Below are 260,034 nucleotides of genomic sequence, written 5' to 3'. Positions count from 1 at the left end.
TATCTGGTCCGAAAGCGAGTTGGATGAAATTCTGAAACAGTAGTTGTCCATTGCATTTGCACTGATATTAAGGTAAAGTACATTTTGGGATACCACTGGTGAAGGCATGTGGTGAGAGCAGCGTAAAACGGACAGGCTGCAGAGTTTCTCTGCCAAGTGAATGCCATTTAAGTAGTGAAGGCCAAGCACAGCCAAGTTCTCTCCCAGTGCTGACTCTGTGAGGGACTTGTGAGGGCCCACTTTCCCTTCTCTCCCCATTCCAGAGCTGGCATCTCCATTCTGTGCAAAGTTTATACTCCAGCTCCATGGGGCAACAAAAATCCTTGCCTTTCTGTAATTCTTCTCATTTAAAGGTCATAAATCAGATTATGAACCCAAGTAGGATTTATTTCCGTGAAATTCACAGTGTGGTAATCTCTGATGATGTTGCACAGAAGACCAGCTAAGATGGGTCACACGGGGACAAGTTCAAAGCCACGCAGAAGGGATTGAATGCTTTGTTCCTTCACTGTCCTACAGGTATTGCAGTTTATTGCCTTCGTAGCAGGTGGGATGAGAACAGCGTGGATGAAGGTGATAAACTGGGGCTGCAAGGTGGAGGGAAGCTCAGCACCAGTTTGGCTGTTCGCACAAACAGAGGAAGGAGTTTCGGAGCTCATTTCCCTCTCTCCCCTTTCCGTCCTGCTCACCTTGCCGTGCACACTCCCCTTCCAGCACTGCGCACCTGCACAGGCGTGAAATGAGAGGTACCTCGGAGTAACCCCGGGGCGCGGAGCCCTGCCTGGCGTTCCTTGGCGGAGCTATTAGCCAATAATAAACCTTATTAATCTTATTGCTGGTAAATGCCGAGAGTTCCCCGCGTGTGCGGCGGCTACTCCAGACAGTACGGTAGGACAATACGGTAGCGGCCCCGCCCCGCCGGGCCGGGCTGGGCGGCCACGTCCCCGCTCGGGCCGGGCTGTGGCGGCGGGACCGGCGGGGCCCCGGCCATGCGGCCGCGCTGACCGGCCATGCGGCGGCCCTGCAAGGTGGCGGCGGCCCTGCTGTGCCTCGCCGTGCTGCTGCTGCTGTACCTGCTGGCGGGCAGCGCGGCCCCGCCGCCCGCGCCCTCCGCGCCCGCCCGCCGCCCGCCGCGCCTCGGCCGGAGCCCCCCGCGCCGCAGCGGCGGCACCGCCGCCCACAGGTAACGGGGGCGGCCCCGTCCCCCGGCCCCTGCCCGCGGAACCCCCCGTGCCGGCCGTGCCCAGCCCCACGCGTGGCCCGCGGGTCCCCCCGGCGGGTCCCCTCTCGTTGCCGCCGGTGCTTCCAGCACTCCCCTCTCCCAGATGTTTTCCCGTCGCCTCGGCGAGTGAGCGGTGATGGGAGGCACTTGCGCGAACTGCGCTGGTTTGGAAGTGTAAACTTTCCCCTGCGTTGTTTCCACTCGCAGCGCAGCTGGCAGAGGTGCCGCGAAGGTGCGTGGAGGGTTTCGCTGCTCCGCCGGTCCCTCGGTCCGAGGAGCGGGTCCCCTCCTTTGCGAGGCTGTGCGAGCGCAGCTCCTGAAACAGCCGCTTTTCCATTAGTTTTGGCCTCGTTTCGAAGGCTGACGGGGGCAATGTGGTACTCGCTGGCTGGAAAGAGGAGCTGCTGTCACCTCGGGAGCTTCGCTTCTGCGGATTTCTCATTAGGGAAGGTGCCTGCTTGCTGCTGTGGTACCACCGGGTTCCAAACTGCGGAGGCACCAGTGCAGTTTGGAGCTCTCGAGCTTTTTGTTCTGAATGCTTTTTCTATGTAAATTCATTATGCATAACTTTTTAAAAGTTTGCAGTCCTGGTGTGTTGTATTTCCTCTCCCAGCACCTTACGGGCAGCATATTTAAAAATCCCCAATTAGTTCAAAAGAGACCCTGGCAGCTTTCAGTGGGTGGAGGACTGTTTTCCCCTTTGCATTCCAATTATATTATGGTCAGTGTGACCTCATATATCTAATTAACTTGGTATGTCTTTGTGTCTTTGATTCATGATTTCACAGAGATGTTCTGAATGAAAAGACTATTCCTGTTTTTTGAGCTCTTACTCCTTAACTTATTAAGGCAGTTGGTTTCTCACCAGCATCGTTACCCCACTGAATGCAGGAGATGTTTACTGGGGCTGAGAATGGGTCACAGGCAGAATCCAAATGCCTGTATTAAAGCAGGATTATTTCCACTAGCAACTGTACCTCCTGAAGTCATTTTTCTTTAAGGCATATCTCTGCAATTATCATGGAAATCAAGAAGAACACTGAAGGAGGGAGCCTGGAAAAGTATGGAGCTGCCAGGAGTGTAAACAACTGTTCTATTTCAATGAGCTTCTCTGTAGCATCTTCATGTTTCAAACTTTGACATTATCTAACTATTCGATTATTTATTGACCTTGCAAGTACTTTTTACAAGGTCTGCAACACAACAACAAAAGAGGAATTCTGTATTCAAACCATGCCTTTTCTTGAAAATTTTATTTGTTTATGGGGTTTGGTCGTTGTTTTTTCCCTCATGATCCTGCACCATTGGCCCCAGCAGTTTGTATAACTGAGAAGCACAATTGTGTGGGTCCAGTTCTGCCCTTTGCTGAAGGATGCTGTGCTGATTTAATGTATTCAGGCGAGGATCTCCATCAAAATAGAATTTTTGTGGGGCAGGTGTGACATAACCTGGTCCAAGTGGAGGTGATGTCTGAATTCTTGGGAAGGCAGCAGGTGGTAGGATCTGCTGGGCTTAAAAGTCCTGATCCAGGCGAGGCTGAAAGGAGTGTGAGGGGCTTGAACTTGGAGGTGAATTGTGTTTTAGCTGGGATTTGTAACACTGCTTTCTGTAGCTCACATAATGACAGAAGACAACAGGTTTTAGGTTTTAAGTACAGATTTCTTCTAACATAAATAGTTATATGTGATGAAAGCTTCATGTATGCCCATATCATTAGCTGGCTGGTACTTAGCAAATGTTATCGATGACATTCATGGGTCCTGCTTTGGCCTTTGGATAATTTTGGCAAATCTAGGTGACCACTGAATTTAAGTTTCTGGTTAGCTTTGAAAACTGATTTTTGATGCTGGTTTTACTGCTCCTTCATATAGGAAGTAGCAAGTCCTAGGCTTTCAGTAAGACATTTTTTATATGAAGAATTTTAAGTATGTGCCAAACCAGTGTTTGCAAAGTATCCGAAAGCAGAAGGGTTATTTTACATTTGAGGGGCAGATGTGACCATGCTCTCTATTAAACCAGCGTGGCAAGGCTCAGGAAGGGAACCTTTGCCAGCACATTTAGTTCCCTGAAAGTAACTTTTCCAAAGCACAACATCTCTTGCATGGCAACCTGTCAAGATATTTTTCTCCCTTCACAGCCTGTGTGCACACACATACAAGTTTGGCTCGAGTTTGATAATAACATGCTGAAGACCCGAGTATTTAATATTTATTTCACAAAGAACCCACTTGATAACAGGAGATAGAAACACCCATTCTGGTTTTCAGTGTCATTTTCCCCTTTCTCTGAGCAGTACGAGGAGGTTGAAACTTCAATTTTTTTGATTGTCAGCAGCTACAGTTGGTTTTGTGCAACTGCACTGAAGTGAGAAAACTCTGTTTAAAAACATTTGGAGCCTTTCTAATTTATGTTTTAAAGTGTGTGAGAAAATGTGTTTTGTATCATGGAGCTGCTGTTGGGACTTTGACTCAGGGGTGACTGTCAGGGAAGGAGCCTGTTCAGTGAATCACCAGTTTGGATACAACGCCTAAATCGAACCCTGTTTGTGCTGCAACAGTAAATGAGATCATAATATGAAGAAGGTTTCAAAAATTAACAACTATATTGCATTTTGTAAGAATCTGCATGCATTATCTTTCTCTCAGGAATAAATTTGAAGGCTTGAATAGATTAGCAGGCTCTGTAATGAGATGGGAATGCATTATTTTGAATGGATTTGGATTGATTTAGACAGGTTTTGGGTTAATTATGTTTGAGACACTTTGGCTGTGACTAATAAGAAAATTACATGTAATCTAAACTTTAAGACCTAGAAATGTACACTGTTGTGCTTGAGCACTCAGGCTGCTCCTGCTGTGTCAGTGCCTGCCTGAGAAAAAGTGTGTGCAGAAAATAAAATACCAGTGAACAACTGGATGGGAGCTGCTCTGTATTGTTGGGAGGTCTTTGTTATAAACATTTTATTGTGCTCCCTCTTATCACCTCTGTATTTTGTGATGCTTTCTGTAGAGCATAATCTTGGTTTCTTTATTTGCTCCTGTCAAACACATTAAACTTCAAGGCCCAGGTCACTGTATTGATTTAGATGCATTTAAATACCTTTAGTTTAGGTTATAAAATCCGATTATAGGCTCTATTCATAACCAACAAGTTGGAGTGTAAATGGATGAATGTGCCTATAAATGTTAGGAAGAACTGGCTAATGTGGATCTGTGGGCTTTTTAATGTGCTTGGGAGTCTCTTGAGGTGGGGAACTCTTACTGCTCTAACAGCTGTTCCCATTGAACAGGTGGGACAACGTGGCTGTATCCTGCAGATCTTTAAGGAATATCCTTTCCTCCAGCTGATGTTTCTCCCTGTCCCTTCCATTGCTCCTTGCACTGTGTGTGGATGAGCAGAGGAGGGAAGGGGAGCTGTGATGTTCTGTGCTGTGATCTGCTCATTTGCCTTCCTGGCAGTTTGACTTTGCCTTTACACCTTCCTCTCCTCAGGCTTATGGATCGTAATTGTTATTTTTTAAGGGCTAGGTTAAAACGGTGGTCAGATGCATCCTGCTGTGGCATTTTGTCTCCCGTCCCAGCTCACCTTTGTTTCCACAATCCTCTAATTTTCTTTGTGTACTTATAAAAAATACGCAAAACGTTGAGTCCCAAAGTTCTTCTGTACCTCATTGTGACTTTCCTCACTAACTGTTGCCCTCAGAGTCCCAGACTGTTCCTGACACAGTTCAAGCACTACCTCGTGCCCCTCTTCTCAGGCATTTTATTCCTCCCTAAGCCATGACAGGCTCCTGACCCCCTCTGCAACTGATAATTCCTCACCTCCAAGGCTCAGCTTTGCCCTGCACTCGCTGGGGTGGGAGGCAGGATGTCTCTTGTTATCCATACTCCAATGGGCTTACTGGGAATTCTGGTTTCATCAAGGGTTGCTTCTGCTGAGTCTGTCCATTGGGAGTGCTTGTCTGCACACACTGGATTTTTCACTACAAAATAGCTGCATAATGGAGAGCTCGTGGCTAAAACTGCACGGCAAAGCCGAGTGCTTCGGTGTTGGGTTTTGAAATGTTGCAATAAAAGTGTAGTTTAGTCCCTCTCCCGGTGAATTCCACTGCCACAAGCTACATCAAAGCAGCTCCCAGGCTGCCAATGGCTTGATTTAGAGACTCAATTAAGAAGAAACATTAAACAGATAGGGAGAAGGGGGAAAAGGTGATCTGTGTGAGCAGCTAATTATTCACTTCAATAATTCAGCGGATTTTACACTAATAGGTTGGAAAGTAAATACCACTTCACATAGATGTAGTATTCCATTATTTATACATTGATGAAATTGGGGGTTAATTAAGACTAAAGCAGAAGACTTTAAACCCTTAATGAAACATGTTGCTTTGGATAGTCAGTAAAGTGCCAGTAGATGGTGTTCCTTTACACAGAGGTGAGTTTCTCTGTAGGACAGAACTCTGTTGTTTCACAAAGCAGCATTCTGATGTCTGTAAAAAAAGAATAACAGCTTTATAACTCCCATTTTTCTCTTTATTTAGAACTTCTGTTGGTACTATTAACTTTACTGATTAATTGTGTGTATGCAATTATGTGTGCTGAGAAGGGCTCAGGATTGATGTCACAGATATGTCCAGAAAGGGCAGTGATCTATGATTTGCCTTTTGAACTCTCCAAGAGTGATTACTGTGCTTGTAATTTAGTTCCTTGGTCGGCTCATCCCATGTAATGTAAGTGCCATCTGAGTTAGGATGTGAGTACAACATGGAGAAACATTCCTGGAGGATGGAGTTTTTAGCTCCACACTGAACTGGGGGACACACAGAACCAAAAGGCTGTGCTTTCAAACATCTTCAACTCCCCAGGAGAGCCCTGATCTTTCTGGCCAGCAGGTACATTGTGCCTTTTATGTGCAGATTCCCCTGCAGTCTGGCTGAAATGGATATAAATCCCACACAGGTGGGTGCTAAGTGAAAACCCCATCGTTTGCCCCTTGACCACTCGTGGAACATAGTCTGACTCATCTGGGACATGTGAATATGTTTGTTTTCAAAATTCTCTATTTTAGCAAAATCCCAGTGATTCCATGGGGTGAAATGGAGAGCAGTCCTTTGAAACTGTGCCAGTGCCTTCAGGCCAGGATTAAGGCATGCATCTTTAACAGCAAAATTAATTAACTGTTAGAACAATTTACATATGGATGGAGTGTTGTTTTTTTGTTTTTTTTTTAAAGTATGGATGTCTTCTTCCAGTCTAGCCATTATAAGCCTGGGAACGAAGTTGCTGGATGTAGTTGTGTGATCTGCAATGTGTTAGAAAGTTGGCTGGGTAGTAGTAACTCCATTCTGGCTTCCTGACCTCTGAGCTGGGAAAGGAGCTTGCACAGAGCAAGGTGGTGTCTGGTTTGAGGTGCTGTGGAATTAGTTTCATCTGTGTCTGTAGTGATTTATGCAGATCCAGAAATGTAGGAATAACGGAAAATTTCTGAAAATAGCAAATTTCTTTGTGTTATAACTGTAACACTCTTGATCTGTACCACTGACAAAAGTGAGTGTGCCAGTGCATGTTCTGGGGATACCTAACCACAAAACACTCCTGACCCCTGACACAAGGAAGGGGAAGATAAAACCCTGCTGTCTGTTAATGCGGGATTCTCTTCATGTTTCCCTCAGTAATTTTTATATGCCTATTTCTGAATTTTCAGGAAGCCTGGCGAACAGAAACATCCGAAGGAGCCTTCACCCTTGCAGTGCATGCATCTGGCAGTGGTGGCATGTGGGGACCGGCTGGAGGAGACGCTGATCATGCTGAAATCAGCAGTTCTCTTCAGCAACAGGAGGCTCTGCTTTCACATTTTTGCTGAGGATTCCCTTAAGCCTGAATTTGAGAAGAAGGTGAGTTTCTTTGTCGTTTGGTAAATAAATAAATAAATAAACGTGCTCAGTTGTAAGTTGCAAGTCTCTGAGAAGAATTACACAGACATCAGCAAGCAGCAGCCCAGCTTGTTGTTTACTGTACACAGTTATAAATTCCTTATGCATGCGTAGGTTTTTTTTTTAAAAAGCTGTACAATTATAACATGCAGTGTCTGATTCCTCCCATCGTGTCTTTCAGTTAAAGGAGTGGCCTTCCTCATATACCAAGAAGTTTGAATCCAACATTTACCCCATAACCTTCTCAGTGGGAAACGCTCAGGAGTGGAAGAAGTTATTCAAACCATGTGCAGCCCAGCGCCTCTTCCTTCCGGTAAGGCACCTGGATTTCTGAGGAGCTTACTCCAGGAAAAGGTTAATTCCAGAGAAAGGCAGCTTTGCTGATGGAACGTTAAAAGCGTTTTCAGGCCCAAACATCTGCATAAATATGTTTTGGTTTGTGCTTCAGACACTGCGAAAAACAACGCAGAAACCCAGCCTGGCTGTTCCTCGGCTAACAAAGGATGTGTGTTTCTGATTTGTCTCCAGTTCCAGGAGCCTCTCGGGCTCTCCACATTCTCCAGACTCCAGAGAAAGTGTGAGAGCTCTCTCAGGGCAGATCTTTTGGGGTAGATGCTGCATGCCTTCTGTAAATAACATTCTTTTCAACATGTCCTCGTCACACACCATCTTCCTTTCCATATGTTAGCCCTGATGCTCTCAGCAATCCCTTTTTACTTGAGTTTTATTTCTTTTTCCAAGACTGTCAGAATTACCCTTAAGGTAGCAATTCCAGGGTGCTCAAAGTTAGATTTTGTGCAAGAGCTTTGTGTGTCCTGGGATCTTCAAGTTCACTGAAAAGCTGTGTTATTTACTGTATAATACCCAGTGTCAGAAACTTGGAAAATACTGAAGGTTGCTGGAGAGAAGGCAAGTGTTGATAACAATTTTGCATCTCAGAAATGAAAAGAACTTTTGCATAAAGCAGTTTCTGTGGAACTGAGAACATCTATCAAAAATATCTCGTGCGTTGCTGGTGGTTGGGGTGACTCCAGTGAAGTGACAAGCTGTTCATATGGTCCAAATTTCTTCATTGCTGTCTTATGAGAGGTGGGGGGGAACAAAGAAATCTTTACTCTGTCAGATGGAAGCAATCAGGAGACAGCTGCACGTCCAGATACGTAGCCTATGAATACATATGTGAGAAAATATGTGCTGTCAGCAGTTCTGTTGATCTGCCATTTAGGGGTGGGCTATCAACTGCACAAAGGCCAGATGGGCTGAAAGTAACTCCAGCTTCAGCAGGGATCCTCTATTCCCTGAGTAAATATTTGTATCACCTGGGAAATAATCCCTGAGCGTTGGCTTGTTCAATACAGAGTGTTTGTCAGGATGTGCTGGGTAAACAAATCTCTGCTCTTCGTATTTCTGTGGTATTTTCTGTTATTTTGGTGGACTAACACAGCAGTGGCTATGGTTTCACTTTCATTTGTCATCACCCTTCTGCTCACAGAAAGGGGTTCATGCTGATTCCTTCAGGCTGGGCAGTGCTTTTATGGATTCCTTTTTGTCACTCACACGTTGCCGAAGTTCTCCAGTAACTTGTAAAGAATGTTAGACTGCTGCACATTGTCTTAGCAAAACAAGGAGGCAGCTTGGACTGTAAATGTTTGTGTCTCCTGGGGCAGTTGCAAAATGTTGTGTGTGGTCAGGCTGAGGTTTATGTCTTTGAATAGGGGGGGTTCTCCTGGAGGAGCTGCAGCTGACACCGAGCTGATGTGGATATAGTAAAGGAAACAAGCTGAGGTGGCAAGTGTCCAGCTGGGCTTTGGTACTCGAGCCTGCAGGCTGACAGAACTTTGGGCTGTTTCTGGGCAATTTCAGCCATCATTATTTTTGTTTTGGTGCTTGATAACTGGGTTCTGACATCCCATTTGAACAGTCTGCACGCAGCAGGAGTGGAGGGTTCCAAGTGTTATTCTTTAGATAACTATTCTGACTTTTATTTAAAATAAATACCAGCAGGATGTCAGCGTAATTTTTTTCTTATCCTTCCCTGTACTGAGCATTTTCCCCTGCAGCAGCATAAATGTGCCTGGATTTAGGGAGGACCCCAGGGGAGCAGTAGTTGAGTTTATCAGCTGTTTAGCTCTCAGTTGTGCAAATTGTCTTGCTCCTGATAATGCTAAGCCCGAGTGGAATGTGAGTCTTTGATTCACAAGTGCCTCTCCTGCCAAAGAAATCTCCTCTGCAGCACCAGCAGGCGTGTGAAAGTGGACAGGAGGGTGTGAGGAATGTGCTAAGGGAAAATTGGGTAAGAACCTTTCAGTGGTTTTACTGGCTGATAAATCTGGAGCTGTGGGAGGGGACCCTGCATTTGCAGTGAGGAACTCTTCTGTCCTGGGTAACAGGTTGAGATGCACATTCCCAGCTTGTTAAATCTACCTGGGATGCTAAAATACTGAGGAAGATTGTGCAGCCTCCTGCGTTTTTAGAGGCATTCTGTGACATCTGATCACGTTTAGCCACTTAGATGCAGATAATGCAGGTTGAGCCTCCGTGTAATCTCACAAGCCCCAATCTTTTGCTGCAGTAAAACCATCCAGGGCATTTGTGAAAACAAAGTTAGGAGGATGGAGATCTTTACATGAGCACAAAAAGAAACTGTAACAATAAACTAGGAGGGTAATGCTCTCACCAGTCACCTGAAAGTGGTTTGTAGTACTGACATGGATGTTAAGACAGCGAGTGAAGAACGTCCTCTGGTCCCAGGGATGTTGATCTTGCACGAGCTGGCAGCAGCTGTCACCCTGCTGCTGGTCTGGAGCTACCAAAACAATCAGCTAAAGTATCCTGAAATACTTAAGGGATTTTCGGATGATTTTGGGATGAACATTTAGAACCCTTCTCAAAACACTTAATCTACTTAAAGAGCTTTTAAGGTAGATTAGCAATATCCCTGTGTTAGAGCTTTCCTCTTGAGGATGCTCAAGTATCCAACTCTGTGGATTGGTGGCAGCACTGGGAATAGATACCAGGGCATTATCTATACAAAGGTCTCTGTTGTAATTTGAGTTAATTGCTTACTACAACTAAGTTTACTAACTCAGCTGTGTGGTACTGTTACATTAGCATCAAGCTTTGTGATTTGTCCCTAATTCTGGATAAAGCTGGGATAGGCTGCCAGGCCAGCCCTCGCAAACCCTGAGGTAGCCCAGCTTCACAGTGCACCAGCATGTTTACCCAGGAGTGTGTTATTCCTTGCTAACCTTGCTAACACAGGGAGAATCTATGGAGACAGAAGTTGTGAAATCAAATTACAGATAATTGAGTATTTAAGTGAAGTGCCAGGCTAAATATAGCCAGTTCTGTGCAGAACTTTTTGACAGATTTACCAAGAATACTCTCTGTAGCTGCAAAGCAAAAAAAAACCCCACACTTCTTTTAAGCTGGAAGTGCCTGCAGAGTGAGGGGGAAGACAAGCACAGTCAAGGCGTGTTCCTGGCCATTCCTTCCCAAAATCCCGGTCTGTCAGGTGTGTCTGCATGGTTTGTGTGAGCTCAGACCTGCACACACAGCCTGGTGTGGCTGCTGCTCCAGGTCAGCTGTGTGTTGTTTTTAAGCTGCACTGCATGTTCCTGCAATGTGAGGAACTGTCACAGCCCCAGCTGGGGACATGAAATCCTCCCCAGGGCACAGCCAGGAGGCACCTGAGCAATTCAAACTCACATCTCCAGGTTTTAAATGAGTCTTAACATCCCACACGTGAAAGAGAAAAGTGTGAAAATCTTAAAGGAGGTAGTACAGCTTTTTTTTTTTCTTCAGCCTGTTGGGTGTCACTGCAGGGCAACACCTCAGACACAGGAGAGGGAAGAGTGATGAACCAGCAAGGAGTGTGAACCCTGAGAGGAGGAATATAAGGTGGGGTCGGGTGCTGGTAGGCATCCCCTGCACCAAGAACTGAAATACCTGCTTGAATGCATAGGAGTTTTTTTTTCTGCTGGAAGAAGCAGTGCCTGGGTTATGCATGAGAGGAGTGAGGGGTGTCTATAGGCACCTGTTAAACTTATATTTTTCTTTTGTGTGACTTCATATAGTAGGTCTCTATGAATTAGGGCTTGTAGGTGCTGCAGAATAATGAATACAGAATATCTAGAATATCCTTAAACTGAAACCCCTTTCTTCTTTTCAGCTGTCTGTCTTCTATTGATCTAAAGTAGCTGTCTTTAGTAGATACTTACCATCTGGAAATATTTACTCTGAGCTCTTATTGAACTCAGTATTATTGAACTCTTTGTGTCATTCATTTATTGATATCTCCACGTGCTGGTTTGTGGTTTTTTTGTGGGAAAATGGTGTATTGCTACAACCTTCCATCCAGCAGAGTGATCTGAATTGTGTTGGATGTGTTTACTTGAAGATTGCTGTAAGTGTAACTTTGATTTAAAATGCAGAGACACTTCCTTCTCCTGCTTGTCCTGTTCTGTTGGAAGAACATGTCGTTATCCTGTCAGAAATACAGGTCAGAGATTTGTTAAACTTGACTGAATGTCAATCTGAATCCTAAAGTGTTCAGTCAGGTGAAAAATCTCGTTTAAGTCCGTACTCACGGATTTGGCATCTCAGTGGATGCCTGTTGAGTGTTCTTAGTGGTGATACCTTTCATCCACTTGTTGAAAATCTTAATGTTGTTCTCTCTATTTCACAGGTAATCCTCAATTTATGTAAAATCCAATTTCTTTGGTAGAATTTATTGTAACCTGCATAAATAGGAGGGCTTGTGATTAGTATTGCAATGGGAGGAGAGAGTGATTGTGTTCCACAACCTGGTGAAAATCTGAAGCCTTTGGGGTTTGCTTTTCAGAGAAAAGGAGAGAGAGAGAAACAGGGCTTTTGGCTGAGACCAAAGTAAGAAAATTTCAGTCCTTCAGGAATTTTTGGACAGTTTTAGCAAATAAGAAGAGCAGCAAATGTGCTGTTGAACTGCTGATCAGCTGTAGGTAGTGATCTTTATTATTTATCAAATGACCTTACCAATAGCAGGTGCAAACATCCCAAGACTTTCCTTGGACTGTTGAAGCACCTCCTAATTTGCCCCACTGGCATTCCTGAAGGAGTTTGTAAGGATTTTGGGTAGCCACAAGGGGGAACATGGTCAGCAGGAACAGATTAAATGTCCTGGCTCTAATCTGCAGTTCACACCCTCCTCACCTGACAAACTTCACTGTGCTTATTCCTGATAGAGTCTGGTAACAGAGCTCAGAACCTGAGCTGGCAAGTTTTAGTGTGACACTTCTGTTCAGCAAGCAAATTTCGCTCTTCAGGAGGGAGCACATACATCTGTGATTGATGGGGTTGTCTTAATTAATGTGAAACACTTGTACATATTAATACTGAATGCAAGTCTATTGGTAGCACAAGGTTGCAATAGGGAAAAGAGTCTCTAGAAAGGCATAAAGAAACATGATATGAAATGGAGATGGAAAATATTCTGCTCTCCTGGGTTACCCTCTTTGTCTGTAGAGAGCACTCTATGCTTCACCACTTACAGGTCTCGAAAAGAGCTGACAAAGCTCTGTGCATAGACATTATTTACATCCCATTTCTGAATGAGTCCTTGCAGGTATTTTTGAGAGCTCAGTGTGTTGCTGTTTCATATGAAGGTTAATCCAACCTTTGTGCTCTGGTAGCTGTTTTAATGTGCAGATTAAAGAAAAAAAAAAAACCACAACAAACAATAAGACAATAACCTGATAACTGTTGTTCCTCTGTGTAATTACATTTAGCTGATAAACTGATCATTTGGAAGAGGTTATTGACTTAAAAGAAAAGTACTTTTTGCTAATAACCTTCCTGGATTTCTTTTCCCTCTCTTCCTCTCCTTGCTGCACAAACCCCAACAGGTCATCCTGAAGGATGTGGATTCCCTCCTTTACGTGGACACCGACGTTCTCTTCCTGAGGCCCATCGACGACATCTGGCACATCCTGCAGGAGTTCAACTCCACACAGCTGGCTGCCATGGCCCCGGAGCACGAGATCCCCAAGATTGGCTGGTACAGCCGCTTCGCACGTCACCCTTACTACGGGACAACGGGGGTCAACTCCGGGGTGATGCTGATGAACCTAACGCGCATCCGCAGCACGCAGTTCAAGGTGAGAGGAGAAGCAGCTGTCGCAGGAACTCAGGGTTTATGGATTTTTTCGCATCTTGGAAAACTTAGGGTAAAATTATTTAAGGTTTGTCGTATAAAGAATCAGAGAAATAGGGAATTTATATCATTGCATGCTAAAAGCAGTTAGTGAACGTGGTTATTGAAGCACGTGAAACGAGAACCTGCAGCTGAAGCAAAATGGCTCCTTCAACATCTTACCTTCCCTTGAAAATGTATGAGAGAATAAACACAAGGATATTCGGTGCAGTCGCTGTGTTGTTTTTAAAATTGGAAAGCTTGATGTGAAAGTCCAGAGAAACTGGTAGTTTTTGCATCTGTTGTAAATAGACTTTTGTATCCTGCTGCAGGTAAAAGTGACTCCATGAACTGATGTAAGTGAGAAGGGAGCATTTTCACTGATATCTTCCCTCTTCTGTGAAAGAGGTTTTGGTTTCATTGAGTATATATTCTGAAATCCCTAAAACTCTGCTCACTCCAAGTGGTTCCTCAGGCAAGGCCAGGGGTTTCCCACACCACTGCAAGAACAGCTGGAGCAAAAAAAACCCACATTGCTCTTAATACCATAATTCCCAGGGAAGATGATCCTTAGACTGTGTTTTTCCTTGGTTTTATAACTTGGTTTCCACCTTGTCTCTGCATTTTTCCACTTTTCCTCCTTTTTTCCCTGCTGTTGCTCAGAACAGGAAGATTGTGACTAGCAGGAGCTGACATCAGAGCTGGACCCAGGAGACCTTGTTTTCCTGTCCAGGTAAACAGGAGCACGTTCAGCTCTGCTGTTCCAGCCCTGTCCAGGTCTGACATTTCCTGGCAGTTCTCCATTTTTCACCTGGTGTCTGAGATGGCTTAGCAGACCTACAGAGCTGTGTGTGCCCCACTCTGAGTCAGGTATCACAGCACTGATCACAATTTTAACACCTTGCTTCTGTTTTTTCTGCCCTGCAGAACAGCATGATACCAGGTGGTTTGACTTGGGAGGAAATGTTATATCCATTGTACCAAAAGTACAAAAATTACATTACGTGGGGAGACCAGGACTTACTAAATATCATTTTTTACTTTAACCCAGGTAAGTCATGATCCCTGGAGTCGTGATTATCTCTTGAGCTTGATTTTTCTTTTAAGGGCTATTTGTTATTTATGATTTGCATAAATACCCTGGCACGAAGTTACATGCTGTGTAAGTGCACCTTGGATTTACAACCTATGAAAATACTTCTGACTTTGCTGCAGGTAGTGGGACTCAGACTTGGTTCCACTGAATATGTTCCTGGAGATTTTGAGAGAACAGTGAAATACTGGATTAATGATCAAATGCAGGAATGGAGTTCAGGTTGTATGTGTGCCTAAGGGCATCACTGGACCAGGGTGTAGCTGCAAAAATGCTTTTTTTCAGATGTTTTCTGAATGTGAAATTTGCCAAACTTTCTCCAAAGCTATGCCCTGTTTTCCTGAAATTCAGAATTTTGAGTAACAAATGAGTAACAAGGCTAACGTGGACAGAAAGTGGACCCAGCCCCTGGAATATCTTGTCTAAAACTGCTGCACTCCCTGCTTCTGCTCCTTCACTAAAAGTTACTGTTGGAGGAAGATGCTTCCAGCCTCTGAGCCAAGTGATCACTCAGCAGGCTCCAGGATAGTGTCATAGATATCCTGCTGGTGAGAAATGCAGGGATTTAAACACTGGAGCATAGTACATTCTTCCCAAAGAAGCTGAGAACCTTATTTCATGCTTTGACTGGATGCTGAGTATCCATTCCTATTGCTTTTCCTGTCTCCTTGTGATCCTGTATTTCCTGGAGTGATCTTAAGAACAAAACAAGTTTGGATTTATCTTTATTTATTCTGTTCCCTTTTCTTTTTCTCCAAGGAGTCACAGGGTAGGTGATTGGATGTACCCAAATCCAGGCAAATAAGAGGAGTGAGCAGAAGCAAAGCAATAAATAAACATCTGTTTACTGCAGACAGATGTCAGGCATCAGCATCCCCGGTACACCACACATTACCCTTAGACCTAGGGAAAAATAGAGCGGGAATTAATTTCCAAAAGAAATGAATGTTATGGGAATAGGGTCTCCTGCAGGAAAAAAAGAAATTAAGCCTGATTAGTTATAAAGACAGACTCAAGCTGCTAACTGAAGCGTGCAGCAAAAACCAAAGATTGCAAGAATATCTTCATTTTGTGATGAGTGTTCTCTATCAAAGCCACATGTTGGGACTCCTCTGCACCACAGTCCTTTCCTTGTAACTGGTAAATAATTTTTTTGTGAATTACGTAACATCAGACTGCTCAAGAAAGGAAAACAAAAGACCTGGATACAATTAACACAGAAAACTGGACTCTCTGAGGTTGTTGAGATTGGCCTGCAGAGGAATCGACCAAGGTGCTGCAGGTGCCTTTTTATAGATGCAAGTTAAAACCACACAGGACTGCGTTACCTGAGGAGCTGCTCCCTTTCCCCAGCTCTGAGGGCTGTTCTCCCTTTCTGGAGAACTCCCCTGCTTGAGAGGCCTTGGGGGAAGAAATGGTTCAGAAGCTTATTCTCCTACTCTTCAACAGCCACATGGGACCAGCTGCAGACTTCTGGGAAGCTGGGAAAGGCCAAGTGATGAATTCAATCTTCAGCACTTCTGCCATGACCTGCTGGCACCAGACATGATTCATTGTTCTCCAGTGCCGAGGCAGAAAGGTCGCAGGGACTGGTGTGATTTATGACAAGCAGATTGTGAGTTCTGTGTGCACAGAGAGAGTTTGAAAAAAAATCAGTAGGAGAAAGGGAGTTACGAGCCCTTTTGAGGAATTAGGTTCATCTCTAAATAAAACCAGACCTGTGAAATTAATGGGTGATAACTCTCAGGAGGGCTGTCAATAAAATACACGAGTCCTTATGCTCTGCTGTGTAACAAATTGTTGTGGCCTCCTCAACAGCTTCAGCAGCAAACACTGGATGTACTTTGCAAGTTTTCCCATACCATCTCCAAAGGAGTTGGGATTTTAAGTAACCTTCACTGCTGTGTGTCCTTCCCTAGTCCTTCCTCTCACTCCAGAAACTCCTTGCTCTGGCAGAGGACACTGGATAGTGCCACCTGATGCGTACTCACTGGGTTTGATTAAGCTCTGTAAAGGGCTCCCTTGTGTTGTGTTTCCCTGTGTGTTGGTTCAGGACCAACATCTGAGGTGTGTGCAGTCATCCTCTGAGGGAAGGAAGCATCTCCACTGAGCTGCTGCTTGGGGTAACTGCAGAAGAAGTAACCAAACATTTCCTGGTCATCAGTCCAAGCTTTTCACAGAAACATGGTTTAATTTGTTCTAACTCTTATTCTACTTGTCTTTTTCCCTTCCCTCTCCCCTGACTGACGTGGGCAGAGTGTCTCTATGTGTTCCCCTGCCAGTGGAACTACCGGCCTGACCACTGCATGTACGGCAGCAACTGCAGAGGGGCCGAGGAGGAGGGGGTGTCCATCCTGCATGGGAACAGGGGCGTCTACCACGATGACAAGCAGCCCACGTTCAAGGCACTCTACGAGGTGATCCGTGATGTGAGTCTGCTGCCTCCACACAGGCACTCCTTGTATTTCAGTGTAGATTCCTGCTTTCCTGGGGTTGCTCCTGCAGCAGATCAGGCTGAGGGTAGTTGTGTTTGTGTAAACCCATCAGACCCAACAGGGCACGGCTGCTTTGGCTTCTCTCGTATTTGAGATGATTTAAACCTTTCTCCATATTATAGTAAACTTCCAATCACAAAGGCTGATAAACTACTTTTTATGTAATATAGAAGCTTGGAAAAAAAGCTTTGGAATGGAGTTCTTTCTGCTGGGAAGCAGCTCTGGGCCACAGATACCCCGTGCAAGTTTGTCCTCCCTGAGCACCTCGAGCCTCCGGGCACGTGGAAGGCAGAGGCTTGCACACAGACACGGTGCATGTGTCCACTTGGAATGTGCTGTGTGTACAGCTGCACTCCCCAAAACAGCTGTTTCCTTACAGTGTTCCTGTGTCAGTAAAGCTCCTGTAAATGCACGCTCTGGAAGTGCAGTTTCTGGGAGTTGGTTGTTTCAGGTAATTTGCTCAGACAAACCCCTCTGAAAGCAGATGCTCTCGGGCAGGGTTTGAAGTGAGGGGCTCGGTGACACCTTGGACAGGTGAGGGACAAGTCATTCCCTACCCATAGGAGGTTTTCTCTTACAGAAACTTTTAAAATGTCATTTCACAACTAGTGAAAAAAAAATAATTCATTTTTTTCCTTTTCTTTAGTTTCCATTTGAAGACAATCTCTTCCAGTCCTTGTACTACCCTCTGCAGTCAAAGTTTCTGGATACAGTGCACACTTTATGTGGGAGAATTCCACAAGTATTTTTGAAGCAAATTGAGAAAACTATGAAGAAGGTGTATGAAAATCGTGTCATTGTCTACTTGGGGGCCAACCACAGATATTAACTGTAGCTCTATTTTTACAGAGTTTTTAATTCTTGCACTCCATCTCATGAAGGATATAAATGAACAATATGAACTCCTTTACTGAAACTTGGAATTGAAATATTTCCATATCCAATTTCACAATAACTAAGCAAGCAGGAAATCCTAGAAGCCTACCTAAAGTGTTATTTCTTGGGCCTTCTTTCTCTTCCTATGTTTACTCTTGTTGCAACAGGGAGAGATGATGATTCCCACTTTAATTTGGGTTTAGTTTGGATGTTTAAACAGCTGTATTGCTGTAACTTTCCTGAAACTGTGCAAAAGGTTGTGCTGCTCTGAGGCTTGACAGAGAATTTATGGTTGGAGCTTTGTAATGTGGGGACTCTTGAAACGATGGGGCAAATATTCTTGAGTGTCATGAGAATTCTGAATTACAGCAAAGATCACTCCTGCGACAAGATGAGTTAAAACTTACTGTAGTAAAGGGAAAGTGTTTGCTTGAAAGGGTACTTCTATCTGAAGGTGTATTACTTGCTGTTCTTCACATGTAAGACCTGAGATTTCCTGCACTTAAAAAGATTAGGGGAATAGAAGTGCCTGTTCCCTTTGTGTTGTACAGCACTTTTTGTCTAGCGATTGTCATTTTTCCCATCTGCTCTTCAGTAGTTTTGTGAGGGCTCCTCATGAGGAATTAGAAGGAAAATACTTAAAGCATAAGACAGCCCTGTACAAGAAGTAGGAGGTGACTGCAGGGGAAGCTGTGGCACCTGCTCAGCTAACAGAGAAGAGCAGGAGAATCCTTTCCTGAATGGAGCACAGTCATGGTCCTGCTCCCCCAGTCCCATACAGTTTAGGAAAGTGTTCTCTGGCTTGGTAATGTGAATTGCATTAGGTACAGTCTAAGAATATTGTGACTCCCCTCTCCTGCTTTACCAGAAACCTGGGGCATGGAAATGTATTTCTGCCCTGGCACTTCCACTCCTGGAATCATAACCACAGAATCCTAGAACGGTTTGGATTGGAAGAGACCTTAAAGCCCATCAATTCCACCCCTGCCATGGGCAGGGACACCTTCCACTATCCCAGATTGCTCCAAGCCCTGTCCAGCCTGGCCTTGAACACTTCCAGGGATAGAGAAGTCCAGAGGTTTATGCTGGGATCATAACAAACAGCCTCAAAGTGAAAGAGCATTTAATGTTTATTTTAAATGCTTTATTTAGCTTAGCTTTCCAAAGTACGATCATCTTAGGATATGCACAAAGAGCTTATTAAAATTGTAGTAGCTGAAAGGTGCTTGGGACCAGTCCCTGGGGAACGGGAAGTGAGGACACTCCTAAAGAGCAGTGATCCAAGAGCAGACTCCCAGAGGGCATTTTCTAGGTGTAAGCCCCGAGGGTGTGTGTGGGCGAGTGCTTCAAGAAAGCAGCAGAGAAAATGATCTTACTTTTCAAGTCTGTTCAGCAAAAAAACATTAGGCATGACTTGGAACTGCTCGCTCTTGTGTCTAACAGGCAAAGGAGGAGAGGGGTGAGCAGGGTGAGAGAATTCAGCTTTCCCCTAATTAAAGGAAGACTGGCACAGACTGCCATCCTGTACACGTAACATACTTTTATTAGAGGTAAATGTTTGAGGTGTGTGAAAGAGGGAAAGGATGTTTCCAAAGTTAAAATTGGATTTCTGAGGAATTGCATTTTTGGGGATTCTACTCTATCAAGTCAGGATGCACAGACTCCGAAAGTCCTTTTATCTCACACATTCCGTTCTCCTTGTGAGGCAGCTCCTGGAAGGAGGGAAAACACGGCCCTGTTGGCATCCCGGGTTGTATCCCAGATACCAACCCGTACACAGCATGAAGTGCTGACAAGCTATTCCCAAACACCGGAGTGCGAGGGTGCCTGTGACACGTTTGTGAGCGTGCTGGGTGTGTGACAGCCGGGCAGAGAGCAGGGACAGGGGTTTGGAGTGAGGGACAGGTGGTCTGGCAGTTCTGTGCTGGCCTGTGTCACTCCTCACAGGCACAGCAGGGGAACAGAAATGTGTGTTTGCACCTCTGTGTGCTGCAAAGTGTAATCCACCAGCTCGATTAAACAATGTCGTTCTGGCTCCATCTCTTACGTCCCTGTGTTTGCCACCACAGTGTAAATTGATGTGGGAAGAACAGAGGCAGCTCTGAGTTGTAGATGTTGCTGTCTCTCCAGCTTTGCTTAGGGTTTTTTATTCAACTGAAGTTTCAGTTGCCACTTTAAAGAACAGTACACTTCTACCTACAGAGAGAAGTTTGAAATGTAACCCAAATAGCATTCAAGAATTCAGAACCAGAAGGCAGAGAAAGGAAGGTTGAGCATGCTGGTTTAAGAAGTTTAAGATAATATGACAGGGAAACCTTTAGGCCAGCAGTTTCTGAGAGCTTGTAAAAAGTATTTGCTTGCTTTTTGGTCTTTATTTTCACGTATCAGGGTAGAACTGACGGCAGGTCAGACAAGGCTGGAGGAGCTGCATGCTGGGAACGCCGAATTCCTCATTTCCATGGTGTCTCCAAGCCACAGAAAGCTGCAGAGCAAAGTCTTGCTGCCCAGACAGTCCCAGCCCCAGTGCTGAGGCTCTGGAGTTTGGGAGGCTGAGGTTGTGTAAGCTGTGATTCAGCAGAACCCTGCAACCACGGGCACATTCAAATGAAGGAGTGGAATTCATTACAAAACAAAGGCATTATTGCATATGAACTGGTTAGAGATTAAAGCAGTGCTTTTAATGTTTACAGGAGGTGCTACATTTTGTTTAGGAAGAACTGTGTTATGTTCTCAACAGCTATTAAATATATAAAGTATTTGCTTTACATGAAGACTTTTGTTAATGTAATACCAGCTGGCAGGAAGAGTGGGGAGGTTCCTCCCTGCTGGGCTTTTTCTGAGGAAAAAAAGCAATAATTTCAGCTCTCCAAAGTGTTTTAAAACAATTATGTAATTTTGGTTTTTTCTTGTTGTTAGAATTATTAATTTATATTTTATTGCATCTTCCAAACCCATGTTATATTTTAGTTCTAACAGTAGTTGGTTGTAATATTCATCTTATTTAGAAGCCAGTTTTAATTCATTTTGTATTTCATACTTGTGGCTAATTCCTTGTTAATTAGCCTTCATTTATCTTAGTAATGGGATGTGTAAATACTCATAAAGACTTTATGTCCTCATTTCCCCTTCCTCTCCTGTATTTTGGTTATTTCCAATGGCATAACGTAAACACCTTCACTAATGTAACACCTTGAGCAGTGTCATCTTTTCTTTGCATGGACAGAACGGAATGTGTTGGCAGCAAAGGAAAAGCATCACCTTTTCCACTGTGGTGGGAAGGGCAGGTGCAGCCCTGAGCCCTGAACTTGCTGAGGGCAGATAAACAGGGGCTTTCTGTGAGGAGCTGCTGAGCCCCTCCCCTGAGCCCCACGCCAGGTTGGAAGGTGCCAGTGCACGTTGTACAGCGAAGAGCTGTGGCATCGTTTCTGCAAGGGGAAGGGGTTTAGCTGTTTGTTGGATGATACAAGGTGGGCTTGGATAGAGCTCATCAGCATTTTGCCTGCAGTGGAGACTGGAAACTGCTCTGTGTGTGTGTGTGTGTGTGTGTGTCTGTGTGTGTAAAATGTACCTTTTCTCTGTCGTTGAATTGCTTGTGTGTTTTACGAGTGCCCCGACTGCTGTAGCTCCCAAGGAGGCCAAGCAGTGCATCTCTGGGTTGAGCACACTCCTTTGGCTAACGGTACAAATAAATGAAGTTTTAAGCAAGCTCTGTAATTTGCTGGTTTTCTTTCAAATACAAGATTTTGTGTGTGTGTGTGTGTGTGTGTGTGTGTGCTGGGTCTGGTTGGGATGGAGTTTAGAATTGGTGTTACAGTGTATGTACACAGGGTATGACAGCACAGAACAGAGATAAATGTTCCTCTTTTACAATTTTACTGTAGCGAGAGAGTGGGATATTGGATAGAAAGAGACAAATACATTTAACTTTCCCCAAAGTGCTCGTGTGTCAGGCTGCAGCTCCAGTTGTGTTACGGTGAGCGTAGATCAGAACCTGGTCTCAAGGGAAATGGTTTTACTCTTTGCTGTTTCTCCATTTCATTTAGCAGCATTTCCAGAGCCAACTGTCGGGGAATGTTTTTCTCCTCTCTGTCAGGTACAGTCAGATACAACAGCAGGGAATAGACACTGAGCAACCCTCCAGAGGTGGAATGGGACAGGACAGGTACATGGATTGTCCCTCTGGAGGCTGGTAACATTCCCCCACTGCTCTTGAGGCAACTACGGTGGGATCCGTTGGGATCCGTATGGATGCATCTCCCGCTGGCACAAGATAAGGAATTGCTCTTTGGGCTTCAAAAGAAATAACAATGTTTGGAAATTTTGTTTTCATTCTGGACTGGAATGAAAACCAAACTGTCAACACTTACCTTTGAGATGAAAATGGAGACAAAACACCAAAATAAGAATCGGCATTGAAGGTGAGCAAAGCACTTTGTTAATGTTTTCTTTCAAGGTAAAATATTTTGTGTTGACTTTTATGTTTCTATAAAAGTACCTTAATTGCTGCTGTTACTTTGTGAAAACTATGGTATAGTCCTAAAATGTGGAACACTGTCTTGGAACTAAAATATTTTGGTAATACTGAAATAAGGATGCAGAAATGACACAACCCTGTTTTTAAAAAGACCTGTTCTTGCAGAAATATCTTTCCCTAATCCTTCCCTGCTGTGGAGGTTAGAACTGTGCAAAGCAGGTGCCTTCTCAGGGTACACACCTTTAAGAAAAGATGTTCTTCCCATCCTGCTCAGCGCTTCCAAAGGGTGCTGTGGTTTGAATACAGGTTCCTCCAGGTGAAAAAACAGGTCTGGTTTTAATCTGACAAGTTTTGTAGTTTGTGGAGTGATCCGCAGGAAGCTCCTGTCCCAGGGATATACTGGAAGAAAGAAAGGTGTGAGAAAGCAGCTTGGAAAGAAAACTGCCCTGGCACTGGTTTGCCCTGGGCTCTTGGATTAATAGGGGACAATCCATGGGGACTCTGTGTCAGTGGCTGACCCGGGTAAAGCCAGGAATGTTTATCACATCCAACTCTTCCTTATTCCTGTGGGTACTCTCAAAATAAATACCAACTCCCACAAATACCACTTTTCTGTTTTCAGCCCCTTTTTTAAGGCACTGCAAGTGAGCTGTTCTGATCTTTAAACACTCCAAGTCTTCCAGATTTTTTAAAAGCACATTAAAGATTTTTAGTCATTTTCCTAGAAGAGGGACGTAATTTGTCTCAAAGTGGCTGTGATATACTTCAAAGAAAAAAAACAAAAAAACCTTCAATTCTGAATGGAAAACAGAGACACAACTTTTAGGGTCATTTTCTGCAGCTGTAAATCAAACCAAACAAAATCACTACACTCCTTTTGTAAATCCTTTGATGTGTATCGATGTACAATATTGTCTGAAGACCTAGGTGGGACTTAAAACATCATTGTTCTCATTTTCTTATTATTCTCACTGGATTCCGCTGCATCTCGCTTGATGCTGTATTGAATTGCTACAGATTTTTTCAAAGCACAACAATCAATTTTGGTTCAAACTGGGTGTCAATACCTTACAAATTGCTGTCACATTATCAATGAATGAAAGATTGGGTCAGGGACCTCTAGATTCCTAACCTAAGCTGCATTACTGGGCTCAGAAGTATCTGCTGGTCCAACACCCCACAGCATTTTAATTATTGATCCATGCCCAGGGGTTGGACAGCCTATCACTCTCAGAATAAATGTTTTGCAGAAGCTTAAAAGAAATCTAAAATGTAAATGCGAATGGGACTTTGTGTGAGTTTAAAGCAAGAAGTAAAACTAAGTCTGGATTGTAAAACAGTTTTTCATTGTTCTTTAGTTAAATGTTTAAACCACCACATCTTCCCCAAGAAGGTGACTTTTCTCATTGTTGGATCTCCGTGAATACAAGCAGGTTGGGAACTGACGCAAAATGAAATCATCCTCTCTGTGTGTGTTGTTATTACAAGGTGTGTCAAATACCTTACAAGGAGTAATTATCATTTCTGTTTCATTAATGAAGAAGCTGAGGTGTGATTGCCTCACCCCCTTTGCCTGAGATCACGCAACAAATCGGTGATGAAACTACCTACAAGCTTTTTGTATTCTAGGATTGTGTTTCATTGTTTCACCTTTGAAAATGGAAGGAAAAGATGATTTGCTGTGAATGGAAATCTTTTCCGGTTCGTTGAGAGGGCTGGGCTGGAGTCTCTGAGGGCACTCGGTCTGTTCATCCTGGAGGAGATGGAGGTCGGACCTCATGGGGGTCTGGAGTCCTCCCGAGGGGCAGCTCTGCCACCGGGACAGGGCCCCAGGAAACGCCTGGAGCTGTGTCAGGGGAGGTTTAGATCAAATACTGGGAAAAGTTCTTCCCCCAGAAGGTGGTCGGGCACTGAACAGGCTCCCCAGGGCGGTGGTCGCAGCCCCAAGGCTGTCAGAGCTCAGGGAGCGTTTGGACAACGCTCTCAGGGACAGGGTGGGATTGTTGGGGTCTGCAGGGCCAGGAGTTGGCCTTGGATGATCCTTGTCTGTCCCTTCCAACTCGGGATATTCTGTGATCTTCTTAAACAATAAAAGGGAGACGGGCACGACCCTGCACAAACAGGGATGTGGTTGGTAAGCGTGGGGGAGGCGCAGTCGCCCTCAGCCTGAGGGGGAAGGCAGGCACAAAAGCTCCCCAAGAGCCTGGCGCGGGGGAGGCTATGCGTTCCCATCCCCTTCCCCGAGGATCTGCCTGTCGGAGGCGGCAAGGGGAGGGCGATAACCCGCGGGCAAGAGGAGGAGAAGGGCAGAGCCTCCCTGGTGGGGGGGTCAGCCTTTCCCGCGCCTTTCCCGCCTCCTCCCTCACGGCCGCGCGGCCACGCCCCCTCACGCGCCACCGCCTCCCTTCGGGGCGGCCCCGCCCCCTCGCTCGGCCCCGCCCCGCCCACTGGTGCCGCCCCCGGCGGGCGGGGCCGCGGGGCCGCGCACGGGCACGGCGCGGGCGCCATGTTGGAGCGTCGCTGAGCGCGGGGTCCGGCTGCGAGCGCGGCCCGGTCTGCGGGGCTGGGGCGGGGGAGCCGCGGGGGGACCGCCCGGGCCGACCATGGACGTCGAGAGGCTGCAGGAGGCGCTGAAAGGTGGCGGGCGGGGGCTGGGCGGCGGGGTGTCGGGGAGCGGTGTCCCCGCGCTCAGGGGGAGACGGGGGGGGGTTCCTCAGAGCTTGTGGGGGGGAGCGCCCCGCGCTGAGGGCGGTGGGTGCCCCCCTCCCGACCCCCGACGGGGTCCCCGCGCTGTGGGGAGGGGCTGCTCGCCGCGAGGGGTCCCACGGAGCGGGGAGAGCGCGGGGGTCGCTGTGGGGAAGGGGAGGGCAGAGCCCCCGGTGCCGCTGCCCGGCGACCCTCAGGGCTGAGTGTGGGGCGTCAGGGACCCTCGGCTGCGGGCCCGGGGCTGCCCGGCCTGCCCGCCCCTTCCCCCGCGTCCCGGCCCCTTCCCCCGCGGTCCTGCCCTTTCTCCCCGCATCCCGCCCCCTTCCCCTGTGTTCCTGCCTTTTTCCCCCGCATCCAGGCCCCTTCCCCCCTTTTCCCGGCCCCTTCCCCGCATCCCGGCCCTGCCTGGACCTGTCCCCTTCTCCCTCCCCAGCCCACCCTGTGCTGGGCTCAGCCTGAGGAAATCGGCCTCTTTCTTTGCTGTAGCTGCTCAAAAGAAGTTGCAAATCAACTTCTGATACTCCGGTGCGTGCGGTTTCTCCACTGGAAAAATATTAAGTGTTTTACAGGGCTGGGAAAGCTGGTGGAGCTCTTGGGAACAGCCGGAGCGTTGTGAGAGTGCGACAGTGTTTGTGTGGGAGCTGTACTGATAGCTAAAGCAAATAGCAAACTATTGTGAATTGTTGTTCTGTCCCGTCTTCTTTTACCATTCCTTTTGTGTCGTTCTCATGCCAACAGATTTTGAGAAGAGAGGGAAGAAGGAAGTGTGTCCAATACTGGATCAGTTTCTTTGTCATGTGGCTAAGACTGGAGAGACGATGTAAGTGTGACTGTTTTGGTGGTCCTCAGTTGTGGCTTATTAACAATTCTGCACTTTAAGTCAGTGAGATTCTACCAGGATTCTCTTTTTGCCTGTGGGTTGCTTCAGGGAGCTAAACAAGCTTTCCTTAGTACCCATAATTTTGGGCTGATTAGTTTTGTTTGCTGGTAGTTTTAACTAAACGGGGGGAGACTTCTTTTATAGGCTTTGCTCAAGGGTATCTGTCAGGTCTTACTGATCCTGCTCAGCACAGTAAAAACCTGTTGCTTTCTCTTCTTTTTACGTGAGATTCGTGTTTTGTAAACGGCAGGTTTACCCTGTTGCAGTTTCTGTTGTAAACTGTTGTAATAACTGCGTTCGCAGTATCTAATTGTATTATTTACAGAAAGATACCGGTGGCTCAGAGCATTTCTCTGTGGGCTCTGTAACCGTGCTGTGATTGTGCCTGCTCTTGGTGAGGAGGGGAGAGCCGGGCGGAGCCGTGTGTGAGCTCGCCTGAATCCCCCTCGCTGCTGGGCTCGCACGGGAGTTTCCCTTCTCCCGGACTTTGTTCCCTGGCGTGCGGAGGTGCGGGAGGCAGCGGGAAGGAGCCGCGCTCCTGCTCGGGGGTGAGCGCTGGAGCTGGGTGACTTCCTTGGGGCTCACTATTTGGCAGGAAGGGGAAAGGCTTCCCCGGCTGCGTTGCTGCAGCTTTGCTCACTTTCTGGCTCCCGGGCTGTCTCCTTGTTTTTGAGGCCTAGTGCCAGGCCACGGCTCCAGCAGGAGGGATGAGCTTTTACGAGTGTTTTGTGAGCAAGCAGTGACCACAGGGGCTTTGTTTGGGTTTCTCCAACTTGGGAGAGGTTTGTAGGTTTTGGTGGTTTTCTTTCCTTTTTTTTTTTTTTTTTTTTTTTTTTTGGTAGCTTGCAAGTACTGCTTGGATTAATGGTTTGGAAAGAAAAACAAGTTCTGAAATGTACTTTGCTCTTTGAATAAAAGGCTCAGGCTCAGCAGACATACACAGCTCTAATGCTTAATATTTTGGTGTAGTTCTTATTACACAGAAAAAACACTCCACAGTGAGCCCATACTAAGATATCCTTAAAATATCCTGAGATATTTCTTCAGGTTGTTTTTATTGTTTCTGCCACTGTTACATATATTCCAAAGTAATTTTAAAAAGTGATTTTATTAGGGGTGAGTTCTTGTGGAAAATTATTTCCTGTCTGAAATTTGGAGAATGAATTTTATTTTCACTTAGGAAATCTACATTTATTTTTTAATTATTTTTATTTTGTTTTTACAAACTTAAACCTGAACTGGAATCTGTCACCTGAAACTATACAGACCCTGTTTCCAGATTTTCCTTGGGCTTTTTTTGAGGTCTTTAGCTCTTTTCAGTATTATTGAACCTTTCAGTTGAATTAAATTGTTTTTTAAAAAGTGTTGGATATGAACATCAGAGGTATCTAATGTAATCTGGAGGCAGACATGGAAATAATGTTCTATAATGTTAAATTTGCTTCCCATTATCTACCGAAGTCTGTATTTCTTCATCAAACATGCTTGTGTTTTCACTGCCATGTTATGTATAGAAATATCAGGAAAAAATGAGTAAAAACTGAAATCTCATGGGAATCATTCATGTAAAAATTGGTAATATGCATTTTAAGAACTTAACATATTATTAAGCTAGTACAGCTTGACCACTGTAAAAGTGTTCTTGAATATACAAACCTACCAAATACATATAAATTTAAAATGAGCTAGATATTCTTTATTTCCTCTTATGCAAAACTATCTTTGTTTAATAGAAATCTAAACCAGTAATAAATAGATACTTTGGAATGAGAAGATAAAATAAGAGTTTGCAGTGACACTTTTAGGATTTTTACAAAGTTCAGAGTAGCTTACAAAAAAAAGGGGGATGGTTCAGTCAGAGGTAATTGCACCAATGGTTTGCAGAGTTGATTATTGAAAAACAATGGATCTTAGTCACAGCCTGTTCCTGAAGTAACAACCAAAGAGTACCATGGAAGTGAGGACAGAGGCAAATCAGGACACGTGAAATATGAAGTAGTTTTACTTTGAGTTATTATTTATAGGAGAGTTACACAGTGTTCATGGGGGTTCTGCCAGCTTTTTAACTTCGTGATGAATGCTGATTTTTAGAGGATATACAGCAGTCTACATCCTGGGTTAAATCTTCTCACCCTCCATACCTCTTCTGGATGCAGTTGCAGCAGCTCTTGTCAGCAATTAGTAAACTTAGTTTGAAGAGATACTAATAAAGCCAATTAAAATGACTCTTAAGGTTCTCCTCAAAGCACGGTGGTGACACATGAAGCTTGTTCAACAGATGGGAAGCACAGGCTCACGCAAGGTCGCGTGGTACTCCCTGCCCCCACTTGCTCCAAAGTGCTTATTCATCTGAGGGAGTTGGGAACAGGTAGGTGCAGGTTTAGGTGAGGCTCTGATCTTCCTGGGATTTCTCTTGGCAGCAACCTGGGCTGGGGCAGCCTGGGTGTTACTGTTTCACTCGCTCTGGTTCAGCTGCCTGGGAACCTGGAGCAGGAAAGTGCTCCCTGTTGGGACTCTGTTTGACAAGATTCAGCTCCTGGATCCAGCCTGGTCTGTCCCTGGTAACTGGGGTGTCAGACTCCAGCACAGCTGAAGAGGTGGTGAAGGGGAGGAACAAAGGGAGAGAGATATTAAAGCCACAGCAGCTCTGATAAGGCTCCTAGAATGTGTCTTTATTGTCATTAAAGGCCTTTTCATTTCCAAGGAAGGTGTGGAATAAAAACACTGCTAATTTTGGTTGTATTATCAGTGTGAGATTAGTTGTGTTATCAATGCTGGGCAGTAAAACCCTGATGGTACAATCGTGTGCATGAACTTCATCTTTTTGAAGTTGGAGCTTTCCTCCTGTGCAGAGTTAACCATTCACTTAATTGCTTGTGAGATTATAGCCTACATTTACAAAAGCCAGTCTAAACTTCCTATATTGGAGGTGACAGAAGCAAAAATCTGATTGCTTGGCTGCTTCAAAATATTTTTCTTTCTCAATAGTTGCTATGGTGAAACTTAGCCTTAGGTGAAGTATAAAGTTTATGGTTCAACCTTTTCTAAACTTGTCTTGAGTCTTAGGACTTTTTTTTTTTCCAGAGGAGTGACATACTCCTTAATTGACCTGACTTCTTATTGAGATACTGCATGGAATTTCCTTAGTGAGATCAAGTATGGTCAGAGAAGATTGTTGTAACCTCCTTGTCTCTTGTCTGTAACAGATCAGTGTGACTTACAAAACTGAGGAAAGTGAAGAGAGAGGATATTTGTTAGTGTTAATACTTTATCTGAAAGACCTTTAAAAACAGGATATGTTTTTGTGCTTTGCATATCTATTTTTTTCTGAAGTAGAAATGGTTTTAAGAGAGAGGATGGAAGTCACAGCACTGCAGTGCTAGAAGTGAAATGCAGCAGTGAAGTTTTTTTTATTGTTTCTAAAGAATTCTTAAAATAGATAAGAAATTGATTTATCAATTGTGATGTTGTCCTGTATTTAAAATATATTTTCTCTTACCTCTTAGGAAATTTTCTTGGTTTTTTGAATCACTCTGCCCCTTCAATAGCAAAAATGTTTTTAAACTATTTATTTAGGTCCTTCACCAAGAAAATCCAATTTGTTGGACTGGAAAGGAAAATTAGGATTTTCTAAAGTGGAAAATAAAACTTAGAAAACAAAAGCAATCAACAATTTTATGTCTGTTTTCTCTGCATTTCCCCCACTCCTGCCCTGGGGCAGGAAACCTATAATGGCTAACTGTAGTGGAAAGTATAATACAGATGCTTAGTGAGAGTGAAGGAGTCCAGAAATTATTAGTGAAGTACCAAAATGTGGAGAAATACAGTATATAGGCAGAAGTGAGTAACTGTAAAATACTTTCAGGCTTAAGTAGAGATCCTGGCCTGGGCAGGATGTGATGCAGCTACACCAGTTCTTGCCTTGAATGCAGCATAAACAGCCATTAAAATGCATCCTGGTTTTATGTCTTCATGCAGTGACATTCTTTCCTCAGAGTTTCCCTGGAAGACCTGAAATGTTAATTTGAACCTCATCTGAGCCTGAAGACAGAAGGAAGTTGTCTCTTTGCTTGCTTCCTTGAGAACCAACTGAAGTGTTTTTCTGCAGTTTCTTGGGTCGAGTTTAATACATGTGATTGTGGAGCAAACAGGGATGTCGATCCTGTCAGCACAGAATAGTTGGAAGGGGCTTCTGGAGGTGATCCAGGCAGACCCTGTGCTCAGGGGCAGCTGGTTCAAAGTGCTTAGGGCTTTGTGCAGCATTTCTGGAAATCTCCAGTGATGGCAATTCCATGGCCTCAGTTTGGCTCCCTGTGTGGTACTGTGTGAGCCCAGTCAGACACACCTGTTGACTTGGCAGTGCCGGGCAGAGGGGTCTGGGGTTCTGCTGGGTGTGGTCACAGCATGGGCTGACGGGTGCTCAGCTTCCCCTGTGCCCCCGCCCTGGCTCTGGGCACCATCATCTGTCTGGAAGTGGCTGCAGTGTGGGGCTGATGCTCCCCTGGGCCTGCAGCTGCCCAGCCCTGCCATGGCACACTGTGCTGTGTGTCTGGCTCGAGCTGAATTTACAGCGTGTGCTCATCTTCCCTCCCCGTCGGTCGGTCAGGTGGATCAGGGACAATTTGCCTTTGGTAAATTACATAACTGTAAATGTAAGTTACATAACTGTAGTTCTACCAAAGATAATGGCAAAAAAATACTTTTAACCCTTTTCTGATTCGTGTACCTTGTGTAGCAGTGAACTCTTTTCTTACTGCATTTTTAATGCTTTTTGAATCAGTTTAACTTTTATATTAGGTTGTTGCAGGAGTAAAATAGTTTGTCAGCTGTGGGAGAGATCTGAGTGAAAATACAGTAACCATGAACTTCTACAAGAATAAGTTTGCATTCTCAGCTTAAGTGTTTTAACCATGTACTCTGAACTCTTATATAAATATCCTTTCTCGTGTTACAGATGTATAGATTTTTAGCCATATATCCTTCAGCACGTTTCACATGCTTAAATTTGACTACTTTCCTCTCTAAAGTATGTTCTCTGATTTTATTTAACTGGTGATTTTCTTGCTCAACATGTGTATGCCAGTATTTTTTCTGATTTGGAGACAAATAATTATCTGGAGATCTTAGTACCTATCTGGAGAACATAATTCCTTATTATTTTTTTAAACAATGAAATAAAATAATTCTCAAGTTTCTGCCATAATAAGCTGGATAATATTTTTCTGGAAGAAGTCTGAGTGCCTTTTTTAGTATAAGCCTCTTCCATTACCATGTTCTTAGTGAAGCAAGAGATATGAGTAAACTTCCTTGCATTGTTCCCCACTATTATTCCTCACTAACTCCATTTCACTAAGTGTCTGGAATTATTCCCCACTAATTCCCATTCCACTGACACTGTTTTGTGTCTCATAATCCACTGATGCCTGCAAAGGAGAGGGATTTGGGCTGCAGAGCCCGGTGATGTATCTTTGTCAAAGCTCGTTTAACTCCTTGTTCCTTTACCTATCTTATAAAACCAGATCTGTATATGTATCAAATGGGTAGCAGTAGTACTTCAGAGGAACCAGTTGTGATACTGATGAAATCACTTACTCCTTTGGGAAACACACTGTTGTAGTGTTTTATTTTAAGTGCTGCCACTTCATATCTGTTGGGAGTGGGGTTTATGGTGTAAAGGTCAGCCTTTAACTGCCATTATAAAATCTGTGTGATGAACTGATCCTAATAAACTTTAGTCTCTCTGTAGAGTACACATGTAAGGAAAGACAGAAGGCAAACTGATCACAGCAGTAGCTTGTCAGGGTAATTGGGCTGTTTTACCCACAAATGTAGCTGTTTGTGCATTCAGACTTCAGTCTGTAAGCACATCCCCTTCCCTGTTGCTATACACAGTTGTTTGTGTAAGCACACTACCTGGTAATATTTTTTCAGCCAGTTCATGTTCACTGTGCACAGAAAACCACCCCACTGTTTATGCTGTAGCAGTTTAAATACAGTTGAACATGTTTCTGCTGATCAGTTTTAGAAGTAAAACTGCTTGAAGACAATTACAAGATTTCCAGGATGGCTACGGCTGTGAGGCTTGGTTTGGAAGCGGTAAGTGATGATGCACAAACACCTGCTGCCTGTGTGTGAGTTTAGTGAGGTGGGTACACCTCGTCAGCCCAAGCTCAGCGTGTGTCTGTGTGTAGAAGCCATTTTGGGTGACTTTTGTTTCTGGTTTTGGAAGGAATCATTAACAGAATTGCCCTTTACCTGCTGGCAGTGGTGCTGCTGTGAGGGCTGTGGTTTCTGCAGGACAGTGCCTAAGCTGGCAGGTGTAGGGGTACAGTGCAAGTCTAGATCCAGAAGTAGCTGCACAGGGTGCACTTTCCTAATCTGGTTTCCCAGCTTTATTCCTTGATGTAGTGAAGATCTGACCATATGATCTCAGTGTGGTCTGCTGCTCCTCTGAGGTAACCAGGTCATTTAACGGTGATAGTTACACTTACCAGAGGAGTTACAGCACTTCTTGTGTGTATTTGATTATTCTGCACAAACTGGTGATCCCTCAAGCAACACTGTCCTGTATTGGTAGATATGTGGAATTTAGTTTACTTATGGAAGAGCTGATGTGCTCATATATGCAATTATTACTCCTGGTATACAGGTTTATTGAGGAAGTGTCATCTCTTTAATATTCTTGTATTCTATCTGCATCAACTCCAGAGTGCTATGGAATGATATCACACTTTTGCCTGGTGGGTTATTTTTCTGTGCAATATCTGTTGAACCAGATCACTCTGAACTGTGGTGTGGAATTCCTGCAGAATTTCCACTACACAGTGCACAGCATCACTCTTGAAACTCGGTGAACTGTTCTGTCAAATTTGATCTGAAATGGAAATAAACAAAAGCTGAGAACAATCCCCAGGATTGTTAGAGGAAGTCAGTACGGCTGTCTAAAGTTCAACAGAACGTTCAGTCATGTTAAAGGCAGATCTGAACTCTGTCAGTGGTTTTGGGGAGGCATTTTGATACAGACAGTGCCTATCTGCTATTGATGATCTGTGGTGAGTGTTCAAATGCAGCTGCAGTTCCTTTGGGAGAGCAGAGGGATATAAATGTTCTTCGGGCTTTTGTGGTTGTAACTTGGGAGAGAAGTCAGATTCCTTCCTCCCCCGTGGGCTTTTTGTGCCAGCCACTTAAGTGAGATCGTTTGCAATTGTAAGGTTAATTCGAATGGCCTTGAACTGAAGTTTAAAGATTCAAAATGGAATTTCAAGAGTGTGGTCACTGAAATCACAGCACTCTGAAATTTCTACAGAAATGAGGCAGATGTGGGCTGGGAAAACAGTTGCTGTACACAAAGTGATGTCTGAGAGTTCTGAACAGTTGTGTTTTACAGTTCATTTACACAGGAAATATTGTCTAGAAAGTTGTCAATCACATTAAGAAGTGCACAAAACTCCAGAAAATCTAGTACAAAGGGTACTAACAAATATTTTTACAAGGATAAATGTAATAATTACACAGAATATTGGTAAAATATTATGTGGACTAGAGAAATAAACTTTGGGGTAAGGTGTCCTGTAAAATATGTGTCAGCAGGAAGGCACTGGGTCTGCACATATTGTGGCATAAGTTTAGTGTGCTTGCCTGAGCCAGAGATTTTACTGCATAATAGAAAAAAAAAAGGTAACTAAATTATAAATAAGTGTAGTAAGTAGTGCTCAGCTAGGGAGACTTGGCTGATATTTATGTGATGGTTATCCAGAAGTCTGTGTTTGTAAGACTTGGAGACCTTTGTAGTTGGTGTGCACTTTATAGGAAAGTCAATATCTGGGATGACCATTCTACTTTCAATAAGACTTGAAATTTATAATAAATTTTATTTGAGTATGTGCATAAGTAAAATTACATAGAGAGTAAAAAATCAGTAAGGAAAAAGTTTATATATTGGTACACTGCAGAAGCATGTAGGTGGAATAGTTCAGTGAATAACCAGTTTATTCTTACCAACTAAAGGTGACTTCAGGTAAATTTTGAAGTGGAAGAGGGAAAGTGAATGAAAACACCATCTACTTTTACTTTTGGCTTTCAGTTTCTTTGTGTGCGTTGTTTCCTGCTCTGCTCTGTGGAAGCTAATTCTGAATGAAGAATGTTGTAATCTTGTAATTTTTTGTTCTGTGGTCAGTTTCTGCCTTGAAAGTAAAAGAAATGAAAGGTACTTGAGTTTAATTTTAGACAACTGTATTAAGAAATGTACTTTCTAGAAAATTTTGGAGGGAAAACCTTTTCTGTTCCGTGGGACAGCTGTGTTCTGTTGGAGTCAGCTGAATATTTATCAGCAGAGATCAGAATTAGTCCCTTGATGATTACAGATAGTCCTTTAACGTGTTCTTCAGCTGCGTGTTTCCATAACTAAGGCCTAATCTTTGTTGTTCCTGGCAGGAGCAGCAGTAATTTACAGGCAATGGAGAGATGAACACTCACTACTGAAGTAGATGAAGTTCTAATGCCTGACAGTTTCTGTGGCTCCTCAAGGAGAGCAAAGACTTAATTTAGGCTGACAACAATCAGTGAGTGAAAATGGAAAAACACCTTCTGTGCTTGTGGGAAATACCAGTTTTTCCTCTTTGGAGCCCTTCAATATATTTTTAATTAAAGTGAAAGGTAACATGAGGTCAAATCCTACTGAAGATAAAACGTGAGAGCGTTTTAATTTTCCATGAGTTATCAGGTGCAAGGGAACAGGACACTCCCCCAGGAAGAGTGTTTGCCAGTGTTTTCCTAACAGGAACTCGCTTTTTACAGCAAGGCACAGTGTTCAGTGAATTCACTGTGCTGGAGCACCTCAAGTTTTGAAATAGATTGCTCATTCAGAAACATCCATAAAGGTTCTAGCACTTGCTTCTGGCTCTAATGTTAGGTTGAGGGGTTTGTCTGCTTGCCAGAAGCATGTGAGAAACCAGCTTGTATTGGTGCACGGGGGATTTTACTGTGTAAATCTGTTGTCATTGTTTGGAATTTCCCATGTTCATCTGCACTGTGTGGATGGTGAAAATAGCAACAGGGTGCAAAATCATGAGGCTATTAAAATAAAGCACTGGATGTAGAAAAATAAGTTTAAAATTCAGAGAGGATTTGAAGCAAGAGTGGAATTAAGTGAGTGTGTTCCTCTGCCTGGTACGTGAGTGCAGCTGCTTAAAGAAATGACTCGGCTCCCTACCAGTCACATCACACATCTTATCCTACCTTATCTGCAGCATTAATTTTGTGGTTAGATTAGCGCTCTACTTCACCACCCTGTGTGTGGGATCACAGGGATCACAGGGATGTGTGGGAGCAGCAGAGCTGGCTTACCCCTTTTGGTGCAGACCAAGGACAAGGTTAGGTTAGGACGTGATGTGGCAGCACCTCCTGCTCTGCACTGGGATGAGATCCCTGCGTAGCCTCAGCATGGCTCAACTCCCCGTTACTGGGAGTTCAGTGCTTCTCATCCCAGAAATTTTCAGAGGTGTTTTCTGAAAAGATTGAAAGCCATTTCTCTACCTTTAAGCACTCCTGCTTATATCATAAATAATGACATAGTAATTCCTGAACAAAAACTAAAATATCAAATGGCAACAGCTTTGGGGTTTTTTATCTGTTCGTGTGGAAACTCTGGGAATTGTGTTTTACAGGCAGTCCTTAACAAGTTTTTTAGCTTGTGCACCCTTTCTGTGTAGCTGTGTATTCCAGGTATCCTTGGTTGTACCCAGTGTATAGATCTGCAGTCAGGCTGTGCTAGGAAGGGAAGGACTGATACAGAACAATGGCATACAAAAGGTGGAGGGAAGAGACGAGTGTCCTCCGTCTTCTTTCTCCCCCAGGCCTGCAATCCCTCAGTTCCCTGTGCAGCTCCAGCCGCTCTGGCTGCTGGAGAGGATCCCTTGGATGTGTGTTCCGTGCTGTGCCGCTGCCAGGGAGCAGGACAGGCTGTCCTGGGCGGGCTCCCGGCGCTCCCTCCCTGTGCTGCTCTTTCACAGCCTGGGGGAAGGGAACCACGCCGGGGCCTCTCCTGCCTGGGATAAGTCCTGTGCTCCCTGGTGGCAGAGATGGGTCTTTATCTGGGAAGTGGCATATTCCACAATGTTCCTGCTTGGATACATCTTGCACTGAGGCTGTGGAAGAACGTGCTGCAAAGTTTGCTGCCTTGCCAGGGGTTTGAATTGGATGTGTGATTGCTGAGTGCTCTTCATTTTCTCTGCCTTTTCACTTTCCAAATGATTCTGGAGACCCCATTGATAGACCAGAATAGAAAAGGAATTAACTTGTTTGGGATGAAACTTTAATTTTGCTTTTGACAGCCTGGGGAAATTACTGTGTCTTGGAGTATGTCTTCATCTTCTGTGAGCTCTAGAACAAGGCACAAAAGAGAAGAAACAGTTATTAAAGTTGGCAAGTTATTTCACTTTAAAACACCTGTTTCCTCCTAGCAGGTCTCTGTGGGAGTTTAATCTTAAGTGAACAGTAATTGGGGGGGCAAAGGTAATACAAGTGACTCATATCTCTTGTTACATGTTACTTGAATCCCTCAGGGATTGTCCTCTGCTTCTTTCCTTCTGTATTCTGAGGACATTGCCTTAAAATCAGTTCAGCTGAACAGAAATTTACATCCTAAATATACTAATTTGTGGGTTTTTTTTAAATTTCTGCTCTCAGAGAGCCAATAGCAGAAGAGTAGAGAGGGGAAATACTCCCTTGTACTAAGTTCTGATGCTTTTTATGGCCTGTTCAATGAGCAGAATCAATAGTAGATCCCCTTGTTTTCATTTTATGTTCTGTGTGGTATGTAGCATCTCTCCAAAACAGATGGCATCCTCTTAAAATTTAAATCAAGTAATTTTGTCATGAACTTAAACACTGTGAAATCTGAAGACAGACATTCCACCAGGACTCCTGGGACTCTTCATGTTTTAAGTACATAGCTGGGTCTCTAGAAGCTTAACATCTCTTCAATATAACGTTTTTATTAATTAAACCTGTAATCTGTGAAGGAATTCCAGAAAGATTTATGAAATAATTGCAGTACTTTCATTTCAGGAGGTAGCCTTGTTTCAGGCACTCTGAATTCTTCCTCCTGTTCATCAGTTAATTTTAGGTTTTGTCCTGCTTTACTTCCATGGGTCTTACTGGAGTTTGCACCTTAAAATCAGTAGAGTTTGTCTGAAGTGTGTAAGTTACCCATATGTGCTATCTTAGGGCTATGCCTGATGTTTTATTGCAGTTGCTAAAAAGGGAGATGGATAACTCAGTCTGGTTGTCTCCTGCACTTGTAGTCCAACCTCCCCTTCATGTCCAAGCCCTGTGTTGTAGCAAAGCCTTCCAGTGGAGCACTAAATACACGAGAGAACTGTGCTGCTTGTCCAACATGGGTAGTTTTCCCTTAAAAATAGCAGGAGTTTTCATGTTTGTCAGGTCTTACCCAAACAACTTTGTTAAACGTTTCAGGCTTTTTGCTCTTCTTGTTGAAATCTCATCTCCTAAAGCAGCAAAAGAATCCAATATAAAAACTTGTCCAGTGGTCAGAAGGAAATATCAGTTAATGTCTGACATACAGAAATAGTGCAGATTTTGGCAGAGGCTCCTCCTCCTCCCCAGGAACCACTGGTAGGGGAAGAAGCTACTCCGTCAGTCCCACCACTACAAACATTTTGAATGAGCAGGAGATAAGGGAATGGGGGAATGTGTTTTTGCACTCTGGGAGTGATATGATGAGATTACTTCCCTGTAAAATGCAATTTTGTTTTGATATGCATGTTTGGAAGGATGAATTCTATGCAAATTGTGTTAGTACAGACACAATCATTCCTTGCAGGCAGCGTTGTGCTGGTAATTCTTTTAAATCAAAGCATTGCATCAGATTGCTTGACCTGCTTTCCGAGGTGACCCTTGTCCCTTGTTGAAGATGCTGTTCATCAGGTAGAATTGGTGGCTTTCTAAACTTGATTGGTGTTGCTTGGCAAACTTTGATTCATCTCTAGATGGATCAGTTTCAACAGCAAATCATGTAGTTCAAGTACAGATGTGAAATAGTTTGCTTTTATTAGAGAACAAAGTTATTTAGGATTGTGTTCTTCTGTGTTTCTGCCTTGGCAGTGTTGGGTTGTGCCCCTTGTCTAAGTTAGTATCTCTTTTTGTTGTTGTCTTTTTATTATTCTCCCTTGTGCAGTGGAGATATTTTTGCTGCTTCATCAACTTTCAGTGACTCAGTGATATTGAGAATAGGTAACAGATTGAGAATAGATATAGAATTGTTCTGACTGTAAAATTCCCTTACACTCCTTTGTGACTTTTGTCACAGGGCTTCACTTTCTTGTCTTCACCCAGTAATTTTGCTCCCATCCTGGGGGTTTGTGTGGTTGTGTGGGCAACTTTTTAAAAAAACAATTATTTGTTTGTGATTTTTTTCATGGCCTGTCATTTCATTTAATCTGTGCTTACTCATTTCATGTCTCATGTCTTCCCCACCCTTTTCTAGCCTTTTGTCATGCTGCCTCTCTAATTACATGTAAATCATCTCAGAACTTGCTTATGTTTCTTACACAATTGGCTGGTTGGTCAGGTGCTGTCTGCTTTCCTGTTTGATTGCTGTGGAGCACAACTGAGTGTCTTCAAACACTGAAGTCTCTTCCATCCATGTTTCTCTATTATATTCTGAATTTTTACTCGATTTGCCAGGTCAGGGTCTGCACTGGGGTGCAATAGCATGGGGTTAAATATATTTTCATACTTTAAAGCACATTATTAGTAGGTGTTAAATCTGGAACGTAGGAGTTTTGTTTCTGAAGGTATTTTTACAGATCATACTGTGCTCTCAGGAACTTTTCTCTTTGAGTGGCTGTAAAAGCTCAAAGTTGCTGGTACAAATTCCCAAGCTGCTGTAGTGGACAGGAAGAGCATGGTTTGGAAGAAAAGGCTGATTATGTTACAATGCTGAGTGGGAAGGGCAAGTATTTACAAACAAGCTTGCTCAGAAGACAGCACAAATAGTATTTTCTCCATGGCATTTCTTCAATTTGTTTCTTTTACAGAACTTAAAATGTTTGTCAGTTATTTTCCAGTGTATAAAACTTAAGGAGGTTGTACATAAAGCTGTGTAGAAGAGGGTTTTTTTTGCTTCTGTTTGGCTCTTGATTTAACTACAGAAGGTATTGACCAAACTTTTATTAGTTTTGGGGTCTCACATTTTGTAACAAAGCAGCCAAAATAGAGATTTTTTTATCTTAAAGCTGAAGTTGTTCTCTGGGAGCTTGTGATACCTATGGAAGCTTTTTCTTTTCCTGAAAACAGATACTTGGCACTTGTTTGTCTCTTTTGTTGTCTGGCTTCCTAAGCAACCAGCCTTTCAGTGTATTGGGATAACTTCACATTTCTACAGATGTAGATATAGATTGCATTGATAACCAGGAGGATATGCTGGCTTTAATCTTAATTTTATGTGCTGTATTGGCCAACAGTTCTACCCATGGTTTATGAACGAGTTGGTTTTCTCTATTAATGGGATACAAGTGAGTTTGTGGAGTTGAGCTGATCCAATTTCTCCTTGTCATTTTCCTGGACTGGTGGAACAGGAAAGGCGACTTTGCTCTTGTGACACTTTTGATCACTTCCACGAAGTGAATGGGAACTGAGAAAATCTTACTGTCCCTGCAGAAACTATTTGATATTTTTGGTCAGAAGTGGGTCCATTATTTTAACAACACCAAGGGCAGGGGAAACACGAGACACTCAGTGGCTTGGAAGCAGTTTACAGCTGCAGTTGCATCTGAGATCTCGCTGGGACTGTCCCACTGCAGACCATTAGGAAATGTTTGGGAATACAGGCCAAGAGATGCTTTTTGTGTCAGTAGTTCAGTGTGTTGCAGATACAAGTTCTTAGCCTTTTTATAATAGAAGAAATGCTAATAAAAAATACTTGAGTTTAAAATCCAAGGGATAGTTTTCTAGACTTCTGTGTAGGGGCAAAATGTTACATTCTTTGTTTTTTGTAGTTTCAGCATTGTAAAGGAGCTGTGGGTGCTGCTTTTGGGAAGTAGATGGACATTTTTAACTTTGTTGTTGATTTATTTCAGCAACACAACACTGATGGGTTAATAGTCTGTGAAAAGATAAGTGTTACTATTTAGCAAGAAATAAGTAACAATGAAAACAAAGAACAGCTCAGTTTTTGAAGTGTGGAAATATATCTAAATGGGGTTGTCAAAGAAGGTTTAGAATAATCCCCTTTCATGAGGCAAATAAAAGCTCTTGGGATGCTCTGTGGGGAGTAATCCCCCTCTGTCATGGGGTTATTTACTGTGGTTTGTGATGTGTTTGTGTATTAAATCTGTGACTTGTTACAAACACTTTGGTTTCATGGCAGTAGCACTGCAGAGTTGGGCAGCTTTTTTAATTTAGCATTTGTGGTAGTAATGCCCAAATATGTATATTGGACCATGATAGCATTCAGCTGTGGGTGTAGAGGGCTGATTGGAGACATAATCCAGTGAGAGTCAGGGGTGGTGTTTAACCTACCCAGTCCATTCCCGTTTGGGACCTTGGTGTTTATTTATTTATTAATTTTTCTTACTATTCACTAAGTCCTTCAGTCATAAAGCACCTCCAGTGAGGTGCTTAGTGGTCAGCCCCCAGAAGGTCAGGTGTTTTGTAGCTCTGAAAATGGTTAGACTACCAAAGGCAGCCCCTAGAAATACAGCCTTTGGCTAAATTGTTTTATATCTAGTTTAATATTTCTTTGAGCAGGAGCTGAAGGGCTGTCCAGGGGCTCACATTTTATGCCTGTTTGATTTGAGTCCATTCCTACCAAATTTTCTTATGTTACAGATCAATGTCAAAGATAATTTTCTCCTCTCTTTATTGTTGGCTTGTTATTCTCTGTTACTATGTTACTACCTTTTCTCTATTAGCATCCCCATCCTGTGAAAGCTCCTGCATCAACAATAATAGAATAAAATCGATAGTGAACTAAATCAGTTGCTTTCCAGTCGCTCCCTGTGCTGCTCAGACATGAACAAGCCCGAGGAGGCCCCAAATGTCACCTGTGTCTGTGGAGTGAGGCAGGGGGTGTAGGAGGAAGCACTGTCCCACCTTGTCAGTGGATATTGGGGCTTCAAGGAAATGTCTTACCCTGCTGTTAGTGGCAGTTGACTCGTGTTACATTGTTCTGCTGTCATTGTTTAAATAGTTGTCGTGCTTTCAATTCAGGAAGGAAAATAATAGTGCATTACCTGCCTCGTTTGTCTTAGGACTGGCATGCCAGGGTGAATGTTGTAATGCAAACATAAACTTACACTGTTTTTCTTTGGGTTTAGAACTGACTTGCATATGTCTTAATGTCTTAATCCTTGTGTTTTATGCAGGGTTCAGTGGTCTCAGTTTAAAGGCTATTTTATTTTCAAACTGGAGAAAGTCATGGATGATTTCAGAACCTCAGCTCCTGAACCAAGAGGGCCTCCCAATCCAAATGTGGAATATATTCCCTTTGAAGAGATGAAAGAAAGAATCCTGAAAATTGTCACTGGATTTAATGGGTATGTATCCTTTGTTTTCTAAAATCAGGATAACAGACTTTTCCCCCCACTTTTTAATGTATTAGTTTATATTGTCTGTCTGTGATCGTTCATTTTGCTTCCTGATATAGCTGAGCAGGAGCAAATATGCACTTTGGATACATTACAGTAGTTCCAGAACTTTATTATTCTGTCTTTGAAAATGATGACCTCCTGTGACATCATTCACTTGGGTTTTTTTCAATGTGCAGTTAGTTTTTAAACAGTGCAGTTCAAAGAAACACCGTATTACTTCATGCATTTAAGAGGTTAAATAGATAAAGTCAGATTCTTTCAGTATATTTTGAAATACATAATAGAAAGAAGTCTGCTGGTGTTGAGTTCTCAATAGTTTTGTGGCAGTTTGGTGGCTTTTGAAGAACTCCTGCTGTGATAAACAGGGTGTGACCAGGAGGCAAAAGTGTACCTGGGTTGGAATTGTTGGAATTGTACTGCAGATTCCAATTTATAGCTGGGTGGTACTTACTAACGAGGGCCTTGGGGTGTTCATCTCTTGCTGACAGTGTCCTAGATTAAAGTGTATCTGTGCCCCTTGCTGCGTTCATCATTTTGGAAGTTTTTATTTCCTTTCAAATAAAGCTACTGATTTTTTTGGTCTTATTTGGTGTGTCTTTTTTAATGCCTTGCATAGTATTTTTGTTGTTTCTAAACTGGATTAAATACTTGCCATAAGCTGAGTCATCCTGTTTGTGAGACTCGATGCTTGTTAAGAAAAATGCTGCAAGTCTTTCTCAGCGTGATAATAAATGGGCACGTTCCTGATCTTGCCTCCCTGTTCCACTGGAATTTCAGCTTTGGAGCTGCTACTAACACATCCTTAGTATTGTATTTTGCAGTTTAAGCATCTCACAAGTCAGGTCTCCTCTTTCCCCCCCTCCACCCCAGTTGCTCTGGTGTAGGAGACTTCTAAGAATGTGAAATTCCGCTTGTTCTCAGCCACCCAATATTTATACCGGGCTACTTCACTGCAGGAATTTAAAAACAAACCTAGCCTTTATGCTCCAGTCTGCCTCTCTCCCTCCTCCCCCAGCTTTTTGTTAATGCTCCGTTGCCCACAGAGTGGGTAATGTTCTCCCAGGGACAGCTGATGAATGGGCTGCTGTTATCTGCTGTTGTTCCCAAGAGCACCGAACAAACCTCTGGATGGCCGAGTCTGGAGCTTACGCTGTGCCTGAGCTCTTTCCATCCCTCCAGGGGAGCTCAACTTCCTCCCAGCTTGCACTGAAACTCCAGGCTCTGAGGCAGCAAACTGCCCCAGTAACTACCTTAGAGAAAGTAAAGATCTTGCAGATCTGTTTTAGAGAGGCTCATTCTGTAAATCCTGTGACCTCCCCAGTGAGGGTATGACTGGGGAATCTGAATCCTGTGGAGATGTGTCCAGAAAGTAACAGCAGCAGGTTCTGCATGGTGTGATCAGGAATCTTCAGCCTCTTTAGAGTTGTAGATGTCACTTCAGGGTACCAGAGCAGAGCAGGAGGCTACTTGATGTGACTTTATTATTATTGGGATATTTTTATTGGTGTTGGTTTAAAAGAGCAGGGAAGGAGATGGTTAAAACGAGCAAGTTTTTGAACAACTTTTCTGTTTGGAGTTGAAGAAGTAACAAATAAGGAATGACCACTGTTTCAGGGTCTTTCTAGTGAAGTGTCTTTCAAAGAAAGCACAGATGGGCTTTTTAACCTGTCTGTATCTTACTTGGCAGAGGCTTTCAGAGCCAGATTCTCATGGTGTTCTTTACAACTGCTTTGGAGTAGGAAACTTCTTAAGACTTGCCATTTTTTGATCCTTTGTTAGTAAAAGAAAGTTCCAATATAAGTTAATGAGGACATCTGATGACAGAGAAGTCTTCACAGCATCAATAAAATAGATCATAATCCAAATTTTGATTTTTTTGCTAGAAGTTAATATAGCTGTTATAAGTAATTTTCCCAGATCCCTCCTGAATCCTGTCTATGCAGTGAATTTTTGGTTTGTAATTCATTCTGAGCTGTAGTGCTGGAAGTGCAGTTTTGAGTGTGTTCGTATAGAATTTTAAGTGGTTACCTTAAGTGGGCAGATCAGGACTATTCATGCAGCTCATGTGCTGAACTAATTAGATTTCTGAGCATTTACAATCAATTCTCATACTGCTCACAAACTTCTACATTGCTGTTCTTGTATAGGTTTGCACCAGTTTAAATTACTTCTATTTTAAGATCACTTTTGTTAAAGTATTTTAAAGCAATAATTTCATCAAAAAGAGTTCCTGAGGTCAAGTTAACTTTGGGTTCTGCCCACTGAAAACATTTACAAATGTTGAAGGAGTTCCCTGCAAAGGCTGTGGTAATGGGACACCGGCTGCCATCTGCTGCTCAGAACACGAAGTTCAGTTTGCTCTGGAAAATTTTGGAGGGAAATGAACTGGCTTTTGCTTTTGTTTGAGCTTTTTACAGTTGAGAGTGAAATAAAAAGGCAGCTTTTACTTCTGGAGTTAAATGCAGGCTGCACACTCCTGAATTTGCTTATTCCCAAGTAAGACAGAACGGGGTTGATGTTCCAAAACATACCACAGCATTCCTGAAGTTTGTGAGGTACAGCTAAATCCAAATCAGCCAGGCAGTGATTCCCCAGGATGTCTTATAGATCTGGCTGATGAAAAATAATTTAAAATTCAGTGTATATTTTTTTTCAGTGGAATAAATTGATTTTGAACTTAAAAATAGCAAACTCTCTTTAATTACGGACTTCTCAACCCAAACCCAAAATGGCCATCACAAGAAACAGTAGATCAAATTATTCTTGTATCTATGTGGAAAAGTTAACAGATAAAGTAATTTCTTTGTGACTCAGAGTTGAGCATTTTGCTAAAAGAAGGCACTGCATGGAAGGTCAACGTTATGAATATGGTTGGACTTGACGATCTTAAAGGTCTCTTCCAACCTTGATGGTTCTATGATTCCATGAAGAATTTGGTTGTCAAAGATTGCTGGTTGACCAAGAGTTGCTGAAGACCAAGGGAAAGGAAATTAATGGTGACAGAACCATTGTCAAGCTTGAGAGCCTTCGTGTAATAAACTGAATTAAAAGGAACACTTGTTCCTCTGCTTATTTCTGGTTTGTTGAGGATTAGAATTTCCTCAGTAACACCATGTACAGGCAGTTCTGAAAAACATGATTAAATTGTTGATACTTAGTCACTCTGTGATTACCACCTGCTTTTAGTTCAAGTGAAGTGTCATGTGGGATGATAAATCGTAGCGGTGCTGACCTGTTTGTGCTGAGCTGGGGGCAGATCTGGGCATCTCCAAGATGTGGCTTTTTAGCTAATGAACAAAGCCTGAGATACAGTGTGTTAGCTAATGAAAGAGGCTGAAAACACCATGTACTGAGTTCCTCAGGGAATAATAAAAGGTGAATTTTGACAAAAATTGACAGAATAGGGATAAATACACACATGCATGTAAGTCTGTATTGATGCTGCTCTGGATTTGTTGTATTGCCACTCAAGAAATGGGTCTTAAATATTGTATTGTTCCAAATATTCCTCCTAGATAAATTTTTTAAATGCTCATGGCTTCATCTTGATCTGTAAAAATGCATGATTCTCTCTTGGTTTACTGAAGTATTTTTGTCAGAAGTTTGTTAAAATGTGACACTGAGCTTGGGATGAAGGTGTGTGACATCTCAGGTGAATGTCTGTAAAGCACTGCCTGTCTCAAAGGCCAGGGCTGAAATTCAGTGCACAACTGTCAAAACCCAAAATATGTGAATGTGGTTCCTGTGGGTTTATACAGCACTCGGAGTTTAATTATTAATTTTTTAAATTAAATTTTAATTATTAATTTTTTCCTGATCTGTTCCTTGAAAGATAAGTACACTGTCCAGTTGTGGCAAAATAGAATGTTTGTAACAGCTGAAGTATAATGGTTGTGCTGATTCCAACATTTAATGCTTTATCTGTAACTGTGTTTTGTAAAACATGAAATAAACTGCAAGTTGAGACTTTTTTAGCTCTAATGTGTACGACTCAAATTTGTTTTGAATCACTGTTTCTGCTCTGTGTATTGGAATAATACAGTCAGAAACTTTACTGTTGATGATCTGATTTCCTTTTTGTTGTTTTATTGCATTCTTTGAGTTGTGGGACGATGCATTTAGGATTCTGCCTGTGTTTTGTGCTGCTGAGCTCAAGACAGAGCTTTGTGTATGAGACAGGGAAAATAAATCTATTATTGCTATTAGTAACAAATTTCACTACTGTTTTTGTTCCACCTTCTCAGTTAGGGACAGAAAGCAATAATGTTGTTGCCTCTTAACAGTCATACTTGTGAAAATAAAATTAAATTGTTATAAATCTATTTCATTGCAGCATCCCCTTCACTATTCAGCGACTCTGTGAGTTGCTGACAGATCCTAGGAGGAATTACACAGGAACAGACAAATTTCTAAGAGGTGTGGAAAAGGTATGTACTCCTCTGGGAGAGAACACAGCTCCACAGTGACAGCTCCCACTGAATAACTTCCCGATTGCTCCCCAAGGTCTCGTGGTTTCACTGTGGCTCAGAGTACACCTGATGGCTGCTCTTAAGTGTATGAGTTTGTTTTGTACCTTTCAGCATTGAGAAGCAGTTCTAAAATAACTTAAGACATAAAAATAAAGCTCAGGGCTGCAACTGTTGTGTTTCCTAATCACTGTGCAGTACTCCAGCTGTAGTTTGTGGAGGGTGAATTGACACCTTTTATATTGAGTCCTAGTTAGAAAAAAAAATCAGCTGAAATAATTTGAATTTTTTGATCAGGCATTTCCTTCCACATTTGAGTTCAGAGTAGATCCAGAGGTGAAGGAGAAGGGAGGCCCCTTCCCCACAGTGTCTTTTGTTTAGTATTTAAATCCCATGGTTCTGGAGGACTGTGCTTTCAAAAGAGCACACAAATGTCATGTACTTTATAACCTATGTCAGAATATGGGATTGTTCAGAGGTCAGGAACAGACTTTCAGGATGTGCTTCCACATAGGATTTTTTAGCATTTCCGAATACTTTGTTTTCCAGAGATCCTTCAGTTAAAAATTACAAACACCTGGGCCTGAGGCTTAATGTGCTGGTCTTGTTAGGACAGTAACCCACTCCAGAAACTACTGAATTTTAGTGTAATTATGATCTGACCTGGTAAGAGGGAGCAGAGATACTTTAACAGATATGACCAAAATCCTGTAAGTCTTTAAGTTTTGGGATGTTGTCAAGAGCTGAAGCTTCTGTTTCTGAACTCTTGATGTGTTTATTTGTTTGTGTGTTACAGAATGTCATGGTTGTCAGCTGTGTATATCCATCTTCAGAGTGAGTATAATCTCCTTTTCCATGAAACTTCCAGCTTGTGTTAGTAACAGAGAGAATGTGTGTGTGTGTCTGATGTATTTCTCCTGTTGGCAGTGGTTGTATCTCAAAGACAGAGGTCAGATTTGGTTGTCAGTAGCTAAGTCAGCAGCAGGGATGGTGTCTGCAAGTGCAGTAATTTGGAAGTGGATAAGTGGAGAACCCCTTGGGGACTGACAGTGGGGGCTGTTTCAGTTTGGGGGTGGGGAACTCTGTGCAAACAAGCTGCAAGTAATTTATTCCTAACATTTTGTGGTTGTTTTGTTTCTTAGGAAAAATAATTCCAGTAGTTTAAATCGGATGAATGGTGTTATGTTCCCAGGAAATTCACCAGGGTACTCTGACAGGTAAGTTTAGATCCAGGAGATAACTCCTTCAGGATCAAGGCAAGGCAGTTCTGAAAACAGATGGTTCAGATCCGTTATTCCCTGTTCTGATCCCAAATGGGTAGCCTTAAAAATGATGTGTTACATGGGATAGTGGGGGAATGGGGTAGAGGAGGGATGAACATGCACACTGTGTACTCTGTGTTTGATCTCTTTGTAACCTCATCGTTGAGAATTTTTTTTGTTATGTAAATTTTTTATCCTTGTACACAAGGAATGTTTTATTCAATGTAAAACAGCAAAGCACCCGATCTATTTGTTTTGTTTTGTTTATCTTTTAAACAAGGGCATAACTGCTTTCTGCCAAATAGGAGCACATTACTTTATTGAAAAGCTGGGTTAACTCTTTAATTATTTTTAAAGATCTAATGTAAATGGCCCTGGAACTCCCAGACCAGTAAATCGAACGAAGGTTTCGTTGTCGACTCCGATGACAACAAACGGTTTGCCGGACAGCACAGAACATAAAGAGCCAAGCTTGCAGCAAACAGAAGAGAAGAAACACAGGTTGGTCAGGAGGAATGTGCTTCGAGTTTTTATTATTCTCAGATTTTTTTTTACTTACATTTTAAGAATAGTTTAAAAGAGACTGGGCAAGGGATGCATAAATGGGAGTCTTAAATCAGAAATGATGGCTTTGAGGTTTTGTCACAAGTGAGTTCTACTGTTGTCTCTTATAGTGTGTATATTGAAGTAGCTGGTACTACTTTTTAAAATCTGACAAGATAGAGAATGTTTTTCTTCAGTAAAAGCTACAGCTGCTTTTCTTCCTTACAGTGAATCACCAGCATCTGAATCAGAAGGTGCTCAGAGCAGCCCAGTAAAAAATAAGCACTCTGAGGATGATCCCGCAGAAGCAGAAGGACATGAGGTAAAAAGACTTAAGTTTGACAAGGAAGGGGAAGCCAGAGATACACCAAACCAAACTGCCTCCAGTGACGTCTCTTCAGGCATGGGGGAAGAGACAGAAGCATCCTCCACATCTCAGGATAAAGAAAAAGAGGCTACTTGTGCCAGACAGCACTGTACGGAGGAAGAGGAGGAAGGTACTTCAGATTTACTGTCTTTGTGCATTTTCCAAGGAGTTGGGATTTTCTTTGCTGGGGACTGGTACTGTGGGATTGCTGAGTGCATCCAGTTGTGCATAAGGATGAGCTGTTTGTACTTCAGTTTTGCATAATTCAGAAATTCTGTTATTTCTGTTCCCTTTTTCCTACAGCTCAGTTTAAAACTTACAAAATGGTACAAATGGCAGTAAATTAAATCAGGGTGGCAGTGGTGTATCAAGAATTCAAGAATCCCTCCTTTAGGGAATCATCAGGGGTTCTCATCCCTTCCCCAGCAGTGGGGTGTGTCGTATCTCTGTTTGACTGTCTTTAATAATGATATAAATTACTGAAATACAGGTAGAAAGTTATGTTCTTTCACTGAGGAGACTGAGCAACAATCTCTCCACATCCTATTAGAAAAATTGCTTCACTCTGAGCACCTAAATTAAAAAAGAACTGTAGTTAAGAGACTAATTTAGGTTTTTACATATTCTCCAAATTTCTCTTTTTCTTTTTTTTTTTTTTTAGTGGCTCATACATTTGTAAAATATCCCTTCAAATCACAATGGCTGTGGGCTTGAAACAGTCGTGTTTTCCTCATTTCCAGAAGACTGTTTCTGAAGGCAAAGGAAGGAAGCAAGAAAAAGTCACTTGTTAGATGTGTCTTTATCCACTGAAGCTTAATTAATCAATGCTTCCTGTTAAATAAAATAACTGGTCTTTGTTTTATGGTACATTAGCATAGTTTGGATGTCCTGAAGGTGGCTCATGCTTTACATCATCTAATGAAATCTGGGTTTGTCTGTTTTTCCTGTCCTTGGCTGTGTTGTGGAAGTGTTGCTCAGCACAGCTGGGAATGGAAAGTAGCAGGATTAAGGTGTGTTTCAAAATGCTTCAATAATACTGTGCTTCCCCTTTTTCCAGAGTCCTTCATGTCTCCCAGAAACGTTGGTCCAGACAGAAAAGATCAAGACAAAGACACTGAATCCTCGGATGCGACCGAAGAGAGCTCTGAGGAGAACAGCCGGATGGAGGAGTCCGACCAGTCGAGGGCAGAGAAGGATTTACACTCGGATGACAGTGAAATTAGTGGATCTGCCAGTAGTGGAGCTGACTGCAGTGAAACAGAAGAGTTGGGGTCCTACGCTAGTGAAACTCCAGAAAACTCCTCAGAGACCCCGATGGAAAACAGTGATGAAGCCACAGAAGCTGCAGATGAACCTATGGAGCAAGACTAATTTAAATAAACTTAGATGCAGTATTTTCCATAAGGCTCCGGTTTTACACTGTATAAATAATTTTATGTAATAAAGTGGACCTTTAGTTTTACAAAAAAGAAGCAGGTTGTAAAATAAACTTCTCCATGGATTGAACCTTGAAAGAGTTGTACATGATAAGAACTGTGAATACCAGCTCCTTCAGGTCCTGCTTACCGCTGAACTTTCGTTCGGTCAAATCAGTGGTTTGTGTATAGTTTTTTTTATTTAGAATAAAAGTTTTTAAACTGGAAGGTAATTATAATTTTGACAACTTTTTTGGAGATCACCACACCTAGTTGTATGTAAGCAAGAAAGCTTTTTGTCTTGTCTTTTTTCTGACAGCTCTTAGCAGTTACTTCATATTTTGGTTACAGTTTCAACATTTGACATGCGAAATATGGGGTTTCAGGCTGGTTTCCAGATTTTTATTTGAATACACACTATGAAACCTTCTGTTGTGTGTTTAGAATGTGTTACATTTCACACACACATCTGTATGCACGCATGCACACCTGTGTGTACCCTCGCTGTTCTAAGGGGGAAAGGGTATATTTTTCTGTTTCTATAAAAGATAAATACAGCAAATACTTTTTTCTATAGGAAAAAGACTGAGTTCACCTCTCCAGGCACTTTGTTTTGCCTCTGGAAAAAACAAAACAAAACAAATGAAATCTGGCCCATATGAAACCCTGGAAATACTAACATTGTTGAAAACACCAGAGTAAACACATTCCAAGAGAACTGTTCCGATGACAACATTTTTTGTACACTTCTGAGGTGCCTGAGTGAAAGGAGTTCGTTTATTTATGAGAAAATGTGCTTTCTGTTGAGAACGTCGTAATTAAAACATTAGCTTAAACTTTTGTAGAAGAAACGTTTGAAAATAAGAAAATACCTGGGAAGAAATGAGAAGGTACTTGCCTTTTTTTTTGAGCTTCTTGGAGCTTTTGTGAATATTGTAGAGGAGTCTCAGAATTACTCTTAATGTTTGCAGATGGCATCGGTCTGATCACACCACTGGATTGGAAGGATGGATACGTGACCCTGGTCATGTACCTGAGCTACAAGGTTTAGGGGTGCATAGAAATCACCATGATTTGTATAACATTTTGGACGTGAACTAAATATTTTTGAACATGCTACTTTGACAGCCAGTGTTACGTTTTTTTTTCAGACCAGCTCAAAGCACAAACTACTGCTTTAAACTCAATATTTTCCAGTTCCCATATTTAAAGACATGCAAGCTGCAACCTCCCAGTCACGATTACTGGCTGCCAAATTTATACCTGTTTCTTCAACTGTACCTTTTTGATATTTAGAATTTTTAAATTTCTGTAAAGTAGATTTTTTTGTAGATTGTAATGAGTGCTCACTGCCATTGTGAAACGGTATATAATTGTATAATTTCTGTGTGTAAACTGAATGCTTGGGCTTTCAATACAGTATTCATATAAAGCAATAAATATTAATGTTATGAAATATCTGAGTACATTTTTATCACAATTGTCCCTCTTTGGTTTTTAAGTTCATGTACCTGAAGTACAGAAATGACCTCTAAAATGCATGCTGATAGATTCTTGTACTACATGGTCTGCTTTGTATCGTTTGGGGGAAATTTAGGTTTTGATTAATACCAGAATTAATTTGGCTCAGTTGGAATATTCATAAAGTTACTTCTTGCTGATGTTACCTATCAAGTTGTGAGCAGACAGGATTCAGGGAGATGCTTGCAAAAAAAAAAAAAAAATCGTATTGATCGAGATCCCCTTAAAGAAGGAAAATTGTACTTTAACTCATTTTCATTGTGCTGAAGGGTTGGATGTGTGTTATCAAATTAGAGGACTGAACCAAAATGATGAGATTAGGAAAGTTTAAAAATACAGTGACATCTTACAGTTCTTTTTTTTTTTTTTAATATTTTGCCAATGAGAAAATTTTAAGATTTCTAAGTTTAGAGATTTCTGAAATTTTCTTTTAGATTGTTTATTTGTGACGATATTGTCAATAAACTTGTTCTTTAAGCACCTGTGACCTTTCCAGATGTTTGTTTTAGCAGCCTTAGTGCCACTCCTGCAGAGACCTGCGGAACTTTGAGGTGTGGATCTGCAGCTGATTTTAATGGCTCATGGAAATGGAAATCAGGCTTTAACCTCCCAGTAAGGATCTTAATCCTAATGTGACCCTCCATTAAATGAGGTCTGCTTTGAATTCCCTCACACCCCAGACCGTGTGGCTCCAAACTGGAGGAGAACGGGTTTAGATTGGATATGGGGAAGAGATTCCTGGGTAATGGTGGTGCAGGCCCTGGAATGGATTTCCCAGAGAAGCTGTGGCTGCCCCATCCCTGGAAGTGTTCGAGGCCAGGTTGGAGCAACCTGGGCTATTGGAAGGTGTCCAGGGGGTGGAACTGGATGGGCTTTAAGGTCCCTTCCAATCCAAACTGTTCTGTGATCCTGTGATTCTGTGTTCCTGCACACAGCCAAATTCTGTGTTCTATTCTGTAAGGAAAATGTGTGGTTAAACCCCAGAAAACCAGGCAGCAGGTGCTTTAGAGTATTCATGGGTGTATTTCCTATTAAAAACTCTTACATGGGACCAGAATATAAATAGAAAGTGAAATGGAGTTTAGTTTTCAGAGTACAACATCAAAGTCAGCTCTTAATTCTGCTTTTGATATTAAAAAAAAAAAGTCAAATTAAAAAATTACTTCCTTGTATATCCAAGATGTTCAGTCAGCCTTGATTTTTAAATCTCAGGGAACGCTTGGATGCTTGCATAGGGAGAGCTTCCTTGTGCAGCATGGATTTGGGATTTCTTTTGTAAATCCTCTTGGATCTACTGCTGGCTTCAACAAAGTGAACTTCATTTTTAGTACAAGAATTGTTCTGTGGGTTTCCAAGACAGAGGCACTCCTGCAGCACCGAGTATTGTTTTTAAACATGTCAGCAGGAAATGCTCCTGGCCGGAAGAATAAAACCAGAGCCAAAGCCTGATAGAACCTTAGTTATATGAGTTTTCTGTTGCAATAGTTAAGTGGCAACACAGTGATTTATTAAAAAAAAATATAGATTTTTCCTAGAATGGATGCCTTCTATTGACTGCAGCTGTACAGAACACCCTTCTGCAACCCTTTGGCTTTCTATTCATGTAGTGCAGTTCTAGGAAGGGTTTGAAGGGTGTTTGTGTCTCTGTGTGTCTGAGGTCAGCGTGTTTCAGTGGGACAATCATGGATCAGGTGTGGATTGCTGGCACAGCCCAGTTATATCCCTCCAGTGCCGATGGGAGACCCACGTTTTGTCACGTAGCTGGTAAACTTTTGTTAGTCAGCTCTTCATCCTCAAGGACGTTCATGCCAACAAATTCCTTCTGGATATAACGTGCTCTCAGTGTCTGCCTGGTTTAATTGACAGGTTTGGCTCCGAAATGGGCACACAGAGGCTGTGCCACCCCCTGTGCTCCCCGTACCTGTGTGTGATGAGTTGCTCTGCTCCTGGGCCGCTCCCACAGGCTGGCAGTGGTGACAATATCTTGTCTGCATCCCTGTGTGTGTGAGCAGGTCCTGAGACACAAGGCACCTTGTTCCCAGGGTTCCTATAGCCTGCCAAAAAACATTCATGCCAGCGACTCGTCTGCTGCAGGCTGGAGTTTTTGGGTTAGGAAGAGGAGACTGAGAAGGGCTCTCATTTAGTGCATATAAGTATCTCCAAGGTGGGTGTCAGAGGACAGTGCCAGACTCTGTTCAGTGGTGCCCAGTGACAGGATGAGGAGCAACGGCCCTAAAATGAGGCTCAAGAAGTTCCACTTCAGCAGGAGGTGAGAGTGGCAAAACCCCAGAACAGCTACGTGGTGCCTCTCTCCCTGCAGACATTCCAAACCCACCTGGGGGTTCGTGTGTCACCTGCTCCAGGTCACCTGCCTTGGCAGGGGGATTGGGTGATCTCCAGAGGTCCCTTCCCACCCTGAACCACTGTGTGGTTCTGAGACAGTCCTGTGTTTCCAGGTGACTGTGAATGGTCCCTGCGGACACAAGCGGCAGTGGGGGTTTGGAACACCCTGATCAGCGGCACCGGCAGAGGCACTGGGATAACGGGACTGGAGACAGTGAGCCCAGCACGGCGTGGTCCTGGTGTTGATGTCACACAGCTCACACACGTCAGTACACCAGTGGAAGGACATGGATTCCTTGGATAGGCGAGCAGGGCAAGGAATTTGTGTGCCAGCTCGTTCCCGTGACGAGAAACCTGAGATGCGGAGCTGCCTCCGGACACGGGGCAGAGCACGAGGGGGAACTCGAGACTCCGGAGCTGCGGGTCTGGAATGGAAACCCCGATGACTGACGTGACCCGGCTGCTCGGCAGGTCGGTATTTCGGTGTGCCAGGGGGAGGCGAGGCCGGGGACAGCTGACAGTGACAACCAAGTGCCGGCAGAGGCCGCCTCGGCAACGTGGAATGTGATGAGACATCAGAGGAGCTGCCACAGCAGCCCTGCCACAGATCCCTGCTCTGAGTGCCCAGAAAATAAACCCACAGATCAGATAGATAGTCTTCCACATTAAAGAAATCAGAGATACCTTTATAACCTTCAAACTTGCCCCTTAAAGTTTCTCACCTCTGCAAACTTTCCTCTTAAACTTACACTCCTGTTTCAGTGAAAGTTGAGCGGTTTCTGTGTTAATTCCATGGCTCCAGGAGATGGAGCTTTAGAACAGGCAAACCTTACACTGCAGGAAAACGGGAGCTGAGATGCTCCAGGAACATCAGCCTGAGATGTGGGAGTTGCAAAAGTTTTTGCTTCTTCCCCGTCCGAAGTTGACAAGACCAAGGTCGTGAAAGAGATCTCGGTGAGATCCGTGTGAATAAAAGAAAGCTTTTCAGCTCTTTGTGCTGCACGATCTGCTCTCTTTGCCCTTCACGCTCAGGAAAAGGAGTCATGGATTTAGATGACCAGAAGGAAATAGTCCAGACGTTTGGGTAGCTGTAGGGGTAAGTGATGTGCTGGAATAACTCACCCAGTTTTCTCAAAGCACTCTTCCCTCACTTCACCCCTGTGATGGAGCCCAGCCCTATGGCTCAGGGTGGACTAGATGACTTCTAGGTTTCAGAACAAAGATGATAGCTCTCAGTTTTGTAGGTGTTTAAGATAATTCCACTCTCCAACATACTTGCCTTTCAGGATTGGTTTTATTCTCTTGATATTCCTCAGAAACTCTCTCTGTTCCATCCCACTTCCCCAGGATGTACTTAAAGCTGTCCTAGTTCTCCCAACACACACCTATTTTTGAGTGCCAAGCCTTTCCCTCTGGGGCCACTTCTCTCAAGTGTTTCATGTTTTCCCTTTGCTCACAGTGACTCCCAGTGACTTCAGTTGCTCTTTTCTGAACTCCTGGGCCTGTGTGGCATTTTATTACCAACTTGCAAAGATGCTGAGGAGACTCTGGTTCTCCATCAACTAAATGACTGCTTATGTGGGAGACAGAGAGACTCCTGCCTTCCACTGGCGTCACTTATCTCCCTGGGAATCTTCCCAAGGAGTGACAGTCCCTGTCACAGGGGCCTCTCTCCAGGCAGTTCAGGATCTTGCCTTTGGATGTTCTGTCTCTGGGGCGTCCCTGGTCAGTCTCTGCTGGTTTATTCCAGGAGTCATCCATGTAAATTCCCCAACAGTCCCCTCAGAGGGAGGTTGACACATCTTTTCCCTGACCAGGTGACTGCTCTGATCACTGGGCTGGTGGATGATGCCCAAACTTGCTTTTTTTTTGTTTTGTTTTGTTTTCCTGTACACACACAACTTTGACTCTTCTTTTGTACAAGGGATAAATTAAAATAATGTGGAAAATAAATACCCTGTGGTTATTATGAGGCTCTCCTTCCCCTGTAATAGAACAAAATTGACTTTAAGCAACAATTGACAATTTAGAACAAAATTGAATTTAAACAACAAAAAGAATCAGCTTGTTTTCCTGATGCTGTAGGACTCTCAGAATAGATCTGTGCCTCTCTGAGTCTTACAAGGCTCTTTCTACTTCTGTTCTTTTGATTATTTATTCCTTTCTGCATTCTCTTTGACTTTCAGCTCAGTGGAAGAGCCGTGTGCCCTTCACCAAAGGCCTCCTCTTCAGATCTCCCCCTGACTGCAGGTCCTGCCTGCCTGGTTTGAGTCTGGGCATTCAAAGGGTCCTGTGTGTGGCAGAGACTCAGAATTCAGTGCAAGGCTCAGCGATCTGGCAGTGCTGCTGCTGAAATAACTCCTGGAAAACGCCCATCTCCCCTGTGTGATTGTAAAGGGGGTTGTCACCAGGGCATTATTGCAGAGCCCTCTGGGGCCACAGAACCAGCCAGGCTTCCTCAGGTGGGCTCAGTGCCCTCCACAGGCACACGGAGCCGTCTGTGAGTATGGAGAGGTGTGGCCTTTTGGAGCTCAGTGACTCTAAATAAATATATAAATAAATACATACAAGCATAAATATATTTCTCCCAATCATTTAAAATGTTTACAGCGGGAACGTCACCTTTATATAGGCTTAAATTCTTACAGCATTTTTACATCATAACATGAACTTCCAGTTTAGGAACTTAATGGAAAACATTAACCTAAACTTTGCATTTTCCTAAGAAATCTCCATAAGAGGGACTGCCTATTGATGTATCTCTTGTGGTGCAGTAAACCTCTGGGTGTTTATAAAATAAGCTTGTGAGTTTTCTGTAGTGAGGCAAGTAAAACTAGAAAGCCAAAAGCAAATTCTCAGTGAAAAATTGAGGACCTGGAAATCAACGCTTCACATGGGTGGGTAGGGAGGGATCTTCACTAGTCCCAGCTGATGTGTTTCAGCAAGGAGGATTTCTGGCAGCAATACTGACTTCCCAATCCAGAGCAGAGGGGTGGGATAAAAAGAGGCTGTGGCAGAGGCTGAGCCTCTTGCAGGTGTGAGGGGATGCTGGTTTTGCCTGTTTCTCTGCAGGTAAGGATGGTAATGGCTTCTCTTTGGCTCTCCCAGTGGAATCTGAGTTTAATTAAAGGAAATCTGTTTTGAGCAGAAGGAGAGTGATGTGGGGACATCTGATACAGTAGTAAAATGGCTGGGATACTGATCTAGCAAATTAAAGGTGTGGGTTTTGGAAGGTGATAGGGCTCTTTTAAAATTTGCCTTATAATCTTTGGAGCTAGTGTCAGCTGCCTTCTGACAAAGGGGAGATTTTAGCCCAGGCCTTCCTTGTGCCCTGTGGGAACTGGAAGGTTGTGTCATGAGGAGTGTGGAACAGCTGCATAGTGAGGAGAATCAAGCCCCCAGCCATCAGGGGTGATGGTACAGGTTACCTGGGAGCACTTCTAGTGCTCTTGTGTGCTTTTGTGGCCAGGGCACGTCATGTATTGATTCTTATTTTCTCTGTCAGAGGTGGCTTTGATTTCTTTTTAATGTTATTTTTATCTCTGACTCTGGTCAGTTCCCAACCTGCAGGAATAAATGACCAGGTTTGCACTCTCCAGCTGAGCTGTGGAAAAAGCTCATCTGGGACAGAAGTAGGTTCAACTTGTGTGTGCACCCCAAGACAAACTGGGTTTGATCTGTGAACCATAAAAAAGTCTCAGATGGGAGTGCTGAATTCTTTTGCATGGGGTTAATTAAAAGCCCGAGCAAAGTCAGCCAGCCTCCCATGGATAAAACAGCTTCCCCATGCACCACCTTCTCAGGATCAACCCCAGCTGCAGCTGTGCCATGTCCTGCTGTTGGTGGCAGCCTGGGAGCTGTGGTTGTGGCACTGCCGTGCTGGGTGTGCTGCCAGGCTGAGAGTGGAGCTGAGCTGTGTGATGTGACAGTGCAGGGCCTCAGCCCATGGAGGGAGTGGTTTGCACTTGTGCATGTCCAACCTTTCCCTGGGAAGCTGCAGTTCAGTTCCAGATGCTGCTCTGCTGCACCTCTGAGCAGTCTCTGCCTGGGGCTTGCACTGGCACAGACCTGTGGGTAAATTTATCTCCTTCCATCAGGCTGCCCGGTGTGGGGTGTGCTTTGTGTGTGAGTCTGTGGTAGAGAAGGGCTTCTCTGTGGTCTCTCTGCTTTCCCACCCACCCCTGGAATTATTCAGCACAGGCTAAACTGAAGGGGGCATGAGAGCCAGCACTGGACAGATGTTGGGAGCAGCTGGGAGCAGATCCAGCCCTTGGGGTGATCTGTGGACGAACTCTGAGAGGTCAAACGTAAGATCTTTGATCAGGCAAACTCACTTGAAGACAGACTTGACAGGAATGCAGAATTAAACCTGACAATAAAAGCAGCTTTAAAAACTTTCTCTTCCCAGCAAGTCTCTTTAACAGGGAGCTCCGAGTCTTGGCATGTTTCAAGATTTGTGATTCCTTCCATAAGTCATACAGAGCAAATGTTTTATATAACTGTGTTGGAAAAGAGAGGAGTAACTTTATGTTGGAGTCCACTGCTTTGAAAGTATTTATATGATGGGGAATTGTCAGTCAGTGGCTGCCTCCCTTTGACTGGCTGGTTGTTTTAAGCACCACCCCAGTGGCAGTGGTTGGACCCTGGACAGGCTTGTGCACATCTGGTGCTTTTTGAGTCTGTGGGAAGACTAGACACTTTTTTTTTTTTTTAATCAGCATTGTTTAAACGAAGCCAACATTGGTAGAAGTGTAACAAGAAAATTATAATGCAGGAGAGGGGGGAAAGACAAAGGAAAGGAGAAACTGGGGATGGGGTAGAAAGAGTAAGGGGAGATGAAACAGTTTGTGGGAATCCAGACCTCTTAATTTTGAGCACAGAAGGCTTTGCTTCCCGGAACCCAGAGCATGAAATACTGTTTAACATTCCCCTGTCCTTAGCCATCAGCTGGCTGTTCAAAGGACCTGAATGTGCCTGTGTGGTGTTTGCTAATCTAAATCTACTGCAAATGGATGGAGGAGCTGGTTAACTTCTTGTGTGAAAGGTTATTCTGCAGCTGAAATTGCTTTAGGTGGCTCAGCTGTATTTTGTCAATAAAATGTGCCATCAATGGAGGAATTGGCAGTAAAGTCGCTGCCGTGAGCTTGTAAATGGGAAGCACGTTTGAAGGGCAGCATTAGAGTATTTGGTAGATGTAGTCAGCAATTGTATCACTGCAAAGTCTGGTTTTGGGGGATTTAGAATTTCAGTGTGTTTAATTGCAAAGGGCTGATAGAATCACATCCAGGCTATAAATCCTTTCTCATCTCTTTTGGCGGCTGCAAAGTGAACTGGGTGATGCACAGGAGTTCAGTGAAGGGAAGAAAACAGTGCATTCCTAATATATTTATGTATGAGTTGGGAATACACCCTGTGACGTCTCTGTAAAGCACAGTGAAGGTGTGTGGGGTGGTCATGGTGTGCAATATCAAGTATTTTTCATTTCAGGTAGTTGAGATGGAAGAAAGGATCTTGCCAAGCAGTGAACTTCTCATAAACTTTAGTAAGGTGAAGTGTTGATTTCTGTCCTCAACAAGAACACGTGGATGAGGCTGTTCCTTGGTGTAGCTCTTCCTCCTGAAAAGACAACTAGGGTCTTGATAGTAATGCTGGTGTCTTGTGCTTTTTTTAAACAAAAGGTTTTTGTGGAGTGAGAAATGATGGTCTGGACAGTAAGACCCTCAGAATCAGGTGTCACTCTTGATTCTGATGCAGACTTTCTATGTGACCTGGGGTGAACTAATTTATCTTTGCCCACTTTCTTCTTGTTCTGGTTTTTTTTTTTAGGCTGTACTGACTGGGACCTGAAGGCTTTTACTGTAGGATGAGGCCAACTCAATAAGGCCTGAGCTGCATTAGGGTCTTCAGGTATTGTTGCAGAACAACTGAGCTTGAACAGCATTTCAGCAGGCCTCGTTTGCAAAGGACTTTTCCCATCCCAAAAGATGTGCACAGAGGGGAAATAGCAAATTTTGGTCACTGAAAGCTTCCAGCTGATCTGATCAGCTCTATCAGGTTGCTGTTGCAATCCATGAGTGCAGCAAGGGTACCCTGCTTTTATTTGAAGATTAGCCTTTGAAATCATACTCTATAACTAATTCTTTAGCAGTGTTTATGAAATGATGTCATTAGTTGATAGAAATATGAAATCTACTGGGCCATGTGAAAACTTTTAATGAGTCAGGGCAGCACTCTGTGTGTGTGGTACAAAGTAATTCAGGGTCACTCCTGGACACCATTTCAGTCATTCTACAAAGGGTTCTGTGGGCCAGCAGTGAAATCAGTGACTGGTTTTATGCAGTTTGTTACCATTTCAAGGCTTGGGTAATCTGGGACAGAAGATTGGTTGATTTGGCCTTTTTTTAGCTTTGGCTCTTTATTGAAGAGTTCTGAGCAGTGGAGATGCTCTGGGATGTGTCACCCAAGCAAGGTGGCTGCCCTGAGTTTGGCATTTTGGAGAAAGCTGTCCTGCCTGATGAGAGAAAGGCAGGATTATGGAACAGCCAGGTTACCTCAACTTAAAATGATGTGTATTTAGACTGGGGAACTAATTTAAGGAATATGGAAACACTGAAACAAATCCTAATTATAATTTTGCCCAAACCTCAGGAAATAAACAGGCTTTTTCTTTGCAGGTGGTTTTTTTTGGTTTTGTTTTGGTTTGGGGTTTTTTTTGTCGTACAAGCTTTTCACGATTTTTCTTGTTACAGTAGAGTGTAGGCTTGGTAGCTTAAGGACCAAGACAATTAATACATTCAGTTTATATTCATGAAATACCTGGCAGCCTCAGCCAGAGATCAGGGCTCTTTCATATGAGATATTATGCAGGTTTGTAAAAGAATAGTAAAAAGTCCCTGTACCACACTCTGCAGTTTATCAGTTTCCTACAGCTTAAGACCCAGACCCCTTGTGAGGGCACGTGTTCAGTGAAGGTCTAAATCAAATACAAATTATGGTAGGTAGGAATATCAAATGAAAAACTAGTTTGATGTCAGCAGTTTTGACCAGTGTGGAATCGGTTTTAGCTTTTCCACAAAAGCAGCAGCTGGTTTAGGGCTCTGGTGACTACCTGGGAAAAAGAACATACTCTGTAAAGAGGTGGGGGGAGAGCTTTGTGAATTATTTACTCAGTCACATGGAAAGATGAAACATGGAGAAGGATGGACAGAATCCTCCAAAATCCACAGGCTGGTGATAAAGCAGGTGTGGGGTAGGAAGAAGAATTGGCGTGTCAGCTGTAGGTGAAGCACTGAATTATCTGCTAGGGGACTGTGTCTAGGTGTGTCTGGAGAGCCAAGCATGTTGAATTAGGCTGGACCTGGTTTTGTGGTGTTTTCTCTCATTAGATAAAATAATAAAGTAGGAGTTTATGAAGAAGATGCAGAGATCAGGGTTTTGAGCATCCTGGGTGTGAAGGTCCTTGTAGCTCGGTGTCAGTGAGGACTGGCAGCATTCACAAAGATAGATTTCCTTGTTATTTCCAGTTTTGTGGCAATATACCATGTTTTTGATTAGTGAATTGGTAAATATTCCAAATTTGGCCATGTATACCCCTGATGTGCATTGTGTTCAAGATAATATTCCTACACCTGACCCAGCTCTGACCTGGCCAAACACCAGAGCTGGGTGGGGACAAGGAGGGAGCACGAAGCCTTTTCTGGAGTCTCCCTGCCCCTGTTTAAGGACAACACAAGGAATTTTGTCCAAGTTTCTGATGCTCTGTAACAGTGTCATCCTGACCATTGAGTTATAAATTCTTTGTATGTGTTTTTCTTAATCAAAAGATTGTGTCAGACTCTGCTCAGGAGTAGGAGGTCTTTGTGATCCAGGAAGGGCTTTTTTCAGTCAACTCTGCAGGCAGGTCTTGTTGGTTTTCATCTGGCCTGGGGCAAGATGTAAAAAAATGAAATTTGATACTATGGTGCTCAGGAAATAGATTTTTTATTTTTCCTATTGTTGCTTCTGTTGCTCACTTAATTATAAAACATGGATAAATGTACATTTTGGTATAAATATTACTAATGTTGGCAGTAACTGAAGGTGAACCTGGCAAATGTATCTATCAAGTCATTTCACAAAGTAATCATTTATGAACATAGCCCTATTAATTTGTTTAGTCAGATGCAGGGAAGCAATAAAAGTGATTGACTAAAAACAATTAAAACAGTAAAAGTAAATTGTTGTGTGCATTAAAACCTGCTGAGCCTTTCAGATGAAAATTGTAGGTTTAAATGTGAAAATTAAAGCTATTGATTTTAGCTAGTGTGAATGTGGCTACAGAGTCCTAATTTGTTCCAGTTTCCTCAGCTGAAAGTTGCTGAGACAAGAATAAAGATAATCCTAAAACTCATTCCCAAAAAGGCATAAGCCTCCAAAAAGGCAGGTATGATAAATATTTGTCTTGCCTTGGGAAGGTGGGAACGTTTTTTGGAAGGATTACATTAACTGTAAGCATCTTGACACTGCAGGACTGTATATAAATATTTACCAATAGTGGTAACTTAATGTACTTCAAAGAAGGTGAAGAATGAGGCAGACACGAGGAAAAATACAGCCTTGGTACAGACTAGATCACAGGGCTTCTTTTTTAATTTATGTGTATGACTTTACTGTCATTTTACTTTTATGTCTTACAGTAAATCTTGCATTCAGCGATCTATTAGTTTTTAGTATTCAATTAAAATGATAGCACAAAAAGAGGGCTGTATCTGGGCAGGTATTAAGGAATGGTGGCTGGGAATGAGACTCCAGCCTGAACGTGAGGGCTCCAGCCACTCAGTAAGTGCTGCTGTCAGGAACCAGCTGAGCCAGGGCTTTAAACAAGTGCTCTGGGTGTTGACTTGCCAGTGTTAAGCAATAGGTCACGGTATTATTTCCTCTTTCAGTTTCGTTATATCTCTTTATGGATCACCCCTTTAGACTGTTAAATGTGTTATTTGATGGTTAACTACTTGATCAATGGAATGGGGTTTTTTTAAATCTTGCTTTGAGGAGTGCAAAGCACATCTTCCAACAGCCTGGGTTTTTTCCCTTTGGGAAGCAGGCTCTGAGATAAGTTCAATGACCTACCAACACTGAATCCATCCAGGCTTAAAATTCCCAGCCCTAGAAGTGTCTCTCACACTAAACCCTCTCCCTTTATAAAAGTAACCAGCTGGAGAGCTCTGACTGTTGGGAGCCAGGTGAGAGAGAGAGAGAGACAGGAAAAGTTTGAGTCTTCCAGTGTGCATGAGCAGCAGAGAGATCCCAGGCAACGTTTGTCTCATCAGGGGATGTTTCTAAATGAAAAATTCAGATACTGGGGCTGATTCACTGGAGCACTGTGGCACACCACAAATTCCTGGGAGTCTGTTCCCCCAGGTGAACTCTTTCAGCGTGTTCTTGCAGTGGAGAACACAAGGAACTTGCAGTCCCCACAGAGCTGGCACAGGCTGTGTGGCACTGGCAGGGACACCCTGTCCCCCAGCACTGCAGGGACGTGTCATGGCACGTGTGTGAGGGCTGGGGGAGGGCAGAGGCTCCCACATGAGGAATGGCTGTGGGCAGTTCTCGGGAAGCTCCCACGAGGGGTGTCACTTCTGGGCTCTGGGTCAGCAAAGCTCATGAGCACAAGCTGAGATGCTTTGGCTGAATCGAGCTCCAGCAAAGTTGTCAAAAGCATTTTGCCTCCATCTACTCAACTGCCATGGCAGTCTGAAGCCTTCCAGAAACTTCTGTGTGGAGTATGTTTTTCTAGCAGCAACTCTCACTTTGAAGGAAGGTTTTACAGTGCGTTCCACTTGTACACTGTGAGTTGAGATGTACCAGTTTGTCCATTTCTGCCTTTTAAATTGTTACTGCTTTCCCAGGAAACAAGGAGAAACGAGAACTTTTATTAAAAAAAAAAAAAATTAAGCCTTTGTCATGTTAATGCAACAACCTGTGCCATGAGTTTGCTTATAAAGGCATTACCATGTGTCTTCAGAGTAGATTTCCTCACCACATCTGCATCATATCTGACATGACCTCTGTCTCTGAAGATTTTTTGGTTGAAGCAGAGATTCAGCTGAAGAGGAAGAGCAATGACTCTGCAAGCCCAGCTGAAGCCATTTTCTGGTGCAGCATGATTCCTTTGTTCTAAATTCTCAGTGACAACTGGGAAATGAAGTCTGCAGTGTCCCCATGGATTGAGTGGGTCTGCTGACTGCACATGCAACAACCCACAGCTCGCTCCTAAAACAGTTGTACTTCATTTTCCATTAAATAATGAAATGCAGTGCTCAGGCATGAGCCTTGTAGATGATGAGGATAAATACATGTGGCCACAGATGGACAATAGCTATAGCAACAGTGAGATACTAAAATTTTATGGCCTTACATATGTAGTTGATGTCCTGACTGTGCATTTTTATATAAATAATAATTTATTCACACCGATTTTATTTTCGTCAGTCCTAAAATCCAACGTGTTTTATGTTTACCATTATCACAGGGGGAGAAACTCTTCCCCTGGGAGGAGGAATCCAGTGAATTTTCACGTAAGCACCACACTAACATTTCCTTCCTTGTGGAGATTGGAGCGTTCAGCAATTCCAGTTCTCCTGGGAACTGTAGTGTGCCACCATTATAGCAAATAATCTGAGTGGTTATGTTCCTAAGTGCTGTTACTGGCAACACCACGCTGAGCATTTGAGGCAAAGCAGGTGTGATTTTTTTTTTTTTTAACTCTGGTTTAAGAATAAAAGCCTTCCTTTTCCTATTTGTGAAGATGTGACTTGGTGGGGATAAACACAGGTAAGTGAAGGTTAGTTTAAAAAAAAAAAGAAATCACCTGCCTGTTTGTAAAGGCAGAAAATGTGACATATGAAGCTCCCATCTGCCCTCCTGTAGCCCAGTGCCCCAGCCAGGTGGTCAGTGGGGTGGAGGATAAGGGTAATGGCTTACTGATAATACTCTGAACATGGACATGAACTTGTGAGGCTTTTGCAGAGGGGAAAGTCCCCACTGAGGAATGGAGCAGGTCGAAATAAAACTGATTTTTCCCTGAATGGCTTACTGGAGACAAGAAAAGATGCTCTTCCACTGGAATATTAGAACTATATTGACTCCTCTCCACATGAGCCTTGGACTGTTCTTTAGGAAGCACAGGCAATTAAGAATAAATGCTCATTTCTATACTGGATGTGTCTCAACAGCTTTGATAACATATTGATTCTGACATGGATTCTGTTTGGTACTGAAAGCTTTGCTCACCTGTGGAATTTTATGATTTTAAGCACTGCAGAAATTCTTGCCTGGAATTGCAACTCCTTCCTGGTATTGAAGATGAGATGCATTTAGAGGTTCTCTTAGTCCTGAGCCACCTTTCTATCCAGAAAACTACTTAGCTGGATGTTTAGTTCCCAGTTGTATCCCCCTGTTTAACCTTTATATTGTGGAGAGAGGAACACAGAAACTTCTTGTAAAACTGACTCTACTTCAAAGACTCTCTCAATGCACCACAGTCCTTTAAAATGTGAAGCTGAAATAGTTAGTGTTTTGTGAGTGTGTTTTCAGTCAGGATTGAATAACCTGTTCCTTTAGGTATTGCTGAAACTCATTTTGGTTCTTTTCCCCCTGTGCATTGATATTATAAAATCCAGCTTTGTTACAGGACACTAATACATAAAACTTCTCCTGCAGTTCTAAATGCAAACTGTACTCTAATAAATATGCAAATAGCCTTTTTCATAGAAATAAAATTTCATATAATTTGATAATTAGTAATTCAACTTCTGCTTGCAGTGGGGGTAAACCCTGGCCAGCAGTCCCCTCTTGGATTAGGTTTAGTGCTCACTTCATCCACTTGTTCCAACCGAGCACCTGGTTTTCTGTGCTTTGCTGCCTCAGTTATCAAAGGGGAAAATAGAACAGGAATGTTGCTATGAAACTGCCTTCCCAAATAACAAACTTCTTCCTCCTGCTGCACGTTGCTCAGGTCTGGAGGATGAAGTAGGAGCTGCTCTTCAGCTGGGGTATTAATCAGGAGAAATTGATGCAGAGCTGTTTTCCTGCGTCGCTTCTTGGTGCTTGGGCTGAGCGCTGTGTGACACATCATTGTCTTTGGAGCCCCTCTTTTTTTGGTCATTTTGACATCCTGCAGAAGCTCTCTGCACATCTGTCTGCTTCTGTAGAGGGAATGCATTAGGGCTCATCTTCCAGGAGGAGTGAGACCACTCCACTGAGCTGAGTTGAGGTGTTTGGTGGAAATCTTACTTAATCAGAGTTTTGGGCATCGTTTCAAACAAAATATATATCAGTCCAGATCTGTCTGAGCTAAAGCTCAGATCTGCCAAGAAGATTTGCAGGCTTCAGAAAATGCAGTCCAAGTTTTACACATTGCACTGAAATCCAAACTCGCTACGGTTTGGTCACCTCTCCCAAAGCTTTGTACAGCTCCAGCGAGACACCTTTTTCAAACACTTCATTTAAACCCTACACCACGAGAAGATGTGAACTCCCACTTTCTCCAGCTCTGTGAGTCAAAAAATGACTGTGGCTGTTGCATTTGGAATTGTGTGTGCACTTACAGGAGGGGTTTGCAGAGGAACAGAGTTTGTTTTACTGCATGGCTGGGGGAAGAAAATACTTGTAAAGTATTCCAGTCCTGATTTAACATGTGCTGCAGTGGATAACTTAGCACTGCCAAGAGAGAAAATATAATAAGATGTGATGTAGAGCAAGACAGCATTTCCAGAAATGAAGAGCCAAGTTTCTGCTGGAGAATGCTGGTGGGCTGGGAGCCCTCCACAGGAATAAGAAGCAATGAAATAAAACTGGTGTTTGCATGAAGTGTTGGGGTTGTGCAGCGCTGCTACAGAGAATGAAGGTGTCGAATAAACCCAAAGCTTAATGCAAGTGTTCCTGTGGAGTTCCCTAGCTTCCGGATTTCACCTGACCTCTCTGAGGATCTTGTGATGATGATGTGCCTGAATCCTGATAGTCCCCTGAAGCACTAATAGTCCCCTGAAGAGTGTCCTGTTTGTAGAGGTTTCAGGTCCTGAGTTGATAGCTAATTTAGACATGTCTATATTGGCTTTCAATTGGTCTGAGTGGCTGCAGAGGGTTTAATTATGTTTGTTTAATGCAGGTACTGAATTCCCATCCTGGTTTTCTGCCTTGCTCAGATACCTTCCTAAGCAGTTTGCTTAACCATTGTACAGGAAAAGCACAAATACAGAAAGACAGTCATAGTCAAACACCATCTTCTGGTTTTGGCCAGCTAATTATTTTACTCCTTTCTTTACTCTTCAACTAATGATGGAAAAAAAGGGTTATTTTACAGACTTGTTTTATTTTTTTCCAATTCTAAGAATACTTGAGATTAGCCAGTAGTGGTTTGCTCTTCAAATTATCTGTTATAACTAAGATTTTATTTTTAAATATGTTTTGCAGCCATAAGTTAGGGGAAGTGCCTTTGTTTGCTTAATGATGTTGGCTTTATGGATCCATAGAACATCAGTGCCTTAATTACTACAAATGGATAATAAACACTTTCCTGTATATGAGAATGGGAGACACACAGTGTGACTGTCATTAGGAACAATTGGATTTCCTCTTGATAAGTTGGTAAAAAATGTAAATACTACAAATAACCGCCTGAGGGCATGTTAGATAACTGTGCCAGAAACCAGGCAGCAAAACGGGGTTTTACAGAAATTGCTTCCTCTGTTGGAGCTGAATACAGAACAAACTGAATGCACACTCTCACATAAGCTGCGGTGTTTTTTAGGTTCTTTGTGAATATTTTGCATTAAGGTGTCTGGTACAGAGTTGTCTTGTATTCCTGGGAAGAGCTGAATATTGGCAAAGGTGTGGTTAGGATCCACCTTTTTGGCAAAACCCCCCTTTGGCTGTCAAAACCACGACACTACTGATGGATTCCCTATCAACACACGGGAGATGTCCACCTTGCTGGAGTCCCAGAGCTGGGCTGTGGTTTGGGTTCTTTGCTCTGACGCTCCAGGAAGGTGCTAATGGAGCACTGGACAACCTGGTCCTGGTGTCCAGAGGGGCTGCTGGGCTGTTCAGCCCAGTGTTTGGCACTGGAACAGCTCTGTGCTGCTCCTGTCCCTCCCTCCCACCATGGAATAACAATCCTTTTCCCGCTTGTCAGGGTGCTGAGCAGGGCTCTGAGGGATGTGGGGAAGGCAAAGGCCACTCTGGGAACGGCTGCACTTTGGTCTGTTCTTGCTTTGCATTATGAATCTTCATTTTGTGGAAAGCTGCCATGCCATAAATTGGGAAGGAGGCAACACAAGATAAATTAGCTGTGCCATCCTTTACAGGGAAGATTTTATGATGTATTCTTCCCTGTATGGGACTCCCATCATACCTACCTCCGAAAATGAAGGCTGGTGAATAATGGCTTGGTCAGGCAATAAATACATAATGCAATGCCACCTTTGAACCTTGTAGCTTGTGTGTAGGTCAAAGATTATATGGGTTGTAATCATGATTTATGCCTTCAGTCTCCTGATATTTTTTAGACCATCTTTGCTTGTCTGCTGGTATGACTTTAATTATTTAATTATTCTATTTTAGGAGGCCACCCTGATCCTTCTGGTACTGCTACAAGTACACATTTTTTTTTTCTGAATATGAAATAACTCAAACTTCGTGTTCAGTGCACAAAAGCTTATTGTGCTTTTTAAGGCAAGTATATTCAGAAAAATGTCAATAAATACATTCTATGCAAGTGTCTATATTTGAGATGAACAGTTTGTTAAAGAGACAGCTTGATTTATTATTGGTAACAGGCTTAGCAATTGCCTGTCTTTGAGCAAATAATGTAAACTTCCTAATTGTTGCAGAACAGTAATTACAGAAAGACATCTCGACAACTTCTTTATTAATTAATCTCACACTGGTTGATTTGGTAATTTTTTAGCTGATGGATGATGACTGTATCTCAAAGCTTCCAAGATTAATGTTGTTTGATGTTAGAAGTGCATCAATCAACCCTTAAGCATAACTTGACAAAATAATTTGATGGTGGCAGCTGCTTGTTTTCATGCCTGGCTGTTGCTGTTCCTTTGCTGTACCTGAGGTCTAAGCTTACCTGGCTCTTGGCAAAGAGCTTTCTGATGTGATGAAAGCAAAGATTGCCATTTAGTTTTACTCTTTGCTGTTTGGCTTGCAGGAACTTTGCTGCAGAATGAGTGGAAGTTACACACAGTGCTCCAGACAGTGGTGTTCACACAAAGCTCTGTTGTATCCTCACTCTCTCAGGCCGAGCTGTGAGATCTGGTGATGAGTGACCACGTCCTGTTTGCTGCTGCAAAGCAGTTCCCAACCTCCATTCAGACGCTGGATGGACTGATTTCCCTTCCTGGTTGTTTCCTTTGCTCTGCTGTCTGAAGTTACCTGTTCTGGGGAGCAGTGGATGCTCTGGACTGGCCTTATTTCTCATAGGACCACTCAGTGTGTAGTGCTGGCATTTTGTAGGTATTTGTCAGACCAGTTTTGTGCTCCTTGAGTCCCAAGGGCACCACAAGTGATTTTCTCTTGGAAGAGGTTGGCTTTGTGGTAGATATGCTCCAACAGTGATAAAGCAGCCAAGAAATCACTGCATTGTTTCTTCACTGGTGTGCTCTGAGAACTTCATGCTTTGAGGTGAGGCACTGATGTGATCCTGTCCCTCCTTTTCAGTCTGAGCTTGTCAGCATCTGCATTTCCACAGATGGGCACATGTGTGACTGTGATACATCACAGAAACCCTCAGGCTTTATCTCAGCTGGCTTTTCTGTGCTTCTGGGTAACTTGTAGGGTGGAGGATGCTGCTGGCTGTGGGAGGGATGGTGGTGAATGTGCAGCCTGGATGGCACTGAGGCACTGCCCTGGCACTGGGATGGTGCCAGCCCATCATATCCCCAGTACCAATTCCACTTGTAAACCTCCTGCCTCTACAACACGTGACCAAAAGGTTTCAAAGCCATCCTGTTGTCTGTTATCACCGATATTTTAATCCACTCTTAGCTCTATTAATGTATTTGTGCTTTGTGTTTCAGCTGTAATGATCTGCATAACCCCATTAACTGCCTGGGAGCTCAAGTGCTGCCCACCAGAACTGCAGCAATAAGTGGTCCTGAACATACACAGTTAACAATCAAGTGTAATTGCAAGGAATAGTGCTTGGAATAGATGACTCTACTCCAGCCTCAGGGCACTGTGGCAGATGCAACATAAGGTTTAATAAACTGGGTCCCTGTTGCCACTATTACTATATAAGAGTAATAATAGCAGTGAAAGTGAAAACATCCATCAAAATGCTGACAAATCTGACACAGATTATACATATGCACATGCATAGGCTAAAGATGCCACTTAAATCTGATGGAACTGCTAATAAAAAAATCTTTAAGGGTCTTAATGAAACATCGGTTTGTGCTCATTACTCCTTTCGTGTGAGGTTATTTTTGAGGGAACAATTATTTGAGTGTTGGAAAAAAGGTGTTTCTAACTACAAAAGTAAATAGCAATATGTTGCCTGATAAATCAGAAGTACAATAACTCTGTTCAGAGAGGAGCTTATACTTAAGGCTTAAAGTTTAAACTACAAACATAGTGAGGATACACACTTATTTTTAGCACAGAGGCTGTGCCTTTCTTGTTGAGTGTTCCACCAAGAAACCCTGCTAGACAAACTACTCTTATTTCAGTTTGTGGGTGGCCTTGCTGCAGATGTGTCCCTTTTTTTGAGAACCAGAAAAAGAACACGTGTATGATTATAATGAGTTTGTGTGTGGGTATTTAAAAAAAAAAAAGTTCCAAAACAAATACTGAAGAGGACATTCCTTTGAGCTGACCTGGCTGTTGCTGCTGGTAGTCCCATGAGGATCCCATTCAGGGGGTTTATGTCTTTTGGAGCTGGCAGTGTTATCTACAGGATACAGTTCTTATGATTTAGGCAGGTGACGGCTTTGGCAGTAGCCTGATGGGCCATGTCATCCTTCTTCCTCCCTTGAATGAAGTGTTCTGAGATCCATTGGTGAAAACACTTGTGAGTGGGTGGGGGGAAACTGTTCACATAACTTGATTTTTATGGCAAGACTCACTGCCAGTGTCCTGGTTAAGTAAGAACAAGGGCAAGCTGCATGTTAGATGTGGGCTTAAAACGGTAGTGTGAATTAAAAAAACAAACAAACCAACCACTTTTGTGTTCAACTGTGTATTTGTAGCCATTTTTATCTGTTTGTTCCTCACTCACACTGCACACCCAGCTTCAGAGTTCAGCTTCCAGATCAATGTTTCTGCCTTAAATGATGAGACCTAAGGTGAAATGTAGACCCTGTGAACTGCTCCTGTGCTCTGTGCCCTCCCCAGATTTCTGTAGCTGCAGATCTGAACCTCTCAGGTTACCAGCTGTGCTGCCAGCTTTGGATTGTGCAGATTTTCTCTCTGGCACCTGTGTGTCAGATACCTCTGCTCACTGGGCCAGCAGGCACCTTGGATGCTCTGGGACTGTGCAGGAAGGGAGGCACCGTCCCTGCAGGCAGAGCCTCAGATCCCACTGGAAATCACGTTGTCCCTGTTTTGTTATTTGGGTGGTGTCATTTTTCTTGTGTCATCAAACACGACCTGCGTGTTTGCTTAGGGACTTCCTCTGATGTGATCCATCAGTACAGAGCAAAGCAAGCCCAGGCTCTTCCTGCCTTCCTGCTGATGGCAGTGGGAGATCCAAGGAGCCCCTGGGTATCAGTGTGCTTCTGCCTCACCAAAGCCAGTGGAAGCTGAGATTGCTTTGCACAGTTTGGCTTTCTTTGGAGCCTCTTGCAGGAAAAAACCTTCATTTTCAAGCAAACATCCTATTTGCATTCAAATTCAAGTGCTAGCAATCCTGTAAACCTGTTGCAGGTGTTTGAATTTGGCACCTGCTCCAGTGGAGTTTGTAATACAAGTTAAAGAAAACCTAGCCATGGGGCTTGCTTAATATCACCTTAGAGACTGGGTTAGCTCCTTTGGAAATGTATGTTAATGAGAAAGCTATTCAATAAACTTCCCCTTTTCTGCTGCATAAAATGTGTGACTATTGGAGCATTTAGTTTTTGACCTCCCAAATGAATACCTTGCAGTATATTAATGTTGTGCATCCCTTTGGGGAGAGTTAGGCAGGCAGAGAGACCCTCTGAAATTACTTTCTGGATGCAACTGTTCAGCCTTCCAAGGCTCCTGCTCTGGCAGAGTTTGGAAGGCTGGGTTTGTCTTCGAGCCTTTTCTCATGCTCACTGAGCATGAGGAACTATGTGGAAATGTTTATTAATTGTTATTACTGTCGAAATAAATTATGACAGTACCTGAACTACACGAAGGCGCTTCCCAATTCAGGACTGTGATGTATGGGCCATGGTAGAGATCATGTTTGTTGAAGTCAATATTCTTTTTGTGTCTTATTAGACATATTTGTGCCCAATGACCAATAAAAATAGCATTGGATTTTGCTCCCCCCCCCCCAAAATGTGTGATATATTCAGTTTCCAAAGAGGAGGGGTTTGTTTATATTGTATTGCTGTGCTGCAAGAGCTAATATATTAAACATTTTCCCAAAGGATACCAGTGGTCTTTAATTAACTTTTTTTCCCATAGGCCTGTAACACAGCATTATACAATATTTGGCCAGTACCCTGCTCTCCTACTCCTGGGTAGGACTTATTGGCTCTCATTTCCTGGGGGAGCATTATGAGTGCAGACAGGAAGAATGCATCAAATGAAAAGTTAATTGTGTTTAAGCTGTGGGTGAGAGGGAAACAGGACTGAGACTTGCATTCTGTTGTGCCTCTATAACAAGAAAAGCTAAATGCAGGGGAAAATTCCCTCAATCACAGAAAGGACAAAATACAAAACGTGCAAGAGGCCCCAGGAAATGTTCTTCTTCAGTTTGAGAGCTGGTCACAGGGTGCTGGGGGTAAGAACTCACCAGCATTCATAGGGATCACTTCCTGAGCAAGGACAAAATCCCATCTGCTTCCCAAAGCTGCTCTGATTTGTGCTGTTATCCAAATTCCACAGAAGTGAGAGGTGGAACAGAGGGACTCTGCCCTTCACAGATCCACCCTAACTGATTACAAACACAGTGGATTTGATGTCAGGCTGAGGGCAGTGTCATGCTCAAGTCCTGGCTGGCGAGGGATTGTTCAGGGAGCAGCCAAATGGGGCCCATCTGAGATGGGATTGCGAGGCACTTTGAGCAGCTCTGAGTGCTCCAGCTACAGTTTCCTCATGCAAAATCTGTTTTGTGCAAGGACATCAGTTCCCAAGGGGGTGATAACATGAGAAATAGCAGCTGTTTCAGAGCAGGATTTCCAATATCCTCCTCATTGGAGATGTCCCTATTGCTCATAAGACATTTTCATTGGAAAAGCTCCAACTGTCAGCAGCAATTTACCCAGTAAAGGTCTGTTATTTTCTGCTCTAATCTGGTTAATGGGGCTTTGTGGAAGAGGGTCTTTAGATGTCTGTTTGATCACTGCTTTCAGTGAGAGAGTTCTAGATTTTCATCTCTGAGTTTAAGGTTTTTGTATGAACTAAAATTGGGCGAAAATTGCTGGATCAAAGAGGTGTGTGGCTTCTGATTTAGTTCTGTGCCTTCTACTGGAACACTTGAAATCTTACCCTGCATTGGAATTTTAGGATAGCTTTAATGCAGGTTTCTTTGATACTTGACCATGGTTTACTCAAAAAATCATAAACCAGGGAGATTATGTCTTGCCTGTGATATTTGTAACTTTGGTGAAAATGGGTTTTGTCTGCCTACAATTTGTCACAAACTTTGGCCATTTTTCAGACTTCAAGGGTAGAGTCCAACCCCAGAGACAGAGCTTTGTTAACTTGTAGTGACCGGAGCATGGAAGAAGGTGGGAAAGACAGACAAAAATGCTGCTGTGTGATAATTCACCTGGAATTGGATTTGAATATTGCCCCAGTCTGTGGAGTGCACAGACCAGCATTCACTGAGGGAGAGCAGCTCAAGGCCCTTCCCAGCCCTCAGCACATGTGTCTCTGTAAATCAAAATTAACTGGTGTGCTGGGATCTCATGTGCCAACTGCACATGGCAGGCGACATCACCACTGTGCCTTTATTGCTGGGATGGCTGTAACCTCCAGAGGGCTTAATTGAGGTTTCATTGCACTGTTCATACACTTAATTAAAAAAATCAGTTCATTCCACTGTCCCCATTCTGCATGTTCTTACCTTCATTAATGAGTGATTTTGCTGGAAACAGTGAGGTTTTCATAAAATAAAGCCTCAATATAACCATGAACCAAGCAGATTGAATACTTGCACACGCCACAGTGTTGTTGCTGCAAGGCCAATACCAAAGATGCTGTTTAAGCAAGGCAGGTTATTGGTAAACATGTGCTCAGCTGTCACTGTGTGACAGAACCTGTCACAGCAGAATCAGAGGAGATGTGCCTTGTGCTCCATTTGTACCAAGGAATACCAGTCACTTTGGATTTTCCCATCAATGTGATGTGACAGGCTGTGACTGGCACTGGGTAATGCAGTGAAAGAGATCATTGCCCAGAAATCTTGACTGGCAACCCAGGTAAATAAAAGCAGTTTTCTGAGAGCAGCCTGGTGGAAGGATCTTAAAATAAAAAAGAGGGGGTTGGGGGATAGGAAAAAGGAGTATTTAACTATTTAATATACTGGAATTCCCTCATGTCTGCTTTTTTATTTATTTATTTTTAAGAATGTATAGATTAAGCACTGCAATTCACTGCAGCTTCTCTCTCCTCCAAGACAACAGTTTTATTCACAATGCAGGCACACAGATGTTGCTGTGCCTGACTTCAGCTGTTATGTCCATAATACCAAACAAGATGATTGGATTGAGGCATCCAGGCTGTTCGTACAGAACCCATTTAAATTAATTTAGAAATAGTGGTTTTCACAGAGATGGACAAAATTAATAGTTTTCTCGGATATTTGTGATGTGATAGGCTTTTCTCTGCAGTTGGGCATTATGCAAACTGCCATCTTAAACAATTTCTTTGCATGTTGTTTTTCCCTGGAGCCTAAAGAGGAATATAAAATTAATGCTACACTTCTAATCTTGGTGACAGCCCATTATAAAAAACATCTCCTGATCTCAGACATCATTAACTGTGATTAAAACAACTGCAGTGGTTTGATGAGGCGCTATAAAGGGGTGTATTTAACTACCTTCTCAACCTTTAGCTCTCCTAACAGGGCACTGCTAGATCAAATTCAGTATCAGTATAACTCAAATATGCAGTTTCAGGTAGAATGAGATAAAGTTGATCACAGCTCACATTCACTTATGGAGAAATCTTAGAAGACATCATAGGAATCTTTATTTGAACAGGATTATTTTCTTGTGTAGATAAAGGAGTTGCATTTGAGATGAGTTCAGCTCTGCGTGGATGATGGGGGGAATAAACCCACACGTTGATTTGTGATGGTTTGGAGCTTGTGGCACTGGTTCAGTGTCTGGTCTTAGTTCTTACTGGGAAGTGAAGTATGAATATACATGTTCAGTAGCAACTAGGCCTGTACCTTTCTACCAGTTGATGTCATGAGTGCCATAGAGTAGTTTAGAATGTCCTATCACTGCACCAGGCTGTGCAGAAAACATTCAGCAGTGTCAGAGCTGGGACGTCATTTGGTTTAGCTGCGTGTGAGAGATGCATCTGTGAAGTGATGATTACTGGTAAGAAAGAAAGAAAATTTTGTACATGTGCCTAAAGAGGAGTGAAACCAGTTGTTTTGGTGTCAGTGGTTGTGGTGGGGTAAATTCACAGGGCGTGTTGGCGCTGCAGAAACCACCCAAGCCTCAGGCAGGTTCTTTCTTATGAATCTTGTGCTGACTTCCACGGGCTCCTTTGCTGTTCACCAGGGCAAATCCACCTGTCAGCAAGGCAGCTTTGCTGACTAGTCTTTGCAGAGTTTGCCAGTGGCCAACCTGAAAATCCTGGTATAATTATTATGTTCTTTTCCTTCCTGGAGATTTACAGCCCTCGTGTGAGACAACACCCCGGTCTTTGGAGAAGGGTTTGATGCCAAGTGTCAGCTCTGCTCAGATCCATTACAAGGTTCATGCTGTGGTGCAAATGGTACTTGAAGGCTCCTGCTACATCTGTGCCTGTCTGGAGCTGAATCTCCCTCTGGAGACTGGCAGTTCTTTCTCTGCTCTCGTGGTGCAGCTCCTTCCATCTGTCACTGCTGCTTCGGCTCTGAAGTGCCACATCTGAAACAACAAAGGCCTGGATCTATTTTGACCAGCTTGGAACTCGTCAGAACTGAGCTCCAAAGTTAGGACCCACCTTAAAAATAATGGTAGCTGGAGGGAAAGGGTCTGTCCTTTGCTGGGAGCTGGTGAGTGCTAAACTTAACTTGGTTAAATAGTGCTCTGAAGGCAACAGGGCTGTTATCAGTGCATAAAGGAGTTTGAGTGTGAGTCTATATATGGATTTCACAAGATTTTGAAACTGGAGGAGAATTTAAAACATTTGAATCTTTCATTATTTCAGCTCTGGTAAAATATGAAGCCCTTTTTTTGTGGCACGGTGGTATTTCATTTTAATTTATTTTTCAGTAGACCTCAAGAAGCAGAGGAATTACTCTCCAGCAGTCTAATTTATAGTCTAATATTTATATAGGACTGATTCACAAGTAATTAGGTATCTGTGCTTGTATTGAATTTCCTTTTAAAGAGCAATAACTTAAGTCTAGAGAAAAGGCTGTGGGATTTCACCCCCTCCAAAGCCTGAAAGGGTTTGTTTTTTCTGAGTAAACAATGGATGACACTTATTTCCCTGCACGTGAAACGATGAAAAATCCTCTAATTTGGGATACAGAACAGCATACAGTCACTTTTTTAATGTCCAGCAGCCACATCCCACTGTAATGTTGATGTTCTCAATGCTAACTGGATGATTTGGTGCCTCTCTTGGATAAGTCAAACTCTCCAGAAAAACTGAGTTTGGAGTTCCTTAAATCTTGCCCTGAGAGTTTTTTGTTATTGTGAGGCCATTTTCTTGGCCAGAGTATTGGATAGACACCAGATTTTTTTGTTTTATCATCCTTGTCTGACACTAGTTCAATTGCTGACTAAATGCTGCATTTTGGAATGGAGACTTTCAGAAGAAGGGCAGGAATTTACAGCCAAAATTGCAATGGCTCTTTCTAATGAAGTTTAAACTGGTTTTTTTCGAGGGTTCTTAAATACGGCAATTTGGGTCCTTCCGTAGGGAGGCTGTGATAGATCTCTTTTGTTTTGGGAAGTCAATGAATGGAATTACTGGGAATTTGGGCAGGATCGTGTGCTGTATCTCCTCCTCTTAATGGCAGTAAGGTAAAGTAGGAATGCCTTAAAAAATTAATTTTTTTCAAAAATTTAGCAGAACTGGGACAACGCTGAAAACGAGATTCCAGAATGCTGAGTATGGCTTAGGACAGCTTGGATACCAAGCCAGCATCAAGGTCTGCTTAATGTTTAAAAATTTTGCCGAGCAGCAATGAGTTTAAAGCTTGTGAAATAGTGTGAGTTTACAGGAAAGTAACGATTTCATAGCTGAGCACAGTTATTTCTGTTAAGGGATATCGAACCATGGGGAGCTGTTTGGGGGATATCGGATAATTGTGGGTGTTCTAAGTGTTAATATTTGTCTTTATGTACATTTGGATGCTTTCATGTTGTTAACTTTTTATAGGGCCCTCTTTGAAAGGAGTGTGTGTGTGTATAATTACGTAGTTCTCTAGTCCATAAGGAATTCTGTAATCCAAACTTGGCACAGTTGCTGTCCTAAAAATTTCAGCTCCACCTTGAGCACTGAAACTGTTTGAGTATCAGTAGATAAATAAACTAATAAACTGTTTGCTTTAAAGAGTTGTCTGAAGAGGTTGCAGATCTTTGGAAACATATTAGAAATAGAAAACCCACCTAGTTGTTGCAAGCTGGAGTGAACTGGGGTGTGAATAGTTGATTTTTTTCCCCCACACTTGCTTGAAATTACATAATTGCTACACTTGGCTGTGAATTACCAGAGCAAGTGATATTCTGCAACCAGTTGGAGCTATAACAACAGAAAATGTACCACAGAATACCTGAATTATTGAATTACTGTAATGGTTTGGAAACCCCTGGAGAACTTCACACACCGTTCTGTGCAATCATGTACCTGGCAAACCTGACACAGCCAGTCAGCCCTGGGGTTCTGGAGCATCTCCTGCTCCTTGGGGAGGGATGTGTGTCCCTAGGAGAGGCTTTGAGCTTGTTGTGAGGGAGCTGGATTGTGAAATTCCCGATTATCCGTGAAGCTGCCTGCTGGGAAGCAAAGAGAGCCTTGTGATTCCAGTGCTCCTGTAAAGATTGTGATGAATAGGAAAGTATGATTTGCATCTGTACTCTGAGGTTTTTAAACACCACATGGTGTGATTTTGGGCTTGCAGTGTTGGAAGAGCAGGATTGGAAGACAGGTGTTAATGAGCACTTGCCCAGCAATTATAGCATTTGCTTATTAAGTGAAAGGTCCCACTCAAGTCCTGCTCCAATTAATATTTGATTTGAGTTTTCAGAAAGCAGGGCTGAGGATGGAGAAACCCTGCAGTGTTTGAGTGGGACAGAAGGGCACAGTCCTGTGGCTGGAGGTTGACAAGTGAAGTGTTTGACATCTGAAGTCACTCTCTCTGCACTAATGGAAATACCTCTCACACATTTGCATCAGAAGTTTTATCCCATTTCTGGGGAGACTTGTGCCACTGAAACCATTAGGCTTTCAGGAGAAAGGTCTCAGTCAAACTGTGCTTCTCTGGCCAAAAGCAAGAAGCCATTTAGCTGGAAAGCTCTTATCTGAGTCTGCAATGAAAACATGAAAACAGTAGTGATGTTGCTAAGAAGAACTTTTAATAAATCTGAAACATATTTTTTGTCCATTTAGAGGCTTTTTCAGTTTTAATTCAGGGGTTATTACATAGATTTTTACCTACTATTTTTTTTTTTTGCACATAGATGGTATTATTTCTGCTTTTAAAGAGCATTTGTGTTTGATTCTTTAAGACCTTTTACCTATAAAATCCTAGGTGTGGAAGGGTATCCAAGAGGAGTAGAAAACAGTGTGAAGCAAAATCAGAAATGATGCACCCTGAATTTTCATTCATAAATTAAGAATATTTTCTTTCTAGAACTGTTCCTCTTAATGTCCCACAGAGCTTTCTTTACCTGCACAAACCAATGTAATTAAGTACCTCAGTGTTGTATTTTGTGCATAATCACCTGACTCTACAGTGACTTCAGAGCTCTGATAACCTACCAGCTTTACTTCATCACTTGAGTGAGGTGTGTCCAGCTGCCCCTCAGCAGTGCCTGCCCGTGGTGTTTTACTGCTCACACAGCTCCCCAGGGTCCTGGATACCAGTCAGGCTTCTCTGAACAATCAATGTCCTTCGAGACATCACAGCACTTGTCCTCCATTAGCTGTGGATTTCTCTTGTACTCAGATACTTGGCTGGCCTCTAACTTAATTTTCTTGATGGTTCAATTGATTTTTTTTCTCTCTCTTTTTTTTAGGGGCTTGTATAGACCTCTTTTTGTGTCAATTCAGAGGTCTGTGAGTATTTACCTGTTTACATCTTTGTCACTGTCTTTGAATGTCTCACTTCTTGCCCTTTTGCTCCTTGATAGCCTTTACAAGCCCTACATTTTGGCAGAGACAGCCACATAAATGTGATTTCTGCTGTTCTTTTCTTTACTTCACTGATTGATGTGGGAAAGTTAAAAATAAGCTTTTAACAGCAGCATTCTTAGCACAGATTGTATGTGCTATCCACAGCCTCTCTGCTCCAGGGGGGGATAATGGTGAGGTCTTCATGGAATGTTGTTATGGAGTTGTTATGAAGACCAGAAAAGGTTGTTATCTTAGTCTGACTTCCACAACACACCAATGGACCCTTGCCCATCAATCTCTGCATTAAGCCAATAACTTGTCTTTGGGCTCTGACACATCTTTTTAGAAAAAACACCCAGCCTTGAATTTTAGACTGCCAGGGAAAGAGAGATTACTTCGTTCTTAGGTGCATTATTTTCCCATTTATAATCTCGACATTCACACAGCTCAGCCAGACAGTCATAGTCTGATGCCACCTCTGAGGGGACTCAGGCAGGCTCTGTGGTGACATGAGTAACATCAAAGTATTTGTACAATTAGCATGTGACCTTGTCTAGTCTGTACTTTGTAGAGATGTTTCAGCTCACGTTTGAAGTGCAAGCTGTTAAGGCTCATGGTGGCACCTGATTTTGATTTCTGTTCCCCAGAAAAGCTCACAGCAAGTTCTGTGATTGCTGGTCTGGGGTGGGCAGTGCCTTGGGCAAGTGCAGAGCAGCAGCAAAAATGTATGGTGAGAATTACAGCCTTCTGGAAACATGAAAATGCATGTGTGTCTCATCCAAAGGAGTGCATTTCTGTAGGGAAAAATGTGGCTTCCTTCAGTCTGTACTGGAATTCTTCTAAAATGGTTGATCACATGTGGAAAAATGTTGGTACTAATATAGATAACTAAGCACCAAAGCAGTTGTGTGATGTGGTCGCTTGAGGGTCTCAGATTAATAGTGAAGTTTTTCCAAATCATGTGCTGTAGATTGGCTGGAAGATCTTTGGAATGGACTAACACATGACAACAGCAGTCCTATTGGTCTTTGATGATGTGAATGTAACACCTCAGTACAGCCATGGAGGTATAAAATGTCCATATATAATGTCTTGTGTTTAAAGGAAAGCAATGCACGTTTGATTCCAGCACAGATATACCATGAAAGCAGTGATATATTTTTCATTCCTTGTACATTATCTTTGTGACTCTGCTGTATGAGATGTACATGAATAATATATCTAAAGACTACAGAAGATACAGCACTTCTTGATAGAGAATTACACAGGAATTTTCCTTTGTCTGTCTTGGATAATATATAATTTAACCCTTCAGTTGATGCATGAACTTAAGGTGAGGAGGGTTTGTTGAGAAGGTTGACATTCAAGAGCAATTACTTCCACACCCCCACCCAGCCTCTAGACAATGATCCATGAGTATTGAAACAGAAATGGTGGAAACAGAAATATCACTACACAAACACTGCTCACTTTTCATTTTCCTCTGTCTGTTAGTGGCAGCTGATGGAGAGAGTATCAGCCTCAAAGGATTCTTGCCTGACCCTCTGTGGCCATTCTTATGTGAAACTGATAACCTTCTGTTCTTTCTAAATTGAACTTTTGGAAGGTCCTCCCTCAATCACAAAGTGAGACCTTGGACAGCTGAAGGGGAAGGTTTAGAGCCAGAGGTGACTTCAGCAGTCAGGTTACATCAGCTGAGTGCTGCAGCAAACCCATGTGCTGGGCAGCCAGCAGAGAACAGGAGTGGTGCTGACAAGCCATGAAGGGTCTGTGCCAACATCACTGTGGCTGGGAGCTGGATTATGCAGAACACAACTGATGCCAGTCCTGCAGAAGATGGGAAAAGCAAAAGCCAAGTGACTGATTTGGTTGACGTGCTAAGTGGGCTGCCTCTGGTTTAGGCAACGAGCATCTTGTGAAGAATTAGTGTAACTGGACAGGGCTCCCTGTGTGAATTTGGCTGGAGGATGATGGGTTTTGGCACAGATGGAATGGCAGTGCCATGAGCCAGGTGTGCTGAGCTGTCCATCTGCAGGACTTTGATTCCTGCCAGACAGTTGACTTGGAGGAGGGTCCTCAGAGCTGTGCCTCTGTTTACTACCTCTCATCTCTCCCATCTATTCTGAAGTGGGTTCTCTGCATGAATTCCATACCTGGCTGCAAGCTGTGGTTGGTGGTGCTCCAAATGTTGGAGACCATTTGCTCAGCAAATAATCTCCCTTTTTTTTTTTTTTCTGTGTGCTAAAAGAGTGCAAACTATTTCAGGTGTATTATTTGCAAGTCCCTCCAGCAGATGCACTTAATGTTTTAATGACAAGCAAATGCTGAAAAGCATGCTGGGGTGGGAAGGAAGGCACAAAAAATGTGCTTTGAAAGTTCTGAATTGAGTAAAAGTGGAAAACTGAAGTAGCCCAGCAATACATGAGGTAGAAGCAAAGAACAAACAAGTTAAATGCTTTTTAATTTCTGCCCTCACCAGAGTCTGTAGAACTGCTCCCATGCTTCAAGCTGCACATGCAGCATGAAGGTCTGTGTGACACAGCTTTATGTAATGGGACGAGGCTCCTTTCAGATAATTATATATTTATTTGTCTTTTTTTTCCCCTCCCGTCTAAAGCCACTGTAAAAGAATGTTGCAACACAAGCTGGTTGACCCCTTTAGGTAATTTCTCTTAGTACCCCACACTACGTTGTCAGAAATCTGTTCCTTGGCTTCTAGGTCTAGTCCTGATTCTGTGCTTCTTGAATCATTAATTAAAATTAAGTGGGCCCCATATATACAAAATGTAATAAACAAATACAGCATCTCTTTGAGTTAGTTTGTTTAAATGTGTTACAGGCAACTTCAGTATTGTTTAGATCATGTAGCTGGAAGTGTTTAAATGGTCTAATATCCTTTTATGCTACTGCACAATTTAAATGAGAAGAAAAGCCTGTGCTATTTCTCCTCTGTTTTTATTACTTTACTTGTACCTTTATGCCCCTAGAAAGTGATGGAAATGAATGCTGTACAGGGCAATGTTTAATTCAACAAAACCTTCTGTATCAGTCTTTGTGAAAGCTGCTTAAAAACATTTCTGTCAGGATTAGAGCTTGCAGTTTGTGACTTGTTTACTTCTACGGCCCTTTATGTCAAGTTGTAATCATACTTTCATCTAGTATTTTATCTATTTTTGGTTCTCCCGACCCAAAAATAAACCCTAACAAAATAAGAAGTTACTCTTGTTACTCAAAATATTCCTTGTAGCTGTAACCAGACTTGTTCCATAAAGTTTTATTTTTTGGGGGGAGTTAGAAAGGAGTGATGATTTTTTTTTTTTTTTCAAAGGCTTGCTAACTTTTTTTGAGGAAATAATTTGATTTTGCAAAATGATCATAATTCCAAAGAGATGCCTCTTGCTGAACATGCAGCAGCCAGTGACTGATCAGCAAAATTCAGCAGGGCTGTTAAATGAAGGATGAAGACAATACGAATGCAAATCCAGGGAACAGTTGCTTTTTCACAGTTGGTAGGCTGTGTTGCAGGTGCATTTTCTTAATGAAGGTTAATTTGGCTCATATTTTAACCAGACAACACTTGGCATTGTTAGTGTATGGGCTTCCTTAAAGAGGTAAAATGAAGGTTTTCTGATGTAAGATTGGGTGTTTGATTTCGAGTCGTCTCTTAGTGCTGAGTATTAACTGGAGTAACTCAGAAAAGTCCCATTACTTAGATTTTTATGAGAGAAAGGGCATTTTGATTATTTTGACAAATTGGAGCAAGGCCAAATCCAGCTCTTTTCCTTGGGTATAAATACAGAGAGACCGAGACGAGGTGGAATAGACTGATGCTGATCAAGATTTACTGAGGGAGAACCAGGACCAAAAGCAGGCTTGAGTATCACAGGTAATGAAAAGGGCTTGTGGTACTGCTTCCTCTTCAGCAAATGCTCTTTAATACTAAACCCCACTGTTCAGAAGAAGAAAACATCCATTTGGCTCAGAGAGTCCCTACAAATTTTCCAACTGAGCAAGGGGGAGGTCACCGATTCTTTAAATGGGAATGTTGGGAATGAAGGACCTACAGCCCCTCCCTGAGGAAGAAGGTGTCAGACAGGCTCAGGCTGTGTGGATGGGCAGGGTAAGCTTTCCAGACTTGCTCAGTTGCTACTGCTGCTGCCAAACAAGGTGCACTTGCAGGAAGGATTGCCCTGTGCTGCTGGGTGACCCACTGCCACATTAAACACAGAGTATGAGCTACTGGCCTGGCTCAGGTTTGCCGAGATAAAGTTTACTGTGCAACTGTAAAGAAAAAGAAAAATTACCCTGGGCATAGGCAAAAGAAAAAAAAAAAAAGCTTTTCTGGAGTTGCTTATTAAGCATCATGTGTAAATTATCCATTGTTATCCTACTGTACCTCATAGCCTTTTAAATCTCTCATGCCTCTTGTATCGACTTGTTTTTGCCCAATATGAGCTCTCATGAATGCTGGATGCTCAAGGACTGGCTCAGAAATCAATTCCAGCCTTCTGAAATATTACCTCGATGCCAGTGACTCCTGCTTGAGGGAATCTAGCTCAATATCCTATCTTACACTCATATAGATGACTTCTTTAGCTTTCCTATTTCTGGAACATGCAAAGGGATATTTCTGCTATTGTAAAGTAAATAACACCGAAAATCAATGTGTGAAAAGGGTCTGTGATATCTCTGGCAACGGGCAAAGGAATTTAGAGGGGGTTTTTTCCCCTCCCTTGAGATGTGATCCCAGTGGATAATAACTGAAAGCACTATTGCCTTGATAGTTATACAATAAACCAACTACTTTAGTTTGGTCCTTAACAGATACTTATGGATGAAAAAGCAGCATAATCTGGTTGAGATTGAGAGTCTTGGTGAGGGGGCAAAAAAAAATTAGTGGAGATCTGTTAAGCTGTTTCTCACACTTTAGGCACAGCCCTTCTGGTTCAGGTTGGTGCATCCTCTGGCATTTTCATGTTACTACACTTGCTATAAAGATATTTCTGTGGATATTTGTCCAGAGTAGTACTTGATTCACCTGACAGATTTTTTTTTTTTTTTTTACTTACTCAGAAACATTCTTGACAATGATCCCTCACTTATATCAAGAGAGTGCTTTGAGCATTACTTTTGGCACTTGTGGCTTCATCTACATATAATGTGTGTGTTCCATCAGTGGGAGTTACAGTTAGCCCTACCTGAGGAATCACAAGGAGAAGATGATGTATCTGCTCATGTTTAAATTAACAACCCAAGTCCTCAGTTATGCAGAAAGAACCAAGACAGTTCCTTGGCAGAGTCAGGGCTTGTATGAAAGCTGAGGATAAAGGGATTTTTGATCAATTGCAGGGATTAAAGCAAAGGAAGCAGTTTAATAAGATGGGATTTTAGAAGCATGAATTTCTTTGAAAAACAGAGGCTCTGAAATACCCACATTTTCAGAGCTAGAGTTTCTCTCCCTCCTCAGAGACTCTGTTCTTGCAGCGTCCCAATGGCCTGTGGGGCCCCAAGCTGAAGACTTAAAATTATTTGAGACAGCGAGGTATGAAGATAACTTGCTTTGCAACAGGAATTATTGATCAATCCAAATTTAGCTTCAAAACACAACAAAGTAGAACATCCACAAAGCAGCAACATTTGTAATGAGTTAAGGACAGTGGGTGTTTGTGGCTGTGACTGCAGCTCTGACGTGCAAGATGCCACTGGAGAGATGAGTGTTGTCAGTGCTGTGGGTTGGAGGGGATGCAGGGACTGGTGGTGACAACCCCAGAAGCCAAAGGGTGGACTCAGAGGGGCACAGGGCTGACAGCAGCACGACTGGAGAGGTGTATATGGTGTTTAGGTGAGGAATCAGCAGCTTTGCAGGAGCTGGTTTTGTGCTCCCAAGTGCTGTGATAGGTTAATTTATTTCTGTCTAGTCAGGGGAATGATAGGCACAAATCTCACCTCTGACTGGAACCAAATAAAATCATTACTCCCCTACAGCATCTGGGGTGCTGACAATACTTTCAAGAGGCATATCCATCAGGAGTGCAGCTCTAAAATCAGATTAGGATGAGGTCCTGCTCAGAATGGTACCGGAATTCCGAATAGAACACAAATATAATGCTTCTGGTTTTAAATAATTGTGTAATAACTCGGGTGATTCTTTAGGTACTCAGTTTCACCTGGCTTTGAGAAAGGAGGTTTGTTTCGTAGCCTGTGAGATTCATCTCTTCTACTTTTCAGATGTTCACTTCGATGTATCATACTAACATTCTCAAAAATGTGCTCTTATTGCATCATATTTTATGGGCATATATAATAGCTGATGCTTCAGGTACTACACATAGCCTTAATGTTTCATATAATGCATTTTTAAGCTACAAACTTGCTTTTTACTTTGATTAAATTTCTGATAAACCTGCTGGTGAATAGTGATTAATTTTTTTTAGTGGTAAGTTTCCAGAGCTTATTTGAGGTGTGATTAATAGCACACGTTCCACACTAGACTGCCCTACTGCTGATAATCTTGCTTATTTTGATTAAAAGCGGAGTCAAGATTTCTCATTAAGCAAAGTTCTGTCTCTTTGAATTACAACCTGCTTAGCTGCTTTCTTCAGCCCTTTGTAGGAAGCTCAGATGTGCTTAGCAAACAGTGAGGGTGTTATCTGTAATCAGACACCTGCCTGATTCACCCCTTTACAACTGTCAATTCTCATGGTTCCATCCCTTATACAGAAAGCTCTGATGCTTTCATTAACCCTTTTGGGGAAGGTAGGAGAGTTAGCTGACTAAAATAATGGGCTTTGGAAGTTCTCACAAGCATAAAACCACAGAGGAAATCACGAACTGGCACATACAAGTTATCTTCAGAAATTAAGTTTAACATGGTGGGTGCTTTAATATTTAATTAAGTTGTCACAGTCACCATATGGATCAGGCCTGTATTAGCCTGGGTATTTTTATCAAAAAATCTTCTTAAGGAGATTTTTATAATAAATATCTTCTTAAGGAGATGCAGTATGTGATATTAACCCAACTGTTCTTATTGTTGGAGGCAGAGGTTTTTATATACACAAATCTAGGGTGGTTGCTCCTGCAAGTAGAATGTTTCTGCGACACTTTATTTCCAGGGCTATGGATCAGAGTATATGAGGTACTCAACAACTAAAGCTCCTGTTTGACTTGAAGGGCTCAGTGCTGGGTTTGGTTGTTCTAACAGTGATATTTGAACTTAAAATGACTGGTTTTTTTTATTTACTGAAAGATGTTTGTTTTGAATCACGCTGGGCTGAGAGAGTTGAGGTTGTTCAGCTTGGAAAAGAAGAGGATTCAGGGAAGTCTTAGAGTCCCTTCCAGTACCTCAGGGGGGCTTACAGGAAGGGACTTTTCACAGGGGCATGCAGTGATAGGACAGGGAGTAATGGATTTAAACTGAGAGAGGAGGTTTAGCTTAGATATTGGGAAGAAATTCTTGGCTGGAAGGGTGGGGAGGCCCTGGCACAGGTTGCCCAGAGAAGCTGTGGCTGCCCCATCCCTGGGAGTATCCAAGGACAGGTTGGATGGGGCTTGGAGCAACCTGGGCTGGTGGAAGGTGTCCCTGCCCATGGCAGGGGGAGTGGAACAAGGTCCCTTCCAGCCCAAACCATTCTGTGATTCCATGAGCTATTGGGAAGCAGAGACTCCTTTTACCTGGGCATGTCCAGCAAGGCACAAAATGGGAGTCGATGTTTTGGTGGGGAATTCCCAACCAGCTCTTCTCAGACTGGTGGTAGGCTCTGCCTGAGCCTGGCTATTGTGGTGTGCCTCTTGTTTGCCAGTTGAATTGATACAAACCTGAAGAGTACTCTGGTAGAAGCTTCTCAGAGTGTGATTGCTCTGCACTGTCACGCCTTGCAAGAGGACGAGCATCACACGGCTCCCGCTCATCAGATGTGGCGGGCGAGGCTGAGACTGTAAATCTCCTGGGTGACAAAACATAAAATCCACGGGGAAGATCTAATCTACCCTGTTCTGACTGACAAAAAGGAAGGGCCGCTGGTGGGTAGTAAATTAAGATGCACTACAAAAGTTTTAGCTGGAGGTGCTAAATCACGGCGCCGTATCGGGCTCGTGGGCCTGTCCCTGTTAATAACCACAGGGTGGATTATCCACCACCGGGATGGGGAAGAACTCGGGGGAAGGTCAGCATCTGCCGAGCCTTTCCTGTATAAATAATGGCTTCTGCAGATCCTCGTGGATTACTTTTGTCATTTCCGTGATTACACAGTTTTTCATCAGGGTATCATCCCAGTGCTGGGCAGCGTGGCAGTGCTGCACACCTTGAACGGCACGGCAGTGCAGATGAACCGGCAGAGAAGGGCTGGCTTCACCAGGGGGTGGGGAGCAGGGTGTTTCTGGTTAGAGCTCCTCAGTAGACAACTAAAACCACTGATATAAATGGAGAGTTTACCCACATATCTGAGCCTTTGTGGCAAAGCATATTTTGAACAATCTGCTGGGCATCCTCTGATCACTCATGTATATGGATATGTTATAACCAGTGTCACAAGACAAGTGCCTGAGCCCTTGCTGTGTGTACAAACACACAGGTGCACCTGCAACGCACTGCTAATGGCTGCAAGCCTGGCTCTCGGTAGATTTTGTTTATAATTCTCCCTCCTCACTTTAAAACTGAGTTGTAGCATTTGTCCTTGCAATTGTATGGAAATCCTGGGTGCAACAGACTGTTCCCTGCTGAGCCCGGGCTGCACGCGTGAAAGGAAAGCAGGTGGTGAGCGTGCTGTGACTTGGAGGATTTAGGCAAAAGATGGATTATGTTATTTCATTGAAATTTTAAGCCCTTCCTCCCTTCTCTTCTTTCAGAAGCTGAAAAGATCAGATGGATCCTAAAACCAAAATCTTAAAGCGTACAGCTGAAAATCTCTGCTTCAGATCACCAGTGTGCTTTTTTCTTTTTTTTTTTTTTATTTTACAAAGGACTTCGTTGAAACCAGAAATTCAGCTTCTGGACTGAGGAGGAAATTGGTTCTTTGTAAAACAAATAAGTGTGTACAGGGGTTTGTTTGTTGCATAAAGACCCAGTGTTTTGGGATGCAATTAGACTATAGCAACTGAGGAAGGGTAATCCAAGCATCTTCCAAAATCTGATAGAGAAGGACCTGTGCAGAACAAAAGAGCTCTTCTGCTCGCTGGTACTTTGTGACTGAAAGAAGCTGCACAGGTTAATGGTATTCAAGACCCTTCTCAGTCTGTCCCTACTGGCTGAGCTGACTTAGGCCTTGATTATCAAAGTAGCTCCTGGTGCTGAGCTGACTCTGGTCCTGCTGAAATCAGAAGGGATTGGGGTGAGGTCAAAGCCAAGTGCCTTTTGGAAACACTGCTGGGCTCTGGGTGTCTCTGCCCAGCCTGTGGAAAGGAAAGCACTGTGCTGTATGGGAGGCAGGTTACTTGGAATTGTTTGTCTGGGCAGCATGTTAGAGAACACCTGGAAAGAGGTGGAAGGTTCTCTTCAGCCATCAGAGCAGACTAAATATTCCAGTTGATTCCAGTGTTGGTGTGCATTCAAGTTACCAAGGTAATTTTTGCAAGTTGTTTTTAATTGACTCTGGAAGCAGGAGAATAAATATCATCAGGCCTTTTGATTCATTTACCTGATGAAGGAAAGGTGTCCAGAAAGTGTGGAAAAACTGGGCTTCATCCCATCTTCCGATTCTTTCAAGCCCCAAAATGACAGGAATAACCAGTGGTAGCTTGGGAGTGCAGAGTGAAACCCTGGACAGGAATATTGCAGTGGGGGAACCCCTGCAGCAGGGCAGTGTCACACTGTTCTGTGTGTGTTCATGGTGAGGAATCAGGCAGCCAGCAGCTTTATGAGATTTTTGGGGGTTTTTTTTGCTGCTGCAAATGGAAAGAAAAAGTGAGCTGCTTCCCCTGCTGATCAGTGAGGGTGAGAGATGCTGGAACTCTGCCTGGGAGGTGTCAAGGATGGAGCAGAAGGGTCATCCTCTGGGAGCTGTGGCTTGGGCCACATCCAGACAGGCTCAATGAGACATAAACATAGTTTGTCAGGGTTCTTGTCCACAAATCTTAACTTAATTTGGGGTTGGCAACAGAGTGTGGCAGCAGGAGGGTTTCACTTGGGATCGATATGAAAGGTTCAGATTGCTTTGGGGGCATCTTGCTGTGGAGGAGTTAAAAGCTGTGTCTGGAAATCCAACAAAGTTGCTTGAAATGTCCTGTGGAAAAAGAATAATCACTGAAAGTGATTTTTTGTATATTCAAAGCAGTGTGTTTGGAGTTTCAATTCCTTGAGGCATTTCTGCCATCAATTTTTAAAAGAAGAAAATAATAAAGTTTCAGAATTAGAAATAGTCAATATTTCACTGCAAGTGTACTTGCATAGAAAGGGAGGGTGAAAGCTATAAGGAGAGTGAAATTACTTCAGAATCCAATATCATCTTTTCCCCTTCTTAGCCCCCTTTGCTCTTCCATTTGTTTTGGGATGGGAGATGCCTCATGTCAACTGCTTTTTTTGAATTAAATCAAGGGGAAAGAAACAAACACCTACAAAATATTCAGTCAGTGCCAGGTCAGGATGATCGTGTCACTTCGTGCTGATACCTCTCCTGAAAAAAAAAAGCAGTGGAAGTGAGGCTGCCCTTGGCAGATGGATTCATCTGTGGCATCCAGCTGATCCTGGCCTTTTATTGCCCCTCTTTCCCCTGCAGAATGTCGGTGTTTTGGAGCATCAGCAGGGTCAATGCCAAGCCATGGCAGGGATTTTTCCAGCACTGGCAGCTGGAGGGCTCTTGGTCTTCCTTTGGCAGCCGAGCTGCTCCCCCAGGGAGGTTTTTGCAGGGCTGTGAAGGCTGGATGGGCTGTGTGTCCCTCTGCTTTCTGGGTTAAATGGACTGGTATTTGTGCTGTAGCTCTGTGCCGTGCCTGGTGGCACTGTCACAGTGAAAGATCTGTCACTGTTTTCAGGCAAAGGTGTTAATTGCAGGCACTTACAACTCAGCAATAAAAACTTGCTTCAAGCAGGACTGTGAGACACAAGTGCTTAGCAGTGCTGGTGATATTTATGCCCAATCTTTCATAACAAGGGCTTAACAATCTGAAAGAGATTTCAGCTGAACTCTCTTCTCTGACTGCACTTCAGAAGGTGATTTCCTTGCCGGCCATACGGACACCACGTCTGTTTTACACTAAGGATGACAATTTGCCTACAGGGGACAGTCATTTCTGTGGCAGCCAAGAATCCAAAATCATGGATACCAACAATCGTGGCAGTAACCAATAGTTGTGTCAGGACTCCTCACAGCTTTCAGCACCACAGGATGCCCCGTTGGGGCTGAGTGAGGATCCTTTGGGGGGAAAAAAAAGCGCAAAAACCACCAACACATGCTAGATGGAATAAGTCCCTTGCTATTCCATTTTTTTTTTAGTCCAGTGAGAGTTTGGCTGAGACTTCCAACACATTTCCTTTCTTTGGGAGTTTGCCAAAGGTTTCTGTACTTATCCTTCAGTTTGCATCACATTCTCCAAGTTGTAATGCTGATTTGGTGTCTTTTCATGTCAAAACCGTCGTACTTTATTTAAAAAAAGAGAAAAATCTAGGTTTTTTCATCTCCTGCCATTTTGAAGCAAATGGCAGCAGTCAATCTTTGGGACTCTTACATTGTCAAGCACCATTAATTGCGTGGGGATTTGCTGGACAGAATCTCAGCTGTTCTCCAGTATGGCTGTGTTGGTTTAACCCAGCAAAGCAACTCTGTGGAAGATGCTTTCTCCAGCCAAGAGTGTCTTACAAGCACAAGGAATCTTTCCAACCATGGCCATTATTTCATATTAGCAGTAGCAGCAACTGAATTTCAAATACAGCAAAATTTGGGTGAGGTGATGTTTGGTTATTTCTTATAGTAGCTCTGTGTTCAGAACTGAGATCTGTGATGCAGAGCAAGGGCTCAGCTCCCATGTGGTGTTCCTGACCCATTTCCAGTCACCCAGAACCAAGGATCCTCTGGCTGATCTGGGAATGCTCCCAGTGGTGGCAGCAGCACTGCACTGAACTCATCACAGAGTCACAGACTGTGCTGACTTGGAAGGGACCTGCAAGCATCATCCAATCTAACCCTTGGCCCTCCACAGGCCCATCCCCAAGAGTCACACCATGCTCCTGAGAGCATCAGTGGTTCATCTTCTGGGAGTCTGGAGGGACAGCACAATTTACTGAGAAGTCAGGGGGGTCTTGCCTGTGATTTTCCATCATAGCTTCCCAGCGTTGCAGATGAATATGTGGGATAACCTCAGAACTGCACAGGAATGTGATTTCTGTGGTCCCATGTCTCGTGTTAGAAAAGCAGGTCCTGCAGAGCTGCACAGGGGTTTGTGCTCTGTGTTCTGGCTCTGGTGGGGTGTTCAGGGTTTTGGAGGTTGCTCTTACCTCTATGAGCAACAGAGCATCTTCTGCCTCTGTTATGGCCTCTACCAAATTTGGGGCTGGAAAAACATCTTGCAACTGTGTCTCTTCCAATATTTTCCTGAACTGCTTGGCACATTCCTTTCTCTTTACCTTTTGCATGCAGTAAATCTTGCTCTTGCTGACAGCCCTGGTAATTGCCTTATGTAGAATGAAAATCTTCCATTCTCTTTGTTTTTATAGCATGCAGCCTTCCACAGCTAAGTTTAAAAGGACAGAAAAATTCATGGTGTTTGCAGTAAGAGCGTGTTTTATGCTTCCCTGCTGCTTCAGCAAAGGGAATACTGCCCTGATATGGAGATGTCAGGAGCACAGGGCTGTATCTAAGGCAATAAATGTTTCTTTTATTTCTTATTCCACTTTGTGCTGGTTGCTATTCATTTTAAACTTTTCTTGGCATTTGCAGTAATGAAAAAAGATAAAATCCTGAGGCTTTGTTCTTCTGCTCCTGAACCAAGCCTTCCAACTTCAAATGGGACTTGGGCATATTCTGCTTTCAGAGACAGCTGGGAACTCTTATAAATATATGCAAGCATTGGAACACCACTGCCTTCAGGCTGAAGGCATTATCTGTTTCTGATGAACTCCACACAGAACATGCCCAGTGTGGATGAATAGAGGCAAATGTCTGAAATCACCATACGAGAAAAATAAAATCCCTCTTCCAAACCTTTGTGACACTGGCCAAGTGTGGTCTTAAGGCTGCTTTGTGGGTTTTAGCTCCAGCCCTCTGATGTGCAGCAGCTAAAGAACATGCCTCTGGCTGCAGCCCCCAGAGCAGAGAGCAACCTGAAGGGGGAGAGGGTTCTGCTGAGTGTCCTGTGCTGTCCAGCACCCCAATTCCCCTGCTCACAGCAGAGCTCTCCCTGCTGCAGGAGATGTGGGGGCAGAAGGTTCCACTCCAGTCATCATCACCTTTGTGATGATTCACTGTAAACTTGCCCTGACTTTTGCAGACCAACCTCAAGAGCACCCAGGGGAAACAATGACACGCTTGCTGCTCTCACCTGTGCACTCTCAGGATTCCAGAGACTCCACCTTGAGCTCAGGTTGGGGAACACGTGGTGCTTGGCAGTGGTACATGGGGTTGGAAGATAAATTCAGTTGTAGGTAACTGCCAGACAGATTTCCACAGCCTTTGATTTAATCACTAGAGTATTGACAGGAGGGTTTGGCCCAGTGCTTCCCCACTTAGCTCTGCTGTTTGGGTACTAGACTGGAAGAGCAAACAGCAGGTATTGTCATGTCAGTGAAAGGCCTCCCACAGCAAGTTCTGCCCTGGCACAGAGTCTGAGCAGAGAAGAAATAACAGTTCCTTGCTTGACCCAAGACTGTTCACGAAATTGTGCTTGCTGGAACATGAAAAGATCTGTTGAACTCTTGTGTGAGAGAATCCCTGCACTGCTCAGGACTTGGCACATGTGAGCCCACCCTGAGCTGCTGTGTAGGCACGTTGTTAAATGCTGACACTGTGAGTGAGACCAGTTTTGTGTTGTTCCTCCTCGGCTATTTTATGAATTTCAACCCTTTAAATAAATATGTGTTATGTAATTATGTAGCACTGATAAACGTGAGCAACCTGGTCTAGTGGAAGGTTCTCTGCCTGTGGCAGGGGGTCAGATTCATATTTAAGGTCCCTTCCAGCCCAAACTATTCTATGATTCTGTGATTTTACTGTCAGAGTTTTCAAGAGACCTTTAGCCAAGATGATGCTCGATTTATGTCTTGGGGAGGAAGAAGTGGAACATTCCTCTTTCTGAAGTGAGAATTCCATTCTGTTCTGTATAAATAACCATAGAAATGCTCATCCTTTTTTCTGATATTACACCAAAGAGGATTTATATGTGAAATAAATCTTTGCAAATCTTTGCAAGGGTGCCTAAATTATTTATGGTGGTTTTAGTTTGGTTTGCATGCCATATTGCTCACTTCTGTTAAACACTTTATACACCACCCAGCTTTTCACATTAATCACTGCAGTATGTGCTCAGTTGTCCCAGCTGAAGAGCCATCTATTACACTCCAGTAGAAACAGCCAAATGGCCTAATTTTTCTGTTGGTTGTTTTGCCCAATGGCTCATAAAGCCAAGGTTGTTATTACACCAGCAAGGATGTTTTGTTATATCACACTGATGCATTTGTCATTTTCATGATTTTTGTCACTTTCTTCTCTCTTATCACAGAAGAAATCATGGTTGAAATGGGGGCTTGTTCACAGAGCTTTGCTCAGTGGGTGTGGGCCCTATCCTGAATTTCTTTGTCTCTTTATGTGTAAATAGGTCCCTGGTATTGCAGTTTAGGTTGTTTTCCAAACCAGGTGATGACTGTTTTTTGGGAGAGTGTCCAAAATCTGACAGACATTGCAACCCTTTCTCATTTTGATTGGAAAGAAAATAACCTTGAAAGAGTCACGTCTTTACGGTGTTACTGGCACTGAGGTGTGGAGACTGATGGAGGTGACATCAGCTGGCTGAGATGAGCTGCACTAGACTTGGCTCCAGTCCCTAAATCTGACCCTGTCTGGCCCAAACTCTTTCACCATGTCATTGAAATGTACAGTATTTGTGCAACTCTGAGTCTGATTTAGTACCTGTAAATACTGTGAACCTTGTTTGATGTTTAGGTAAGTCTTTTTATGTGTTTTCAAGTGCTATGGTATCTACCCTTGCTGCATTATGAACCATAAACAGTGCATTAATCAGTCTATGCACACAAAACAAGATACTCGAGGCTTTGTTGTGAATGTGAACTCCTGAAGATGATTATAACGGGATGAAGATGGGTAAGTGACGAGGATTTAGAGTTGTGCTTCCCTCACGTACAGTTGACAGTGTCTTTGAGTATAATTTGATAATCTCTTGGAGACTGAATTCACTGCCTTTGTGAAACCAAACTGTTGGACCTTAAGGATAGTGCAGCTGGGAGAGGCTTGTCCCTCGTCCCACAGATGACAGTCCTGGTGCTTCCCCTCACCTGCAACAAGCAACTCAGTGCTGATGCAGTAAAGCCCATGTTGTGTTAGGTCCCCTCTCAGCAGTGCCAGGGCTGTCTGATAACGAGGGAATCCAAAAACACCAAATCAAATACAACTTTTGCAGCCATAGCCCAAATGATTCATGAAAAATACATGAACACAGATGGCTGTGGAGTAAGAAAGTCACAGCTGTTTACTCTCTTACAATTCTTAGGAACATGTTTTTAGCTAAGGTGCCTGAACCACCTTCTAAAAATAAGGGAGGGGGAGGCCAGGAAACCTCCTGCCTTTAGGAGAAAAGCACAACAGGCACAACAGGAAATGTTGTTCTGCTGTAATTCATGGGGGTGTTGCTCTAATCCGTAAAGCACAGCCATGTGTTCAGATCCCAAAGGGGCATAATTATTTCATGATAACAGCTCTCCCTAGAGTGGCCTTACTGGTATTTTAAAAAGCAATTATTGTGGAGAAAACCTATATTTTTGGTGCTGACGGTTTTAAGGATATTGAAGGGTAGTTGCAGCTGAGATAGTGGTTTACAGAGATTAATGCAGCTCTTCAGACATCCTTCTTTCCAAGACAGAGGGAGGTGGGGGGAAGAAGAAATTCTTTACATAAACATTTATAGAAGTACAGAACTTTCAGCCCCTTCATGCAAACACCAGCATCTGCCAGTTCTAAAGAGGAATTATTCATATTTTTAAGAGGGCAAACTGTGGAGTTCTTTGATCCAAATATCTGCACCGTGGCTCTCTCAGGGTTTTCCAGGTGCTCTGGGAAGCCCGTGAGAGCAGCAAACAGAGTGTGAGCGGCATTTGCTTCGTGAGGGAGGGGTCTTGTTGAAAACCTGCCCGTTGTGGGAGGTGAGCTTGCAGCTTTCTAAATAGCCCACAGACAATTGCAACGATGGAGTTTGGACTTTCACAGCACCTTCTGCCTTGATGTCTTTCACCACTAGACTAAATTGCCCCTCCATTCTGGGGGAGGTGGAATATGGTGTGGTGCAGCAATTGTTTTTGTTTGTTTTTAATAATAAACTTTAAGGCAATAACAGGCAGGCAGTGTCAGCCTGATGTATTCTGGGTTGATTTCAGGCATTACACAAGGGACCAGACTATTTTCACGTCTCCCCCTAGAGCTCTTTAGCAACAACGGCAGCAATAATAACAATCCAGGTTATTAAAAAAGGAAAAGTAAGGAGAAACCATCACATCAATTCCCTTAAGGAGCAGCACAAATCCATGGTGATGGTGCATAGGACTGGGCATCTTTGCTCCCAGTGTAAGAATAGTGCACATAAATAACAATTTCCAGCAGTGTTGCACAATAAACATTTCTAATGTTCAGGAGATATAAGTTTTCTTTCAGTTTAGGAAAAATATGAGGCTTTTCACCAAAAAAGTCATATTCTCAACCCCTGTTTTGTAGGAAAAGTATTTTTTTTTTTTAAATGTGATCTCTTTAGAACAAACATTGAGAGAACTTGGGGATTGCAGTGAGTCAGGCTGATGCCCAGGGTGCCACCTGGAGAAGAGAAGTGAGTTTTGCCTTGGGGGGGCTTTGGCTCACCTGAAGTGCTGGGCCTGGGGGCTTGAGAAAGATCAAATAGCAACAGAAGGAAGAGCTGATGCCTTTTTAATGGGAGAAGGGTCAGTGGGTTGGCAGGAAACTGATGAACTGCCACTGGAATATGCTGTGTGTATCACCAAGGCAGTGCCAGCTCTGTATTTTGGGAGGACACGGCACAGACTTTCCTTTCTGCTGAGCAAGTCTCAGACTTGCCATCCCGTATAGCTGCAGTTAGGTCTTTCCTTTCTGTATTTCTTTTTTAATCTAAAATGATTAAAAAGAGAACCTCTAGGCTCTTCTGCTGCTGGAACTCTCAGGAGGACGCAGTTTTGGATTTCCCATGTGGTCAGGTGTGTTTGTGTGGTGCCAAAGAGAGGAGGTTATGAGAGGAGCTGAGGAGAGGGGGAGCTGTGCTGGAGGGGAGGATTGTGCAAATGTTTGGTATGAACATTTCATCAGAGCAGAAAGAGCAGAAATGAAACTTCTGTCTTATCAGGTTGGAGGAGGTTGGTGGCATTGCAAAAGCACTGAGTGTGTGACCTTATTTTTTCCCATTCAGAAGCAGCTGGAGGGATAAACATAATCCTCTGAATGGGCTACCAGGGAGGAAGAGAGGGGAAAACAATACAGTGGAGCCAGGTACAGAGCCATTATGTTCTAGGCTGTGGCAGACAGGATAGACTCCTCTAAGTTTTAAGCCATCATCTGCATCCCTGATGTAGGCAGAAGATATTTTTGGATCAGTAATTATCACAATTAATTGCATTAATTGTGAAGTTCATGCATTGATTCGGCTGGGTTGACTGTCCTCAAAGTCTTTGAGGCAATAGTTAGCAAAGAGTTAACAGAAACCCCACTTTGCAGTGGGGATGGCTGCACTGTCAGCTGAGAATTATGCTAATGGAGAGGACAGAAGAAACAAATGTGGAGTGTACACATTAGTGAGCACACTTGTTAATTGGTGTTTTAACATGTGCATTGTGGTGTGATTCAAAGGCCCTAAAAGATCTCTCTGACTTCATTTCCACTGCAAGGCGTTTTGCCTTCTATGAAAATGTTTTAGAAATACAGCTTCCTCTAAAATAGCCACTGTAATTTTTCAGATTGAGAGAAGAAAAAAAAACAACAAAACCTCCTTTGTTTCTTTCTTGGTTTAACCTTCTCCTTGTTCTTCAAAACAAGGCATTAATCAATGACAATAGAAACTGCTACTCTTAGAGCTGTCAATGTTTATAGCTTTGGGTTTAATAGCAAGGACATAAATATATACTTTTCATTACATTTTTGCTGTTATTTGCTCATCATCCACAGCATCTGATATTATCATAACTCTTTGGTTGAAGCTATTAAAGTTATGGTTTGCAGCTCACACTGGCATGAAGCAGACAGAGAGCCATAAAAGAAAAAAAAAAACACCCTCACAGACTGAGATTCAGCTATTAGGCAGCACTGGTTGTTTGCTCACTACTCACATAACAGCAGCTCCATTCTTGGTGGATTGTGTTTTTAACCTTCCTTCCTTATCTCGCCCTCTCTCTCTCTCTCCAGTAAAATTTCTCCTCTTCCCTTTCAGCTCAAGTCACGTTTGCCAGTGCTGGTGCAAGGTGATGTTTGGATTGTGGTGACCCAACACAAAGGGTCTGTGCATCTGCTGGACAAAAGAACCAACTTGATTAGGGCTTAGAGCAGAGTGGACTTAAAACCTTTGCTTGAAACCAACCAGGGTGGTGCCCACCCCAGTTCTGGGCTGGGATAAATCTCCCCTGGGTCACTTCTTTAGGAGGACAATTTCCAGTGGAAACTCTTTGCAGAGAAACTGCTTCTTTCTCTACATTTGGCTTTGCCTGGAAAATTTCTCCAGTGGGGCCCTACCCATGAGCTTTTCATCTTCACTGGGAGGACTCTTTGCTGTCAATAGTTTGGCCTGTTTCCAAGTGAGTGGGTAGAAAGACAATGAACTAATAGAACCAACTCATCAATTAAAGATGGTCAATGAGCAAATACAGCCCTGGTTGAGACTTGTCAGGATAGGAATGATCTGAGATGGTGAGTTCATGGGTATAAATCATTCATCCTCTGGCAGAAGATGCCTGGCCTCCTTCAGACATGGTTTGAAATAACTAGCAAGACATTCCAGATAAAATTCTGGTCTGATTTTAGCTATGCTGATTCTTGTGGTGTTGCCAGGCTCTGATAGCCATAGTGGGAGGAATCCTCATTCATAGGGGCTTGATCAAAACTCACCTCTGAGTTTTGAATTAACTTCTAAGGATTCCCAGCCATTTTTAGTTTAACTCTGTATTAGTTTAAATTTCTGTTTACACACTGTATTTCTGAATATAAATTTATAAAGAGTACCAATGCTCTTTCATCTCTCCCCCTTCAGAACCAGTCAGTCAGCTGTTGGCAGAGACTTACTTTTGCTGGGTTTTCCCAGCTTTCTGCAAATAATTCAGGCTAATCCTTAAACAGCCTAATTCTGTGTCAGAGCATTTTAGGATTTATTTTAGCCTCTAATATTTCATGCGACTATCAAACAAAATGAAACATCATTAAAAAAAAAAGGTCTTTATACAAATCTAATTGTATTTCTGCCCAAAGCAGATTCACATTTAACAGCTTCAGAACACGTTTGATTTCTGTTTCAAGTAAGGTTCATTCTTTGTAAGCTGCTAAATGCTTGTAGTAGCTCAAAGAGAGGAACCAGAATCAACTGCATTTGCCTTCTCCCTTTCTACAGTGCACTTGCTGCTTCTTCACCTTAAGGCTCTCTCTGACTGTGGGGTCCTTTTGCATGGAATGCTTTGTCTTTCCTAAGAACTGTCCTCTGAAACTTGTTAGGTTGCAACAGTGGGCAAGAATGGACACTCTTAATTCACCTCTGTGGAGGTCTACTTGATATGCATCTCTGCCAGGTGTACCAAGGTGAACAGTGTTCTTCCTTAAAATACTTCTCTGTTGGAAAATGCTTGTTCTTCAAAATGGAAACTTCAGGCAAAAGGTGGGGAGGTACAGCTGTCTTTGTCTTTCACTCTGAAGGTTTTAAGATTCAGGAAGGACTTCCCAGCTGAAGGGAGATGGTGAGAACACCTGTGAATAGCCTGGCGAGGCTGAGATTTGAAGCTCAGTGGCTGAGTTTGTTGTTGTCTCTTTCTATCCCTTATCTTACCCTCAGCCTGTTTTCCATCCCATGGAGATGAGAGCTTTACACTGAGCAAGGCCAGAGCTGGTTTTACCTCTTCTGAAGGGTGCTCAGGACAGTGGTGTGGCACAGCTGGAGAAGGGGGTTCTCCTGCTGCTGCACTTTAGTGTCCAGATCTCCTTTTCCTGTTCTCACCCATGGTGTTGCTGCAGAATTTGCATCTCAGTACCACCCTGAGGACAACATTTGCTTTGAAAGAGACTGGAAGTGCCTTGGAGGAGACATGAGACACCTCACTGTGTGTCCTGGCACGTGTGGGGATATCCATGGGGGTCTGATGTGTCAGCAGTTCCCTTTTCCTTGCTCCTCTCAGTTCCAATCAGTCACAAATGGGTGGAACCTTCGTGGCCTCTTGAGGAGCCCACTGTGGGGTTTCCCCAGCCTGCAGGTCTGTGTGAGTGAGGGCCTTTGTGTCAGTGTTTAAGCAAGCACGTGTGTGAAGGAGTTTGGGTGTGCAGGGAGGAGCAAACAGAGAGCAACCAGAGCACTGTGATCCTTGGCTGAATGAGACCACTACAGATGCTGTATTCAGTGCTGGTGTTTTCTTAGCTGGTCACCTCCTGTCCTGGTTGAATTCCTCTTGACATCTGACCACTGGCTGACAGTCCTGACGATTTGCAGCAAGACCTCCCACAAGACTTCCACTCCCGAGAGAGGACAAATTTCAGATTGGCCTAAGGCAAGAATCGCAGACTAAAACACAGGGCCCTTGAGAGGTTTGCAGTCACTGCCTTTTGCAATGTTCTCTTCTCACTCTGGGTGCTCAATTCAACCCCCCTTTAGCCCTACCACTGGGCATTAAATTGTTTTGGAGCAGTTCCTCTACACCTGCTTAGGAATGGAGCATTCCCTTTCTGCTTGCAACAACCATTTATGTCCCTGAAGACCACAAGAACATGAGGTCTACCTGACATATCAGTCTTCAAAGAGAATGGACTTGCCTTACACAGGAAAGTGCTGCCTGTGTCTGTGAGTTGCTGGAGTGAAGATCCTTAATTTGGTCCAAATGGATTTAAAAATAACTTTTAGTGCTTTTCCAGAAGAGTGATGTGCTTGGTCGCTGAACTTGTAACTCTGAGTTGTGTTCCTCTTTGAAGTGATGGTTGCTGTTCCCTGCATGGATCAACCAGGAGAGTGAGAGAGGAGTGAGAGATGTTTGAGGGGTTGCTGGTAGAGTTGAAGTAAATGGGGAATATCATGAGGTTCTTTGCCGGCGTCTGTGGCTGCTGTTTGTGGGTTGGCACACAGGTAACCTGAGTTGGAAGCAGGTCTCCTCCTCCTCCAGAGGATGAAAATTTGAACTGCATTGTTAAGGCAACCTTGCTGCCTCAGATGTTGGTGATGACTTGAGGTTTAAAGCTGTGCTGGGAATACACAAGTCCTTTGGCAAGCACTTGTTATTTAGCAGAATTGCTGCATTTTGGGCTCGTGTGCCCCTGCTGATGGCACTAATCTCCATGTTAGGAGACAAAGCACCAGCTGTGCCTGGTCCTGTTTGTACTACTTTAGCCACATGGATGTTCATCCATTTAATTTGGAAATATTTCTCTGCACTCATCAACAGCCACATACAGGCAAGTGAAATTGCCACATTTATTCTGATTTAGTTTTGAAAACGACAGATGCTGCATTACTGTAAAACATGGTGAAAGGGTTTTCTAGCTTTGGTTTTGTCCCTCATTTGTGTGAGAGTGTTTGATATATGAGCTATTAATGCTGATGAATGAAGCTGCTTTTCTTCAGCAAGGTTGGCTCCTTCTCCCACAGCATCCAGTGAAGCTTCCACTGAGGGACTGGTGCTGTTTATGTTTAGACAAAGGACTTAGAAACTGTGCTGGGACTCAGGAAGGAGAACAGTTGGCACACGAGTGACTCGCAAACACAGGCAGATGTGTTATGTGGTAGTTATTACTTTTTCTTAATAATGTGACTTTTTCCCCAGCCTGAATAATTCAAAGGCACAATTCTGTTGTGGGCACGCCCGAAGGTGCAGAACCTTCTCCATCCTCTGGGTGTGTGGGGTTTGTGCTGCTTCCAGTGCAGGTATTTTAAGGGGGTAAATACAACACCATCTGCCAAATCTGGTGCACCAAGTGTCAGCCTTGTACAGCTGCTCCTCTTCTCTTTCAGGGTCTGTGGTACAAATGTTTTGCAGCGTGATGCCAGTCTTGTTCCCACTCCTTGACCTCATGGACCAGCTGTGCTCGGTGTCACCAGTGGGGATGGGGACTGTGCCACTGTGCCCCTCACCAGGGCCGTGGGACCCAAAGGGCTCTGTTCATACAGGCACTGCCCTGTCCCACACCCCAAGGGCCACTTATGTCCCTTTCCAAAAACCTGAGCTCCTGCCATCGTTTGCATTAGGAAAGCTGATGCTTAAGGTGCTTAATGAAAAACCTTGCAACACCAGGACATGAGGGGCATGTTGTAGTGTCAGCAGAAAATGCTCGTGGAGGAGAGAGACAGAGCCTCTCTTGAAACTATTAACCCCCTTTTTAGTGTCTGGTTCATTGTGCCTTTGGGATTTGCCTTAAAGCCGCATTCTGTGGCACCTTATTTATTTATATTGTGTTTAGCAACCCTTGCTAATGCTGTGTTTGAGCAGTGAATGGGGTGAGAGGATCTCCAGAGGTCCCTTCCAGCCTCAATTATTCTATAATGCAGATGCACAGAGATGCCTGCAAAGACTTCTGGAAAGAATAAATGAAGCAGAACCTCTTGGCCTCATTGGAAAACACTGACACAGGAGAAAGTGGTTGTATGCATAGAAAGGGCCAGTCTTTGCTTCCTGGAGATAGGTTTGGATGACTTGGGAATGAAACACTGAAAAAGGCTCATCAGTTCATTACTAAACAGTTGTTCAGTGCTTGCCTCTGCCTTAAGCTCAGTTTGGGGGGACCAGTTTGTGGAGTGCCTTTGAACGAGAGTTCAAATGCAGTAGAGCAGAGATGTATTTCTGGAACAGCTTTGTAAAGCTGGCTTTGTGTTTTGTTACATTTGGAATCCGTGCTTGCTGAACCTTATGGTGTTAACTGAGTCGTGTTTCTTGTGAAAGTTACTTGGATGTGACTTTCCTGCTCTCACCTGGGCTTGTATCTCAAGCCCTAAGGACTGGATGTTGGATGCTCACATTTAACAGGAGCGAAACAGAAATTTTACAAACCTTGGGTGCCTTTCAATTTGCAGCCTTTTGATTTACTTTTATTAAACAATATTTCAGCTGGATTTGCCTTTTGGGGAGTCTTTGTTTATGGCATTCTGAGCTAACAAAGCCCAGCTAAGCCGGAGGATGGATTGCTGAAAATCAAAGCTAGCTCTCCTAATCGGGACAATGGAGCCTCACCACGACACCTGGGAGGCCCACACTCCAATATGATAAAGTATTTTCTTTGAGAGAAGGTCACCAAAAGTTCACTTTTACAGAGAGGTTCTTATTCTCAGTTAATGGGGCTCCCCGTAGCATGGTCCTGCAGTTGCTTCACATAAAAAGGACGGATTGTCAAAGAAATTACCTTTAAAGTTCCTCCCCGGCAAACTGATTTGAAAGGACAGCCCAAGTGTTCTGTCCAGGCCAGCAGAGCAGTCCATGACCCAGCCACACAAGCTGTTGTGCCTCTTTGCGCTTCTGCAGCTTGGGATTTGTCAGCAGTTTGATTGGGACCCCTTGTTTTTGGGCAAGTGCCATTCTTTGGGGTTGTGTTTTACAACAGAATCTCCTGCCTGGCTCTTAGAGCAAGTCATTTAATCTTTTCATGCTGTGGAAATGAAGCCATTTCCAGTCCTTTGGGGATATAATGTGCTTCTCATATCATATGTGAGATGGGGTAGGTCCTTTTTTGGTCCTGAAGAACTAAAGACAAAATCAAAACACAGAAGCAGAGCCAGACTTGGCGCTTGTTTTGTGTGTGTTACGTGTGTAATTTCCTGCACATGTAATTGATCCCCAGTCATAGCTGGGCCCAGGCCCAACTGTGGAAGACTGTGGGGATTATTCTTTCTGATCCCTTTCTGACTTAGCTGACTCATTTTTCCCAGAGAGGGGAGAGATGGGAGTACAGTGAGAGAAGTGTGTGACTTAAAACCAACATCATCTGCTGGGAGAAATAGGGATGGGCTGTTTGGGCTTGCTTTAACTTGATTATTCATAGAAGTGCTTGAAGAACATTTTATAGAAATTAATTCATCTTTTTAAAATTAGTTTGATTTTGCATAGAAGGAAAAAATAAGAGTATCAGCCTAAATGTTAATTTGGGCTTTGGCTCCAGTGGAGCTACACTGATTGTTTTATGCTATTGGCATTATACTTTTGCAAATCAGAACACTAATTGGAGCACTGTTACCCAGTCATTATTTTCATTACTAATTGATTAGATTAAATCTCCTCTAAGAAACATTCAGTGTCTCAGAAGATGACACAGTTTTTCATAGGAAACTGGTAGAACTTTGTTCCCATTTCAAACTTGCTCAGTAAAAACCATTACAAGTATGGTCTTGAATCCATGATCTTGATGTACTAATTTAGGTAACAGAACTCAGATGAAGCTTTAATTCCCAATATTTAAATCTGACAGACTGAATCCAGTAGAATAGACGTGGCTTTTTAATTAATTTGGTGGTGGTGGGGAGGAGAGTTCTACCTAGTTTTCAGAGTAGACATTTTTTATGCTATAGAAATGAGGATGTTTCTAATGTTTTGGATATTTGAGGGTTCCAGCAAGAAGGTTTGGGACCCAGCTGAGGAGTTGACCCAAGAACACTCAGTGCATGATAAATGTGAATGTGCTTCATGGTCAGTCATGCAGCAGCTGCAGAGTTCATTCTGCAGCATGAGCTCGGACACAAACCTCCTGGAGCTTCTGGAGGAGGGCACAGGTTGGGATGGCAGTGTATTAGCAGGGCTGCAGGATGATTTTTTTAAAAGCAGTGACCATTAGAAGGTATGTGGGAGGTGTGGTTAGCAGTAGAAAATCAAGCTGTGCTCTGATGTGCAAAGCTGGGATGGCCCTTCCTTTTATATACTTCACTAATACAGTTGAGGATAATTAAGTATGCAAGTTAATAGACCATTTTCAACTCCTCTGGGACTGCTTGAAGTCTCTCAGATCACGTAAGTGGGCTTTATGGCAGGCCTGTGTATTAAACCCCTCATGTCTGAGTGTCAAATCAGCCCAGCCAGCCTTTGTAAGTGACACCCCCTCCCTTAGTTTTTTCACTTTGGTCCCCCCACTACCATCATTTTCTCCAGTGGCCAGTTTTGTGTTTCTGATGCCATAAACTGGGAGTGAGATGATTTCCCCACAGAAACCCCTGAATCTGGTGCTACTTTATGCCATGACAGACACCTGGTGAAAAGGGATGTTAATTCTGCATGTTTGCATTCGAACAGTGAACACATCTCCATAAACCCTGTGTGGCTGAGGCACTGCACTCGTGCAGAATCCACCCCTCTTCCAGTTGAACTCTGGCTGGCAGCTCACAGAAGCTGTTCTGATGAAACCCCAAGCAGAATCTTTGGTATTTTGTCACATTAAACAATTTGCATTCAATAAACCCAGGGGCCTTGGGATGGACACACAGCATCTGCTGCGTCAGTTTCTGCCTCACTTTTGTGGAGTTTTCTAATTAGTTTATATTCTGATAAATCCTTAATACAACTGCTTTAAAACAATTGAAAATAAAACAGAGAGAAGAATTTAAATTGCTTATGGCTTGCTTTGTATGGCTTCCAGGCATTTGAGCAATTTTGCTTACAAGTATCCAGTAACCTATTTCCAAAGGCCACTAGCAGATAATTATATTTGGTTAATTTACATACTTTCAGTTTATAATCCTAATTAGTTCTCCAACCAGCAGTCCCTAGGCAATATGTAGTCTTACCTCATTTTATTTGCCATCCCTACTGTGCAAGTTCTCTTAATTTACAAAAAAGTGCTGTTAGGTTTGGTTCAGGGCTTTCCCATTTCGGAGCACATCCAACCCGGGTGATTCCATGCCGATTTAGGCGCTATTTGCAAATAAGTATTTTACATTTTTATGGATTTTACATCTGGGAGACATTCTGCAATTTAGGGAAGCTGACCCCAGTTTGACACAGAGCCTGTTTGCATTGCAGGGAAATCAGGTCAAATTCTGCACCAACCGGTATCCAGAGTTGTCCCATTGTCATCTTTGCTTCGATGAAGGGAAATGTTTAGGCAAAGGATGGGGACTGAGGTGTCGGTCTGTAAACATTCTTGGCCAATATTTTTATTTCAACATCTTAAAGAATGCATATTTTATACTGTTGATGCTTTGGTGTAACTTCTGCACATCCCACTTGAATTCCCAAATAAGTTTCTGCTGTTAAACACATTTATACAACGCTCAGCATTTATGTAACTGTGCCATCAACTGTGAGGATAATCCAAAGGAGCCTATTTTTATGAGGAACACCTTGATGACAATTCTTTTTTAGAAAAACATTTCAAATCTTACTCTAGTATTTAGAGAAGATTTAGTATTTAAACCATCTAGACTAAGGATGGTTTAACTGTTCTTTCATGCCTGGTTTAAGGATTTTTATTCCACGCTAATCAGAGCTCTGCCTGTGCATCTCAGTTTGTGTGCTTTAGTATTTTGCTATGACTGCAGTTGGGATGAACAGAACACGAACTCAGAGTAAAGCAGATTTGAGATAGAGATAGAAAATGTCTTACACTGAAAGCAGAGTGTGTGCAAATCCTGTATTCTTCCCACTGTACCACTTGTGATGATAATGGCTGGTGTCTGTCAGGTGAAATCCTGGCTCTAACAAAGTCAACAGAAAAAATCTTTCACGGGCTACAGTAGGACTAGCACTTTATCCCAGAGGAAAATAAGAGTTTGAAGATAAATTTGCAGAGGCTTATTGACGTGAGAGCCAGATTATGTGGGCTGAAAGTGCATTTTAGGGTATGTAGAAGTTTACTGTGCAGTATGGCAGACACACATTCAGTGGTAATTCAGTGCTAGCCCACAGAGGGAGGGGAAAAACCCCCGAACAAATCTGTTGTTTCCTTGCTGATGACAGACAAAACAGGCACTGAGAAGCTGTTAATCTCTCCCCTTCCAACTTTTCACTTCTATCAGCAAGATTTTAATTTTTGCTTCATATAGTTATGACAGAAGAGTCCAGAACAAAAACTTAAAAGGGTTTGGAAGGAAGTTTTCAAGGGAAAAGGGGATGGGGGAACCAGGAAGTTATTCATGAGTCTACATCACTTGATCCAGCATAATATTTCAATTTGTATCTGAATTCTTAATCAGAAAAAGAAAAAAAGAAATGTGATACCTCTTTGACACCACTTTGTCTTTTCTGACCATCTCTTTTAATTTGTACATTTATTTGCTTTAACTTATATATACTTTAAATTATGTATTGTCTACTTTTAATGCACACCCACACTAAAGTCTGTCAGTGGGTTCTATCTACCACTAACAAACCACAAAGCAAAGCAGGAAGAGTAGAAGTCCTATTTCTTTCTTACAGTTCATCTCAGATACCTTGTGAGCTGAAGATAAGCATTGCTTGGTTCCACTCTTGGCAGTCCTTGCACTTCTCCCTTGTCTTTTCCCTCAAGGAAACCTCAAACCAAATTCCCCCCAAAGTCAGGATGCTGATTATTCCCTCAGGTTTAGCTCTACTGGGTGTGCAGGCATTTCTGCAGCACGGGAGCTACACTTGAGAAAGAATATTCCTGGTGGTGAAACCAGAAGGGAGCAAAAAGAATTTAAAATAGTTTGAAATATAAAACAATAATTTATTTTACTTCATTTTACTTGTTAACGTTTGTAGCTAATGATGATTTCATGAAACTGCTTTTATAATTCAGTACATTCAAATCTATAAAGCAAACAGTTACTACCATGGGCTTTTCAAATTCCACAAACTGTCTTATATAAACAAATTAGCTGTACATGCACGTTTCTTCAATAGGTTGCAACATTTGCAAACATGCTTTAAAATCCTTTAAAGCTGCAGTATAGTGTACTTTGCCTCACGCTTTTCAGATGAAACCTATATACTTTCTTCAGAAACCTTAAAAAGAAAAAATGTTTAAATGTGGAGCACAACTCTAAAAACTGCTGTTTGATAAAATGTTAAATATTACAACAGAATGACTCTGAGTTTAAACCTTGAGCTAAGTATTGATAAACGACACTCTGTGTAGAAGTGAACAACACCAAAATAATATCACAAAATATGGTTTCACAAAAAAGAAAAAAAATGACATAAGTGCAGTTGCTCTTGTGGGTTTTTTGCATTTTTTTTTTTCAGGCAAAGAAAAGCATGGATACCTTTTAATATGAATATAGTTTAAGCAAATTACCTGTGTAAGTATGGTTAATACATTTCTGATATTTAAACACTTCATGTAAAAGGTAAGAAGTAAAAAAGTACAATCAGTATTCCAAAAAAGCACTGCTAATATTGCCTTTGAAGGAGACGGGCAAGCTTCCTCTCCACTTTATAACGGAGATCCTGGCACCCACAGTTGCAGAGTTCAGTATTTGAACTATAAACTCGGTGACTGTATCTTATATACAAAAATCTTGCCACATTGAACGAGGCATTGATTCCTACCCCAATGGTAGTGTTTTATGTACATAATTTAGCACTGGTGATTATACAGTAGTCACTGACAGGAAGGAATTGTACACCCGTGTGCCGTCTGGTGACTTTGTGCCGTGGGTTAGCAGTTCTTGGATTGTCATCCAATTGTCAAATATTTTTTTATTCCTCTTCTTCATCATTTTTTTGTGGCTCAGTTCAATGATGTTCATCTCTCTCTTTTCTTCCGCACCTTGCTGCTCCTTTAAGCACTCTAACCTGCTCTGCATCATAAACTCGCGCCTCCTCCTCTGCTCCTTCGCCTTCACCAAATGCTGCTTCCGCTCTTCCTTGCTCCAGTAACGCCCCATCTTCATCTCACTGATGGCATCATCATCAGTGGTCATCCCACTGCGCTCCTCCTTGATCTTTATGGCACGTTCCCTCAGCAGCCTGTCCCTGACCGGCCTCTTGGTGATGTACCGGGTCCCGTCGCTTCTCACCTTGACTTTCCACTCCATCCTCGGCTCGCTCTGGCCCGAGCTGAAGTCTTTGCACATACTCACCAGGCTCATCTGGCTCTGGGCGTACTCCACGGCGGATTTCTGCTGGATCAGCTGCATGTAGCTCTGATAGTGCTGTGCGTGGGCAGGGATGTGGGCGTGTTTATACGGAGAGTGGTGATACGGGGACGTGTAGGAGCCAGAGGGCTTCTGACCCTGCGTAGGGCTTTTGCTTCCATCACTGGCTTTCCTCTCCTTGCTCTCCGGCTGCTTGCCGAGGTCGGCATCTTTAGCCGAGGCGTGGCATTTACCAGCGCCGGGCTCGTGGCTTTCCGAGCCGGCAAACGAACTCTTTTGGGAGGCGCTGCACGCCGCTGCCCCCTCGCTACCTGCACAGCCCGAGCCTTCGGCACTTCTGCGCAGGGAGTTGTCGGGGGAGATCTCCAGCGTCAGGGGCGTGCTCCGGCAGCTCTCCCCGGTGTTGTAGGCGCTCGAGCTGTCCTTGTCGGACTTCTCCGGGAGCTCCGTGATGTCCGAGAGCTCGTGCCGGCGCACGTCGATGCTGGTGTTGTAGTTGCGGAAGCCGCTGTTGTGCAGCATCCAGGGCTCCCGGCACTGCTCCTTCAGCTGCTGCATTTTGTGAGCCCGCACGATGTTCAGGCACTCCAGCTCGATGTTGCGCAGCTCCTCGTTCAGCATCTCCAGCTCTCTGTCCACGCTCTCCTGGTCGCTCTTGCTCATGTCCAGGCTGCTGTTGTGGTAGTAGAGGCCGTAAGGGCTGGCAGACTTCACCTGGCACTTCAGCTCCAGCAGCTCCCGGAACCGCTCGCACTCGTCCACGGGGATGCCGAGGAAGTCGACGTCTGTGCAGTCGGCCGAGATGAACGACTCGTTGCTGAACTGCATGTCGCCGCTGCCCAGGGTGTCGTGGCTGTATGTCAGCTTCTTCTGGCTCCCCAGGGTGTTGGAGGCCGTGGTGTGATCGTCCCCGTTGTTCTCCTGCTCGGAGCTCTCGTCGTTGCGGGTGCTGTCGTCCGTGCGCCCCACGCCGCTGTCCTTCTCGTGCTGGTTGGACAGAATAGTGGCTGTGTCTGTGGTACCTCCGTCCTCCTCGTGCTTCTTCTAACAACAAAACAGAAAAGAGGAATTACTGCAAGGACAAGGAATGTTTCAGGGAGTTTAATTTTTTAATAGTTTTCTTAATCTGTCATTTTTTTACACTTTCTACATCTCTGTCTTGCATGGAAAGAATATTATTAAGAACTCACAGAAACGGTGACCAAGCCCACAGCCTGCTGGGGATGCCCCTTTCAGAAGAACCTGAGCTCTGTGTTTCAGTCACGTAGCAATGATGATAGAATACAAATTTTGAAATGTTTCTTCTCCCACTCGGGTGCACAGCAATACCCACTTCCACAGCAGTGCCAAATTGAGAGCATGCCTCTTCACAAAATGTGGATGCCACAGAGGCTGTAGAGTTTTAGAAAGCTTTCGAAAAAGCTCTAGACAAAAACTGAAAAACTGCTTTGATCATGGCACAACACTGGGTAATACAGCCCCAAATCTGTGGCCCTGCACAGGCTTTCCTATGTAAAACCTTCTTCCTTGCCTTTTTCCCCATATGTAATTTCAGTAATCTGCCTGAGTTCTCCAGTTGGATTTTCAGGTTTTGGGAAGCAGCCTGTTCTCAGTCTGTGCATGCAAATCAAATAGGGAATTCTAAATCCCAGCTCTCTGCCTGCTCCATCGACCATACACCCAGTACTTCTCTCGGTGACCACAGCGAGAACAGTGGATTTCTAAGAACTGTGACTGTCTTTTGTAAGGGGCAAAGCACGAAAGGTAACATCTTAAAACATTTTGCTCCCCGAGATGAAGTTGTGGATAGTCATGTAATATTCTGGTTTTACATGAAGCCCTTTTGCCTTGATCTTGACTTAGTGTCACTTGAGACACATCAAGTGTATTCAGCCAAGCTCAGTATTGGAATATTGAGTGCAGTGGGAAGTTTGACAGCACTGCACACCCAGAAGGGCAGTACCTGCTGAAGCATGCTGGCAGTAAATTGCATTGCCTGGTGGTGCTGTTCCTCTAACATGTCCATGTGCAAGTCATCCAGAAAATCATTTCTGTCATCATCCATCCATCCTTCATCCAGCTATGTGAAAAGGGAAGGAAAAAACAAACCAATTGTTGTCAAAAGAATGAAGACTGACATAAATTAGATTTTTCTTTGTGGAAAGTGACTGGGAAATCTCGGGGGATTCCCTCCTGTGACAGTGCTGCTGTGTCCTGGGAAGGAGCACACGTGTCCTTTTGCTAAGTGTGGGTATTGACTGTCCTACCTGTCCTCACAGCTGCCTCCATCTCCAACAACAGGGTTTTATCTTCAACAGCCCTTTACATATGAAAAAAACTCTAGCCTCTTCATCCATGGAAATACTTCTAAGAGCTGGGGCTGTTTTGGTTTTTGCACAACTTGATTGGGATGTATAAAAATACTCCACAAAACACACCACTTGTGAGGCAGCATCGAGGCCAGAGGGAAAATCTGGCTGGGGTCTGCAGGACTTTTTTACTCCCATCTCCAATTATCCCTATGGGAGAGATCAGAAACTTCCAGGCTAACAGGATAGCGATGATCCTGACCCTGTGTCTCCAGGTGCACTGGCAAGGGCTGCTCCCACAGCACCAGGAGCAGAGACAGATCAAACAATAGTGCTCCTGGCTGTTTGTTCAACACCTTTGTTGTGCTAATCCCTGCCCTACAAAGGGATCTGGTTCAACCTTTTATTACAGCTGAGGAGGCTTCTTGACAGTATTCAACTGCTTTAAGAGATGGTGTATGCAGGTTAAATAATAGGTGTTTTAATGAATGAATAATCGATGGCTATAAGAGTTAGAGTTCAGTATGTTCTTCAAAACTGTGGCTTAAGACCATCCATAATACCTTGCACTGATGTTTGCAATAGCACTGCAGCACATATAAATCACTAAATGTCTTAGAAATTGAACTTTAATATAAAATATATATATAAGTACCATGACTGCTGAATTCCATTATTTTAGACGATATATAAGTCCAGTCAAACTGGTCATATATATGGTATAATATGGCTTTAGATAGATTGGTAGATTTAGGCAGGTTAAAATTCTTTGAAAGAATTGCTTTCTACAAAATAGCAACTGCTTTAATTAAGACTCAAGTGAGGGGTTTTTTTGTTGTTGTTGCTACAGTACCTGAATTTCTGGTCTTGCCACAAGCAAGGAGATGTTCTTGCTCTCCTCGCTGCTCAGAAGTGCCACAGCTTCCTCTCGGTTCTGCACCTCTATGCCGTTGATCTTGAAGGAAAAAAGCAACACAATGAAACATTCTCCCAGGGGACACCTGGGATGAGCTCGGCAGAACTGCCTGGCCGGACAGATCCCGGTGCTGCACGGGCTGGGAGCAGTCCACGTGCACACCTCCAGCCTTGTGCACACAAGTGCTGGGCAAGAGTGTTGGTGTGGACACCACATGCTGCTCCATCCCTCTGCCTGGCACGTGCAGAGCCTTGTTGTGAGGGCAGGACCTGGATTATGCCAGGTTAGCAGGCTGGGAACCCTCCACACACGTACCTGAATAATGCGATCCCCTTCCCGGAGCCGCCCGTCCTTGGCCGCAATGCTGTTGGGATCAATCTACAAACAAAATAAGGCAAGCTGTGAGTGCTCTGGAGGTTTGAGAGCTCAGGATTTACTTCCCCAGTATGGGTAACGTGACTGATGGTGTAACCAGTGTGCCTCTCATTGCTGCTCTACCTGTGCTTGCCACATCTGCCCCAGTGACTACAGGACTTGTCCCTGCTCGTGCTGGACAGAGGGAAATGCAAATTAAAATGATCAAGTCAAATCCAAAACATTTCTGAGCATCCTGAGCTGCATCTTCAGGGAATGCAGGTTTATCATGTTTGCCTGGTATCCAGTTAACTCAAATTTTAACATTTTGCCTCACACAGTGCTCTGATTAGAAACAGTTTTTGCCTACAGAACAGGAAGGATTATTTGCTACGTGGGCCATTTTAATGGAAGGTTTTAGATTTAGTTATGGGTTTCTTTCCCCAAACTGCTGCTATTAATTTGTTATAGACCTGCAGGATAAAAATTTGATGTATAAAATGCTACTTATTTTGTGGAAAGGGGCAAAGAGAGACAAATGGACCTCAAATATTTGCAAATGAGAATGTGTGGATTTTTTAAAAATAATTTGTACTTATTCTGGAATAAATAAGAACAAAAACTAATGGGGGAATATATTAAAAATACTTTAAAGGCATTATCTGAAATTGAATGCTGAGACTGTGCTGGGGGAAAACGAACACTAAATGTTAACATAACTAAGTTTGACTCCAGTGGGTGCAGGACTACACTCAGTTGGGAGAAAAGGAAAATAATTAGATTTCTTCAAATTACTGCATTCTAGCTGTTTTTTCTAACATGGTACAAAGAGAAGGCAAATGTCTTAAATGCCCAACAATGCAGTTTAAAAGACAAATTGTATGTTATGGAAATCAGCTCAATCTTACCTCACTCACATAAATCCCCATGTCATCTTCATCATCTGTCCTGTAACAGACAGTGAGGCCAAGCTTGTCCTGGCTGTTCACTCTGTGTAAATCGACTTCCTGGGGTTTAAAAAAGAGAGATAAAGGAAAATACGCTGTCAGTGAGACACCAGTGACTGATGGGAGCAATTTTTCAAATACAATGAAAATATTTTGCTTAAGTGATATAGTGGATCTCTTTTCATTTCACTTGTAGACGAGGTTAACTCACTGAGCAAAACGCAATTATACACAGACAATCAATACCTGGGGCATTTTTGACCCTTCAATCAATATGAAGTCATTTTGAAAATAGACCTTTCATTGATCTTAAGGAAGAAAAATTACCTATATTTCATGTAGTGGTAAGACTTCAAAGGCTAAAATACTTATAAAGCATGATTTCAATATTTGTCACAGCTGATACATATTTCCTTATAAGCAGGGAAATTCTCTGGCTTTTCAGAGAAAAATATAATGCTCTATTACCTTAAACTGTGTAATTTTCACGAGATGATCTAATAAATTTCTGAAAGGTGTGACTGAAGATCAATATATTCTCAGCAAAGCATTTGGTATTGGTAATAGAAATATAATAAGCACTTCAATATCTTGCAAGGGTGTGGTTTCAGCAGGCCACGGTGGTCTTGTTAGTCTTGGATACACTTAAAAATACATGTTCTTCCTCTGTGTTTTTTTTTTTGCCAGGAAGAATTCCTGAGGAGGCAGTTGAGGGCTGAAGGGAAAAAGTGGGACCAAGCAAAGGGACAGAGGCTGAGGAAGAGGAGGATCGAGGGCTGTCTCAGCCCCAGGACAGACCCTCCACCACGTGCTCGTGCTTGGACCCATTACCCCAGTGGAAAAAAAAGTCCTGATAACACAACTCCTTATCCCTGCACGTCTCTGTTGCGACCCACGCCGTGCCATTTGGAGGGGGCAAGACAATAAAACGAGCTGATATGAATAATTTATCGGCGCGTCTGGATGACAGCTGCCAAGATCAGCAATCTCGTGTTATTTACTTGTCAACATGTGTAATTCCTCTTTTTTATTTTTTTTTTCCCCCCTAAAGAAACGTTAGCTGTAAATGTCAGTGACATTTCAGCTGGTATTTAAGTGGCTTCAATCAATAGTATCCATGGTGAACTGCTGCGCTTTTTCTCCCTCTTTTGTTACTTAAAGGTTTGAACACAATGCTTTAATAGCGGAGTTTTTTTTTTTTTTCAGATTTCTAAAGCTTTCTAGAGGGGAGATGGAGATTCTTCAGAAGAAAAGATGAGACCAAGTGGATTCAGTTCTGATTTGTTTATCCTGCACTTAATCACGGTGTGAACTGGGGATGAGGTGGGAATTTGTGCATTGGGCCTGATTCAGGTCTAGAACGATTCCCATGTTCCCTGCATACTTTTAACAAAAATATTTAATGTCTTCAGGAATGTTTTTATATACTTTACTGATTTGAAAACATGGTAATGAAATGGTGGCAAGAAACTAGTGCTGTGGCTCATTCTCCTGCTTGTCGTACTGGCAGTGAAAAAATATATAATGTTAACAATTCCCCCCAAAACAAACAGAAAAATATGGTGACTTTGACCATTATTTAAATAGATCCTGTGTAACCATAAACACCTGCCAGCACCTTTTGGAATGGAAGGATAACAGGGAGCAAGCAGGCTAGTAGTTTCATTTACCTGCCACATATTTTGACTAACAATAGGTGTTTTTCCAACAGTATACAGCTATAAAGGGTATCATAATTAAAAATAAAGCATGGTTTTGCATTTAAAATGTACCCTCCAAGACACCACCTGTGATATACCGAAAGGTAATAAATCATTTGGTAAATTAAATAATACGTATTTTAAAAGGAAAAAAGCTGTTTAAAAACACATTCACAATAAAGAACAAAAAAAAAGCCAGAGCAAACAAAATATTTATAGAGCAGGTGTTTAGAACCTGAATTTTTATGAGTAATTAGTTGACAGACTTACTCTTGGGTACAATCCCTCTAGTCCTTGGTGGGAACAGAGTAAGGGCGTTTGATGCTGCCCAAACATGATAATTTTACAAACTCAAAGACAGGAACAGCTGCTTTCTATGGGTCTTTGTGTCAGTAAAGTTTTAATGCAACCATAAAGGTTTGAAATATTGAGAGATAAAAGTGTGCAATTCCAGTTGGAGTTGAAGAATCAACACCAGAGTCTTCAAAGCAAAGGTTTTTTTTCCCTATTCCGAGGTGATTCTGTATAATGCAGAGATACATGAAAAGGGGAAAACAGAAAAACTGGCACCCACAAATACAGGTTTTATGGCAGCTTGTGTAAATGTACCAGGAAATCATCAAACAAGAGGAATTAATGTGGGCCCAGAGAACCTCGAAGGTGTGAGTTCGCGTGTTTGCAACGCCACAGGACGTGCCAGTTCTTACTGTTCTGTCTCAAGGGCTGCATTTCTGGGCAGCCCAAGGGCCTGATCCTGCCAGCCCACAATGGTTCTGTGCTCCTGCTGCTGGACTGCTTCCAGAGCCTCTGCCAGGCACAGGATTAGCCTGGAGATGAAAGTGTATTTCGTGCTGTATTGGAATGAACTGTATAAACCTCTCAGCCACCAGCACTGCAGAAGGGAGACACTGAGGTTGTTCAACACCTGGTCTGGATCTGCACAAACCAGCTGGCAGACACTGGTGGGACCCACAAAGTGTGGATTGAGTGGCAGGGCTGTGTTAAGGTGATAAATGTAAAAATTTCACCTCCAATTTTTACATGATTTGACTCTGCTTCCTCAGATCAGGTAAAAGTGACATTTTGAGAGACGTTCCAGAGAAGGATTTGGATGCTCTTTCAAAATAGTCTGTGCAAGAGAACTGTCTGAAAGATTATTGGCTCCACATCAGATGTAGAGACAAGGAGGGCTCAAAGAGCTGGCTGCTGAAATCCAAATGGCATTTGCACAAAGACAAGATGAAATGAACGTGCCCTATGACATTATACCTGCAACTACTCGTAATAATGAATTAGGAGCAAGTGATAATAGTAAATTAACCTCTATAAGCTCAGAAGAACCTTCATTTGCAAAGGATTATTGAATTATTGTACTGCTGATGTAGAATTATGGCCTGCCTGCAAATTTATAAAAATCAAAGTCCTTTCTCTAACAAGACAGAAATGAGCAGCAGGAATCTGAAATGAGAGGACAAAGATGGGTAAAAAAAGTTCAAACATTGACAAAGCCTTATCCACAGCTTGCAGGGTAAGTACTCTGTCCCTTCCCTCTCTCTGTGAAATGTGGTAGGATTTTTTCTGTGCTGACCTCTGACATACCTGACTAGCAGGGCCAACTTTTTTGCTATTTCATTAATAGGTTTCACACAGAAAAGCCTGTCAGGGAAATAAATACAAAGAACTATTTCCTTTTATACTGTGTGAGGCCTTATCACCACTTTTTGGCAACTGACCCTGGTACAGCAGGAGGAAAAATTTTGTTCTTGCTGTACTGAACCTAAGACAGTGATCCTTACATTTATATTTTCACATAAATGTGCTTTTCATCATGGGTAAAAAGCAAAAACCCCACTCTTCTGCTTTTCAGAGGAGAAAATTTTATCAACTGCGTTTTCTTCCCAAAATTCTTTGCCCTGGAGAAGAAGCAAAAAATCTATCTATCTGGAGATTTCTGTGCCCACTCAGCTCTGTGATGGTAATTCTCTGACACACCACAGAGACTGGACCAGCTTTAGTCATCAGTGGTGCTGGGAAAGGCTGAAGGGAAGTGTTTCTCACCCTGATGAAAAGATGTTTGGGATAGCAGGATAACTTGAAGGATGATGCCCAGGCTCTCTGCCAAGCAGATGGGCAGTGGTCCATGATTTAGACCTTTCTCATGCAGTCTGAGCTGTTAAGGCCAGGTTTAAGCCCTCCAGAGAACTAAGGAAGGACAACCTTTCAGTACTGGCTTGTGAGAAAGCCGAAATGTTTCACCACTTTTGCATTTGTTCCAAACAAAGAACATACAAATATTTGCCTTAGAAAGTACAGCTGTGAAGCTTTTTTAAACCTTTACATATTCAATCACTGCCTGAAGCAGGCCTGGGCTGGAGTCCTTTGTATTCAGAGACACAGCGATGCCTTGAGAAGCTCCTGCTCTGTGCAACTCCCCGCAGAGCGGGAGTTTTCATAGAGAAAAAAAATATATTCACATAAAAGATGCTTTGAAATGCTTTACAACCAGGATGGAATAAAAACTGCAGAGTGCCTGTGATGGAGCCTACCAATTCCCATGTTCAGACAGTTGCCTCCTCCCCTCCCTTGCAAACAGATTATTGGAGATGTAAAAGTAAAATTTCAACCAAAGCAGCGAAGTGTAGTGAAGGGGAGAGCTTGAGACCCTGGCACTCAGATTTTATTTGTGGTTTCCTTAAAGCAGCGAAGTATTCACTTCAGATTTTGAAGCACAGATTTTGTTCCTTGGTAGGTTCATTTTTTTTTGGCTGATCAGCTGCTGTTGGTTTCGTGCTGGGAACACTGGGAGCTGTGCACTGGGTGGGCAAAAAGCTCTTTGAATGAATCTGTTGTCCTCCCTCAGCCTTTTGACACGAGTGAGAGCATCAGAAGGAAACATCCCAGCAGTTACCAAACACTTCATGTAGTTTCCATCTTCAAGCTCTGCTGAGTCTCAACCAACCGCTCAGCTGAGCTCAGTTCTCTACTTGGAAAGAAGGAAGACCTACATACAAGCTGCATATTGGAAAGGGTGAAGACAGAAAGTCAAATGGGAGGGAACAAGCCCCTTTTTGATGCAGAATGTTCTCCTTTGTAATGTGAGAAAGTTACACTGAGAGAGCCCTCGCTTGGGCTGTGTCTGACAGCTGGCCAGACTTGTTTGAATAAACATATTAATGCATAACACTGCTGGGGAATCCTGGAGTGACATTATTCTTCCTTTATGAGCCTGAAATGACTTCTAGCTGGGCCTCCGTGAAGAATGAATGTAGTTTTAATTTATAATAAAACAGGAGTTCGGGATTTAGTCCCTCTTTACTTGTGGCATGTAAACTTCTAAAGAGAAGAAATGGTGTTTATTTATTTTTGTAATAAGGAATATACCGCAGTTACCTCTGAGTCATCAATTTTAAGATAAATGTTGAGAGATAAAACCAAGAATACAATTTTGGCATGTCAGCATTACTGCCAACATAAATTCCTTCCTATGGATATTTACATTAGAAGCTTGTTGTGAACTTGGGCATTTCACCTTTTTTTGTCTTGTTTATTTGATACAAATCACTAACCAGTCAGTTACAGACCATAAAAGTTTAGATGAGGAGCTTCTGATTTAAATTCAAAGCACATTTTATAGACACAGAAACCCCGAAGTCTGACTTGATGGCTTTCTTACTTTCGACATTCCTGCTGCAGTCAATGAAACAGTGCCTTTGTGGTCTTTTAAAACATATCTATCAAAAGGCAAACAAAAAAGCAACCAGCCAGTTGAGTCCCTGTTAGCACTTTGACCTTACCATTGATCATAGTCTTTATAATTTGAACAGGAATCTTTAGTGGTTTTTAAGAAACACTATTAGGGTACAGAGACTTTTCTAATGTTCATCCCCCTTGTGTTACTGAGCTGATCACCTTTTGCCATCAGGTACTATATCAATGTCAAAATTATTAATGTTGTGGTTTAAGGCATATTAACGTTTGGCTACTGGAGTGTGTGTTTTTAAACCGTTTTCAGCTCAACTGGTTGACCTTCTAATGGGAGCAATATAACTTATCCACAATATTAGATTTCCTAAAAAATAGATTTTGGAAAGACACTGGTAGAAAATACTGATTTGTTCTACATTTTCCTTTAAGACTCAAATCTCTATTGTATTTGTTTTTATATAAGAAAAAAAAAAAAAGGCCCTTGTTTGAAAAGTAAGGCCTTGAAGTCTGCTAAGTAGCATTTGTTTTACTGGTACTTTGATTTCACCCTGCCTTTGATTTAGGTTTGTATACAGAGATGAATTGCTACCAGATCTGCAGAATCTGAAAACAGCTTGCAAACTTTTTATGGGGTTTTAGTCCTTGATCCTGCAAACACTTTTATAGAAGGGAACAGCTTCGTGCTCATAGAACGACTGAACTCTGCTCCCACTGAAGCTGCTGATAAATCCACCTCTGATTTAAACAGAGCTACAGGCAGGTCAGCATTGCCTGCTTTGACAAATAGGTGTTAGCAGGACCAGGACCTAAGAAATCAGAAGTGCAAGCCAACTGAGGGTAAACTATTCACTTGATAGCTTGGATAGATTAGCTGGGTCAGACATACCTGGCAGTGTTTATAAGTATTGGAATATTTTACTGCCATTTATTACAAACAATTAAAAACACTTCACTGGGTCAGTCCTGCTTAAGTATCTTGCAGAACTAAGGCCCACAATTTATGTGCTGCACTCTGAATGGCTGGGACTGGGTTACTTAAGTATGAGAAAACTGAAGATGAACTTCTGGTGGGATATACAAGCGCTAAAAGCAAAAAGTGACTTTTAAAAGATTTGGCAGGAAAATGGACTTGCATACTTTAGTGACTGGTTCAATTTTTACTATCTGTAATTTCATATATATACATATGTCACTTTTAAGTAATGAAAAAGGGAGGGACAGTTTAGTGTAGTGGCAAATCTATCCTGGTCTTGTCTTGTAAATACTTCCAAATCGTATGATCAAGAACATCTGTTCCTCAGCTGGGGAATATTTAAGAGAAACTCACACACTTTTACTGTGGTTATGTGGGAACAGGTCCTGCCGCTCAGTAGAGTCTTTCAGAAAGCCTAAATCAGCACAGTTACACAGAATTTAATTAATGGAATCAATGACTTCATTATTTATGTTAATCTGCTGGCTGAAGATCATCAGTCCCTGGCTCACAGTTCAAGGAACTGCTAAAGGTACCAGCAAGGCTTGCAACTGCAAAGAAACTGGTGAGCAACACTATCCCAAATATCTGCTTTGAAATGTCTTTTCACTTTGTGTGCAGTACAAGGACAGAGAGGTGCACATGCTGAACCATCAGTGAATGAAACAGTTACTCAGAGCAAGTACCTCTAATTCCAGCTCATCCCGGTCCATTTCTTGATGGATTCCTCCCATGTAGTCGTTTGGATCGTAGTATTCATGCACTGATGGATGGCTGGGAAGAAAAAAAAAAAAGGAATGTTTTAGGACAGCACTCAGTGCTTTAAAGAGCATGTTAATGCATTCCAGGCTTGTAAGGAGCAATCATGACCATGATGGACTAATCACCACAGCAAGGAGTTGCATGTGCTTAATTCTAAATGCTACACCAGTTACACTGGTAAGTGTTTTGAGCAGAAATTATATATATTGCAAGAGAACAGCCTGCTGCTTTTTACAGCTTCAGCTCTCCCACACTTTCACTGTCTATATTTTGGAAGTTCAAGCAGTATAACGCTCTTGTGATCACTGTTTCCTGTGCTGGAATTCTTTTCTGCAGTGAAAGTAAACTCCCTTTAATTCTCTGTTAACTAGATACATCTCTGAGGCTATTTATGTAACAGCATCTGCTAATTGGCTAAGATACCCAGGTTGTTAGAGGCAGGGTAGATTAATCTGAATGGGATTTGGAGAAGTTAGAGGAAGCACTAGGAAAAATGCCTGTTTGCTTGCACATGCTGGGTGACAGGATACTGGAACAGCTGCCTGCCTGCTCTCACATGTCAGGATAGCCATGAGATGGGCTGTGAGGGGAAGACCAACATCTCCAGCTCCGAGGAAGGATGCTGCTGATGCCAGGAGTTTGTATCTGCCTCCTGATTAAGGAGCATTATGAAGTTGACAGGGCTGAGCTGGAAGAATGCAGGCATGTTGCAACCTAAATCATAGAACCACAGTCTGGGTTGGCTTGAAAGGGACGTTAAAGATCATTTACTTTCAACCCCACTGGCGTGGGCAGGGACACCTTCCACTAGATCAGGCTGCTCGAAGCCCCATCCAACCTGACCTTTAACACTTTCAGGGATGGGCATCCACCACCTTGGGAAACCTGTTCCAGGGCTTCACCACCCTCACAGGGAAGAATTTAATCCTAAATGATGCACCAGGAATTAATCTTTACCGTTTTCTTAATGTAACTGGTTTTGAAGTTGGCAGGTTGGAGGTACTGAAAATCCCCCTTGCAGCTGTGGTTGGGGATGGGCAGTGTCAGGGCTCTGAGAATAATCATGTCCTCTCCATGGTGCTCTAAGCCCTGCTGTTTGTTCACTGCAAGCAGGCTCAAATACAGGCTTTTGTCAAATATTTCCACCAAATTGTGCTGCTGTGCCTGGATTTTCAATGGGCTGGGAACAGGTGGCCATGCTGGAATATCTGCTGGAACCATCTTTCAAGTACCAGCAGAGTCACGAAAAGGAACAGACACCGCACACAGAATCCCAATTCCAGGCTGAACGTGGGAATGTTCACGTGCCAGGAAAGTCACTCAGGAGCAGCACAGGATCAGTGCCTGTTTGTGGCCAAACCCCATTTCCTAGGAGTGCTGACAGGGATGTCTGGAGAGGTGCACTGGGTGGGTGTGTGTGTGTGTTGATGGATAATTCTGCACACCAGTCCTGCCTCTCACTGTGTGCAGCATCACCCCAAAGCCAGGTACCGCTGTGCCTTGACCACATCAGCCCCTCACACACAGCAACTGGGACAGCAGGAATCCTTTCTGCCCCTTGTTCCCTGTGGAGATGCGTGTCAGGATGACAGGCAATTTGCAGGGGTTCCTCGGGGAGCTGTTTTCCTCTCGAACAGCATGTGAGGGCGGGGGGTGTGTGCGCCAGGAGATAATTGTCATTTGTATTTGTAAGTACAAAAGCATCAAATTACCATTAACAATAATTAAAATTTGATTCTAAAACATCCTTGACAACACTGGTAAGTAATTTTAGGCCTAGAAAATAACTTATTTGAGTAACAGCGCTGCAGGGTTATAATAAAGTAATTAATACGCTGGAACAGAACGTAGCAGCTCTTAGCATTACACAATTTATGGCAGCCATAAAAAATAAAGTTAAAACATAAGCAACCCAAAGAGGCAGTGAGAGGAATTACAAAATGCAATAACTTTATCCATCAAATGCCAGCAAAAAAAAATGAGCTTTATGAGGCCATGTTGTGACTCAGTGGCATTACTCATGTGAGTAATGGCTTGCTAATGTGAAGGAAAAATGAAAATGTTGTGAGTTATGGCCGAAGGGCTGTATGAATCCTGGCTGCTCCTGGGAGCACACGTTCACCAGCAAGTAAAGGTAAGTTTGTGAACTATGTTAAGGAACACAAGGATTTTTCAAGGGCTTCACAACCGTGACTTACTCTTCAGGCAGCAGGTACGGGTCCAGCACGGAGACGGGAGGGGTGGGAGAGCCCATCTTGCTCAGAGCCATGATGTGTTCGAAGGTGATGTCTGTCTGGGTGCCCACATCCACCAGCTGGGAGTCGTGAGCAGGAGGGAAGGCCTTGGAGCGCGGGGTCCTCCTCAGCACCTGCACCACGATGGGCTCCTTGGCTGTTTTGAAAGCCTCCACCGCCTGCTCGTGAGTGGCCCTGGACAAATCCTTCCCATTGACCTGCAGGGGAGAGACATCGTCAGCAAGGGTTGGTTTGGGCTGTTTATCCGCAAGCCTCAGCTTCCATCTCAAGGTATCTGCAGCCAGTGCTAGGAAGGATTTCTGCAATGTTGTGCATCTCTCATTTTCCCCTTTCACTTCAGTAACTTCACAAACTCTCTGCTCTGCTTTTTGTTTTGAAAAAGATTTTATCAGGCTTGCTCTTTGAGCTGAAGTACAAACCAGCATCCCATTTGTTTCTTGCAGATTAGAAGTCCCCCAGCCCTTGTTCAAACAGAACAAGTTATTGATTCCACTGTAATTTTTCTAGTTTTTGTGGGTTTTAGCCTTGTAACCTTTTGGCTGAACAGAACTGAAATGACAAAACTATTTTTTTGTGTCTGATAAACAATTGTTCAGATGAAAGATGATGGTGGTACTCAGTCACTGCAATAAAAACCTCCATTTTAGAGTAGTGAACAGAAATAATACTAAACATGCCAGGCCTTGGAAGGTGGGGGCCTGAGAAGAAAACTGGGACACAGGTCCCTCCCATCTCAAAGGAGTAGTGAATCTTTTTTTTCACAGGAGCAAACCCAAAATGAGACATTCGATTTTAAACACAGATTCAAATCTCTGGCAATCAGAGATGTCCTTCCTGATCCAGAGAGCCCTCCCAAATCACTGTGGCTTTGCATTTAGCTCACACTTCCTTCCTTCCTCGCATGGTTTCTCATGAATCCTTCCTCAAGTCCCTAAGTCTACCAAGGGCAGTGAAAGAGATGAGCTCATATTTGTCAGAGTTTTTACAAAGCTGCCAAACCGTAATTTTAATTTCGAGTTTTGGTTCGTGAGAAATTTTAATGTTTCTGTGTCTCTTTGACCGTAAGGTTTGTAATTTTAAGGGAGCTAAACACAAAGAACACTGTGGAGCAAATTCCAAAAGGAGTTCAGTCCTGTGTTTAAAGGACTGAATTTATGTTTACTTCCTGTTGTTTCCAGCCTAAAATGGAGATCTGGCTTGTTTGTTGAGAAATCTGCAAACCCAAAACCTCTATGGGCTTATATGCAAAAAGATATATGCAAACTGTTGGCAACTTGATACAGATGGAAAAAAATTTAAAAAAGACCAATTACAGAGAAGCTGCCCAGAGTAACTTTGTGAAAGCTGATAGTGAAATTACAATCTCAGAGCATCATGCTATGGTGGATCTGTTACCATGTTCTTTGGACTGGGACAAGTGTTGGCTGGCTCAGAGATAAACTGCAATTTGAGATGCTACTGGCACTGACAGCGAGAGCCCCTGTGGTATCAGTCCTTCTCATCAATGCTTTAATTTCACATCATTCTTCCCTGGGAGGGTGGGCAGGCCCTGGCACAGGTTGCCCAGAGAAGCTGTGGCTGCCCCATCCCTGGAAGTGTCCAAGGCCAGGTTGGACGGGGCTTGGAACGAGAGGGTCTTTAATGTCCTTCAACCCAAACCATTCTGTGACCAAGGACCATTCTTTGCCTATATATTTTCTTTCTGAATGATGCCTTACACTGTACTCTTCCCAGTCAGACACTGTGCACTTGATAATCTGTATTATTGTATCCATAACCACAGGCACGAGTCTCTCTCAGTGGCAGTGATTGCTTTCTGCATGGAAAAGTAGCATATTTTTTCCAAGGCATAAAAATAATGAATTGCCTTGATTGGACACAGTTACAGTAGCCTCAGGTGCTAGTGGTGGCTGCTGCTTTGTCATTTAATCACTTTGTACATGTCTGAAACGTACACTAATGTGGTGACTCTGCCACATTAGCTTCTGGAATATGATTGAGAACTCTAAAATACACGTCCAGACTCTCTCATCTTTACTTGTGTCACGCTGCCCTCAGTTCACACTGTGCAGTGCCACGTTTAGTCTCATTAAAGTAAGTGGGGCACTGAATGAGTAACATTACTCAGCCAGTAACTAAATTTAGCCCTTACTTAACATATTGCCCACAGCAAAAAGCTGGGTGCTAATAAAGAGGGTTAGCTCGAGTGCAGAATAGATTGAAAAGGCTAAATTCCTGCTGAATTACCCTGTGCACATAACACTTCCTAGGCTGTCATCTTTGGTTTATCTCAGAGGGGTGATGGCACCAAGTTTTTTTGTTAAGCCAGCTGAGGATGGAAGGTGTTAGCATGGCATTTACACTACACAAACACTCACCCTGCACACCACTGCTCACAGTAATGCACAGCATGTAAAGTTTGGCCCGGTCAAATTAAATATCATTAACTCGCCCAATTGAGCAGATTACTTTTTAAAAGAGTTTGTACAGCTGTAAAATTAAGTTCAGCGTGATGTTTTCTCTGGGAAAAAAAAAAAAAAAGGAAATCCTGATTATGGTTTGGGTTTTATTATTTGCCTAAATTAAACGTCGCAAGTTTTACTGTGTGCATCCTAATTTTTATTTTTTTAAATAAACAACTAAATCCAACAAACAATCAAATTAAAAGAATCTAAATTGCAGCATGTAGTGTTTTTCAGAAATGTGCTCAGAATAACTCCTGAGCAGGAAACTATTCATATGAGATGCTTTCTTACATCTTTATGGTAAAACCTGGTAAAATCCTGCGAAGGACAGACTTCCAGTTTATTCCCAAATGTTACAATGAACTTGGATCACAGTTTAGTACATGCCTGCAATTTAGTTTAGGTTCCTTTGGGCACTTTATTTATGCAAACCCATGGACTGGCATCCTCTTTGTGCTCTCCTATGTAATTGTTACATAAATAACCATAACTTCAAAGACAGGTTGATGTCATGCAGGGAACAGGCCCTAAGTTGGACTGTATCATAAATTGTTACTACAGGAATTATTTCCAAGTAGTTTCCCGACTATGTTTCCTGCAAGCTGATAATGCCCAGAGACATCACTATTAACCATTTAGATCCTGCATGTGGGAGGATGGAGGAAAATGCAACGATGCAAAAATATGCTTTAAAAGTGGTTTACAGTAGGGAATTACACTCTCTGAACCTGGCTCCTAAAAACCTGCAGCAACTGCCACATCATGTGGTAAATACTGAGCAGTGAATAGTTTGTAATTACTTTTTTCCCAGTATTTTCCATCCCACCACACAAATAATATAATTTTCCATTGAAGGACACGAGGATGGAAGAGCTAAATATTTGGATAATAAAAAGCAGTAATTCTCAAGTCTGCTTATGTATAGTAGAGAAAAATTGCTTTTTGGTCTAGAAAAAGTAGCAGGTATTGGTATTTTATTTTTAGTAGCAGAAAAATCCCGTGGAAGAAAAATATACTGGGATCATCTCAATAGTCTGATTTATGGGGTCTGTGTACAGTTAGCACTTGTGGCTAATCCTGAGCCTAGATAATAGGTGATACTAAGATATTTACCTTCTATATTGAAAATTTGTCACAACTGACAAACAATTACTGCCACTGCTTAAAAGCCAATAAATATATCTGTACAGCCTTGCTTTGTTAAAAAAAAAAAAAGGTGGCTTTATATTCATAGACTTTATTCCTAATGCTGCTGAATTGTGCTCAGCAATTTTTTCCCTTATAGTTACATCTGAAATAACACAGAAAAAAAAAAAATCATGCATATGAATGCTTCAAGAAGACTGCCAAAAACTACAAATATGCATAATTTCTTAGGAAAGTGCCATGTGACAGAGACAATGGGATCTTTCATGGCACAAAAGATGGATAAATTAACTTGTCTGAAATGGTGAAATGCTTAGCTTTTGGACCTTCTTTGCATTGGGAATATATTGAATATGGAGAAAGCTGCAGTTAAACTGCAGTGTCTGGAGTCAAACTGAGCTGAATGGGCCCTGATGAAATTCGTGGGGAAGCCAGATAGTAGGTTTAGCCACTGCATGAGACATGGAGATAAATACTCTGAATTAAGGCCAGACAGTAAATAAGGAAGGTATGCTTCAATTTTTTAATAGAAACTATGTAATGAGTACGAAATAGAATGATATTTATAGTATTTTGATTTATAGCATATACTGTATGTTATATTCTTCTGCACACAAGCAGGCTGCAGAGAGGATGCCACTAAAATCTACATTGGAAAGGCAAGGAGAAATCTACAGATAAACACGGCATAATCCTGTCAGGGAGGTCTGTGTCTCCTAGAAGTTTTCTTTTAACACTTGGAATAAAAATAAAATAGTCCCCTGAGCCTGATTTGATGCTCACTAAAGTGCCTGGGAGTTCTACCTTTGCAAAGCCTCAGCTCAGGCTCTGACTGGGAGATGCCCCAACAGCAAAGTGAGGTGTCAGGAAGCAGAGCATGGCACTGGAATTCCACTGGCATGGCCAATCTGTGATCATGGAAAGGAGAATGCTCTCATGGTTAGTTAAGGTAAAATGTGACTGTGTATTTGTAATTGAGCAAAAGAGATGATGCAAGAAGGTAGAACAGACACAAACCCAAATGGATGGTCCCACCAAACAGATAAATGGAAATGATGTCTTAAACTCTCAATTTGATCACGGGGCTTTCATTAATTGCTACCTTCAGGAAGTAAATTGTGAGAAAAAGAGACAGGAATTAATAAACAGGGAAAAAAAATAACCAATATGCTGTATCTGACCCCAAATGGATGCAGCAGATGGACTTCACTGTGGAACCCTAAGCATCAGGTGGAACTGCCGAGGAACATCCCACGACAGTTCAGGAGGTGTGAACACAACAAACACAGTGTTAAATATAGTTTAAAAGACTCAACTTCTAAGAACGTAAAAGGCTGGAAATGTCTGAGTGCTACCTCAGAGATAAAGGAATATGGGCAGTAGGATGTTGTGGGGTGTAGTGGTGGGAAGACCCACGTGTCTTCTTGAGTTTGTTTTGGAATCTCTCTCAAGCTGGGAACTGTGTTAGGTAGCATTTCAGATGCCACAGTAGCCATGGCCACTGGAAAGGGGCAATGAACAAACCCAGGAAAAATCCTCATGTCTCTTTTAGGCTTGTAAAGAATCTGCACTGCTTTACTAGGACATGGCTTTCCATGTAATTTTCCGGTGCTGCAAAGTGTGGAAGGTATTGGATGTACAACGGCTTCTCCCTGTGTCAGAGCTGTGTGAGGCATTTGGCATCCTTCCTGTTGACATCTCCTTCTTCCTCTATTCATTCTGGGTATGCCACAGCAAAATACCTTTTGCAAGGACAGATTTTCTCGTGTTTTGTACCTTACATATGTGCCATTACCTTAACAATTATTCTGCTGAGAGGTTTGGGATCCTCCAGCAATTCCTGAGCCAACTGCCACTGTTTAGATGTTAAAATTTCCAGCCAAATCGTCCTGAGGTCAGAATTGGCACAGGGTTGGGAGGCTGGAGCCCTCCAGCCTTCACGCTGTGAGGACAAGGCTGGACCTCCTGTGAAATCAGTGGGAGTTTGCAGCCAAGACTGTGCTGACAGAATTGTTCTCTGTTACTAGAAAACACACTCTTATTTTTATTTGAGGTATGAGGCAAGAGAGCACACACTTGTGCTATTACATAAATGTCATTTTATCAAGGGCTGCTGCCTAATTATTGAGCAAGGTAAGTGATTTACATGTTTTAGTCCTCTGGGAGGGCAGAGAAGACAAATTAATTGCCACTTTTTAATGGCAGGCATAAATTAGGGGCTTTCAGGTACATCAAAATATGTCACTTGTTTACATGGACAAAATTTCCTCCTGGTTCCCACCATTTCTTGCTGCTTTTTCCTTCTGAAAATTTTCTGGAAACCCCAATACTGGTTCTTTCCCTGTGACAGCACAACTTACACACCTGGGTTATTTACACAAGAAAGGTGTCCCTGGAAGTGATTCCCAGTTTCCTACTTGCAGGAGCACAAACCTCTGGGAGCCTGGAGAAGGGAAGCAGGGGCAGTAGGACAGGGCTGTGCTAGGAAGGGACTGGCACAAGGGAATGAGGGGAGGATGCTCAGTGAATGGAGGTGAGGAATTCTGCATTCAGGACAGAGCAAACATCATCTGCAACAGCACAGATGAAGTAACTCTGGACACTGGCAGAAGTAGTTACTGAAAGGACGAGAAAGCCAGAAAATCCCTGTGCATGCGTTTACTGAGTGTAGTTATAATCACTTATAATTACTTATTTTTGTTGAAGCAGTGTGTAACGTTTGTTGGATGCTGCTATACCACACAGAACAAACTAGAAACGTTCCAGTAAAAGAAAATTATTTTTTTTCCATCAAGTTAGGCTGATTTCTAAGGGTTTAATGCCATGAATGGTAAACATTTGCATGCACTGTACAGCTTGACAGCTCTCCTACGCCTCACAAATGTCACAGAGGAAAAAAACTTTTTTTGCCTAAGAATGAGTAAGCAGCTTTTCTTTGTAGAAATTCATGCAAATCCTTGGGAAGTGCCCTATAAAAATGCTAGTTCTGTTAGACTACAGACGTCTGTGCTCCATTTAAAACACTCTTTATGGTCTGATTCACTTCTTTAGCAAGTTCTTAAGAAGTCTGCATATTAAGGAAAAGCAGCACAACTTTAAAGATTTTTATAGAAGCTAGAGCAGCAAAAAGCCTATTTTCTAAACCCCCTTTTCCTCAGGAATTGGAGAAAGAAGGTTCGAAATATAGGTTAATTCTTCTTGCAGCTCCATTTAATCCCTCTTTTATTTCCCTCATATGTACAGTCTCCCTCTCTTTCAAAAACCCAGAATTATATTGTTTAGTAATAGACTGTTTCCATGTGTGTGCATTTCCCTTCTGCCTTGTGAGCCATCCATGACAAAATAGTTAAGACCAAGGAAAAATTCTTTCACTCAAGAGCACAGAATACATTTGTTCTCTAAACCGTTAACTTGCAAATGGAAAATCTTGGGAGAAAGACCCTGGAAATAAAGGAATTTTTATTTTGCTAGCAATTAGCACATGTACCTATTAACAAGGCAGCACTAGTGCTGCCTGCAGAATACTAAAACGTGCTGCTCTTGCCTGGGTTCTCAGGCTTTGCTCCTGTGGATCACAACTCAAAATAAAACCACAGGGAATTTTATCATTTGTTTCAATGAAAACACATTGAGAGCAGTGCTGGGGCTTCTGGGACTCCTGTGCTTTCTCTGAAAGCAAAGTTTGGTTGGAGCCCTTTTTTTCTTAAATGTGCATCAATCACAATGAATGAGTTTATAGCAGGGCAGAAATACTCTTCCATATTTCTGCTTCAAAGTGATCTTATGTGTATCAGTTCGTGGTTTAATAACCCAGGTCCATCTAAAACACTGAAGTTTTCAGGCCTCCCCTCTTAATGACTCTTTCTGCCATTTCAGCAGCTTGACCCAGAGGGAGACAATCAGTGGTATCTCTGAGAGAGGTACAAATGACAGCCATAAATAATCATGAATTACTAATGACTGTGATTCAGCAAGTGCAATTACCTGATTTCTCACAACCTTTCAGCTTTGCCCACCTCTAACACTGCACTTCCAGTGTGGCACCCCAGGAAATGCTCTTACCCTTCTCACATGTGCTCCTCCCCAGAGGCAAAACCTATCTCTGGGGATTAATTTAGGGCAGCAAAGTACAGATTTTTATGAATGAGAACTTGTTAAAAAGCTGTGTATTCTATATCTATGTCTCAAGTAACACACCATGATAGTAAACAGCACGAAAAAGTTAATCTGTTGAGTTGAGGGTGCAATGTTACCTGGACTCAAGCTACACTGGAGTAACATAAGAAACCAATTTTTGTACTGAATCGGACCAGAAGTCCCCATAGACCAGCCCCTTTCTCCCACAGTGCCATGCAGAGGGTGCTTTGAGAATGGTCTAAGAAAAAGGCACATTTGGAAGGAACTTTCCCCTATCATGGCCTTCCAGCACCTACAGCTCACACAGTTCAGTAGAGCAATATTTAACACCTCACCTCAGTTAAAATCAGAGTTCTACAAGGTGGTGCACAGACCAGGCCTTCAAACAGTAATTATTTTAGTAGCATATCAGCCTATGCAAACACACAACAAAAGCCAGTGCTGCTTCTGGAGATGTGCTCCGAGCAAACAGACAAAAGGAATATTGAACAGATGAGAAGATGAAACACAGAACAAGTCAGAGATCTGCCTGAGGTCGCGTGAGAGCATCTCCCAGACACCGTGTTTAAGGCCATTCTAATTCCCAGCATTCTCATTTCTGCACTGTTGTTCACTGTTTGCAGTTTTTGAGCCCATCCTCCCATTCCCTCCCTGTGGGTCCCTTCCAGCTCAGAGCACTCCGTGATTCTGTCGGGCGATTGCTCGGTGTAAATGCACCTGACCCATGAAAGTGGATGAGCCAAACGTGCTTTTACACTGAGTGCAGTTACCCTTTCTGTGAAGAGAACTCTTACTTCCTCAGTGTTCCCAAGGAACCTGATGGATCTGATGGTAGGTTTGAGACATGGCATGACCTCACTAAGGTGCTGTCTCAGTGTAAAGCCAGGAGATATTTCAGCAATTATAAATGAAATAAAACGCTTCATTCCTGTGCCAGTGGACAACATGACCAATCACCCACGTGTCCCTGTCCAGGATTGTCACTGTAGGGACACAAGGAAGAAAACACTGCCATGATTCTAACCATTTGTATTCTGGATGGTGGCATCTGGCATTTTTGCCTAAAGATACCCTGCCTTAGATAGGAAGCTCTCCTTCAATAACCACTGGCCAAAGTAGTCAATATTGTAGTATGGTTTAAAGTTTATGCTTTAAATATTTGATATTATTTATTCTGCCCCTCTCCTGTCAAATCCCTGACTTGTTACCAAGTTCAGGAGGGTCAGCTGGATCTGCTCCCATTTACCCACTGAGTACTCTGCAAGGACCAGACCAGTGTACACATAACTCTAGAGGTGTTCTGCTGTGGTGAAAATGAAGCCTGACCTTTTGTTTCATTATTAATCAACACAGCAAAACACATTTATCAAATCTGCACTTTTTCATTACTCCATATGTTTCCTTGTTCCCAGCCCATGTCTGACATGTGACAGAAAAGCCCAGAGTGATCGTCCCTGGTGCCTTCTCCCTTGTGACTTCTTGCCACCTGCTTCATAGGATTAAACAGATGTATAAGTGTAAAGCGTTACAAAACTCATCCCTTCAAGCGTTTATCACTTCTAAAAAATCCAAACAAACCCAAGCTATGGCTAAGCATTTTATCTGCCCAGTGTAAAGAAAAAAGGCACCATAGATTTTAGGAAGATTATGAAGCAGTAAGTAAGATATTTCATGTGCAGAGTAGGTCAAATTATCCATTTATATCACAGGTGACATCGGGCACTTGTTTATTTCATATCACATCTTGTTTATGTTCCCTTAATGGCCAGACTATTCCTTTAACTTTACAATAAAAAGTATCTTCCAGAGAAATCCTAACAGAGGCATTGCATTATTCATCATCAAGTGATGAGGAAAATTTCAATTGCCAGTTTCTGGTAAATGTCTAATTAGGAAAGGGGACTTGTGAGCCACAGACAGGCGCCACGATCATTAAAGGGCAGTTTTCTGAAGATTATGAGTCTCCAGTCTGTCAAGCAGAGTTTTTCTGCGGCTGAACTAATTTAGCAGCAGAAAACCCTGTCTAGAACAAAGGCCTTGGAATTAACATCTTGTTTAAGCAAATACATACCTACTTTGAAGTAAGTGGTGATAGGTCCACAACTGTTACTGAGGTCAAGCTCAATGGTAGTGAAGTGACAGAACAGAACTTCAACACTAGTCTTAATTTCAGCTGCAGCACAGGCTGCACATACAGAGCACTTGAAGCCATACACTGTATTTCAAGTAGAGCAGTTTCTTATAATTGGCATAACCACTTTGGTCTTAACATGGAAAACTACTGAAATGTAGAGCAACTAATTCTCTGGCTGCCCAATTAAATTTGAGGGTGTGAAAAGCATATGTACAGAGGCAATTATTTCTGTTTTCCAAATCTTACAGTTTTGATTAGATTTTTTTTTTTTTTTTTTTTTAGCTGAATGTTTATTTTGGCAAGCTTCACTTTGGCCCTGATTTGGGTTAACATCATTGCTCAGTAGGTTTAGGTCTAGTTAGACTGTTTCCTTGAATCAGACTTTCTTAATGATTGATTGCTTTAGTCTTGTTTTTGCAAGTCTGAACATGTGAATGGAATTCTAATGGAGAAGGGAACTGCATGGGTGATCAGCTCAGTGCAACTGGTTTTTGTGGGAGTTCTGCTGGAGAACAGGCTCCTCTCAAGTGATGCTGCTGGAATCTGCCAGTGGAACACAGTGTTGGTTTGTTCCTCATCACCACTGCCCTCTCATTAGCACAGCAATTTGTATCTGACCTTGGTGCTTATGTAACCTTGGCCACATCACATCCCAGCCTAGTTTAAAAGACAGATCCAGCCTGCCCACTATTGTTTTTACCAGCACTGTCATTTTTACTTGTCCCAGGGCTGTGCCAGGCCAAGAACATGTGAGATGGGCTTTCAAGTTACCGACACGCTAAAAGGTCACTGCAACAACTGTTTATTTATATGTGAACTTTAGTATTTGTGAAAGGTGCCAGCTCAACAATCAGAGAGCAGGAATCTTCTGACCTCGGCTCATCTGAACCAAGGGCAGTGGCAACATGAGCTTGTTTCCTGCCAGCATTTCTGTCCTTGTTCTGAAGGGACAGCCTGGAGGAAGGGATTAGTCTCCACACTCATTTATTGCATGGTTTCTGAGCTGGAAGTGCCAGTTTTGATGGGCTGTTTATATGACATCTTCCCAGCGTGAGAACTGGATGAACTCCATCATCTTAAATCCCAGGACAAAGGTCTGAGAGTTGCCCATGCGGTTTTGGAGTCATCTGTGATTTAAAATTCTTTGTTCATGTTCTTGGAAATTCTTCTAGTGGAAGGTGTCCCTGCCCATAGCAGGGGGTTGGAAGGAGATGATCTTTAAGGTCCCTTCCAACCCAAACCATTCTATGATGAATCCATAAAATACTGTATTCATTTAGCAAATTATTTTGCTGTGTGCTTTCCTCCCAAACTACATGTAACATGTGCTGAGTGCGAAATAGGTACTGAGAAAGTTATTTAAATTGAGAGCTTAAATATTTTTTTTAGGTTATTTTATAAACATAACTTTATCTCAAATGACTCAACCTTCTGTAAGTTTCCCTCAGTGGAGGTTACTTTTTGGTCCCCTTGGAACTTTCCTACAAAGGGAAAAGCCCTTATTTCTGTTATTGTTTGTGTAGAAGCTGATAACACTGAAAAAAGCACGCTGGAAAACTGGTGTGAAACATCCAATTTTCTGTTCTTCTTCCTTTCCCCTTCTCCCTCTGTTTTCACAACCTTTAAAACGTTCTGAAGAAGATTTCCACTTAACCCAAACATCTAACAGCATATAATTACTGCATTTCCTATGCCGCATGCAGCCAGGAAGTAAACCTTGGGACACATCTAAACCAGGACACACATCCCGAGTGTGCCAGGAGCACCCTGACTGTTCTGCATCAGGATTCCAAGCTGCCACAGCCCCCTCTGTATTTGTACCACAGAGCATTGATATGCACAGCTACAACGGGCTGTAATGACGAGGTGTCTTAATTTGGTTTTTATTACGTGATTAAAGGTACAATAAGGTAAGTGCTCAACAAGAGGGAAGACCATTGTTCTGCATCATTAAGCTCACAGCGGCCCAAAAAGAAATTGTAGGCAATGTGCCAAAGCCCTTAATGAAGAGGATCTCTTTGAATTATCTATGGATGAGGAAAGGATAAAGCCTGAGCCCTGGTATATTTGATCCTCTTTGTGCTCACTGTTAGGAGGACTTACAGAGCCAGCCGTACCGGACCTTCTGGAATTGTAATTTTTTGAGGCATTAATTTCCCAGCCACACTAAAGCTCTTGGAATAATAGAGAAAGTGAAGCTATGTACTATTATTAATTCTTTCAAGTGTTTTCTGAATTCCTGCATCTCGGAGTCGTGAACTTTCAAACAAAAAGGCTAAGGGGATTTATTTGTAATAATGCTCAATATTCCCTAAAACCAAGTTATGCAAATTTTGTCTAACTTAGACTTCTTAAATGGCAATGTCATCTTATCACATGATATTAGGGTTACATGGATGACAAAATATAAAAACACTGTGAGAGGCCTTTTCTACTGTTGGTATATTTTAAAAGTTTTCTACTCTGCAATTTTAAATGACAGTGTTCCTTCATCTCCCTCACTGTTAAATTTTAAGTGATTGCTCCGATGTGTAGGTTACATGAGGACCTCTTTTTATAGTTACAGTGACATATAATTATCTGGATGTGCTCCATAAGCTATAGAATTCCCTCCCTCCTATCTTGCGACACAGGGAAATCAAAGTAGTCCCGTTGAAATAATTTTGCACAGTTATTTAGATTCTACAATAATCAGGGATTACAGTCTTAAATAATTCAGGTTTTGCTACGTTAGAAATCCCAGTTTTACAGGATTATATGCACCTTTTCACTTCTGTAGAAACCAAGGGTATTCCAACAGTGGTTCCCTGAGGACCTCCATCCCTGAAGTTAACCAGGAGCACCGGGCAGGTTGATTTCTAAGTCCAAACTCCTGCCAGGGATCTGCACCTGCAGCCAGCACCAGATAGTTCAGACATCTCAGATGTCAGGGGGGCTGTTCCTGGGACTGATTTAAGGACATGTATTTAAAGAATGCTGTGCTGCATCTGTTGGGAGATGTCACTAAGTGGCAAAGGTTCTCTGTCACCTTTTTTTTTCCACAACAAAAACTGAGCAAGTTTCCTGAACAATCACAACGTTCAGAATCTGTCGCTGTCTCACTTTGCCCTGGTTGTTGCACTCCTGAATGTGACTCACTGGTAGTCCTCAAACCCAGACTGCACCAAAGCTTGGTGACTTTGGGGGATAAGGAATTATTAGCACAACCACTGCTTGATCTGAGTGGAGGATTCACACAGACCACCCCTGGCCCCAGGTGTGCTGCTGCAGCATCCGGGACCAGTGCTCGGCACAGAACAGGGTCCAAGAAATCTGATTACCTCTCTCTAAAATTCTTCCCACTATCACATGCACAGCAGCTTAGTGGAAGTGTGTTGGTATAAATAGAAATGACAGTCAACATGTCTTTCTATTTGCTCCCACAAGTTTTTTTTTTTATTCCACCAGGCGTCAGCGCCCTTTGGGCGAGCGGGCGAGAATTAGATCAGAACTATGTGGTTAAAATTTAATCACTTCCCTACTAGCATAACATACAGACCACATCTTTTATTCACTTTGTTGTCAGTGACATCAGGATCTGGGATCAGCTGCAGGTGGGAAGGCAGCAGGACACGGGATTGCTGAGCAATTCCCTCTGCCGGCAGCGTGGAACACGGCAGGGCTGGGAATGTCACCCAGCAATTGCCACTTACTCTGAACCACCTCAGGAATGGCAAGGGGGGAGAAGGACCTGGGTAGTTTCTGTTCATGCAGAGCCTTAGCACAGACAACCCACTTCACCTTTTCAGTGTTAACAATGAGCACACAAGCCTAAGAGTATTTCCAAAGATTCATATTCTGCAGGAATACACCCTGAGACACCTGGCCATGGCTTTGCATGGTTCCATCCCACTTTCTCAGTCCAAGTCATACTTGAGATGTGCCAGAGTAAGACATTTCAGAGGCAGGCAGAAGGAAAAGCAGAAACAATGGCTTTGTTACATAGGTTGATGTGTTATTACATTCATAGAAAACTTCTCAGAAGCTTAATATGAGTAATTTGGTGTGTAAGGATCTGCAGGGCAGTGGTTTTAATCAGCTGTCAAATCTAAGTGTCTGTTAACTGGTAATTTTACACGCCAAGCTGCAAACCCCACAACAATTAGACTTAAACTGACAGGAACAGGCACTTACAGACCAGACTGAGCATCAGTGAATGCACTGCACAGAAACAAGTGGCTGCAGGTACTTACAATCAGGTACAAAACACTCCCTGTGCATCTCTCCTAACTTGTGTAAACAGTGTGTGACCAAGGCATGATCCTTGTCAAGAAATTTTACCCAATATACACTGGAGAAATGAACAAGAGTCTTGTTTTGTGATGAAAGTTTTGTAAGAAGTTTCATGTGTAACAGCTGCATTTAAATCTCTGGTGCTCTGCACGTGTAAATAGGAAGGTACATCCTAAAAACATAATCATTAACCCACATATATCAAATAAGGCAAACCCCCTCTCATTTCCACCTGTACTTTTGGTATTCCAGCTCCCCCCGACAACAACAGCGGCCACAAGCCTAGAAGAGGAACGAAACGCAGCTCTTTACCTGACAAACTTCATAGAGTAACTTGTACTGCTCCTCCTGCTTCTGCAGAGTGCACAAACTGCATCCCATGTTTAAACTGCAGCGGCAGAAAACCCTCCTCCTCCTCCTCCTCGCCCCGTCAGCCGGCACACATCAGGTATCCTCGGCACCCCAGCACGGCTCCGGGGGCTGCGGAGCTCTCCTGCTTTGCTCTTCTTCTTCTCCTCCTTCCCCGGCAGCTCCAGCCTCCCCAGCTCCCTCCCTCTGCCGCACTCCGCGCCCAGCCACCCGCTATATAGTGCCACTCATGCATATTAATCAGCCCTCATTGACTATTCATAGCAGACAGTGATACAGGAGCCGTAATTGCCAGCTATGACAGCTGAAATTTCTCTAATTAACAGGCGAGTGCTTCAGTAGCGGGCGTAATAAAGGACACTAACAATTTTGTAAACCATTTTGTAGCAATTACAAATAAACACGGCTACGTCTTAACTACGGTCCCCCCAGGATAATTCTTGCCATATTCAAGCGGGGCAGAACCGCAGTTTGAATGTGAGGCACAGCGAGAGGAATGCCAGGGCACAAAACTCAGCCGTGGCAAAGTTGAAAATGCTCATTGGAATTTATTTCCCCCTCGGATTGTGGTGCTGTCTGTGAGCCTCAGTTTTACAGCAGGAGCTGGCTGAACTGGGCATTTAACAATCACAACAGAGAAAGGCATCTCTGTCCCTGAAAGCCTACTCAGAGCCTTAGGACCTGGCTGTAAAGCAAAGAAGATATATGAGAATGTACGAGGATTTAGGGGGAAAAAAGCCCCAAACCAACAAAAAAGAATGCTTTGTATTAATATAGCTTAGCTTTAGATTAATATGTATTTCCAAGTGAAAAATGGCCATCTATGCTTCTGACTCTCATTGTGTATCTGAATGGTGTAAATGACAGGTTCACATATTCTTTGCTATATTAAAAATACAAACTTTATGAGATTATAAAAATACATACAATAAAATAAGCATGGCATTTATGGCTGCTCAGCATTTGAGTGCTTAGATCCACATTAAACCTGTGCCTTAGATGCAAAGGATAAAACATCAGTGAACTGCCCAATGAGCTAGAAAAGTACTCCTAAGTCACAGGCTTTATGGATATTTTCCAGCCTGTGGGAAACACTGCCTTGTGTTACGAGTGTGGATTGACCGTAATTTTCCCAGTTGTTTAAGCATTCAGAAGGTGTGCATTTTTATAACCCTATTTCCATTCATTCTGCTATAAAGAAAATGACAGAATAGTCAGGAATGAGACCAAAGGTGCCATTCCAACCCAGGCAGAGTCTGGATCCTGTGCTATGGTTTTCCAACTGGTTTCTGAGCATTTGCTTAGCGAGTTTCTGTGGATCACAATGGAAATGTTGTGTAAGGATGATCTTTTCTGTCCAAACTCTCTTGACAGGTGTTTGCTGTAGGTATCTTGTAGGATATTCAGCTCTTATTACATTTGGAGTGACCCATAGTTTGCATTAAAATGTTAAATTACTGCAGTGCAGTTGATGCTGGCCAGGTTTTAGCACAACTTTAGTAAACACTGACAAGAAGGGGGTCCCTTCACTCTGAGACTTTATTTTGGTAGCAAAATCTGCCTTCCTACCGGATAAAAAAGAAAGGAGACCTCGTTTCAGTGGTGCCCAGTGACAGGACGAGGGACAATGGGCACAGACTGAAACATGAGGAGTTCTGTCTGAATATGAGGAGAAATTTCTTTACTTTGAGGGTCACAGAGCCCTGGAATGGGGCTGGCTGCCCAGAGAGATTGTAGAGTCTCCTTCTTTGGGGATATTCAAAAGCCTCCTGGATGTGAACCTGTGCAACCTTGGCAGGGGGGCTGGACTGGATATCCTCCAGAGGTCCCTTCTAACTCCACCCATGACTGAAATCCCTGCCAAACTCCTGAAATTAAAGCAGGCAGGGACTCCATCCCAGTGCTGTTGACGGTGGTGTCTCCCTGATGTGCCCCCACTGCTGTGATGGTGTCAGAACTTGTAAGTTTAGAGCAAGGCAGTCTGGACCTCAGGGCTGCTCTCAAGGCTGAGGAATGATTCAGGCTATCCCTGGTTAGATATGCCAGTCATATACTACAGCTTTTCCAAAGTTGGTTGACAGCCAGTGATTGTGGATCTTGAACAACTGGAAAACTTTTTGGATGAGGGTACTAGTGTTCCCTCAAAAGCAGAAAAAGATGATGAAGATAACTGAGTTAAATAAAAAAAAGAGACTCTATGGAAATTGTAAAAAAGTTTATGGCTTTGATTAGATAATTTTTGGTTATGTAATTTAATTAAGTAACTTAAGGTAAAACTTCCAAAGATGTTGTCCATGATTTTTTTTTTCTAATGCAATTAAGTTTCTTCTTGAATACTAGATGCTATTTAAATGCTATTGTTCTATTCAGGTGGCTGAGGTCAGTCAGGAATTTTTTTTAGAAACAGCATGCAGCTGGATCTGCTTAGAAAGAAACCAGAAACATGCGGGATATTTAATTTCCATTTTCAACGGAAACGCACCTATTTGTTATTTCCCTATAGCAACATGATAGACTGCATGAGATAATGTTTCATCTGATTCCAAGAGATAATCCCTAAATCGGGCCAGGAGAGTAAGCCCAGCAGAAGGCTTGTTTTGATGTACAAGTGGAGGGTCCCATAAATGTGATGTTTCAGATGCTTCAGCTGACACAGCCCCACTGTGGTGCTCAGCAACAAAGCCTGGCTCAGAGGGCTGGGGGCTTTGTGGCACTGTTGCTCTGGTGAATAAACTGCCCTGGCAGCCAGGCCAGTGCTCATCTCACTGGAGATGGTTTCCATTATTGAAATCTAATTCTTTATTTCCCTATTCATCTCAAAGGCAAAAATGATAGCGCTGCCTCAGGTTAACAGAGACTAGTTTTCACAGTATTTTGCCAAACTTTAAACATTTGGGCTGCAAACTCTTGTTCTGGGCATTGTCCAGTGCTGATTTTTGCCTTTAATGGTATGTTTAAGGCCAAGTGTTTCAGTCATTTCCAAGAGTAATATTACAGGGGGGAAAAAAAAAGTTGTTTGCCATGTTAAGAAATTCTGGATATGTTTTCTTTGAGAGGGTTTTAGTATCAGCATAATACGAAACAAGAATTTGAAGTTTGGCACTGGGATGGTTTGCGTTGTCCCTGTGAAATCTGCTAAATTTGGTCAGCCTCTAAGCTGCTGCAATTTGCATGTGCTTAGCACAAAGTTGGTGCAAGTTTTCAGTTTTAATTCCTATGAGACTTCTTCCGTGATAAATGAGTTCCGTGGGTGATGCCAGAAGGTCTGATGAGGCCAGCTCTGTTCTCTAATTGCTCTTTGTGATGTTGGAGGTCTGATATCAAGAACAAAGAGATGTTCTCAGTGCTCCTCACTGCTGGACCCAGACAGGCAGGAAGAGCCACGGGAGCTGCCCGGGATGGGCTGGATGTTAACTGTGAGACGACACTTGTTTTATAATATATGTATTAAGACAAGCCTGGTGCCTTACAGGCACCCTCCTCAGTGCCTGCTGTACCTGGTGCAGGTTAACTGGCTTCCTTTGGTATGTCCAGATAAGGCAGCTCGTTACGGGGTCTGTCATCTGCGTTAACAATGTGTCATGTGTGGTCTCACCCGTGCGCCACAGATAATGAGCTTAACAAAATGTGCGGGAGTGGATGGCTCATATCACGTGTAATGTGAATGTCAGAGTGGTCCCAGCTGAATCTGAGCAGTCCAGGCTGAATGGGAAGTCAGCGAGCCAGCTGACTGGGAACAATGGGAAATAGCCTTTGAATACACAAGGTGCCAGCGAGAGCTTTCATTAGCATTTATCTAGATTACTCGCTCCCCCACTGGCTGCATGTGACCAAATCTGCAAAATCCCTTTTACTAGGATACCTGGCTAGGCAATCAAGACATTTGCTCTTGTGTCCAAAAGCTAATTCCAAAGGTGGGAAGCAGCCAGACTGCACGAGCCACCGCAACGGCGAGGGTGCTGCTCTCACCCCTGGGAACCTGGAGGTCCTGGACAGAGGATGGGTGACAGTGAGGAAAGAGCCCTGCCACAGACCACAGGCAGGCTTTGCTTTCTGTACGTGCCTTAGCTGCAATTTACAATCTCTCAGCTTGCAACTACAAACCTAATATAAATTTCGCAGTTTAAACGTTTGATTTATTCCATGATTAAGCCAAGCCAGGTGCTGGCAGGTAAGGGGGGAATCCACGGGAGGCCGATGCACTTCAAGTGTCCTGCCTGTCTGCACGGGATGGTGAATCAGAATAAAGAGGGGAATAAAGCACTCATGAGGGACCTGCACCCTGCAGGGGATCATTATTAGGGAACTCAAAGGCTAAAAAGCACTCTCTGCCAGCTTTTCAAGGCTGGGGGCTGACGCTGCCAAGGGTTGGCTCTCGGACAGCAGTTCCCACCAGCAAGAATAAACTCGTGTCCTTTGTGAGAGGAGCAGATGGCTCACAGCTCCTGCACAGACCTGGCCAAGCACCAACCCCTCGGTGCTGGGAGTTCCTAGTGCTGGAGTGGCTCCTGTGATACCCCTGATGGCCTGGCATTGTTTGTTTTGTTCCTTTAAATGCAAGCTGGCTTTCCTAGTCCGTAGCAACTATTTAACATTATATTTTTGTACATATCCTTAGCAGGTTCTGTTTGAACAAATGACCCCTATTTAAGCAGAGTGAAATGGGAAATGTTTGCTTAATGTATCAATACTTTAATTACTTTTCTTGTTTTTACAAATATTTAAGACTTGTGAGAAACAAAAGCTAGGAAAGAGAACAGCTGTGACTTTATAAATAATTCTTGCATTGGTGTGTTAAATAAACAGAAGTCAGGGAACTGTACAGATTATGGTTACACAGAGTGGGGAAAAAGAAAACTGTATTACACAACCGTATTTTAAAGTTAAGTATCTGGGATTTTTCAAAGTGTGTGAAGGTGCTTTTTAATTACAGCCATTGGGTTACCTCTATTAAAGCTCGAGTGCCTCTGTTGGGAATGTGTTCAGAATGAGTTCTGTTTCCTTGTGTTTGTTTACAAATGTTCAATAATACAACCCACTGATAGCTCCGAAGCGTCGGGTTCTTAATAATACATGTAATTAGTGTGGATCTAATTTAAAAATACCCTTCTGAAAAGTCCTTTGTTTAATATGTGAAAGCAAACCAGGATTTTCTATGGCATTGTGCAGGCACAATAATTAAATACATACTCTAAATATAACGACAAAAAGATCTCAATTCTGGTGGGTTTATTTTTTTTTTTTTTTTGCATGTGGGCATAGCAATCTGCCTATGCATTGGAAGCTTCAAGACTGAGCCAAAATATTTAAACTAAAACACACCACAAGGGAGGATGTGAAAGCAAATGTAAAACTCTGGCTTTATTCCCATCAGTTAATGTCGAAGTCTCGAGATCCTTATTTGCTCCACTTAGCATCTCTGAAAGAGTTCCAGTGCTCAGAAGTGACTTAAATGAAATGGTACTTATTGTTAAACTGCTGAAGGAACTGTTCTGTCCTCAAAGCTCTTTAAGGAGTCTGGTGTCTCTTTAATTTATGCCCCTTGAGAAAGACAGTGATATTCCAGGAGCATCAGAGCACCAGCACTGCCAGGCCAGCAGACAGGAGAAACGCTATTGTGTTAATTCAGCCTTTCGTGAAGCAGAACGATGAGGTCAGAATAGGGTAAATAACTGTTTAATATGCCACTGAGACCTTCTGATGGGGAGAGTCGGGATGCTGAGAGCTGACCTGTGGACCACGAAACTCCTCCTCCCCTGGGCTGCCCCTCCGGGGGTTGATTACAGCAGTGCCAAGAGGTCCTGGTCAAAGATGAAGACAAAAGGCGATCCCTGAACCTGGGGATGCACACGCTGGATTTACAGTGATGACACTGTGATGGAAGTGGGTGAAAGGGGCTTTCAGCTGCCGAGGCCAGAGAGTGAACTAATCAAGAAGGGAGTGCTCTTTCACCTGAGCATAACCAGCTCCAGAGCCCCATCTGCCAGCTGAGACACACCAAGCCCAGCAATACCCAACCGAGGGACCTGGGGGCACATCACACTCGTTGCTTCTTAGCTCAAATCCCAGGCAATTCCTGTCCATTCTCCTGTTTGTGACACGATGCAGGCAGCCACCACAAAACCACAAAACCAAAAGCACGGAAGACTGGCAAGGAAATGAGAAAATTGATTATGGGCTGGATTTGTGCTCTAAAAGCTCCTTCCACATCAGCTGAAACCTCAGCTTCCTCGCAAAAAAAGCATCTTTGACTTCCTGGTTTGGATGCTGGAACAGCCAAGCTCATCTCTGTAAATTTTACAGGTTATTTAACCGGACAGCTTCTATTTAAGAAGAATGATAATTTTAAGTTTGCACAAGTTATCAGTTTCTACATGGTAAAAGTGCTCTGTGATTATTGTTAGCAGTTACAAGAATATACAATAATAGCAAATTAAGAACATTGAAAGCAAGAAAGTGGATAATGAAAGCAAAGGAGTGTGGAGTAAAATGTTAGTTATACACTTGTGTTGATAAGGCTCACATGCTCTCAAATCTAAAATTACGTGCAGAGCATCAATCCCCATTTTGATTTTGCTCTTAAATATCACTTTAGGGGCACAGTATTGGTAAGCATAGGCTGCTCTGAGTGATGGTTCATTTCAAAATCAGAATGTTTTCTGTAAAAGTGATAATACACTTTTAATAATCTCAGAGCAGCAAAATGACTAGGTGTACTTGAACGCTGCATAAAAGCTATTGACATAATACTTAATCTTTAAAACTGATAGGCACGTGCCCAAAAGCTAATAAAGTTCATTCTAATACAAACGAGCAAGTAAAATAGTATATCATAGTCTGTGATAGCTTTGGCTCCTGATCATGTAACTGTAGCCCAGGGACAAAGAAAATTGAAGTGATTTAGAAAGGTGCCCAGTAGGATATATCTGATATTAGGCAGTTTGCTGAAGCAAAACAGTAATGTCAGAGAGATACAAAGGTGTAAAATCCATTTGACTGTGTCCAAATGCTTCTAGGCTCTGACCTTAATGTGTCCAGATGAACTCCCCTTAGGGTCAGCTGAATAATGCTTAATAATCTATGGCCAGAAACTGCCAAGACCTGCTAAGGATCAGTCTTCACTCACTTCTGTATTTTAGCTACTGTATTCATATTAAGAATTCTAAGCCATTTCTATTTGAAAAGGCATTAACTTTCATTTCTCAGTTTTTACTACTCCACACTTGATTTGAAACAGAGCAAAACAGGAATGCCATCTCTGGTTCATTAGGTTTTATATTAACCATCTGATGAATAAGGTAAGTGGGAATATTAAGTATTAATGGTAAATGGCAGTCAATATGAAAGGAGTTGCTCGTATGTTTGCCTCTGTCTTCCTTTCTAGGTTCAGGTGGACAGGGAGGGATCTGACTGCTAATTCTCAGCTAGAGCTCCTATGCAGGGAAGACCCTGGAGATGAGCAGACCTTGAATGAAACGGGATTCGAGCCTTTTAGGAACAAAGGAAATGTAAGTGTTCATTTCTGTCTTTGAAGTCGGGAGAGATGTATTTCCACTGAAGGAGACTGGCATTAGTTCCAGAGCTGCTCTGTGTGATTAATTCCACTGTGGGCACACAGAGGGGACAGCAGTGACCGCAGGACCCTGCTGGGAATGGGCAGCTGCCGTCATCTCTGCTGCAGCAAAATGTAAAAACACATCAGGTGTGAGGGGTAGGAGAGGAGAAATGGGGGATGTGGGGACTTGGAGTGGTTTGCAGTCCCAGAGCCAGGCTGTGCCTGTGCTGTGAATTCACCTGTGCTCTCCCACAACGTAATCTGAAAACTCTGTGAGGATCCAAGAGGTGGCTCAGGTCCCACCAGCGCTCTGGTGTCCGGGTTTCTGTGGTTTAGTGTGTGAAACACACCAACAATGTGGAATCATTCTTGGTTTCCATTTACGCTCTTTACAATATAATCTCACCAGCCTATGAAATTGCAGTGATGCTGTTTCATCTCCTTTCACTACAAAATCAATCCTACTGCAATAACATTGATTGGATAAAAGACATCCTAGGGCACTAATCCCTTTTAAGAAGGACACTTATCATGCCTTTCTTGGCTCATCTTTAACACAAATTCTAGTTCAATGAGTAAAGTCATAGAATCATAGCTTGGAAAAGACCTCTAAGATCATCAAATCCAACTGTTGGCAGCTGCTGGAGGGCACACAACTCCCAGCTTTGTTCCTTCTCCAGGTCACATTTCCCAGCTTTATCCTCAACGGCAATGGAAGTGATTTCCACCTGTTATTTTTGGGAATCCCTGTGAATCAGTGGGAGGTGACGTGTTTACCTTAATGAAAAAAGTAAATTACCTACACGGGTTATTGCATTGGCTGAACTCATTGAGTTATCGTGCAGCTGTAATTCCTCTGCACCTTCTTCCCTCAAAACACACACTCTGATAACCAGTATTGATCAAGCAGCATTGAAATGAATGCACAAATATAAACACTTGACAAAAGAAATGTCAAAGTGCACAGGCAATCAGACACTGTGATGAACACCAATAATAAGCCAGAAAGGATTATTCCTATCTGAAGGCACATTCACCCACTAATATTTCCATTTCTAGTGAAGTCCCAGAGTTGCAGGTTTTCCCCTGTCCAGAAACTGCATTCCAGTTTTTCTGCAGACTCGTGTTTTCCTGCATTTCTCTGCAGAAATAGACCAATGTGCTTAATAAGAATTTAACAGGCAGAATGTAAATTAAAAGACAATTATTAATTAATGAGATTTGCTAGTAATACACAAAATAAGTGGGTTTTGCTCTTCCAAAGTTATATTACATGTCCAGAATTTTTGTCCTGAGGGCTGACTGCAGCATGACACTGGGATGCAGCACCTGAAGGTTTGTATGATTTATGGTGTTTGCAGCTTATTTTAAATTTTTATGTTTTGAGTTGTGGGTTGTCTATTTTGGGATCAGTTGTAGACGAGAAAAATAGGATTTCAATGACATTTCTTATTCCCTGTGTATCCTTGGTCTCTTCTGTTGCTCCCCCAAACAAGGGGGCTGTTGCAGTGCTGTGCTTTCTATCCTAATTATTTTTGTCTGTTGTGACTATGGTGCTGATGGAAAACTCAGATTTTGTTTTGGGTAGTGCAATGAATGAATGTACTGGATTGCATGTACACCTCTAGAGGCACAATCAGTTCATGACTAGGGGGAAGAGACTCAAGATTTCTGAGAAATACACTTATGAGAACATTAATTAACTCACAAATAAAGCCCAGATGATGGGGGTGCCTACTTAAAATACTAGACTGGTTGCCAGTATGACAATCAACACAATTTTCTGTCCTACTTAATTTTTTTTTTCTGCTTATTGGCTGTAGTTAGAATGTTATAAACCACCAGTCATGTATTCTTAAGTCTTTGAAATTCAAGTTGCTGTCTGCTTTCTTTGAGTTCCATGTTCTTAGCAGAGGAGAGAAATCACAATAATTACAGCCTAAAATAGTCTCATTTCATGGTGTGGCTAACAAGTGAAACTACAAGTAATGATGTAATCTAACATGTCAAAAACGAAAATGAAAAGAGGAGACAGAAGGCAGGACGGAGCCAAGGGATGCGATGTGCCATGTCATCTTCTAATTAACTAACTGATCCTTTAAACTGTCAAAATCAGCGAGGAACTCCATGGCCCAGTGTCTTATTAATATTCATACTGGGCCACGAGGAGCTGTGATTCCAGTCCCAGTGGTTATAGTTAAACATCAGGAAAAAAAGCCAGGCCATCCAGGGCTGCGGGAGCGTCACACTGACAGGGAAATGGAGCCAGCCCACCCTGCTCCCCAAACCTCTGCTGGGGGACCTCTCTGGGGATGCATATTGATTTCTGAATTATTAGGGGGGTTGTATATTGAAAAAAAAACCCCAAACAATTATTTTTCTTCTTCCTACGAGCTGCCACGTTGTTAATCACATTAAGCTCCACGTTGTCAAAGGAGGGGAAGATGCATGGAACCTTTAGCAGTACGAGCCCGTTTTTAATTTCGCACACCAGAGGAACGGGCAGTTAATAAACCCATGACTTTTGGAGGACTGGGGGAATTCATTCTGCCACGTAGGACGCAATTCAGGATTGTTTTTGTAGAAATCTGGGGCCCGCAAGAAAAAATAATCTTCCATAATCTTCTTATAATGCAATTATTCTCTTACATTTCAGCCTGCCAGTCTCTTCCTACTCCCACTAAGCAGTTTCCTGAACCTTGAAGTCTAAGGGAGCAGCTGACATTTGGTTTCCCCATTCATTTTCTGTTTAATTCTTCATGGCAGGGCAGTGCTTTAAAAAAATAATAAGAATCCTCTCTGCTCTGTATTACACATTCTATTTTAGGGGCCCAGTACAGATCTGCCATGGACAGGGATGTGCCTGTGTGCAGCAGAAGGTGGGGATGAGGAGGCAATTCAGCATCCTCTGAAGTCAAAGGGAGTTTTGACATCAGCCTTGTACAAGTAATTTTAAGCCCAGACTATTTTTAGGGCAGTTAATCCCATTTTATACTTGCCATTTCTAGCTGTGCACGACACAGTAGAAAGTCATATATTATGTAGCCCTTTATAGCAGCATGATCAGTAAAGGAGTGGCTGAGCCATAAATCACATGCTATACTTCTCAATGAAAAATAATTAAACACTTTGAATCTCATTAATTGATATCCTTTCTTTAATTGATACACTAAAGGAAAAATATCTTGGCTCACCCCCTATTCTTTCTGTTCTTTTCCCTGCCCTTTGCCAGTTCCCTCTGATGAAACTTTTTATAGTTTGACACAGCATCCTGAGGAAACAAAGCTTCATCCCAGCAAACACACTTTGGGTTTTCACCAGAAAGTCCTCTCAAGATTAAGTCACAGCAGCCCAGGTTTTGGCAACTGAACTAATTGCCCCTGGTTTTCCATCAGCTGGGATGCCTGGCCATGTCCCTGGAACAGCATATCAAGGTCCTGGACAGACCTTGGGACATCAGAACTGGTGCTGTGGAGCTCATGTCCTCTTCCCTGACCATGAACACACAAACCCTGTGTCCCAAATGTGCATCAAAACGTACAAGCTGTGCCTGGGGAGAGCTGGTGTTTGTCTGGGCAGCCTCTCACTGCTTCCCTCCCTCCCCCGCAAAAAAAAATATAATTTATCTCCAAGCAAAGCTATCAACCCAAATATTTAACATCACATGCTCTCTGTTGTTTAAGCTCTATTATGGATGAAAGGCAGGCTCCATTAAAGAAAAAAAAGATAAAATTAAATACTGTAAAGTGTCTATCAGCTGGGTTAACATCAGGCACCGAGCTGCCAGACCACAAATCTTGAATATGTTGACGTTAAATGTCTACGAGGAGCATATGTTATGGATCAAAGAACACACTGATTAATCCAGCAGAGACAAAAGTCTGTCACTTTGGTCATGGTGGCATGATACCACACAAGCCAGGACTAAAGAAGCAGATGAACAGAGAACAAATGCCAATGGGAAAAACATAAAAGATACCAAAGGAGGTTGCAATCTAAAATAACAGTTTTATCGGGTCAAACACTTCCACCCGTGGATGCGGATTGAATGCATTTCCTGTATTTAAAAATCATAACATTCTCAAGGTTTTGGGGGGATATTAATGTGTATCTGTTTCCCTGCTACACTTTTTATTCAATCCATTCAAACAGGTTATAATTTTTTATTGTGAAAAATGTCAACACGAAGCTGTCTATTTACATTGGTATTTACATAATTAGGGAACAAGAGCCTGGAATCACAGCGATTCTGTATTCCCAGCTAGATTGTTTTTCTCCAGTAATTCGTTGGCTTATTTTGCATTTCTGTCAAGCAGTTCAGCACAGCAGTGTCTTGTTCATGTGCAGTTTCACACCAATCCTTCACCTGGGAGTGTTAAAGTAGAATGCTCTACTTAAAATCTGCTTTAAAGGAGAGGAAGACAACTTCTCCTTTTTTAGTATTTTCCAGTATTTGTCCATAAAGTATCACAGGTACAGGCATGAGCACTTCCCTGTATCTAGCATGTCTTCCTTAATTAATGCTTTGGAAAACATTTACCATAACTTAAACAAGAACATTTGTTTCAAACATTTTCCAATTAGTTTTAGTGTTTACTTGAAAATGCTTCAAACATTTGCTTCCTCTGAATTCATATTTTCTTCCTCACTGCAACATTTAGTTTTTAAGTATAAAGGGGAAAAAAAAACCAACTTTGGATAATGAGACTTTCCTAAACTGAAGCTTTAAGATTGGAAATATTTCTTGTGTAGGAGGTAGCAGGGCCAGTGGTCTGTGGGGATCCTCTACTTGTAAACTGGGGGATTTGCACTGAGATTACATTCAGAGGCATCTGACTTTTTTTTGGAGAGACTGGCATTCCCAGCACTCCTTTTAGCTTCTGGTTGAGCTTTCCTTCAAGGCTCCCAGTTCTGGTGTCATTCAGTGGTGTTTTAATGTGCCCCCTACATTTTGACAAGACAGGCACCTCCATCACCATAATATCTGTTGATGCATGTGCAGTTGCTTAATGCATAATGCATGAACTAGATTTCTCAAAAGTAGTCTGTGAGTGGGTATATTAACTATACATGTTTTGTCAATTTTCCATCTCATTTTGGCAAAGGATAAGTTATTGGTGATCTCAGATGAGAGATATATGTGTGTGAGCGTGTGTGCATATTTTATGTTGGCAATATGTGTTTATATCATCACATCTAGCAAGCATGTCAGAGAGTACATGCACCCTCAATTTTACCTGATTTTATTGCAAAATGATGCCACGAGTTTTGTGAAGGAATAGCTATTGCTGTATTCAACAGATTCATTTAACAAGCCACTGCTCAGTTTTATTTGCCCTCAGCTTGTTCTTCTGCATAATTTAAAAGACAGCTGTCATATCTACATGCTGTCCTGCCTGAAACCTGCGCAGTGTTAAATAAACCTGACATTTGTAGAGTGTTAAATAAACCCCATACTGGGCCCAGCCCTCTAAATAGGAGCCTTCCTGATCCCCTTCCCAGCAGCCGGGCTGGGAATACCCGTGCAGGGCCATGGGACACAGACTGTGCAGGCTGGGCTTAAACCAGGCACAGACTGAGGAGGCTGAGCTTAAACAAAAACCAGTCATACTCTGGGAAAGGGTTAGGGATTAAAGGTGAGACTGTGAGTGGTGTTTGGGGCGTGCTCTGCCAGGGACACCGTGCAGGTCTTGCTTGGTGAACGGCTGTGCCATCACTGGGCTGCTCGGGTCCCGAGGTCACCCTGGAATGGGGTTTGTGCCTAATCCACAGCCTGAAAGTGCTTTGGGAGAAGAGCACAGAGGTATGAATGGAACAAAATGATGGAAAACCAACAGCGACAACTCATCGCGTCACCTTTCGCTGCCGGAATGAGCAGGCACTCCCTCAGAAAAGAGAGTTAAAGTTAATTGCATGTAAAGACCATGAGATCAGGATCCTGGGACTCAGGAGCTGATTTATGCACTGCAAATGTGTACATCCTTTGCAGAAAAGGCCATTTACTGTTTAAAAAATTTAAAAATACTTGATTAAGCTCTGCGGTTCCCAAACCAAACACATTACGCTATTTAGTCCATTAAAACCCTGCTAGCCCGTTGTTATTGTGCCGTGATGGATTGATTGTATTTAATCTTTCCTCCTTCTGAAGTTGTTTTCATTTCCTGCAGCCCTGTGCACCCCCAGCAACAACACACCAGCAGTGGGCTCGCTGGCTGCTGCTGGAGCTGATTATAAACATCTATTGTCACTTGGACAATATTTATATGAAAAAAGCTACATTGTATGAATCCTTATTACTATTATTATTATTATTTTTTATAACAAAGCCGTGTGAAAGCCGGAGCAGGATGTTATTAAGGACACCTGAGCAAGCACCACTGAAAATTCTTATCTTTTACCATTAAATTAAGCCTGTGTCATAAGCTCTGATACATCCACATGATGCTGCACTATATTACTTTATGAAAAGCATTTTTTAACTGGAGTTAAACACAGAATAAGCATGATTCTGAAAGGGAGAAAAAAAAAAGTGGCTCTTGACCTTTACTATAATTGTCCAATAATAGTTTGCTATTTACCAAATAACAAATGTAAATACTATTAATAGACCAACTTTTCCTGCTGTGTGATAAATACACAGGGGCAACGGTGCCGTCAGACCTTTTCTTTCTCACACCTACTCACGGACTTTTCTTACAGCTGAGGCTCTCTTAGAAGTGCTAATCAGACTGGTTAAAGGAATTTATGGAATAGAAACTCTCACTAAGTTGGAGCACAGTGCAAAGCCCTGGTGTGCAACGTTAGTGTCATAGCTAATTAATTTCCTTAAAGATCAAGTTCAGGGATCTGTTTCTGTGGAGTTTCTCAGTCAGTGCTAATTTCATGGTTTAGGGCTCTGCTTGCCCTTACATTGGTGAACACACACAAGCTTCTCAAAGCTGTTTTCCAGGTCCGTGCTTCTAAATTATTTCCTTTCTCTCTGCCACTCAGACGCTCAAAATTACAAAGTGTAACAGCAAAAGCTACAGTATTCTTGAGTTTATCTAATTTCAAAATAATGGAATAATTTTTCAAAGCGGTCTTGGAAAGGTGTAATACAGCACAGATCATTTCTACTGCAGACCATTTTATACAGGGCAGTGAAACTGCTTGGTGTTGGTTTTCACTTACAAAGTTCTTATTAAGCAATGTCCACCCTAATTTTCCTTGTACCACCTCTTGTATAAATTCTGTTGGGAACTTTCTCTAACAAATTAGGGGGAAATGATGATGGAGAGTTACTGACTTCATGATTCATGGAACACTAAGTTTGGTTGCTTTTTCCTTTCCCTTAAGCACAGAGATCTATCTAAACCTCAGGATTTGCATTAGTGCTTTTTCAATTTAATGTGCTGATCAGCAGGCAGAACTAATGGAATGGCTTCTGAATTCTTCTGTGGAATCTGAATTTGTGGCTTTTAGTTCAGACAAGAACAGTAGTAAAGAAGAAAGGAAGAATTAGTGTTCTTCCAACAAACACATTGACTTCTGAATGGTGGGAGGCATTATGTTTTGCTGTTACAAAATATAATGCAGCCAGAAATTTCCTAAAGGTGTCATGTTGGGATTTTTAAATGTGTCACGCTGATTTTATTCAAAATGATGTCTCTGTGGAAATGGGATTATTTTATTTGTTAACATATCTCCAGGAACCTAAAAAGCTTTGACTCATCAGTCAGGTATAGTTAATGCTACATCTTTAGTTCTTCAGTAAGTCATTTTTCAGATCAAATTGAGTGTCTGGCTTTTAAAACTGACTATTTGTTGGAGAAAGTCTATCAGCAGGAAGAAACTGTGTGGATTTTCTTCCTACTTTTGGTTGCTCTGATAATTACCTGGATCAGACTACAGGAGCTGTGTGATTAGCCTGCAAACTTTACTTCAACCTGGAAGGGAGAGGATTAATCTTTTAAATCTTTCCAACTGTCACAGCACACACTGACATTGTGCTCTTGGTGAGGGTGGTATATTTCTGAAGTCACATGTTTGGGGTTGAAGTCTTGCTCTTGAGTTGCAGTATGTGACCAGGATTTAAGTATCTGTTTTGTGTGATTAAGAGTAATTCTGAGCAATTAAAGAAAACAGTTCATTTGTGGCAGGTGGCAGAAAGCTAAAGAAGATAATTACTCTTTTTAGCCATCTGTGTTAACTGCCATTAGCAGAATTAAACTGAGATTCACCACTTTGAAATTTGAGGCAAAGTTCCTTTCCCTTAACTACAGAATGTAATATTGTCTGAAGTCTAATTACAAAAAAAAAAAAAAAAGTAATTTCACCCTGCTTGCCATGAGGTGCCTATTTGTTAATTTTATTAAAAACACTGGCACTCCAAGATATGATAAACTGAACAACTGCTTGTAATAAAGGTCTTTGAATTATGTGTTGGCTCTGAAAAGCTGTTCAACTTTGAGTGAGTTTATCCTGAAAAGCCCTGATCTACAGCACCAGCAGCTGCAGCAGTGACCTTCTGTGGAAAAGCAGAACCATTTCCACCCTTCCATCACGTCACAACTCTGAGAGAACCCAGTGCCTCTCCCCAGACCCACTGCTGGTCCAGGGGCTCCCAGTGCTGCTCCCTTTAAGGGGTCAGGTTGTGAGCAGAGCTACAAATACAGGTTGAGATGTGGAAAATACACATCACCACAGCAAAAAAGGGAGCATGGGAAACCTTCCCTGGAAGAATGAACACACAGCACAGGTTTTCCTGCCTCTTGGAACCACTGGAAGCCTGCAAGGGAGTACAAACCAGCTCTTTCCCTCTCAAGCTGTGTAAAGATAAACAGCACCAAGCACTTCTGATGCAAATGAGAAGTGTGACTCTGGCAAAGCAGTTGTGTCTGAAGTTCTTGCATTTTTTCCAATTTGTCTATTTTCTGGAAATTAGAAGGAGGCTGAGTTTCATGTCTATAATATCTGGCTCATCTGTTACCTCCTGGTATTTATCATTTATGTCTACTCTGTACTTTCCCTCTGGGTTTTAGGATTCTGGTAAAATTCATGTCTCATGATGTAACTACACACAGTCACAGTCTCAGGCACTGTATTAGCTGGGCAAAAGGCTACTCTGGAAAAATGGCAAAATTTTCCAAATACTAATGATACTTTTGAGTATGGAAGTATTCGGGCTTGGGACTCTTTTCAGTAAACTTTATGGTTAATCACCAATAGGAGTTTTCATGTTCACAGCTAATTACTGAATCTTTGTTACTGATTAACATCAACTACATTTTATTTAAAAAGGGGTGGATTATGTTAAGGGAATTATATTAGACTTTAATGACTGTAATGACCAATTAGAAATCTGAGAATATACTAAGATTCCTCTTGTGTGTTAAATACTTTACAACTGCATTTTTCAAAACCTGAATCGGTATTTAATGATGGTACTTGAGTAATTCTGTGCTAAAATCAGTCTTTAGCAAGGACAGAAACAGGACAACCATAAGAACACTGTACAACAGGTCTGGTTTCAGAAGGTGCTACTCTGTAAAGGCAGAACAGAGCAGTCATCTGAGATGGTCTGTAAATAAGGAAAAGTCTGACCTGAGGATGGGCTCTCCAAAATCTTAGTTCTTACAAGTCATTTATCTGCTAACAGCAGTATTTGTGTGATGGGCTTTCTGATGACACCCTGGGCTGCTGCAGCAACTCCAGCTTTGCCAGTGGTTTTGTTCTTCTTTTTTCAGCAGGCTTGATGTGAAAGGAGTTAGGGGTGATTTGTGAATACATATTCTACACTGGCAAACTTGGACTAACAAAGATGCTTTCTGTTCTCAAGAAATAGGAAGTTTCTCTTAGCATAGTACTAGAAATGGAAATGTAGATATAAATACCCAGAATAATCTAAGATTCCTTAAAACACCCATGCAGCAGGCAGATCGGATGCAGGGCTTAGGAGGACCTGCAGCCTCCGAGGCAGTATCTGGAAGCCAGACCTGACACTCCACAGTGCCTAAAATGCCAGTAAACTTGAATGTTGAGGCAACAAAATCCCAGTTCTGGTACTGTATGAATGCTACTGCCAAGCTGATCAGGTTGCTGGAACAAGCTGAGTTGTAGCTACATCTAGATGAATTAAATACACATTTGCACAGATTAGATGTTATTCTGTATAAAGTTTCTTACTTTGTTTATTGTGCTTTGGTCTGTAAGTCACTGCACTGTTCCTTTCCTTAGTGAGATGCCTTTGTTTGAAATGAAGAAGATGTTTGCTATGGAGGAAACATAAGCACGCTGAATTCTAATGAGTAGGTTTATGTTAAATATACAGGACAGTTAATCACATCTCCTGTATGAACTAGAAATACTGGGAGTGATGTTGCTAAGCCTGCTCTGCTGTGTAGCTGCATGTCCTTCCTAGATATTTCTCCCTTCATTATTCCCTTCCCGAGCTGTGTTCTGGGACCAGTACAAAAGAAAGGAGTGGAAGGCAGAGATTGTGCAGGAGAACAAAAGCCCTTCAAATAACTCTTTTAGACACTTTTCACACTTTAATTGAATAAATTGTACAGAAAATCCCATGTCTGTGGTATACAACTCCCCAGGTGCTCTCAGCTACCATATCCACAGCTGTTTATATTCAAACTAGGTAATTTAATACACTTTTATCTGTATATATTGCAGAGTGTCTTTTAAAATCAAATGGCTGTGAGTTTTGACTTGGAACAAAGCAAACACCCTGTGAAGAGACACTGCCTCTCTCCTTGGATGCTGCTGTTCATCTCTGAATATCTAAGCATTGTTAAAAATCGCACTCTGTGCTGAGGTATAAACTCTGTTTTCAACGAGTGCATAATGTCACTAACATGACATCCATGCACAAAAAAATGTATGGCTCATGGCAGTTGGCAAATCAGCCACTGCCTGGTGTTCCCCAAGGGGTGGGATTCACGCATGAGGCTGCCAAAAGAAGGGTCATGATTCAGTTTGGCAGGGGCATAGCCTGGACACATTTTCCTGTAATTGCTGCTTGTCATGTGAGATGTGGTTGTGGGTGACACCACGGCTAGAATAATACAGAGGATAAATGCTTACAGTCTCATCTATGCCTGAATCTTTAAATGCTCTGTTTATTTGAAAATAATTAGTGTTTCATTTTCCCCCACTTCCCCCCTCTCCTCACTTCTGAGTGATAGGTGAGTCAACACAAAGGAACGGCAGTGCAGGAAACCAGGACCATTTGTCCTGGCTGGTTCCTGATCTTACACTCAAACTGCTTGTGCCTCACTTTGTAACTTCATTGGCACAGGGAAGAAAGGCTAAAGATATTTCTTCAGTCCCTCTGTAAAGCCTGATGGCCAGGGATGTCCTACAGTTCATTCACAGCAGGAAGCAGTGTAATTGTCACTCCGTGTCCCTCCCCTGAAGAGCCACTCTCCTGAACAAGATTTTACAAATTTGGCATATGGCAGAGCAACTGCAGGGCTGAAAGTGAGTCAGCAGCTGCAAACTGTGGGGCAGAAGATCCTTCAGCACATAATGAAAGCTCTGCTTTTACACCTGGGCAATCCACAAAGCGGGGTTGGTTTATGTGAGGTGCAGTTTCTAGAAGAGGGTAGACTGGGGAGGAAGGAACTGCATCTGCTCCAGAGTGGTTTTTCTGGAGATAAGGAACTTTATAGGGAGGGATGGAGGGATGGGGTTTTTGACAGAGATACACTCACAGGTAAGATGTAATGATTCCAGGAGGTAATCCTATGTTTTTATATTATTAGAGTCATATACAGCCCCTCTACTGGGCTCAGAGCTCATAAAATAATATAAACTGACCATGAATGACTGCAGAGGATTCCACAGTCATTATGGTCCCAAATGCCTGGCCTTGGGTCAGCTGGAGATGCTACAGCCCTGGGGAGAGATTGTGGCAGCAGCAGCAGCAATTTTGGGGTGGCCAAGGGTGGCTAAAGGGGCAGAACCCCATGCAGAGCAGCAGGGCAGGCAAGCAGAGTGGATGCTTCAGACACAACACGAGCAGTGACCCAAAAAGTTGCTCAGGGGCTGGACACACTGCTCCAAGGCCCCCAGGGAACCAGCACACAGAGCAGACCACCCTGGCTTTCCAGCTGATCCTTTACAGGCACCAAGAGAAAAGTCTTTGTTTCACTTGTCCCCAATAAGCTCCCTGTGCAATTATCATTAAGAGTGTGTCAAGTGTTTGAAGGAATCGGCCATTTAACTGTATAAAAGCAAAGGTTTAACCACAAAAGCTGCCAGGCACTCCAACAATTATCATTTATCAGCCAAACAGAATGTCCTCGGGTTATGTATTCATCAAATGGTTATTGATTTAAGTTTTGGGCATTTTACAGGACTAGAAATTATTACTTCGTTTTTAAATAGTGTTTAGAGGACAGATATCAAAAACGAAACAGTGTGTTTATAAAACAACGGGTTTTTAGAGAACTGCACAACAGAAATGTTATAGAACAGGAGCCTCTTTCCAGTGCTTTGAAACTAAAGAATGGTCTTTGTATACAGCAACTGGCCAAGTATTAAAATTACAGCGGACCCATTTTTCACCTCAAGACTGACTTTGCTCTTCCCCATGACTCTGTTTAGAGTAGTAGAGGACATCAGGTACCCTGAAAATCTTTGGCATTAATGTGAAAACACAGAAGGCTTCTTCTCCTGCTTCTTACATTTGTCTGGCTGTAACAGCCTAACTATTCAGAAATCCCCGAAAAATGACAAAGCTCCTTTTAATGACAAATGCACACAGAGGTCGTGGGTTGGGTATTGGAGCTCTACTGGAACCAATACCTGGTCACTCAGGAGAGGTGTCAAATTGTCAAATTATGGGGAAAATCTTTCCCTCCATTTCAGGGGAAGCTGATCACCCCAGAAACGTGGCCATCAGCACATGGCCTTACCCAGGAACAATGGGCTCCTTGGGGGAACAAAGCACTTGCAAGCTGTATCCAGGATGCTGATATAAATATATTATCTCTTGAACCACGTCTCTGAAGCAGCTTAATCTTATCAGCCTAATCATGCCCTGCATATGAGCAGATCTTTAGGAAGGGCACGAGTCACACACGCTGAGCACGAGCCCCCAAAGCCCAAACCCCAAACCCAGGATGCCCCTGCCCCAAACAGAACTGCAGGGCCCTGAGCAGCCTGGGGACACTCAGTGTGTCCCAGACCTTCCCCTAAGGAAGCTCATTTAAGGGTGTGTTTATATATACAAAAGGTGCTATCATTTAATGTTTTACCCTGGCCTTTGTAGGTTTGGCCTGTAAAAGTGTGACATTTGTTTACAGCTGAAATGTGTTTTAAGTGAAGGACATCTTACACAGCCATTTGTCACTGTCTAAAGAGCCCGGGGCAGGGAGCACACATTTACTTATAGAACCTTTAGACTATTTTAACCAGGCCTTTGGGACCTCCCTACTGACCAGCCTGTAACATGGCCTTGTGTAGCATCTCTCAGTGCTATTTCTTTTAATTGACTAACCTCAACACTGGCTGTTCAAAATCACTTTAACCCAAACATGCCCCCGGTCTGAAGCTCCTAATGACCTTCCCCTGGCCCTAAACACATATGCTGAGACAATGCAAACATCATTTGGAAGATGAGTAAATTCAATAACTCAATTACCACTGCACCAAAATACCATTTATCAAACCCTGGCCACAGTGGTTGGGATCTTTAGCTCGCTCTGTTTCGATGGCACGGCATTTGGGTGAAAGTAACTAATTGATTTAGGAATGATTAAATAGAAATTTGTAACACTTGGCATTATTAAACCTTCAATCTTCATTACAACTGCTTAACAATTACATCATGGGCTCTGTAAAATACATTAACAGTAGCTGGAAACAATCTCCTCATAAATAAAGACAGCAAAGGTATTAGACTAGTGTTCAATAGGAAGTCTAATAAAAATACATATATTGTGCCATTATTAGTAGGTCGTAAATTCTGAACTTTGGAGGAGCTTCAAGACTGAAAGATTTTAAAAGCCCAAGGAAAATCCCCCAGCTATTATCTAACATTGAACTCATTTATTTTAAGAGGTCTAATTTAGTGGTAGAAGCAGCAGCCTGAGGGCTCGAGATGAACAACAGGTCACCCCTGCATCCATCCTCAAACAGAAGAAATGCTTCTTTTACAGCCAGTCTAAATCCCAGGTTCTTTCATGGGTTCCATGTTCTCGTCCCCTGCCTGAAATTCAGGGAGTTTCTAGATCCACTTGCTCTTTCAGGCATCCAGGAGGGCCTCTCCTTTTCTTTTTTCAGGACCAAAACATTCAATACGTAATTTAATTTTTAAAATAATTTTGAAAATCCAGTAAAATTATTTAACCTATTTTTCCTACCATCTTTATTCAAATACCTTCCCACAAACATCCAAACTGGGCAAACCATTCTGTGTATGACACCTATTTTGGAAGCTTCATTTTCTCCTAAATGAAATCACAGCACTTAAAAAAACTTACCTTGTCTAGCTATTAAATAGATACATTTGGTCTGTGAACCTGATCCTCAATGTCTAATGAAGTAAACACAAAAATAGAAATAAAAATATTTAAAAAGTATTTGTCAATTATTCATCTATATACAACACAGGGGGGGTTTCCAAGACATAAACCTTTATTATTACAGTGAACAATGATTCATATCTCAACTCTCCTGTTAAAACTGGAATGTAAATTTAAGTCACCACATACCATGACATATAAAAAATAATCAGATGTTATTGACAGGAGTAAACACAGTCCCTTGTTTCTTTTTCAGAAATGAATCAAAAGAAAAGATGTCTACAGTTAAATGGTTCAGACCTATAATTTTCCTCCAGTCCCAAGCATAGAACAAATGCCCTTATTAAGTTCAAAGTTGTGGGTTTTTAAAGCTCAGAAAACAGGCCATTAAGCAAAAGCAATCAGCAGGGGGCATAACCATCCAAGGCCATTTAATTCTTTTTATTTATTTAAAGAAATTTTTCTTAAGTGAATGGAAAGGGCAAAAAATCCCCAAAGATGAACCTTCAGGAATGAAGGCAGCAAGCTGTGAAATGAGTTATGAGATAAACAAATGTTCATCCTGTAAAGTTACAGCGCCAGTGTCTCCTGTTCCAGGAGGGAAAATGGAAGGCTTGAATTCAGAGTTCAGCATAATTAAACCATAAGGTTAAAATCACAGTTATGAACTGATTAATTGATTTACACTTGTGCACCACTTGATTAGATTTCTTGCCTTTTTTTTTTTAACTCCCATCAAACTGTGCCCAAGTCTGTGCTCAGCTCCAAGTAAATACATGCAATGAGCCCCCTGCCATCAGGGGGGGGACTTTCTGTGAGCTCTTTCTGCTTTACCACAAAGGACATGAGTAATTCCTTTCTAAAGGGAGAGCATCCCCTTCAAACTGTTCTCCTCCTGGGCACTACAAGGTTATTTTCTGCCCTATTTATCCCATTCCATAAAAAACATCTTTAGTATGAAGATAAACAATATAAGGGATAGGCAAATGGGAAGCTGAAGAAGACAGAAATATTAACATGAGTTCTTAGGGAAGCACCCACTGTTCCCAGGGAATGCTGTCCCACAAACTGCCTTGTCATTACACACACCCTTGCTGCTCCAGAGGTAAACCAGTGTCCATATTAAACCAGATCTGGGAAAATGGCACCATTCTACAAAGCCCCATTAATGCAAATCAAGTTACTGAGGTGTAATTTGGTAGTTACCTATAGTTCCCTAGAATTAGGTTTATAATAGTTAACAACAAAATAGTTTAATGTATGTGTTTTAAAAAGATCTGATCTAAAAATATATTTATGTCCTAACACTTGGATGCTAACACAACAGACCTCAAAGTGAAGTATTTGCCTCATTGAAATGTATTACAGTGTTTACATTAACTTCTGTGTGTACTGAACTGGCCCCTAAACCAGCTCCTTTCCTGCTCTGACAGATATATTATTCTGATAAAACGTTTGGACCTTAGAATATTTCCAAAGTATGTTTACAAAAAAAATATAGCATGTTTTGAACAGCTAAAGTGAAATTCAGTGTAAATTGTTACTCACTGCATTGGCAGCCATTAACATGGAATACATAAACCTCCCTTCCCACACAGAGGAATGTGTGTTCCACGTGTCCTTTACTGCACAACAAGGCTGTTATTAAACTTCCACAAATATGATTTTGGGAAGTTCTGCTCCTCTTACAAGCCTGTTCCGCTAATCAGCTGTGAAGTCTCACATGTTAACTGTAACAGTATTAAATCCATAGATTGATTGTGGGCTGGGAACTGGGAAAGGTGTTTTATCTCAAGGCTACTGGTTTGATTTATCCCAGCTCAGTGGCTGCTGAAATTTGTTCCAGCTGACTGAGCGTCACTGTCCCATGGGAAGGGGCTGGGTGGGCCTGGATCAGGATTTGGGGAATCTCATTAAAATCCTACAGCATCAGTATCCTCAAAACACAGCCAAGATGCTAAATAATGAAGCATTAGCCTATTGCTCCAGAGCAACAGGCTTCCACGTTGTACTGAAGTAATGGGGGAGGAAGTTTGTTTTGTTTCTGGCTGTTTCATATCCCACAGCGTTTCTCCAAAAACAGAGCTTGCCCTTAAAAGGCAGGGAAAGCTGATGACACTGATCCAGAGGGATGAAGTGCATTTCTACACCCACAGCTTTAAAAGCCAAGTCCAGAGCTGTGTGAAGTCAACACAAGGATTTCTGTGGACTTCAAACGCCTTCACATCAGGCTCTGTGCAGGAGCACACGTGTCCCCTGAGAACCTGAAGGAAGAGAGTCTAGAGATTTAGAAGCGTCCACTTAGTTTATTTTATGACCACACCACACTACATCAGAGATTGTGACTGATATTAATGTAATTTGTGTAGGGCAGGGCTAATGTCCCCACTGCCCCAGCCCAGGAGGATCACATCCCAGAGCTGGCATCAAACCCTGGTGTGACAGAGTCTCTTTTCATTATTTTTCAAAATAACATCTTGACCAGAAAATGTAAAATATGCCTTAACTTTGGATAGCCTAGCGATGTGCATTTGCATTAACTCCCCAGGCTTGAATATAAATTTAGGATTCTGTTGGTGGTCTGAACTAACTCCCATATCACTGTCAGGGTTTTGAACACTGCTGATGCAAACAGGGATTTATCCTTATTCATTATCTAAGATTGGTCCTGTTCCATTTCTGTGAGCTATACAAATCAACTGTTTAGGTCATACACCCGAGCTTTGTACCAAACTTTGTATGTGAAGGTCGTATCTGAAGATCTGAATATTCTGGCCAAAATATTTGCCAGATGTTATAAATCCCACAACATCACGGCATCTACTCTGTAACTCAGGCATGGGAAACAACCAGTGAGAAGCAGGCAGCTCCTTTTAAATGAAGACTGCAAAGGTGCTACAGCTGGGACTAAAGATTTAAAGCTGAGCCCAGTCCCAAAGCCTGTAATCATGTGTGTTATTCCATCTCTGACTGGAAGGTGCTGCAACACCGAGTTGTGTCTACTCGGACTTTTCATTCAGTCCCAGGATGTCTGAAGCTTGGACAGACAGCTGAGCTTGGTTAGGGGTGACAATGACTGGGCATCTTTTCAAATGCTTAACTTTGCTGAGCTTTGTTTAGCTTTTGCAGACAGTTTTAAGACCCGCTACTGACGTACATCCCACTCAGCCCTGCACTGGGCTGTGACTGCACAGTAATGGACAGCAGATGTGGGAAATGCTGCACCAAGCTTGACTGTCGTGTTATCAGCTCCCAGGACAGGACATGATATCCTTCCTGCCTGCTTGGAAAAAAGACACTTTGAAAAGATTCCTAAACCAGCAGCGTATCCCTCAGGGTATGGCTGTAACGATCAGCTGCCACAGGGTGAAGTACAGACTCTTTGGGATACTGGGAACAGTCAGAGCTCAAACACGGCAGTGATGTTTGAGCCCAGCTCTCTACACTTCCCTGTGGCAGTTCTTCTGTTTTTGTTTATTTACAGAGAAATAAAGAGTATAATGGGGAACAGTAAAGCTAATCTAAAACATTTCACTAGATGTGTTTGAGTTGGCAGGATAATAATAACTGTGTAATAATCTCACAACAGCACTGGGTGTCTCTGAGAACGAATCCAGCCTTCACTCATAAATGTCCAAGTGTTTATGGAAGAGGATAAATCCATTCCCAGAGTTCACCAGCTGCTACTGAGCAAGTTATCACCATTCTGTTTGAGACTGTCTGTAGGTGTTGCTGGGGAGCTGTGCCTGGTCAGACACTTAAATCATCTGGGGACAGAGTGCTGGGAGTGAGACACTGTGTGGTGGCTGCAAAGCACCACCAAACTGTCACCTGTCTGACTACCTGACGCTGTTTTTATTATGTATACAACTACACACCTACTTGTGTCAGTCTGGTGTTTGGAAGGTGTTAGCACAGATATTCTGATCATGCCATTACCCCTGCTCTGTGCCTGCTCTGTGCTGTTGTTCTGATTTATACTGGGAGGAATGTCTGAAGACAGAGCAGGTGGGAGGTTAAGCAGCACCAAAGAGATCCATTGCCACGGGATACCCCGGTCAGTTCAACAGCAAAATTAACAAATTGATGGGAATGGGGGGAACTAATGGCTTTTCCTTGAGTTCCAGCCTCTCATGTTTCTCCTTCCTGAACACTTAAGGCTGGATCTCCAAAGAAACAATGGAGAAAAGGACATTAATCTAGATGCCCATTTAAGCTGGCACATCCATCTCATTAATTTGCCAGAGCCTATTTACTGATTGTTCTTAAAGAACACATAGCTCAAATGCACTCTTCAATGCACGCCTAAAGTTCTGAAGACTTCATCTAAAGTTGTAATTAAATGAAAAAAAAGCCTAGTATGACCAGCTGCACTTTTTTTAAAGAATAATTTCAGTATAAAATGTAATTTTTGCACTGGTATCTCTGTTTGGCATTCTCAAACAACCCCAAATTTCTAAAGCTGAATTACAGACCTTTGAAAAATGCAGGTACCAATGAGGTACCAAACCAGCCGTTCTTGTATTGGTGCAAATGATACCATTCTAACACAATAATCAAATGAGTTCCTCATAAACTCTCCTGTAATCCAATAAAGTAACAGCCTTTTTTATAAAACCTTTATCAATCTCAATCTGTAATATTTACATACATATCACAGATAGGGCATGAAAGGGGACTGCAACAGCTGACAAGCAAACTGAGATAAATGGGAAATGACCATCATTATTGCAAAAAAAAGCAAAAGGCAGCATTGTGTAGAAACTTTATCGAGTAATTAATGATCTATCTGGGAATAATTACATGTGACTCACCGCTCCCATTTTCTTAAATGAATTTAAAAGCTATTAAATATCCCCTAAACAATAAACAGCATGGGAGACACGGCTTTGCTGCTTTTGTCCACAAAATTTTATCTTAATCAGTGAATATGGATAGTCTTGAGGAAGAGCGGATGAGCGGATACAGCTGTCAGGTAGTGAAGGATGTGCATGCTGGAAAGGAAAAGGCTGGGATAATGGATAGGGAGACACAGAGCCTTGGACATTAACAGTGCATGGAATGAACTCGTAGGCTATGACTCTTTATGGCTGGCACAAGATGGGTAAGATGGTCCCAGTGAATTCCTGTCACAAACACTCTCATTTCTGATGGGCAAACACAGGATGATCTGGGAAAAGGCTGTTCCACTGTGTGGATGGATTCCAGAGAGAAGAACAGGATTTAAGTGGAGAAGATGCTCTACACACAAGCAGCACATGCTCCCCTAACAAGCTCAGTGTCACACACAGGGCACTGGGCTACCTTTTTGTTAAAAAATAAATATAAATGATGATGAGTGTAACCATGAGAGATATTCAAGAGGACCCAGACTAGGAGGAAACAGACCCAGGATGAGTCACCAGCATAGCAGGATAGATAGAAAATGCATTTTCATTCCCTTTTCCAATGTAAAAGAATAAAGTGTTAGTCTAGGTGGTGGATAGTGTGCTTTTCAGGACAGCACTGCACATCGGTTTTGTACTGAGTACCCTAAAGACTGTGAGATTCTTATGAAAGTATTAGTTGCATTATTTTACAAACAAACCAGTTCAACTGTTTCTTTTTAATTCACCCAGTGCTGTCAGAAGGGATAGGGATGGAATGAGCCTCCCCACCAGACTGAACTGCTCAGGCTGCATGACTCAAACAAGGAACACTTCGCTTTTGCAACTTGGCTTAGGCAGAAGGAAAGTGCTGAAATCCTTGGGGCAGTGATGGCTCTGTGCAAAAAGAGAATTTAAAGCTCCTGGAGGGATTTTTACATTGAACTAAATAAATAAACCATTTCTACTTGGCCAAATTAATGCTTTTGTACCGAGTCCTGCATCAGTTCTACTTCTTCAGCATGTCTTGGAATGAGATTATTCTGCCTTTAAGATGCCATCCTATTTCTCTGTCCAGACTGTGATCTTTCTGGGTGTATTCTGTATCTTATTCTGTGCTGATAAAGGTATGCATGATGGAGTCAGTGTTTCAGCTGCATGCTCCAATCATCCACAAAGAAAGGAGCAAAGAACACACACACACAAACACCCAAGTCATCCTCGTGGAACAAAACTCACGCTTACAGCACGCAGCTGTTTCACTTCAGGGCTACAGCTGGTTATTTCTAAAGCTAAAATTTGCTTAAAATTGTACAGAAATTTCACTTATGAGTCTACTTTAATGCGATTCACATACAAACTAAACATGCTGGAACAAATAATTCCATCAAAACATCAGCAACCTTTAAATGCTCTATTTCAAAAGACACAGTCTGTGCCATTAAATGCTTTTTTTTACACCGAAAATACTGTATTATAGAAACAGGGTAAGTATATGAGACGGTTTAATGTCATTTTTTGTGTTCTGTATGAGTGCTAACGACCTTGCATAATAAAGCAGACATAAATTATTTTCACATATCATCCCTCGAGTAGCTTTATGGAAATGCATGGAGTGATTGTGTACTGAGGCTTCAATTAAATGCCAGAGAAAAAGTGACTTTGGTATGGGTTTGCAACTTGATTTCATGGGATGATCCCATTCCCCAAAGTGATAGTAACCTACTTTTATGCTAAAGGGCAGTGATTTGAAGAACCATATCAAAAATCTGTGGCTCTTGTAGTTAGCATTTAATTCCAACTCAAATTGCAATTTAATTGGGAAGACAGAGATTTTAAATGTCCACGTGCAAGCACTGAAAGACAATCTTTTCACCTGAAAGGAAGAAAAATGAATACTTTTTGTGTAAAAATTTCACATTCTTCTGTATCAAACCATAGGCCACGTTCAGGTTTGACTTTTTAAAGCACCCATGATGTGTATGAGACAGGCAGAAAATAGAAGAGTTAGTCTGACCTGGACAAACTGACAGGAAAGCAGTACCTACACACCTACTTGGTTTTGTAGCTACTCCCCAGCCAATGCATGGAATGAGGAAAAGACAGTTTTACACAGGCACTCTGCATGCTACAATTAAAAGAGATGTTTGTGTAAACATGCCTGTTTGTGAAGGGATTAGTTTTCATTGCAACTTTTGGATCCAGATGTGGTTGGTTTAGGCCATTTGCTCACCTCTCACTTCACCTCCTTTTAGAAAGCGGCTCCAACAGCACACCTGATCTTCCCAGAGAAGCCTTCTGGAGCTGACATGCTGTGCTTGAAGCATAATCCATCAACCAAACAGAAATGCAGCACAATGGAGGAACATGTGTGCAGGCCTGCCTGTGTAACTTCAGATCCCCCAGATGCCACCGGATTAAATTCTCCCACCTTCAGCAGTTTTTCTCAAAAAAAAAAAACCCCAAAACTCAAACCCAGACAACAAACCCGGACATTCTACACTGAGTAATAAATATGCAATAGCTTGATATATATTACTTTAAATGCTTTATTTGACAAAAAACGTAACAAAAAGTGGCATTTTTTGTTTGCAACACACGTTTTTGTGCAGTAGGCAACATATTCTGGCACATCCTCACAGAAGAGTTAGTTTTCCTTAAAGAACTCCTCTTTTGTCTACTTAGTTTGAAGGAGAGCAGCCTTCCTAGGGGAAATAACACCTGAGCTGACAAAAAGGATTGTGCAAGCAGCTTGTGAGCATCCACCAGCTCAAGCTGCTGCTTATTACAACATGGAATTAAAACCAATGCTACGCTTGGACTGGGAATTTGTGTGTGGATGAGCTCCAAAGCGGGCAGCACTTCATCTGAGCTCCGTTTCACAGAGATATCCAAGCCCCAGAAGCCGTGTGGGGTTCAGAGCAATTCCCTAACCCGGCAAACCTTGGCCAAGGCTCCCAGCTCCCACCTGACCACACGTCCCTGGTTCTCAGCTGACACAATAGCTCCCTCTGTTCCCGGTGCCAGGTTCCACCGGCCAAGAAACGCACGTGGAATTGCATCATAAGCAAAATAAAGCAGGGATTATTTGACTTTACATCTATTTCTCCTGAATTCACGGCTTAGCAATCGTGCAGTGCAATGACTGAGCATCTCCTACATGCCTGGGCTTTTCTGCACGTGGGGAATGAGATGACAAGCCTGGAACAATGTCACCTTTTCCACTTGCCCAGCACGTAGGGAAAATACGGGGAATTGTTATCTTTGGCCTCCTTATGACAGTTTGAAGGCGATGCATATAAAATACGTTTTGACAGAAAGCTGAAGTGCCCTGCTCTTTTCTTTTTGATCATCTCAACTTTAAACAGCTTCAACTCCATGTAATTCTTCCTTTCCATCTAATTTGCGGGTTGAAGAAGTGAAAACAACTGTTTCCGAAGATAAACCCAAGGAATTAAAATTATATTGTCCTTTGGTTCCTTGCTTATATGCTGGTAAATTAATTCATAAATGGAAATATTAATATTTACAATGAAAATACATCCTATAATTGCCCCGATTAATAGATAAAGACCCAATAGAAGGACAAAACACAAAAATGAATTAAAGAAAATTAGTGTTTTCATTTTGGGCATGAAGTTCTGAGTTGCAAATGAAGATAAGAAAATTAACCACATTTCCTGTTTATGTTACTGAGATTCTCATTAAGGTGTCTCCTCTTTGACCTATGTTGTTATGAGGAAGAAGCTAAGGCAAGTAAGCTTATACTAATGAGAGGCAAGAATATCCCTGTTTTGTCACAATTAGAATAAATGTACTGGGCAGCCAGATGGGGCCTTTAAAATTTTCCACAATTATATGCCTGTCGCAGATAATGGCCAAGACCTCACAATGCAACACTTAAATGAACAGCTTAGCCAATTTTTTTTTTTCTTTTTTTAGATGAATTTTTCCCCCTTTAGTTGTGTTTTGATGCTTGGCGAGTTCTGGGGAAGAGAGAAAGGGGGGAAACAAGCAATTTATTGGAATGTTTTAATTTCAAACGATAAATTTCATGCATCATAACTAGGAACAGTTTTTTACTTGATAAAAGGAGAGCTGAATGAATTACAAACCAAAAAAAAAAGCTTATGGTGGCTTTCATAAGCAGCAACTAATTCTGTCATTTTTATCTAACTAAAACACAGCGTCCTTGCTTCTACCACAACTTTCTCTGTCGCTTTTCTGCTTATAATTCCCCTGTGCTTTTCACATCTCCTCTCCACACAGCAGCTCCTCCAACCTGCCTCATTCCTGGGGTTTATGTCTTTCTCTGCATTGAGTGCCTTTTGTTTGCCTGTGGTTCTGTATGTCTGCTTCCTGCTGACCAAAGAATATCCCTTTTTCTTCAGAATACGCAGAATATCCTGAGCTGGTTTATTTGGGATGTTTCTAAATAGTCAGGGAAACAGCGACAAAAAGAGTCAGAGCACTTGTGCTCAGACACACCATTGTGGTTCAGTGGCTTCAGAGGGACTTCTTCACGTGCTAGATATTGGTAATCTCCAAAAATCAGACTCACTCAAGATACCTGAAAGTGGATGTTAGCCATGTGAAGTGAAAAGAGGGGTCAGTCCCTACCAAGGCTGACCGAGCATCATTTAATTGTGCTGTTTAGTGTAATTCCAACTTGTATTTCCAACCACCACACTGCATCCCCAAAGGCCTCACTTGCCCTTCTATTGGAAAGCCCGTGCCAAGAATAGGGGGGAATCTGAGTGAGTTTGGATGACCATCAGGAGGAGAAAGCTCCATACAAGGAGTTCTGCCTCAGTACAAGTACAGTGGAAAGTAGTGAAAAGCTGCCTCAATGTTTAAAACCAGTTATGCTTCACTTGATTTAAATCTGAAGATAATCAGGAAGCAAATAACCAATACCCTCCTTAAATGTCCCTGTAGTATATGGACCATGGGTTTATTTAACTGCTCTGACTGCTGAAAACAGCCATTCAGGAAAACATATTTTGGCACTATAAACAAAGTCCAATTATTTCACTCTTACCGTGGCACTCAACAAAATTACCAATAAATAAAACAATTGGCAAGGCTTTAAGATCCATGAGAGGATCCAGCAGTGAGACAAACAAAACAATCTAGTTACGACTGTTATAAAGTGGGTAATAGACACAGTGGGCCCAATTTCCCAAACTTTACAATAATTTGGAAAGCCCTGCAGAGCGCTTTTCACTTGTTCATCTTGCTTCCTTCACTGGGGCTCATAATTAATTTAAACTGTGTAATTCACGAACAGTCGTTTCTTTGTATTGTCAACTTTGCGGAGTTTCAAAGTTATAGGAGCACTTATTGGAAATAACGAAGGAAAACCTGAAATTGCAGTTGCATTTACCTGGGTTGCTTGCATTGAATTAGCATTGCTTAAGGTCTGCTCTGCACTCGTGGCCCTGAGCAATTGCTTGGTGAGCTTTCTGTTGGTTCCCTCGCACCTGGGGCAGGAGGCTGCTGGCTGATTAAACCATCTTAGTCCTCCCCTCTGCCACAGGCAGGGACACCTTTCACCAGCCCAGGTTGCTCCAAGCCCCAACCTGGTCTTGAACTCTTCTAGGGATGGGGCAGCCACAGCTTCTCTGGGCAACCTGTGCCAGGGCCTCCCCACCCTCACAGTAAAGAACTTTTTTCTAATATCTAATCTAAACCTTCCCTCTGTCAGTTTGAAGCCGTTCCCCTTTGTTCTGTCACTCCATGCTCTTGCAAATAACCTTTCTCCACGTTTCTTGTCAGGTCCTTCAGGTACTGGAAGGCTGCAGTTAGGTCATCCTGAAGCTTCTCTTCTCCAGGCTGAATAAAACTGATATGGCTTATCTTCCCTGCCCTCTGTCCCGTGACACAGCCTGTGTAGGCTCCACCCATGAACTGGCACAGAAATAGGCATTTTCCTTCTCTCCCAAGGGATGCTGTTTGCCTTGGGAAATGCAGTGTTTCCTGTGGTGGTCCTGAACATGGATAAGAGCTGTTTGCACAGAGCCCGCACCAAGCACTCAACAAATTCAGGGCTTGTCTAAACTTCAGAAGGATGAGGGATGATCTCAAGGATGCAAAGATGATTGCCTGTGAGCTCAGCTGCTGGCCCTGAGCAGTGCAGGCTGTCAGACCCTCAGAGGTACAAGGCAAACCCCCGCAAGCGTGGGGGATGGGAGCTCATAGACAAGAGGTTATTGACAGTCAGCTGATGGATGGTAACTCATTAAACTGTGGGAATATTATTGCTTGCAATGCTCTGTCCATACAGCTAATCAATTTTCTAAGTGAATGAAACTGAATTAAGGCCGCTCTAATTTCCAATGAGAGTGTCAACACCAGCATTTAGTGAAGTTTGACTAATCCATTTAAAGCAAACTTAGTTTCTCTCAGTAGCTGTATGCAGGTAACTCTTGGACAGGTTCAACACAGCTACCTGAAGATTAACATGTCAAAGCATTTTGCCATTTCTCATTTCTCTGAAAGTGTATTTCACCTCAGCATCTTCTAGGTACAGATTCAATCACCTGTCCTTTAAGTTGATTTTGAAGATTTATTTAAAATCCAAAGGGACTAGAGACTTATTTTGTCATCGTGGTTTAATTTTTCTAGTAAATGGCTGGATGAAAACGAAATTAAGAAAAGAAAAATAAGGTTTAATGAAGACCAACAGTTGTCATATCAAGTAATCCACGGGAAACGTGGGAAAAGCAAAGCACTGGCATAGAGTGCCACACAGAATAAATATCCCACTGGGCCCAGAGACTTGAGAAGACACCCCTGTCTCCTTGGAAGCTGATGGGAATTTTGCCACTGACTCAGTGGAGACAGGTTCACACCCACACTGTCTAAAGGGAATGCTCAGCTGCTGAGGCACACGATGGCAGCCACCCCAGAAAAACAGCAGCCTGCTGCACCTCGACAGATGCTGACTCAATCCAAAACCTGTTCTTAGCCCAGTGACTGAGGTTTTGGCATGACTTTCTACCTGCTCTTGTTTTATTTGCCACAGCCTTATGCAGGGTTGGCACAAAGCTCAGTGAGAGGAATCTTTTACCAAACATGAAATAGAGATCACAGAATAACCAGGACATTGAACAGTGGCAGGACAAGAGCACTGGAAGCAACTGCTAAAGGAAATAAAGATTTATTTCCTGTCCTGAAATATTCAGAAAAAAACCCCAATTTATTTCATCCCACGAAAAGAGACTTTTTTGAAATGCATCTACTGTGTTCAAAATACTTTGTAAAGAGACTTAATTATTTTTTGCTATCTAGTTCCTTTCTGTGGAAGCAGTTATGGCACTGCCCTGCATGTTCTGGTAAGCAGAAAACCTGGTCAGAGATAAATAGAACTTTGTTGCACTGACTGATAAGGGATTCTCAAAACACGATGTGATGTGGACACTGTCCCATGTCTGACTAATGCCTAAGTCACCCCTCAAGTTACCTACTCATTCTGCTGGTTTAATATAGATTTGTTTAACAAAAGTATCAGATTATTTTAAATACTGCCCAGCCTCCAAAGAGTAATTACAGTAACAAAAGAAGCAATCACCTGAACACAACTGGTTATCTGTTATCTCTTACTGGTCACCCCTGTGGCCCAAATAAACCACTGCAAAGGCCCTAATTAGTTCTAAGCACTTTGATGGTTCACCTCATAATAAAGCCTTTAACCCACAGCAACAGACCTGGTGCTCCACAGCAAAGAATTCTTCATACTCCTTAAAGAAACTCGGGTACCCAGGAATGATTCAGTACAAAAAAGCCCAGAGTTCTGAAATCATTCTAAAGCCAATTACACTTTTTGCAATGGAAGAGAGAATTGCCCTGTGTGGACTGTGACAACTGCAGCCAAGGGCAAAGGAAAGTCTTTCCTGAGAGGAATCCCTGAGCAGATTAGATGTGGTATGAAAGTCTCGTGAGTGCCCTTCCCTTGTTTTCCTCCAAATCAGTCTCCACAGAATCCATTTCAGCAACCTTGTCATTGCTCAGTGTGAGATGGGCCAAGAGGTGAAGGACTGGTGCTTCGTCCAGTGGGATTCCAACATACACAAAGACTATTCAAATGATCTCATTAGCTGACAACCCTACTTCCAAAGACCCTTTCAGATGCTCACAGAAAGACAGTTCCCGTTAGGCTGGCATAATTTCCATCTGATATTTTTTTTCTTCAAAAGAATTTTGCACAGTTGGCTGAAAGCTTTTCATGCTTACCTGGCAGTAAGGGTCCTGAACACCATAAATCTGGGGTTCAGGAATGTTCTCACTACCTATTAATGTTTATTTTGATTACATGACGAAAGTTATCTAATTCTAGCAAATACCTACAATATATTTGATACCGGGCATGAAATCAGCCTACACCCAACCTAACACAGGTGTGAGAGGGGCTCAGATATTACAGAAGAAAAAACTTTGCTTTAAGGTGAAGCATTACTTTTTGGACTAGGTGTTCCAACTCCATTCCCTTGCTGTTTTGGATGCTGATGAGTCATCCATCTCTGCACCTCCACAGCCCAAGCACATCCCTTTCCCAGGGAAGCCAATGCCATTGATTACGGAGAACTGCCTAGTTAGCCACCTATCCATTCTTGATCAGGGAGAGAGACCTGCCCATGTGTTATATCCTGATCTCTGGTGTTACAAACAGGCCCTGGTTTGCCTGGAATTAATGGTTACAGACACATCGATCTGGATGTGAGAAAGGTCACACTCCCAAAAGCCAGACACATAAAAGAGAAAAATGGAGATGAAACGGCTGCTGAGCTGCACAGCATCTGTCCAGAACTGCCTGCCTGCACCTAGGGCTGAGATGGGCAGCTAAAATTTGCCTGAGCTACAATATCCCAGTTTGCCACATCCCACCTTTTACAAGGCTCACCGTGGTTACAACAATGCCATGTTTTAATCACAGAGAATGTCACCTTCATATTAAAATGATCCAGACAGTTTTCAGTGCATGTGGTTCAGCAGAGTCCTCTGAGGCTGAAGTGTGTCCATGGTATTAGTCATTGTTTTATACTGAATGAAGAGAGAAACTAATTCACTGTCCTTTTGTGCTGGGGATAGAATAATGCATGTGATTTTCCTCTTTGAAAAGATATTTAATAATCCCATTTAATGTTCAGTTAAACATTTCATTGTTTGCCATGACTAATCCACAGATATGAAGGGAAAATTCCACTTTAAAGTGTAATGGAGCTTCAGTGTTCCTTCACTTTTGAATTAGTACTAACACAATTTTGAAAATAAGTACCAATTTGTGGAGATATTTTGCAGCATGTGTCCTAACACACTTATCCTAAGTACAGTGAAATAGAGGGTGCTTTGGATAACAAATGCAAATTCGGTCAGACTGGTAAAACCAGTGCAATCTTTGCATAAAGAAACCTTCTAATTAAATGAATAAACTTATTCTGAAAGATGTTCAATGAAGGATGCAGAATAGGATTATTCTACTCCATCAAGCACCCTTTTGATGTTTAATGAAACTACAACACCAGGTAAATTATGGGTTTGTGTTCACTGCACACTTTTAAATGAGATTATAAAGAAAAATCCAATATATTACAAGTGGTTCAAATAGATTTTTATATCTCTGTCTGGAAAGACAAAGTCCAAAATGATCATTTAGAAGTATGCAGCTGACTACTGAGAGAACACTGAAATAAAACACTGTTATTAAAACAGAGAAACCACTGAACTGTTGCTGTTTGGAATCTGTCATGGACAGCAAATATGCTCACAAGAATATGCAAATATTTATGAGTGCACAGTAATGACCTATAATAACAAATTCAATTACAGCATTTTTAATGCAACACAACTGCACCAGCCATTTTTGGTATTTTTAAAAACCACCATAGGCATCAGGATTAAAGGGAAACAGGCACTCAAGCCTCAGTGAACCACACTGCACGGGGTTACAGCCCTGTTAACATTTCCAAGGAAATGAGCCTTATTATTCAAAGCCTTCAATCATGGGAGCTCTTTGTCAATCTGAAGTAATTGTGTATGTCACACCTCGGCGTGTGAGGGTGACACCGGTACCAAATGCTTTCTGTTTAACCAGCCCTGCTGCTGGTGACAGCAACCATCAAGCTCCTTTTGACTTCCAGGAGAACATAATCAGGCTGGATGAAAAGTGTTGTGGAAGGTCCCACCTGGAACAACCCACGGCACCGAGCCCCAGACGCACTTCTCCATCTCACCTGCTCCCCAAAGCAGCTCCAAAGGCTGCCCAAACCCACTGAGCTTCCTCAGTCATGTCTGCAGAGATCACTGCCTTCTCCTGAGCAAAAGTTACACTGGCCTGTTGTCCAGCGTGGGTCAGTACCCACCTTGGGCTTAAAACAAACAGGAACATTTCATCACCTCTAATTTTGCCCTAGGGAGGAACCTGCAGTGGAGGGGCCCGAGCCCAGTCGATGTGTGTGGGAGCAGGGCCATTTATCTGGCACTTCTGCAAGCCAGGCATTCTGAAGAGAAAGCCTTTAAATCCCGGCCAAATGGGTAAATCACTCCTCCTCCACTTGTCAATGCTTCCTTTTGTGGAAAGACAAGTTGTCTGGGGAAGGCTGGCTGCGTGTCTCAGCAGTCTGAGTTGGACATGAACTAACTGGAAACTTGAGTGGAGATGAACTGATGTCACCCGCGCTCTGCCAGCCCGGCAGCGGCTCCCAGTCGCTTTGCACCAGGAATCAAAGGAGAGACAGATTAAAAGGAAGGATTTGAGCAGCACAGAATTCACGCTGCAGTCTCTCCTGAGATGATGGTTGTTTGATGGCTCCAACTAGTCATACATTCCAGGACCTGCTGGGAGTTGTGACTGGAGACAGACAAACTGACACTCTCAGGCTCAGATTTGTGAAATCAGGGGAAAATCTCAATTCACTTGTCTCTAAATACTCCAGCTAAACCCAAGACTCGTCTGACAGCCATGTGACACTAACTGAGTACATGTATTCAGCAGTGAGAATTTTCATAATTTTTTCTTTTCCTTTACTCAGAGACTTCTGGTTGTCAATAACACTCATTCCAACGCTAAGAGCATTTACATACAATGAAACCTGCACCTCAGGGAGAAGAGGAACACCTTTTTTCACTGAATCAACAAGAAAAATGTGATTAACAGGCTTGGAAACACTGGGAATTTTTTTTTTCTAAAAAGAACAAGGTTTTGCTTCAGACTCATCCTCAGCCCACCCTACAGATTTGCTGTTGTCTCTGCAGAAGGACAGCCTGCACAAGACAGATCTTGACCCTTAGCTCATGTAAAGTAGTCTTATTGCACTCAGGAACACGAAACACTGCAATAATGTCACAAAACACAATATTGCAAATAATTTTAGCAATGAAATGGATCCCCTTATTTTGACTCCTTGTTCATAACCGATTTGAAGTTAGTTGGTGAGTTTCTCTAGGCTTTGGTTTAGGCATGAAGACCAGTGAAGTGAATGAGACTGAGAAGGTGCTCAAGGTGTTTTGGCAGAAGGGCTGGATTGAAGCACTCATTCCTGCAGGTCTGATGCCTTTGGCTCTCCCTGTCAGTCTCAGACTCAGCTGGGGCAGTTTTTCCTACCCCCACCTGCCTGGTTTGTGTCGATGCCGAGCGCTGCCGTTGTACCGGGAGCGTGTCCACACATCAGCCTGGCTCACTCTGGGATTTCACACTGCCCTCCACCAGTGCTTTCAGCTGAAACTCCAGGCTGTGAACTGGGGCACTTGAGTGCTGACACGTCCCATTCTGTCACCCTTCCTAGAGGACGCTGATGCTGGAAGGCAGGGAGGTTTTAGGGGAACAGCTGGAGGTGCTCATGTCTTAAGCCACAGCAGCTAAACCTGCCAAATCCCATCTGTCAGAGCACACAGTTTACACGTTCAGCTTCAGTGTGTGTGGAACCTTAGGATTACCAAATTACTACTTTAAATACACTGCATTAGCCCGGGTGAGATCGATTAAAGAAGAATGCAAGGAACAACTGGAACATCTGAGGGCTCCAGCAAAAACCACGGTTAACACAATTTAGAGAAAATACAGGATGCCTAAACTTTGCACATAATTTAATAATATTCTTCAGGATAAAGAAAAAAAAAGATGTTATCTGTTTGCTTGATAAATGCTTAAAACTTACAGAGGTCTGATCTTCATCTGGTTTAACTCAGAGTGACTTCATTTAAATCAGAGGAGCCATGAAAGTCAACAGCAGATGAAGAGCTGGCCCTAGTTTGCTATTCACTAATCTTCAGGGAAATCATAAGATTATGGACAGAATACTTTCCTTTTCCAAGATAAGGAAATATAATATCCCTAGACTACCTCTTATCTTACCCTCCAATTCAATCTGGAAAGCCTTTCCTCTTTTCCAAGCTTTCTGTAGAATTTCTGTTCTCTAAGCGTAGCCTTTCCAAGTTTATTGGCATTTTTAATGTGTTAAAGCTGTCATTCCATTTTTGGCCACAGCTCCCTCTTTTTTCTGATTCTTCTCAAAAATCTGAAACCTGTTCTTTTCCTGCTCCTTTCAGTCTTCAGTGAAGTTTCTTCCCCTTTTTGTGGATGGAAATACTGGCTCTAGTTACAATTCCCACGAGTCTCTCCACTGTGTTCCATCATCTGACCTTCTCCTTGCAATGTGTTCGTGTCCACGTGTGGGACAGAACAAACCAATGTGGCTGAGTCGAGATCTCAGCAGTGTTTGCTTCATGGCAATACTCATCATCATCACATCTAATATGTATTATAAAAGGAAACTGGATTCCAGACAAGCTCAGGCACAGGAATGGAACATGTTCTTCCCGTGTTCCTGGTGCTGTAGTGCCATCTAGTGAAATATTTACAATATGGCTTAAGTCCATTTTTGCATGAGTGAAACAAATTTATTTTTAAATATAACACTGGGTGTATATACTGCTGTTCTCAACGAGTGTGCAAAATTCCACAAAAATCAGATAAAATGAAATTTGTACCTCAATGTAGTGTCTTAACAGTGCCCCGAAGTGTTGTGCTTCCAAGGCACTCGGGTTGCACGTGATTTAACATTCCACTGCCCATATAAAACTTGGATCTTCGATGAAGCCATTCCAAGAAGAAACAAAGGCACTTCAGTCAATGGTACCCAGCTTGTAGACTAAACATATCCCTTGTACAATCGGTCCCAAAAAGCTGTTTACACTGTTTGCCACACTGACAGAGGGATGTGTAAGGGTCTGTTGTTTACCTTGAGTACTTTCTCGAAATCTTAAATCCTGCACAGTTTCTTATCTGTAGAAGATGCCCAAGACTGCCTAGAAAAGTGGCTGAGTTGGAAGCAAGCGGCTTCATATGGGAAATTTTCCATTTAACACTTCCCACTTCTTTCCAGCATTTCTTTCTTTAGGTCTTCCCCTCCTTCAGGAGATCCCACTCTGAGCCACAACTGTCTTGGTGGTGCCTGGGGCTGTGTCCCACGCCTTGGGGGACTCCAGGACTCCTTCCTGAGGGTGAAGAGCTTTTGATGCTACCCCACAGCTCTGAACACCCCTCAAAGCCCAGCGGCTCCATGTCCAGCTCCCTGCCTGTCCTCACTCCAGAGAAATGAAAAAACATTGTCCACCTGCTCTGATTTGATCCTGGATATCATCAGTCTCCAGTACAAACGGTTTACAAGAGTCAGTGAAATCACAGGGGCATTTTTTAAAGCTCCATCACTGTGTCATTTTAGTCTGTCTTCAAACTCATGTAGAAAGTGTCACACGATCAAAGTGCTTCCTTTTGTCTTACCCATTTCCATCTCACCTCTACTGCTACTGCTCTTTATGATGCTGTAAAAAGTCATCCCAGACCTACAAACCTGCTCTTCTGTGTGATGGGCTGTCACAGCTGCCCAAGGGATTGCAAATCACCGATCCGATCCCACATCAGTGAATGAACATCTTCACACCGATCTCAGAGGGGTCTGAGCAGGCCTAACAGCAAAGATGTTGTCTATTAAATTGAATTTTCTTTTGGATGACATTTTGGAACTGTTAGCATAGTTCACATTTCAGTTTGCACTGTTTGCAATCAGATCAGATTAATATTTTACAACAGTTCTACGTACAGATTAGAAATCTGATTTTACTTACTCCTCCTGCCGCCCTATTTCAAATCCAAGGAAATTGGTATTAAATTGTTGGATATATTGACATGTCCACATTTGTTACTCCTTTAGCCTGTCTGAAGTACCCTGCAACCTCCAATACCTCATTCTCACCATTAATTAAAACTCTTACAAGGTTAACACACCCAGGAAGGAGGATTGGGGAGCAAGCGTTGTGTAACAGATGAACTCATATAAAATCTCAATGCGATTTAATTAGCTGATAATGGATCATTAATTACAAAAGCTAGTGGAATGAAACACATTGTTGTGCGAGCACATAATGGAACTATTGAGAAAGAATAGATTTGTTTTTACTAAGTACTTGTCTGCTAAGAAAACCACCTGTGCAAATAACCGGCTCAAATCAGATGACAAGCAGATTTTTTATGGCACAAGAAAGATTTGGGTTTCCATGACAACGCACTGAGGTCAAAACAGCAAATTATATATTTTTCTGCAATAAACATCTCATTGACTCTAAAAGGTTTAACATCCAGGTTTATTATGTGTCTAAAATATATTTATTAGCCAGCCATTATTTAATACGGCAGCTTCTGCCCAGAAATGGCTGTCCAGTGACTGGGGATTCAGCTCCAAGTGTATGGGATCTATCTTAAGCCTTTTGGCATTTTAAACAAATGCTGTAATGCTGTTTGGCTCACAGTAACCTACTGTGAGCTCTGGGGAGAACTAAGCAAACAGTTTAAATGTTATACAAAAGTTTTTATTTAATTGAATTCAAGCATTTATGAAATTATATTAAATTAGGTCATATTCAGAGGTTATCCAGTATTTAACATTTTCACCAGTAACTGCCTGTACATCTAATTTAAAGTTTAATGACATTATTTAAGAAAAAGGTTTTCTTGATCTGAGGGCAAATATGCTTTATTTATAGGCCCTTTCTCAGCCCGAGAATGGAAAGTACAAAATGTGTTACTCATTAAGGCCCACGTTGTTACGTGGCTGGATGACTAAATCACTGCTTCCCCAGGGTGCCCACACCAAAAAGCACTGGAGTCAGCGAAAAGAGAAATATAGGTGTTCTCATTTCCAGGGTTCTGAATCAAAAAAAAAACACCCATCAGTAAATCTCCAAAATAACAAGGAGTTTTATTCACCAGAGCTGCCTGGAAGCAGCTCTGAACTCGAACTCTGACCGCTCACCCGAGATCTGGTGGAATTACATCTCAACTGGTGGAAAAAACCTGGCCAAGATGGTCAACTTTGCATTGACCTGACCATACCCTGACTGATGTGCCCCTGTCTCCTGCCTTCTGGGCTGGTTTTGTTTGGCTCTGGCCGACTCTGAGCAAGTGGGGAGTTTGCAAGAGCTCATGACCAGGGCTGTGTCTCTCAGTGGACTCTTCTGACACCTCCCTGCTGCTCCTGAGCAGGCCCAGCAGCGCTGGCTCCGAGCTGGGCACAGGGAAGCACCTGGAGCAAAAAACAGGGACAAGGGATGGAGCTCCCATTTGTCACCCTGTGCCTCAGAAGTGCTGCTACATAAAACACTCCCCCTTCACCCCAAAATGCTCTGCTCCCCCCAGGGAGAAGGATGAGCCTCCTCAGTGTCCAGCAAATGTCTCCAGGTCCCTTTTAGCCTGTAGGGCAAATGCATTTTGTCTGAATGTGATCTCTCCAGTCTCCTCCCAGTAACTCCTGAAATTTTTGACACGATGGGAAGCCCTGAAGCTCTCCCAGCTGTCCTGAGAGGGGGCTGAGGAGCACATGTGCTTCTCTGGGCAAGCCACAGCACATCCAGGTACTGCTTGTGGATGGGTTACAGGGACACAAAGGAGAGTTGAGGCTCCGCTGGGAGAGGGAAACAAAGGAAAATCCTTTAGGAAAAATTGCTTCAATTTACAAACAGCTTGATTACTGTTTCTGGACACAGAAGAATTTATTTTCTTGATGTGATCAGCCCAGGCTACACGGTAGAACACACCTAGTTCTACCTACAGTGATCACAGTGACACAATTGACATCCTCAATCAGAGACCACTTCTCGAAAAGAGTATTTCTTTCACAGAGATTTTCTTCTTGCTTTAGTCTGAGCTGAGTTCAACAAAGGGGCAACACAGAGAGAGGTGCTCCAGCCTTTGGAGCTCTGAATAGCATCTGCAGTGTGCACACACCAGGGCCAGCTGATTTCTACTGTCAGTTCTTTGTGTAAAATGACAGACTGGGCTCTTCCCTGCATGATACAAGCTGGATCTAAGGATGAATTAGCACAAAGGAGAATCCCTGCAGCAGCACCAGGTGGGAGAGCAGGGACTGGACTCCAGCCACAGCTCTGGAGTGCCTGGGCTGGGCTGGAACAGTATGAAGGTGCTTAAAATACTATTTTATGGTCACTTTGGAAAATAAAGTGTAATAATCATCTTTGAGCCTGCAATTCAAAGGTGGACTGTTGTGCTGTGAGTGAAAATAGGCAGCTGGATCAAACACCTTTTAATGCATGTATTTTTTGAAAAGGCTCTCTGAAGATAGCCTGGGGTCAGCTCTGAGGCTTTTTCCTAAACTTTCAGCTAAAAGAGATTAAGAAAGACTTTTTCTTGTTTCAGGAAGAGAACATGAATACAAGTCACACCCTCTCAAGACTTCTTTAGGACAAAAACTGAATACAAAGTCCTTGACAAAAGGAGAAGTATGCTTTACATAATTCTGCTCCCCATAGCCACTATTCCCGTGGAGAATAACAAAGTAGAGCTTATAAAGTGAGACTGAGGAAGAAGCAGTGAGGGGTGAGGGCTGGTGGAAGTCAGGAAAATCTCAGCACATTTAAATATCAGACATGTTACTTCCCACCCTCAGAGCACACCCTTTAATCTCAACAGCCCTTGCACCAGTGAATGGGATGAAGTGTGGAAGGAATTTATAGGATTAGCTGTGCCCTGCCCACACCTCCCATCCCACCTATATGAACATTGCACAAACCAACGCAGGGAGCATATTCTCTTTCTCCACCCTCCTGTCTTTCATTAATACCTGTAGCCAATGTGTTAGTTACTATTCAAAATAAAGGTTAGACTCAGGGAGCACTGACATGCAAATCATCAGAAGGACCAAAACATGAGTATCGGCTTCTAGGACTGAACATAAACTCTTGTGACAAATGACCTGACATTTCCATGTCCCTTTATCCAGTTTTGGGTGCAGCTGGGCAGTTTTTAGGCAGGTCTGAGCTGAAGCAGTGACTGCCAGGCTGTCCCTCTCCCCATGCAGAGACCAGGCAGGCACTAGATGGCTCCCGAGTGACAGCCTTGGCTGATTTAGAACTTGAGCTTTCTCATGATATCCTCCCTTCCTGGCTTAGAACTTTGTCCAAAATCTCTGCTCCCTTCTCCTCACAGAGCATTTTCTGCAATTCAGCTTTACCTTCCCAGGCACTGTGGAGTTTGCTGTTTCTTGAAGTGGAGGGGAAAAAACCAGGGCTCTGCTGGCACAGGGATTTAGGAGGAGCTGGCTGGGACTGCCAGAGCTGCCCTCCCACCACAGGGCTGTGGAAAAAGGGAGCATTTCCTCACTTCCACCAAAGCATTCACGAAGACCTGCAGGACTGAGTTAGCTTAGTAACTGGCACTAATTGGCTTCCCTTGGCTGGTCATGTCTCTTTGGAAGTGATTTTCCTGTTACTTTTCATGGAGAAGTACTTCTGGTCCTTCTGAGAATGCGGCAACAATGTCAGCATTTCAGGAGGCAAGCAGCCACCATCAAAATTATGGTTTTCAAACAAAAAAAAAACCAACCCAGACTTTTTAAGCAACTGAATGCTGTTGAAATCTTCTCCCTGTTGAGATGTGGTGATCACACAGAAGTACAACTGCTGACAGCAGCTCAGCTCTCTGAGTTCTGCAGAAAAGCTGCAGATTGAGAGATTTAGTAGCCTTCCTCCAGTAAACAGAAATAAACAGAAACCTAATTTCCTCCCTGTGAAAACAGACAGAGGAGCACACTTTCCAAACACAGCACGCACTTAACGATCCCAAGGTAAAGCTTTCCATCTGGGGAACGTGTCATGGAAAACTAGGCCAGTTTGCCTGTCACTGGCTTTGTGTTCAGTGGCTTGGACACGGCCACTTGTAATGTGGAAATGTGGGAGAGTCCAAGCTCTATAATGACAGGTTTCAGACGTAAGGAAAACTGTCTGAGATTACAATACTGGGAACACTGAAGTTTCTGGCCCATCTCCTGATGGCTGTGAGACAAGGGTTGGCCCTGGGAGCTTTCCTGCTCCTGGAGGGAAGGGCTGCTCCTGCTGCTGAACCTTGGGACATCATGGGTGTTATCCAAGTGCCTATTCCCTACTCCCACTCCTGTTTCTCCTGGAGGGAAAGGTGCGTGGTGTGGGCAGAGGGGGCACTGCAGGATACTGGCACGAGCTGCTCTGCCCATCTCTGCTATCAAGAATTAACTTTTGCAATTTCCCAGTTGTCTGGATGAGGAGAATTGTATCCCTGCAGTCTCCCTTGCAAGTACAATCATAACTAAATTCTTTCTGGATACGTGGAGAGGGTCTACTTAAATTTGCCTTAATAGTCTTGAAACTCTTTGCTGAGATGTGACCTCCTGACCCATCCAATGTGCCCAGCTGGACTGTTCAGAAAGAACAAAGCCCCAAACTGAGACCATTACCAGCAATCATCTGTGGAATTACCATCAGCATAAATGTCATGTGGATGCACAGCACAGAAAATATCAATTTCCATTGAGTTCTTCACTTTCCCGTTCCCTGTTAGTGAAACACTTCACAGAACCACGGCAGAGAGGCTGGAATAAAGAAGGATGGCAGCTCCTTGGGCACATGAAATCGATTTTCTCAGGTCCATCTTCCACATTAGATTAGGCAATGCCAACATTTAAAAATTTGAACCATTTGCATTTCGAGGGATGAGACAAAGTAAAAAACCTTGCTGTGCTGCACATGAAAACTTCTAAAAGCACGGCTCAGTATCCGATCACACGCTAGCAGCCTTCCAAACTCAGACAGGAAACACCTGGACTTCTGTGGTCAAACATCACTGGGAGTGCACTGTACATTTTGGAACAGATCATTTCGAATTGTTAATAAATATTCATCTTATTGCAGTAAAACACTGTGTGTCCACTGTTATAAACACTGGTGGAGCTAAATTAAATATGTGCAATGTTAGTAATCTTTGTTTCCTCATAAAAAAAAAAAAAAAAGAAGGAATACTTGCCTTCCCCTCCAAGAACATCTAAAGTTTTAAAACCTTAAAACCCCAGAGATAATTCTATTGGATACACAATTTAAATATCTCCGTTTTTGTTATATTTATTCTTTGTTAACACATTCTCCCATCTTTTCTAAAGGGCTCATTATAAAGCTCACTAAAATGAAGCCTTTGTTTCCTTTCCTGGGAAAAGCCTTGCACCTTGGCAAACACAGCCCTGCAGACTCATACAGGAGTTCACTGTCACTCCCCTCCTGGTCTCAATTTGAAAAACAAATCCAGAGATGTCCCTAATTATGCAAGAGCCGAAGAGCAAATTGCAAATTGTATACAAATCCTCAGACCTTTCCTCAAGAAACCTCACAAAATGTGCATCTCTAGCTTTGCTCCATTGGTCTAACCTGTATCTGTGATAATGGGCTCCAGAATCATGCCCTGGATTGAGATTTTCCTAATTTTAGGATTAATCACTTAATTGGTGCAAATCAGCCCTGAACTGAAGGAAGATCTGATCTTTCTGCTCCCGAAAGAGCCGGAGATGGGGCTGCAGGAGACACAGCTGACAGATGATCCAGGTTGGACTCGGTTCCAAATCACAGCACAGATCTGTTCAAGGTCATGATAAACAAATCTTGCATGCCTCCATATGCTTATACAAAAGGCTCATCCTTTATAGATAATTTGCTCAGATTTTGGGGCCGTTTCCACCTTTGTCTTGCCTAACTATCTTTCTTAAAGCCTGCTTGATAATACTGTATTTCTCTGTCCTGACAGCTTGCACTGTTTAGGTTTAACATAAGCATTCACCAATTTTCTACTAAAATATATTGCCCGTGGAAAATTAATATATTTTTCTGTCTTTCCTCAAAGCATTTTAATACTCAGGAAAACAAGATATCATAAATCTAAGGAAAGAAAAGCTGCTTTCAATTGAGCAGAAAAAAAAAAAAATAAAAGGCAAAGTCTGCTGTGCATGTGTGTCAACAGCTTTCAAAGCTGCGAGCGGAGAATGAAAAGCAATCACAAAAATCCTACTGCTCATAGAAAAAAAATTTCCCTTGGTGAGAACTCCACCAGCACTGAAGCAGCCTTAAAACTTGGCTTATTGTGTCTGTCTCTAGCTCTACAAAGAAGACTACTTGTTTCTATTTTCTGAACGTGTTGAAAACTAGAACATGGCAGCTGTAATTCTGCTGCAGAGCTCCCCCAAACAAACACCAAAACAAGCCTGGCCACCTGTTTTGAGCAGACTTCAGCTGTGGAAAATGCCTCTCCAAAGGGAAAGTGCTGGGGAATATTTATGAGACCCTGAAAACAAGTGGGTTCTAGCTGAGCATTTTCTCCGTGCACATCACTGCGTTATTTATTAAATATCTGCTGCTCTGTCCCTTCTGTCCCAGGGAGGTTGTTTATCTGTGCAATCATCACTGCTAGGAAGAGGAGTTTTTCTTTACAGTGAGATGCACGATGCAGGTAGAGGAGGGATTTCAGGTTCAGCCGTTACTGTGTCCTATGGGATGGCAGAAGGAGATGCTGGACCTCCTCCAGACTTTCTCTGGACCTCCTCCAGGGCCGATGGCACCTGAGTAGGGCACCCACCAGGCTGCATGACAGCTCAGTGCAGAGCCTGATGGTGGGAGGGCAGAGCATGCTGAGGTGGGGGCAGGAGCCCATCCCTGAGCATCAGCTCTTCCCGAGCTGGTCCCTGTCTGGACACCTGAGGTGTACTAATTAGCCTGGCCCAGGTGACCAACAGAGATTCCTTCCTTTGTATTTGTCTCTAGAGGGAAAGAATGGCATCTGGAATACACAGCACTTTGGAGAGACATGGGCACTGCTCACAGACTCCTTTTAAACACCAGTCAGTCACCCTATGGAGCATTCCCTGTATCCTATGGCAGTCAGTATCCAATAATAACACACACAGGTGAAACTGTAGATGCAAATGGTCTTCCTTCCTCATGGCATTCACAGCAGTGATTTTTTTGTAACTGTACCTTTACAGTTCTATGGTTAAATGATGCCACAATGCCCCTCCTGCCCGGCTCCATCAGTGGACATTGCCTGAGGAAAGCTGCTCCTCGCTGCTGCTGCTCCCAGCACCCTCCCAGCTATTGCCACATTCAATTTCCTGTCTCCTGTTGACACAAATAAGCTTGCAAAATTGCAGAATTCTGGAAGGCCATTGTGCTCCACAGATATTAGTATTTCCATAAGTAATCAGGCAGTCTGGGGTCTAAAGGACACAGAAAACAAACACTGCGTGAGACGCCCGAAGTGTTCGAATAAATAAATCCTTATAATGAGCGGTTCAAGAGCTTGAAAAGGTCCATGTAAAACATTCTCTGCAAGTTTGTAAAGCTCTGTTTAGCAGCATTGTCTACAAAACAGTAGGGCTGAGTAACAAACCCAGATAGCTTAAAGATGGACAGAGAAAGGTGGAAGGGTGTCCTCAGGGACTGAGATGCTGCTCCCTAAACCATCTAAACTGAAGTAATTTTTCATGTAATAAACAGATCAGAGATCATCTGACATGAAGAATGTTTTTGCTAAACAGTAGCTAAGCAAAGCATTTTCTTTTTTTTTTTTTTTTTTTTGGCTGATCATGGCCACTGTGATGGAAACTAAATGGATGGGATGGGAGATTAGCTCATCCACCTTGAACAGATTTAATAGTCCTCATTATCTTTTTTTTTTCCCCAGCAACTCCCTCCTCTACCCAGTAAAGAAGGAGAAGCTCTCATCAATACCAGACCACCTCAGCATCCTTCCCTGGAATACCCATCTGACTGTCTCCACTGCTGGACATTCTCATGGTTTCCCTCTGCTGTCTAGAGCTGCTGCCAGGGCTCGGGGGTGACTTCACCGCAGACATTCACGCAGAGACCAAACTTTTTCCCTGCAACGTTCAAAACACTCATGGTCTCACTTGGTATCTAGAGACCTTTCATTTTAGAATTTATTCCAGCTGGACTGCAGAGCTGGGCTGAGATTTCCTCGCTGGCCTTGCTGAGGAAAAGCTCAGACTATTCACGGCCTCTCCCGCTCCTCATGAATGGCTTGTTTGTACGGGTGGTTTTGCCACCAGGCTCGGGACTATGAACACTCTCACTGTTACTGTTTAACTACAGTAAATCAGTTAAAGACTAACTGTGGTGTTCCGGAGAAATATTTTATTTCATGCAACGAGACTGGCCCACAGTCATGGATCCGACTTCCAGACTGGAAAGGCTATAAAGAACAATGATTCTGAACTTCGCTGCACAGCTTTCAGTGCCTTAAACACACACAGAGCAAGGAAGAGGAGGACTTTGTGCTTTTAGAGAGCTCAGATGTGAATACATCTGCCTTTTCAGACGCTGTACTGGCTGAGAAAATAGTCCACTGGGTCTAAAAAAAATCAGCAAATAGGTATAATTATGAAGGTATCTGTAATGAAAGATTTCACTGTGCATTTCTCCAGCGACCTAAGGAGCTAAAAGCAGACGTTATTATGATAACTCCTAAGCGACCAGTTCAAACAGGGCAAACACGGATGTTGGGGAAATGCCTTTCCAAGAAACTCTCCAGATTCTAAACTGCAGCATTTTCATTTTTCCAGAAGCCTCTCAAGTACGACCATGTGGATTTTCAATGGCAGAAACATCCTGCTCACAGCTGATGTTTTGTCAAGCTGTTTTCTTCCCCAAGCCAAGTCAGGAGAAAACACATAAATATTCTTCCAAGCAGGTCACTAATTTCCCAGCTGACATGCATTTTGAATTCCGCTATTTTCCCTCTATTTTCCCCACACACAGAGTCCATATTGTTAGAGGGAAAGCAGTTTATATGAGAACACTGGCCTGGCACAGCTTAAATTCTTCTACCAAATCTCAAGTGTGGGCACTCTTTTCACTGGAGATTGGAGTATTTTTATTTAGTGTAAAGCTGTCAGGAGAAGATTAAACTGAGCAAAATGAGGAAGTTTAGTTGGAGAATTGGAGGTTGGCACCAATTAACTCTGTCGTTTTCTTTTTTAAACTGATTTAAAAGTATTTCATAGACTTCTTCAATGCAGAGAAACCCTTAAACTCTCTATCATTTTGAGAGCCAATTCCCTCTGCAGCCAAACTGGCCAGCTTTAGGATGCAGAGAGGATGGTAAGTCTGTTTTGCATTGTTCACCATCTGAATAGGGACTAATCCCACTAAAACATGCAGCCATAAACCAGTGAGGGATGAAAATCGACTCAACTGATAGGTAGGATGTAAGAGCAAAAGGAAAACCCTTGATGCAAAATATCGGAGAAAATGAGTTTTAAATCCCTGCATGAAGAGAAAAACTTCTGACATCTGAAGCAGGATTTAGTGCTACACCAGGTGTTGATGTGTTTTGTGTTTTCAGAAAAGCATATGACAGTTTTGTATAGGATTTTTGCTTTAATTATCAGTGTGTGAAAACAGCATTAAGGGGGTGATCACAGTAAGTCTGAAGCTTTGCTCTGATTAACAAATTAGCCAGTTCTAAACAGATCAAGTAACAGTCAGAAAAGCTGATGACCCTTGAAAGCAGGCTTAAACTTTCATTGGGCCACTTATTACAGACCACTTGCTTTGGATGCAAACCATATCAGGTGTGCCCCCTTGGACCAGAAAATCTCTTTATTAAAAATGAAAGAGTGCTTGGTTTTCACTGGTTGCTTTGAAGTAACAGCAGTTATTCCAAGTAAGAGGGATTTTCAGGACCCAAAGAGTCTGTATTTAAAAAGAGATTGCTTACACTGGCATGCTCCAATTTAATTAACTCAGATTTATAAGGAGAAGATCCCTCTTAGTTGCATTTGTAATAGGAAATATAAAATTTTTAAAAAAGAGTTTATAATCAAACGGAATTTGTAGAAAGGGCACAGTATTTTAAAAGTCAGCACATCAGAAAATATGATGTTGTTGAATTCTGAATAATTCCTTTTCCATATCTGGGAAGGCCCCTTTGGAAAGCTTTTGCCAACTGCTGCACATTGTGACATTCATAGCAGGATTTTTCCTGGACTCCAGTGGATGCTGAGTTGGGCAGGGGCACCCTGCACAACTAAGCTTTATCTTTTTATCTCTTTGGTTTCTCAAATTTTAAAAGGCTAAATACTTCAGCTGCTCTTCAGTCTTTAGAGGTGCTATTTGTCAGGAAGAGAAATGATTTCTCTGCTGGAGTAACTCAGTGGAGCTGAGGACCTGTCTCATGGATTTACTTGCTCAACTATGGTGTTCTACCCACATTTAAATGCTGGACAAATTAGGTGGGATCTCACAAACCGGGTCACTGCATTGCCTTGCAGTTCAGCATTAATAAAGTATCTAACAAACCATGTCAATGATGCCATTTATGAAAAATTCTATTTATGAAAAATTCATTTTTTTGGCACAGAGACTGGAACAGTACAGCAAATGACTGAATTTACAGCTGTTGCAGAGATTTCTGATCACTATCTATCTCATCCATTCTAGATTCCCTGTGGAAATGGCATTCCTCTTTTGAAACTACACTACCATATGCTATAGTATTAAGTCATGAAAATGGTTTCAATATTAACACGCAGCTCAGAATTGCTGCTTGGAGAAAATGCAGGTCCTGACCTTGCAGGTACTTTTACATAATTAACTTTGTAAAGGAATGTATTGCCCAAAGAGCTCTGAAAATCCAGAATGCCTTTCTCTAAGATTTAGAGAGTGGTTTGTCAGTAAATATTTTCACCAGGGAAGGGTGACATCTGACAGAGGCACCAGACTTGAAGCCGAAAGCACATCCAGAGTTCATCTCTGCAGGACACACATCACAGAATGCACCCTGTGATGGGCAAGCAGCTCAATGAGATCTGAGTTTATTCAGGAGTGATGTTCAGAGATCAGAGTCCAGAACATATTTTCTCAATCTCCAGGTTTCAAGCTGCTAGAGAATTTCAGTTCCAAAGTATGATCTAGTTTAGCTTGGGAATTTCCATGTGAAGAGTGTTAGTGCATCTGGTTTGATTTGTTTCTAATCAACCACTGAGGATTTTAAAAATGTATTCCCTTGGAAAGTTTAACTGATATTTTCAAGGAAAACAATAAAGAAAATTCAGCTTTGACATGCACATTTTTTTTGCTTACACAACAAAAACTTTTGCTTTCAAGTCTGTGGTGTTCCAGAGGCACTGGGGAACAGAACTACTTTTTCATGCCAAAGTATGCACTTCTGTTGTAAGTAGATTATTTAAAGAAACCTGTCCTGTTAAATTAAAATCCTCAGTGCACCAGTTCATAAATGAACATTGTCAGTATCAGATTAAAGAAAAAAAAAGTCAGAATTAATCAACAAAAGAATTATTGATCTATGCATTTTTATCAGCTACTGAAATTACCTGTGGGAATCTGAATCTTCTGAGAGTCACATCTGTGCCTCAGCAGGTACAAGACCCAAGGAGGCACCTGGGGTGCCAAACCCAGGTTCTGCAGGCAACTGCTGACCCTTCACCCTAAGTCTGTGCCCCTGTGGATTCTCTGCCACCTTCTGCTTGTGTTTTCACTTGGCTTCAGCATCAGTTTGTTGGTTTCCTGCCCTGTGTCGTGTTCCAGTTCCCATTTTTGCCTGGATATTTATCTTTCTCCTGGTTGCCCTCCAGTCTCAGTTGACTGCTGTAATTAATGGGTTTGATACCCATCTTATTTCATCCTTACCACTTTCTGGATCACTAAAATAAAGCCCTAGGGAATATTTACCCACTTCCCCACCCTTTGGTTGATGCCTGGCTGCAGAGCATGCACTGCTCAGTGGAACTGCCATTCTTTCTACATACAATATGGAATAACTAGGCAGATCTCCAAAAAAACAGTATTTCACAGCACCTTCTTATATATTATACATATGAGATTGATAAGAAGGCCTGTAATTAGTCTTCCTGAGCACCTTTTCAGACTGGCTGGGGCAGGAGGTTTAAACTATAGGATCCAGCACCAGGGAAAAGGAGCCAGAGGGACACAGAGAACTGCAGAATCATTAAAGTTAGGAAAGGCCTCCAAGGGCACGATGATGGGAGAGTTTTAGGGGAAATATAGTCTGTTTTTCAGAACAGTCAAGCATTGCTGTGTGCTGCAGATCACTCAAAATGAGCCTTCTGCAGGTGGCCACAAGCTGGACATTGCCCAACGTGTCCATGCCAGAGTGAGGCCCCTCATCAGCCTGAGCTGCTGGAGCGCTGCCACCCCACAGCCTCACACCACAGCAGTGCCCCTTCTCTAAACCTCCAAAGTGATGATGTAACTAAATACTCAAACAGATCCAGTCTTAGGCTTACAACATGTCAAATCTGGCCCGTCACCCACCATGGGATTACTTTTTTTCCCTGTACTTCATGTTTCTACCTCTTAATATCTCGCTTCACAGTCGGGAAGATTAATTAATGCTTGGGGAAAAGCCACAAAAAGGGACAACTTGGGCAAAATTAGCGATTCTGTCCTTGCAGAGCAGCTCAGCCCGTGCCACTGAACAATGTGGGGAATGCCAAAGTCCTGCAAAGCTGCTCGTCCTGGCTGGGCTGGTCCACTCAAAAACCCCCCCAAACCGCCCTCCTCGGCAGGCCAGGTGGCAAAAGGGCCAAGGTCAGAGTTCAGCTCGCTCTGATGTCGAGGGCTCTCAGCAAAGCCCGAGCACATGTGATGCAGGGCTGCCCTTTTTAATGCAGCCTAGGCTGGAGGCTGGGAGGGACACACACACACACACAGTTGCTTACAGGAGTGGGCAGTTTAAGGCTCCTCTTGGTTAATCCCTCCAACAGCCCAGTGACTCTGCTTTCATGAACTCTGGGAAGATTAAAATAAAACTGCCCGCTTATTTTTTTTTTTCTTTCCCCTCCAGAACGTCACGAGAAACTGCCAGTGTTAATTTTAAAAAGCTTCAAGAGCACCTAAAAATGCATTTCAAACAGAAGCAGAAGGATGTGGACACTGCAGTTTCGTGGCTTCCAGATAAGTTTCGAGTGATTATTGAACACAAATTATCCAGAGCATTAGGACAATATAGATTATATCTCCATTGTAGTTGGGGTAATGCTACAAAGCTGGGGGGAAAAAGGCAAGTCTGATATTCAAAGCTTTTCTTCTCAGCCAAGCTGTTTAGTTCCCCAAGGAAAGCTGGCATGCCTAAACAGATTATAGGGGAATATCTGACACTTTTATTATTGCCTTTTCAGGAAGAAGCTGATATTCAACATGAAACAACACTTTGCCCTTCAAACTCTGAAAACCTGAGTGTTAACTGTGGCAGTTATAATTCCAACCTCAGCAGTGAAAGTCACACTGACATGTGTTAAAGGGTGAAATCGTGAAGAGCTGGAAGGCAGTGTGTCAATCCACGTTCAGTTCTTCTGAATGCTTAGGTGCTTGGGCAGCTGGATTTCATTAGGCAGCAGGATCTTCACTGGGGGCTGTGGTGCTCAGGTTTGCACCATTTCAGGGTCTACTTCTGAATCTGAAATGGGATTTGGCTGTGCCTGTGATATTATTCCCTCTCATCTGAAAATTACCCCAATGTTTTCTGTGCTGTGACTCCTCTCTGCGGGTGCATTCCACATGAATTGGGGATTTTCTGCTTTAAACATATGTCATTTTGGTAATTTTTTTTTTCTTTGCAGAAAAGCATGTTTTTTGTGTCACCATTTCTTATGACAACCAAGAACCAATGTACTTTATTCTCGTATTTCAATTCCTTAGATAATCCAAACACCTTTTGCTACTAAACTTGAGGTTAAAAGTAACGACAGGAAAAACAGGTTGTTGAACTTGCCATTCCTTGAAATCCTCTCTCTGCTTCCTTATTGCTTCAGCCAGTGGGGCAGGGTACAGACTAAGTTCAGGGGTACAAATCAAGATGTGTGATTATCTGTCTAATTTCAAAATAATGGTCCCTGTACTTTCTAGCTGATGTTTCTTAGCCCTTACGCAGTGTGTCTTCTACTGTGGGGGTCCTGGTCATGGGGGCACTGAGAACACCCTTGGAATCTGCATCCCACACTGTTACTGCTGTTTGGATGGGAGCTTGGAAATTTTACAGCTTGCTTATTCATCCTTATTTGTAAATGGTCCAGAGAAATCAGCCAACTTCTTACCCACACTTGGCCATTCTTCTGAAAGTGTGAAAACATGACAGCGTTTTTTCCATCTTGATAGAAAATGTCTTTCTCAATGTAAATATTTGTGGATGAAATGCACTCCTCATTTTCTACACTAGCAGCTTTTCCTTCTTCAAAGCACAACTTGAAGAATTTATAACTTGAGTTGATTACAAAGAGCACATTTTTTTAGTTCTAAGGAAATTTTCTCACTACCAGTCAACTTCTTTTACCACTTGTACTCCACCAATACACTTACTAACCATATAAATAACTAGGAATGAAGAATTTGTAAGTATGCAGAACAGATTAATGCCATTAGAGGATAAACTAATGCTATTTTTCATACTTAAATCTCTGACCAGTTCTTTTAGCAAAATTGTATGGCAAGGCAATCCGATCCACATCTTGCCTGCTCAGAATTGTTTATGGTACATGATTAGCCTTCAGTATGATAAAGACGTGAATTTATATTTTCTTTTGCACCCAGGCAAGGCCACAAGTAAATATTATGTGACTTCAGAGGAATTTAGTATATAATAAAGTGGATCAAAAATCCAGCCAATTGACTAGACAAATAAATAGTATTCACAACTCCACAGATCTTTAACTGGAATAAGAAAGTAAACAGTTGTGGTGGCTTGACCCTGGATGGATGCCAGGTGCCACCAAAGCTGCTCCATCACTGCCCTCCTGAGCTGGGAGGGGAGAGGAGATACAACAAAAGGCTGGTGGGGTGAGGTAAGGGCAGGGAGAAACCCCTCTCCAGTGACTCATGGGCAAAACAGGCTCCACTGGGGACATCAGTTCAATTTATCACCAATCAAATCAGAGTAGGATAATGAGAATTAAAAACTATATCTTCTAACACCTTCCCCTGCTTCAGTGTGGGACCCTTCCCATGGGGTGCAGTCCTTTGGGAACAGACTGCTCCATGCTGGCTCCTTCAACAAGGTGCAGTTCTTCCCCTTCTTAAATAATGTTATCCCAGAGGTGCTCCCACTGCTGCTGAGGGGCCTGGCCTTGGCCAGCAGTTGGTTTGTCTTGGAGCTGCTGGCACTGGCTCCACTGGATGCTGGGGAAGCTTCTGGCAGCCTCTCACAGAAGCCACCCCTGTAGCCCTCCACCACCACAACCTGGCCCCCCAATGTCAAGCAGCTTTCAAACATCTGAGTCATGTGAGAGATGAGAAATCTCTCTCAATTTACTTGCAACGAAAAGATGAAAAGAGAATTGAATAACAGGGCACATCTTCTGGTGTTCTTTTTCCACTGAACACAAAAAGCCATGATTTACATTAACTACAAACCTAACCCATCATTTTTCTAACTGACCATATTTTTTCCAGCACGCAGATGAGCTGATGACAGCCGCTCAAGGCTTTCCCATAAATGACATTCCTCAGCATTTTACTAACTGAACTGCTACAGTATTTCATGTGCATGAATTAATCTCTGTGAATTAATGTTATGGCTGTGCTGTACTCATTTACTGTTACTTACATGCACATATATTCCATGACTACTTGTAAAGGAATAAGGTTCACATTTTCTACATAAATACCCACTCTTTACGTCTCTCCTGACTTACTCTCATTAGCTATACACTAAATGATGTTAGACATGAGACTGAGTTAGTGTGTTGACTCTGGAATGCAGCAGTTACACGTGGTTGAGTGGCCTCTTTGCTAAGGTTTATAGTGTACTTTTGTAGTTCATAATACAGCCAATCTTCACAATATAACACCCCTGCTAATAAAAATAAAATTGTTACGTAAGGCCACTACTAAATAATGAAACCACCACTATGTTTCACTTACCTATTAAATTCTGGGTAGCAGTAAATGCTGTTATAGAGTTTGTTATTAATGTGAGTAACCTCAAGATTGCTGCCAACGCTGCAAACATAGTATTTCTACAGAGATGCTGAAAAATAATACAATGCTTTGCAACTTACTCCTTATTACAAAATCAGGGTCAGGTTCCCAGTAACTGTATGAGATTCCCAGTCATGTTATGGACTGCACTGCACAGGATGCTGAGCCCACCAGCCAAATCATCCCAGGTGTCTGTTCCACAGGATCTCAGCTTGTTATATTGCTATTTGTTTCTGGATTGACTCAGTTAAGCCATTTATGTTCACCTTTTGAGTAGAATCATAGAGTCACAGAATGGTTTGGGTTGGGAGGGACATTAAAGCCCATCCAGTTCCACCCCCTGCCATGGGCAGGGACACCTTCCACCAGCCCAGGTCGCTCCAAACCTCGACCAACCTGGCCCTGGACACTTCCAGGGATGGGGCAGCCACAAACACATGAGTGTGCATGAAATGCAAGGAAGCATCATGATTGTGAAGATTAATTTTCTAACTTTCACTTCTTTCCATTAAGTGGGAGCTCAAAAAAAGATGCCAGAGGGGCTGTCAGTCCTCCTGGAAACTGTGAAGATGCTGTTACAGGCTGGGGACAGCCCACTCACAGAACACAGCTCTTTCTAGCCCCAGACTGAATGGATCATGGATAACAAACAGCTTTTTGTTATAACAAAAAACCACGGAATTATTATCCACCTTCATAATTCAGGAACTCTGAAATAAAAACTCTGTAAATAACTAAAAGAAAACACGGCAGCTTCAACAAAGTTCTGCCTTAACAAATCTTCACTGTGACCTCAGGATTCAATTTTAACAAGTTGGTTTTAATCCTGTTAGTCTAAGATCAAAGAATAAGATTCATTGGCAGGGTTAAATGGAGCAACATTGGAGGATTTAGAAAAATAAGGCCAATACCCACACCAGTCCTTCTGTCCTAATTAAGTTTATATTTTTTCTAAGTATTGCTGGCAGGAATTAATACTTAGAGACCTAAGCCAAAGTAGCTCATTTTAACCCGAGGACATTTTTTCACTTACTCTGACTGTAGCTTAAGTTTTCCATTTTGAAGTATTTAGCTTAATTTCCTACTTGGGAAAGTAAAGCTCTTCTCAGTAACTCTTCAAGTAACCACTATTTTCCCTTTACACGGCTGAGTCCACACTGCTGGGCTAGACAATAACCTATTCTGGTCTTTCTGAGCAGTTCCCTCTGGTAAAGGCACTGACAAAACCATGGTGCAGCTTTCTCCTCGAAACCATGTTTGTTTGTGCTCCTGCAGCTGCTTCATCAATGTGAAAAAATGCTGAGAAAAACTAATCCTAAATGTCAGTGGCCACTGCTGTGCAGCTACAGGCAAGTAAATTCTGACATGTCACAATGCACATTTTGCTCTTCACTACATTCCCCTGAAAAATGAGCTCGTGATGGTCCAATTCTCCCAGGAACTTGTGCCACCAGTCAGAACATCTGGCACCACTCAGAACATCTGGCACCTGGAGGCAGGTGGGTCCTCCCTGCTCTGATAATGCAACTGCTGTTCAGATTATCTCCAACTGAAAACATTTGGGCCACTGGGGCTGGTTAAACCTCATAGCTTTGCATGTAGAAATGAATTCCTCAACAGGAAACACTCCCCGAGAACGGATCCATGGAGTATTTCCTTGTTCTTCAGACATTCTAAGGAGGAGAGAAACGTTAGAGGGCAATCAGTCTGCACTCAGCCTGTGTGGAGAATAGAAACAGTGCTAGCCATGTTGTAGAAATCTCTGAAAGATAAGTAAACATATAAAATTACCACTGGAACCTCTAATAATTTTATTAATTTTCTAGACCTTGCAACTTTGCACTGCCTGTCCCTGAAAAAACTAGTTTCCTTTTGGGTTCTCAAGATACACATTTCAAGTGCAAGTTAAGCACTTGTTACTTCTACTTTTGTCCGTACAAAATCTTTCATTAACTTTCCTTGATCTCATTTTATTCACTGGTCTGAAAAAATGCTCCAGGATTTTGATTGCCTCCATGATCACACTAATTTGAAGGATAGTTTCCACTCTGAAGGGACTTTCCTTGGCTCCTATACAGTGTGGTACATGATGCCAGACTGTCCTAAGACAATTTGGAGAGGTCAAGACATGGTGGTAAAGTATCCAGTGTTGTAATGCCAGTCCTTTGTGGCCTTCCTGGAAACCAGGAGACAAACAGTTAACTCAGGCCATCCACTCCTGCATCTGTATGTGTACATGTAATGTACAAACTTAATTAAAAACAATTGGAACTGCTGAAGTGTAACACTGCTGAGCAAAACATGTATTTTGTCATGACTTCAAAACGAAAATGTGCCTTTTGACTTGTTATGGAAGTCTCGCTTGCCAGACACTTCTAAATAAAGCCCAGGAGACTGGATTTACATCTTCCCTCTCTTAACCCTTCTCTTAATCACTTCCCTCTAATTCCACTTTTTTTTTTTCAATGTGTGTGGCTTGAGCAAAGCCTCTTCTCTGTAATTGTCTTCTAAATTGGCAAAAGGACAGTGCAGGGTGTGACCCTCCTCCAGTTTCTGTGCACAGTTGTATCCTCCTGGGCCCCATTCTCCGAAGAGCTCCCCCACATCTCTGTTAAGTAGCCAAGATTATACAAAGCAGTCAGATTCCTGTTACACATCTGTGCCTTCCTGCAGCAACTGGAACCATAAAATGAGTTGTCATCGTGGTATTTGATAATATTCTGAGCCAGAGGTACCGAATTTTCGCATCTGGGAGTGAGTGGGTTCCCTCTTTTAGGTGCAGAGGATGGTGTATCTCACTGCACTACAACAGCAAGAGTGGTGAGAGATGAAGCTGAGGATGCCAGAGGAGCAGAAAAAGAAGGAAAGTGTTCCCCAAAATGTTTCTCTTTGTCAAGGGTTCATTCATTTACTGTGCATTTTGCAGCCACTGGTAAGATTTCCCTGAGGGAAGGTATCTCACCATTCTCTGCCCACTGCCCTTGTGCCCAGGATGAGCTGCCCAGGGTTAGGGATGAGAGTGCTGCTCCCAGGCAGTCCCAGCTCGTACACCCAGCAAAGCCAAGCACAAACAACAGACAATACTGTGTTCTTGAAGACCAATTTTACACCAAAACATCCATTGCATGTTAGTCTGACATTACTGCTCTTGCCTTAATTGTCTCCTGTTCCTAAACCCCGATGTTTTCGCCACCCAATATTCAGTGTGAGCTGGGCTGACAGCTTTGGGCTGGTTCTTTCATAACTACCATCCCCTGGCACACACTGACTTCTTTAATAAGTACCATCCCTAGGCACACATACCAGAGATGCAAACCCAGTTTTATTAAATTCAGAGGAGGCACAGACTATGAAAATTATTTTCTTACTAATAAAAGGCAACTGTTTATATTTATTTACACTACTCCGAGTTCAAACTCTGTAGATGATGGGCTATTTTGCAATACCTCCCACACCAGTTTTTGTGGGTTTTCTTACCAAACATAGTATTTTCTAACATTTTGACCGTTCCTAACTGCATTGTCCTAATGAGATGCAGCAGCTGCCCATTTTACATCCCTGGCTCCAGCACGTGGGTGGGGAGGAAGGGGGTGTCACCTCCACCTCCCAGCAGGGCTGGGTCACCTCGGTACAAACCCAGCAGTGCTGTGAGCTCAAGCTGCTCCCTCACCTGCACCATGCCCCATTCTGTCTCCTGATAATCCAATTTATCACCTCAGTGACTGAAATGAACTGTCAACAGAAGGGAGCCAGCACGAGCTGTGCCCTGCAGCTGATCCTGACCACTTGGCACTGGTTCTCTGACCCATCAAAGAAGAAAATACCTATTACTTATCCCCAAAATGGTTCAGTTTCTGCTCCTCTTCTACAACCATCAGCCAAGAGGCAAGTTTCTGGGTTTAACTGCATTTTAACTGGGTGAGTTTTACTGGAGTAATTTAGTGTACTAGACTAACACAACCATACTCGTGGCTGCCTTAGTTGTGTGGACTGTGTAAATCTGTGCAGGTGATCTAAAAGTGAATCTAAATGATGATGAATCTAGGCCTTTGGCTATTTAATTTTCTCCATGGCATCACAACAGCAACAAGAAAAGCTTACAGCCTTCAGGATGCACAATGCAACTTTGTTTTATTTCTGTTCTTTAAGAGAAAATTACAGGAAAAGGAAAAAATAGATTATTATTATTATTATTATTATTCACTATTCACTGCTCACTGGAATAACAACTCTATCTGCTTTACATGGAAATTAGTACTACCAGCTATTACATACTTTTCCAGCAGATGAATCTCTTCAGAAGAACTAGCCAGGAGAGTGTGCCACCTACCTAAATATTTAATATACTATGCTAAACAATAGTAAGATGTTATGTGAAATGCATCATGAAATATTTAGAAACTGCTGTTGTTAAAAACAGAGCATTCACAAACCCACCATATTCTGACTGGTGTATTTTAGGATTTCACACTGGCATGGAAGAACTATGCTTACTTAAACCCTTAAAGTAGGGCACTTTTCAGCAGCTTCTCTCTGCAAATACAAGTATTTTGGAATTACCTCTGATCAATAATCCTACTAACAATCACATCTAATCCCTCCCTTTTTCCTCCTTTTCTCCTTGTGAGATTTCTGGATCACCAGGCAAAAATGGGTAAAGAACACAAGCCAGCAGATCTCTCAGCATCAGTGACAAAACAATTTTCATGCTCCAGTATCACCACAGTAAGAATGTTATAAAATACACCAAGAGTTCCCACTGGCACATTCTCACACCTCCATGCTGTGAACAGCACTTGGCTCTGAACCACTTGGTCACACTGCAAATGCTGCTGCTCCAGGGAAGATGGGATACAGAAGTATGGAGCACTTTGCTGCCTCCTGCTGCATTTTTTTCCTACAGGTGTGTGTGTTTCTTCTGGGTAATGTGATATCAGGTTAGTATCACTATCAGACTATGTATCTCTAACAAACTGCAGTTATGGAAGTCATAAAAACATAAGATTTATCTGCAGGTACTTGTACAACCACACTATTGTATCAGCATTTTATAGAGTATATCTGGAATTCCTTCTGATTTCTCAGATGTCTTTAATTTTCTGCAGTAATGTAGGTAAGATTAAATGCAAATCTTGGCAAACAAACCTCTGGCACTGCAATAACAGAGAGACATGGACTTCTCCTTTATTATTCTGCTAGAAGAAACTTACAAAGTGCAGGTTTATTTTCTCCCTAAACTCTTGCAGGCCTGCTCTTTTATTTTGTGCAAGATGTTTATATATCAGAAATTACAGTTCTGTGGTGAGAGCCACCTGGTTCTCTCAAAAAGATGTGGCATTCCTGGGTGTAATTCCTGGGGAGAAACAGCCCTGAGTGTCCTGTCCCATGTCTCTGCAAAGACACCACAGTGCCAGCTCGTTCCTAGGTGGGATTCCTGCAGCTGAATTCCCTCAGCCACAGAGGGAATGGGAAAAGGAGAAGAAATGGGTTACTGTCTTCACAGGGCTGGTGTGAATCAGGGGAATGCTGGGGTGAATTCCCAGCTGGTGTCAGTCCCTCAGCCCTTGATGTCAGCGGATCTGCGCTGAAGAATTGCAAACTTGAGCGTATTTGGATCCCACGCTGGTTCTTTACGGCTCTATAGATGCGACAGATTTCCTGTTGAGTCCCAGCTGCTCTCACTTTCCTGTCTCATGGACCAGATCCTCAGCCAGGCTAAAATCACATCAGCCTGGGCCAAACCACGACTCTGCCAGCTTACACAGCTCAACTCCCTGCAAGCTGCTGTGTGAGGGGGCACGGGGCAGCGCCGCTGTGCAAAAAAACACACAGCAGATATTCCAGCCTTGGAAACGTCTGGAATGAGCTCCGGCGCGTAGATGGCCGGAGGAGGCTGTGGAGTCTGCAGAGTGCTCGGGCTGACTGTGATTTATGTTTGCTTCCAGGTGCATGTAAATTTTCCATCCCCCATATAGACCCAAGCACTGCGCTACTCAGTCGCGAGAGATTAAAATTCCTGCACATTTTCTGGAACTATTGGCCCCGCTGCGAAAGGAGCAGGGGAAGTACCGTTTGTTTTATGCCTACAAGAATCCTTTAGGGGTACAGATATTTTCCTTAGCCTTTCGCATTAGCCTGAATTAAAATATTCCATTTGGGCGAGATGTTATTTTAGTTAATTTCCTGCAGGCTGTTTTCGGCCCGTTCCTCGGTGAATGGTGAATAACTCTTCAGTCGAACACAGCGCCTTCAGCCCCTGCTGCTCAGAATAGCTCCCTGCTTCTCAAGTATTAATTGTATCTGGTTATGTTTAAATGTCATTGAAATATGCAGCAAGTGATCTACGGGGATTCATATTTCTACCAAAAATCGAGCCTGCACCTTAACTTCCCGCTGCAGGAATCTGGGATGGGTTTTTCCCCGCTGTGCCTGCTGCAAACATCTGCCACTTCTGAACGCTGAATAGAGCCCTTGCAATCCAAATTCTAACATTGTAACCCAACGCTTTTTAGGAGAGAATATTGCTATTTTATTCATAAACTGCTTCAAGAAAGGAAAGGGGGAGCAGAGGCGAGGGGGAGAGCCAAGAGCGCTTTGACTTGCTTTCTGTTTTCAAGTGTCTCGGGGAGCGCCGTGCCAAGAAAAACACAGTCCAGAGCAGTGAGCAGCGGGGAGATCCTGTTACAGCAGCCCAGCACCTCGGGAGACGGGGCTGCCTCCGGCAAGGAGAAGGGGAAGAAGGGGAGGAACAGGGACCTGGCTGCCTGTGCACCCCAACAGCTGCCTCTTTGGGGGGGTCAATGACAGGGACCCCATTCTTCATGCGATGGGAGCTCAGCAGGTCATTCATGTGGGCAGGACAAGCAAAGTATGGCCCTGGCTGGAGCAGAGCTTTCAGAAATGGGTTATTTGGGAAAGGGGGAGGGCTCATTATTATCAGAATTATGAGCAAAAATAGGAAAAGTGTAAGTGAATTTACATGTGGGACTATGAACTGCTGCGCAGCCAGTGTGGCCAGCTCTGGTGCTCAGAGCTTTACCAGTGAGCTCACAGGAAGAGAAGGAACACAAAGACACCTCCTTCCCAACACAACCATGCCTTTTCTCTGGGTGTATTTGTTAGTCTTATTTGAGAAAACAAGTATTTTTGTCTAGTTAGGGTTCGGATGGTGGCAAATTACTAAGGACAAGTCTGCAACTTATCCTGTACATTTGTACAGGGAGTTTAGGGCAAGCCTACAAAGCTCCTATTTATCCCCCTTTTAAGAAGAAAGCGGGGCTGGAAGTCCTGCCAGGCTGGCAAAGAGGGAATGGGGAAAATGCAGAGCACACACCAATCAGTCTAAAGATGGAGTCTCTTACTGCCAGGGATCAATGCCAGAGTGTCCCCACCCTACACATGGAGCCTCTGTGTTTCAGAGGGACGACAGAACAGAAGGAGTTAAATTAAAAACAAAACCTGTGGAACTGTTCTAACCAGTCACACCAGACTGGCCACTGGCAGAAGCTGTCACTGAAAGGGGCAGAGCTGCCTGTCAGGGAGCCCAAGGAGCTGGGCCAGACCTTGTGTGGTTGTGAAGGAACATTATTTTCTGACAGGTGACCTGTCAGGGCCAGAGCAGGTGGTGTGTGAACTTTCACAGGGTGCAGTGACCTGCAGCAACCCTGCTATTCCTGTCCTTCAGTCTCGAGGGGGAACTGCCACTGTGCTGGTGACATGGACTGCACAGGTTGGGAATGCCACTCATGGCACAGGCCACTGGAGAAAAGACCAGCACCTTCAAGGGGTCCGTAAAAAACAGAGGGAGAATGAGGGAAGTAAAGCTGTGCTGTTTCTTGACAGCAGAAATGTGGCACTTCCAGGGGTCTAACTAGTGCAAAAAATTCACTCCATATTTAGACTGTGACAGTGTGGCTCTGGAACCCAAAAGCCACTCTGCCTAATGAACAGATCTTTACTCTGCCCTGGGAGAAACTGGGACTGCTTAGGGCACTCAGATGGCCCTGATCAGCCTCACCTGTGGTCTCTGCCCACCCCACCCACTTCAGCTCAGCTGTGTGAGTTCCCTCCTTTCCTGAGTGCTGAAGGTGCACTGCTCTCCAGCCTTTTTTTCTGAGTTGTTTGGATTTCTTTGCTTGACCATGGCCCTGGCTCCTGCTTTGGCTCTGCCTGGAGATCACTGAGCTATCGGTAGGACATGTTGCTATCTCTGCCCTGCTTTATCAGCACTGGTTTTATATTTAATGGGGTGTTTTACATTGCTACCAAAGATGCATTTTAGCTGTATTAGGTCAAGATTTGCTCTCTGTTACTGGTTGAATCTTGCTGGGTTTTACTGCTTTGCCTGTTGTGTTGGTTGCATCCCACTGAGCCTCTTTGCTAAGCAAGACAAGCAATGGGCAAAAAGCTGTACTGGGAAAGGTTGTGTTTCATTATGGATGAAAAGGCTTATTTCTGTGATGCACTTCAAGGCCTACAGTTAAATCCTTATCAAAGTCTTTCTGGTAGACATCTTAGGTCTGTTAAGCTGAGGATTTCTTCTGGAAGCAGAGACTAAACCAACCCTTTGGTTGAGGAGACTTTTGAGCTCTTGACAAAACTCTGAGCAATTCAGGTTTGCAGTAACTCATGCCCAGCTGCCCACAGTCCCCAGGGGCTGTTCAAGTTGCCAGAGATTACTGGGGAAGAATGAGTGACAATTTGCTCAAGGCACTTCCATGAGGTTTCAGTCTGCAAACTGCCCCTTTGAAACTGCTAAAATCATCCTCTTCCTCCCTTCCCCTTGAACAAGGGGAGCCATTATGTGGCCCTTGCCACTGGTTTGCAGATGAACCACTTTGTGGATGATAAAATTACTGGCAGCCTTGCCAAATACTCCCCAGAGCATCGAACCAGCACACCCCAGTCTGAGCACACAAGGATCTTTATTGTGGTTTCCCTGCCACGAAACTTTTGGATGTTGCTGCTCGTTTCTGAACGTAGCAAAAATAGCCAGTGCAACTTGAATGCATTCTGTAAAGCTGACTTAGCTTACAACTAATCCTTTAAATCTATATGGAGACAGTAGAATCCAGTGGTTGGAGTGCAGAAACAAGATCCAATAAACTGGTTTCTAGCACTGCCTTCTGCCCCTTGCATCACCCTCCTCACCTACAGATCTCCATCTGTAAAAACACAGGCAACAGCACTCGGCCACCTTTATACATGGCTGAGATGCTCTGATGAAAAGGGTTCTTAACATGTGAAAGACATTAATGAAACTGCATAGAGAGTAAAAGGCATCAGCCAAATATCCAGCCAGAAACACAGTAAACTGTAATTGCTCACTGCTGGCCCTCTCACAGAGTGCTTCCCAAGGCAAGGTACAAAACACTGCAAGCGAGCGGCCCAGAAACGTAAATTTGAACTCTGATTACCCAGGGAGAATCCATTATTTGGAACTGCAGAAGTTAATATAATTCAGGGTTGACTGATCATTCTGAAAAGAAAAAAAATTCTCTAATTAAAAATATATGTATTTTTTTAAGGAGCTTTTCTTACTCTGAAAACCTTGTATGCAGTAGTGGGAGGAAAGCTTATTGTAATGTGTGTACATACACTATGCAAATTCTGCTATCAATTACAGATACAAATCTGGAACAACTCCAGTGTTATTTGCATGTGTCTAAATTAGAACAGACTAGTTTGTTAACAAGGTATGTACATGTTCAGTGCTGTTCTGTGAAGGCAAAGACTGGTGGAAATCAGCTTTTCATTTTTACCAGTCATGTTAGTGCTTAAGGGATCTCTTCTGCTCTATAGCAACGAGTGCAGTAAATCTCCACTTCCCAGTTTTTAAAATTATCACCTATGAAAACTCTTTGGCTGTTTGCATATAATGTGATGGCAAAAAATCTGCATGTGTAAGCATCACTCGGTGGTCAGTCTTAGTATTTTTATTACTTTTGTACTGATGTCCCCACCTGTATTGGATTATTCATCCTGTTTCTTAGCCAACATTCCAGGTCGTGATTGTTTTCCATAGTAAAACTTTGCCTTACACTGGGTTTGACTCTAAATCACTGTGTAGGTTTTACCTTATAAATTGTTCAATAAGGTAATTTTAAAATTGGTATGATATACAATTGGAAACATCACCTGTATTTTCAGAGTCCTTAAGTTACTAAATTAAGTAATAGTAGGTACTGATGGGTGTTTGCACAAAAAGGTTTGATACACCTATGAACTGCCTGAAAATTAATTCCTTTTTTAAAAATAACACCAGTTGCTGCCTCTGTTTTCATTCCTTACATTCAGCCAGTGCCAGCTGTGCTTTACTACATTCAGATGGCACTTTACATACCACTAAAATAAAGTTTGTGACCATGTAACAAAATTACAGTGTAGTAACACGAAGAATGTGCAGCCATTTAGGTCAGGAAACATAAAATAACATTTTATAAATAACTCAGTACATCAGCTCTTAGAGGTTAGAAGAAAGGCAGTAATAAAAGATTTAAGAATTACTCATTTTTATTTTAGTTTTTGCTATAAAAATGTATCAATTGTTCACCTATTTTCTTGAAGAGGTGGAAAACCAGGATGGGTTAAGCTCTTCCACTGGTATGGAAAAGGAGCTATACCTCAATCATCTAATGGTGAAACAAATTTCTCCAGTTCTTAAAACTCTAGTGTGGAACAACCTTGATTCAGTGCCCCTTCACATCATGCAGATTTCACCCAGAAATGAGAAGAGGCAGTAGACAAAGCATCTTCTGCTTTATAATCAGTTAAATTTTCTAACAGGCCAATCTCGTGTGATTTAGATAGTGCAAGAAAAATAACTGACATGTCAAGGAAGTGCTCTTGGGTTTGTTACAAAACACACAGCTACACATGCACAACTGAGGATATCACACAGTGTCACTTAATGGAGCTTCAGAAGTGTAATTTCCAAAGATTTTTCTTCAAGCCTTAAGCTGCAATGATTGTTAAATCACAAGTTCCCTACAGATAAATGACAGCTGATTCAAAACTAACAACACAAAATTCAGTCCTCAACATGCTCAGCTTTCTGGCCCATTTCTGAAAGAAAACGTTCTGCTGATTTAAAGAAAGCAGCTGGTTTGCATTTATAAAATTTGCATTATCTTTCCTTGGAACTGGATCATCAGCCCTGGGTTAGAAAAATCTGGAAATATTTCACTGACTCTGAGCTGATTTCCCTCAGCATGTTTCCTCACTCTGACTTCAGGAGGAAGATTGACCATGTGGTCACAATTTATCCTGGATTTCCACTAGCAGAGATGAGTACTGAGAGCAGGACTTCACTGGAAAAGTTTTAGGATATAGTTCTCAAATACTATGGCAGGAGCGTTCAGATCATCCAAAGTGCCTTGTGCCCCTACTTAGAAAACAATTGCCACAGGATGAAAGGATTAGCAATTTTTTATTCACTTGTGGTTTTGCTGTAATTTTTTTCCCTTTGTTGTTTACATTTTTAACTTTATAAAGTTCTGCTAATAGGGTCCCTTTCCCCTCTTAATTCCTGTTATGAATCAAATCCCAACTGCCATTAGGTCAAAACCAAAACAAAGGCAACATTAAAAACCCTTCATAAAATGATATAACAAACAAATCAGGAAATAATTAGTTAAAAACTGAAAAGATACACTTGTATCATCGTTGTTGTATCAATATAAATGTTGTCTACTCCTTTGGGGCATGGCCTGAGAGGGCTTTTTTACAAACACAGGTTTATAAGATCTACATACTGCAAAAGCCAGCCTGCTGTCCCAAAGATGAATTTTCTACTGACACAAGTGGACTTAAAAAACAAAGGTTTCTGTGCTCAAAGTCCCAACAGTTACAGAGATTATCATCAATAATATTTACCAACTTCACTGCTGTGTTCTCAAATTTAGGCCATGTATTTGCTATGCACATGAACAATTTAAAATGAGGGAGTCCTGATTTGCATTACAAGGCTGAGAGCTTCGTATATTAGGAAAGTTAATTAGGAATTCTCCAAATCTCAACACTCTGAAGTTACATGCATTAAATCATACAAATTATGTTCACATGTTTCAAAATTAATAACAACACCTATTGGGGAGTATGTTTAACCACCAGAGGATGGGATGGGTGGTAAGAGCTGGGCTGAAAGCACAGTACCCTGGGCAGTTAATGACAGGGAAGGCTGAAATGTGCCATTGCTTGCTGTTCTTGGGTATCTACCTGGCAGAGTAAATCAATTTACTACGTTGTTTAGCTGTAAACTTTGTGTAAATTGCTCTTAGAGCTCAGAACTCCTTTTATTTAACACCACCACCAATTGCTCCATGACCCAGGTAGCACCATGCAGAGTCCAATCCCACCCCACTAAACAGATGACAGCCTGGCCATTTACTTTCACAGGAGTTGGATAAAAGCCATAACTTTTACTTCTGAAAACATTCTGGCTGCACGTCTTGATTGAGTCAAATGGAATGTTCTTACAGCAACAAACTCCCCTAAATATTTCAGCACAATTGGATTACAATTATTTTGCTGTGCTCAGCCCTGGAGACACTCATGTATCCATAACAAGGTTGAGTGCAACAAGATCCCAGAATAGGAAGGACTTTCTCTCAAAAATGTGGTATGATTATATGTATTTTTTTTTTAAACTCCTAAGGGTGAGATGTTTCAAATGTGCAGATGTATACGTGTATTTTGGGAAAATACTAAATCATAAAAATGATATTCTGAAAGTGGTGTTCAAGATGTGTTAACCCACACTTACCTTCTTGTCTATGTGTATTATTTAGCAGTTAATGTGATACATCTGGTGATCAATTGCTGGTTTATGTGGGGACATATGTGGATTAAATTTGTTTTCCAGCGTATTTTCTCTGTAGGCTTAATCATTCAGTATTTCCAGATTTTGATACTCATAAAATATTACCATATTTTGCAGCATGTAAAAATAACAGAGGAAATGGGGGTGGTTGGTAGTTATATTCCTTCTGCCCAGAAATACTTACTGTGATACTTCATTATCACAGGCATAGCTATATAAAGGTATGCCTTATTTGGTCAGTACAGTTCTAAAATCCTCTACACCTGAGGATCAACAAACCCCCCACTGGACTGTTTCATTTAAAACATCCCTCTCTTGAAATACTCTGAAATCCTTCTGTGTTAAGCCTGACAGGTTGCTACCACCTGTCTGGTGCCTCAGCCAAACAGATTTCAGATGCAAGTGTGATTTTCATGAACCAGTGAACTGTTGGGAACCACTTTTTTTTTTTTATATAGTGTTGCTGAGAGCACAGAGCTGCTGTTCATGATCTTTTGCAATTTTATATTGATTTTTCATGTTTAAACTTTGTTTCTCTGACACTCTTTGAGTTCTGCTTATTTTAATAATAATTGAGATGTACACAGGAGATGAAATAATTAAAACAGACTGTGAATGTTCTGGATCATTAACAAAAGTATCCATGGCATTAGTCTAACATATTTGCAAGAGAATATCGTGGTGTTATTCATTCACTATAATGCACTGCAGTCAGCAAATGGGTGAAGAGAGTGACTGCAGGTCACTGTGACTATCAGATTGTGCACCTCAAAGTTTCACTGACTTAAGGAGAAAATTATTTCAGTCCCTGCTTGTTGGGGGTTTGCATTTTCCATTTCAGTGCACTTTCTGTAAATAAGAAATATTACTGTTCACACAGGACTCAACAGAACTCCCTGTACTTGAGAGTAGGTCTTGCTATGTGGATTTGCTCATGGATCTTCCCCCCCTCTTCCCTTGACTCTCCTGTCCCACAGTATACATATTTTTCTTGGGCTCTGTGAATATGAAATTATGCAGATATCTAAATGTCTCTGGGTGGGGAGGAAGATACACAACTGCATTTCTTGCTCTGATACCTTATTTTTGGTGCCTGTATGCAAATCCTGAGCTTTATTGAAGCTGGCAGCCCACAGGATGGATGTGAGTGCCTGCTGTGCCCTGGGACGGTGACACCTTTCCCTGCAACGTTACTGTATCGGTGTTTGATGTGTCCTTTTGTCCAGCAAGAGCCTTTATGTACTTGCTGGACAATCATTCAAAGGCCAGGCTATTGCCCAGGATCCTGAACAAATGGTCAGTGACTTCAGTAGTTATAGTTCCAACCTAATTAATGAAAGTCAGTTGGGATAAGCAGAATTTGAACTTCTTGACATCACTCAGAGCAGCAGCAGATGTGGCCTAGGTAGTCATGCAGTAGGGCTTTTTACTGAGCCTTGCATTATATGTGGGTTTAAAAGGAAAAACCATTTCCTATATTAATGATGAATCCTTTGATTTCATTCTGTAAGGACACCCTGTTTGTACACAGTCCCTGCTTGAGCAGAGAGGTTGGACCACATAACCCACTGTGGTCCCTCCCAACCTGACCCATTCTGTGAATTCACTACAGAAATACATCTTTGGTGCTGGGATTGGTTCTGATCCGCTGCAGGATTCTCTGAGACGCTTCCCTGCATCAAACCCAAATAGAATAATTACAGAGGCTCCAGCAAGACACATGTGAATAACAAACAAAACATAATTCTTCTCCTCTTGCATTATACTGTCATAGATTTCTCGAACCTTGAGTTATACTAGCACAAACTTTTGCAATTAATGGAAAATCATCACCAAATACTTGCAGCTAAATAACATCTCGTGTCGTGAACTATTGTACCAATCAAAGCTGTGCTCTGTAAGACTTCACGCAGTGATTTACACTAACTTTGCCTGGAAAGGGCTGTGTCGATGCCTTGGTGCCTTTTGAGGGGAGCACAGGACAATAAATCAGGCTACTTTGGATTCGATTTTACAACTGGAAAAGATTACACTGATCTTTACAGAACGGAGGGGCTGGTGCTCTGATGCACCACATTTGATGGTTACCACTCATTTTTGTCAGGGAGAAGAAAGGAGCAAATTGTCCATATGCTTTTAAATAGTACTGTCAACATACTGTATTTCTAAATCAGCCTAATCCCTTTTGCTATAAATGGAAACCATGCTTTCAGTATTTCTGGTGGGAATTAGTTAACTAAGTGCTAAAACTTGCCAAACTGCATCTTATATAAAAAAGGAGCTTCATGAATCAAAAGCAGTGTTCAGCTGTATATAAATAGGCTTCCAGAAAAACGTATGCCTTGTAATCACATCTTGATAAGTCTAATACCTTGTATAAAATCCAGAAACTATTTTTTGCATCTGACAGTGTTTACAACACGGAGCCTGAAGTCTGCCCTCCTATAGTTACTATTGCATACAACTTTATTTATGGCAAAAGACTGAGCAGGCTTCCTGTTTACAGCTTGGAGGGTATTTATCTGACAGGTGAGCACCAAGTATCTAATTCCAGCCCCCTTTTTGTGGGATATAGAACGTGAGAACAAGCAGAATCCGAAGTAAAATGTAAATTGTCCAATACCTGTGAATTTGCATCAGGGTTAGAAGGCAGTGAGGATTGTCCCTTAGAGTTTAGACTTTCCATGCAAGGAGAAAGCTTTGTTTATTCCAGTGTTGCCTTGTTTTATGGCTGTGGAGGCAGAGACTGCCTGAAACCAGTGAAAAATCTCAGCTGCACACAGAGCAGATGCTGGGTCAGTGTTTTACTGCGTTACCTGAAGCAAGACAGCCAAGTAAATGCTGAAGGGAGGTGTGTGTGTGTGCTTAAAAGTTTTAAAAGTCTGGATAAACTGTTTCCATGTGAGGAGGAGGGGATGCTCCTGTCAAGTGGGCTCAGCTGGACAGAGCACCCTGGTGTTCCAGCCTTTGGGCTCCCTCTGGTTATTCCGGCCTGACACACTGCAGGTATATTTATATCCCGCCGTGTTTCCAGTGGATTATCAGGTGCTTGTTTTGCTTTCAGCTGGAGAGGCCCTTTAGGGGGGGAGGTACCTTTTACTACTGGCTTGACAGCAGTAGATTTGAGGGATGTGATTTACAAAGAGGGGGGAAAAAACAGAGTAAGTGCTTGGAGCTGACTGACAGATGCAGGAAATCTGACCCAGCCTTTGAAGATAACTAACGAGTGGTGGGGCAGATGCACCACCACCGTCCTTTCCCTCTCTGTTGAGGCATTTCAGCTTGTGAACAGTGCCCTTGCTTTTTCATGTGTTGCTGAAAACCCAACATGTGGTTCTGCTAAATGAAAACAAGTTGGAATCACTGTCAGAGGAACCCAGATTAAAACCATAAGAGAAACGTGACCCACTCGGATGCTGTGGCACTGCTGCCCTCCCTTCCACTCTGCTGTGAGCACCAGCACCAAATGCCTCATTCCCTCTTGCAAGCTTTGCTGGGAAGCACCCTGGCAGCAGGATAGCAGGAAATATCCATGTTAATGGAAATCGTACGATCATCCAAACACTTCCCACAAGACAGAAGTCGGTATTAATGTGATTATTTGCTGTGAAGGATATGCTATTGCTGCGTGGCTACGTGCCCAGCCTTTGTAAGGGAGACAAGGTCCTGGCACAGCCTCTGTTCTCTTCTTCAGAAATCAGGAGCTAAAGTTCAGCAGCTTTCCTGATAAACAAGTAACCCCCATGTAATGCAGTTTGTCTCCTCTTTCCCTGCTGGCTTTCCTAGGACTGCAGGCTCTCCTAGACTTAGCCAGCATTCCCTGTAGTTCAGAGCTCCTCCTGCCAAATACATTAGGGGGGAAGGCTGACTCTTCTGCAATATTCATATTCCAATTCCTCTGTTTTACAGGAAAAATTAAAGACTTTACCTATGGAAATCTGCAAAATTCATCCTGAGCATGGATTAATTTAACCAGCAGAACATAGGGGTCCTATGGATAACATCAGGTGTTGTCCAATCCATTGGCTGCACTGAGGTGCAAAGCTTTGTAGACACATCTTGAATTCACTGGAACAGCTGCAGCCCTTAAATCCCACAGGAAGCTGCCTTGGGTTTCAGGATAGGGTGAGACCAGCCTTTAACAGGCTGCTGATCCCACTCTCCTGAGACCAGCTCCTCACAAAATGGAACTTACTTGTAATAATAAATACATAAGGATGTGACTGCACTGCAATCATAAAGGGTGCAGTGCTTGAATTATTGCTTTAAAATATTTAGAAATACCTTTCTTCGTACATGTGAAGTATGTTACGGATCCTAAAACGATTTCTAATCCTGATTCTGCTGTGGGGGGTTATGGCAGAGAGCAGGCAGTGGCCAGGATGATTAGTGTACCAGTGCAGTGCCAGTGTGGGGGCTGATGTCACCATCTGATATGTTTCCTATCTGATTTCCATGAGTCTGTGATATGTAATATCATCGTGCTTTGCTGTGTCAGATCACATGTCAGAGGTCTGTCAGAGGCTTTACCAAGCAAAAGGAACCCTTGGAAATGGACCCACGCACTGCTGATGTTTAGCTAAACATGCAAAGTTGATAATATTTAGCAAGAAAAGTTCCAAAACACAAAGGAAAGCAACGTGGTTGGTAGCAAATCTGATCTGAGAGTTTGCTTTCGCAGAGATATCGCAATTCCCACTTACAAGAACCAAATCTTAAAGTCTTCACCCGTCTGTCCACAGATTTAGAATTTATCTGTTGTAAGGGTAATGATATTATCTAAAAAAATAGACTTCTCATGGTTTACCAGACAAAGGAAGGAACACCACTATTTTAAGAGGAAAAATCCCAGGAAGAGCTGCAAAGCTTCTCCCTACAAAACTTTAGTCAGAAGGAGCTGGTGGAGTAAAATGAGCTTGGGAGTAAAAGCCTGCAGTGCTGCTCTGTGCACCACCCCTAAAGGTTAAGTTGCTGGCTGTCAGAGTTCAGTTATCCATCACATTTCTGCTGGGGGAAGGGAGCATGAACTGCTCTCTTTTTCCAGCTCTGCAGCCAGACTCTCTAAACAATTTCCTGCGCTGGGTTCACGTAAGAGACTAAACTGTTTCTAATACAAGGAATGCAGTTAACCACGACCGATAGACAAATACCTTTTCTTATCACTAATGGATTACAACACTTGACTGCAAAAGCAATTTAAACCTTACAAATGGCATATTCCAACCCCCAACAGCAGTTTAGGCAGGGAGAATTGTTGTTACAGCAGCTTTTCATTAGATCTTTGAATGTTTGCACTGAAAATTGATTGCCTTTTTTTTATTATTATTTAAAATCAGCAGTATAGCTTTTCATCCACTGTACCTCTGAAAAATGGTAGTTTCATGAGACTATTCTGTGGCTGTGGACAATATTTCATGCTTAGCAGTTCATATTGACACTCAGCAGCAAAGGAGTGATGGCTCAGGAACAGTTTAGATGTTTAGAGCAGGTGGAAAAAATCACTATATTTATTAAAACATCTGAGCTGATAAATGTTATGGGTAAAAACTGCAGATGTGGGTGTACATAACAGTAATCCCCAAACACATAAAAGCCTCACAGGTAAAATGTGATTTGTCTGACATTACTTAGCTCAGGGAACTGGGGAATAGAAACAAGAAGGGCAGATTCAGGAAGAAACCTCTCCTTTTCCATGGACTGCACACCCTGTAGTCAGGCAGCAGAATAACTCCCTCCTCTTCTTTTGGAGCTGTTGTTTGTATTCCTGTGGATACACAGTGTGTGTGAGAGGAGGGATCCTGTGATGAGCAGCAGGATGGTCTGTCTGTCCTTTGCAGTGACAGCACCTACAGGTGATTTCCTTCAGGCACTGTGGATTCCAGGGTGAATCACTGGATATAAGGACAGGTGGCATGCTCTGGGAAACTTCTGGTATTCATGAAGTTCCATTTTTGTGGTGTTCTACACTTACCCTACTCAAAATCCCCATTACTAACAGGTTATTTCTGTCACATAATTGCATCACAGTTTTACAGTGAATCTGCAACTGTGTAGACACAAATCCATGCTTTCTAAACAGCACAAACATCTCTCTTCCACCTGCCTTACACGAATTATAACTTATAACCTACAAAGTTATAACTGGCCTAAGTCATGTCCCTAAGCTGAAATGTGTTATTTCAAGCTTGGGAACACTTGCCCTGTTTTCCCTTGGAGATCAAGTGGCACAATCTTTGCTAAGCCTGGGCTTAAAAGGGCTGATACCACCAGACTCTAAAACTCCTCACTGGAATTTAGGAGCGGGAGATACAATTAAAACGAGTTCTGTTACCATAAGTTACTTAATGAATCTCCCTGTCTCAGCAAAGCCAAGGCAACCTCCTGCATGTGCACCCTGTGTTCATCAAGTGGAAATATATTGAGCCAAAATCATCCTGGGAGTGACTTCAGCACTCTGGGGAAATAAGAGCCAAAGCTTTGATCTGAATTTGGTACCTCAACTGCCTGTTCAATGACTGACTAATAGTTCTGGGTGAAATGAAGTGGAAAGGTGCAGCCTTTTCTGGTTAGGGACAAGTCAAAGCCCTGTTTAACAACGTTTTCTACGTTGCAAAACAGCGTGGATGGGAATCATGGGGGTTTGGTGGGGAGAAAAGAGTGTGAAGTGAGGAGAGAATCCAGGGTCAGGAAGCAGGAAATCAGTGAGCATCTTTTCTCTGAACAAAATTCTACCTACACTGGCTCTCCTTCCTACCTTGTACCCTGTGCAGTCATTTTTAAATTACAGTGAGTGTGAAATCAGTGAGAACAGTATTTTACACGCTTTTCACATGAAATAGAACAACCACACAAGGGACAAGATAATGGAGAACATGGCCCATGGAAAAATTTATCTGAATAATGGTTTCCTCTGAGTCTGAAAATCCCTATTTACATGTACAGCACTGAGATGGCCTGAGAGTTACACTTTGATTTAGTGACTCCTGGGCTTGTGAGGAATGTCTGGTCTGGATCTTAATTTTTCTGCTCTCCAGAATCAGTGTCCCAGAATGTGGGGACTGGTCATAATGCATTTTAGCCAGCATTTATCACTCCTCTACAAGCCATTTTCTCCTCTGTAAATACTACCTCCTCTGGGACTGAACTATCTTTGTTTAAAACAGCCATAACGTGTCAGTGCTACAGATTATGTACATCAACAGCTCCTTACTGGGCAGTGGTTTCGTGTTTATTACAGACCCCCAAATACATTTCTTGCAAACGTGTTCATGTTATTACATTTCCCACTGTAAAAACTCTGGTTTCAGCACAAATGTCAGGCACAACACTGGAGCCCTTAAACAAGCAGCCTTTTGGGGGCAGTTCTGCTCAAAACCCATTTTTCAGGAGCGGGTGCCATTTGCTGGAGCTGCCCTGAACTGTCACATACCTTCCCCATCAAAGAACAGCTGCCAGACTGATATAGTCCTGCCCCAGAATGGGAACCCCACAGAGCTCACATGGCCCTGCCTTATCTCAGAAGAGCCTGTAGCTGCTGATAGCAAATCACTAAAAATGGCAGCAGAAACAGTAATTTGGGGCTAATCTACAGCGAGGGCTGAAGGGAAGCCACAGTCCCACCACACCCTGCATTCCTTGAACGCCCGAATCTCCCTCTGGGAATCTGAGGTATACACAGAATAAATGCTGTCTCTATCTCTAACTGATGCACATTTTGCCCCTTTCTTTAAGGGAGTATCATTAATTGTTAGAAACAGTCAACTATAGCAAACTATAATTAAATACATAATTCATGGATAAACTGATTTTTATTACAATTGGAATTTTAGGCAGCTGTTATTACCATTATGGATGCTTCCCTTTTATCATGGAAATGCAGGTATAGCTTCTTAATAGGGTATAGAACTGCAGGTGCTGTAGTTGTGGCTCAAGAAGTATTTTAAGTATTTGTTTTCAGGACTTTTCTGAAAAAGTTCCTCAGAATTCTTACAATTTTCTTGCCCTCAAGGTAATTTGATTTATATTTAGAGGATTAGTAAAATCCCACAAAGCATTCTGTTATTAATGAAATACTATTTTCCCTAATTCTGTCTGATAATTTTTCTGCTGCTTTATGCTATGCCATAACTCCACTGACTCCAGTGCTGTTAGATCTGGTTTGCTTGTCTGGTCTAGCACAACCCAAAAAAAGGTAGTGTAGGTGTGAGATACACTTTAACAGAGACTCAGTTGGTCACATTGAAAGTGATGCTTCCCTAACTTTTCCCCTGACTAGTTCAGCATATAATATGTGCAATGCCTTATTAAATGCGTCATATATTGAATTTTTAGAGCTATCTACCTAAATCTCAGTCTAGACAAAGGCACAGCAAAGCTACCACAAACTTCCACGTGTACCCAGGAGTGAGGAGCAGCACTAAGACAATGAGGAGCTGAAGGATTACAACTGTCTGGGTTTACTCACCCCCAGGGGAGCTGCTGCCTTTGTGGTTGAGTCACTCCACGGGCTAAAGGTCGGGGTCCCACACCTGGCTTAGCCATGAAGTTGGTAAATTAAGCTCCTGTGCGTCAGCTCCCTGGCAACAAGGACGACACAACCCTTCTTGTCTTTGTCCTCCTGTACATTCTTGAGTATTTATACTTCACTTTGTTGGAGATGAACAGGAGTGTCAATGGGCATTGGATTTCTGTGAGGGTCCCCAGGCACTATAGAAATAAAAGATGACCCACAGCCTTGGATCTCATGTACCTTCTATGCTGTGGGTTAGAGGTTAAGCAGGGCAGAAGGTGCCTCCCCTCCCCAGTGCAAGCACAAAAATACTGATGTGTGAAATAGGCCCACTGAAACCAATATCAGCCCCTACCTTAACAGGCAGCCTCATTTTGTATCTGCTGAGCTGCTTAAATAAACCTTGGGCTTCTTCTGTGAGAGCTGAATAAGTAAATAACCCCTCAGATGCCCCAGTGGCATTAATACAAAGCTGTCTCTTAGCACTTCCTCCAGGTATGAGCTGTTCTGAGCACGTGAGAAAGCCAGGAGTGGAAAGTAGCAAATGCTCTTCATCCCAACGCAACAGTTGTCAGAAATAACAAGCCAGTTGTAAAACTGTCAAATATTTGATGCTTATGTAAAATTGTGTTATTTACTTCTGCTGCTAAAGTCTGCTCTGCTCCATTCATCCCACTCACTGAATGTCTCCATTTAGCACTAGCAGGAATAACACAATTAATTTTAGCAGGTTCTTGTCATTACCAGCATTTGAGCATTTTCCTTTCCTAGCACTGGAGAAAGGAGAATTGGTATGACTCCGTGCAGGGAAGGTTTGTAGAGCTGGAAAGATTCTCTGAAGGCATTTCTGTGTGAACCATTTACTTGTATAAATAAGCACAACTCTTTTTTTGATAAGGGGTTTCAGACTTGGACGCTCTGGGTTTCAGAACTGCAGGAGAGAGCCAGGAAACCTTCACATGGGACAACTTCTGATGCCTGTTTCTTAGAGTATGTTCTTATATTCTTGGAAGAAATAGGAATGGAGATGCAGACACTGCAGAGCTGAGGGGCACCTTAGTTAAATTTTTGGCAACAGCTGGGCCTTACTGGGTCATGGGGCCCAAATCTAGTCCAGAGGAACAATAAAGACAACAGATATGGGAGCAAACCTTAGAAAGTCGTACAGGGTCACACCAGGCCCTGAAAGAAATTGCTACTAATTCAGTGCAAGGGAGAAAGTTCATGTAAGACCTTGAGAACAGTCTGTATCTTGTTGTGTGACATGAAGGCTCATCCAGCTCTGTGCCAGGAACCCTTTAACAGACTAAATGCAAGTTAAACATCATTAAAATGGAAAGAACTCTCATCTGTGGGCTTGAACAAGAATGTTTTAAAGCCTAAACAAGACATCTGGTTATTGTGCTCCTACCACATAGGAGAGATGTTTGTTTGCTCACGTGCATTTTGGAGCAGAAAGAACAGAAATCACACTTGCCCTGAGTGCTTATTATAAAAAGCACACAGAAATTAGGTGCACAACTTACTGAAACTCCTGTCTCGCTAAATAAGGAATAATTCATGCAGTTAAAACGAAAACCTTGGAAAGACTGCAGCCTTTATGTACTGCAGTTTGACTCTAACCACCTGTTGTAAGGATTCAAAATAGTTTCCAATGTCTTTCCACATCCCAGGGCTCTGTGAAAGGGGTCTCTTAAAAGGGGCTTTTGAAACAATAACAGTCCCCACCTGGAAAGGAAAGTGAGTGTCAGCCTTCAGCTGCTCCTGTGGAATTCTTCCTTTCCTGATCGGAGGAGAAATGGCCTTTCTGATTTATAACTGAAATCTTACTTTGCTTCAAGTGTGTGAGGTGAGAAACTTACACTGGTGCCTCTTCAAATGGCTCAGGCATCACTTTGCTTCACTGAACTTCTGAGCCTTTCCAGGCTTGATTGTACTGCAGAAAACAGCCACTACAGGAACATCTGTTTACCAAGAAACCTCTCAGTTCCATCCTGCAGAAAAATCAGCTTTTCCTTTCTCCTGCAAACTTCCCTTGTGTCCCCTGCAGCTGCTCTCCCATGAAACAATAGATCGATTCACACTCACCCCAAAAGAGGGGATCACAACCAAAATTCCATCCCCCTCAGGGTTACCAAGGCAAGAACACTCTCACTTCTTGCTGACTTGCAGCACTTGGGAACTGGATGTTACACCAACGAGGATGTGTCCACTTGGCCTCCACACTTGTGCTGTTGGATTCCCGAGTGGCTGAGACTAAGATAAATGTGTTTGGGAATACAAGGTTTTAGCCCCCTCTAAATTCCTACACAATGTTATCATGGAAGCTGAGCAGCCAGACAAACAGCAGTGAGGTGTAGCTGTTGTCTCTGGAAAATATTCTGAGCAAACTTAAACTTCAGCTGACAGCTTTTTAATTTCTTTGTCATCTCAAGTTTTGCGCTTAACACTAAACCAAACTAAACTGATTTTAGTTCAGTGGTCCACAACAATCTGTAGTTCTGCAATCATATTCTCCTACTTTGGGAAAATTTCTCTGTTACTGTTCAAAATCCTCACAGACAGTATAAAAGTGACCTCAAGGAATGGTCTTACAGAAGATTTTTTTATAACTATTGTTACAAGTCCCACACAAGCCTATCCTACAATCTGTAGGTGAGCAGGAATCCCTGGGGATAAAGCTGCTTCTTAATCAGACAGGTACAGAATGTACTGCACACAATGCCTCAAAGTAAACCAATTTATTTAACAGTGATTGTGAATAAAGTCAGGTAAATACTTCATCCAGAAGGGAGTTCTAAGTTCAGCTTCATTCCTTCCAACAGCACAGCAGCTCCTTTCCACTAATTTATCTGTATTAGTGGTACCTGCACAGTGTTCACTGATATCACGTATTGACCACTGAAATCTTTGCAGGACTGGTCTTTGCATGTATTAGCACATCTCCTGATGTGTTTCCATTGCTGTCTTCAGTTGAAAGATCCCAATTCTTAACCCTCTGCATTAATTTATTCAATTTCTGTTAATCTCTCCATAATTGTTTAACACTGTTATCGAACATCCTATAAATAACAATGATTAGTGCAAACCTGACTTTTAGACTTAAACTGAAGATGTGTTTTCAAGTTTCACAGAGAGGACTAAAACCACTTTTTTTTTTTTAAATTGTATGCAGAGAAAGATACATCTATTTTTTGTCACTAACTTCCACATTTTATAAAAAATAAACACTTTCTAGATAAATTACTTGCTGAAGTCCCAAAAGAATTTAAAAAAATCTAGCCTTTTTCTTTCCTCTCTAAAAATTCGCTGCTTCTGGAGAGATGCATGTTTGATTTTCTTTCCCTTCCTCATAAATTTATTTATTTCCCCCTCTTTTAACTGCACAATAAAGGAACTATGTAAAAAACAACATCAGAATATACACAGCTTTTAAAATAAGCCATTTAAGTGTATAAAATTATATTAGGTCTGACTAGGAAGTCTTTAAACATGTCTAATGACTTTCTCCTAAGTGGCTCCTTTTGCTTTCTATTTTCTTCCACGTAGAGCCGTTCCAAGTGCCAAACTGCAAACAAAATGGAATCATATTTTATTGTTCCTCTGATTTTCCACTAAGTTCTTCCCTATTTGTTTGTTGCTGGGCTATGGCTTTTTCCTCCTTTAGAATTTCAATTAGGCTCCACTCTGAGCCCTCTCAGGGTAGGTGGTCTGTAACACTAAACCACCAAGCAATCAGTTTTATGCTTTCCTTTCCAGCTCCAGCTTTCTTTTCCCAAACAACGGTAGGAAATCCTCTGTCTGACACAGTACAGGATAAAGAAAAACAAAAATCAGACCCATTTGTGATCCAAAGATACGCTCGGTGCTCTTAATGCCTAAAATGCCACGTGTTTTGATATAACAGAATACTTTAATCCAAAGGCAATTTAAATGATGGACAAAGTAATGGCTGGGAGAGAACAACAACAATAAACTGGAGCTTTAGAATTGCCCTTGATCTAGAATTTGTTGAATTTGTACATCCAACCAAAAGAAAACAACTGTGGAGCTGAACTATAAACTCAAATAGAATAAATCTAGTTAGATCATGACACACACAAAAATCTACATTCAGAGTAAAGTAATTTTAAATAACTTGGATGCTTGACAATAACCCAAGTCTGATCTCTTTAAATCATAAAGGGTGGTAGAAGTCAGTGTGTTTCAGTTGCAAAGTCATTACTACGGGTTCCAAGCTTAAATCCACTCTGAAATTAAAGACAGAAAGTTACATTTAAAATCAGGAACAGAAAATGAATGCATTGTAACAAAAATAATGGGAATATTCTGAAAAGTGGGAAAAAAATAACCCAGCATGTTTCCCTTTCCAAATGGAAAGTTAATGTTGCATTTCATTTTCTTAAACAGAATATAAGTGGTAATCCATAGCAGCAACATAATACACGGTGGTTCACTATCTGCTATCACAAATATGGCTTGCTGGGAAAATAAAAGCAGTTGGTAATGTGGATGTCAGGAACTGAAGGAAGCAGAAGTTGAGCTGTTCAAAACAACTGCGTTGTTATGGAGTGGGGAAACTGAACTAAAAAATCTGTCTTTGTTTTCCACATAATCCTTCTCAAGTGTCAAATACCACAGTTTGGATTCTCTGATGACTGAAGTTTTACATAGTCAAAGGAAATGGAAATTTGTCATAGATCAGTGGATTTGCCATGTATAGATTATTTTTACATGCTTATAGACTCTGACACTCATTCAGCAATACCTAAGACCCCAGTTTTTGTTTACCTAAGGCATATATTTAACTTCCAGCAAATAAATAGCTCCTTTGGCTTTAGTTAAACTAATTCCATATTTAGTTTGAACATGTAAAACATCCTTAAGTTTCCCCTACTGTGACAGACAGCTTATGGGGCAGCTTTATCCCCAGAGATTCCTGCTCACCCACATATCACACCATAGGCTGGCGTGGAACTTCCAGTAATAGTTACAATAAACAGTTCTAAATCTACTTGTTATCATTAGATTGGAACAGATTTTATGAATGTGGCCACCAATTCCCACAGACTCCCTCAGTGAAATCTTCCCTGCTGATTTCAGCGAGATGGGATTTCTGTCCTGGCAGATATCAAATTAATCAGAGCTATGCTCGTTAATTCAGGTCAGGATTTATCTTTCCATTTTTACCAACTTTTAAAACACTGTCCCACTGTCCTTGGCCACTCCCTTACCCAAGGCAATTTCCTTTAAGAAAGGGAATTTGCGTGGCTTGAAACGTGTGGTTTGCAATTAACAACTGATTAACACGTGAAGGACAGATATAAACACACACATTTATCCTTTCAGCATGTTTCACTTGCACACTTACTCTCACAGTCCCTTTTTCCCCTGCAAAACACCATGTACACCACCTGACTGCCTGAGAATATGAATGACTTGGTGTGATTATTAGTCTGGTGGCAAAAAGCGGTCAAGACCTTTCCCAAGACCTCCATTTATAGCCTTAATTTGCATTCTTCTGCAAGGATAAGTAAATTCTGCCATGGTTTATCGCTTCATTGACAACTCCCTTGAAGCAGCCATGATAATTACATTTCTTCCTGAAAGTGCAGGAAAGCACTTGCTAAGCAGTTAAAAGCTTTTGGGCTTAGGTTTGTTTTTCTTTTTTTCCAAAGGTTTTCTAAAGGAGGGGGATGAAATCTTTGCAATCAGACACAAAAAAGTACTGAGAGCCAGTGACTGCAATCCTTGCTCACACTGAACAGAACCTCAGGGAACGGAATAAACTGCTGGAAAGCAAATTATTTTTAGTTATTAGGCACAAAAGGGACAAAGTCAGTGACAAGAGTTATCATCTTAGTTCTGACTGTGAGGTTCTGGTTCCTTTGTTCTACAAATCTACTCAAATTATAGCACAGAGTTCAGAGCAAGCTGAAAGTCTGAACAAGGCACTAACAGGGCTCAAATCTACAGGGCTGGCAGGCACGATGCTTTTCCCTTAGATTATGCATGAAATCCATTTAATCCCAAAAGAAACCTCCCAACATCTCCTGAGCCTCCCAACTCCTCCCCGGGACGCACCAATAAAATGTTTCTTGTTAATCTAATGAGTTCAGGTGTCTAACAAAGAACCACAGCAGACTCTGGGGAAGGCAAGCTGGGAAAATGAACTGAAATGCAGTGTCAGCCCAGTGAAAGTAGCCTTTATTAATAGTCTGTGAATCCTGGAGATGTGCTGGAGGCCAAAATATTACCTACTGCTCTCTCTGACACCCTTGCTCCTTCCTGGCTTTATAACTTGCTTTTAACATCAGCTGCTCTGCAAGTCTCAAACGCCTTCTGCAAAGAGACAGCCACGAACTGGGCAAACTATCTTGCCTTTTGGTAAACTCAGAAGGAGAGGAAGAGAGAGAGAACGTTTTAATTAGCAGCAGGAGGTAAAACTGGCTAAAAACTGAAGGAGAAGGTTCTCGTTGCTAGAAAAAGGTTTGTAATAGAAACAGTCAGCAACTCCCCTGCTGCAGAGGAAACTGCCTACAAAGCTTTTAAGGGGAAAGAGGGAGGCCAAAATGAAGGGAAAACAGTGAAAGGTTATATTAAAAAAAGAAAAAAAGTGCACTGGTATGTACTGGCTCCTTCCAATACAGGAAGGAATCACAGAGCTGGCTGTGTGAACTTTTAAAATTAAAACAAGAGTTGCTAGCAGGACACTTATGAGCTGTAACTGCAGCTGAAGACAGCCCAGTGCACTCTGTTCCACGTGGTTTGATGCTCACAACTGCATGAGGCAGCTGGAGAGGCCAGTCCCCCTTCCATCTCCAGCATCCAAGGGGCCAAACCTTTACTTCAAAATGGGAGTTAGGGATTCTTGACAATTTAATCCAGTTTTAGTGTGGTTAAGACAACTGGCTCAACTCAAGTATGGGAATCCAGCTGTGTGCAAGGCAGTGACAGTGGCCCCAAGAGGCGGCACTCCCAGGGCTTCCCTGTGTGCTCATTTTCTTCAGCAACATCTCACAGAATCACAGAATGGTTTGGGTTGGAAGGGACCTTAGAGATCATCTCATTCCACACCCAGCCATGGGCAGGGACACCTTCCACTATCCCAGGGTGCTCCAAACCCCGTCCAACCTGGCCCTGAAAATTCTATGATGTTATTACCCACCTTTTGTTTGTTTGGATTTGGGATGAACTAAGCTTTAAAGAGTCTGACACACCTTTCTGTTTTGGTTTGGGGGTTTTTTTGTTAGTTTTTTTTTGTTTCCTAAGAACTTTGAATGATTTAAGAATTCTTCCTAACTACAGACAGGAGATTTCTTTAAGACTTACAAAACATGAATGAATTCTGAAGGAACTACGAGGGAGACATAAATATGCAGTCAAAGGGGTCTCCAGAGTTTTCTTTGTAAGAAATTTGCATCAGAAAAAAGCACTGGACAGTTATTTGATTTTATGTTCTGGCACAGATGATAAACTTCCTTTTTTTGCTAGAGGGAAACACGATTAGCCAGGAAGCAATGGTGCATCTTCCACGTGCCACACAGGTAGAATAATTTGGTCATCTGAACTTCCATCCACTCTGTTTGGTGAGCAGGTTAAGTACTTTGGGATTTCCAAACAGGATCCAGTCTGAGCCAACAGTCTCTGTCCAGTGTACATGTGGTATGGCCATGGAAACCTTGCCTTTACCCCTGTGACCTTTCCCTTGGCAAACCACAAAGTACCTCCATCCAAAACCATGCTCCCAGAAAAAAAACCCCACCACAGTTTCACCCACAAAATATTTTCTTGGTTATCTCAAATATTATCCTTTTCTCCCAACATGGCTTTTTATTGATAAACAGTAACAGACTTTGAAGTAGCAAAAATACAAATAATCACCTTATTCACTTAACTCATGAAAGCTCTGCCTACAGCCCCCTCACCATTTGCTGTCAGATTTTGGGCTTAAAAAGAGAGGTTTGTTGAAGGAGAGAAAGATTTCTGTTTAGAAATCAAGTTAGGGAAAACTACTTTGGAGAATGCTGCAAGGGTGGAGATCAGATGATCTTTGTGTGTTTCTTTAGGAGGAAAAAGAAGTTATGCAATTCCAAGCAGTCATGTGGTATGGCAGCTGCTGAAGTTACTGCTAATTTTTATTAGAGCTGGCCAGAGTCAGAAAAAGGTCTGCTTTATAAGCAAGACGTTTTAAGAAATAAACTAAATCTTCCTGAGCTGGGAGGCCTGCAGAATGGAGAGAAGAAGAAAAAAATAGCCCTAAAATGTGCCTTTTTTTTGGTTTTTTTTTTCTTCCCCCACCCACCCCCAAATGATTCAGGAAACGTTTTCCCTCTCCCTTCCTGTCGCTGGTTTCTTTCTCATATTCATCCAATCAATCAAACATATGTATAATATTTACAAGTTTTCAGCTCAAACTCATGCTCAGTCCAAAAGGACCACTCACATGCACGATGTGCAGGAGCTTTTATTCACCCCAGGAAGACAAGGGTCCAGCTTTAGCTGACCCTGCTGTGAGCAGGGGGCTGGACCAGCTGCTCTCCAAAGGTCCTCTCCAACCTCAGCCACTCCGTGATCCCCTGAAACATCCAGAGATTTCACTCTGCTTGTTATTAAACTCCCAGGACTGAGCACCTGTGGCTCATGTCTTTCAAATTAAAGTGGATCCTGAGCCAGGCTCAATCACCAAAGCAGTTCCCTGCCTTTCAGCACCGCTTGTTTTTGGGGCTTCAAAGTCGTGTGGATGAGGGCAAAGAAAAGAAACAATAAATGCAAACACTACTGGATAAAATTCACCACTGTAAAGAGACCAGACACGACTCTTCATATGCCATCTAATCTCTGTTCCAGCAGGATTAATTTTGTACTGCTGTTAAATGGAGCACATAATTAAGCAGTGGGTAGTGGGGTTATGGATGATAACTCTGTCAGTGTAAAGGGGAATATGGGACCAGTTTGCTGCAGGGAGGCTGTTCCTGAGATCCACAGGTGAAGTCCTAGAATGAGGCTGTATAAATTAGATATAATTTTTTTTTAAAAGGTTATTTTAATATCAGTCTTCATTAGACTATGAACAAGATACTTTTTTCCCCACCTGCCTCACGTAACTGAGGTACATTTAATGCGTAATTTCAGTTGCAGGTAAGACACTTGCACCATTTGAACTATTTGGGACTAGGAATCATCTGGCCTGTCACAGAGGTCTCTTGGCATGTACACAGGGATGGGATGTTTGTCTCCACCATCTTAAGTGCTCTACCCACACAGCCCATCTCTATCACTCCTCCTGCACCCCTAATAAATCCTCAACTTTCCTTTTTTGATGTAACATTCCCCACCCCTCAGTCTTTAAAACTCAAATTCCTCTTTCAGAGGGAAATTCATTTAGAGAAATAAGACTTTAGAGATAGAAGCTTCTTTAAAGATGTTACACCATTATGTGAAGGCCAACGTAATATGAATTTACTTTGGATACTAAAATGCATAATAAAAGCAAAACACTAATTTAAAAGCCCCAGTGGTGAAGCAAAATTTTTCAACTGCTCTTATTGTCAGACCAGTACCATTTGTATTTATGAGAGTCTAAAAACTTTACAAGTCCTGTAGCTGCACTTTGTAGTGGAACATAAAATAGTCAACTTATATTGTTTTTAAACTTAACAAAACATGCATGAAGTAAAGCAGCAGTCAACAATGTTGGAATTAATGTCCTAATCCTGATAAGTTGCCACCTCTCAATGTTTAAAGCCCAGAACTGCAGTTATTTGTGAATGGTTTCCAATTTTTCATAATGTAAAGAATTAATTAATTAGGCAAAGGATTATTCGCCATATGTCTGAAGGAGAATATGAATCTAAAGCAATTATTGCTATAGAATTTGCTGTAGTAAATTTGATAAACTTCTTATTGAGCCCTCTCATTTTCCATGTTTTTCCTGTTTAATGACTTACCATAAACTCACATTCAGCAATGTTAAATAAACAAACAACCCCCCCAGACCGAAATATATTTGTTTACTAACAAGCAGTAAGACCTTAATTGCCATTAAAACGACAAATACCAGTAACTGAAAGTGACTTTGTGCTACATTTCTCCCTAGACCAGCACCATTCTCTTGTTCCGAAGACAAATCAGACAAATCCCTCCACTGGAATGAACCAGGGCTGAGCTGCAGGCTCAGGATTTGGGATCCCCAGGCAGCTCTGGTCATTCTCCCACATTCGACATTCTTCACACTTGCTGAACAAATTCAATTTTTAATTCCAAATGAAGAGTTATGCAAATGGCACTCAAGTGCCTTTTGAATAGATGGTCTGAGCTTGCTCTTTTTGTCAGTTAATTTGCACTTACTTCATGCATATCTTTAACCCAATTGGCATGGAAATGTACCACATATGTACTAAATTAAGGATGATTGTGCCTGATTGCCCAATTATGATATAAAATGTGTGAAAATAGTTGATAGGACATTCTGTATGCTTTCTCTAAAAAGACTCATTGCGGTCAAAAAATCTAAAAATAAAATCCAACAGTTAATCATAATGGTTTGGCTTGAAATATGGAAAACTGAACAGGAGATGATTTAAAATTCAAGGAATTGTACCACATGTGAGAAGATTAAATTGTCCTATTGTTATATGCTCTATGTGCATCCCTTAAAAAAAAAATATTTGTTTGGAGTCTGAGACATTTCTCTCTGATTAGCTGCAGAGAAGGAAACAGATATTTTTCACTTGTTTGAAAGAGCAAGAATTCCTTAAACCAAAATACAGATTTTTCAAGTGCTTTGTATTTTTCCTTTATCACAAGTGTCACAGCCGTGGGCTGACCTGCAGCACCACAACCTGCTCCTGCAGCCTCGAGGTGCCTCACAAAGCTTGGACCAACCTTCCACCACAGAGCTGGGAGGAGGGAACAACCCCTTTTTGTCTTGCACAAGGCAGGGGAGGCACCCACCGATAGCTGCTTTACACAGATAATTAGCAAGGATTGGTTTAGCAGAAAATGGTAAACACAGCTGAGGGATAATGGATGGGATCAGCAACACAGGAGTCAGTGGAGTGAGTCAAATCTTGTGAGATTTGACTGGAAATTATCAAAGCAGTTTGCATTTCCTTTCAGTCCTGCTTCTTGTGGTCCCAAACAAGTTAACCAAAGAGAAAGAACTCCTACAGGCAGGGCATATTCTAAATAATCTGTGACTTTCCCTGTGTTTTAAAGCTCTGCATCAGTAGGATTTTTCTCCCCCTTTTTCCATCCCTATAGTCTTGAAAAATCTGATGCAAGAGACTCCGACCTGGAAAGCATTTTCCTCGTAATCACTTCTCCTTTTACTCAAGAGCAATTTCCTGTTTAACTGCAGTTCCAACACAAACATGAACATCATTCAACTTCTCTTCATGAACTGTGGGTGCTACATCCCAGCTCCCAACGGCAGAGCAGCCTGGCCTTCCACCCCCAGGACATGTTTCCCCATGGCAGAGATGTAAAAAGGGTCTCTTTAAGGTACAAGTGTCAGTAGAGAGCAGCCTGTGAGAGCAACAGGGGAGGAAAATGGAGAATGGGGCTGTCAGGAGAAAGTGCTGAAGGGTGGAAGTGCCAAAGCACAGCAGCGAAGTCACACATGAAACAAATGTTGTGGAAGGCTGAGCAGCTCCAGGAACCACGGGTCGGTCTGTGCCGGTGTGGGCTCCTGGGGCTTGGAGAGACCCACCACTGCAAGAGTCTCCAAATGAGACCATTTCCCACAACAGGCTCTTAACCCCCCTCTTCAAATAACTCCTAAGCACTTTGTTTGAAACTGGAATGACTGCAGCCATCCTGCAGGAAACAAGGACAAAATCCTACAATTAAACTGTTCCTCCTCCTAAATTCAGTGTGAGCAGGGCAGGGGCTGCATGAGGGGTCCCTGAGCACCTTGGACACCCCAGCAGCACTTGTCTTCTGGGCTGGGCTAAAGATTTGCACTGATCAGAGGTAGCTTCTTCACAAAAAAATATACACCTTTCAAGAAAAGTGGTGTTCCTAATTCCAGCAGTGGCAGTTCTATTCCTGATTCGTGCACAGTCGTCACGGCCCCCATCTTGAGAGCACTAAAGGTTTTACAGGACACATTTCATGTTGGCTAAAGACTGATACAGCTTGTTTGAAAGCAGATTGTGTCAGCAAGGAAAGCAAGAGCAGAGGGAAATGGCAGGTAAAGGACTGTGTGCAGGGGAGAAGGGGCTCTACACCATAATTCCATTAATTTAAGAAGTGTTACACATAAGGGATCTATTCCTGAGTTTAAGAGAGCTTTTCTTGATGATTTAATTACCTCTTTTTCATTCAGCACACCCTTGAGAACAATATTCTAAGCTTCCACACATTCAGAATGCCCACATTACACGTAGGGTCAACATGCTGGGGGCTTCTATTAAAAAGAAGAAAGATTAGGGTGGGGCAGAAATTTGAGGGGAACTCACACAGGACCTTTTCAAAGTTCCAGCATGAAATGTGCTTACAACCTGAGCTCTGCAGTCTACTGATCACTGAAGAGGTCATTAATACTAAAACCACCATTTCTTTGTTTGCAACAAACCTCTTTGGTTTGTTCTGTGGCTCATCCCCCTGCTTCCCCACCTCCCTGCCACAGCTCAGACTGCAGCGCTGGTATGAAATCAGGGAAATAAATTTATGAGAGGAAAAAAATGCAGCGATAACCAAGGCCAACTGTTTTCATTTACATTTTCCTCTTAAGGTTATTATTATTCCCTTTTGACCGAGCTGTGTTTTAGCACAGGCACGATGGTGCTTTGAAAGACACCATTAACAGATAGGGACAAAGGGCTTGGAAAGTTTTCTGTGAGCATAAACTCCAAAAAGAGCTGACTCTGCTAGAGCTGCACTCACTGCCCTGTCGTGTTCACTCTCCACAAATACTCTCATCTGCTTGCGTGTCCTGGCAGGAACTCGAACAGCCAATTTTAAGTCACTGTCTGAAAATGTTTTCTTCTAGAAAATTAATTCCTAAGTGTATGTAGCTGCACAGTAAATCTTGTTTGCAGAGCTGAACTTTTCCATTCACGACAATGAAAAAGTTCTGTTTAAGCTGTCTGCTTGTCAGAGTCCAGCTAGAGCTGGCACTAAGTGTCCTGCCAGCACCTATAGGTTTATCCCACTAAAGCTGACAGAATTTTACAAAGTTTCTACCAGTAAATCAGAAGTTTAAGGCTGTGTTCAGTTAATGATTTTATTTACTGATTCTTTGTGGAAGTTTCCTGTGAGCTGCCTGTGAGTGGTGATAAGTGAAGGGGGCACACAGGGTGGGACAACTGTGTACTGACAGTGCAGCCAGAGCAGCAACACACTGAGCCCTTTCAGCCCACAGACTCAGTCTGGTGGAAAAACTAGACCCATCACGCACCAGCAGACCACAAGGAATGTTTCTTCTTTTATTCATTCACTCAGTTTTAGAGCCATCCTCGCCTCAGCAGCAGATGGATGTGTCACTGGCAGGGAAAGGTACACCACGCTCCTGTCAGAGCGTCCTGTCTCGCCGTTCCTCGGTGGCTGATGGACTCTCTCTGTGCTGATGCCACTTGTCAGAGGCTACACTGTTAACACAGCTACCAAATTAATTTTGCCCAAAGCCACCTAACCTCCTCCTGTGAGCCGAGAGTAGCTCTGCCAAAACAGCTCACTCACTGCAGAGTGAAAAATGGGAAAATGGCAGCGAACGGCAAATTCTGTTTGCACATCCACAGTGGAGGATTCCCTAAAACGTTTCATTGTTCTTCTGTGCAATCTGTGAAGAAATCCACATCCTGGAAAAGCAGCCTGTAATTTGTAGCACATGAGTGTGCTTTGGGGAAAATCAATCAAATGCACTAAGACGTGTTCTCAACTCCTAAACTAATGATCCTTCCTGTGAGCAGCATGAAACACCGGGCGAGTCCCAGATGGCATAAATCCTCCAGGTTTCAGCAAAGCTGTGACAGTTTATACTACCTCAACAGTACCCTAATTGTGCTTAAAAACTTTTTAAGGTGGTGAGCAGTCAGTGTTTCAAAAGCCTCCTTCTTTCCAAGCAGTCCTGGAGCTAAACAAACAAGTTTACTAGTTAGTGAGAAGAGAACGCCAGATTTAATTTATAATCTTTCAGAGCTGATGTGCTTAAAAATAAAAACTCTGAAAATCTAATTTTGTCTTAAGAAATGCCAAGCAGCTGTGTAGAGGCATTCATGGCTGGGACCTGAACCAACTTCTGGTAAGAGAGGAAATTAGGACCATTTTGTTACCCTGACAAAAATGAAATCTCTGAGAACAGTAATTCCTTTGCAGAAAAATCAATAGTTTCAGCATGTTTTTAACGTGGCAATTTGCTATGGAACATCTTAAACAATACCTCAGTAAATCACTAGTACTGCATGAAATCAGCTGTTTGCCTTGAATGCAGAAGTACAGAAGTGCATGAAAAATGTGTGGTCAAAGCAGAGGAAATTTCCCAGAATCACAACTTCCTCAGTCCTAAAGCAATTGTGAACGATCTGAAAACAGACACACATAAGAAGCTTTGGTTTACCCACAGAACTTACAAAAAGATCCAAGTCTTTAACCCTAATCTGAAAAGAACTCCTAGTATTCATTTCCTCTGTGCCTCAGACTATCTGTTTACAGAGAGAGTATATTATTAAAAAGTGAGGGGAAATTATCAAGCAATTAATAGCTCTAACATGATCTTCATAGTCCTATGTAAGCACTAAATATCATTATTTGACAGATTCTGTAAAGCAAAATACAAGGAAAAAGGCTATTTCTCTGTATTTGTTACACACTGCTCTGATGACTGAGTAGCACAGACCATGCAATATTCATCTTGATGTGCATCATTTAGCAGTAGAAACATGTACTTCACAGTGACATAGAAAGGGCCAAAAAACCCTGCTTTTACAGACAATTCAAGTCAATTCTTAAACCTGATTAACTTTGTATTTAACCTTCAAAAAATGAACAGAACAAGAAATCCCAATTACATAAGGAAAACGTTACAGAAATTATCTCTGAAATAATTCCAAGTTTATCTCTGTATCAATTTGTCAGGGGATGGGATTTGCAAGCAAACATCAACAAAACAATACATTTGCTATCAGCTATGAGCAGTACCATATATGTGTCTGTATTTTACACTTCCTAATCCCTGCTCAGTAATTAGAAATGTTGTGACAGTTCTGAAAATGAGAAATGACACCTCTCATTTGATATGTGCTCCAAAACACATCCACCAGAAGATCTGCAGCAAAGAAACATTTTCCAAAAGGAAATCAAATGATTCATGTTTTATTTCATTGTAAATTCTCTGTGATGGATGCTGGAATTAATTTGGGAGATGTTATGCTCAGCAGCTTATATTGGAATAAGAATTCTTTGTGAAAGGGTCTATTTAAAATCATGCTGATGACACATAAAACCTTAATATTGAATGAACAAGTCAAAGAAGTTCTTGATAGTTAAATTGAGTCCCTTAAAAGTCAAGTTATCATCTTTCTTTACCATTTTTTAAGCTTTTGAAAGCAAATGTGACCCACTAGGATGCTCTACACTGTGCCAAGTTCCAAGTCCTCCAGCTGTGTCCTGCTAGTTACAGCTACATCTGTAAATGATTTTTCAGCCAAACTGCCAAATCAAAACTTTGGCAGTGTGAAAGTTATTAAAAAAAAAAAAAAGCCTCTAGAAGGACACTCTCACTGGATATTAGCTAGTGTTCATCTAGACAGTTTACAGGGTATTTGAGTTATCTCAGATAATGAGACAAGAGTAGGATAAAGCTTGCTGAGATGCCTTGATGCAGGAGGTATCTCCTTTTTTTCCCTTACCCCAAACCAGGGTTAGATACAGTGTGCTAAATATAAATTGCAGAGAACACAGGATGAAAGAGCTGCTTTCAGGAGCTGATCTCCACACTAGGCGCATTTTGAGGGCTCTGTATGAGAGCACTCGAGTCTAGCGCTGTGAACTGGATGCCTGTAGTGGCTGGAGTGCATTAAATGAATTAATTTTATCTAAAAAGGAATCCAATTAGCACACTTGGAGACTGCTCCACAATGGGAGTCAAACCGCGTTAGCCGAGCACCACTCACAGACTTCCTTCAACGGGACATTCCTGATCCAACCCGAGATGTGATGTGCAGGCACCCAAAGCCAACTCTTGGGAAACAATGTGCTCGATTTTCATCAGCCTTTTGTATATATTTGGAGGTGAGAAGAGTGAATATGACAATGAGTTTGTGGTCAGCACAACAAGAGTTGTCAACACGCATCAATTCATGTCGACGCACGGGTTCTTGCTACCCTTGGTGTGTTATTACTGCAACAAACTGCTCTAATGTCTTTATTCTGGGCTTTTCTCTTCTGTGGAAATGTAACTTGAACTGTGGAAAAGACCTTGCACAAACACTGCTCCCACAGGCCTGGCTCTGCTCAGGGAGGGGACACAGCCAAGAGGCACAGCAGGAAAGCTCACCCAGCCCGTCCTCTCCCATCTCCCTCTCAGGTCTTTAGTTTGCTTCCAGCAGAGCTGGATTTAGGTCCTTAACCTGGCCAGCACTAATGCTGCCAAATGCTAAACTCAGGCAGCAACTGCAGCAGTAAGGAGGGAACAGAAAAAGGAGGAGATTGGGCTCTGAGCAACCTGGTCTGGTGGAAGGTGACGCTGCCCACGGCAGGAGGTTGGAATGAGATGAACTTTAAGGTCTCTTCCAACCCAAACCATTATATGGTACTATGAAAAAAATAAAGAGCAGTAAGGAGGGAGCAACTGTGAGCAGATTTTGGTAGGGGGAAAAGGTTGGCTGCCCTTGTTCCCTGTGCCATGGGCGACTTGCACAGACAAACACCACGAGTGCAACTGCCAATGGAATTACAGGGTTTGCGCTCCAGGAGACTGAACTGGGCTTGTATGGAGGGACCAGGACATTTCACAACCTTGGGGTATCTGATCTTACAAAGTTTTGGTTTCCATTGGGTTGTTTGGTTTCTGTGACTGAGCACTCCTTCACAAACGATGTCAGCTTTCCAAATACGCCGTGGGGAAGTTCGGGCTTATGAGAAAATTTTCAGTTCAAACAAAATCACACAGTTCTCACAAAACTGTCCAGACCTTTCTGCAATTATGTTACATCATATATATATAGTTTAAGCAACTCTGGATCATTTCACAGCTCAGCTTCTTATCTTTTTATAGTTCTGCTACCGTGGCTCCATTCTTTCCCATATGAAGAAACGTAATTAATATTTTATATCCTTACTAAATTGTGAATACAATTTACCATAACAGTACAGAAAAAGGCAAATATACTTTGTCCCCTGCCAACAGAAAATCCTTAACAGCTGTTTATTGCTCATTTGCAAAACATAAGAGCAATGGAATTCCATTACTTAGAGAAACTGGCTGTTCCATGATATCCTTGGCAACAAACACCACACTTATCTTTTTGAACAATAGACTCTCAAAGTTTCTCCAGCCTACAAAAATAAGACAGTGAGGACTACTCTTTCTTAACTGCAAAATGCTAAACAATGGGAACTGACTCACCGTCAGCTGCGTGTTTGTTTCATCAAAACTAACCTTTTTCTCGCTCTCTCCCCCCCAACAAAGAAATTTGCTCATTGAAAATTGTGAGAAATGTTTCACGCAACCATCTCTTTCACGGGAAGGACTTTTTATTGAGGTCAAGGCTTTGGCAAAATGAAAAGAAATTCAGACTGCAATATGAGTAATGTAAGAACTTACAAGCAACATTAAGGGAGTAACTTTAGGTTTATAATAAACCAGACAGAAATTGCAGGGCAGAATTTTTTCTGCCTTTTCAAAACTTGGAAATACTTAGAAAAATAATATCGTGGTTCACACCACAGATATTTCACATATGGTTTTAACTAAATAAATTCCAAGTTTCCAATAGCTTAAAAAAGAACTATCTATGGCATACCAGATAGATGCTAGCTCCTCAGGAAGTCAGGACATGCACATACCATCCATAATCTGGTTTCTATATTTAGGTAAGAACTATACCTAAAGCCATGGAGGTCAGCACTGCACCAAGTCAAGCATGTTTTAACAGACATATCTCCTAGACAGTGTTTACCACGCCACATTTCTCCCAAACCCACACCAAATATGCCATTTGAAGACCTTGCACTATTAAAAGACAGTGTATCCACATACCTCAATAATCCTGTCATGAATCTGCAGCCCTCCTTCCTTAGCAGCAGGCCCTGTGTCAACTATTTTCGATACAAAAATTCCCTCGCTCGATGAACCATCTTGATTGTCCTTCAAGGATGAAAAGGAAACCACGTTATTACCCCAAACCAACTCTGATTTTCCCTCAGCTAAAGCTCGTCTGTGTCACAGCAGTGCCTGTAATTTGAAAGAAATGCTCCTATTGATGTCTTAATATGGAATTACTCTGTGCTAATGAGAACAACCGATACTCCCGTTTCGAAAGATTAAACAACCAGGGACAGACTTCCATTAAGTAAATTAGTTGTGTGATAATCATTTTCCTCTGACTTGGGCCAGCTCAGTAGTAACTGTCATTACAATTATTCTCAGTGTAAAATCCAGTGAGACACAGCCTGTTTGCACATCAAACATAAGACAACACTGCATTTTTATTTTTAGTTGCACACCTCTTTTCTCTGGAGATTTAAAAATAAACCAAGGAAACAATTTATATCTAACAAGGTACTTTCATACTCCTGTGCATTGTGTCACTGTCTTCTACCAGTGCAGAACATCTCAGAAAACTGAAAAGCTCTAACTGTAAGGAATAACTTTCAAGTGACTTCACTAGGAATAAATCGTGATTAATGTCAGATTTCTGAGCAGTCAAGAAGTAGTTCTGAATACTTTCTAAATTACTAGGACAAGGTATAATCCACTCCTTGATCTAATTAAAGTCATATGCAGCAGCTCCAGCCAAAAGGCATCCAGAAAAAATACATTAGTGAGTGTATGGTGCAGGAAACATCTGCTGAATTCACAGAATTCAAAAGTAGGTTGTTACATCCCTTCACCTGCACAGAGGGGCTGCTGAACCTCTGGTGGAAAGCAGAGTAAATAACATGGGTTTTTTTAATGAAAGGGCCTAAAGCTGTGGGCCCTCAACCCACGATCCTCACAGCAATATGGTCTGAGAGCCACCCCACGGGATTCATCAGTTTGGGAGGAACACTGCACCAGCATTAGCGCTGCTGGCTGTGATGAGATGCAAGAATAAACACGCTGCGAGGGAAAAGGCAGCGGAGCTCACAGCCATCCGACACAAATCCCAGTATGAGATCTGCCCTGAAAGAATCACAAGAGAACCAAATGCTTGTCAGCAACATTTTTCCTCTAAGTGTTGACCTACATGCTTTCCCCAACTGGAAAGGGCAAACATATTTTAACAATTAACATACCACGCATGGTCGGCCACCAATAATATTAAATCCAAGAGAGCCAGAGTCACGATGGAGGACGAGAGTCAGTGCTTTAGTCTCTTCCCCCTGCAAGGAACAGATAAACACACTCAAACCATTTGTGTGCGTGGGTACAGCAGGACAGATAATACTTCCACCCAGGTCTGTTTGGGTCGGTTTCTTATTTTTTTTACCCCCGTGTCGTTCGGAGGAAAATGTTTGGAATAGCTTTGCAGGAGCAAAGTCAGCGGCTCCCAGCCCCTGCTCCAGCCACCCCACCGAGCTCCAGCAGCGGAACCACCCCTAAGATTTATGTGTCTTTTTTATTGAGATCTACAGTGAGACACTTAACAGCAACAGAACAGTTTTATATGTAATGCTGGTTCCTGCAACTACTTGACCTAGTCATATGTGATGTGTTATGTAAAATACTCCATGTTTCCAGTAGTCAAACTCTTGACTTTTCTAATGCTTGGGGGTGACTGAATCTTAGGACTGGATTCTTACATTGCTTCTCTCTAGTGCTGGGTACATAACATTGTTTTAAACAGCATCAAACACAGTGTTATACAACAGAAATTCTCTAGCGAGTTTGAGAAAACAGTATTAAACAAAACTGCTACAGATTTTGCCAAAGGCCTAGAATGGCAATTGCTATTCACAGCACCTGCCATGCATAATTTTTTCCTCTGGAATTTTAACACCAGCAAAACAGAGATCTTCCATCATTGAAAATCATTATGTTAATCCCCTAAAATATGAAATTCTGCAGTGAAGAGCTGTCTGGACAAAAAATATACAACAAGGATATACTGGATGGATCTGTAGTATTTGGGTGACTGTGTGAACATCTCTGTTATCCTGCTCTCTTATTCCAGTTTGTTCCTAACTCTGAACTCCTATAAAATGTTCTTTATGACGCAGTGATGCTACTTAGGCCTATTGGCTTTGATAAAGACAAAGTGCGTGCATGTACTGTCAAAGACAACTAAATCTTCACAATGTCCTCTCTTCAGACTCAATCAAGTGGCTGTTATTTACAGCACAACACAATTATACAGCAGGCAACAGCAGAGCACTACAAAAAGCCATCTCAATAACAGTACATTTTTCAGGGATCAGAACAGGATTGGTATGTTGTGCATCTAGAGATACAGATTAACTTTTCTACCTCCGAGACCTTTTCCTTTGTTTTATCCACAGGGTGAAAAAGTTATGAACACAAAAAAGTTTGAGGAAGTTATCGTACAAGTCTGGTTTTCATAACCAATTAATGACAAAAATTACAACAGTTGCATTGTAATTCGATGCAGATGGTTTCAGTTTGTGCATTTTTCTTCTAACATGTCAATTTGAAGTTGTCAATCAAATATTAATGTCTATTAAACTCATAAAAAATGTCAAAGTAATCCTGGATTACTGAACTACTCCTAGAGATTTGGGGATGATAATGAAGCCCAATTCCCTACCAGTGTGAACTGGCAGAGCTCCACTGACCACACACTTCTCCACAGGGGAGCTGCACTAACACACTCCACCTGAGAATGTGGTTTACAACTTCTGTGTCCATTTCTGATGATTATCTTCACTGCATGTCGAATAATAAATAGAGGTGGACCTGATACAGAGAAACATGAATAAACTCTGATCTTATTTGAATTTGCCTACACTCAGCATCAGTGAGAACCAAGTACCCAGAAGACGACTGAAAAATGAAGTAGAAGCTATTTCCCTGGAAGTCTACAGACCCAGACTTCAAACAGGATTTCAAGGAACAAATTTCCAGTCCTGTGAGACCACTTTCAGGGACAAATGATTCAGGATTTGAAAGACAATAATGTGCTAGCCCCACGTTTCCTTCTCCTATTATGCCTTTTTAAGAAGGGAAATCAATTAGAACAATCAAGAAACAATTATGGCATTGCTCTCAAGACACTTTCAGTAATTAAAATTGAAGGTTTTCATTAAAGCCTCCTTATGTGGCTATGATTTGACACTTTTATACCTGGCTGAATCAGCATGAAAGCAGTCCATTAAATCAGTCAAGCTGCGGGGCAAAAAAACCCAACTAATGTAGTTTTCTGTACTTCTGAAAAAGTACTTCTGCCCACAGGGGCTCTAAAGAAACTTTCCAGCCATTTCTGGTGGATTTGTGCACTGTCTTCATCTTCCCCACGGCAGCAGAGGTGTCACAGAGCACAACCCACAGCAGAGCACTAATCCCACCACGCTCACGGAGCTGCCCCGGCACCAGGGAGGCAGCAGCTCTTTCCTTCCACACTTTGGTCACTTTTTGAAGATTCACATCTCAGGCCTTAACAATTCCTTTAAGAACCTTCTTGGCCTCACAAGGAAGCCACGATGCAAACGACTTTTCCAGGCTCTGCCTTTCCCTTCCCCTCCAAGGTCTGGCGTTCCAGCGGAGCAATCATTAAACAGTGAGGTAACTGTGGAAATCGGTGGCCGGTGTCCAGCCCTGCCCCGGCAGCTGCTTCGGCAGCAGACCTGATGGTTCCTGGCATGTTGAATTCCCACAGCTGAACAGAACTCTTAAACATAATTCTTGAAATTACTGTACTTCCCAGCTGAGCAATATGTGGAGCTAATAGACTGCTTTTCCCTTTAGATAGGGGAAGACTAATTTCTTTGGTAGTGCTGTGGCAAAGAAGCTCTGTCTTCGCCAGAGGAGGCACTTCAGCTCCTTGCTCTCTGGTGAAAGGGCTGCCAGGACCAGCCTGGCACATCCTGCCTGGGGACAGTCTGAGAAAAACACATCATCTTGTTTTAAAGGACTTCATCTGGCTCTTGAGGAATTCAAACCTGTGTTACCACAACCACAGAGGTATTAAACCAGAGGTCCTAAATGTCAGATCGTATCTGGTTCCTGTCTGGCTGATACATTTAAAGTCAGTCCCTGTCTCTGGTTGTCAGGACAGCGGAAGGGTTTCCACCGTGAGCTGCAGCCAGCACTGCTTCCGATTCCCCCTCACTCCCTCCTTCCCAAAGGACTTTGTCGGCTGTGTAAACAAGGGAACCACCATAACAGCTTATCAATAGGTGTGCACAGTGGTATGTTTCACCAAGGATTAGGCCTTGTTTGAACAGTACGAGGTTTTTCTTGATTGTTTAGACTTTGATATTACAGGATTGACATGTTTGATCAGAAGAAATGCTAATTTTGAGTGAGACACACCACGTTCCCTGCCACTCCCTCCTCAAGCTCATCCACAATAAGCCTTACCTTTTCCCACCACGGAATAAACATTAACTCTCTGAATAAACCTTCAGACTTGTCTTTTGGAATAAACACAGATCAGACATCCAGTAAATACACAGTAAAATTAATTTTCTCTCAGTGGTAAGGAATATACATGGGTAACACAACTAGGGTCATTTAAGGCACATCTACCCGCTTAAGGGGCTTATAAAATGCTGAGATATTTACAGATGAGTGTGAGTATAAAATATGTACTTTGTTGGTCTTCTCTCGATATAGTTATGGTGTTACAGAACTCACTTCCAAAATGGTAGATGAAAACACAGCAAAGCTGTGGTTCATCCAGTCACAAAGAAAGTCTATGCCAAGGTGAACCCAGAGCTGATCTGCCAAAAGATCACGAATTTGGGTCTTTCATGAATGGCCTAATGCCATATGACTAAGCATTTAAACAGAACCGTACGTGGGCATCCTTCTGTTTTGACTACAGGATATGTCATCTGATTTATTCTAGATTGGTTCTACATCTGTGACAACAAGCAACCACCAGGCAGGGAAGTCAGAAAACCCTTTTTCTTCACCTACCGAGGAGCCAGAACACCCAACAGTAAGTTCTGCAATCACCATGTGTAAACAGAGAAAACCACCCCAGAGTATAAATTTGTCAGCATTCCACAGCCCGAAATTTGGTAAAGCATCCCCTGCACTGGGTCTTTAAAGAAACTCTCTAGTGCACAAAGATGCAAGTTCCTTGATTGTAGTTCTCTGGGAGCAAGGCAGTGGAAAGCTGCTGGTGTTGGCGAGCTGCCCAAAATGCTGTGAAAGACACATAATTGATTGACCACTGGACCACAAGTCTGTGGTGACATGACACCTTCCAGCTTTCTGCAGATTGGTGGCTGCTTCAGAAAACTGTGTAACAGCCTTTTGTAACAGGGCTGAAAACCAGCACAGTGGTCCTGGCCAGCTGCATCCATAAATTTGATAAAAAGTACAGCTAGAAACAACGTACCATGAACATTTGCAGCTCTGAAGGAGCACCTCTCAGGCTCAGTGCAGCTCACTATACTTTACAGAGCTAAATAATGCAAACCCAACATTATCAGTGCTGGGAACTGAAGGAGGGGCAGTGGAAGAATAAAGGAGACCAGAGATGAGGAGGTAAGGATTTGGTGAGATGATTTCCCACAGCAGGGCTGTGTGTGGAGAGCTCTCCTGTCATCAGCAATGGACAGGGAGCAGAGGCAGCTGTGTGCCAAGCTGGGGGAGCAGAAAGCTGTCCAGCATGCCAAGGCAAAGTACTGTCAGAAAAGGAGGGGACAGAACTATCCTGAATCTTCATATGAATGTGAACCCACAATTTATTTTAATAGTTTTACTAAGTTTTTAACCAGCACCACACCCAGTATCGCCAGAACAGTACATTTCAAAGTGTTTTCTGTTTTGAGTTAGGAAAGCATGGTGGGTTCTGCCCTGCATTTCTAAACAGGAAAAAGGAAAAGGGGAGGAAAAAAAAAATCCTCTAACATGAAGTTTTTATTTCCTTTACACAACTTTTAGAGCCTCAACATTACCAAAGGTGTGAATACAGACGTTTGACAGTTTTGAACAGTTTAATACTGCTGTGTCTGTGGCATCACATTCCAGGTCACTGGGAGGACTCTGAATGTCTTCATTTAAAAGATAATTGGCTTCTAGGGCTTCCCTCGCTGGGGAGCCTCATTCCAATTAAAACTTGAGTATTGTTGTAGCTCTGGCTTTTGGTTCTGGTCATTTTATAAATGGTCTAATTCTAGAGGAGGCTGAAGTCAAGTTAATTTCTCCTCTGCTAAACTGAGGTTTTAAAGAACCCTGTGTGATTCCGGGAAAGGAATCACCAGTACACAGCAGATGTCTTGTATTTGGAAGTGGATGTTACAGAGATGGTGGCTTCAGATCATGAAACAGCTGGTGATGTGTTCGAGTTGCGAAATAGTTAATACTAAAGTCAGTGTTTTGTAGGAAGCCCTATTCTGGGACGCTAGGTGAGCTCAGGGTCTGGAAAGCATTGGGTCACAGCAGCTTCTTCCAATTCACTCCACTCTGTGTGACTCCTGGGAGTCAATTTCTGGCAGTTTAATACCATTTCCAGCCCTGGAAATTCCAATTTTGCAGTTGAGAGTTTTCTTCGGGGGGAAGAGAACCAAGAAAAAAAAAAAAAAAAACAAACCAAACCAGCAATACCGCGATCCCGTTACTTTTGCTGTGAGAGCTGCCATATGGGGTCCAGATACCACTGACGGTCACGGCCGAAAAATACGTACCTATGGAAATCAGTGCATTACGGCTATTACGCCCAGATATTTGGGAGGATTTGGGGGGGCCGCGTGGGCTCTCTAGGACAACACGGGCAGACCCCCCCGTCCTGCAGAACCCGCCGGGACGCGCCCGGGAGAACGCGCATCCCGCTCCCATCCCGCGGCCCGGGGGGCACCGGGGAGCGCGGGGCGGGGGTCGGGCAGTCCCGCCGTGCCCCGCAGCGAGCGGGGACACCCCTCCCGCGTCCCCCCCTTACCTTGCCGGGGGAGGCGGAGCGGGCGCGGGCCAGGGCGTCCAGGCGGGCGCTGTACTGCGTGAAGCGCTTCTGGTACCGCAGCGCCGTCACCTGCAGCTCCAGCTGCGCCGCCGCCAGTCGCGATAGCAGCGACTGCTCCCGCTTGCCGGCGCGCAGAGCCTCCTTCTTCAGCGCCTTCTCCAGCGCGGCCGCCCGCGCCTGCAGCGCGGCCCCGTGGGCTCGCAGGGCTCGCAGGCAGCCGTGGCCGCCCGCCCGGCGCTCGCCGTGGGTCAGCATCAGCCCGCAGCCCTGCTCGCACAGCCCCGCGGGCCGCGCCTCGCAGCGCTCCCGCATGTGCGCCTCCACATCGCGCAGGTTGAGCACCTGGCGGCACCCGCGGTTGCGGCACTTGGCCGGCGAGAAGTCGCAGGTCTCGGCGTGCTCGCCCAGGTGCTGCAGCGGCACCACCGCCTCGCAGCCCCGCGCGTGGTTGTCGCACTTGATGTCCAGCTTGAGGATGAGGCTCTTGAGGGGCAGGACGTGGTTGAGCTCCTTGGTGGAGATGCGCTGGCAGTTGACGGGGCAGCTGCCCTGCTGCACCACCCAGGGCAGGACGCAGCCCGCGCAGAAGACGTGCCCGCAGGGGGTGGTCAGCGGGTCCTCCAGCACCTTGTTGCACAGGTTGCACTTGAAGTCGGGATCCACCTCCCCGCTGAAGCGGTCCAGCTCGAACCCCATCCTCCTTCCGCTCCGCCGAAAACAACCGAAAAGAGAAAAAAAAAAAAAAAGAAAAAAGAAAAAAAAACAGCCCAGAAAAAGTACCCGGAGCGCTGAGACGGGACGGGCGGAGAATGGAAATAAATAAGTATCAGCCGCCGCCGCCGCCCGAGAGGGAGCTCAGCCCCCCGCCCGGCCCGCGGCCGTGCCCCGTCCCCGCCGGTCCCGGGAGCGCCCGGGAACGCGCCCCGAGCGCGCTCCCGCCGCAGGGACCGCCCCGGCACCGCCCACCCGGCACCGCCCACGCGGGGAGCCCCGGGGGTCCCCCCGGCCGGGGACAGGGGACAAGGGGGGCTTTGTGTCGGGGAGAGGCGGGGGGTGGCGCGGGGTGGGCTCCGGGCTGGTCCCCGCTCCCCCCGGGAGGCGGCAGGTAACCGGGAGCCCCGGGATGGGGAGAAGCGCGGGGGAGCGGGAGGGACGAGGAGGGGCGGGGAGGAAGGGGCCAGGGACGGGGAAGCGGTGGGAGAGGAGGGGACGGGGAGAGAGGGCGGGAGGGGGAGCGGAGGCGGGAGGGTCGCGGCTGGGTGTGACAAGGTGAGACGGGGCGGGGTGGGTGCTCGGAGAGGGGCGATGGGGCACATCGGCTGGGCGCGGGGATGGCAAGGTCAGGCTGGACCTACCTGGACTAGTGGAAGATGTCCCTGCCCATGGAATAGGGTTTGGAAAGAGATGGTCTTTAAGATTCCTTCCAACCCAAGCCATTCTGTGGTTCTGTGATGACTTTTGGAAAGGGCATGCATGGAGCTGCCTCTGGGGTAGGTCCTGGACAAGCTGCTAAGAAGTTGGACTGACTGTTCAGTCCTCAGGTGGGAATTCTTACACTACCAACGAGAAAAAGGCAAACAGAACAGTCTGCCAGTGTGTGAGAGACTGAAATGTTAAGGGTTAATGATTTGCAAAAGCAGGAGGGTGCTTTGCTGAGGTTTTCACCCCCAAACCGAAGGGGAAGAGGAAAGTTATTGGGTGTGTGATGGCAAAACCTCTGGTCTGCATAAGAACAGCCCAGTACAGAGGAGGGGAGCACCTACCATGGGAGGATGACCATGATAAACCAGGCTTTGTTAGCAACAAGCTGGGTGCAGCTGTCAGGTCTTTGAAGGGATTACAAACCATCAAAGTGCCACAAAGTGCCCCCAGACTCATTTCTGGGGCCTTCCACTAGAGGACTGCACATGATCCACAGTGTTACATCAGACAGTGTAAAACTGCCCCTCACAGGGGAGGTACCTGTGCATCCCCACCTGAAGCTGAACCTATATTAACCCACTGAAATTTATGTTTCCTGGGCTTCCCCCACCCTGACAGATCAACACTGCAACCATCACTTTGACCAACACACATCCAAATTGCAGCAATCAGGTCTCATTGCTGGATCAGTGGGTGGAGATACATTTCCTCTCCACTACCTACTGTTATCTTTCTTTCTCTTTCTTTCTTTTCCTTATGCATGTTCTTAAGTGATATCTTTACACATATATAAACACTGCTCATTCAGTGCTGTTTCACTCTATACTGAGGGATTTATTAACAAGATCCAAGGGATCTGTTAACAAGAACCTCAGTTACCCCACCTTCAGGGTTGGTTCATAACACAGTGCTGCCCGTATCCTCATGGAAAAGGGATAAGTTTTTTTCTGTGTTTGTGTAGCCTGTTAAAGCCCCGTTAATGCCACGTGGATGTAAAGTGATGGAGATCATTAAAGGTCACCCCTTTTGATACCCATTTCTGCCTGGTGATGATTTAAAAGCACTCCTGAATTATGCTATAAAAAGCCAGCCAGACCACACCTGAAGCACCAGACATAGCATTAGGCCAAAACAATTTCTGTTACAAGGCTGATATTCAAATACTGAAAAAAGCAATAAAAGGGACCAGCTTTGTTCATTGTGGATGGTGGCGCAGAATTCTCACATGCACCAGAGCCACACACCAGCTCAATTGTTCTTTTAATGTGTTTTGCTTTATGGCAAAGCAGAAGCCAACTAGAAACCTCAGTTTCAAGTGACCTTTAGTGTATGTCTATTGTATCACAGTAAAACGACTTTCTGAATGCCTGGGATGATTCTTTGTGTGTTAGTGACCTCTAGAAGGTGGTTACACAACTGTGTTCCAATTTCAGTCTCAGGCAAGTAGTTTTTAGCGTTAAGGGTTTTCACGTTTCAAATATGAATTCCATCTGTGGTGCTCATTTTAATTATTAATGTTCCATAAAGCTTAAGGTAGCTTTTGGCTGTATTCACTGCCCTGCTGAAGAAAGTGTGCATCAAATATTTAGGGTGATATACCTAGCTAAGGAATTTTTCGCAGATTTTTTCCACAAGAAAAAAAAAAAGTGAATGCTGTAATATAGAACTGTGCATGTAGGTTTCTGCTAACTCCATCTGAGGGCCGTGCACACTCCAGGGCCGTGGTGATAAAGTTTAATTAATACATGCATATTGCTGGCTTTTGCATTATTCTATTAAAACTGTAGTAGTGATTCTCGTACTTTCTTCTCATGCCTCCCTGCCTTTTGCATCTCTCCTCTCTTTCCCATCTCTTTCTCCTCAGGATATCTCTGCTCACCAGTCTCTCTCCTGCCATTCCACTTGCTGCAATGCCACATCTCTTTCCTCCCTCCATCCACCAGCCCTGCACTGCTGAGTCTCCACCCTTTATCTGCAATGTCAGTGCACACCTCACTAGTAGCTGGTTTGCAGTTTGTCACAAAAACTGGAATAGCTGTTACTAATCACCACATCTGTTTTTCCAGAGGTGTTTTATATGAAATAAAACTCCAGGTTCTGTGGGGATGCAGCTGAGTGACTTGAATGTTGGTGTTCATTGTGGTAACTGATGTATCATCTGATGGTGAAATCCACCAGTACAACTAGTTCTGAACAGGTTGGTTTAAGATAACTGCTCTAAATTAGTGACTGCTGTCTTATGACCTTCTTTGCCCAAGTTTGTGAGGTGCCTCATGCGTTCAGGATGGTTGTAAATAGAAACAAATTAATTCCTTCAGTGATAGCCACGGCAGTTTGGGTTTAGCATTTCAAAGCCGTCCCTCCAGGATGCTCGAGGCCACTCGTGTCAAAGCCAGAGGCAGAGCTTTTATTGATTTCCACGAGAGTGACATCAGCACCAGGTCCCTTCAGCTACTCGAAACTATACAAATATTTGGATGGAAAATATAGGCAAGAACTGGAATAACATTTTCACTTGGAGTCGTGGCCAGGCAGATGGTGTGCTGAATTCTGTGATACACTTTAATGTGACATTTGTGTAGGAATAGATACTTTATTTATAAATTAAAACTTTTGAAGGCCACTGAAGGCCTGAGACTGCAGTTTGAGTGCTGACAGGGAATTGAAGTTCACCTCTCCCTGCTGCTGCTGTCCATGAGAGAAGGCACAAATGGAGCTTTCCCTACTGGAGACACATTTCAGTTCTCCTTTGAGAAAAAAAAAAAATGTTTAAAAAGCAGCCTCTCAACATGAGCCTTTAATGTTATTTTCAAAGCCTGAGGTTTGTAACTGAGGAGTGGTTTGGTTTTCAAGGGCTGAAATTACACTGCCACAGCTCAGGAAGATCGTTTTTATTTAGTCAGTTCTCTCATCATCAGAGGCAGTGCTGGGGTGGGACCACTGCTGAGCTATTGGGGCTCTCTCATTTAACTCTGCTGTCCTGTCATAGGAAGGGTGAGGGCACGTTTGGGATGTAGCACAGACACAATGCCAGCTCTCAAAGGGCTGCAAGGCTGAGGCTTTTGCTGCAGGTTTCAGTCAGTCTGTTAGGGTTTTTTTTCCTGCTTCTGTGAAGCTTCCAGTCTCATAGAAAATCAAATGCAATTCATCTTAACCTGCCTTTTGTCCATAAAGATTGGCATCATTTACAGTGGATTGAAAGAAACAGGGTCTTTGAAATAAACCTATTTTTTTTTACCATCAGTTTGCCTTTAAAAAGATGGAAATTATTAGGTAATGCAGATAAAGAGTCAAGTCCTTCTCCATGTCAATCATCTGTGTCATTCTGACAAACTCCCTTTGTGTTAATAGGACACTTCCAATGTAACATGCTCTTCCTTGTGCACTTAGTTCATGAGTTGGAGCCTTTTGGAAACTGAAACTTGCAGTGGTCATGAAGTTTAGTGTACTTAAACTTTAGTGTGTCTAGAATATGTGAAATATATTAAAACACATCTAAAATGTTAAGATGTTCTCAGCCTTCTGTTCATTGCCAAGCACTGACGCACTGCACAGAGTTATAGATTTGAAAGATTCTGTATTCTTTGACATTTTATGACCTTTTTAGTACCAACTGTGCCTTCTATGTATTTCTTTATCTGTCTGTGTAGCTGCTGTCATTAAATTTCAAGTGAACTTGCTTCGATCCTTTATTTTACTGCAGGCAGAAATGTAAGTTTGCATTAATAGAAGGTGCACAGAAGAGCTGGGGAACATGGACCAAATAAAATGTCAGACTTGATGGGAGAACTGTCAAGCACAGTAGAGATGGTTCGTAGTGATAACAGTTTATATGACATTTATTTAAAGTATTTTGCGAAAGGTTAAACTCCGACTTGGCAGCTGCTCTGGATTTCGGGATTTTACATGAGTAGAAGGTCAATACAATATTGAAGTGGATTCTTAGAAGTAAATGGTGTATAAACAACAGGCCAGGCAGCATCAGAAATCCAAATCAGATCCCTCTGTCCCAGAAGGAACATTTAAGCAAGAAGTAAGAGATAGCACATGAGCATCCTCTCCTGATGTTCCACATGTATTTTTGTGTCATTGCTGAAGAGCCACGTCACTGCCTCAGAAATCTTGCTGTCTCCACACAAACTCGAAGGACCAGCAACATCTGAGCCCATTTCATAACTGGCTTCTTTCTCCTCGTCTCTTCACGTAGCTGAAGTCATAGTGAATAGTTCATATTGTATTCATGAGTAGTTGAAAGATCCACAAGAATTTTGGCTCTAAGTACACATTCCTATATTAATATGGATAGAGAAAAATATAAAATAATGTTCTTTCTGGGGCTTTTTAGGAAATTTGATCAGTCAGCCGTGTTGACTTTTGTTGCTCTTTGTCTGAATAATTACATTATTCACCACTACAATATCTCAGAGTCTTGAAGTTATTTATTATACATTTTATTATTAACAATCCACTTGGTGATAAGGGAGAATTAGCCAAGTTTTAAGACTGGGCTTAATGAAATGTGGGATAATAGAAGTGCTCGTTGCAATTCAGAAAATCTTTAGCTGAGTGCTGAAAACTGAATTCCGCTTTTCTTGAGCTGTTCTTCACTGGGCATTGGAGCCAGTTTTGGTGAGCAGTCGCTTTCTATGAGTAAGCCTGTGATTTGAGTACAAGGCTGAGGCCCAGACCTGACCACTGCTTGCCTGAAACTACACAAGGATTCCAAATTTCTGTGGGGGCTACATCCCAGAAAGCATTCAGTATCCAGTTTATAAGGCCACAAATCTTTGAATTTCCTCAGCAGTACAAAACCACGCAGTGGGTATCAAATTCTGATGTAGACACCACATTTTGTACTATATAATTTCTTTGTCTTTTCCTCCCTTATTTAAACAATTTAGAGAGAGAGACCTGACATCATACGTGCCTGCTTCCCTTTGACACATCTTACACGTTGTAAGTAATGATAATGTTTAAATCCAGACTGTAATTAACTCAGTGGTAATGGGTGGGACATAAAACACAGGCCATAATTTGGAGGCACATTCTCCAGGAGTTTGTGTGATGAATTCAGCAATGGTGGAGGTCAGCCCACGACTCGGAGAATGGAGAGTGCTGAGTGAACACGAATTGCTGAGCATCTTCTCCCCATTTTCTGTGCATAGGGATGTTACAGACCCGTCAGACAGCACTTGCACATGCAGCATTTCGCGTGAGTAGGTGTGTTTGGGATTGTGTTGAGCTGACAAATCTGATTGCCCTTAATTGACAGTCTGGCCCCGTGAAAAAGAGGTGAAGCTCTATTTATCCGTGACTGTCTGTTCGCATGTGAGCATTTCCTCAAGTCCTTCAGTCCAACCCTCTTCTCTTAAGCTGTGAAAAATATTCCTGTTCCCAAGAACAGGAATGGAAACTAATTCACTTTTCTTTACTGGCGGGATGATTGTGAATAATGTGGAATGTTCCGGTTTTTCCACATCAGCAACGCTGCTTTATCTCAGGATGCTTTTGTTCCGTTTCCAAAATAAACAGTTGTTAATACTTGCACGAGGTGTATTTGACAAGCAGGCTTTTGAGATCATCCACTGTTCCTTAGGTAAGCAGTCGCCCTGCTTATGTATTTACAGCTCTGTTTACATTTGTATAAACTAAGGAAAAAATCCCTTTTAAAAACATGCGTCAGTTCAAAACCCGAAGCCTTATGGAAAGCCCAGGCTGTGCAGTAAAAATTCTTAGTTTTCTGGGTCAGATGAGCTTCAAGATGGAAAAGAAAAACAGGGTTAGGACAGTGCTGGTTTTGCCTGATGAGTGTTACAGCAGGAGCATGCAGAGCCCAGAGCTACCTGTGGGTTCAGGGAGGGCCTAGAGCATCTTTGGAGGATAAATCCAGCTGTTGGTACTTACCTCTGTCTCTAGAAGTTTCTAAATTACTGATTACTAGGAGCCAGGAGAGAATCCCTGCTAATAGACCATGCAAGATGAGTATCCCCAGCTGATTGCTCTCAGACACAAGATTCTGGGCTTGATGACCTTTAATTTGATCCTAATTGAGCTTTTGGCTACTTTTTTTTTTTTTGTTCTGATGGTCAAGTTGTTTTGGAAAATGATGGTGGCTTAAGGCAGACTTCTAATTCAGTGCTCTTGGATTTTCTGTGGAGTTTATATTGCTTTAAAACACAAGATTTTAAAAAGGAAGTTCCAGTACTTAGTAAGCAGAGATTTGAAAGAGTTATTTCTTTATTTCTCGCTGGGAAGGGGGTTGGGATAAAATGAGGCCATGGGTAGAGGGGTGTGACAGGGCTTTGTGAGGTTACACCAGGTCAAGCCATTGTTTTTCTCATTAACATGCATCAATATTTACTCTGAATTCAACATGGTGCAAGTGATGGGGGTTGTGTGTATTCTGGAGCCCAGTCACTCTGTTTAGAAGAGGAAAGAAGGTACATCCTAACTATTAAATATTTTTACTGTTTTACTGTTTACTGTTAGGAGACAAAAGGTGTGGGTTTTTTTAAACATGAGGAAATTCTGTGTTTTCTTCTCTTAAAAAAAAAAGAGATCACCCTTGAAGGTAAGAAGACTCTTCCTCTTTGCATCAGCAGAGTCCTTTGGGAGCTCTAAATTTCTTTAGGATTCATGGCTGAGTGGGTGCAGAGACCCCCAGGGCCTTTCCAGGAGGGCTGGTTTATGTAACTTTCTAATCATGGGGTGATGTGGAGTGTCAGGAGCTTCTAAAATCCCTGTTTGTGCTCTGAACACCCAGGACTGGAGTTCACTCCTCCTGCACATGATGCTGTGCCAGATCCATTCCAATGACCTCCTTAAATATTCATATGCAGAGCTATCTTGCTCTAATGAAAAACATTTCGTGCAGCTCTCATAACTCTTTCACTTTTAGCCTTATTTCTGTTTTTCTAATGTCTTGATCAAGGCAGCTTCCAGCTCCTCTCTTCTTTTTTTTTTTTTCTTTTTTCTTCTCCCCTCCCCCTTTGTGGTTTTGCAATATTAAGTATGCCCCCAAATTTCATTAACATTTTAGATGTTTAGCTTTAAAGTATAGTTGGTGTTCCTAAGATCTTTTCTGCCCTTTGACAAAGGTTCCAAAAGGAAGAAAAGTAGTATCTTTTCTGTTTTGGCAGGCTCTGCTCCATTTGTCAGTGACAGAATGTGAGCCTCTTGGCAAAACGGTTTTTAATATAAATACTAGATCTGACTGAAAAAATAAAAGCAGAATTTTCTGAGAACTCCTTGAAATGTCAAGTTTGCTGTCACTGTAACAAATTGGAAGCAGATCATTTTAAGGAAATATTCTCCATGGGTTTTTTACAATTTCTAAATGCAAAATGTAAATTTACTGTACAAGTTTTTTTGTGTAAAGTTGTATTGAAATAGACACAGACTTTTTTTCCCCCTGAAATTACCAGTCTTGAAAAATGAAATTATTTTGTTAAACAGGATGCCACACAAAAATGCAAGAAAACTGTTATCTAAAAAATTAGCAAAGTAATGATAATAATGCAATTAATGCTGTGTTTTAATTAAGAACAAAACAAGGACAATTTTCAAGTACATTAGTATAGGCATGATCTTAAGTTTTTCAACCAGATCTCATGAAGTCACCAAGAGCACGAATGAGACTTTTTCTTATTTTTTGGGGTTTTTAGGAGGACTTACTAATGAGGCTGAACCTTCAGATTCTGGAGGAGAGGAGATGGTTTGGAGCAGAGGACCAGCAGTGGATATCCAAGTAAGTCAAGGTTGGAATGAGCTCTGTGTCCCATGTTCAGCACAGGGATAACTTTCCCTCTGCAGAGCTGGCAGCTTTGACAGCGAGGGGGATAGAGATGAGGATGGAGACTTTTGTCCCAGGAAATGCTGTGGGTGTCATATAGAACAGGGGAGGAAACAAATGGAGGCTCCTGAGGGAGCAGCTGCCACCCTCTGGGAGGTGAGGAGGCTCCTATGGAGAGCAAAGTTGATCCCACTGTGTGGGGAGCTGGGATGTGTTTGTGTCCTTGGAGATCTGGATTTGTACCTGGGTTAAATGGATTTCAGGTCACTCACTCCACTGTTTCAAATCGTTCTTTCTCACCTGTGTTTCATGCTTGTCCAAGTTCATGTCCTACAGAGTGTGTTCCCCAGCCTGGTGTGCACACAGAGGGGTAGAAGGGCCTGGAGCAGGGTACAAGAACTATCAGTTTGTGACTGCCCAGCCAGGCATGGGGCTGAGCTCCATGAACTGAACATGCCAGTCTCTCAGGTTCCCTGTGTGTCTTCTTTGGGCCAAGCCTTCCTCTGGGAAAAGAGCTGGGAGTGGGACAGGAATCCTTTCTATGTCATATCCCTGTTTTTTTTCTAAAAACTAGCTCTGGGATGAATCAGGATTGCTCCACTTTTATGCATCTCTGTAAAAATTTCCATTGACATTGCAATAGGAATAAAACTTTCAAAATTATCTGAACAGCAGTTGCAGGGATATTTCTTCTCTTCTCTTTTTCTTTCACTGCAGCTCATGTTTTCCACCGTGTAGTTAATCTGGGAGGCTGAAAGCTTAGCAATTTATTTAGGATCGAGGCTTCCTCCCAAACTGCAGAGAATCCTGAAAAACATCAGGAGAAGGTCTGACTAGTAATGAGCACAGAGTGTTAATGTTTGGTAACAGATCCTTTTCTGCTGCAGGCTATTTTAGGAAGATGATTGTTTTCAGTATAATGGCTTAGGCTGTATGTTTGTGTATTGCTTTATAACAATGAGGCTTTAGGAGATTGCTCCCATACCTACTCCTCCTGTTCTGCTAATTCATTTTCCATTAGACAGCATTTACAAAGACTACAGCGAGGTTTTTCCACACTCCAGTTAAAATAACTGCCCTTTGTAAAAGCACTTTGTGCCATAAAGTCAGGGAGACCTCACTGATGGCATTTGAGGCCAAGGCAAACCCCTGTCCCCACGTGCCAGCTGGGACTGCACCCAGCATCCTGCACACACCAAAATTTGCTGCAGGGACCTTCTTGACCTCTGCTATTGGAACAGCTGTATATTGGGGGAGGGAGGTGCTTTTCCTCCCCGGTCTGTTGTTTGATCCTCAGGACTGTAGCTCAGAGACATGTGGGAAGAGAGGGCTGGTTGTGTCTCCCCAGACATGTTTATATAAGACCCTGCTTGCTCTGTGCTGTGTTTCTGCCTGGGTGCAGTCACAGTGGGGATGTGCTGCTACAGCCCCAAGCAACTCAAGCTCCACAGCTTGTCCCCTTAGCCCAGTCTCTGAAGACTCATTTAGTTGGTTCTGAAGGCAGGTATTACCTAAAGATACATTTGTTTATTCTGCAATAGCTTTATGCCTTCCAACACTTTTTTTATTACCCATGGTGGAAATGGGCTTTTTTCGTCCCTCAATGGAGAGAGAAATTCAGTCCTGTTTGTAAAGAAAACTGGGCTGACTGGTGAAAAATCATAAAAAAACCCATGGTAGAAATAGATTTTTTTATAGATTATTGGAGCTTGATGAAGTAGACCCTAGTGAATGATTTAAGTCATTGAATAACAAGATAGAAAGTAATGGAAAAAGCCAAAGGTAACAATCTTGATGGTAGAGTTAAATGATTTATCTGACTATAGCTATTCTGAAGGCAAAGGTTAGTGTACTGAACTGGTGTCAGGAATTATTTCAGGAGGCATGCAAAGCCCTTTCAAGTTGCTGAAATTTGTTTATGTTGTACATTTGCCATTCCCTTACCATTAGCCTCAGTTATTTTATGAAAGTACTGCATTGACCTCTACTGTGTGAAGTGAGCACACGTGCAGTTACCAGGAATTATTGAAGACAAACAGACTGAAATAGGAGGGCACAGTTTCAGGCAAAAGTCAGGGTAAAACTGCAGATAAAACTGCAGTCACAGGTGTTTTTTTATAAGGTAATTTTTTATATATATAAAAATATATAAAGTATATAAAATAATACTGTAATTCATGATTTCATATTTTGCCAAACCTGCTGCCCCTGCCGGTTCTCTCCCTGTTGCTCTTCTTTGGTTTCCCCTTTCATTTCCCCTCTCATCTCTTTGTCCCCTCCCCATTTTCTCATCTCACACTGCCTACCCGTGTCACTGCCACTCTCAATCTATCCAACCCACTGCATCTGGTTTTATTTGGCTGTCCTTGGCAGGCCTGTTAAATTGCTCAAGGGGTTGGCTTCTTCCTGGAATATACACCCTTCTGGGGCCTTGGCTGGCAAATGTTACTGCTCAGGCTCTGTCTGCCGCTGTTGGTGGCATTTTGCAGTTGTTCTGGCTCTCTGGAGGCAAGCCTGTCACAAGGACAAAGGCTCTGCTCTCAAACACTGAGGTTTCTGCACAGGAGGGCAGGGACTTGGAAAAAAGAGTAGAGCAGAACAGGCTGCAAGGTATGGTCTAAATACCTTTCAAAGTCATGTGTGGGGAAGCTGCTTCTCCTCTTTGGTTAGAAAGACTGTCCCACACGGGGCAGGACAAGGGGAGAGGGGTGTATAATCCTTAAAATGATGCTGAAGAGGAAATGTGTCTCAAGGGATAAAATCTGAGGAGACAACTACAGCTCTAGTGAATAGAAATTGCTTAAGTGACACTCGGTTCTGCACGATGCAAAGCAGGCTGGTTTTGTTAAAACAGTGCCTGTAGTCTTGGAAATTGACAAAAGCTGATTAAAATCAATGGTAAGCCAAGAGGGAGGAAGGTGGGAGACTGGCAGATTTCCTGAAATGTGTAGGCACATTGATGTGTCTCTCATCTTGGTGGGAGTAGTAACGAAGGGAGCTCATTACAGAAACAACACACAGCTTAGCCTTGCCCTTTCCTAGCAAGAAATCCTGCTACATGCAGTGCATTTCTGCTTTAGCATTGATGTATCTGAAGTATAAATCAGCTTCTTTCATTATTATTTGCTGTTGATTTTTTTCATATGGCTCTCCTACTTGACTGCTATTTTCCCATAGCATTTTCCCAGCATGCCTTCAGAAATATCAGAAAATGCTCACAAACGCTCCAGAAAAGTGCCAGCTAAATATTCCACAAAGCACTCACAGAGCTTGTGCAATGCTTCCCCTGGACTTTCCCAGCTGTTTTTTAGCATTGATCTAATATTTCCCCCGTGAGCAGTTAGCATTTTTGTGACATTAAACATAGTGGGGAGGTTGTGTTTCCACATATGAATAAAGTGACTGCTCTGATTTGTCAGAAGAAAATAAGTGTTCAGTGTTCCTCCTCAGCAAAACTTGCTGCTCCAGATTGCTGCTGGTGGGTTGGGTTTCTTCTGGTCTTTCAGGGTTGCCTGTGGCTTCTCCAAAGGAAATAAGGTGCTTTTAGTATTACAATTCAGGCTACTCAAAATACATAGCATGTGACACTTTGGTTTTCTTCTGGCATTGAATCAAGCTCTTAATGTTCTATATAACATTTAAACAGATTACCTGAAGCATTTTTCAATAAACCTGTGTGCTAAGGAAGAGGGGGCTATGCCAGCTGTCTGCAGCATGAGGAGCTGAGGTTATGTGGATGTAGAGTCATACACATTCTACCCAGCTCATGAAATAGTTTGCATTCACTTCAACAAAACTTCTTTTTCTTTTCTTCCCAGAAAGTAGTTTCTAAACAGCATAACCCAAAAAGAAAGGCTGACAAAACCCAGGAAGCCCAAGTTTTGTGCTGTTGGTTTAATGGTAATTGCTTCATCACAGATCCAATTCTGAATTTAGCATTGCAGTCATGAAGCTCTGGACCTCTTTGTGTGATACTGTGACTTTGGGAAGCACAACAATCATTATGCAGAACCAAACCTCTAATTAGCCTGATAAAATCTCAGTGATGCATAGTTGCTTCAGCAGGGCAGGTGAAATCCATGGTCCTGTTTGCAAAGCTCGTCTTTTGAGGATAAACGTTTTAAAAAAAGTATTTCAGGCTCTTCAAATCCATTTATCTCTGGTTACAGTTGGTAAAAATCAACTCGTACCGTTTTTATAGAGCTAGTGGATGTCTTGAAAATGTTCCAGGTAGATCTTAATGTGATCTTCGTGCAACATTGAAAGAAACTGTCTCTTATCTGATATATTGAGCTCTTCCTGCTAGAATTCAAAAATGTCACTTGGATTTGGACTACACAGGTATAAAACTAGATTAAGTCATCTGTGGACAGAGCACTCCATGCTCTGGCATCTGCTGAATGGCCACTTTTCATGAAAACATCAGAACTATGAGCGTTAAACTCATGATATTTCACATTTTCAATGCATTGCCTATTGGGAGCGTTTTATGCCATGGGTAAATTCTACATTAAATTATTAAGCTCTGTGTTGGGTTTCTAGGCAAACACATATTAGTGGGACATCACACTGTGCAGTAGGGGTTGTGCTGTGCATGCCAAATTCACATCCATTCTTGATTTCCAAAGGCCTGGATGTGTCAGTGCTCAGCATCTGACAACTGTGCTTGGGCAATCATCTACCACCAAAATTGCCAGGTTTCCCTTCAGACAACTGGTGGACTATTTTCCAGTTTATTTTCAGCAGTTCTGAGGCGGGGAGGGGCAGTGAAATCTGAGGCATTGATGCTCATAGCAGCTTTTTGGTGGAAATACATGTAAATACAGTATAAACACAGTTCTTGCTATACAGAAGGCACATTTTAGGATTCGTGAGTTTTTAAAGTGATGAAGACAAAACAAAGGAAATTTTACTGCCTCTGACCCAGATTTAGCAAATGAAAACCCTTGTTACTTTTCCTGGTGTTTGTGGAAAGCTGCTGCTCTTGAGCCTTTCCTCTCCTGTGGCTTTGTAGCATTTTATCACATTTCTGGTTTTTCTGAAGAGCATTATTTGAACTTCAGCTTATGCTAGGGCTGAGTCATGTTGGCATAAATGCACTGATGTTACTGCTTATCCAAATACCTGCTGGCTGTTTCTGAGGAGAAACCCCTGGTACCTCTTTATCTGTCAAAACATGCACAATTTGGGACATTCTGTAAATCCACATTCTGTTTTAGCAAGAATCTTGTCATACTCTAAGACATGTATTGTGGAAGTGCTTTCATGCACATTCAGAGTGTTTGTTTTACCTGGGAACCTGATAAAATCAAACTCCTTGGCAAACTGTGCTGTTGCCTCTGGGTTTGTCGTGTCACTGCTCGGGTGAAGTGCTCGGTTTGCTGCTCTTTAACTTTGCTCCCAGCCATCAAACACCTCATTTCATCTGTCCTGAAAATAAGACCCCCTTCATTAGCAGAGTTACACAGTTTGTGCAAACCTTTCCCTTGCAAAAGGCAAACAAAAGGGTGCCTGATTTATTCAGCAATGCTTAGATGGGTCAGCTTCAGCCTGTGCAGCATAGATGGTGTTGCACTTGGGCTTGGAGAGAACCAAGACAAATAAGTCAGCCTTTTTTTTTTCTATAACCTTGAATGACAAGGGTTTTCTTCAGTCATTTTTAGGATGAAAAAATGTTGTATTGGAAAAGGCATCAGTGGCCCAGAGCACAGCAAAAGAAAAGTCATCCCAGTTTTTCTTTTCAGCTACAACAGTTCCTTCTACAACTGACAGGCCTATTCAAAATTATAACAGGGGGATGGCTGAGATTTTAAGATATAGGTATTAGTTTAAGATTTCATGTGAAAATATTTCATATTTTATTCTAAGATATTAAAAATAATGAAAAATATAGAAAAGTATTATTATTATTATCTGTTTTTTAAATGAGCAGCAGATGTTAGATGTCAGCCCTCACAGATCTCAACTGCAATGCTCAACATTTAACTAGGAAGCAGATTTTTGTGCAAGGTGATTGAAATGACTTCTAAAATCATATGGTAGTTGAGTGGAACACGTTGGTGAAGCCCCAAATTGCTCACGTCTAGTTTTTTATTTTAGCCATTTATCAACATCATCCCTAGCTTTACTGGAAAATGTAAATCCAGTAGATATCAAAGGCAGAAATTGTAGTATAAACAGCACTTCTCTTGGTATCTTCTGCAACCAAGATGCAAAAATACCCAGTTTCAAGAACTAGCATTAAAAATTGCCATTATTTTTTCAACAATAGTAGCACACAAGTGAACATGAAGGTTGATTTATTCTCTTAGGCCTTATGGTGTATCCTGTACCTCTAGAACAGGGTGTGGGTGGACATTCTGGATTACAGTAACACATAGAATTGATCCTGTTTTAGTAAGAATATATGTATAGAAGTTTTAAGGAAATTCATACTATAGAAAAGTATATGCTTGCAAAAGAAGAATAGTAAGAGAAAAGCAGAGAAAGTAGAGCTGGTAAGTAGAGACTGAAAAATGACACACTATTGTGGCTGCAGTGGAGTACTTACACAAAATTCAAGGTTGGGTGGGATCCCTGGTTGTAAGAAACATCTGCAGACTCGTACAAAATCTATCTGAAGAAGAATTACTGTTGCCTTTAAAAATGACTACTATAATCTTTTTTCCTGGTGATTTGCTTATTTGTTTCCAGTACTGATTAATTAGAGAGGAACTGTAATGACAAGGCAGGCTTCGGGGCTCGGCTTCTGAGTCCCTTAAATCAATCTAGAGAGGCCACAGCTCCAAATCAAACTGCTTGTATAAATACACCATTGAATAAATGCTTGAGAGATGCTATTGGACTGGAACAGTATTCCAGATATTACTGCTAAGATTTACTGCCTGGGAATCTGAATAATATTCTGTAGTATCTCCATTATCAGTATCAGGTCATGATCCACTTTAATTGACTGGCAGTGTACGCTGCAGTGTGTTATTCTTGCTGTCTGCTTAATCCTAGCAAGACTGAACTGGCCTCTGGAAACAGCATCTTATGAAAGAAAACATCAGACTTTAGATAAAGCAGACTAGGTGTTCACAGTGAGGGGGGCCGTGTCCTCACTATGCTCAGGAGGAACAACCCACACTGGCACGTGGAGAACCTTTGTGCCTTTGTTCTGTGATGAGCTGAAAGGAGATGTCAAAGCCCATTTGTCTCCTGCTGTGCACAAGCCAAGGGAAGAAGCACCTTTCTGTGCCACGGACAGCGTTTGAATGTCCCTGGGCTTTCAGGTTCTGCTGCAGTCGCTCTGCATCTCCTCTTCAAGGTTGATTTAGCCCAGTTTGGCTGGCTGTTTGCATGTTTTGACTTTTAATTTAGTCACTGTGGACACAGAGCTGAGAAGAAGAGCCAGGTTGCAGATGACATTGGGATGCCTAAATAAGAAGAGTGTTTTGTGCTGCCACGGGGCGATGGCAACTCTGTGAGTTCACAGTTAGTCTTCACATTTCACATCAGGGAGTTTACATTTAGATCCTTCCTTAGGGAGCTGTTTGGCATCCTTGTGTAAACAACAAGGTCTTCCTTGCCCAGAATAGGTTTCTATCCCAACCTCAGCAGGCATCTTGCAAAATCCACACATGTCAGAGACATCAGTGTGGAGGACTTTCAGCCCCCTATGACTCTGCTTCCCATGCTTACAGCAGGACACCTGAAAGGTTTTCGTGCCTGGACTCCACCAAAAGTGGTTAAGGGTTCCCTGCTAGTCCCAGGCAGACTCCCATCAGGAAATACTGTCAGGTGGTGCAGGACATTGCAGATCCTGCTGTCTCCTTAAGCATTAGGACTGGGCTTGGTGTGCCATCCCCTGCCATCCCTTTGGGAATGAGCTGTGGCCGTATCTGCTCCCTCCTTGTTAGCCATGAATGCATTGGAAACCAAACGATGACTGGTGATGGCTCAGAGTTCCCCTAACTAGTTAAGCAATTTAGTTACTTAATAATTAACTGGCTAGACTTGCCCTAAGGAAAAAAAAACCACCTGTATGAATAATTTTTTTTTTTAATGGAAAAAAAGTGCAGTTGCCAGGAAACAATAGCAGTAGTTGGATGGGGGGTTGCCCTCAGCTGATGGATTTTGGATGGATTGAAAAGCAAGGGGCAGAAGCCACGTGTGTTCTGGTTATCTTGTCCTGTGGTCATGTACAAGTTGTGTAAGTACACACAAACTCCTTCCCGAGCTGTTCGGGGTGTGGGTGGGAGTTGCTTGTAATTGGGTCGAGTGTTGTATCATTGTCCAAGCAATCCATTTGTTTGGAGTGGAAAATCTTTTGAGGCAGAGCAGTTTTCCATCTATTATTAGATCAATTGATTTAGTTAGAAATAACACAAAGTTTTCTGGCACTCAAGCCATTTTTTAAAAGATCCTATGGGATTCTTAAGGGGTTCTTCACTGACACGAAGAATGAATTATCTGTTCCAAATCTGAGTATTTTTTTCACTGTATCATTTAATCTACTAAACTTTATTACATGCTACAGACCTCGCCTCCCTTCTGCTCTTGGAAACACTGCAGTTTGAACTCATAAACCTTCACTTGGGAATTACAAAACCTCACATTGCGTGCCTGATTCATTGAGGAATTTTAAAGGAATCCCTGGAGTCCGACTTGCCACGTTTCCATAATACTTAAATCTGATTTGTTGTAAAATTATCCAAAGCTTGATTGGAATAGTTCTAAATTGGGTTGGAGGGAAGATCCAGGGATTTATTTTTAAATATATCACGGAAGTTGCTTTATCTACTAATAAGAAAGACAGAAAATTGTGGTTGGAAATGAGCCTGATCTTTCAAATGTGGTGCCTTTCAGCTGAGTATGGTGACAAGCTCCTGAGCTGGTGTTTAGTGACCGTGATGGTTAGAGGTAGCATAAAAGATCACTTTGAATTTCCAGTCATTTTTTTTAATTTCTTCTCTAATACTTAAAAATCTGTCTTGGAATAACATTTTTTTTTTCTTATCCTTTCAAGTATTTTTCAGTAATTTGAAACTTCTTTGGACTAATAGTTCAAATGTTCTTATGGCTATTTTTTTCTTTTATTTTTAATCTGAAACAAATATGTGCCATATTGTTGTGACCACTCCAGTCACAGAAAGCCCTCAGCATTTCCCAAGCTGCTAATGTTAGAGAAGAGCTAGAATTAGAGGGATATTTAAGGACATTATTTTTAAAAATAAGTAAGTCACTGAATGGAGTTGATTTGCAGAAGTAACTTAGAAAATCCTCAGAGAACTTTCCTCACATCAGAAAATTCAGTGTATGTGGACACAGACAAGTGCTAAGCTCTGTACTCAGGATAGTTTGCATCCTGGTATTTAATAAACCTGTGAGCTGATGATTATATATGTTATATATATTGTATATGTTCTGCTGATTTCCTCTTGAGCTAAGTCTAATACCATAAGCTTAACTGAGCTCTGAAAACTGTAGCAGTAATTTCAAAAAGTTTCTCATTTTATTCTTTTTTTTGCTCGGCAACAATGGTTTTAGCCCAAGTAAAACCTGAAAATTAATTTTTTATTTTTTATTTTCAAATTAGAAAATGAAAACATTCAGGCTAGAAATAATCCCAACCCATCTGCATAACTGCATCACTTTTCCCCAAATGCTGCTGGGAAAAACTCTCTCCCTGGCTCCTTCCAGTGGAAAAAGTTTGTGGAGTTCGCATGGGACGTAAATGAAAGCAGGAGAAAGTTGTAGGGAAGCTGACAGCAACCCGGCCTGCTTTAAAGAAAACAGAGGGAGAGTCAGTGGGAGCCTGGCTGCCCTGGAATGCTGCCCCAGTTGTGAACTGTGCAAGCCAGATGGTTTTCCTCCAGGAACAGGGAGCGCAGCCTCAGCCTGGCCAGGCCACGGCTCCCCAGCTCTTGTACCTGTGCCCCCGCTCCAGAGCCTTGGTGGAGGGAGGGTTTGCTCCACATCCAAACTCCTGGGTGGCTGCAGGCTGGGGGGAACCCCTGAGGATTTCAGCAGCGTGCAGGGGAAGCAGCAGTGCCCATCTGTCTGGACAGGGGGGAGGAGGAGGAGATGCCACAGCCCTGCCTCATCACACAGGGACAGCACATTGCAGTGTGTGCCCC

General features: G+C 42.6%; 3 protein-coding genes across 5 annotated transcripts; 2 read left to right on the top strand and 1 right to left on the bottom strand.

Moving 5' to 3' along the window:
• The first annotated feature begins 6,929 nt into the window (after positions 1 to 6,929).
• On the top strand, positions 6,930 to 21,504 carry GXYLT2 (glucoside xylosyltransferase 2). Its single transcript, XM_050313201.1, has 6 exons — positions 6,930 to 7,115; positions 7,336 to 7,467; positions 13,037 to 13,288; positions 14,251 to 14,374; positions 16,673 to 16,845; positions 17,558 to 21,504. The coding sequence occupies exons 1-6, from the start codon at positions 6,975 to 6,977 to the stop codon at positions 17,738 to 17,740; spliced, it is 1,005 nt and encodes a 334-aa protein (XP_050169158.1). The 5' UTR covers positions 6,930 to 6,974; the 3' UTR covers positions 17,741 to 21,504.
• Positions 21,505 to 24,755: 3,251 nt separating this feature from the next.
• Positions 24,756 to 51,512, top strand: PPP4R2 (protein phosphatase 4 regulatory subunit 2). The gene is made up of 9 exons (XM_050312927.1): positions 24,756 to 24,898; positions 25,706 to 25,787; positions 41,234 to 41,404; positions 45,792 to 45,885; positions 46,721 to 46,758; positions 47,067 to 47,141; positions 47,544 to 47,687; positions 47,958 to 48,226; positions 49,154 to 51,512. Exons 1-9 carry the CDS (start codon positions 24,865 to 24,867, stop codon positions 49,465 to 49,467), a joined length of 1,221 nt encoding a protein of 406 aa, XP_050168884.1. The 5' UTR covers positions 24,756 to 24,864; the 3' UTR covers positions 49,468 to 51,512.
• Positions 51,513 to 107,026: 55,514 nt separating this feature from the next.
• PDZRN3 (PDZ domain containing ring finger 3) lies at positions 107,027 to 241,548 on the bottom strand. 3 transcript variants are annotated; one of them, XM_050313187.1, is made up of 10 exons: positions 240,679 to 241,548; positions 234,908 to 234,994; positions 233,670 to 233,777; positions 122,284 to 122,537; positions 120,010 to 120,097; positions 112,907 to 113,005; positions 111,960 to 112,022; positions 111,582 to 111,683; positions 110,383 to 110,499; positions 107,027 to 109,463 (listed from the first exon to the last, which is right to left on the bottom strand). In XM_050313187.1, exons 1-10 carry the CDS (start codon positions 241,393 to 241,395, stop codon positions 107,913 to 107,915), a joined length of 3,186 nt encoding a protein of 1,061 aa, XP_050169144.1. In that variant the 5' UTR covers positions 241,396 to 241,548; the 3' UTR covers positions 107,027 to 107,912. The 3 variants fall into 3 exon arrangements, with proteins under 3 accessions (XP_050169144.1, XP_050169145.1, XP_050169146.1); XM_050313188.1 differs by having other exon boundaries at positions 107,027 to 109,460; XM_050313189.1 differs by lacking the exons at positions 233,670 to 233,777; positions 234,908 to 234,994; positions 240,679 to 241,548 and adding an exon at positions 136,807 to 136,996.
• Positions 241,549 to 260,034: the final 18,486 nt, after the last annotated feature.

This window comes from Myiozetetes cayanensis, unplaced genomic scaffold, assembly GCF_022539395.1.
Source record: "Myiozetetes cayanensis isolate MyiCay16 unplaced genomic scaffold, myiCay2020 scf18, whole genome shotgun sequence".
Lineage (NCBI taxonomy): Eukaryota > Metazoa > Chordata > Aves > Passeriformes > Tyrannidae > Myiozetetes > Myiozetetes cayanensis.
Note: the sequence above shows the minus strand (reverse complement) of the source record. Positions and strands in the feature narration are given on the sequence as shown.

Bases quoted from the DNA above. Each gene is read 5' to 3' on its own strand.
- GXYLT2 (XM_050313201.1), top strand. From the start codon at position 6,975: ATGCATCTGGCAGTGGTGGCATGTGGGGACCGGCTGGAGGAGACGCTG. The intron at 13,289-14,250 runs GTGAGAGGAGAA...TCTGCCCTGCAG, and splicing joins TCCGCAGCACGCAGTTCAAG to AACAGCATGATACCAGGTGG. The intron at 14,375-16,672 runs GTAAGTCATGAT...TGACGTGGGCAG, and splicing joins CATTTTTTACTTTAACCCAG to AGTGTCTCTATGTGTTCCCC.
- PPP4R2 (XM_050312927.1), top strand. From the start codon at position 24,865: ATGGACGTCGAGAGGCTGCAGGAGGCGCTGAAAG. The intron at 25,788-41,233 runs GTAAGTGTGACT...TGTTTTATGCAG, and splicing joins GCTAAGACTGGAGAGACGAT to GGTTCAGTGGTCTCAGTTTA. The intron at 47,688-47,957 runs GTTGGTCAGGAG...TCTTCCTTACAG, and splicing joins ACAGAAGAGAAGAAACACAG to TGAATCACCAGCATCTGAAT.
- PDZRN3 (XM_050313187.1), bottom strand. From the start codon at position 241,395: ATGGGGTTCGAGCTGGACCGCTTCAGCGGGGAGGTGGATCCCGACTTC. The intron at 233,778-234,907 runs GTATGTTAATTG...TCATCCTTGAAG, and splicing joins TTGGTGGCCGACCATGCGTG to GACAATCAAGATGGTTCATC. The intron at 111,684-111,959 runs GTACGTGTGTGG...TTTTCCTTCAAG, and splicing joins AAGGGGATCGCATTATTCAG to ATCAACGGCATAGAGGTGCA.